The sequence below is a fragment of the Lepidochelys kempii genome, chromosome 1 (genome assembly GCF_965140265.1).
Source record: "Lepidochelys kempii isolate rLepKem1 chromosome 1, rLepKem1.hap2, whole genome shotgun sequence".
In the NCBI taxonomy this organism is placed as follows: Eukaryota; Metazoa; Chordata; order Testudines; family Cheloniidae; genus Lepidochelys; species Lepidochelys kempii.
This window is the reverse complement of record NC_133256.1, coordinates 260,811,811-261,086,760: the sequence shown is the minus strand read 5'-3', so window position 1 is coordinate 261,086,760 and position 274,950 is coordinate 260,811,811. Positions and strand designations below refer to the sequence as shown.

The following is a 274,950-nucleotide window of genomic DNA, read 5'->3' as shown; positions in this document are numbered from 1 at the left end:
TTCACACTATATCCTCTTAGTCTCTCCTTGGTCTTCACTACAATAGACCTTTTCCCCTGAAATTTACTATTGTTGCTACCACTGGTTCAACTCCACCAGTGGGAGCACTAGTGTAAATACAATGCTGAGGGTGTTTTACTACTGTGTTGTCTAACCCTGCTCACAGGAGGGCCACACAACACTGTGCTTTAAGTGCAAGTGGCTGCTATCTCGTTTATGCTAGTATTCCCTCCACATTGCTACCACTGGTGGAGTGGAAAAGGTGAGAGAATTCAGCAAATATTTCCTATCTTAGGCAAGGCCATAGACCCAGAGATGTGAAACCTCAGCTGTCCCTTACAGTTTCCAGAAGTGAAAGTCCTGAAAAAATACGGTATTGAGGAGTTTAGCAACTGCAGATTCAAGTCTAGAGTCATATATATCTGGGTAGCATGCATCCTTGCTGCTGAAATTTGCAGGTCCATCCTACTCCGTGTAAGCCTATTCCATGCAGGGAAATTAAAGGGTCTCCCACATTTATTTCAGTTATAACAATTTTTTGATCACTGCAAATTGTTGCTGTGTCATGCTATAAGGATGTAGACATTGCAATGTAGATGTACAATTACTTTGATGTTGTTAGGACAAACACTGCTAAGTGCTACCTCTATAGGGGTTTTGTCACAGCAAGGAAAGTCCAGGGCTCTTTTCTACCCCACTTCTCTGGACATGGCCACTTACTAACTTAATATGATGAAAGACATCTCTGCGTACATGGGTTAATATATTAAGCACTGTGGGAGGTACTCTGCCAATGCATCTCAGTCCTTATCTGCCGCACCTGCTCTGTTCTATAATCATTCTGGCCTTGGAAGTTAGGTGCTTAAATACCTTCTAGGATCTGGGCCTCTCTCTGACCCTGATGCAGTATGTGCTTAAGTGCTATGCTGAATCTGAGCCTCTGTCTCGGGTTTCACATCTCAAAAGCATTTTGTTTCTATTCACATAAGGTCCAAAGCAGGACAGCAGGAAAGGACTATGTGGTTTGAACAAATGCAGCTGTATTTCTCGAAGTGGGTTTCTTCTCTGTCTCTTTCCCCCTCCCCCACCCCTCAAACAGAGCATTTTCATCTTAAGTCAATGAAAGTAGGGCAGAGCCTAACCACACTTTGAGCTGGCTGTGTTTTTGTATTCTGGGTAATTGTGATCGTTATCTGTACCTAGAAAAGATTTAAACAATTTATAAACCACAGCTGGGCAGAGATAATGAAGGACGTACTGACGGGGTGAGGAGGGGTGTCCCCAGAGAGCTATTAGCCTCTCCTGTGGCTGTAGAAGGATGAGATGAGATGGCGGGGGGGATCTGAACAAGGGGCTGTGAGGCTGGGGGAGAAGGGTTAATGAAAGCGAAGTCTTAACAAAGTTTTATTGAGTATGGTATGTGTAAGCGGGGGAATAGTCCCACTATTGTGAGGAACTTTCTTGGCTTCTGCACTACCCCGGTGAAGTGGGCTAGCGAAAGGATCTGAGTCCTCACTCCCACTTCCTTTACCCAGTGGCCTCCCTGCCCTTGAGGACTCCCCTTCCACTCTCCTGTCTGGCAGAGTCCTCATAACCCCAACAAGGCTGGGCCCAGGATTCCTGGGGGGCTCGACCCCCAACCCTGCTGTGGTCACCTAGGACAGGGGCTAGGGTGTCCCCACTCCGGGGTACTCTCTCTGCACTGGGCACTTCTCTGACTCACTGACCATTACATACAAGGTAAAGCAAATGCAAGTTATTTAATCAACAATGAATTTTAAAAAGAATAAGGGAAAATGGGAAAGGTTAAAGGGAACACATCACCCCACTCTGTGGCAGGGAACACAAAACAAACAGTGTCTCTGGAATGTCCGGGCAGTTCACAGTCTGTCCTTGTAAGTCCCAGGCCTCCTTCTCAGGCCCTGGCTGTGCTGCAGGGATGCTGTGGGTTGGACACTTGCTCTGGTGGTGGCCACAGGCTCTAGGTGGCAGGGCCCTTCTTCCCAGCGTCGCCCCCGCCCTGTCGGGGTTACTAATCCCCCTTTGAGTCTGGCCTGCAGAGCCTCCTGGCTGAGGCGTCTCCCTGTGCTGGGCCCACTGTCCAGGGTCCCCCTCGCTCTCCCCAGCTGCTCACCGCACCCAGCTCTGGACTGCTCCAGCCCCAGCTCCACCACTCTGTCTCTGCGGCTCTGCCTCCAGCTCCCTGGGCTGCTTCTCTGGCCCCTCTGGCTCTGGTTGCTGCAGCTCTGCTCCCGGGACAGGTCTGCTCTCTCTGGGCTGTGCCTCTGGCTTTGGGGCTGCAGCTCTGCTCCCAGGACAGGGTCTGCTCTCTCTGGGCTGTGCCTCTGGCTTTGGGGCTGCAGCTCTGCTCCCGGGACAGGGTCTGCTCTCTCTGGATCTGGCCCAGCTCCGCTCCTCAGCTCAGCTCGGGCCCCTGCTTTCTCCTTAGCTCGGCCCCACTCTGTCTGACCCAGGCAATTCCAGCTCACACGGAGGACGGGACCTCCCTGGCCTCCTGATTAGCCTGCCCGCCCTGTCATTCAGGCTGACCTGGAGCATTGGCCTCCCCCATTGTTCCTGGGGGTTGTCAGTCTCAGGGTCCTGATTCCCCATCGACCCTTCCCCCTTTGAGTACTGGGAGCTAGCAACTAAAACACCCCCACTGACTGTTAGTAAGGGGGCAACAGTCCCCTTACATATGCATTAAAATATTGTGGCAGGGGCTTGAATCCTGGTAAGGAACAACAATCCCTCCATGCACCCTTTCTTGGTGAGGCTATTTCTCTGTGTGAAAAAGCACTCTGCCTCACCCACTACAACACTTATTTGCTGTTTCAAATACTATTGGATTTTATATCTAACAATAGCAGCCATTTAAAACCAAGAGACTTGTTTGATTGGGTAAGCTCAGACGTATTTGTTCACTGTATTCTGATACCTTTTTACTCTTAGACACCAGAAGATACTAAAAGCCAAAATCCCCTTTGCTAGCCAGATCTGCTTGCCTAGTGGTTAGTGCTCTGCACTGCCTTCTGGAAAACCTGGCTTCCATTCCTAGCCCTTGTCTCTTGCTTCCTGAGATGGGCACTCTATATGTGAATTATACATTCTCCTGTATCGTCTGTCTTTCCTGTTATGAGAGAATTGTACACATGAAAATATTTTGAAAGGTTTACTCCCATTGCCATTCTCTGTAGCCACAGTCATAAGTGTTTGTGATAGGGTGCATTTGATCTTTGTGGCTCCGTAATGGGAGCCCCCTGGACTTACTGTTCTCTGCCCCAAGAAGCAGTGAGCTGAGAGGAAAAGACCAGTGAAGATGGGTCTTCCAAACTTGCCTAGAAAGGACTCTTTGGAGTGGCCATTTTGGAAACCACAGAGACCTGGTCAATCAGGCCTCTGTTGGCCCAGATAAAAGGAGATGACTGGCCTCAGCAGGTTAGTTCTTGGTGGGGATCAGAGGAGTCAGCAAGGGTTGGAGCCTGAGGCCAGAGCCCAAAGTCCTGCAGCTGGAGGATGGGGCTAGAGGATGGAGCCTGCAGCCAGAGCCTGCTGCCCTGAGCTGAAGCCCAGAGCCTGAGCCCTACCGTCCCTGGGAAGGTGGGGGAACTCACCGGCTGCCTGCTCCTCCAGCACTGTGCCCTAGGTGACTCCAGAGGGGGGCAGGGCCCAACCCCTGATGGTGGCCCCAGCAACCAACACCAAGGCAGGGCATCCAGGAGCACCGGGGAGGAGGAGGCACTACTTTGCCCTTCCCACCCCTTCCAATCACAGCCTAGGAGGCTGTTGTGGCTGCAAGAAAAGCCTCTGGTGGCTGCATGTAGCCACAGTGGCCGCATTTGAGAAATACTCATTTAGACACATAGCCCAGCTGTGAGGGCCCAGAGAGAGCTCTGAGTCAATGATGGCCAAGTTACGGGCCTGAGTGAAAGGTTGAGTTGCCAGTTTTGGTTGGAGGTATTCCTGGAGCTTTCATCACATGACATAAAGATTAATCTTTCATTGAAGGTTAATTCCTGGAGACTCCAGGACAATCTTGGAGGGTTGGCAAACGTAGTGACAGGCAGGATGGTGGTATTGTCCACAATGATTGAGAAAGGAGGTAGTGGCTGGGGCGGGGGGGTGCTTAGGAGGAAGATTAGGAGCTCTTTTTTAGCCATGTTGAAGTTGAGTTGATGGCAAGACATCCATGAGGAGATGTCAGGGAGACAGGCTGAGATTTTAGTTTGGACAAAAGGAGACAGGTGTGGAACACAAAACTATGTTAGTGAGTTGTCAGTAGGGAGTTGAATTTGTGTTTTGCAGATGAGATTACCCAGAGATAAGTGATTTAGGACTCTTCTAGATGAGAAATTTGCACCATTTTAATTTAAGGTGTTGTTGTTTTATACCGATTTAGTTAAGCAAAAATCGGGAGCAGGGGGGACGACTTAGTTCCATTTAGTTTAAATCAATTAGGAATCAGTTTAAGCTAAACCAAAATAAGTGTGTTTACACAGTGCTTTGCAGCAGTTTAACTAAATTGGTTGAAAACGTGATTTGTTAAACCAGTTCAACTTTCTTGCGTAGATGAGGTACAGAGTGTCCACACAGCTGGACTGTCATTAATGTAGAATTGGAACCTCTGGCTCTTTTTGACAACTTGTATTTATACATGCAACTCTGTGTCTGCCCTCTGCAGGATCAACCTCTCAGCCCCCCGCCCCACTGTCTTCCCCCCAAAAAAGCACTGCTCAGCCACACACACTTCTTCCACCAGGAGACCATACAGCCATTGACTCAGGGCCAGATTCTCAAAGGTAATAGTAACCTAAAGATGTAGATAGGTGCCCCGTGGGCTTCAATGGGAATTTGGTGTCTAGGTGCTTTTGAAAATCCCACTCGGTGTTTATCTGTATATCTAGGCACCCCATTACCTTTAAAAATCCAGCTCACAGTGGTGTGTCCTCTCCTCCTGCCCAGTATCACCCCACTGGCCTCTCAGCCAGTAATGTGAGAACACTAAATTGAGTTAAGTACAATCCAAGTAACTATTTAGCGAAGACTAAGCCTCAGGTAATCAGTTAAGGAAATAGATTGTTCGCACAGTGCTATTGGGTAGCTCTGGTATAGTTTCTTAATTCCAGAATATGGGGTTGGGCTTTGGGAGTAATAGGGAAGGTTTAATCAGCTTTTACCATCAATTCCTTCATCAAGTAAACATATCAGTAAAGCAGATCTTCTATTTTCCCTTGCCTGCCATGCCTTGATATCAATCAGGGGAATTTGTGACTAGGGACTCATCTACACTAAAAAGCTTTGTCAGTATAAAAATGTCATAAAAAATCATACCCCTAACCAAAGCTGCTATCCTGGCAAAAATTTCTAGCAAAGACCTGACCTAGAATGAGTGAGAGAAGTGCTTTTCCTCTTCTATTTCCCATATTTTGTCTAATGTGTGAACCATTGCAGTAACATCTACAGCTTGATAAGTAAACATTTTTGTTCTTTAAATTGCTGATTACAGTTCTTTAGCATTATTTTTTGCCTTAAGCGTATTCTAGTTGTGCTCTTTTTCTCTGGGGTTCTAGCTCTGGTGCTGATAAGTGGAAGAGCTGTTCAATTCCAATAGAACTTTGACTGTAGAAGACAAAATACAGATGTCACATCTTACATCCTGGGTTATATAATTCTGCCAAAGCAAGATGATGGGAGATAGGGGAAGAGGGGAAGGGAGAGGGAAATCAGCATAGCCTATACTTTACAAAAGTTTTTCTCTCCCACTGACCTGTGTGAGTTTGGCGTTTTACCTTGCATGAAATCCAGATACTGTGCAAGGTACAAAGCTTTTTATTGTATTAATAGAAAATGCTTTTATGTGTATGAAAGTAGAAGCTTAATGTTAATCTGTCCTGAGGTGAAAAAAAATTCAATTCTATTTACTACATAGGATATAAATTGTTTATAATATTAAAAGAACCAAAGAGGCAAAATTTAAAAACCTATAGGAAATCCTATTTTGTTTGCAGAGGGAGGTCTCATAAAACACCAGAGAACCTACACAGAGAAGACTCTCAGCGCAATAAATACCAGATACTAATTGGCATTTCTGCTCCTCTTTCTCTACAATGCGTGTGCTGCATGCAGGTTAAATGGAGTTTCTCTGGTTTTAGTGCCGTCTTCGTAAGACTTTCAGTTTTTCTCTTGCTGTTTACAGTATTTCCAACCCAAAACGTTTAAAAAAAATCATGAATTAAAAAACAAAACAAAAAACTCTCTCATGATTTTTAAGACAATGTGCATTCTTACTTCTAGTTTCTGAGCCTTTAATGTGCAAGTGCTTGGATCACATTTATAATCCTCTTCCTGCAACTGTGAGAACTAAAAACATCCTTTTTTCGTAAATGAAAACTGAGCTGCTCATGTAATCACTTGTCTCCAGGAGCCAGGGGCCGGGCTGTAAGTACAATACCACATAGTGTTTGACTGTAACTCTGCTGTTTGTTCTTTGCAGAGAAAGATGGCTGAATAGCCTTGGAAAGGGATGTGTGTGTGTGTGATCTCATATCATCCACCCCCTCCCTTAGCCCCGACATTAGCAAAACAAGAAGACCAGAGGCAGAATTATCCTCGCAAAGATTAATTCCCTGAAGATGCATTATAACATCAGGAAGGAGAAGGGCAACTGTAGGTTTTTTCACAGGTCTGAAGGTGGGCTGGGTGAGGAATCTTTGCTGTTTGATAAACAAACTAAGGATAGTGTGTGTGTGTAATGTCATCCCCCTGAAGTGCCCTGGCTAGGCCTCACTTTCTGTAATGCCATAGAGTGTAATTTCATATTTTGCTCATATAACCATATTGAGGCTTAAGGAAAAGGGACCACTGACTAAATGAACCATGTTTTTGCAGAGGTGACTAAGATAGGAGGGGGGAAGGCAGTAGATTTATACAGCTACCTCCATCCCCAAAACTAACACACACACAAAGGAAAAAGTAGACATTCTGTAATAGGGCACCACCTGGTGGTTCAATGTGCACCACTCAGAGAGATGCAAAAAGGCTTGTCTGGCCTCTGCCATGCAAGATTGTTCTCTCTGGTTCATTTCCTCCTTTCCCTCCTACTGTTTGTAACTCACTGCATCTTGTTCCAAATAACACTGTAACCTCTTTGGGGCAGGGATTGTGTGTACATGTGTTTATACAGGGCTCTGAAAAATGGGGTCCCTATCTGATTTGGGGCCTTAGGGTAAATGATTATGATAATAAGAGCAGTGTTGTATCCAGTTCTGTTTTAAACATCCCATGCCATGAGGTTTCCATCACTTCCTTATGGTCACAACTGACCGTAAGCTGATCAAGCGCCCCACATTTGACTACATTGTGGACAATGTAATTTTTACATGGAAATTCCTAAATTGTCTCCCTAGAACTGATCACTGCTCATCTAGTCCAGCATCCAGCAAAGGCTCTACCTAATGCTTCAGAGGAAGGGGGAGGAAAAATCCATAATACAGCTGGCTAATTTACACAATGCTTTCCAACACAGGAGGGGAAACCTTTCCTTCCTGATCTCGCTGCAGAACAGTTAATGCCCTGAAGCATAAGGTTTAATCACACTCTGTGCCAACTGGTGATGTTCCAGATCAGGGAGGAATGAGATGTCAAACTTCATTTTTTTAAAGTGAAGAGTAGCTAATTGGGGCACGCAAACAGAAGGGTAAGAACAAAAACATTAAACATATGGACAATATTCAGCCTCACACTAATGCTCTGTATACTTGTTTCCTCTAGATCAGTCTAGGGCTACGTAGGTAGTGTCAAGCTGCCTTCCTCCTGCATCAATATAACAAAGCTCACCAACCTTCCACGTTTCCCATAATCCTTGTGGACTCTGGGGCTAATGCCAACAGAACCATCCCTGGAAGATGTCTGCCTGTGAAGTGAGAGAAGTAATGCTCAGTTCTTCATTTGGCACATACAGGTTACACCAGGAGGATTCCTGAGGGAAGCTCCAGGGGGGAATGATGTGAGAGTGAGGGATTGTAGCAAGGGTGGTGAGAAGGAAGCCCTGAGGCTACATGATGATGATTCACATGCCAGGAGCCTTTTCAGTGGATCAAGACAGAAGGAACCAGCATGGGAAATTTCTGAGAGGCTCATTTTGCTAGCTAAGGAGATTACAGAACTGTATCCTCCCTTTCGCAGGCGGTGTCTACCCCTTTTTGTCTTGGCATTTGCCATTGTTGCTGGTGGTCATGCTAGTATAGACAGGATACTGGTGTTTTTACTGTGCCATCTCACCCTGCCCAGAGCCGATCTAGATAACGTGGTGGTAAAAATGCCAGCAGTGGCCTGGACCATGTCTGTACTGTCACGTCCACCATGGCTGCCACCACAGGGAAGCTTTAGAACTTTTCTACACTAGACTTTATTGCTTAAAATAATCTGAATGCACTGAGATGCGGGCATGGTCTCGGGCCCGGGTTTAGAGGAATGGGGAATCTAGCTGGTTTGTGAAATTACAGTAAAGCTAGGCTGTAGCTGTTTTGGAAAGCCCTCTGAAATGTTATCAGCCAGAATCTGCAGTCAAGCTTGTTAAGCTGTTCTCTCTCCTCTCTACACCAATAGTTGCTTCTGTTCGTTGTGGCGTTAAATGTGACTGCAATAAAGAGACTTTGTTGTGGTCTCTGCAGAGCTGTTTTGCTAGCATTCGACTGATCACTTGAATAAAAGACTTCACCTGGAAAGGTGTGTATGTACTTGCTGGTGCATGTACATCAGATTCAGCTAGGAACAGGCAGTTCTAAGGGGCTCAGATCTTGCATAGAGTAGGTGTTGTCCCTGATCTGCAATACAACGTGCTTTTCTGCTAATGCTTTTTTATTGTGCGGACAGCAGGCCCCTGTCATTCCAACAATCCTGGATCCATTCAAGCTATGCACAGAAACAGCACCACATCAGTCTGGACCATTGGGCCAGTCCTGGGTTGTGTCTCAGGAAGTGGCCTATACCTGATGCTTCAGACGAAAAACAAACCCATAATGTACCTGGCCAATCTGTGTAATGCTGTACCATAGGGGCTGGGGGAAGAATGGTTGCTTTCTAATCACGCTACAGATGGCCAGCTCACGCTCTGAAGAGTATCTTACCTACAGAGCTTCACGTATTATTGATGGTAGCAACGTTACCCAGCACTTGGCAGTTTTGGATTGTGCTGTCTGGGTACAATCTTCTGTTAGCAGAACCTTCCTAAGTGGGCTCCACAGGAGTTTTAGGGGGAACCAGACTGAATAACCTCACACCCACCACTGGCCTGATACAAAAGCACAAGAGTCCCATACTTCCCCCACCCCCACCCCGTTTAAATCTCCAGGGCTACAGCCCAGTTCAAAATTCCAGAAGCAAATTGAACTTGAGAATAACATTCAAAGGTTCAGGCTCCTCTGGTGCTCAAAGGAATAGACTGTTACCTTGCAGTTATTAGCCGCTGGTAGTCATTTCAAAGCCATTTGTTTTCAGAAAGCTGTACCATAGCAAATTGCAGCACGGAATTTATTTCCTGCCCGAAGTGCCTCTAAATCCCCCAGATAATTCTCATGTGCAAGCTCTTTTGAAATGGAAGATATAAATATATATATTTCAAAATTCCATATAGTGATATTTCTAGGACTGCATATTTAGGGTGGCAAAGAACTTGTTTGTAGACAGGTGTATGTGTGTGAAAGGATGTTGACCTAGCCACCCCACAAACCCACTCTACTTAATTTACTCATCACTCTGAATTCCTGAAATCCATAAATGCTGATGAGAGTTAAAACACATGATAGACAGAAGCAGCATGCACTGTCCTCCAGAAACACATCAACGCTGGAATACGCAAAGGTATGCGGGTACCACGAGGATAAAGATAACAGAAAGCCACTGCTATTCAGCTGGGGCACCAAAGTTCTTCCATGAGGAGGTGTCACTCCCACCCCAACCAACAATCTCAGGACTCACTTCAGGCTGGACAGACGCTGTCAAGTGTCACTCTGACCCCACATCTGCACAGGGCTGGTGCTGTCCAATCCAGGCCTGCATATCAGAAATACCAAATGGGCCCCAAGTGCCTTGTTACCACTCTTGATTGTCCTTGCTGCTCAGCTGTAAGACCTCTAAAGAGTGATTTTCAGCTGAGACCAGCCCAGTGCAGCTCCTTTCAGCTCGTGGGGTGGGGGGAAAGGGGCCTTCATTCTGGCTAATCTGAACCAAATCTCCTCTGGAGGAGTGCAGCTGCTGTACCAGCCTTGAAGAGCATGTTGGGTCATTGCTTTTCCCCTCTCCCCATCTGTCAAGGGCTCTAAGTGTTACCCAGGAGAAATCTTTGTACTTGGGGAAGTGCAGTGAGTGATACTGCTCCCTGTATGGATGCTCAAGTTGGGAGGGAGACTCCTTCCTTTTTTGCACCTGTGCAGGGTTGGGCACAGTATGTTGCTAAAATAAAGGGTGCTTAAGAGCAAATCTCACTAATGCAACCCATCAAAATCAATAAAAGTACCCATAAAAACAATACATAGTACATCTACAGCCACATCTGCCTTCCTATCTATTGCCAGTGCCCCAGCCAGCATGCAAAGTACACTCTGCTTCCCCATCACCCACTCCAGCCAACACACAATCCTAGCGAGGGCTATATATAGTGTGGCCATCAATTGACTTGAAGTAACACCAGCATAGCGGTTTACACCAACCACAGAGGCAGGGAGGAGTCCAGTGGAAAAGCAGAAGGGAGCCGTGACTACCAGGAACCGTCTGCCTGTTGCATTGTGTTTCCCATCCTGCTGCCTCCCCACCTCTTTCCTTGCAAAAGGGACAGGAGAAACGACATCTTAGTTGTGGAGATACCTGACCAAAAACATCTCTCGTCTGTTGGTGCGTCAGATCTGGTTGTTTTCTTACAGCCTTTGACCCTATCATGGTCTCCAGTCTAAATGTCATCTTCCTTCTTCTCTGGCTCCTTCAGCATGGAGGTAAAAAGTTCTTTTTGTTCCTTTTGTTTATGTTCTAATTTGGTTACATTATGGCATTTTTTCAGCTGGTGTCTTGTTAATTTCCAGAGAGCCCCCACTAGTAACTTGCACATTCCTGCTATTTCTGTCTTTTAAACATTCTTTCTTTTAAGAACTCATAAAGAAAACCCGGAAGGGAGGGGGACTATGGAAGTAGTGCTGTGTAACCTACATTAAATGGTTCAGGTCCTCTGTGGAAAGTTCTTCTCAAGCTAAGGGCTCCAGGGATTAACAGGAGGGTAGGTGTCGGCCCTGCATTGTGACAGTGGCACTTTGCAATGGCTTGTGTGAGAGCCAGGTTCATGTAAACCTTGGCATTGTTATACAGGGTGAACTGAAGAGGAGGATGAACGATCATGTCCTAGACTCAAGAGTAGGGCCAAAAGAGGCCACTCAGATCACTGGTCCTCCCATACCACTGCTGCATTTTGGATGATCCCTCATTACATCCCTCTTTCTCACATAGTATCTAACCTGCTCCTGACTCTGCCGTGACAATACCCTGAGCATTTCCCTTGGGAGTATCCCACAGCTCAGTTGCTTTTATGGTTACAAACGGTTTCCAGTGCGGTAACCTAAACTTTCACTTAACTTCAGCCCATTGCTACTTCTTATGTCATCTGCAGAGGCCTTTCTTTCATTGGCATGCTTTACCTTGAAGTAGTTTGTAGACCACGATCATGTTCTCCCTCCATCACCCCACCCCCCAAACTCTTCTTAGCGGTTTGTATTTAGCTCCTTTCATTTTGGGTTGTCACTTCTGAAATGTGGTGGTTAGAGAATTGTGATGTTTGTGTCACAATATGGTGTCATAACATGATGATGTCACACCAAGCTCAGAATACATTATGGGACTCTTTTAGGGTCCTACAGCAACCCTGTTTGTAGAATGCAAGATGTCAGAGAATCCTCTCACAACCAGGAAAGATGACCACTCCACCTTTCTCTTTAGATCTCTATCCTTCAATTCATGTATCACTGAAAGAATCAAAATTCCTATTGCGTAGAGAGACTTGTCCATAAGGTTCTGACTCACTGTCCTAATGAGGGAAGAGCACTGAGGTACAGGATTCACAGCGCCTCATCTCTTTCTAGGCCAGTAAAGGTCAGATACAGTTTGGAAGATGATGCAGGTTGTCTGTAGAGGAAAGAGCAGCAGCTGCCCTGAATCTTGAGGGCCCAGTTTCAAGTTAATCTATCCACAGAGTCTAAGTACAGCGGTGACTAAGGTCTCTCCTGCCCCCTTACTTATCATGGGAACAGTGAGAGGAAATTAGCTCCACTGGCAAATGGAAAGAAAAAGCAGTTGGCTAGAGCTGTACTGATGATTTTTTGATAACTTTTAAAATGCTTTTGACACTCCTCCGCTCCTATTGTTCTCTATTCATTATTATGTCAAATGCTTTGAGATGGGAATTGCAGGTGCTAACATAAAGAGATCAAAGGTTGTCTAGTGTTTAGAACTTGAATCATGATGTCAAAGGGACGGGGGCATATACCCTGTGAAATGGGCTGTCTGTTGGCATTTTCACACTATATGGTGTTCCCCTTTAGCTTTTTTTTTTTCTTTATGCTAAACAAAAAAGGGAACAAGTCTAGAGACAGCATCTCCCCTTTGCTTCTGCAGCCTCTGTTGTAACTTCCTATGGAGCACCACTTGGTGAACTGCAGCAGCAGATATCCTTCCAACTGCTTGACAACAATCATGGGATCTATTTCCCCTCTCTCTTAAAGAGATACTATCACGCATGGCTACTTCAGGTCTTCACAGTTCTGCTAATAGTTCCCGTGTCTTATGTGCTGACTCACCCTTTGCTTTGCTGTTTAGAGTGGCAAAAGTTCTGAGTGATGAAGCTGCATCCTCTTAATGTTTTTCATGGTCTCAATACTGGCATGCATAGTATGTGCCATTTCCTTCCTCGCTCTCACACCCCCTTGTGCCCAAATACACATTTGCACACTGACACACACATTTGCACACTGACACACACATTTGCACACTGACCCAGAGGCATGGGATTTTAGAGGATGCATTATACAAAACATCAAACCAGAGTTAATTTCCACTTTTGTCAGCCATAACATATTCTCACATACTGAGTAATCAGTCCACTTCCTTCCTTCTTCCCCCTTTCAGCATGCTCGAGTTTTAGAGAAGAACTCACAAAGGAAAAGGGGAAGCCTGGGATTGCAAGTGTATCTAAAACCACACAATATTTATCTAATGGACTCTATAGACCACACAGGAGTTGCCTTGCCAAAACATACCAGTGGTCTATGTAGTCCAGTGTCATCCTGTCTCTGACAGTAGTCAATCCTGGATGCAGCAAAGCTGGGTGCAACCCCCGTGATAATGCATCTAAGTGTGTGTGTGTGTGTGTGTGAAAGAGAGAGAGAAAGAGCACACGTGTGTGTTTGGGGATGTTGTTACATCAAATGCTAATGATTATCTCCTATTGTCTAGGACGGCAGGTTGCAGGACAGAAGGTCTCTGTAAAACAAACCCCCCTGATCCAGGTTGCTTTTGCCAATGAAGAAGTATCTGTGAACTGCCTGGTCAGCTACCCCTACATGAAGGAATACACCACCTTCACGATCCATTATTACTGGGTGAACTCACAAGGCAAGACCGCCACAATCAAAAATTCTTTAGTATCTGAAGCAATCCCTTCTGGACGGACGAACCAGACAACAGAGAAGGATTACCCACATACAATTGGGCCACCAGGAAACCCCTCTGCTACTGGCACCTACTACTGCGAGGCCAAGTGGACAAGCATAACGATAACAGGAAAAGGGGTATTCATCCTTTTTAGAGGTAAGCTCCGACTGCGCCTCACCTAGCCAATGAGAGATTAGAAGAAGAGGTTTGAAAGGCAAAATCTTGCTGGAGTTTTTTGCCCTTTTTTTCTTTACATCAACAAGGTAGAAACTCGTAATACCTAGCACTTGGGTAGCACTTTTCATCCACCGTTGTCAAAGTGTTTTACAAAGGAGGTAAATAGCATTATCCCCATCTTACAGACGAGGAAATGGAGGCACAAAGAGGCTAAGGCCTGGTTTACACTACAAAGTGTTGCCAAGCTATGTCAGCAAGGAGTGCCACCTCACTCTAATCCATACAAAATGCAACTGCAGATATCAGCTTCTTTGCCTGCTGTTCTGACCACATAACCTCCTCTTTGGATCTCTCCACTTGCTCCCTGTCTTACACCATTATCAAAGTCATTCTTTTAGCCCTCACTTTCAAGACCCTTTCATGGATTTGCCACCCCCCGCTTATCCACGTCTGTCACATTTCCCTGTTTCCTGTGCTCCACCGTACCATCCGTGTCTTCCCCAGTCTACTTCTCCCACAGAGAAGGTGAGGTGGCAGTGGCAAAGTTGGAGGGGTTGGGAAAACTTGCAAGGACCTACCTGTACCTGATTCTGTCCATCACTATCAGTCTTTGTTTTTGGGACCTTTCACATTCATCCAGGATGTGATTTAAAAGAAAACATGTATTAAAAGATATGTTCTTCAGAGCTGCTTGTGAGTTTTAGCCCTCTGACAGCTGTTGAATAGAAAACTTGGGGGTAAAAATGAATAGTGGGTTCTCACCACCACTCATGCCATGAATCATTTGCCTTCCTCCTCACAGACACAGGGTACAGAGAGCCCTCCCCCAGCACGTGGAAATTTCTCATCGCTCTTACCACTATCCTCACCATACTGAGCATCACTGAAACAGCTCTGCTGCTGTGGAAGAGAAAGGCAAGTCCTAAGATAAGTATTACAGGCGCATCTGGTAGTGATGCCTGTAGCTAAGGTTTCTTGACACTTCCCATTATAAGACCCTGTTTTTAGTAGTTAATAACTTTACCAAACTTTAACTGTTTGGACTGAAATTTTCCATGCTGAGAGTCCACCTCAGACTGTTGGTTTTTTTTAAGTTTCAGCAAAAATGGTTCAGCCATATCAGAGAACAAGATGAAGGGTACATATATAGTTTTGCTCATGTTAAAAGTGACTTGTGTCAACCAGACTGTACGTGCACTATCCCCAAAGAGCAACTGAGCATGCTGAAGCCCAGGACTGCCAGGCTGAGCAGGACTTCCCCTGCAATCGCTTCTCACAGCACCAGGCACAGGAATTCAGAGCTCAAAAACTCTCTCTCCTATGCTCCCAATGCTCCCTCACTGCTGGCGCCCAGGCAGTGTGGTGGAGAAGCAGCCAAACTGGAATGCAGAAGGGCAAGAGCTAGACCCCTGGGGAAGGTGTGCAGTGGAGGAAAAAGAATGGACAAGGAGCCTTGGGTGGATATTGGGATTGGCTGGACAAGAAGCCAGGGAAAAGGGGTGAGGGACATTGCGGGGTGTGTGGGGGAGGTGGGATACAGGAACTAGTTGGGCAAGGAGACTGGGGCAAAGAAAATGAAGGGAGACTGAGATGAGAAGCCCAAGGAAGAAGACTGGGACTGGCAGTTAAGGTCAGGGAAGACTGGAACACCAAGGAGAAGACTGGGACTAGGATGAAGAGGTAGGGACAGGAGGAAACTGGGATATGGAGCCAGGGGGAGGAAGAGACAGGGCTGGGACAGGAACAGACAACTGGGGATGGGGCAGAAGGGGTCAGGTCTAGGGGGAGCAGGGGCATAAGAGTCTGTGCTCATTGGAGCACACCACTCTCCAGAACCTAGAACGGAACCTAGAATTCCTGAATCTCAACATTCCTCTGCTGCCACAAATCTCTGTAACCCACAGGCAAAGTGTGTGTCTCATTCACCTCTGGTGGCTGGTCTAAATAGGGGATGGCAATCTACTACTGCATTCAGTGATGCTGCTAGCTCAAGTGGCAAAGATCTGTGCTGTGGACTTACTACTTCCAGTTCTTCTGACAAACCGTGTGGGTATCAATATGATTCCACATGACGAAATTTCTGGTTTTCCACTTTGCTTTTTTTAAAAACCTGGGATGTTATGAACAAAAACCTGCAGTAAAAACATTATTAATGTTGCAAAGTCAAGCAATTAAAACTTAGGAAATGCCAGAATTAAGTTTGCCTATGCATCCTTGAATTGGGCCACTTATGTGTATGCCTTATGATAGAGTCTTTAGTTACATGATTACATGCTATTTTTTCCATTGGACCTCTGCCTCATCTCAGCACAGGATGGACAGTACTTACTTAATGAGCAACTATTCAATATTTTGGTTTTTCTGCATTGTTCAAGGTGTGGCCCTAGGCCTTATTGCTGCTACTCAAACACTGCTCTGCAGATGAATTATTAATTTCCTTATGGACTTTTCTGTGGCATTTATAACTATAGTGTCATGATCCAGGTCCGAAACCCAGTCTACAGGGAGGTCATCACTCTCTTTCCCGCCATTTATCAGCTTGCTGGGATCAGCTAGACCTGGCTTTCCTTGAAGCCCAGCTCATCTAGGAGGCTCCACTCTGAGCCCCAATTGTTGGAACGCTGGGCCTCCTGATTGGCTACTCTCCCTACTTAAGCCAGAAGGAGGAACAGGAACTTGGCTGGTACAACTGGTCTCCACCCTGCTTTGGATTCCCTCTCCCTGTACTACCTGCACTTGTCTCCTGGTCCTGACCTTCTGGTTTCCTGACACAGTATGATTCCTGGCATAGGCATCAATTCTGTGAGTGCTCCAGCCCTGGAGCACCCACGGAAAAAAATTAGCAGGTGCTTAGCACCCACCGGCAGCCAAGCTCCCCTTCCTCACTCTCCCCCACCCCCCAGTGCCTCCTGCTGCCAGCAGCCCCGCCGATCAACTCCTCCCCCTGCCTCCCAGCACCTCCCGCCTGCCGCAGATCAGCTGTTCTGTGGTGTGCAGGAAGCACTGAGAGGAAGGGGGAGGGATAGAGATGGGGATGGGGTGGAACTGGGCAGGAAGAGGCAGGGAAGGGACAGAGTGGGGGCGGGAAGAAGCGGGGTGGGGTGAGGGCTTAGGGGAGGGGGTGGAGTGGGGGCAGGGCCTGAGGCGGAACAGGGCAGGAAGAGGCGGGGTGGGGGTGGGATTTGGGGAAAGGGGTGGAGATGGGGCAGGACCAGGAGTGTAGTGGGGGTTGAGCACCCACGGGGAAACTTGGAAGCTGGCACCTGTGATTCCTGGTATATGACCTTTGGCTCTTCACCTTCTGGCTCTGAACCCTGGTTGGTGTGGGGACCTTGCCCTCCTGCCCTACATTAACTACTAGGCATGCCCTTCTCTGATATTCACCCAAGGAACTCAAGAAATTGCTGAACTACTAATGTGGTATGTAACCTATCACTTAAATCAGCTTCTGTACCAGTAGCTAATATGGAGGATAGCTAATGTGATGCCAATTTTTAAATCTCCAGAGGTGATCCTGGCAATTGCAGGCCAGTAAGTCTAATTTCAGTATGAGGCAAACTGGTTGAAACAATAGTAAAGAACAGAATTGTCAGACACATAGATGAACATGATCTGTTGGGGATGAGTCAGCATGGCTATTGTAAAGGGAAATCATGCCTCACCAATATATTATAATTCTTTGAGGGGGTGGACAAAAACGATGCAGTGGGTGTAGTGTACTTGGACTTTCAGAAAGCCTTTGACAAGGTCCCTCACCAAAGGCTCTTAAATAAGCAGTCATGGGCTAAGAGGAAAGGTTCTCTGCTGGATCAGTAACTGGTTAAAAGATGGGAAACAAAGGGTAGGAATAAATGGTTGGTTTTCAGAATGGAGAGAGGTAACTAGCAGCATCTCCCAAGGATCGGTATGGAGACCAGTGCTGTTCAACATATTTATAAATGATCGGGAAAAAGCGTAAATGGTGGGGTGGCAAAATTTGCAGATGATACAAAATTACTCAAGATGGTTAAATCCAAAGCAGACAGCAAAAAGCTACAAAGGGATCTCACTAAACTGGGTGACTGGGCAACAAATTGGAAGCTGCAATTCAATGTTCATAAATGCAAAAGTAATGCATATTGGAAAGCATAATCCAAATTATACATACAAAATGATGGGGTCTAAATTAGCTGTTACCACTCAGAAAGAGATCTTGGAGTCATTGTGGATAGTTCTCTGAAAACACCCACTCAATGTGCAGCCGGAGTCAAAAAAGCTAACAATGTTAGGAATCATTAGGAATGGGATAGATAATAAGACAGCAAATATCATAATGCCCTTATATAAATCCATGGTACACTGACACCCTGAATACTGCGTATAGTTCTGGTTGCCCCATCTTAAAAAAGATGTATTAGAAATGGAAAAGGTACAGAGAAGGTCAACAAAAACAATTAGGGGTATGGAACAGCTTCCATCTGAGACAAGATTAAAAAGACTGGGACTTTTCAGCTTGGAAAAGAGAAAATTAAAGGGGGAATAAGACAGAGATCTATACAATCATGAATGGTGTGGAGAAAGTGTTATTTACTCCTTCACATAATCAGTGTCGGGTTTACAATGGCTCTAGTGGCTCCATGGAGCCGGGCCCATACTGAGAAGGGGCCCCGGCCTGCTCTGCTTGCACTGCGCCCCAAGACCCTGCTGGCTCCCCCCGCCCACCACTTGCTCCTCTTGGCCTGCCTGCCTGCCGGCTGGCCAAGACCTCCTCTCCACTCCCTGGCTGCACCCCCTGCTCCTCTCAGCCTGCTGGCTGGACCCCAGTGCACCTCTGGCTGTGGCCAGTCTCAGCTTCCCACCATCTGCGGGGCCCCACCTGTCTCCGTGGAGCTGAGCCAACTGGGACTGATGCAGAAGCCTGGCCAGTCTCAGCCAGGTGTAGGGGGAGAGACAGTGTGAGCAGCTTGGCTGGGCCCCTCCAGGCAAGTGCGTCTTGAGGGAGCCCGGCCGGGGCAGGCCCTGGCCTGACTGATCATGCCATTCCCGAGGGGCTGGAGCGATTCCTGGCCCTGGGACTGGCCCTGGCTGCGCTGCCGACTCAGCCTGGCAGACACAGTCGCCTCCCAGCAAGGCCGGTAAGTGCAGCCAGGAGGCAGAGCTTGGGGGAGTGGGTCTGTGGGGAGCCTGGGGGGGGGTGCTGGGCTGTGAAGGGGTGAGGAGGATCTGTGTGTGTTGGGGCACTAGGGAGGGGGGGTAGTGGGGGGTGTTGGGCAGTTGTGGTGGGGCTGTGGGTAGGGGTGGTGTTGTGCAGGGCGCTGTGCATTTGTGGGTGGGTCTGGGGGGGTGCTGGGCATAGTGGATCTGGGGGGCCTCTGGCCATAGGGAGTTGGGGAGTGTAGAGCGGGGGGGGCTCTGTGTGGTGTGGCATAGGCCCACCCCTGAGGGAAGGGGCATGCTGGCAGCACAGGGCCGGGCAGGCCACTGTGCGGCTGGCAACTGCCGGTTTCTAAATAATGCCCTAGCATTGGGTAGAACAGGGCTGCCCCAGCCATGCCATGCCCCATTGCCTCTGGCTGGCCCCTCACTCCAGAGACTGACCTCCCCGCACCATGCTCCATTGCGTTCATGGGGGTCCACAAATACTTTTTGCGCCGGGCCCACAAAAGGTTAATCTGGCCCTGCACATAACATGAGAATCAGGGATCACCTAATGAAGTTAATAGGTGGCAAGTTTAAAACAAATAAAAGGAAGAACTTCTTCACACAATGCAGTCAACCTGTACAACTTGTTGCCAGGGAATGTTGTGAAGGCCAAAACTATAGCTGGGTTCAAAAAATAATTAGATAAGTTTGTGGAGGATAGATCCATCAATGGCTATTAGCCAAGACGGTAAGGGATGCAACCCCTGCTCTGGGTGTCCCTAGTCTTTGATCGCCAGAAGCTGGGAATGGGCAACAGGGGATGGATCACTTGATCATTGCCCTGTTCTGTTCATTCTCTCTGGGGCACCTGGCATTGGCCACTGTCGGAAGACAGGACACTGGGCTAGATGGACAATTGGTCTGAAGAAGTATGGCTGTTCTTATATTCTTATTCATAAGCTCTTATGAACATGGCATCAAATAAATTAGAGAAGGAATGAAGAGCTCACCAAGACAGGCTGCCAAGGCAACAGCTCTTGAATCCTGGAGTACCACTCTTGTCATAATGCAGTCAGAGACAGATTATTTTTCTGATTTAAAAAAATGACAATTATTAGACATTAATGGGAGAGAGAAATCAGGGGTGAGAACCTCTCCCCTCCTTTAGCCCAGTAAAGGGACTGGAATGAATAAATGGACACTAACAGTCTCGCTTCCAGTCAGAGCAGGATTTCCCCAGGACAGGAATTGCAGAAGACAGCTACACACATGTCTTCCAAGGACACCCTCACAACTCCTGGTGTGGGGGTCATGCTGGTGTGGGGCTGGTAGAGGGAGGGGCATTGCAGGGACAGGACTTTAGGGGGCAGGACTGTAGCATGCAGCTTTGCATAGCATTCAGGCGGTGACAGGCAGCTTTCCAAGAGGCCCCAGCCTCTCCAGTCCCCAGAGCATCCCAGGATTGGGAAGGCTGAGAGTTCTGTGCTGTGCCTTTTACAGTTTGTCTACACATGAAAATTAATCCGGAATAAGGTAAAGTGTGACTCCAAAATGGATTAAGCTAATTTGGAGTAAGGCAGTCATTCTGAAATAAGAGCATCCACGCATGTTGTTAATCAGGAATAGCTATTCTGGAATAAGTCCACTGTAGGCAAGTGTCACAGACTCCAAGTCAGTGCAGGAGGGAGCCCAGAGAGCAGCATGTAGGAAAATTGTCAGGCTTTTCATTTTCCATTGTAGACAAGTATGCTTGATGTTTTTTATCTTGTGGGACTGCTCCTCTGCCTTAGGACTCTGCAGTACCACCTACCTCAAAGGTTCAAACATCATGAGATACCTTCTTCCCCCTCAAAAATCATGGGTTTGAGATGGAAAAAAAATAGATTATTTTTTTTTGTTTGTCTTCTGATTATTCCAGTGTTGATAATTCACGGATTTTATTGTGAATTTTGCAATATGCAGTGTTTTGCTTAAAACCCAAGCTCTAGGAGTTATGTGATTACATGAGAATCTCATCTTTCACTTTTTAAAAAAAATGTAAGTTTCTAGCCCTCAAAGGTTGTGGCATTTGAAAATGTGGAAACCAAAAGAACCAACATTTTTATTATTTTTAATCTCATGATACTTAAACGAGTCTCATCTTTCTGAGCACTCGAGGTTGGCAATGCTGTTTAAGCTTTAGAGAAGCTGCCTGGTCACAGTCCATATGTGAGATCATTTCAAGTTGAAAATTCAACCTAAAATTCATCACATACACACACATTATGGTTGCCAGTTTTGGTTGGAGATATTCCTGGAAGTTCTATCACATGACATAATATTTAATTAAAGATTAATCTTTAATTCCTGGAGACTCCAGGCCAGTCCTGGAAGGTTGACCACCCCCCACCCCCTTCTAAGAAGGAGACTTCACTTTCTCTCCTCTTTATCTCGGGGTGGCACTCATCACTTGCCTTTCTCTGTTCACAATTTCCTAATCCCAGCATTGCCTGCCCCAAAACAGTCAAATATAATGAGTCAGTCCTCTCTTGATTATCCTGTCCTCCTATATTCACTACTCCACCCCCACCGCATCTGCCAGTGTCCTTCCTTGTGCCCTGTACTCACCTCCTCTTTGCATGGCCCCTCCCTGCCTCCTGACAGCACACACCTTTGCTAAAATGTAGCCTGACTTTAAGTCTCATTGGAGACACTGGAAGGTGGTGGCCCTCTTTTCTAGGGGCAACCTCACTGCCACCTGCACAGGCTGTAGGGAAATGGTAGCCATCTTAATTAAGAGCAGCCTGGCATCAGGCCCAACTAATGGGGTATGGGAAACGGCAGCCATTTGGGGAAAGGGCAAAACTTTGCAACGTTGCTCATGTTCATCCCTACATAACAAGAGGCTTCGAGTCAAAATACCCAACATGAGTCTCACAACAAAAATGTGATTGCTGGCAACTCTCTGAAGTCACAATCTCCCCCATCGTGTCCCGTGGGGCCTGAAGCAAGGGAGCAGCCTGTGTGAGGCTACGGCCTTGCACCCTGTGCCTCATCAGGGTGCTCACCTAGCTCAGGCCTCTCCGATGTCTCTGTCTCTCTTCCCCACCATGTGCTGTGAGGCTCCCAGTTTGTTTCAGGCCCCTGTGAAATCACTGCCTTTCACCCTGTGTCCTGTGGGTCTGCTGCCCTGACTCCAATCTGATTAATCACTCTCTTTTCCACGCACCTACCAAACTACAGGCCTTTGGCCTGAACTTCAGGCCCTTGGGAGATTGTTCAGGCACTCAGGACTTTTGATGCAGCCACAGCTATCAATCTTGTGAATGCCAGATAGTAGTGGGCACAGAAGCTTATCATCCTTATTGTGTGTATAGAGAAGGAGCTAACCTGCATTTTAAAAAATAAACCCCAAAATGTATCAAAGCAGTGCTGATGCTGGGTTTTTCAATAACAATTTGTTCTGTGTTTTGTGCCTTATGAGAACTAAATGAGGGGTTTTGTGTATGTTTGTAGGTATTTGATTGGTCACTTGCAAATTATTGTAGAATTTAAAATAAATAGGGAGCAAGCTTCTTTCTCCTTTTGCTTTGGCTTCTTTTTGACTAAAACACCATGACTTCACAAGTGATTCCAGACCTCCCATTCGGATCTATACTGACTCCCCACTTTAGTTTGTCTAGTTACGGGCCTGCTGATGCCTCCGTACCCCTGGGGCCTCACCTCATAGGCTATACTGCAACTCAGACTGGAGCCCAGAGGGTCTCGGAGCCCAGAGGGTCTCAGAGCCCAGGCTCCAGCTTGAACCCAAATGTCTTCACCACAGTTAAACAGCCCCGTAGCCTGAGCCCTGCGAGCCCGAGTCAGCTGACACAGGCCCGCTGAGGGTGTTTAATTGCATTGTGGACACATACCCATAGAGGTAGTGACTGTGAATGGATGTGAGATGCAGACACTGCCCCTTCTCCTTAGCATGAAAAATGCTCTGGATCGCAACCAAAATAGTTAACCAAATGGAGGGAAAATAAGCACAGGCTGGACTAGCACCAAGGCTGAGGACAAGCCCCTTCCCCTTACTCCAGAGAGTTTAGCCAGATGTCTTCCTAGGGGGAAATGTCAAGACTTGCTGACATCTCCAGATTTTGAGTTGACCTACTGATTATTTATTTTTTAACACCAGAAGGGACCATCTAGGCTGACCTGCTGTATAATGCTGGCCATAGAATTTCTTAACACAAGTTCTCTAGGCTTGAAGATTTAAATGTTTATCCCTAATTACTAATGGATTGGAAAGTAGCTCATCATCCTCATGTGATATGAGACAAATGTCATCCTGCTTCTTTCCAAATACAGGACAGAAATACTTTTCAAATACTTCTGCCTTTTCTGCATTATTATGAACAATTTTGCTCAGCCAGGAGAGTACTTGTGGTGATAGTAGTGGTTTCCCTTCGCCATGTTGGTAGAATGACACTCTTCTTCACAAGAGGAAAACCCCTCCACAAAGTCATGAATCAAGTGAAGTAATATTGCCTTGTATTATGCTGCACCTTACATTTCTGTCCTTTGTATACACAACCGCGGAGGGGGTGATGACCTTGTCAGATCTCACAAGCTAAGTGGAGTTAGATTTGGTCAGTATTTGAATGGGAGATCTCTACAGAAAACTCATTTGCTGAAGGAAATGGTGTTGGTGATTCCAGAAGAGGTCATCTTCCTTCAGTCAGTATTGGACCAATGCCTCAGTGTATTACTGACCAATAAAAAGTCTCCTGGTACTCTTCTCAGGGTTGTGATGTTAGCACTAGTTTCCTGACCAAGTCTCATTTTAAGTAATTGCATTCTGCCCCTCTAACATTCCCCCTACAGGTGCAGCTGGGTAGGGCTGTCTTTATTTCCTGTGCTGTGAAATAGGTGCAAGCTGCATCACAGAGATGCCTGTATTGTAGAAGTCATTTTTGTGTAAACACAGTCTGGTTCACAACATTTTACACCAGTGTAACCCAGCTGATTTCACTGGTTTACACTGGTGCGAGAGGAGGGTCGAGCCCACTGTTTTCAAAGTGGTCCTTTGTGATGAAAGTGCTATAGAAATGTGATTCACTAGTTATCACTGATCATGTGTTAAGTACAAGAATCATGCAAACATGTATTTCACATTTTGGAATGTTGTGTGTTTACAACAGATCTGTCATTTAGTGTCTTGTCCTAAGTTGGTGGTGTGTCGTGGGAGATGCCCAGATGTCCTCCAGAGATGCCCAGACCTGAGCACAGGAACCCAAGCCCCTTCAGGAAGCTCAGAACCATCTGGCTCCATCTACACTGTGAGTACCACCAGAACTACCCCCATCCCCAATGTGGCATACAGCTAGACCTCCATGTGTACACCAGCATGGCACCATGTAAAAATAGGGTGATCTGGGGGCTGGAGGAGAGACACAGTGCACTCCATTCACCTCAGTATAAGGAAGGATTTGATTCCAAAGAGAGGGTTGGTGAGGAGGCAAGGTATCTTCTTATGCCGTCTCTTCACTATAACTTTTGCCTTCTGCTCAGAATAAAATTGACACCCTTTTACCACTGCTGAAAGTGGCCCGGGGCAGCTGTTTCCATTCCCCTAGCCTGGTGGCTGCAATGCATCTGTTTACCCAAGGAAGGGAAGGAATTGCTTAAGATGGGCGGCAGGGCAAATGTATGGGGGGGGAGTAAAAGGGTGAAAGTGAGCAGAGAAGAATATTGGCTGAATATCAGGAAACCTTTTCTGAGCATGAGATATATAATGGAGTGGAAAAGTCTCGCCAGGGGGGAGATGGAAGCTCAGTTGCATGAATAATTTGTGACTGGACAAAGCTCTGGAGAATGTACTGTAGGGAATGCTAATGCACTGCCAAGAAGGGTGGGATGCTGATGTGGACAAGAGGATGGACTAGGTCTTTTCTAGCTCAAACTTCACAGGTTCTTATGAGGCCAGTAGGGTTTGGTTTGGTTTGTTTTTTAATTTTTGGAATTGAGGTTTAAAAAAAAGCATCTGGAAATACCAGGGTAATAATTTGGGGGAGGGAAATTAATCTCATAAATCTTTTACTTTTAGAAATAAATTTCTTTTTAATTCAACTGTTTAGTAAACATGGAGAGTTTTTTCTGTAAAAGTGGATGATTTCTGCAAGGAGGTTTTAAAAAAAAAATCCCAATTCAGTTTTCGCTCAGTCAGCGTTGTCATGCAGCCTCAGCTCCATCTTAATTACACGTTCCATCATGTTGCCTCTTTCGAGGTGTCTACCCAAAATTTAAAATAACAGTGTTTTAAACCCTGGGCCAGCTTTGTGAAGGTGCCCCAGGCAAGTGTTGGTGGACATGATGGTGCAACCCCCCCGTTGCTCCTTCTCCATGAAGGGCTAGGAACTGACCGGGCTGGTCCCCAAAATATAGGTGGGATTATCTTAGAATGGGGCACAGCTAATTTCCCTGAGAGATGCACTCATTTAGTGTCTCTTGGGAAGCTTTAGCAGCTGAGGTTCCTAGGGAACCTTGGGCAGAATGTAAAGGTGCCATTCACTGAGATTAAAGCCTCCTCCAGCCTAGCTACCTAAGGGTGCAGATTGCACTCCTGTTCCCTGGTGCCTGCAGGTGTGACTCTAGCTGATCTAACAAGACAAGGTAAAAAGGAATGTTTTGGGGCCTGAAGCACCACCTTTGGTCCCATCTACGCTATTAGAAGCTAGTGTGGTGCCGGAGCTGGTTACCGCCCAGTAGCACACACAGCCTGATTTCTCTGTTGCAGAGGCAGATTAGGGATTTGTGGGGTCCTAGGTCAGAGCAAGTGGGGGCCTCTCTCCACCTTTTCCGCCTCCCGCCCCCCCCCCCCCGCCCCGTCGTCGTCCCGCCAGCACTCCTGACAGGGAGCTGGGTCAGGGCGTGGGGGCTTCCCCTGCCCGCCTGGTGCTCCTGCCGGGGAAATGGGGTTGGGGCACAGGGGCTTGCCCTGCCCCGCCAGCCCGGCACTCCTGACAGGGAGCGGGGTCTTCCCCTCCTCTCCCGCAGGAGCGCTGAGCGGGCAGAGCGGGTCAGGACATGGGAGTGCCCATATTTCCAGGTGCTCCCCAATTGGCTAGGGCCCCATTGGCCCAATGGCTAATCCACCACTGCTTGGTTGCTGAGAGAAAAATGCACAGGGCAAGAGACTCTCTGTGACCAGCAGCAGGAAAGGAACGGAGAGCAAGGAAGAGGAGAGGAGAGCGCTGTGTGCGTGCACATGCATGCGTGTTGGGTTCCGAATGAGTGGACAGATTAAATAACTGTTAATGTTTGCCTCTTTGAAGGGGCGAGTCGGGGTAGCAACCACATGATGCTCTGCTGATTTTGGCTGCCCTGTCTGTCTCAGGGCCCTTTGCAGGCTGTTCATCCCCCTACCAACACGCTCTTCTTTAAATCATGATCACTTTGAGCTTGATCCAGAGGGGTTCTGAACGTGTGTAATTCCCAGGGAAATGAATGGGGTGATAGATGCGCAGCGCCTCCCAGGATCAACCCCAGGCACTTGCTTTTTCTCTTTGCTGTATTAAGAGACATGACAGTCTCATTCACTTTGCAATGCCCCCCAACAGCATATGCCCCTCCTGCCTGCCTAAGCTCCTCCCACCTTCTTGTTGCCAGAGAAACAGCCGCCTTGGCAACCTGCTGTCATCCTTGAAATACACATGGAAAAGTCCTCCTGATTGTTTTATTAGATCCTCCGGGCAGATCTGGAGCATCATTCAGTCTGACATGGATCTTTAGTGACACGATTATCTGAGGGACAAGGAGATGCTCACATGTGTAGCATGTGTGTGTGTTTCTGCATGTACCTGTGTGTGGGCATTCAGGGCAGAGCTTAAATTCTTATAGTATATTTCCCAGATGCCTCTCCCCCACAATTCAGGGCCCCAGCTTCAGCTCTGGGGCAGGGAGTCTCGGGACTTTAGCCCCATTGGGTGGAGGGGGGGTGGCAGGGCTCAGGGCTTCTGCCATGCGGGGTGCTCTGGGTCTCAGGGCTTCTGCCCCATGGGGTGCCCTAGGGCTTGGGGCTTCTTCCCTGCAGGGCACCCAGGGCTCGGGGCTTCTGCCCTGCAGGGCACCTGTACTGGGGCTTGGGGCTCCAGGCTTCAGCCACAGAGCCAGCTCGCAACCCCCAGAAATTTGAAAATATTTACTGGAGCTCTACTCTGGACAGCTCTGGCTGAATTTAAGCTCTGTTTCAGGGGGAGTGTGTGGGTGTATGTATGTAAGTGTGATTTAGAGTGTGTGTGTGTGTGTGTATGTATCAGTTCCCATATTATTTCTGCATTTTAAGGAGGGAAAAATAGTTCCTGATTTAAAAAACAAATGCAAATTGTCCCCTTATAAGTGACTGTGAAGTTCCTACCTTTGGTGTCCTGTTGGGCATCAGGACATCAGCTCAGCCACTCTTTCCATTCCCAAATGCCCAGCATGATTGTGATTGAAACCTGGGAGAGATGTGCACACTAGTGCCATATTGTACCATTCAGAGCTTATCTTGCCAGCAGGTTCACCTCCTGTCCCACTGAGCAGTGAATGTCCCCCATAGTGGAAGGTCTTATTCTGCACCGTGCGAAGAATTTGGAGTAGATGGAGGCAGGTGGGAGGGGCCCCGCTTTCTTTGGTTTTCTCCGTAGGATATAAATCTATCTCATCATGTCTCCATGATTCAAAATCATGACAAGGACAGGGTTGCCCTGTGCAGTTAGGGCAGGAAGCAGTTTCCAGGACTTTTGCAGACTTCAGGATCTCTGGCAGACTTTGGGGACACAGGCTTTAGGCTCATCAAACTCAAATTTAGGACAGATGGCAATCCCTGATCACAGCAGGCAACTGTGCATTTTTTCACGTCCATGAACTGCGTGTTTGTGATGTGACACAAGCCCTCTTTCCTCTCCCCGCTCTAGTGCCTAGAATCTCACCAAGCTGAGGTCTATTCTGTCCTTGAGAATAACACGAACAGCTTGTCGCTTGAGACGAATCCCACTGCTACGGTAAGTTTCCTCTCAAGTAATCCTGACCCTGTCCTGCTGGGGGTTCCCTTTGAAATTGGGCCTGGCATAGAAACCACCACGGAGCTGCTGTGCCTTTACAAAGGCAGTAAATCTAACTGCTGCTTCCTCTCCTCCCACCCAGAAAAGAAAAGGCTGAGTTCCTCCCGCCCCTAGGCTGGGCTTATGCATGTTGAATCTTTCTTCTCTCTGGTTAAACAGTTGTTTTGTCAAACGTTATTAGTTCGGGGAGGCCTGGCTGATATAGATGCTGCAATGTGAGATTTGCTCTGAGGCATGGTGGGAGATTTGAGATCATTTCTGGCAGTGGAAACCTCCCTGTATGCAGACCAGACCAGGCCTTCATGGAATATGGGCTGGTACTGGCTTCCAGTATGGCCATTTTGGACTGCTCAGGCAGCGCAAAGATCAGACAGCTGAAGATTCATCCTGCATGGAGAAGTCCTTGTATATTGGCATGGCTGGGACACTGCTGAACCTAGCCATCCCCGATTGGCAAAACAGCCCTCTGAAGGCCATTACCACGGGCCAAAAGTTTAAAGAAGCTCTGAGACTGCCCTAACTTCTGTCAGGGTTGATGCAACCCCTGACAGCCGTGGGGATCAGGGAAAGGGAATCTACAGCCATGTTTAGCCTCCTCTGCATTCTGGTCCTACACCGAGTGCAGGTCGACCAGCCCTGGAAACTGGGCTCAGGGTGTTCTAAGCCCTATATATAATATGTGTTTTCCCCTTACGGTCAAGATGAAAAACATATTGAGTGAAATGCTTCTTGAGCAACTGCTCAAGAGATCGACAAGAGTCCCCTACTTAACAGAAGTGATGGTCTAATAAAAGTAAAGCAGAATTATTCCCTATATGGTAGGGGACATTTTGGAGCACTCTCAAAATGAGGGAGTGCCTCTCTTAGGTGGACTCTCGTGCAGGTTTCCCTGTACTGTGTGGTTTTTGTTTGTTTTTGTTGTTTTGGGGTGGGGGTGGGTTATGAACACATTGGATTCAATGACTTTTCCCAGTTGTTGCTGTTTATTATTGTCAGCGGGGTGAAACCCCTGCCTAACGGTTAGAATCTCTGGTGGCAGCCTTGCCTAGTGGTTAGGGGTAGGGGAACCCAGGCCCTCCCACTTCACCAGGTTCCAACCTAGGGCACTCTTGGTCACCACAGGGAAGGAATCCACTTTGTGTGGTCCAGTTAACACCCTCCCCTGGGTCTCTTCCTACCACTGTGTCCCTCCTTGGGGAGTGTCATGGCTTGCAGTTATCCCTGTAACCTGGTCCGTGGGCCTTTGCAAGCTAAGGAGTCGCAGCTTCATGCAACCACTCTCCTCCTGGGACACTATCCTGGCGCAGTCCCTCCATCACAGTGGCTGCAGCCCCACCTCTCTCTCCACCCACCAGCCTATTGTGCTGAAGAGACTCTCTCTTAAGGCCCTCCTCCAACCGGAGCATGCCCAGCAGGCCTGTTGGGGTGGAGCTTCCTGGGCGCAGATTTGTTCCTGCACCCCTATCTCTCTCCAACGTGAGGTTTGTCCACCCCATCACAATTACCATTTGCACTCAGTTTGGAGAGTAAAACAAGGTTTGGTGAGTTTTGCCTCATTTGCAGCTGGTTTCACTTTCTGTTTCTCATGCAGATTATGTGTCCAGGATCCATTAAGTAAATCATGTCTCACATTACCTACAGTAGTAGAACAATAAGGACAGAAAGGAACAACAAAAATAAATCATGCTAGTACAGTGAAAGGGCTCTTGTTTACAAACTACCTCTAGTCTGATCCATTTCTACCTTCAGAATCCAGTTAATACCAATTGTTTCCCACTGCTAAACTCTTTGCAATTCTGTGTCCAGAATCTGCTGGGCATTCCAGGTGCTGTAACTACACACACCTTCACCACAGTTCTTAAACTTGGCATTGGTCTGTTTGTATTGCAAAGATATGAGGGAAAGTTTTTGGTTATAAAAAACAACAACACCACCCCCGATTCATTAATTTTATTAAAATTATTATTGTAACCGAAGCATTTCTATTCATATTCTCTTGTCTTACTAAACTTTTTAGGCCTGAACATTCTTGGGAAGTTGAAAAATGTAGTGTGGACAGTGCCTAGGGGCTGAATCCACTACTAGCAACTGTAACAGTGGCCCTCCAACTGCATAATGACTTTGAACATGGCATAATAGAAGCTGCTATATTGGATCATACCAATGGTCTATCTAGTCCAGTATCTTGTCTCCAATAAGCAGCAGCAGCAGCTTCAGAGGAAGAAACCCTGCAGTAGGCAGTGTGACGGGGCAAGGCCAGATGGCTATAGTAAAGTAATGGGAGACAGATATATTAGCTACAGGCTATACAAATTCCTGTTACCAGGATAAGCAAATGGCAGCTGCTCCAAGTCAATTAAGACACCTGGGGCCAATTAAGATCTTTCCAGAAGGCAGGGAGGACAGCTAGGTTGATTGGGACTTCTGAAGCCAATCAGGGGGCTGGCTAAAACTAGTTAAAAGCCTCCCAGTTAGTCAGGTGGGGGCATGTGTCAGGAGCTGTAGGAGGAAGCTGCGCTGTTGTAGAGACTGAGCAGTACAAACCATATCAGGCACAAGGAAGGAGGCCCTGAGGTAAGGGTGAAGTGGATCTTGAGGAAGTGGGGGCTGCTGTGGCGAAGTGGCCCAGGAAATTGTACGCATCCTGTTTCTAAAATGTCAGCTACCATTGCTGACACTATTAGGGTCCCTGGGCTGAAACCTGGAGTAGAGGGCTGGCTCGGGCTTCCCCCTTTACCCCCCAATTGATCACTGAGACTGGGAGACCAGAGAGTCTGTGCAAGGGAGGGTAGCTTCTCCTCACCTCCCTTACTGGCTTATGATGAAAATGGCTCAGTAGGCTGTGACCCTTGCCTCTAGAGAGAGAAGGGCTACGTGGGGGTTCACAGTGAGCCGCTGAGGCTAGTGAAATCAGCCAGGAAACGCGAGACCCATGGAGACAAGGACAGAGCTTTGTCGCAGCAGTTATGGGAAAGTTTCCTCCTCTCCCTAAATAGTTAGAGGTTGGCATATGTCCCAACGCTTGAATGGTCATATCCCTTCCAAAACTCTTGTTTACTTAAAAAATATATTTACTGTTATAACATTGAATAGTCCAGTTATCCATAGAAATGTCTGGTATGTTTTGGAATCATGCCAAGCTCTTAGCCTTAGTGATATCTTGTGGCAGTGAGCTCCACAGACCAATTGTGCACTGTGTGAAAAAGTATCTCCTTTTATCACTTTTACATTTTTACCACCTTTCAATTTCATTTTTGGCCTCTTGTTCTTGTGTTCTGAGACCAGAAACACAAGAGATTCCAACTTACCTTTTATCCCATTCATTCTTTGTTAGACTTTAATCATGACCACTCTTCTTTGGGCAATGTGAGTGATTCAGTCAGGGAGCTGAGATACTGTGTACACATCATGGTGCTCTTCACTAAATATGGAGCACTCAGCATGTTATCGGAACCCTGGTACTACCACATGCGAGCCAGTGAATTTGGAGGTTAGAGTGTTTGGAGAGTGGATGCTAAGGCAAAGTGACCTGTTACTGAGTGATGTGGGTACGTCTCTTGTAGCTTCAAGACATGATCATCTCACAGCCAGACAGGGTTGAAGGTAGAAATGAAGACTGTGGGAAAACAGGGAAGAAGAAAAAGAAGAAGAAAGAAATGGTAAGAGCCTTCTACAACCCTGCCGTCAAAAGCAGCCCCATACCTTGTGTTCAGCAGATCACATCATTCAGAAAGTAAAGAACTGAGCATTGTAGTGATGTTTTAAATCTCACCTTCACTTATCATGTGTTCTGTGTCCAGACTCAGCTCTGTGAGGGGACAGAGATGGAGGGGAGGTTCTCTAGCAGGCGCAATGTTAGCAATGGAATGGGAAGGTTTGCATTAAGGAGCTCCCAGCTGCTTACGTGCCACCCTCTGTCTGCAGTGAACACAGAGTGACTGAAAACTGGATAAACATGGTAGGCCAGATTAATCTGTGGTGTAATTCCATCAAAGTCAATGAGGATAAATTTGACCCAAAATGTCTATGGCCTTCCCTGTGCTAGAGAATTTGATGTGCTGCCTACCACTGCAGTCCGTAGCTCACGTAACACATCACATGCCCACACATAAAATTACAATCAGTACCGCACAAGTATTTGCGCTGCTATTAGGACGGGACTTGCTTTGAGCAAGGCTGACCACTGTTGCTGCATTGGCACTGAAGAGTCTTAGATTCACCCACCGCTGCGCTAGCTCTGGTGCAGTTTTCATCAATGCTAGTAATAGTGGGAAGGCGAGTAGAGAGTTAGGTGCCAGTGATTTTTGCCACCCTTTCCGGTAATTCTGCTCAAGGTAGTCCTAGACAACATGACGATAAATTCCAGTGACTGGTTTAGACCAGCACTCTCACTGTTGCTACCACCAGCCCAGTGGCTGTGTTTGCAAGGAATGCTGTATGTGGATGCAGGCATGAATGCACCCATAACTGGAAGGCTGGTGTGGGTGCACTGCATCACTGCAATATCCACCAGTCCAGCTAGTAATGAATAGGTCAGTTCTCTGGTGTACATGCACCCTTTGGAGAGTCCACACTTTGCTTTTTTTGTCAAATGTTTCCCACTGATGCCACAGAGGAAATGCTAGTGTTGACAGGACTTCATGCAGCCACTGGCATTTCAACTACTCAGTTGTCTAACCTTGCTCACAGCGACAGCAGGAGTATGTGACCCAGTGCTGAAAATGTCCATGTCTGTCGATGCCTTGTCTCTGCAAGATACAGTGGTGTAGAAAAGATCCAGCTATTGAAGAAACAAAATTGGGAAGGTCAGGGAATTCCTCTTTCACAGAATCCAGACTGATTTATTTTTTACTTTTGGAATAACCGAGATCAATCTCCCTTCCCAGGCAGATTGCTTTTTTGGAACAGTGGAAAATAGGAAGCACCTTTATGCCTGGAGCAGGGTTATTAATGTTCATCTCTGGTGGAGCAGCATTCCGCTGGCTGAGTAAATTCCATTCTGTGGATCACTAGTGGCCACTGCTAGTGGAAAGAGTTGCAGAGGATACTTCTTAAGAATCTATCTGGCTTCTTTTCAATAATTTTCCTCCATTTCTTTTTTTCTTTTTATCATTTTGTAGAAATCTCAGCAAGAAACTCTGGAAGAACCCTTTGATATCCTGTATGAGAATATCTAAGGGAAAAGACTGATCGTGCTTGGACTATACATCTCTGAGTATGAGGGAACTGCCCCTCACATCTTTAGTATCCATCTGAATGCTCCAGAGACTCATGGCACACTGATGGCAGAGGCCCACCCTCGTCTCTTTCTAATCTGTTCTTTATGGACCTCAGAATTCCTCTGTTCTGATCTCAGGGTGGCCCAGGCTGCATGGGTGCTCCTGCAGAGAATATTGCTTTCAGTTATTTATAAGTCTGACTTTTAGAGATCGTTTTAGTCAAGATCTGTGCAAGTTTCCCTCATGCAGCTATGCCGATGCATTTCAGTCTTGCTCTATAGCACTTGTTGTACAATACAGGGACCCCGCTACTTTTTTTGACAGTGCACCTCAATCCTGACCTGCAGCCCATGCTATCCCACTCCTAGCTCTCTCCTGTCATGCCAATATGAACTTGATATATGTCTATTGAGGACCTGATTGGGAGCCAAGGCCCCCGTCACCGCGTTCCCTTTCTCAACAACTTCAAGCTGAAACATGCTGATGCGTAAAGCAAAGAGACCTGCTAGCCCTGTACTGTAACTGCAGATGTACAGTACAGCCCTGTGCTGCTCCAAAACAGTCTGTCGGATTCAGCTCTGCAGGGTGAATATTTTCCTTTGAATGCAACCAACGGAATCTGGTGTGGCGGGGCAGCAAGAAAAGAGATGCAGAAAATGAAGCAGGAGTCTTCCCTGCCTGTGGCTCATTGGTGATGTTCCTCCCGAGATAAATTATTTGGAGACAGGGCTAGCAAGAGTGGCTGCCCTGCTGGTGTCTGTCCTGTTTATAACCCTGTCCTAGGCTGATGTCCCTTCCAGGAAGGGTGTTTAGAGGGAGAGTTAACATTCTTCTTTTTAATAGGTATTGTTATATAGTGTGATTGGTTTTTTAAGCCCTGGCGTGGGCAGATGTAATATCTTGGGGATAAATCTTCACCCCATTGAAGTCAGTAGGAGTTTTGCCATTTATTTCAGTGGGGCCAGGATGTCAATCCTGGGGTTTAGGATGGTATTTTAAAAAATGCAACTAGACCAGCTTATCAGACGCACAATATATGGAGCAGAGGCCCTGCGTGTGAATTTTCCACCCAAGCTCTTATCCTTGCCATCACATGGATCTAGCCCAGAGGTGGCCAACCTGAGCTTGAGAAGGAGCCAGAATTTACCAATGTACATTGCCAAAGAGCCACAGTAATATGTCATCAGCCTCTTATCTGCTCCCCGCCCTCCAGCCCCCAGTGGCTCCCTCCCCCCCCATGCCTCCCACCTGCCATGATCAGCTGTTTTCCATGCTCAGCAGGCTCTTGAGGGGAGGGCACAGCACATTTGGGGGAAGGGGAGTGGGGGCCGTGCCTGGGGCAGAGCAGGGGGTTGAGCAGTGAGCACTCCCTGGCACACGGGAAAGTTGGTGTCTGTAGCTTCACCCACGGAGTCGGTGCCTATACAAGGAGCTGCATGTAGCTCTGGAGCCACAGGTTGGCCACCCTGATCTAGCCTATCAGCTGAACTTACGCTCATTGTAGTTCTGATGGGAAAGGAGTGACATTAACTATATTTTATAACTTGATCAAAACAGTGGATCAAACTGCTGAAGATGTTGTACCTCAGCTTTTCTAAAAACAAAACGAAAATCTGTAGAATAAGCTGAAAGGAATCATACAAATCTCTTTAAAGAGGAAAATCAAATTAAAACTGATGTGAAGGTCATAGAATCCTCTCCAGTTGTAGATAATGCTGCTATACATCAAAGATGGAAGGCTATGGAAAATGTTTTCAGGATCTCCAGGCTTCCTATATTATGTTTTAAGAGATAATGTTCTTATTGCTTTGCTCATTTATTAGAAGAAATTTCAAATGTGGAATAAGAAAAGGAGGACTTGTGGCACCTTAGAGACTAACCAATTTATTAGAGCATAAGCTTTCGTGAGCTACAGCTCACTTCCTCAGATGCATATCGTGGAAACTGCAGCAGGCTTTATATATACACAGAGAATATTAGTTAGTCTCTAAGGTGCCACAAGTCCTCCTTTTCTTTTTGCGAATACAGACTAACACGGCTGTTACTCTGAAACCTGTCAAATGTGGAATCTGTACTTTCTTTATGATGTATTTTGCATTTTTTAAAATACCACCCTAAACCCCAGGATTGACATCCTGGCCCCACTGAAATAAATGGCAAAACTCAATGGGGTGAAGATTTATCCCCAAGATATTACATCTGCCCACGCCAGGGCTTAAAAAACCAATCACACTATATAACAATACCTATTAAAAAGAAAATGATAAATACTTTTCTCTTACCAATGTCTAGAAATTCATTGACACAAGGACCCAGTAAAACTGTTTTTCCATTTGTAAATGCTTTTGATCATTTTGAGACAGAATTTTAAAACAAATGTTTTTGGGGTCACCAGGTTTTAATGTTTCCTGAGTTGACATGGGAAACATGAGTTAGAAAAAAAAGATTCAGACTTAAAAAATTTGCAAAATTGGTGCAATTACAGTAAAAAAAAAAATTCCTTGCCAAATTTTGAGTAATGTTGGTGATAAATGATATATTTTAATTGATTACAATGTGGCAAGAAAATCTTTAGAACAAGCTGATAGATTAGATGGAGTTAAAATTTACCAAAAATACCCACATTTGTAATTGTTTTAAAGATGGCATTTTATAAGCACTAAATGCTTTATGTACAACTGGAAATTTCTTGAAAAGACTCTGTAATGCAGTGTTGATAACTGCCCTCTGTTTGGTCAGTCTTGTTTGTCATTTTCTTTTATGCTTTTTCCCCACTAATTCACTATATTTACATCTGACCAACTATATATATTATATAGTTGGGGTTATCAAAAATTATAAAGTAATTGAAAGAAAGGGCTGTAGGATAGCATAATTCCCTCATTCTGTACTATGGTTCGAAGAAGGTAGGCAACGGGTTGGAGGCACAATGACAGATTCTGGCTAGTTAAGAAAGACAATGTGAACACCAGAGAAAAGATGGAAGGTCTTGCAGTTTAAGCCTGATCCAAAGCCCACTGAAGTCAATCAGAGTCCTTCCTTTGATGTCATTGGGTTGGGGATTGGCCCATTGAGAGTAGAGGATTGTTCAAAAAAGGCGAGACCATTATGAAGATGTGGAGCTGCAAGCCAGAAATACCCCTTTAGCATCACCCACTACCGAAAGAATGAGACACCCCATGGAATCAGAGTGTGTCAGAGGGAAGGATGGATAAGGAGGAGAGTGTGTGGGGTAGGTAGTGTTTAAGACACAGACGTTTTCCAGGGAGACCTGTAAAGAAAGGCCTCCCACCAAGGGAAAGAAAGGTTATTAAAGAACATTTAAATAGCATTGGTATGATGAATGTGGTGCAGAGAAAATCAGTAATTACGTGGCTTTGTATTTGTACCTAACTGTCTGGTGGGTACAGGGGATTAATACTATTTGTCTGTATTCCACAGGAGGAAATAAGTTAGTTTTTAGTAACTGTCAGACAGCTTAAACAAATGAAATAAAAAAACAGAGCCATCAGCCTCCTGGAATCTGGTTTTATTGGCTTGTTGTGCTTCTTCCACACACATTTTTGCTCTAAATTAAATGATTGTTTTCCCTTCCGAAACATGTCTCTAGGCCAGGGACTACTGGTGATAGCTGGGATCTTTTCCCTAACCATAACACTAATATGCATCTGGATTTAGCTTATAACAAGCACGTACACTTTGGTTCCCTGGTACTAGGAACACTTGAGGGTAAGGCTCTGTTTGCAACTAGGGAATTACAGAAAGAAGGTGGGGAAATCTCATGTCAAACTGAGTATTGGATTCAGTAGGAGTTGTACTCCCCGCCTTCTTCATAAAGGAAGAATGACTGTCCTGTATGAGCTCTAGACATATTGAAGGTAATATTCCCCTTCCCCCACCCTTATGAGTGAGCCATCAGCAAATGGTCACCTTATGTCGTGAAGCATGTACTTTGATTGCCTTTATATCATTGTCTTAGCCTGCATGGCTACACATATAGTTAATGGTGTTAAAACGATCTAGCCCCTGTTTAGATCCTGCCACAACCCCTTTCAGTGACCTTCTGCAACAAATTCCAGTTTGACAATGCAGAGATTGGATATATTTTTGGTATTACTTTTTTTTTTTTCTGCAGCGTACAAATCTTTTTACTGTACCATCTTTTAACAAGCTCACATTTTTATTTTGCCCTTTATCTGTAATCAAGAAACACAAAAGTCATAACAAATAACTATGATAAAATGGATGGTCCAAGGTTTAAGGTTTTATTTTTTTCCTTTTCTTCGACAACACCTGTATTACCATAGCACCTGGCTGTTCTGCGCTAGATGATCTGTCAAACAATATCCCAAAGAAACAAATAGATTTTACTGTTAGGCACGTTTAGCCCACTCCTGCAAGATACTGGGCACCTTCTATGAGAAGCTTGCAGGCTGAGGGCCGTTGATGGGAAACTGTGTGATCTTGTGGGTGATGGTTGGGTACAGTGATTCATGGCTTTGTAACCTCCAGGCTGAAGACATCCTTGAATACTATCAACAGGTTGCACCCAATGCAGTGTCTGTGGCACTATGAATCTGCATGTTCACTCCCGACAAGACAATGACCCCTACCTGCCATGAGTTGCACTAGCTGTCTATTGCTTAGTGAATGAGATTCAGGCTTAGAAGTATTTAAAGGCTTATGTATGAGGACCTGTCTGCCTTTGAGACCTTCTGTGTCTCTCTATTCCTTTTAGCCCGGTGCAATGAGCGACTTGAATATGCTGACCATCCCTACATCCAGTCTGAAGAGACCAAAGGCAGGCTGTGGGATCTGGACTGCTTTTCCCATCTGTATTCATTGGAGCACATCTATTCATTGGAGCACATGCTACCCACCTGGGCTGGGGTCAAGACTCTCTTATTCCCTTTTGGTTTGTTTGTTTAACATGCACATTCCCCCCCCGCAGACTTTCACTGTCCAGTAATGTGACCCTCACAGAAAAGGGGATTTAGGAATGGCTACACCTCAAGCCACCAGATGGTGCCTTTGATCCCCAGTGCATCTCCTGTCCATCCCCTTTATCTTTCTTTACCCTCCCACAGCCCTGCCTCACTATCTCCAGTCGTAAAATTATGTTTTGGGCAACCAAGAAACTGAGTCAACTTCTGTGGTTGGAATTTCATGACCAGAAATAACAATCACAGTGAGGACAGTAATAGGAGGTTAACCAAACCCCATGCTTCAACCTGCAGAATAAGAAGTGAATGCGGGGTCAGAAAGGAATTCCCTCCACCCACCCACCCACCCACCCCACGGATAGCACTGTGCATTTGTCCAGATGCTAGGTGTGTGTAAGCTAGCAGTGGGGCAGGACTACACAGGTTCACCTTCTTCAGAAGCATCACATACTGGCAACATCATCATCAACCACAGGCCTACTGCACTTTGGCACTGCATTGTCTGTCCTATGGAAGTGGGGTACGTGATGGGGGGGAGGGGGATTTCTTACAGATAGCATCATTATGACAAACTGGAGACTGAAATGCAAAACCAGCGGGGCATGAAAGTCCAAAGAGAGCTGCATCCAGATCCCTCCACTGGTCCTAGAATCATGGCTGGTGAGTGCAGGGGAAAGGAAGGGATGTCTTGTCCTAGGCTTGGAGCCATTGTTGTGAGGCAGGATATAGGTACAGAAAATGTCCTCTGTGTGTCTGCTGTACAGACTGCAAGGAAAATCCTTTCCAATCTGAGTGGTTTTTCTGCTTGAGCCTGGTCAGAAAACCCAGTTACTGACACCTTTGTCCTCTGAGGTTGTTTGATGGCCAAGATTTACCCTTATTGTAGGGGTCTATCACTGAGCTAACATGCACTAAATAAAAAGGAGGGTACTCAGAATAAAAAGCAACAGCAAGGACTCTGTGCCCCGTATTCCACCTAAAAGAGAAGGGGTGAACCTGAATTCTCCCATGAGCAATATTCTGCCTTTTCCAGGTGTTGATATAAAAACATGCCTGGTAGTGGGGCAAACGAATCCCTACTTACTGTCAGAGAGAGAATGACTCATTGCTGCTTTCTTTTAGAGATGAAATACTAATGCAGATTATCATTAATGACTAACGTTTCTATAGTGTCTTTCATGATTCCAAAGAGCCAGGCAGACATTACAAATGATATATGGCAGGGCTTGTATCACCTGCTCCTGAAATGCAGAAGCCACCTCTGGGGTGGAGTACGATAGCTGTTTAACAGTGCACAGCACCTCTACACGAGAGTTTATAATAGGAAGTGAAGAAGCAATGCAAGTTGTAGGGCTACATGTAAGTGGCCCTTGTTATGTGGGAGGATTGTCAGACTAGATTATCAAATGGTCCCTCTGGCCTTCAAATCTGAGAATATCATAGGTAATTAAAATGCTGGGGGAAACTTTAGGGAGCCATAATGTAATTGCCCAAACAGGAATATGGCCAGCACAGTAGCACTAACACCACTGCTTTGGAAAAAGTTGGATCTTTGAATGACCAAGAAGGGTCAGGGCCTCAGTTTTATATTCCATCTGTCTAGCTAGGATTTTTTACGACCCTCAATACCATGGTCTCTGAGCACTTTCAAGTAAGCTGGCACCTAAGGCATCTCTAACACAGTATTAGGGCATTAGTTCAGTAATACTGTTCGGTACTTTACAGACACAACACCTTTCATCCAAGCACCTCTAACTGTTCTACAACATTGGGTGGGTGTTATTTCAGTTTCATAGATGGGGAAACTGAATCACAAGGTAGTGAAATGTCTGCCCCAGAATTGTACACTGGGAACAGAACCCAAAGGTAGAGTTGGGTACAGAATCCAGGTTGTCTGATCCTCATTCCCCTGTTCTAATAACTAGACTATGCTGCCTCATACTGGCTTAGAAGGACGTATTTTTCCCTGCTGAATCGCCCGTGTCAGTTCTTGCAGCACTTTGTTTTTTCCTTTTTGGTTTCTAATTGGGGGGTTGGACTAGATGACCTTCTGAGGTCCCTTCCAACCCTGATATTCTATGATTTAGAGAGTCTATGAAATATTGATTGGGATCAATTCTGCTTATCTTAGATTTGTAAGGATCACCTGCTGAGATAGTGTAGCTGCAGGTAAAGATACAGATTTCCTCTCCTGGAGTATTCCACGTTTTGGCGTTGAGGAAAAGAGCCAACATTTCCACAGAGGTTCAAATACGCATGGTGTAATTCCCCAAATAAATAGACATGGGTTTGGAGAGAACAAGATGAATTCTAGCACACATCCCCCCAAAATCTCCTTGATTGTGAGGCAGTCCCTAACATGCAAAGAGTATTAGTCAAAGAAAATGTCTACAGTAATTGTAAGCAAATGTCTGCTTTTCAGTCATACTTTCACCATCTGCTCATTTAAAGGGAACACTGTCAAGTGGTTTTAATTCCAAATTTAGATTCTTAAAAAAAAAAAAAAAAAAAAAAAAAGGGGAAGGGAGATGTTTTACAGAGCTAATGGGTGTGGAAATGTTTATTACATTTTTTAAAAGTAACATATAAAGGAAACCACAATTTCAAGGTGCAGTAAATCCTCCTCTGCCAGGTTGGTTACCCAAACACAATAGTGCTATGCTAGTGGATGAAAAATAGAAAGTAAATCTTTCCAGTCTGGTTTCACTCTCTTACCTGAGTAATATGCAAAAAGCGAACACTAGATTTCAAAATGAAATCCATTTTAATAGAGGGAGCTATAACCCCACTAAAAATGACTTAAAATAGCTTTTCTATCCACAAAAATCACAATCTCAAGGTCAGATATCTTGGGTTCATCCAGGCCTAGAATGAATGTCGTCAGTGACTATCCCTGGATACGAGGATGTCTGCCAGGGGGAAAAAAATCACTGATGAGACTTAAGATGGCGGAAGAGTCCAATCCATGCTCTTCAGGTTTTTCCACATATATGACAGATGGTTTCTTGCAGAGGTGCTAGAACAATTGTTATGGGGAGGTGGGAGTGTTGACAGTCATTGAACCAAACTGTAAACCCTGTATATAATGGAAACCAATTCAAGCCTAGGGTTCCTGCAGCACCCCCAGTTCCAGTACCTGTGGTTGCTTGGAGAGAGCACAACTGCTGACTGGGAGGCTGTACATTTCCCTTCCTCCTCTGCCATTTCTCAACCTCTTGAGCAAGGCGATTCTCTTCAAAATGGGCTGAGGCTTGATGTATGATATTATGCCTTTGCAATCTAATGCCAGCTAGCTCTTAACAATTCATTGAGTAAATGCATCCCTTCTTAAGATATACTATCAGAATGTTGTTGTAGCATTTCCTCTGTCCCCCACGGGTCTGCTTACCATGACTATGTTGAGAAAAGAGGACTTGCTTCATAAGACGAGTATCAACTACCCACACACAATGGCCAGCCCAGCAAAGTTGATGTTTCATAATCTTCACCTCAATGCTGGTGATGTTAGCTGCAGAGAGAATGCTGGTATGGGTGCGACAATCTTCCCATGTGATACGGAGAATCTTCCTAAGGCAGCATGTTGGTACCACTCCAGATGCCCTCCTTGGACTGTTACCTTGTGGTGGTGGAGAGGCTTGTATATTCCAATGACCCTCAAAACTATGTTGTTCAGAGTCTTGTACCACCGCTTGTATTCAGTTGTCAGGAATGCAGACAAGTTCCTCCAAGTTGAAAATGACGAGTGGGTGCCACAGTGAAAAACTTGCTTGTGCTTTCTCAGGGGCCAGCCCAAGACTGTGAAATTAACTCCTCCAGGAACTAAGGACCATCACAGACCTCACTACCTTCTGCTCCAAGCGCAAGGTGCATTGCTTCCACCTAGCCTTCTCTAACCTAAACACAAATCTGCATGTACATTTGGACAAAACCCACACCTTTACCAAAACAAAACACACCACTGTATACACAGTTCTCACTCTGGGGAGAGGATGAGAGAAAAAATGAACCACATGTGACAGATGTTAGTGTAAGTGGAGGATTGGTCCCACTATTAATTGTGAGAAACTTTCCGGGCTTATACCCTACCCCGGTGGAATTGGCTAATGAACGGATCTGAGTCCTTGCTCCCACTCCCTTTACCCAGAGACTACACCTGCCTAATCTAGAGGACTCCCCTGCCATTCTCCTGTGTGGCAGAGTCTTTGTAACCTCGACAAGGTTGGGCCCAGGATTCCTGGGGGCTTTACCCCCAATCTTGTTGTAGTCATTTGGGACAGGGGCTAGGGTGTCCCCACTCCAGGGTGCTCTCTCTGCTCTGGATGCTTCCCTGACCCACTGATCGTTACATACAGTTCAAAACAAATACAATTTATTAAATAGCAATTAATTTAAAAAATAAGAAAAAAATGGGAAAGGTTAAAGGAAAACACATAACTCTGCTCTGTGGCATGGAGACATCACAAACAGCAGTCTCTGGAATGTAAGGGAAGTTCATGGTCTGTTCCTCACACGTCCCAGGCCTCCTGCCCAGGCCCTGGCTGAGCTGCAGGGATGCTGCAGGTCGAACACTTGCTCTGGCAGTGGCCACATGCCTTCAGGCTCTAGGTGGCAGGACCCTTCTTCCCAGTGTCAGCCTCCTGCCTTCCCTGTCGGGGGTTATGATCCCTTCTCCAAGTCCGGCCTGCAAGGCCTCTTGGCTGAGGGGGTCACCCTGCACGGGGCCCTCTGCCCAGGGTTCCCTTCGCTCTCCCCAGCTGCTCACCACATGTAGCTCTGGACTGCTCCAGCCCCAGCACTACAGGTGCTCTGCCTCCAGTTCCCTGGGCTGCTTTTCTGGCCCCTCTGGTTCTGGTGGCTTGCTGCAGCTTTCCTCCCAGCACAGGTCTGCTCCGTGGGTTGCCTCTCTGGCTCTTGCTGATGCTCTCCCTAGCTCAGGCTGCACCTCTGGCTCCATTTGCCACAGATTTGCTCCCCAGCTCAGCTCAGGCTCCTGCTCTCTCCTTAGCTCACCCCACTGTGGCCCAGGCAATTCCAGCTCACACAGAGGACGGGGTCTCCCTGGCCTCTTGACCCCCTCATTAGCTTGCCCGCCCTGTCAATCAGGCTGACCTGGAGCATTAGACTGTCCCCATTGCCTCTGGGGAATGTCAGTCTCAGGGTTCTGATTTCCCACTGACCCTTCCCTTTGGTACTGGGAGCTAGTCAACCAAAAACCCCCATTAAGTTTTAGTAAGGGATCAATAGTCCCCTTACATTAGTCAGTATGCAGTGTTGTTGTAGCCATGTTGGTCTCGGGATATTAGAGACACAAGGTGGGTGAGGTAATATCTTTTATTGGACTAACTTATGTTGGTGAGAGAGACAAACTTTCAAGCTTAATTAGAGCTCTTCTTCTGTTAGTCCTATCACTTAATGCACTACTGAAAGTTTCTCAGATACAATGGAATGAGGGCACCATAAAAATCTTTATAGACTAGAACAGAATTCCATTCCATAGCTGAGGGAATCTGGCAGGATCAGTTAAAATGGACAAATAATTAAACGGCAGAAGAAAGTGTTTTCTTTCTCTCCCATTTAGGTTTCACAATGCTCAGCTATGATGGTGTTTGAGAGAGAACTTTTTTTTAAACCATTCCCCATTGGAAGATGTAACTGTGTTTTATTTACATTATAGTGGTATTTGGTTTTATGGTCTCTGTGGCAGGGTCCAGGCCCATGCCCGTGCAGCAGGATTGAAGCACAGCAGCAATCTTATGTAAAGTAGCAGGGAAACCCTCTTCAAGGGTTTCAGGTTTCTCTGGTGCAACCAAAATAAAGACAGACTAGCAAAATCTCTGCTCACGCTCCCTTCATGCAGCTGAGCAGTGTTTAAACACCACGGCAATACAAAAACAGCAGCAGCTGTGTGTCTAAAAAGCCCTGCTCTTTCTTCTAGGCCAGCAGCCTATTCCTTCTTGAAAGCTCCACTCTTTGTAGACATTGATCCCCACTAGACTCAGGTGCAGGTAGGAGGCTTTCGGTTTCCTTGAATTACCCTCAGCTCAGATGGGACCCTGAGAAACATAGCCAACTGACCCTGCTGGGCTTACACCCCTCAAAACCTATACCCTGTTTTGGTTCTGTGCTGCCCCCCCCCCTTAAGAGTACAGAGCCTATCATATCTGTGAAGGCGACTGTGACAAAAGAATGAAAAGACATTTAAAACCTGGGCACTTTTTCAGAGGAGGGTTGCAGATTAGTTCACTCTGGCTGAATCACTAAGATGTTTGTATTCACAGAGATCTTTGCCACTCTTTTAAATCTGGTCCTTTCCCCTAGGAATTGAAAAAGCAAGGGCCCTCGGGAGGCTTAGCAGAACTGAGGGAAGTAGCCCAGTGGTGAGGCTGGGGAAAAGTCTGATTCAGCCTGCAGTGTTCATACTACAGGTTTCAGCTGTGTAGAAGAGAACCAGCTCTCAGCTGCCTGCGAGGAGCCTGCCAGGGTCCCCCAGCAAAGCACAGACCCCCTCCTTCTGGTCCCAGGATGGGAAGGAAGCAGGAGGAAAGGGAGGATTCAAAGAAAAAGAAATCAGACAAAACACTCTCCTCCTACTCCTCAAGGCATCACTATGAGATGTCAGAACCCTAATCAACACCAGCTCCAGGCCCCATCCTCCCAGCCCCAGCTGCCATGAGAGCCAGGCCCTGCCAGCAGCAGCTCCTCCTCCTCCTCCTCTCTGTCATCAGCCAGTCTGGCCTGACACATTGAGCCCAGGCTGTAGAGTATTGTCCTAAAAGCAGAAAGAGAGAGAGAGAGAGAGAGGAGAGGAAGGAAAGAAAAAAAAAAAAAAAAAAGGAGAAAGAGAGAAAAAAAACCCCACTCACTCAATCACATGACCTGACAGAATTTGTAACCATTTCTTTTTGTGCCACAAAGAATGTTAAATACATATACTAAAGCCCCACAAAAGGAAAGGAGCTAAAATGGGACAATAAGGAAGCCTTGCAAGGTAAGAGCCTTTTCAAAGAAAGGCTGTGACTTTCTAGGGTAGGGGGAGGTGTTCATTTCAGGCTACACCACTCTGCCAGGGGGGGCTTGTTTAATTTCACATGGCGGCTGGTTTGCCAAGGGTCATCAGCAGAGGAAAAGTGACTAACGCAGGAAGGCGATTGCGCTGGTGCGACCCCAGTTCTTTATTTTCTTAAATTCTGCTTATCCTGAGTGTGTGTATGTTCCTAACCGTCTGGAGAGGTAGATGTGCAGGCTTCATTTTCTTAGGAGGATACTACAGCCCTTGCCCCAAATATATTGCCTTTGATGTTGTACTGGCGGAAATGGGAGGTGGGAGCGATTAAAAGCTAGTTTCTAGGGGAAAACAACATCAGCTGGGGGTGGGGTGGAGGGCAGATTAAGCTGGAAATAGTTAAAACAACTAAAGCTCTTTAGATATGGAAGATTTTTTTTTGTCAGACTTTTAACAGCTTGGAGGAAGGGGAAACTGCATTAATTTGTGTGTTTGTTTGAAATAAATGGCTTGTAAAAGGAAACAGCAGGTCTGGCTTTTTTTTTCTTTGAATTTTCGTTGTGTGGTGTTTGTTGTGGTTTTAAAAAAATCCCAAATGTAACCTGAGCTCTTCACCTCCTCCCCCCCCCCCCGAGAAAGGGCTTTGAAAAATGACTGTTTGCTGAAATGTATTATTGAAGGCAGGAGGAGGGATGTGGTGATGGGGGAATCTGTAGCTCTCACATTTCACATTCTTTAGCAACCTTCCCTTTTCTTAAGTGTGCACGGATACATATGCATACACACACCACAGAGGTTTTCAGAAAAGCAGGCCCCAGTACAGTTAACCCTTGGGAATTCATCTTTCTTCTTCTTACCATTTGGTTTCAAAAAAATGTCAGCATCCTGCTCCCCAATAGAGAAACAGAAGGGGAGGAATGGGGGTGGGGAGGCAATGCGATCTGATCTGTTTTATAAGGGGCATCGGGAGAGAAAGTTTGAATCAGGGCAGTTTCTGTACAGTAAGAGGGAAAACTGGCTGCTGAAAGCTATGCAAAGAGCTGGATGATATTTTTTTCCTTCCCTTGATATTTTCCATATGGTTCCACTCCTCTTGCATGGATTCCTGTCAGTCATGTGGCTACTGGGTGTCTCTCCGTTCAACAGCCTTTAACCTCCATTTGCTACTTAAAATTTTGTAATGATCAACAAACAGTTAAAGCTTAATAATAGTAATTAATACCTAGCTCGTCTATCTTTGTGTTGTGATTTGCCTTTTTATTTTTCTTTTGTTGCACCCGAAAGGCTTTTATAAACCAAAATTTCATGCTTTTCTGAATTTTGCAAAGGATTGCGTGGCAACTCTCTCTTCTTTATAAAGCTTAGTCCAGATTAAAAACTGCCTCTATGAGGCCTGATCAACACCTAAAATTTTCAGGTCCACCTAACTGTGTCACTCAGGGCTGTGAAAAATCTTGTGCCCTTAGCATGGTAGTTAGGTCAACCTAACCACCTGGTATAAATGCAGCTAGGTTGACAGAAGGATTCTTCTGTCAACCTAGAATAGATCTGTCTCTTGGAGAGGTGGTTACCTAAATTAGTGGTTTTCAACCTGTGGTCTGCAGACTATGTCTAAGATTACCAAAGGGGTACACAAATTAAAAAAGGTTGAAAACTACTGACCTAAATCAATGGAAAAAACCCTTCCTGCTGCTGTAGGAAGCATTTACAGTCCGGTGCTACAGCAGCACAGCTGCAGCACCGTAGCTGTGCCACTGTAATGTAGACATACCCAGAGCCACATCGCTGCTGGCTGTAGGCTTCCCTCCCCTCGCCCACTGTGATTTTGAAGTTGACAGACAAGTGGTGGGTGTGCATGTGTGACACGTTCCCTGTTGCGGGTTTATGACTGGACCCCTGCTGCGGATGGGGATAGCAGGGTGGTCTGACCCACGGTGGTCTGAAAATATCTCAGCAGAACTTGCTCAGGAAATTTTGTGAGAGCTTGTGGGGGGTGGTGAAGAGGGTTATGAGGAGTTTGTGGGTAGGAAGAGGGGACTGTAGGGAGGCAGGCTGGTGAGGATGGGCCTGTGGGCAATTTGTGATTGCTAGTGAAGAAAGAGGGCAGAGTTTGTAGCAGAGGTTACAGAGCTTTATGGGAATAAGGGGTGTGTGTGTGTTATAGGAAGCCTGGGGGAGGGTAGCAAGTCTTGTGGAAAATTGTCAGTGTTCTCTTCCAGCTCTCGCTCTCTGCATTACCTTAAAGCCTTGTGTACTGTATGAAAATAACTTGCTCCTGGGCACCTTCCTTGACACACCAAATAGTCACCTTTGCTGAGTCTTAACAAAACAGCCTGATTATACCAGCCCTGTCCAGCTGGGAGTGTTTCTGGGCTGCAAGAGCTTTCCCTCTGCCGCATGTGTGTGGGAGGTTTGGGGGTTACTTTGGAGTATTCAAGGCAGGAGAGAGAGGGAGCCTCAGTTCCCTTCTGCAGGAAAATGCTGAACTGGACCTGGATGGGCTTTTTCTCTTATCTTTAAATAAATAAATAAATTAAATAAACCCCAGGAGATAGAAAGGGTTAAGGCCCCTTCCTCTGTCCCCCTCCCTCTTTAAATGTAGGAAATGGATCAAAATGGATGGCCATTTTTGATGATAGGTTGTGGTTCCAGTAACAGGAGATTGCTCTCGCACAAGGGGAAAGCAGTGGAAAGAGTGCGGCTAGTACCTTCTCATACTCGAATATCTCCCTGGATGTTTCACAGCTCTTCTCACTGAAAATTTTGGGGTGCAAAATGAGAGATTACTTGGTATTATCAACACCAAGTGTTCAAAGAACATGAGTCAGCCCCCTTCCCCGCCAAAAATCATGATTGGCTTAAAAATGCTGACACTTTAAACGAGAATGATTTTGGAGTTCTTTTTGTCTTCTGAGTGAGCCTTTATGACTCACATTTTCAAGCTTTTCTCTGCAACTGGAGGGCTGGAAAGGTAATTTTTTTATGAAAGCTGAGATTCTCATGCAGCATGGCTCCAGGTAAAACAGCAAATATTGGAAGACTCAGGATAAAGTCATGAGTGTTGGCAATACCGATTTCTCTCTCTCTCTCTCTCTCTCTCTTCCTCTTCCTTTTTGCTAGCTTCCTATACTCTCAGCCCTGCCTGGAAGAGGTTCTCTTTTTGGGGGAGAAGAGAATTCACTCTCCCTAGCCAATTCCGTGTCTGCAGATTAGTACCAACTGTGATTATGGCTTTTTGATGTAAGCAGTTATGTTGCCAAGGTCTGGACTGAGATCCCCCTAGCTCACTTTGCACAGGCTACTAAAGAACCATGAGAGTCTGATGACTATGGCTGGTTATTTATTTGCAGAAAATGGGAGAAAAGTCCTGATTTATTGCCGGAGATGGGGATGGGGAACACACACAAGTAGTATTTTCTGAGTTTTTTTTTTAATTAAAATGATTTATAAACTTATTACTTATTTCACTGGCCACAAACTTGTAAAAAAAATCATAGTGGAGTCTTCTTCAGAACTGGTGTAGCTGGGTTAACAAAGATAATGGGAGAGTCTCCTTGCTGCAGCCCTCTTCCACTGCTCTGGTGATGTAAAGGGGCCTTAAAAGTGGTGGAACAGTCCCCTGAGAATTCTCTCAGTACAGAAGTACTCCTGTTCTTTTCTCAGTACAGAGGCAGCATAGGGCTGATATAGGCAGCTTTCTGCGTTGTCTCTGATATAGAGATGTGCTAGGGGTAGATGTGGGCAGACAGCAGGAATGGCTGATATAATCTGGCTATTCTAGGCGTCGGAGGAGCCCTTAAGGGAGCCATGCAAGGCTGCTATTAGTTCAACTTGCATCGGTGGCCATAATGACCCACAGGGAAGACCAGAATTAGCTTTGACTCCTGTACAGTGCAGATTGTGGCCCATTGACTTTCTACGGGAAAAATCCCTAGATGTCCATTTGTTATGAGAGTTATAAGAGTGACACATACAGCATCAATAATGAACTGTTGGTCACTGCTGGCTTAGCTAGGATTGCTTGACACTGTGATCTAGAGGGGAAAGGTTCTGTATCCCATAAATAGATCTCCCTTTAAGGCAAATTGCAAAACATCTGAAAATGTGTTAGAAGTTTGACTCTTCTCAGTAATAACATCAGAAACAACTTTTTTTAACGTCCCTCCCCCCCCCACTCAGAGACTTGGCAAATAAGTCAAAGGAGAATTAATTCTTTTTTTGCACAGTTTTAAAACAGAAGAGTTAATTCCACATATACCATTCTGTTAACGAGCTGGGATTTTAAGTAGTTTCTTCATTTATTTAAAACAGCTTTGCAGTTCACCTTTAAAATCGCTTCCCACCATATGGCCTAATCATTTCCCTGTGCTACACTTTTTTCTAATTATCAAACCCATTTGCTTTAAAATAGGTGTTTTTAATTTCACAGCCTTGTCGTCTTCTCCTGCTTGATCTTACCCTAAAGCCAGGAGGCTGAGTCTGTGACATCACATTCATTCTCTGTGGCAACAGGCAGTGATTTACTTTTTTCAATTTAATTAAAAAGCAGCTTTCAAATTCTAGGTATCTTATATATTCTGTCACTGGGTGACTGTCCCTTTAAAGGGAGATCGGTCCAGTTTCAGTTGTGACATATTTAGCCTGCTTATCCAGGTGGAGAGAACGGTCTCAATCTCAAGAGATCAGAAATCGTGAAATTGGCCCCCAAAATCATGAGATTTAAAAACCCATCAGATCATATTTTTTAATATTCTTTACTCATCTGCCAGTGTGTGTGTGTGTGATAATTTCAGGTTGAAAAGTCAACCTTAAATGCACCACCTCTCCCTGGCTGCTCTGATGGAGGCTCCATTTACCATTTCCTCACCCTTAAGACTGGGGAACTGCCATTCCTTTCCTATTAGTGTCCTGATTCCCTCCCCTCCTAGTTTACCACCCATTTTTAATCAAAGGAAATAAGTAGTTCAAGAACTACTGAGCTAATGAATGCATCATGGTTCACACTTGCAGATAAAACTTATTTTACTTTTTAGAGTTGATGAGTCACAGATACACATATTAAAGAACTTTAAATTTTATGTCAATCATTCATATAAGCCATAATGTCACAGTAAAACAATATGGAATTGGTTTAGCCTTTTGCAAGAATCAGTCCTTCCCCCTGTACCCCATTCTCCTGTAACTCCTAAATCTGCCTCCTGATTCCCCTCACCCTCCCCATCCACCTTTCAACAGTGTCACTGCTTCTCCTCTCAGTGCCTGTGTCCTGTCCAGCCCCCTGGCCCACAGAGTGGCAGCCATTTGCCTGTGGGCATGACTCCAATCTCACTGGAAACAGTGGGAGGTGGCAGCCGTCTTTATTAAGGGCAGCCTTGTTGCCACATGTATGTAGACTGTAGGGAAATGGCAGCCATCTTACTGGCATCAGCCCCATTGACGGGTTACAGGGGATGGTGGCCATTTTGAATGAGAGAAGATTTGTGAGTCAGGCAAAAAAACACCCCAAAGTTGCCAGAGCCAGGATAAAATCACAAGAGTTGGCAACACTGAATAAATGAGCAAAGTCACATGACAGGCCAGTCATGTGGTGACATCGGATCTTCTGGGGTGGAGATAAGAACAAATTCTGTGTAGAATTGGAGGGGGAGAAGAGATGCTCCAATAGGATGCTCTGGGAGTAGTATCTGCTTGGTAGAGAGCAGGGGGAACTCAAGAAAGAAGCCAAACCCTCAGAAAGGAGGGGCTGGACTCTGCTTGTGGGGGGTGGAAGACTCTTTCATGTTTGTTTTGGATTTGGATATGTTGGAAGGGGTGGACTTGTTTCTTTAATGATTTAGCTGGAGGGCAAAATCACTGCAGCAACCAGTCGAAGCTGGAAGGTCAGGTGATCCAACCTGAGTGAGGAGAAACTGCGTCAGTCGCTAGCCCGAAGCCAGGCCAAGTAGGCAGTCCTGCTATACCCACAAATAAAAATTCTTCTCTCTCACCCTGTTCCTATCCTGTTTGACTCATCCCCTCTGGAAAAACCTAGGAAAAGAGCACCTGATAGCATATCCTGAAGTTCAAGAAATCTGGGGAAGTGCTTGGAGGTGAGTTCTGGTGTCCCAAAAACTTCACTGAAAATGTCAGGCTGCCTATTTGAAGTAGGGAGCTGTTGCTCAAGCATGTCTGCTGATCTGTGGTTTTCTTGAGTAATTAATGTGGTTTCTAAGGTAGCCAGGACACAGACCATTCAGGGCTTTTAGGTCAGCCTCAACATCTTAAACTTCACCAGGAGAAGCCACTGTAGATCATGGATAATGGATGTCATTCATGTGCTCCCTGCACAATATCCTGCTTATCAGGTGGGCAGCTGCAGTCTGCACCAGTTGCAGTTCTAAACAGCCTTCAGGGAGTAGTACTGAACTGTAAGATCACTTCAGGATTGGGTAGCAAAAGACCTCTAATTTGGGCACTAATATCTGCAGTTGCTGCAGTGGAAATGTGGAATGGCAGGACAGTTACTTTTGCTATAAGCATTCTCATGTTTGTTGCTTTCTCTGTGTGACAGTCCATCTTTAAGATTTTGCATATCAGAATCCATGGCTTTCAAGTCTTTCTGAGGCCAGGTCTGCATTACAGACTTCTGATGACACAGCTGTGCCACTCAGGGATGTGAAGTGGTATGATCCCTGAGTGACATAACTGTGAGCAGAAGTCCCTAGTTTAGCGACAGCTGTACCAGCAAAGCTGTGCTTTTATCGGCATAGCTTGTTTTGTTCATGGGGGGCTGTTTTGTTATACTGCTGCAAAGTGCAGCTTTGCTGCTACTACTACATCCACAGTAGGAGAACTTTGGTGCGATAGTGCAGAGGTTCTCCAACGGTGGGGGTGTGGAATGTATTGGGGGGGCGGCACATGAGAAGCTTTAAGAAGAAAAACTTGTGCATGTTCAAAGCTGGGTGGCCAGAGAGTGGCAGCTACTGGCCAGGCGCCCAGCTCTGAAGGCAGCACCACCACCAGCAGCCTTAGAGAATTAAGGGTGGCAATGCCATACCAACAGAGCCCTGCGCGGATTCAAAAATGTGTATCCACATCTGAACTGTGATCCGCAGACAATTTTTGCAGATATCTGTGGATTTGCAGGGCTCTATGTACCAATCCACCCTTACTTCTCTGCAGCTGCTGGCAGCGGCGCTGCTTTCAGAGCTGGGCGCCCAGCCAGCAACTGCTGCTCTCTGCTCTACTTTCAGAGCTGGGTGGCTGGAGAGAGACAGCTGCTGGCCAGTCGCCCGTGGGAGAGGGGACATAAACTACTACAGATACAAAGAAGGTGAGGCCGCAATCAAGTAAGTTTGAGAACCACTGCTAAAGTGTACCAGTAAAGTGCTCTTAGCATAGATATGGCCCTAGAGTGATATATCTAGGCTGACCAGGTGTCTGGTTTTCGACTGGAAAGTCTGGTTGAAAAAGTGACCTGACAGTGTCTGCTCAGCTCTACTGACCGGACACCCAAAGTCTGGTTACTGCAGGCGGAGAGGCACCGGGTCATCACCGCACCAGCCTGTACTCATCTGGTGCAGCCTCCTACCTGCGCCGGGCAAATGCAGCTCCCAGCCCCGGCACTTCAGGCGAGTCCCTCCTGACCCAGGCAGAGGGGAGTGTGAGAAGAGGGGTGAGAAGAGGGGGAAAGCAGCAACTGACAGAGGGAGGAAGGAAGAGAAGCGAATGGGGGGTGGGAAGAGGTGGGGCAGGGGTGAGGCGGGGCAGGGCCTTGGGGGAAGAGGCGGGGCAGGGGAGGTTCCAGCACTCCTGCTGGACTGTCTGGCATTTAAATATTACAAAGTTGGCAACCCTAGATATATCTGAGTGAGAAATGGATCCCTTCAGATTTAAGCAAGTCACAAAGTGCAAGACTGGGGTGTCCTGGGATTTTGAGTGCTCTAATTTATTTGTACACAGTTTAACACAATAGGGCCCTAATCCTAAATGGATTCTCTGGGCACTACTGTAATGCAAATAATACTTTTTTGGTAGCCAGGGCAGAGGAAGTGTAAAGGGAATGGTGGGGGGCATTGGCAGTAAGAGAGGAGATGGCAAGGTAAGGGAACTTCTATTAGGGGAGGCAGAAGGGGTAGGCGGAGGATGCTGGAGGTCAGGTGAATTGGTATCAAGCCTGGAAAAACTAGTACTGAACTATCAAAATAGGTGCATCTAGAGGGGACAGTATCACAGCATTGCTGAGTACTCCCCACCCCCTTTTCTGTGGAATTATTTTCCCAAAGAAGACATTTCAAGTGGCTTAATTCTCAGGCTAAGTGGTTGTCTCTTTTGTATTGTCTGTAGTAGGAACTGGACATGGTTTAATCTGCCTTTTCAAACCATGTAACTAATAGATATGTTCTTCTCTGGATTGTACTAATGTGAAAGAAGAGAACTTGGCCCTTAAATTCTATGAAACTTTCAGGAGTCGATATGCTCGGAAAAGTGACTCTAAAACTAGACCATCTTACTCAGCAGAGCTGCTTCCTGTGCATATTCAGAGTCATACATAGGTGCTGACTTTAATGACAGAAGTAGGTTTTTACTCCTGTTAGCCCTGCAGAGCCCATAAAGTTATGACAGAGGGAATTGGATTCTCTTTTGGCTTGTTCATTATCATCAACAAAATTATCAGCAAAATTCCAGTTGCAGAATCTTTATTTCTGGTGATGATGCATACACTGGAATGACCCCAGCTGAGTTTGCAAGGCTGGCAGTTAGATACACTATTTTTTTTAAAAATAGTAAACTGAGCAAAATTGATGTAGAAGTCATTGAAAGAGAAACATGAAACCTCAAGATGCCATTTTAGTCACTTAAAGTGCATTATTGCATTTTAAAATGATACACTCAGTTCATGTTCAAATTGTAACACCCCTCATTCTTTATTATGAATGTTATTTGCATACATGTGTGGTCTTTGTGCCACACCTTTGTGCCAAGAGTTCATCTGCTCCTGTTGCTTACCCATACCTGGAGTCAGAAATCCACTCTAGTAACATCAGCCTTAATTTCTGTACAGACTATTTTGTCATCTATAAAATAGGGAAAAATACCTTGCAGGGTTGCTGTGGAGATAAATTGATTGTCTGTAAATTGCTTCTAGGGATAAAGAACAAGAGAAGGAGGGAAATACAGAAAATGGAGGATGTAGTACTATGGATTTTTTTTCTAAATAGTCTATTTTTCCCCTATGAAGAGAGCTGTCTGTTTTTTCTAAGCCTATCAGTGTGAATGTTCACAGGGTAAGAAAAGTTTGTCACCACTAATGTGCTGACTGTGAAATGTATTTTTAAGTTTGTAACTATAGCTGGCATTTCTGCGCATAGTTCTGATGGTAGCCATCTTGTTGAAAACCAGTAAAAGTAGTATAGTGTGACACCACTGGCTGGAGAGCCCAATGAGATTATAAAATACTTATGGTTATGATTAAATCACAGGGTGCCACTCGTTTACATTCTCTTTGAGCCTTCAGCCTGCATAACATTTCAACCATATGGTTGCCTTCAGCAATGCCAACAGTAGTTAAACCTTAAAAACAAAAAAACTTCACATTTTAATTTTGGTGACAAATTCTTCTCACTGCAGACTTCGCAGGACTAAGCAAATGGAGAGCAGGTTTCCATTCTCTTGCTCTCGCTCGAAAATTAAGTCATGTTAAAGCACAACCTTATTAACCCTGTTAAACATGACTTTTCAGTGTGTGTAGCTCATGTTCTAACATGACTTAATTTTCTAGCGCAGACAAGGCTGCACCGGTCATTGATCTGTGGGGAAACCCCTTAAGCCCTGAGTTTTCTCCTTTGAAAACAAAGGCCTGTTTAAACTAGAGAACTGAACTGTTGGTAATTGAAGCAATGCACAAGTGTAAGTACCAATAATGCTGTGAGTCCACACTAGCCGTGGGGTACAGGTTGATAGCAGTTTTACCCCACATTCACACTACTGCTGTGTTGCTCGGTCTTCTGGGTGCCTCTGCTACAGTTCCTTCTGTAGCCACCTGAAGCAGTAGCTTCTGAAATATTTTGATAGACCGTCTGACAGCCCAGTAGAATTATGGGAGAAGAGGTCAAACTTCCAAAATTTCCCAGGCAATCCCATAAACTCTCAATGATCACCATAAGTTCCTAGCCTCTTTTTCAAAATGGAGGCTAGGGTAAAAGCTTGTCTCTTGCCCCTGTGTTTCTGCTGTAGTGTTTGGAAAGCAGTTGTGAGGCATAGTGGTTGGGTGTTCAGGCAGTACCTGCTGAGACACTGAGACCAACTCTAGAAGTTCATGGTGTTTAGGATGCAACTGTCAAAACCACCGCCAAACTGCCTGAGTAGGTGGCTCTGTGCTGTGCTTGCAACTGATCACCAGGTGGAGTGGTGCTTTTGTGTCTGGACCATGACCACAGCCTGGTGGGACTAGATTGTTCATCCCAGGTCTCAAGAACAGCAAAAGCAGCATTCATTAAGGATGAAGATGACAATTTTGCTGGATCTCTGTGGTGAGCTAGCCCTGAAATGGTAGTGCCAGACTGCAAGGATAAGCTCTCCTTGTCATTGAAAAGCAAGTGGTGATTGCCCTGTGGTGACTGTCTGCCCTGGGTAATTATTGGGCATCAGCATGGGGTTGAGAAGTCCATGGGGGTGCTGTTGTGATAGAGGTTTGCAGGGCAGTATGTATCAGCAGTGAGTCATTGGGTGTGGGGGACAAAATCGAAGTGATTAATGTGCTGGAGCTCACTAAGTGAGTTAAGCAGTGCAGGGGATGTTAATGGATCCCATGTGCATATTTTGTGTCTCCTTTCTTGCCCAGGAGTATGTTAAGAGAAAAGGTACGCCTCAGTGGAGACAAAGGCCTTTCTGAATCATTGGGTGTTCATGGATGTCTGTGTAGGAACGGCAAGCAAAGTAGAACTTTATTCCCACTGAACAGCTCTGATGTTGATGGTATTTCTGTCCTCACTTAACTCTGGCTGAGCCTTTGCAATCCCTTTAGGATGGCTGTATAAACCTCTGCCTGATCAAACGAGACACAGATTAAACCATATACTTGGATGGTGCAGGAAGATGGTTGTTAAGAGTGTGCATTTGGAAGACAGGAACCATGGTGGAGGTGTTTGACCTGCAATGAATGTTCAGTGAATAATTTTTGATTATTTGTATTGGCCTGCTGCATTTTGCATAAAGTGAAAGCAAAGATGATGATGTCAATGAACAGTGAAGTGCTAAGGCAGTGCTAAGACCGGAATTAATTTATGCACATCTGGACAGACAAGTGGTCACACCTGAGGCTGTTAGCACAGGCTTCAATTGCCATGCTGCATAAATTAGAAATGCTCCGTGCACTCACTTTCAAACTGGTGATGGGGAATTGAGTATGGAACAGTGAAATGAATATAACTTGGGATTTGTAGTGTATAGTGAATCACTTCATGCTGTGATGCAGCTGGATTTGTTTTAATGTATGAGACCTAAATTGTCTGTCTTTGTATGGTGAGGAGGTTTATGGAAGAGTGGATTATTGCAGTGCTTTTCTTTTCTGGTGGCAGGATTATGCTTCGGATGACTTTATAAGGGTTTTGTGCGCCAATAGTGAGAGAGATGATGGAGGAGTGAACTGATGTATTGATATTAAATAATAGTATCACTGAGAACATTTGATTTCAACAATAAATTATTTTACATGCTGACAAGCTTACAGGACATGCAAAATATAACATATATAAAATGACAGTTGTACAAGAGCAGAGGCAATATAGATCTTTTCTTAGTAGCACTTGAAGTGCCTTTCGTTGGGATGTACATTTTATTGTCCATTCTCTTGCATGTGGGTAGAAGAGTGCTTGGGAAATGATTGTGAGGGAGTTGGGAGTCGGAGGCAGTCCAAGAACTATTGTCCTGATTGATGCCACGGGTATTGGGTAGGTGGAGCAGGTACAGGAGCAGGGACCCACTGCTGGGTCAAAGTCACTTTTTCTTGTGCCTTTTACGTAAACAGATTCTTTTAGAATTTTCTGTCCTCCATTTTGCTTCTCCTTCCTGTTCAAATAGAATCCTGCATAACTTGCTTGTTGTCCTGCCTCTCCATGAGCTTTTCAGTACTGCCTTTCACAGGTGATCCTCATCTTGTGCTCTTTAAACTGGTACAAAGGGTCTGAATCCTGGTTTGTGTCTCTATGTATTTCTATGATCCGGTTCTCTTAACTTTTCTTCTTCCTGGACCTCATTGCTGTGGAGTTAGTCTGCATACCTTCCTACCTGTTCTGGAACATCCGTATTGCTGGAATGCACACTACAGTGAAATACAAGAAATCAGAGTGGATCATAGCAATGCTCCATCAATCTCTTGGAATACTCAGACATGCTATAAAAGTAGCAGTTTTAGTTCAGTTTTGAATTCCAGTGCCGACTGTTAAGCCACTCTGTTTGTGGCATAGAAATGCTCAGGACATATTAGAAGTCACAGACATTACAGTAAGAAGATGGGGTGGGGATTACTTTAAGGTGAAAATGGGGCTGATGAAGAGGGAAGGAGAGGACCATGTGGTGGTCACTGCAATAGAGCAACAAAGATGGCTTATTACAAATCCTCGGAAGAACATCTCTTTGTGGAGGCTCCCAGCCAGGGAAGAATTCTTAAGTCTGCTTTGCACTGCTTCAAAGATATGAAATTGGATGAATCTGATTAGCAATGCTTTTCATGGATTAAACAAAAAGTTATTGCAAGCAGATAAAAGCACCATGCTACTAAGGCACCATAGCCAAGCGTATGTGTTGACAGATACAATGTAACATAACTGCCATGGCCATAGAGCCCAGTTTGTAATTTCTTGCAATAGAAACTGCTTCCTTTTAAATTGCAGTTTCTGTTTTACCTTTTAATTTGTCTCCTTCCTGCTTGTCTGCCATTTTGAGTCTGGTCACGTGGCATAGCTCATCCAGCTGGTATGCACGCCCTGCTGGGTGCTTCCACCCTGAATGGAAACAATGGCTCCTGCAGCCAAAAGGAAGGGGAAAGGGATGCCCACTTGAGAATCCCAGTTTGGTTCCCTCATTATTACCAAGAATAGGCAAAGCAGCTGCTGCTCATGCTGTACTGGCAGAGGGAGGGAGGAATAGTGGGGGGAAGAGAGATGGGTACTGCTGCTCTTGTCCTTTTTAAAAAATGCAATTTAATAAAAAACACTAATTGTGGAGTTTATAGGAACCTGCAAAATTTTCCCCACAGCCTAAAAATCATCCCGGCATCAGTTCATCTCGTAATAAAACCTGTATAGCAGCTGCACAGGGCTTTTCCTGCCATGCTGACCTGGCCACTGCCTCTGCTACCCTGTCCTGCTTGTCTCTCCCCCCACATCCCAAAGAAAGGTCTAGCTCCTCTCCCCTTGGCTGCCTGGTTCGGGGAGTTGCTGTTCCTCTTCCTCTTTATTGAGCCAGGTGGTACTTCTGTGCAATGCTTTAGCACGATGGGCTGGATGGAAAGGTGGGTCTTGAGGATTTGGTTCAGCTCATCATAAAGCTGCGGAAGTCTTCTTGCTCTGACCAGATCATTTGTTGTCCCAGGACCTCCAGTCTTTTCATTTTCTCACAAGACCTTTTGGTGTTCTTGGTGATGCCCATCTCTCCCAGATGATGTTGGTTACTATGAAAAGAGTGCACATCTTAGCTCCACGGTTTGTGCAGTGCTGTTTATACACGTGACGGACTTACCGCCAGTTTGATACCTGTGTTGGGGAGTGCAGAAAGCAGATCAGACTGGCCAGCTAAGCAATGACAGATATAGATTGGTAGTGGAAAGTTTGCATCATTGGGGCTATGCCAGCCATCTTCATCCCCACTTTGGTGGAGACTGGCACAGTGAGGGGCAACATGAATCTTGTCCATATGCTCAGGGTTTAGTTGATCGCCATATTTGGGGTCAGGAAGGAATTTTCCTCCAGGGCAGATTGGAAGAGGCCCTGGAGGTTTTTCGCCTTCCTCTGTAGCATGGGGCACGGGTCACTTGCTGGAGGATTCTCTGCTCCTTGAAGTCTTTAAACCACGATTTGAGAACTTCAGTAGCACAGACATAGGTGAGAGGTTTTTCGCAGGGGTGGGTGGGTGAGATTCTGTGGCCTGCGTTGTGCAGGAGGTCAGACTAGATGATCATAATGGTCCCTTCTGATCTGAATATCTGTGAAACTATGGTCTTGCTTAAAGCAAATACCAAATACTAAATTCTAATTCTAAATACTACAGATGACAATTTCGTAACTCAAAAAGTGTTGCAGCCAGCATGGGGGAATTCTATATTAGGCCTTGTCTTGACAGATAAAGAGGAATTCATCACAGAACTAAAAATTAATGATAGCTTAGGTACAAGTGATCCTGACTTTATCACATTTATTCTGTTTGCACATTATAAAGTCCAAACCAGTACAGTTGGTGCTTTAAAAGGACTAGTTGCACAAAGCTGAAAACAATTATGAGTCAAAGCAGCTGGGAGGAAGAATTTAATCAGAAAAATGTGAATGATAATTGGAAAGCCACAATCAAGGAAGAAGGCCATATTGGTTAAAAACCAACTTGGTTTAGAGGAGAAGTGAAGGCAGAGAAATCTATGGCTAGCACAGTGAAGGACAATAAGGAGTTTTTAAACTATATTTTGAACAAAAAGAATTCTAACAAAGGTGTTGGTCCCTTACTAGATGGAAATGGTAGAATTCTCAAAAATAATGCAGAAGAGGCAGAAGTGCTCAATAAATATTTTTGTTCTGTATTTGGGGAAAAGAACAGATGATGTAGTCATATCAGTCTTTCAATTTCACTAGTATGTCAGGAGGATGTTAAACAGCAGCTACTAAAGTTAGACATTTTAAAATCAGCAGGTCCTGATAAATTGCATCCAAGAGTTTTAAAAGAACTGGCTGAGGAGCTTTCTGTACCGCTAATGTTGATTTTCAGTAAGTCTGGGAACACCATGGAAGTTCCAGAAGAATGGAAGAAAGCTAATGTGTCAATATTTATAAAGGGTAAATGGGATGACCGGAGTAATTATTGGCCTGTCAATATGACATTGACCGCAGGCAAGATAATGGAGTGGCTGATACAGGACTCAATTAATAAAGAATTAAAGGAAGGTAATGTAATTAATCAACATTGGTTTATAGAAAGTAGAATGTGCCAAACTCATTTGATATCTTTTTTTTTTAATGAGATTAAGTTTGGTTGATAAAGGCAATAGTGTTAATTTAATATACTTAAACTTCTGTAAGGTGTTTGAGTTGGTACCACATGACACTTTAATCAGCATGGAATACACTCAATGGATTAAAACCTGGCTAACTAGTAGGTCTCAAAATGTATCATTAAATGGGGAATCATTAAATGGGTGTGTTTCTAGTGGGGTCTCACAGACATCAGTTCTTTCCCTTATGCTATTTAACATTTTTATCAGTTATCTGGAAGAAAATATAAAATCATCACTGATAAAGTTTGCAGATGACCCAAAAATTGGGGGAGTGGTGAATAATGAAGAGGACAGGTCACCGATACAGAGCGATCTGAATTGCTTGGTAAGCTGGGTGCAAATAAACGATATGCATTTTAGTACATGTATACATCTAGGAACAAACCATGTAGGCCATGGTTACATGATGGTGGACTCTATCCTCGGGTGCAGTGACTCTGAAAAAGATTTGGGGGTTGTGATCGATAATCAGCTGAACATGAGCTCCCAGTGTGATGCTGTGGCCAAAAGGGCTAATATGATACTTGGATGCTTAAACAGGGGAATCCTGAACAGGAGCAGAGAGGTTATTTCACTCCTGTATTTGGCACTGGTGCTACCACTGCTGGAATATAGTGTCCAGTTCTGGTGTCCACAATTCAAGAAAGCCTTTGATAAATTGGAAAGGGCTCAGAGAAGGGTATAGAAATGATTAAAGGTTCAGAAAACAGGCCTTATAGGGGTAAACTCAAGGAGCTCAATCTATTTAGCTTTAAAAAAAAAAAGTTAGGGGATGACTTGATTACAATCTTAAAGTATCTACATAGGGAACAATATTTAACAATGGGCTCTTCAGTCTAGTAGAGAAAGGTATAACATGATCCAATGGCTGGAAGTTGAAGCTAGACATATTCAGACTGGAAACAAGGTGTACGTTTTTAACCATGAGGTTAATTAACCATTGAAACAATTTACCAAGGGTTTTGGTGGATTCTCTGTTATTGGACATTTTTAAATAAAGTTTGAATGTTTTTTGAAATCAGCTCTAGGAATTATTTTGGGAAGTTCTATGGCCTGCGTTACACAGGAAATCAGACTAGATGGTTACAATGGTCCGTTCTGGCCTTGGGATCCATGAAAAGCTAGTGTAATACAAATGGTGATTGTGATGCCTGCATGTTGCTGGGGGCACTATTGTATGTGGATGTGAGGCATGTTCCAGGTGTGTTAGGGAACCCACATGCTGGTTAACATGCCAAATCTCACTAGCATAGACCCCTGAAAACTCACCTTTTGGTGAAGGAAAAATTTCAGGAGCCATTTGCAAAAGATATGGGGGGAAAATGAGAAATGTTGAGAAAGGAAAGTACCAGCACTTCTTAAAAAAGTTACTCCCCCTCAAAAAAGTGCATGTGAATATTCTTGTAGAGTTTGAAGGGCACCATTAGGCCACCTAGTCTGACTTCATGTATTATACAGGCCATAGACCTTCGCCCAGTTACCCTTGTATTAAGCCCAATAACTCATGTTCGTATAAAACCTGGTAATAAGCACAGGCAGGGTTATTAGTGGAGCCAAGTTTTGCTCAATAAGGTCCCCTGCTTGCCACTCACTTAAGACTGAGTAGCCCTGATTTAATCCAAATACACTATCTATGTGTCTATGCCTTCACTATTGGGTATTTGAGAAAGGAGAAGGTATTGATAGCAGAGAGAAAAACTGAGAGGTGGAGATTATTGCGGTTCATTGAGCATAGTAAAGACTTCCACCTCCAGCCGCTTTGTACCCCTTTAATGGCTGGTCCGCATAAGAGGCTTAGAAGAGTATTGCTGCTTTCATGTATAGAATTTAGTCCTTTGGCTCAAGTGGTAGAGGTTCATGTTTTTAGTGCTGATGGGCAAGGGTTCAAATCTCGCTATCCAGCCTAGTGGAGTCAGTTACAGAGGCAGTGTATTTGGGTAGCAAAATCAGTTCTGAGGAAACTAACAGTACACACAGTAGTAATGCACTTTCCCACTAGCACAGTCTGCTGTGAGCCTGTCATACTTGTCCCCCCCAGTACATTAGCTCCACATATAATAGCGCATCAAATTCAAAGTCTTGGTGCTTAGGGTACCTAAAAGATTGCCTAACGCAGCAGGGCAAGGACTGTCGTTGATAACACAATTCCCGGTACAGTAAAGGTCGTCTCTGCAGGAAACACAACTTTCTCGGGTGTTGGGGCCAAGACTGAAGTCTTGCAGGATCTAAGGTCTTGCTGGTCGTATGTGCACTGAAATCTCAAAAGCTGTGAATTAAACTGATTTAGATATTTTAGTGCAAGTCTGCGTATGGACACTCTCCTTTCAGAACAACGGTTGCTACTAACCGTATCTGTTCAAGTTTGTCTGTAGAGCAGGCCTAAGAACTCCTACAGACATCACTGCAGAGTTCAGGAAGGGGCTCAGAGACCATGGTGATAGATGCAGTATAAGAACTGGAATGGAATTAGCCAGGTTGGGAGAATGGGAAAATGGTGGCTTTCACCTTTAAATCACAGATTGCCAGCCAAACAGTGAACTGAAATGGCTTTGCAGTCTCATTCCGTTTCCTAGTGCATAGATATATCATTTGGTACCCTGGTTGGCAGTTTCAGCAGAGAGGTTGTAGAGACAGAACACCTATCCTTTTCCTAGAAGTGGGGTGGACTTTCAAGGTCGGGAGTGAGGTTTGAGGAGGGTGCAAGAAATCAGTATCTCTCAAACCTCACTCGTTTTAGTCCCAAAGTTCCCTGTGTCCTACACAGTTTTGGTATCCCTTTGCTTCTTTTTTGAATATTATTTGCATCAGAAAGGCTCTTGAAACTGAGTTTCTTGAGAGAATTCACTAGGGAAGGAACTCCTGACAGCAGTTTCAATTTCCTGCATGAAAAATTGTGTCCCCCTTGTTTTGGGTCTTTGTCATGCATTTCAGCCCTGGCAGGCTGAGAGGTACAGGGGAAGAATGTGTGTGTTATGAGCTGCTGTTGCCTGTGCATCTCTTCTTGGAGTAAGTGGAGGCCTTAAGTCTCCAGGGGATGTCAATCTGGAATCTTTCACGTGTGCTAAATTCACAGAAATAATATAAAAAAATAACACAAAGGTGTCTCATTGTAATGATAACTGCAGAGCTATGCACTCATTTTCCTCATGTAGGACACTTCTACAAGCATCAGTCAGATATTTAGAGCTTTCTAACTGTTTGCAAGTGTTAAGGGAGAACTGAGTTCCTTTCTGGCATGTAACAAGCGTCTGTGTTTGTGTCCCAAATGTTCCTACAGTTCCCTAGCTGCGTGCAGCTTTCTCCAAAACTAAACTTTATTTCCTTGTTTCTCTCCTTGCTTCCCCTCCCATGAAGGTAGGTGACAGGGTAGTTTTGGTTTGTACACATCACTACCCTTTCGCAGAACAGCTCTTGCACAGTTGGAAGGGAAGGTGGATTGGAATTGAAGAGGAGAGAGAACACTCCTTAATCAAAATGAAAATGGAACCCTAGGAACAAGGCTGAAGAGCAGGATAAGTGTAGGGCCTTGTCTACCCTAGAGAATGGAACAAGTTGTATTGTACCAGTTTAAGCACTCTAGCCATGCTGAATCATGCTGTTTAGCTCTTGCAGATTTGCACTATGTCCACACTAGCACTGTCCTACACCATTTCAGTTGCACCACCTTCTGGGTAACTCTCCCACAGTTCCTGGAACAGCACCCAAAAGCGTGCTGCATTCTGGGAGATTTTGAAAGGCCACCCGTGAACTGTGGGAGAGCTAGTTGAAGATTTCAACTAGTCTGCATCCACACAGGTGTTGAAGTGGTTCAGAGTCAAATTAGTATTTGGCCTTACTGAAGCACAGTTTACTCCAAACTGTATTTAGTAAGCATGTAAGCTGTTTGGAGTGCTTTTGTGTGTGGGTGTCAGCTATGTTACAATTGTTCTAGGGAGAGTAAATGGTATCTATATCCACTAAAGAAACTCTCTGTGTTATGGCTAAAGAGAGAGTCCTCTAGAACAGTGGTTCTCAACCAGGGGTATGTGTACCCCTGGGGATATGCAGAAGTCTTCCAGGAGTACTCAGTTCATCTAGATCAGCATTGCTCAGCCTGGGGTTTGCAGCCCCCGGGGGCATCACAGGACCAGTTTAGCAGGGTCACAAGTGCAAGGCCGGCATTAGGAGGTGGCAAACAGGGCAACTGCTCAAGGCCCAATGCCACAGGGGCCCCTGTGAAGCTAAGTTACATGCTTCTGGGCTTGGGCTTCAGTCCCACCACATGTGGTTGAGGCTCCAGAACAGGCTCATATCTCACACTGAAATACGAGTACAATCTTTACATTCCAACCTAAGTTCCCTGTAAGCTGCGCGGCCACACAGCAGCTTATTTAGCGCCATGCAGGTGCTCAGGGAACCCGCCCAGCTGGCCTGCCGCAGCCTGGGGGGGAGCGCCCCGCCCCAGGCCCCAACCTGCTGTGGGAGGGGGGTGCCATAGGTGCCAACTTCCCCTCTAGCCGGGGGTGCTTGACCCCCCCCCCTTCCCTCAGTCTCCACCTTGCCTCTTCCCATCCTGCCTCTTCCCTGCCTCCTTCCCAGAGCATGCCCTGTCCCCGCTCCTCTCGGAGCTTCCTACACGCTGCGAAACAGCTGTTCGTGGTGGGCGGGAGGCGCTGAGCGGGAGGGGGAGGAGTTGGTCAGCAGGGCCGCAGGCCATGAGAGGTGCTGAGGGGGGTGGGGGGAGCTTGACTGCTGGTGGGTGCTGCTGAGCAGCACCCACAAATTTTTCTCTGGGGGTGCTCCAGCCCTGGAGCACCCATGGAGTCGGGGACTATGGGGGTGCCCCTCCCCCAACTCCAACTCAGCCCCAGGCCTGCCAGGGGAGGGGTGGCTTGAATCCAGCCTCGGCCTGGATCAGCCACGGCCGAGGCACCCCTCCCATCCCCTGGCCCCAACCCAGCCCCAGCCCAGACCTGCTGCGGCCAGGGGAGAGGCACCTATCCTATGGCCCCAGCCATGGAGCTGCTGCAGTGGGAAGAGGCACCTCTCCTACGGCCCCAGCCATGGAGCTGCTGCGGTGGGAAGAGGCACCTCTTCCCCCTGAGGCCAGGTGCTGCTGTCAGGAGCGAGAGCTGGGGGGAGTCCTCTCTCCCCACTGTAGCCCCAGAGCACCCTCCTGCACTCCAAACCCCTCGTCCCCGACCCCACCCCAGAGCCTGCACCCCCATCCAGAGCCCTCACCCTGTTCATCTCAACCCTCTGCCCCAGCCCTGAGCCAGTCATCCCCGGCCCCACCCCAGAGCCTGCACCTCCAGCCAGAGCCCTCACCCCCTGCACCCCAACCCTTTGCCCCAGCCCTGAGCCCCCTTCTATACTTCGAATCCCTCAGCCCCACCCTAACCACATGAATTTTGTTATGTGCACTAATATGAAGGTGATGTGTCATGCCTCACCTCCATAGTGGTGCACATAAAAAATTCATTCTGCACATGTGCAGGAAAAATTAGAGGGAACACTGATTCCAACCAATTTATTTTATATGATAAAAAGGAGAAAGTCAGCAGTTTTTCAATAACAGTGTGGCTGTGACACTTTTGTATTTTTATGTCTGATTTTTGTAAGCAAGTAGTTTTTAAGTGAGGTGAAACTTGGGGTACACAAGACAAATTAGATTCCTGAAAGGGGTATAGTAGGCTGGAAAGGCTCAGAGCCACTGCTCTAGAATCATTATGGAAAAACTAGATTCTGTTGTGGAGCTGTTTTTAAACACAGTGATGAGCAAAACTAGTTTGGCCTGAAAATTGCCAGTTTTACTCAGAAGGATAAACAGAATTTTTCTGCACACTTTGAAGAAAAGCAGTCAAATTGTTTGAGTTACAGGTCACTACAAATTATCCTCATTAGAGATTTGAAATTTTGTAAAATGTTTTTGTGTTGCTCTATCTCAAATACAGCATGTTACCACCTCTCCAAACTGTCCATATGGCTGAATGTCCTTGAAAACCTATACATACATTTGAGAAACCAAGTGGTAATTAAGCTCAGTAAAGATTGTTGCATCTAATTGTAATGGTTAAAGTGTGTATTTGAGCCGTTTGCCCTCTGGTAGCCAGTTACAGGGTAGAAAGAACATAGCATCCTCAAAGCTTCAGATCCTGGAGATAAAGGACCAGGGTCTTGGTCCTGGTCAGTGGCGCTGGAACAGTTTTAGAGTAGGGGTGCTGAGCTGTGCCCCCCCTTACCGTGTCCGTGCCCCTCACCGCCACCTAGAGCTGGGGCCGGGAGTACGGCTGAGACCGTGAGGGTGAAGGTGGGCTGTATGGCACCATAGTAAAAACTGAAAAATGTTTCATGACCATTTTATTAGATTTAACTCTGTTGGTGTTTTATAAGACAGGGATCTGTAAAAGCTACGTAGAGGTTGAGTTGAATCTAGAAGTCGCTATTGTAGATTTTTAAGAATCAAGTCTGTGTACTTTTTCAGTTGTCTTAACAAACACTTCTTGTCCTCTTCACTTAAGGATTCAATATAAATGCCTTCATTAGTCAACTTCTGGACTGAAGTCTTTGCTTCTTCCAGTAATTTTTCAATGGATAGTTCTCTGATTGATCCAAATGTAGCTTCTATTGCTGGACAAAGATCTACTACTGTTGTAGCAGATGCCTGGATGGCATTGTTTAATGACCCAAGTGGTTTCAACAGTAGACTTCAGAGAGAGAATGGCAGTAGTCTTCTCTGAATGTAGTAGCAAAAGTAATCCACCAGCCTCCCTACTTAGATCCATCCCATCTTGGTAGATACTTTCCAAAACCAGTAATAACGGCTGGAGTAATTTTAAGACAACAGCCAAGGATCACTCATGAGAAAGCCAGAGGGTTTTCCCAGGTTGGACTAATTTGAACTTCAGTCCCAGTGTATCTTCTATATTTTCCAAGATATTCAGTCATTTTAGACTCTTGCTGAAAAAAGAATATAATGAAGACATTGAATTTATAGCTTTTTTAATGTCTTTTGAAGATTCTGCAGCTCATACTAGTGCTAGTTGGAGTAGATGGCCTCTGCAGTGTGTATAGGAGAGATTAGGGTTACACTTTTCTCTGAGCAAAGCTTGTACTCCACCACATCTTCCAGAGAAGTTTGCAGCTCCATCAAATGCACAAGCAGCCATCTGTTTGGGGTCCAATTGTCAAGCATTTAACTCTAAGATGTGGGTTGTCACAGATGCAGCTGATGTGTCTTCTATAACTTGAACATCTAGAAATGCATCTGTTGGCCTACCCCTGACATCAAGATAATGTACACAATGACTTATACTTGATGCCCATTTGCATCGGTGCATTCATCAGCCCTGTATGCAAATTTTTTGAATGTGGTAAGAGAGTTCTTCACTTTTTCAACTGTTGAGTCTTTCACTGTTGCACTGCATGCTTCTAGCTAGTCAGTTGAGTTCCCTGCAGAAAGACAGTGAGCATTTGCTGGTCTTGTTCGGAACCAGTGTTCAACTTCAGGATGAACAAGTGACAATGCGCTTAACGCTGGCCTCCAGTTTGTTGTGTGTGGTATCTCTTGCTTAAATAGAAAGTAGGATGCCACAGCCATGTTTGTTCGCATGAACTGTGTTGTGTCTCCAGCATTCTTAACAGCCTCATACTAAGTACTTCTAAAATTGGCTTTGAAAGTGGACTTATAAGGCTTTCTGCATGTTGATGCACTCCAGAAGTCTGGTGTTTTGCAGCCTTTTCATGTAGTTTGCCAGCATTGGCTTTGCTGATCGGTTTGACAAACCAAGCTCCTCCACTTTTACCAATTATAGCATTGGGAAGCTTTCCTTCTTCGTAAGCTTTTTTGCAAGAGGTGCACCAGTAGCCATCTTTTGTAACTTCAATAAATGGGAACACTTTGACCGACAAACATCAGGAAATGCCTTTAGGTTTTGGAGACACTGTTTCTTCGGTAGGTAGCTGTATTTGTGCTTCGGGCTGGTCAGATGAAGATATACCACTTGAACCTTCAGATGACATGTTGAGATATTCTTGGTTCTTGATGTGTTCTTCACCTTGGTTAGTTTTTGAGGCCTTTGAGTGGAAAAATTATTGCATTGTTTTTTGTCTTTTCATTTTCACTTTGACCTGCAACATATAAAAGAGATATGAATAAAGTCAATGTTTTGTTAGGATAATGGAAATTTAACATAAGGATAATGCAAGTTACACCAAAACACATAACAGGTCTAGATTTCTAAAAAAATATAATTTTTTAAAAAAATGTATTTAAATTGACTTTTGAAAAGTGAGCCATCATGGGATAAGAGGGAAGTCCTCTCAAGGATCAGTAACGGGTTAAAAGGTGGGAAACAAAGGGTAGGAATAAATTATCAGTTTTCAGAATGGAGAGAGATAAATAGTGGTATCCCTGAGGGATCGGGACTGGGATCATTACTGTTCAGTATATTCATAAATGATCTGGAAAAATGGGTAAACAGTGAGGTGGCAAAATTTGCAGATGATACAAAAGTACCCAAGAGAGTTGAGTCCCAGGCAGACTGTGAAGAGTTACAAAGGGATCTCACAAAGCTGGGTGACTGGGCAACAAAATGGCAGATGAAATTCAATGTTGATAAATACAAAGCAATGCACATTGGAAAACAGTCTCAACTATACATACAAAATGATGGAGTCTGAATTAGCTGTCAACACTCAAGAAAAATCATGGAGTCATTGTGGATAGTTCTCTGAAAACATCGACTCAATGTGCAGCAGCAGTCAAAAAGCAAACAGAATGTTGGGAATCATTAAAAGAAAGGAATAGATAACAACAAGACAGAAAATATCATATTGCCTCTATATAAATCCATGGTATGTGTACACCTTGAATACTGTGTGCAGATCTGGTCACCCCTTCCCAAAAATATATATTGGAATTGGAAAAGGTACAGAGATGGGCAACTAAAATGATTAGGGGTATGAAACAGGAGGAGCGATTAAAATGACTGGGAATTTTCAGCTTAGAAAAGAGACGACTGAGGGGGATATGATAGAGGTCTATAAAATCTTGACTGGTGCGAGGAAAGTGAATAAGGAAATGTTATTTAATCCTTCACATAACACAAGAACTAGCAGTCACCCAATGAAATTAATAGGCAGCAGGTTTTAAAAAAAACAAAAGGAAGTACTTCTTCACACAACCTAAAGTCAACCCGTGGAACTCTTTGCCAGGGGATGCTGTGAAGACCAAAAGTATAACAGGATTAAAAAAAGAACTAGATAAATTCCTGGAGAATAGGTCCATCAATGGCTATTAGCCAGGATGGGGAGGGATGCAACACCATGCCCTGAGTGTCCCTAGCCTGTTTGCCAGAAGCTGGGAATGGGCAACAGGGGATGGATCACTTGATGATTACTTGTTCTGTTCATTCCCTCTGAAGCACCTGGCCTTGACCACTGACGGAAGACAGGATACTGGGCTATATGGACCATTGGTCTGACCCAGCGTGACCATTCTTATTTAAAAATTAATTATAATGATAAAAATGTTTAGTACAGAAACTCTCCAACATAATGACCTCTCAAGATAGCAATGATGTGAGATAACAACTTTGGCAAATAATCCATTTAAAAAATCTTGGCCTGCTAGGAAACATATTTAGACTAGTATACCCCTTATATCCATTCCCAGTCACAAATCTAGCATTCTGGAGCAAAGTCACTAAAATATAGTCCAACAAATAAATGTTTATATAACGTGCCCCTCACTTTTCCCTCCATCGCACCCCACTCACTGGTGTTGTCCTTGGTCAGTGGAGACTCGGAGTTCAGAAGTGCTTTTACATGAGTTCACCTCCCAGGTGGGGGGCAAGAAGGCACCTTGCTCGTTCCTCCAGCTGCTCACTGTTCGCTCAGTCCACTGTTGTTTGTTGTGCCACCGTTCACTCCACCTCTCTGTTGCTAATGGCCCTGCGCCATCACCTTCTGCTGCCACTGTGACCTCTGCAAGTTGGTCTCTTGAGGTTCCACCTAGCTCTCAGTAATTTCAGCTGAGCTCTCAGTGGGGGAACCTCACTGCTAGTGCAGACTGGGCCGTCTCTTCCACAGAAACACTGTCCCACAGCAGGTCTAAGCACTTAGACCTGATCATCAGTGATTTCAGCTGCAGTGATCACTTAACAGAACAAAAGACTATCTATGGAGCCTAATCAGCTCTGTCTATAACAGTGGAGTGGGACAGGTGGGGCCACCCTCTCTCTTGATGCCCTCAATCAGCACAGGCTAAGTACAGTTCTACTGCCCTTTACTCCTACAATAAGAACAACAACATTTCATTCCCCACCTCTGCCCCCGCATTCAAGTGATTTGTAACCCAACCCCAGCCAAAATCTATCACTTGGGCAACACAGCTCTGTTTGCTGGATACCTAGGTAGATTAGGTGTGACTGTAAATACAATCTGGTCCTGAAGCCTTTACCCTGGCTGTCAGGGAGAGCTCATTTAGACTTTGCTTACAAATCATAATTTGAAATTATTAGGTTGGCCAACATCACTGAAATGAATGCACTGACATGGTCATAAAAAACAACTGTATAAGGAAGCTAGTCCATGTTCATACTTTTCAAATCTATTATACTTTTTCAGATACACTTATTTTATGATACACTGTATATGCTTTTAAAGCATGTATTAATGTTTCAATTTCAATTCAGATTTCCAAACAGTTCACTAAATTGGCATGTAACTAGTTCACAAAACTGGGGGGGGGGGGGTGTTGGGGAAATTTGGAGGGGGGGTGTAGGGATATCACAGGCTGGGACCCTAGGCCAGCAGCGGAGCCCCCGGGCGTGGGGCCAGCAACCTGGACCAGTGGCTGGGACCCTGTGCAAAACCTGGTGGTGCTGCAGCACCCCCTGCCCCTCTAGTTCCTGTGCCTATGGTCCTGGCTTTGCAGATTTGTGTGCTTCATCTAGTATGTAGGTGTACGTGCAGCAATGGAGTTGTTGTAGACTGGCACTGATTTCTTCTGCAAAGTAAGGAGAAAATGGAAGAAGCTGAACTGCAGGACATTTTTTAAAATGTTACTCTAAATATGGAACTATTCAGTAGATTGCAAACATAATTCTTTTATAAGAGTCTATGTTCTCCCTTTGTAATTTTGGACATAGAAAGTATTGTGGTTATTTTATGGGTACATTGGAACTTTTTCTTGGAAAGTCTGAAGGTAATTGTTCAAACCATTTTAAAGTTGTGGATGCTTTAAAATGACACTTTCAGTGCCCACCATTTTGGGACCTTCGTTGCTTGTCAAATTTGAAACTTTTGTATGCTCTTTGGAGACGGTACTGTCATTATTATGGGTTTGTGCAGCACCTAGCAGAATGGTGCTGGTTGAGGCCTTGAGGGCCTAGGCTAATATTAAAACAAACCTGAATCTTGTAGTTTGCTACAGCAGTGGGTGTTTTATGGATACCCCGATGGGAACTTAATCAAATCTGTGCAGGACAAGGAGAAGCAGAGGAGAAATCAGAACAATGCAGATCACTCCTCAATTCTACAGGGCAGGAGACCCTGTGGATCCAGAGAACAAGTGAAGCTCCAGAGCTCAGAAGACTAAGGAGGGGAAACCAGGACTGTGCAGAGCTCTGCAGGGTGGTATGAGCTAGGGGCAGCCACAAGCCCTTCAAAGCTCCTTACGTCCAAGTTGCAAGGGCAGGTGTAGGGAACTGAGGATCTCGTGCAGTTCTCATTTTTAAAAACACAGAGAAATTAGAGAAATCTTCACTAGTTCTAGGTTGCTGCTAACTACACATTCCAAGGACTTGCACAGTTAAAAACCTCACACCAACCTCTACTTCAGTTAAAAGGATAGAAACAAACAGTTAAGGTGAAGTAGATAAATGTTCAAATACTCTCCGTTTATACAAGCTCTTAAAATGTAAGAATTTGGAATCACTGTGGTCCCATATCTCTGGCCATTTTCAGCCTACAGATCAAATTCTTACACCCCCGATGTCAGATATGTTGTGATGGTTTTTAACTGTGAACTAACTGATGTAATTTAAGGCTATTACTGTGCATGTAAAGCTTTGTGTAAACACACAAGCTGTACTGGTATAGTTACAGTGGTACAACCCCCACCCCCCACTGTGGATGCAGTTATACAGGAATAAATGTGTATTTATACCAGTTACAGCTTATTCCAATATGGGAAGAGGTGTAAACTGTACCAGTATAAGGCACTTAGGGTAGGGTTGCCAACTTTGTAATTGCACAAAACCGAACACCGTAGTCCCGCCCCCTTCCCTGAGGCCCCACCCCCTGCTCACTACAGGGGGGCTCGCTCTCCCCCATCTGCACTCGCTGTCCCTGGGCTGGGGCAGGGGGTTTGGGCGTGGGAGGGGGTGAGGGCTCTGTATGGGAGTGTGGGCTCTGGGGTGGGGCCAGAAATGGGGGGTGCAGGGTGAGGGAGGGGGCTTTGGGCTGGGGCAGGGAGTTGGGGTGCAGGAGGGGGTGAGGGCTCCGGCTGTGGGTGTGGGCTCTGGGGTGGATCAGGGGATGAGGAATTTGGGGTGCAGGAGGGGGCTCCAGGCTGGGGGTGGGACTGAGGGATTTGGAATGTGGGAGGGGGCTGTGGGTTGAGGCAGGGGGTTGGAGTGTGGGAGGGGGTGAGGGCTCTGGGGTGGGGCTGGGGATGAGGGGTGCAGGGTGTGGGAGGGGGCTCTGGGCTGGGGCAGGGGGTTGGAGTGCAGGGGGGGTGAGGGCTCTGGGCTGGGGGTGCGGGCTCTGGGGTGCAGGAAGGGGCTCTGGGTTTGGGGGGCTGGGGGTTGGGGTGCAGGTACACTGGGGGATACAAGCTCTGGACTGAGGGTGCAGGCTCTGGGCTGGGGCTGAGGGATTTGGGATGCAGGAGGGGGCTCTGGGTTTGGGAGGGATTGGGGCTCAGGGTTGGGGTGTTGGCTTACCTCGGGTGGCTCCTGGTCAGCAGCGCAGTGGGGCTAAGGCAGGTTGCCTGCCTGTCCTGGCTCCATGTCGCGCCCCGGAAGCAGCCAGCAGGTCCGGCTTTTAGGTGAGTGGGGGGGGAAGCAGGAGGGTTCATGGCGCGCACTGCTCTTGCCCACAGCACCACCCTCCCAGCTCTGATTGGCCAGGAGCCGGTGTTCAGGCAGCGTGCGGAGCCCCATGGCCCCCCCGCCTGGAAGCCAGAGCTGTGGGCTGCTTCTGGGGCGCAGTGTGGTGCCCCAGGACAGGTGGGGACTAGCCTGCCTTAGCACCACTGACCGGACTTTTAACGGCTTGGTCGGCAGTGCTGACCGGAGTCGACAGGGTCCCTTTTCGACCGGGTGTTCTGGTCAAAAACCAGACACCTGGTCACCCTAACCTAGGGGTAGTACAAAAATCACCCTCTTAATTAAGAGTTATACCAGCACAAAAACTGTGAGCAGACCAGGCCTAAGATGTTGTTTTCTGTTAATAAAATTAGGGCTGGGAGAAAGAACTACTTTACTGGATCATATCGACCCTCACCCTATTCAGTGCCCTGCACTATGTTCTTCACTGCTTAGTTCAGCTTTTTAAAGGAATCAAGGGTTGGGGCTTTTGCCTTTTCCCTTAGGAGACTCTACCACAGTCTAATTGACTTCACTGGCAGGAAACATTTCCTGATGATATGCTTTAATTTTGGGTGTCAAACTCTTGGCCCATGTGATGACCTCTCTGTCTGAGCCTGCATCAGTACAAGCATCTTCTCCTACAGTAGCTGTTCAGAATTTCCCTCCTTTGGCATCTGAATCCTTTCCATACTGTCAAATATTGCTTAGGGCACGAACAAGGCTCCTTTGGCATCTGCTGGATGCCTATTTCAACTGCAGGTAGTTGGCTCTATGCTTCAATCCCGCTGAGCTTAGTGCAGCTCCAAGAAGCAGTTGCAGGGGTACAGAGCTGGGAGGTGGCTGCCTGCACTAAGGACCTGAGTTAGCAGTCCTGGGGCACTGGTTACATAGGATTGGATTGTAAAACCTGGGCCTGTTGGCAGGGAAGCAAGTCTGAACCAATGCAGTGTTGTCTTTTTGGCTATGTCTGTACTAAAAATACAACCAAGTGAGAGGAATCTGCTATTACACAGTAGTCCCCTGACCTTGTTACAGCACGGTTACCACTTGTGGTGTGGACAAGAGCTAAGCATGTCCCTAGAGTCAGGCTAAAACTGGGTTCTCAGTTCCCTTTAAGTCACTGGTATTGTGGGCTGTGTTCCAGGCACAATGTCATCTGAATCTGAGAGGGTTGGGAGGGCAAACCAGGAACTCTGTGTCTGAGCTGCTGTGGAAGAGGCAGGCAGGCAGCTCAGCAGTAAAGATCCAATCTAAATGAGGGGTTGGGGTGTGAGTGAGTGGGGAAAGGAGGAGTCTTAATACAAGTTTAAGTGGTGGTTCTCCTTGCAGTGTCTACACTTAGTCTTTTTTTTGGGGGGGGGGGTCGCCAAGCTCTGTTTAAGTTGGGCTCAGTGGGTCCCAGGGTGGCATCTCACCCCCTGTCTGCCCTCCCCCACGGGGCTGCCCTCCACCCGCAGCACCCGGAAGGGCGGCCTGTGGCTGGGGATCACCACGTCGGCCAGGGCCAGCGCCCGCCAGCGGCTCCACTCCTGCTGGGCGGGGTCCTCACTCAGCGCCTGCCAGGCGGCCTTGTCCTGCTCCTGCTCGAACAGGTCCCCGGCCACCAGCACCGTGCCCAGAGCTGTGGCCCGCACCAGCACGCTGGTGTGGGCGGCCATGTGCCTGGGCGTGGGCAGCACCTCCATGTGGCCTTGATCGATGGGGTAGGGGGCACTGCCCCCCCAGGTTATGGGGCAGGTAAAGCCCCTCCCCCTGGCTGAGGTGGAAGCCCACCAGCAGCGTGGCCCCGGGGAAGAGGTTGAGGTTGCCAGCGTGGTCGGAGTGGCCGTGGGTGCAGACCACGTGGGACACGTACCCCCGGGCCATCCCCTGGGCTGCCAGCAGCCCCAGCAGCCGCTCCCGCCCCCAGGGCCCTCCCGAGTCCACCAGGGTGAGCCAGGGGCCCCGCAGCAGCATGAGTGTGCCATCGGCCCGCGTGCCGCCCGGCTATACCCCTCCTGGGAGAAAGGCACCAGCACCGAATAGGAGGTGCTGGGGATCAGGGAGAGCCCCGGGGGCACCGTGCGCAACGGAGGGGTTGTCGGGTGGGAGTGGGGCTGGAGGGGGCGGTGGGCATCAGTTATTCTAGGCAGCCAAAGATTCCATATTCCTGCAGCTCTGCTGTGTTTCTGGAGGCAGCTTGGGGTGGGGATTGTTTGGGGAGGAAGGTGCTGAGTCTTTTTAGTCAGGATGAGGCCTGAAGCAGCCTCCCTTCTGCTTCCAAATACCTCCATTTCATTCCTGCCCCCATTTACCCTCTTCTACCATTATCCAGCAAGCCTGTCTCCCTCAGCTCCCATCCCTCCCCAGCCTGTTCCCTGGCCACCTTCTGCTCCTCACCCCTCTGCCAGTGAGTCTCTCGTTTTTCCTTCCCAAACAATCCGCACCCCCAGGCCACCTCAGGCTCTCCTGTCCTCTTCCTCCCCCCTAGATTCCCTCTCCCACACTCCACCCCTGATTCCCTCCAGCACCAATCTTCCTACTCACTCCTGGATGTACCCAACCTACCTTCCCCCTGTTTCTGCAGGGCCTAAGGGATAGGTTTTGCCTTCCCCCACACTTGAGAGGGAAATAAGTGACTGTTTCTCACTGGTGAGCATCACTCATGGAGATGCACAAAACTTGGCAGCACTGTTGCTAGGCTTTGGATTTCCACTTTCTGAAGGATTTCTGCTTGGCTCAAGTAATCTCTTACACCAGGTGGCTAAATAGCGAGGTTCAGCTCTTGCCTTCCATCTTTGTTTTTGTTTAGGGTCATGCATGCCCTCTATGGCTCAGCTAGAGTCACTTAAGTAGCCTTTCTGAGGCTGTGACTATGCTAGGAACGCCTTACTAGTATAGAAATATCAGTATAGCATACTAGTAAAGTGCTCCTAGTGTGGGCATAGCTGTACCAGCAAAGCTGTGCTTCATACCATTGTAATAAAACCACCCTGTGATGGGCTCCCCACTGTGGTACCACTGTGCCCCCTTAACTCTCCAGTATGGGCTGTCTCTCACAATGCTTTGCTAGTGACAAGCAGCAAACCCCTCCAGGCGCTGTTATCACTTAGCATAACAGCATGTGGAGCCCCACACCCAGCTAGACTGCCTGAATGCTCCCAGACCCGCTCACGAATCACGTAGAGAAAGGCACCAGCCAATTCTCCCCAGCCTTGCATCCAGAGCTGTACCGTGGAGCCTGATCAGTGAAAAGTGTATTACCCAGTCCATCTCTCTCTTAACGTGGAGAGGACATACACAAGCCTTTATAAACTGAGCTGAGATTTCCCAAGCACTTCATCCAAAACGCACTGTTCTAGGTAAAATGTAAAACAGAAAGATAGATTTTAAGTGATTATAAATGGTAGGCATAAAAGGTCAGAGATAGTTACCAAAGAAAATAAAAGGTAAGTGCACAGTCTAAATCTTAAACTTTATTACACTAGGCAGTATTTAGATCAAGCAGTTCTCACCCTACTGGATGTAACAGTCTTAATACACAGGCTTTTCTCCAAGCCAGGGACCAGTCTCCTAAATTGAAGTCTTTGTCTTTCCATCAGTTTTGTTGTTTCCAGCATAGGTGGGGGAGGAGAAAGGCCTTGCAAGGCATGATGTCACTGTCCCATATTTTATACCAGGGGTGGCCAAACCATGGCTTCTGAGCCGCATGCAACCCTTTTACAGTTAAAGTGCGGCTCGCAGAGCTCTCCACACCCCCTCTGCCCCCAGTCTGGTAGGTGGCTCTGCGGTGGGGGTAGGGGCTTCTGCCAGAGATGACTGGTGCTTCCTAAGAGTGGGGGGAGGGGCATAATTTAAATCCCACCCAACATCTTGAGTCACACCTCCCAACATCTTGAGTCATGCCCCCCCTCTTACCTTCAGCTGCCCCACCTTGCAGCTCCTAGCTGTTAGGTCCCGTTGGAGAGGCAGTAGCAAACAGCTGGGAGCTGCAGGGAGGGGCCACTGATTTAGCTCCATAGGAAGAGGTAGCAGCAAAAGCAGCAGCTCTCCCTGCAGTTCCCAACTGTTTGCCACTGCCTCTCCCCATGGCTACAGCTCCCAGCTCACCAGCTTCAGCTGCTGCGGTGCAGGGAGGGGGCCCAGTGGCATCATGTGACTGAGCGAGGCATATGCCCCCCCATGCATCACCTCTGGCTTCTACCCGGCAGTGTGGGAGGGATCTAGTTGCTTCAGCTGAAGATCCAAGCCCTGGGAGTCATGCCCCGGCTTTTGAACTTCTGAAGATTGTTGTATGCAGCTCGGAGGATCAGTAAGTTTGGCCACCCTCTGTTTTATACCCTCAGTCCATGTGTCTGGAAAATACTAGCCAGACATGGCCTGGTGGGTTGAGCAATCCCCCTGGTGTGGTCTTGTGCAACAGTCATTGAATTGTAAATCCCTTGATTAAATCTCCCCTGCTGATTAATGGTCATTGAGCACTGTCCTGGGAGTGGTTTACCTTCTTTGTATGCCCCTAGCAGATTTACAGCATATTTCAGTAAAAACCATACAGCAAAATCTCATAACTTGATACACACTAATGATATATGTATTTTGACAGAACAATGGATTTCAGCAGATCATGACCTCACGTACGATATCTTACATGGGGGTTCCAGGGTGCTGTTTTGAGGTACAGAGTGACACATATGAAACAAGCCATACTCGTAAAAGGACAACTCTACTGGTGTAGCTGCACCCACCCTAGGGACTTCTGCCAGCATATCTATACCAGTTAGGGATCACACCTCTTCACACCCCTGACCAACCTAGCTATGCTGGCCAATGTCTGTAGGGTAGGCCTGTTTAAGGATTATTTACTTCTTAATTTAGACTTCAGGGCCTCTTTGACTAGCTTTCCTCTTATTTTGGAAATCTCCATTTTAGTGGCCATTGCTGGATACTTCAGAGAAGGGTGTGAAAATCGTTATAAGTGTGCAATGCCCTATAATCAGGGGAAATGTCTTCCTGATCCCATGGGATCACATTTTGCCCTAAAGCATGACAAGACCTCTGCCTGCAGCATTACTGAGCCAAGTCTCCTGGAGATATAACGTGGTGCCCTTTACCGTGTCAGTTGATGACTGAAATATCCTGACCCTATGATCTGTAAGACACATTTATCCTGTATGATCTCTCCTGAGTCCCTCATTGAAGTGAAAGGGTCCTTTAATGATCATTCCCCCTCCCTTCCCTCATCCTTCCTTTCTGCTCTCACACTCCTTCCCCGCCTTATCCATTCATATACTCCTAACCACATTCTACCCTGGGTTTAATTTTTCTTTAATATCTTCATTTATTTAATGACAGCAGTAGCTGCAAGTTGTTCTCTGTGGGAGCTGTGGCATGTGGCTGTGCTTTAGGTAATGAGACCTGATGAAAGCCTCTTGTTCCTGTATCAAGATTCCATCCTTCTCTGTATTTAAAAAAACCTCACAGGCTGTGCTGGCTATATTAATATATTTTTAACGGCTTGCATGTGGCTATCGGAACACTTGCTTGTCTATCTTGAGAGAAGCAGAGCAATTCCCCCCTGCCCACTCATGCATCTTTGGCTGAAATCAGCCAGGAATTGGAATAAGTGGTGGAGGGGAGCAGTCAGATAAGAATTTCCCAGAAATTCGGGCAGTAAAAAAATGAAACCTGCCATTTCACACCTGCCAGGGGTGGGTAGGATTCCAGAGACCCTCTCCCCCGTACTCACTCCAAAAATCTCTCTCTTCTGAAATGTTCCCCTGCCTGTGATCAAGGGAGTGGCTGTCTCAGACTGTAGCATTTCTACCAGTGGAGGGGTGAGACTTCTCTAAAAATAATTACTGCATTTCTGAAGTGAAACAAAAGAATTTATGCTGTAATTGAGAGCTAGGAGGGGGAGGGAGCTGACAGACTCAATGCAAGTGTGTTCTAATGCTGTGTGCCAGTGGTTTGGTAGCCTAGCATATTAGCACACTAGCTTTTTGTCTCTTAGGCTAACATGCTGCTTAAGCTGCAGGTAGAATAAGCTTGGTGGTCTGAGCCTAGAGCATCTTTTTTTTTTTTTTTTTAACTGCTTTTCTGCTAGAGACACAGCTAGCCATGTGTCGAAAGCTGAGAGGCCAAGAACTGCAACAGCAGAGCTTCAAGTCAGGACTGACTTGTATTGGCAGACATCTGTGTGGGGTCCATAAATGGCAAGGCAAAAGATATTCCCAAGTCGGAGCTGAGGTGCACTGGTGGAGCTGTGCGGAGCAACTCGCACAATGAGCACGAGATCAGCTTGTGAAGAATTAATGCCGCATATAACCTGTGTCAGAGAGAGGGAGCAAACGGCAACCAGCCTGCTCTCACTCACGCGCTGATTAAATAGAGCTGCCAGGAGAGGTCAGCCCTCGTTGACTCGCTGACAGGTTGGCTGGAAGGCGTTATGATATAGTAGGGAAGGGATATTGATCAGTTTTACAAGAAAACAACCCCGATAGACCCTCTCTAGCCATAGGATAATTGGGGGAGTGGTGGCTGGCATTAAAGGATACCGCCCTCCTGCTCTTGTAAAATGAAGAATAAATGTGCTCTATCCTGGAGGCGGAGGGGTAAGTAGAAAGCAATTTAGGTATAGTCTAAATTCTTCCTTGTTTGCTGCTGGCAACCACGAGCTCCTCTGCAAGCAGTTGCTGTTCCATGTCTGTATTTGCCCCTGATGTTCAGTGATGGGTTTAGCTGTCTATGTGCCTCCCCCCAAACTGATACAGGGACTCTCTGTTCATCTAATGTTGAGCCTGAGCATGCTGTTAAGGCTGCTCCCTGTTCCCTCAAGTTGAGGAAACCAATGCATAGGCAGGACTTGCTAGTCTTGGGCCTACTGGCATATCTGCTTCTTGTGAGCCACTTATGCTCTCAAAAAGAGAAAGGTGATGGTGAATCACTGTGGGGACAGAGATAGAGGAGCTTTGGCTGCCTCCTTGATTCTCTGAGCTCATGCCACCCTACTGTTGAGGTTGTTCTGGCAGCTAGCAGGACTCTGTGGATGCGGGGTTTGGTTTGTTGCCCTTGAGTGGCTTGGATTCCGTAACACACCCTGCTCTTGATGAGTGGTCCTTCTCTCTCTTTGCCTCTGAGGATGCCTCATCCCTGGGTCTGCCTGAGGTACCCCAGCAACAGCAAAAGGGTTTGTTTTGTTTTTGTTAATGTAAGTGCCTGGGAAAGATGCTGGACTGGTAGCCCTGGAGATACGCCACACAACCTGCCCTCAGCCAATGTGCTGTCTGCCCGCTCTGGGGCTACATTGTCCCCCACCCACTGTAAAAGCTGTGAAAGAGGGTGGGGGGACTGTTTGTGACAGAGGTGGGCAAACTACGGCCTACGGGCCACAGCCAGTCCGCGGGACCATCCTGCCCGGCCCCTGAGCTCCCGGCCGGGGAGGCTAGCCCCCAGCCTCTTCCCCGCAGCCTCAGCGCACTGTGCTGCCAGCACTCTAACCCGCCGCTCCTGCCGGGCAGCACGGTGGTGTGGCTGGCTCTGGCATGGTAAGGGGGTGGGGAGCGGGGAGGTCCCAGGAGGCAGTCAGGGGACTGGGAGCAGGGGGCGGTTGGATGCGGCAGTGGTTCGGGGGGGCGGCAGTCAGGGGATGGGGAACAGGGGCAGTTGGATAGCTGTGGGAGTCCCAGGGGGCCTGTCAGGGTCAGGGGGTGTTGTCATAAATATAAAGGGAAGGCTAACCACCTTTAAATCCCTCCTGGCCAGAGGAAAAACCCTTTCACCTGTAAAGGATTAAGAAGCTAAAGATAACCTCACTGGCACCTGACCAAAATGACCAATGAGGAGACAAGATACTTTCAAAGCTGGAGGCGGGGGGAACAAAGGGTTCTCTCCGTCTGTGTGCGGCTTTTGCCGGGGCCAGAGCAGGAATGCAGGTCAGAACTCCTGTAAAAAGTCAGTAAGCAATCTAGTTAGATGTGCGTTAGATTCTGTTTTGTTTAAATGGCTGATAAAATAAGTTGTGCTGAATGGAATGTATATTCCTGTTTTTGTGTCTTTTTGTAACTTAAGGTTTTGCCTAGAGGGATTCTCTATGTTTTGAATCTGATTACCCTGTAAGGTATTTACCATCCTGATTTTACAGAGGCTGTTCTTTTACTTTTTCTTCAATTAAAATTCTTCTTTTAAGAACCTGATTGCTTTTTTGTTGTTCTTAAGATCCAAGGGTTTGGGTCCGTGTTCACCTATGCAAATTGGTGAGGATTTTTGTCAAACCTTCCCCAGGAAAGGGGGTGTAGGGCTTGGTGGTGGCAGCAATAAAGTCCAGGGACAAAAGGTAAAACAGTTTGTACCTTGGGTAAGTTTTAACCTAAGCTGGTAAAAATAAGCTTAGGGGTTTTTTCATGCAGGTCCCCTCATTTGTACCCTATAGTTCAGAGTGGGGAAGGAACCTTGAGAGGTGTGGATAGGGGTTGGGGCAGTCAGGGGACAGGGAGCAGGGAGGGTTGGATGGGGTGGGGGCCAGGCTGTTAGGGGCGGGGGGTCCCGGGAGGGGGGAATCGGCACAAGGAGCCGGGGGGGGGTTCGGATGGGTTGGGGTTCAGAGGGGGCAGGAAGTGGGAAGGGGCGGATAGAGGGCGGGGGCCAGGCTGTTTGGGGAGGCACAGCCTTCCCTACTCGGTCTTCCATACAGTTTTGCAACCCCCAAGTGGCCCTCGGGCCAAAAAGTTTGCCCACCCCTGGTTTGTGATGAAACCCTCCATGAGGAATTTCTCACTCTGATTGTCTTGAATCATTTCTGGTGATGGTGGTGGTGGAATGGGTTTTCGAGCAAGTGTAGAATGTGCATTTCCCCTGGCCCTGCCCTGACTTCAGCCCCCTACCCACACACACACTGCACAGAGAGCACTCCACAGGGTTCAGAAGGACGGACAGTGCTACAGATGCATCCAAGCCTCCCTTCGTCTTATAGGGGTCATGATCCATGGAGGACCCATTCTTGAGCAGAGCTCATCTATCCACTGGAGTGAAAAGTATTAGGGATGAGATGGCGGCAAAATAATTGCTGTCTCTTAACCAACGCTATGCTCTGGGACAAAGAGGAGCCTGTTCCTAAACCTGCTCACTTTTTCTGGCTGTAGCTAATAGCAGGTAACTCCTTCACTTATCTGTTTTCTAGCTGGTTAAGTTGCCATATCCTTTCTCAGCTGGGTTGATGAAAGTTGTTTGGGATGTAATCACGTTTTCCGAAGGAGAGCAGGTCGCAGGCTTACGCTCCAGTAGTGATGAACATCATGGAGGATGAAGGTTTGGGAGATTCCTTCTCACCCCTTTCCCAAGGAAGCTCAGTTCCAGGGTAGTATCTATGTTTCAGTGAGATCTCCTGCTTCTTTAACCCAATTTTCCAGCTGGGCCTGAGGGAGGCACTGTAAGGTACCTAAGAGCATGAGCAAACGTGACTCTGCACAGGATTAGAACCAGAGATACACCTGGCTTCCTGCCTTGTGAACATTGGACTACGTAGCTGTCCCAAACTCAAGTGGCTAAGGATAATACACCCAGCTAACAGGGCTAATCTTTTGACTTTTACTTAGTTTTATAATAATAAAATCAGATGGAAAAGACCTAGTCCATTTTTCTGTGGCCAATGCAGCCCTCCCTGTTCTCTACTATACATTTTCTAGTGTCTTGTCCAGTTTATAATTTTCAAGATGACCTTCAGAGGGATTTTTTTTAATTGGGCTTGTACCTGCTTTACTTCTTTGCAATGGATAAAGAAGGCCTGAGAGGATTTTAATTTTTTTCTGTTTACCTTAGAAATATCAGGAATGTCCACTCTGGTCTTACCTGGCATTGTTAGAGGACCACTGAGGAGGTATGATGGATAGTTTTTTTCTGAGCTTTAAATCCCTTTATTGAAAGTATGAGGGTGTTGAATAAAGACAGCCTTTCTATTCAAACTATTAATTAGCCATTGACTCTGCATAGATGATAACAAAAGCAAATAAAACCCCAAAGAATAGGGAAACAGTCTGAACACAACCCCTTCCCTTTTTAATAGCTCAGCTTTCCATCTCTTGCCTTTTATGAGGTCACCATTTCACTGGTCCTTCAGTTATCATATTCTTCCAGCCTAGACAGAACCTGAATTTCTAATGCAGGGGAACAAACAGAAAAAATGTTGTAAAGAACAAAACAAGCCTTTAGGCCTTCTTTGTACACTATATAACAAAGAAGGAAACAAGGGCATAAGTCCAGTTTGTTTTGCAGGTGACCTTTAAAAGCCCCATACAGTGGGTCTTTCACCATAACAACCCCTTGGGAACTAAAATCTATTTCCTTATCAAAATGTTTGTATTCTTCTTGTTCATAACTTTATAAGCATGGGGCTATGCATACTGGTTTCTTGCTTTTTGGGTTGTTTACTAAGGCAGACCTGCTGATGCTGATTTAATTTATAAGGAAATATGGGGGTGTTCTTAAAAGCTAAAAAAGTATCTTGCTAACTCTGCAAGCAGATTAAAGTTGTGTGTGTAGGGGGGGGGGGGGGGGCGGGGGCGGAATCTCCTGACCTCGATGGTGTAACTCCTGTTTATAGAAAGGGAAACGTGAGTGGGGAAAGGCAACTGGTGTGTGTCCTCTTTTTGATGTCTAGGAAGGGCATCCCACTGAAATAGTGATAAGATTAGTTTGTTAACTTAATAACCCTTCATCCAGGCTTCTCCCTGCACCCCCTCCCCCTTCCTATTAGTCTTTTCCCTCTCTTTCTGTCTCTTAAGTGCCGTTGAGGGATGTGGGGAATTGTAGTCTGTAAATCGCATCCAACAACTCGACCTGGCGGTGGCTGCTGTTGCTAAATCAGCCAGCTGAGCACCTGCTGTCTTGAAGCTAACAACTGAATAGTGTGCTATTCATTTTTAAAGTGATATTGTCAAGATAAAAATCTCTCTATGTATGTATGTATAAACCAGTCCTCCTTTGAGTTACAGAATAGCACGTTTAGATTAGTAAAACCAAAGGAAACCATAGCTTTTCACCATAGCTGGAGGGATGGCCTCCAGCATCAGGTATGAATTACCGAGAGACTCCCTGCAACCACAATTTTGAATCCCAGCAGGCTTGACTTAGCCCTGCATCTTGAGGTCGATAAATTGACTTCCATGCAGCTTATTATGTGGGGCTCTTTCAGATGTGACCTTATTAAAAACTGAAGTCTTCTGTGGACATGAAAAATCCCATGGGAGTTTTCGTAAGTATAGGGGAGTTGCTGCAGTGTCCATGGCAAAATCCCCTCCCCCCTCTGAGTGTCATGTGCTGGTTTTTTGTCTGTACCAAGTCCAAGATGTGGCTACACTGCATTCCTGGGTGAAGTGATTAGGACTTAAAAAATGTGCCTAACATCGGCTAGTCCAAGGACTAAGGCAACTGGCCAGAGAGAGAGAGATGGCACCATGGCCCCTGAAGTTTACAGGAATAAATAGTTGTGTACTGTACTTAAGTGTAATCTATTGGTAGTCAAATTCCTGCTTAGTAATAATAAAAAACCCACTCACTACATCTCTTTTGTTCTGGTTAGAGCTTCTTTCACATTCTGGCTTCAGTGCATTTTTTTTCTTTCCTGTCATGGTGTATCTTTTTATGAATTGCCATCAGTGTCTGTTTCCTCTGTCTCTCCTCTTTGCTAACTTATGCCATCATTCCTTCTCTCTTCCCACCAAGCCACTTAAGGCTGGCACTTTACAGCGCTGCAACTTTCTCGCTGAGGGGTGTGAAAAAACACCCCGTTGGTGCTGCAAGTCTCAGCGCTGTAAAGTGGCAATGTAGAGCTATTCCCCTCGTGGAGGTGGTTATTTTGCAGCCCTGGGGGAGCTCTCTCCCAATGCTATTCTGTGACTACACAGCCATGGCAGTGCTTTAATGTTGCTAGTGAAGATGTGCCCTTAGACATAAAGTTTAGAAGTGTTACCAAATATTTAATGGCTAGAGGACTAAATTGACTAACCACTGGCTGATATGAAAAGTGGGGGTATGACCCACTGTCCAGGTGCCCAAGTAAGACACTAACTCCTTCTCCCTCCCCATCAGCTGTTGGGAAAGAGGAGAGTTCTGGGGATTTTACTAGAGTGCTATCCTTGGAGCCCAACTAGGGAGTCCATTTGTCAAATTGCTTCCAACCAGAGGTGTCAGAAAAAAATTGAAGGATCCTCTCCATGCCCCCAGGCTCCTGTGAGAAGGAGCATTGTTTTTCTGTTTTTGCCCCATCCCACCCGAGAGCATCAAGCCTGATGCACAGATGTGTAGTAGGTCTTTGCTACTCTACCCCAACACAGCTTTTGCTTTTTGGATGCTCATCTTGTCCCCAGTGAACAGGGAGAAGAAAGATGGTCTAGCCTGGGACTTGAGAGACATTGGTTCAATTTCCTGCTCTGCCAGAGGCTTCCTGTCTGAGCTTGGGCAAGTTACTTGGTTTGCTGCACTATCTGTAAAATGTGGGTAATACTACCGACAGGTGTTGTGGGGGTAATTAAAGTTATTTTCGGAAGGTACTCCTGAGGGCATTCTGCACCAGAAAATTCTGCGCACAATATTTTAAAATTCTGCAAAGTTTATTTGTCAAATAAATGTGGAGGCTCCAGCATGGCATTGGGGAGCGCAGGCCACTGGCTGCGCTGCACAGAGATGGGAGATCACTGTGCAGCTCTGCCCCCTAGGACACGGACTCAGCGGTTAGGATGCACCCAGCCCTGACACAGCGCAAGGACCAGGCCTGTCCGAGAAACATCCCAGGGCCCTGTCCCTCTGTGCCAGGTGCACCAGGTTTGAGCAGGCAGGCTCAGCAAGGCAGGCTCCAAGTGTGAAAGGGCTTAGTGTGGGGGGATCCAGGTGTGGGTTGAGAGGGTTCTGTGTGGGGCAATCTGGGTGCAGGTGGCTCAGTGGGGGATCTGGGTGTGGGAGGGATCTGGATGCACAGGAGCTTGTAGCGGGGGTTCTGGGTGCAACAGTAATGGGCATCTGCAGGGGGGCCAGGTGAAGGTGGTTGGGGCTCAGTGAGGCGGTTCTGGGTATGTGGAGGAATAGAGCTTAGCAGGGGGTCCAGATGCTGGGGGAGTGGGGCTCAGTGGGATGGGAATCCATATGCAGCTGGTGTGGTGGGAATCCGGGTTGCCCGTCGGGGTGGTCCAGGTGCAGGAGGCGTGGAGCTCATCCGGTGGGGTTCTGGGTGCAGGGGCGGGTGAGGCTCGGTGGGAGGATCTGGGTATGAAGGGGTCTGGATGCACAGGGGTTGGGCAGATGGGGGAACAGCTTCCTGTACAATGATCCCTCCCCCTGCAGCTGAGCAGTGATGGGTGCAGGAAGTGTGTGTGGGAGGAGAGGAGGGGAGTTTGCAGAGCTTCCTACAGGCAGGGGAGAAATCTGGGAGTGGGTCTGGCACAGCCCCAGATGCCGTGCAGGGGAAGAGGAAGTCCCGTCCTCCCCAGTCCAGCCGGGACTAGCAGCTGAGCCTGGCGCAGGTTAGGAGCCACCAGCTGGGTCTTCCCCAGTCCTGCCCCACAGTGATTTACCTCTCTGCTGGCTGACCTGGGCACCCAAAACATACTGCTTGGGAGGGTTGCATGACCGCACTTGTGGCTTCCCTTTGCTTCCCCATCAGAAAGCCATGTTTTCTGCAGGGAAGCAAAGAAGTCTGGGGGGGACATAAATTCTGCGCATGTGCAATGGCACAGAATTTCCTCAGGAGTAGTAAGTGGGGACATAAGATAGATAGCTCCAGTGCTGCCTCTGCTGTTGCTCAGAGCTTCCCAAGAAGCAGCAAAGTGAAACTGAAGAGCAGCAATGGAAAACTGATAACTGCTCAGTTCTCACTCTGATGCAGCTTGGGACAACTGAGCAGCAGAAGCGGGGTTGGGGCTGTCTACCTGGAGACTCAGGGAAGATGGTGCTGTATCAGTTTATGCTTCATTCACTTTGTGAATTTTTTCTAGAAACTTTTTTTTTTTAATGAAAGCTGAGGTTCAGTAGAAGTTGATGTCACTGACTTAAGAAATCTTCCTCCTCTTCATAGACAAGTGGAGTTTCCAAGTCTTTATATATATATCGTTTATAAAGCATGCTGGGATCCTTCAGGATGAAAAGTGCTATAGAAATGTAAGATACTAGTTATGTATATATGTTTCTGTTTTTGCTCTGGAGCCAATTTGGCAAGTGAAACTGGTCTCCTCAGTTTCATATCTGCTTCTCGCATACTAGCATGATGCTTTTTGCTTGTGTTTTATAACATTGAAATAATTTTTTTTTAAATTGACTGAAAAATATAATGAAAGTACGTATATTGGTCTTTGGAAAGATGTTTAGGCCCATTATTTTGCTATAGGAGAAAACTACTTGACAGTGCATGCCCTTTTAAAATCCACTGCTTAGTTTCTGAGGGGCAGAGGCGAAGAGATAATGTATAGGTCTTGCAGGAATAAAGCTCATGTTTTGGGTTCCCCTGCTGTTCTGCAGCAATAGCTCACTGACTGACCCTGTTAGCAGAGCTGTTCTGTCATTGCTGGTGATTCAGCTGTACAGACACAGAAGTGAACTAAACAAATAATGTGAAGTTAGGGGACATGGTGTGAATATAGCCATAATTGCCAGATGGAAAATGGCAAAATTATGGAGGAGATGGGAGGGAGTTCTCATGTGGCACAAGGATAAAATAATCTGAGCTTTTTCCATGCTATCCATTTTCTAGTGTAGCAGCAGCCCTGGGAATAATAGGTCTGAAAAAATCCTAATATAGGCAAGGTCTTATAGCAGGGTTGGTGGCTTAATAAGGGACACTTCTGAATCACTAGTGAACCAATCCATCAACCTGGTGCTTGAGGTGGGGAGCAAGGGCACTGTATTATTTATGGTACCATTTTATGGATGAGATGTAAAATCAAGGCCTTGATCACTCGATCAAGAAGGATCCCTCTTCACTTTTCACAAGACTGGGGGGCAGTGACCCCTATGTTCTGGCCAGGTTCCAATTAATTACTTTCTCCCGGTCTAAAATTCCCCCTGCAGTTTATATAGAGAAGTTGTTATTCACTTCCCCTTCTAATCACTTGTGTGTAATGTTTCTGGCATAGAACTGATGCATCCTTTCAACACAGAGATGAGGGGAGTGATTCTTTTATTTTCGGTCTTTGCTATAGCAGCTGTTTCACCCAGTGTCAGTAAGTTATTATATTGCAAACAAAAAACAAACAAACCCTGTTAGCTCCTGTTCCCTTCAGCTGCTGTTTCAGAGCAGGTCTCCCCTAAATCTCCCAAATCATAAGGGTGGGCATCTCTCTCTCTCGGAATAAGAAGAATGTGTCAAGCTCTCTGGCTGGAAGCCAGGACTCTCTGTGGAACTATAAATCGACCTGTCAGGGAAGGGGGGGGGGAAAGATTAACGTTGGCCGTCTTCATTAGTGGGTCCCCTGAGGAAACTGGGTCTGCCATGAGCCGTGAATGAGACCAGCTGAGAGAAAGGGGGAGTTTGCAGTTTTTATCACTCCCCTCAGAGACCCCCGGAGGAGTGGTGGTGGTGGTGGGGAAGACAGTAATAGGGATAGGAGGATATAAATGATGGAAGCTGGAGCTTTGCAGCAGAGCCCTTGCTGCCTTCTGATTGGAGGAAAGCGTAGCTGGCTGCTGTTCCTCTGCGCCAATCAGTGACCCGCATGCCCATGTGTGCGGCTTGAGTATTTAGCATGCTAATTGGGAGCAGGGAGGAGCTAGCTCAGTGGCAGTGCAGTGCCCTGCTACGCTAAACAAGTGCTAGTCATTGCCTTGAAGAGACCTCCATTATATAGGTTTTTAACAAAACCAGAAAGGAGCATTTATCACAAGCAGCATAATTCTTCCTGGACAGTCTTTTTTTTTTAAAACAGTCCAGATAATTTCCCCTACATTTTATTCCCTCGCCCACACTGATTTTATAAATAACTCCTTAAAGCTTCAAACAACCTGTTTCTCCCCCAGCTCTACCGCCATTGTGGTATGGGTTTGTGCACGAGAGCACAGGCGTGTGCACGGGCACACACGCACGTTAGCTGGTGGTTGTAGGTAGCTCTGAAGTCCATGGAAGACTGAATTGTGATCGGGCGTCTAGCGGTAAAATCTGGTTTAAGCTGGTAGTTCTCTCTCTCTCCTTTTTTTTCCTTTTCTTTCTGGTGAAAGATACAGGCTTGATGGCTCGTGATGGTTCTCTATTCACGGAAAAGGTGTGACATGTGCATTGGCAATGCAAGCTGCACACGCCCCAACTCTGCCAGTGTGCCGAAACCCTGACTTGAGGGGACCACAGAGAGGGAGGTTCCTTACCTCTGGCTAAGGCTACATTTTAGTCATGGGTATTTTTAGTAAAAGTCATGGGCAGGTCACGGGCAATAAACAAAAATTCACGTCCCGTGACCTGTCCATGACTTTTATTAAAAATATCTGTGACTAAAATTTGGGCGGGGGCTGCCCGAGGGTGACGTGGGTGTTGGGAAAGGGTGGCCTGGGTGATGGGGAGGGCAGGCAGTGGCATGCGGCCCGGGACCCCCGCTGGTGCTGGAGGGGGAGCAGGCAGCAGTGCGTGGCCCGGGACCCCCACTGGTGTTGGGGGGGCCGGCAGGCTCTCTACTTGGCTCCGCGCCTCCTTCCCCCCAGCAACAGCAGAGTTTGGGTGTGAGAGGAGGCAGGGGGTTGGGTCACAGGATGAGGTGAGATGAGCTCTGGGCAGTGCTTACCGGGGGGCTCCGCAGAAGCGGCAACATCTCCTTGGCTGGGAACCGTGGCCAATGGGAACTGCGGGGGCGGTACCTGCAGGTGGAGGCAGCACGCAGAGCTGCCTGGCCACACTCTGCCTAGGAGCTGAGCGCGGGGGATGTTGCTACTTCTGGGGATCTCCCCAGGTAAGTGCTGCCTAGAGCCACTCACCCCGTCCCATGCCCCAACCCCCTGCTTCCTGCCACACCCAAACTCTGCTGGGCGTGGGGTGTGGTGACCTGAGACAGCCCCAGCAGTGGCCAGTGCGACTGGCACAGGGGCTGCCTGAGCTGCCCCTGAGCCAGGCGCACCTGCCACTGCAGAGGTCACGGAAAGTCACGGAATCTGTGACTTCCGTGACAAAGTCGCAGCCTTACCTATAGCCCACATGATCTCTGCCACCTCTGTATTGTGACATGGGAGTCAATTACTGTCAATTGTGCTGATAGTTCTTATAGACACAGACCTGGCTCAGGAATGAACTGAGCCCTGATATGTGTTTTTTCTTCCCAGATCTCTGGGGCAGGGGATTACTCTGGAGAGTGAGGAAGCTGAAGAGCTAGAACTGCTGGTGTAATTGTGCTGTGTGAGAGAGAGAGAGAGAGACTGATGCACTTACTCACCTCCGTGAGTCCAAAAGAACCCAGCAAGCAGTTACAGGGACATCTGGGGTGGATTTTTTGCTCTGTGGGAGCTGTCATCCCAGCTCTCTTTCCCCCCCCCCAACATCAGCCTTACCCCCATCATCTCCCTGCCCCCAACAATAGCAAAAATTTACATTTATATTATTCCTTGAATCCCAAGCCCTTTGCAAACATCACTGATACAGAAATTACTTCTCCACCACTGAAATGCTTATAACACCATTTTGGTGTGTGTTTCTATTTACTTTACAAATATTAAATCTCTCAGTTCTCCTTTGTGGTAGGTAAATATTATGACTCATTTTGCTGGAGAGTAAATGAAGAACAGAGGAGCGAAGGTGAGGGTATGGTTTTTGTTTGTTTGTTTGTTTTTAAGATTCAACCACAGTTACAAAGTCCCTGACCCAAGGAGCTTACAGTCTTAGACAAGTAAATGATGAGTAATGACAACATTTTGGGAAGGAATGGGCACCTGAAGGCAGGAAGAAGAACAGAAAGCAGGAAAAGAGAAGCTGCTATTTGGAAATATTATTTACAAAGAAAGCACTAACTAGTATGGAAAAGTGATGTTCACTCATCACCTGGTGAATCCATGGCAGAACTGTTGGTGGAAGCCAGGAGTTCTGCCTCCTAGTTCCCCATGGCAGCTGCTACTCTCTCCTGTTGAACAGAGCATAACTGGGGATTTGGCCATGACACTCCCACAAAAAGCACCAAGGTATATCTAATGAACACAAGTGAACAGATTCTCAACTTCATATTTCATAAGAAAGATTACACCTTCAGCAATGTAGTGTCCCTAAAGCCATGGGTTCAGTGTCACGGGTCACAAGTGTCCGCTGCTGAGGCACTGTTACAGCTTCCTGCAGAACCTGGGTTTCACTTAGAAGTCTCCAGTTCAAGTAATGACCAGGCCTAATTCTATTTAGTTTGATGGCTGACAAGAACACAGCCTCTTGTCCGCATCTGCTTGCGGCCAGTGAGAGGCTTTCATTTTCAGGGAAGTTGTGTCTTGATGGAGGTATCAGAAGGTTGGGGGAAATGCAACCCATTCTGGGGTGTGCAGAAGTGCAACAGTAGTCTAAAAGCAGTGGCTGTGGACTACTCCTGTGAGGCTCAAAATGTGGTTGTTTTACAAACACCACTTTAGAAGCACCCAGCTGGCTCTGTTCGGACCACAGCTATCGACATATGGGTGGTCAGAGAGGTGAAAAAGCTCAGATACTGCTTTGCTGTTCGCTTGGTCCCCTCCTCCCCGCCATTACTCCTCCAGAAGGTGGGTTGTGTGGCTGGATGTTGAAGAGGGGTGTTGGTGGAGTTGAAGGTGGGTGGGTAGAAAAGGTTCTGGGAGTCCCTTATCTCGACACCATTCTTTTATTCCAGTGAGGGAAGGAAGGTTTTTGGTTTTGTTTTTTTCAGCTAAGACTTTTGAGTTCTCAATAACAAATGATTTTGCTGTGCCTCATTTGCATATTGTTGTTTTCAAGCCTCTGCATAGTCTTTCTTCTCTTCTTTCCTCTTTCCCTCTCCTCTTCCTTCCTCCCCCTCTCTTTCTGGTAAATATCACTCCCAACCTCTCAAATGCTTCTCCCCCACCCCCCGCATTTCTTTCATCCTTTGTTCCCCATTTGCCAATGCCTGGGAGCAAAGAAAGGAAAGGATACCATCTCTCTGTGAAATACAGAAGGGAGAAATGCAGGCAAGCAGAGTTATCAGCCTGGCAGTGTGAGGCTGAATCCGCCTCAGAAATGCACAGAACATGCTTTTAAGACAGCTGTTGGAACGCTCAGGGTTCACCTCCTCCATTATGCAACATTATGGCTGCAGTCCTGCCAACGACGAATGGGGCTCCCCTTCAGAATAGTGCTCTTGGCCTCTGTTGCTCCAGGGGACTGAAACCAGAAATCATACCCAAGCCTCTGTGTGCTAGCACAGAATACTGATAAACTACTGGGCAGGTTCTCCCAAGTGCTGGTCCCACTGTGAATCAAATGTGGGTCTCCCACACAGGAGTGTAGCTAGTCCTCTGAAATGAGTGCACATGCTAGATGGTACATTACACCTTCTCCTTCCTGGCCTCTCCTCTCCCCCCACATCAACGGTCACCATAGTCTAGGGATCGGCAACCTTTGGCACACGGCCCGCCAGGCGGGCCGGGTTGGTTTGTTTACCTGCCGCATCTGCAGGTTTGGCTGATCGCAGCTCCCACTGGCTGCAGTTCGCCACTCCAGGCCAATGGGAGCTGCGGAAAGTGGAGGCCAGCACATCCCTCGGCCCACGCCACTTCCCACAGCCCCCATTGGCTTGGAACGGCGAACCATGGTCAGTGGGAGCTGCGATCAGCTGAACCTGCGAACGTGGCAGGTAAACAAACTGGCCCGGCCCGCCAGGGGGCTTACCCTGGCAGGACGCATGCCAAAGGTTGCTGATCCCTGCCATAGTCTCTCAAAATCAACAAGTCATTAGTTTGATCTAACATAGTGAATGCTGTGAGACAGAGATCTAGCAGTGTGTTTAAATATCCTGGCGAAGAACCAAAATGCTGTTCTCCTTAGTAAATTTAAAATGGTTGCCTGCCTTACCTATTCTCTTGTTGGGCAGTATAGAGCGCTAACCCTAAAGCCAACCGCTTTTCATATTCTGTACATATTTAAAATGTTTGTTCTGAAAGCTGATCCCATTTTCTTACACCCCTCCACCCTTTTATTTGGCTGTTTTGAGTGATGATTTTCACCTCTCCCAAGGGAGGAGCAGAGGTTGGAAAGGCAGCTTTATCCTCCATCCTCCTTTGCTCTTTGTTCCATCTGTTTTTACCTTCTTGTGCCTGTTGCAGCCCTTTGCTTCTCTAGCCTTGGAGAAGGAGAAATCTTGCCAGTGGAACAAGTGCTTTTGTTGACCTGAGGCTGTGGGTGAAGGATTCAGGTGAATGTGGGCCATGCTGGTTTTTACACAGAGTGGCGTCTTTCTGCCATGAGACTTATTTCCCTGGGGAATCCTGTCTTGGAGGCAGCATTAAGTTTTCCACCTGTTTTTGCTTTACTTTTTTTCTGGATCTTGATCTAACCCATATTTCTGTCTGAAGTCACCTGTAAGTATGTTGAGTAAGGGGAGGGGGTGAACCATTCTGAGATTTGCAGGGAACGAATTATTTTTATGGCTGTGTCCTGCATCCTGAGTGGTTTACCATGTGCAGAGGCAGAAAGAGAGCACCAAATGTAATTCATATCTCACAAAATTGGATGCACCCAGCATGACATGATGATTTTGCCCCTATAGAATAAAGAATAGAGCTGGATGTCCTCAATATCTGAAAGACACCATATCCTCTTAACTCCTCTCTTAACCATCTAATGTTTGAGGCCATGTTGAACAGAAGAGGTGTCTGTGGAGATCCCATGGTGCAGATTAGCAATTGCCCAGTATTACCCTCTGGAATCAGATACCATGGTGATGATCAGGGTGTGACGTTACACTTCATATTCTTTATGAAAATATGCTTATTGTATGGATATGACATAACTGAGATGGACTTTATGCAAGATGGCTTATGTAAGATATCATCGGAAAGGTTATGATTTACTGAACGTAATTATCCAATTTGTATGCCTGTATCATTTCTGTATCTGAAGTTAGGAATATTGACTATGTATCTGTATTTCAAATGGGTTACTTTAGGTGTCACCCCTGAACTAGCCCTTCAGGTACAACAATGAGAAAGCCAGATAGTGCTAATGGCCCATTAGCAAAGACAATGGGCTGTAAAAGAACTTAGTCCTCCTGTGGAAGCTTGAGACAGCCTACAAGCAACGGCTACCACAGCCATGCAGAGACATGGGTCCGAGTCACCTGGTACTGGATACCCCTCCCCATCTTTTGGAATGTCAGTGTTTTTCCACTGGGAGACAAAAGGTTCTCGCCTTACACAAGACCTGTTTAAAGCAGGGGAGTGACATCATTGAGGTTCTCCCCTGCCTCCCCACCCAAAGAGACACTGAAAAACACCTGGAAGCAAGAACTGAACTGTGGGGAGAAGGGTTGAGCCCAAGCTGGAAGGGCGTCTAGCTTGTGAGTAATAATACCTGAGGTCTCAAGCTGCAGACCAGTGCAGCTGCCTTTTGAGACTTTCTGTAATCTGCCTGTAACAATATCTAGGGTGAGAAATTACTATTTGTAACCAATTTCTTTAGTGAAGCAAGTTTAGTTTTTGTGTTTTGTTTGTTTGCTTAGTAATCTGCTTTGTTCTGTTTACTATCTCTTTAACCACTTAAAATTCACCTTTTGTAGTTGTTAAACTTATTTCTTGTTTATAATAAAACCCGGTTGTGCAATTCATAATGGAGGGGTGGGGGTAAAAGGCTATGCATACCTTCGTCCTCATTGAGGGAGGAGGCAGATTTCGTAATATACCTTTGGGTCTTCACTCCAAGGGAGGTGGACACCTGAGTGCTGAAGTCCCTTAAGCTGAGTCTTCCTAGAGCTGATCTCAGTGTCTGTGTCGTTCTGCAATAGGTTGTGGCTCTGCCTCTGTGTGTGCTGGGGCAGGCTTGATAGCCTGGCTCAGCAAGACACGTAAAAAGGGTGCCCAGGCTGGCAGAACAGGCGGGCTCAGTGGTATCTCAGCACATCAGGTGGCATCTTAAAGGGGAGCAACCCATCACAGAGGGTATGGAATCTTAGCTAACTCTCTTATGGAATGGAACCACTTTGAGCAGTTCTGTTGGACTGTGTTGTAGTCCATAGCCAATCAACAGTATTGAAGGCAGCTGACCAATCTAAAATAATCAGCATGGACACTTGATTTTCATTTATTGTTAGAGGTCAATCATTAACCAGGAAAGTCTGGTTATTAACTATACTCAATCCTAAAAACAAACTGACTGGGGCCCAGGAAATAGGAGAACTACAGATGCTGCCAGAGTTGTCTCAGTCCACCCTTCTTAATGACTTTGCTTGAAAAAGGAAGACTTGAGAAAATACCTCATGGTGGGAGATGCTTGCCTCTGTTAGTGGATGCAAAGAGCTTGGATTAACCTGGTTGTTCACCACCCGAAATAATTCCCATGACTGGGACTCTGGATACTATGGTGAAGGTGAAGAAACCTTTCTTTGCTTCCTGCACAGCATAGCAGAAAATGTCTGAGGAACATAAGAATTGCCATACTACTCAGACTATTGATTCATGTAGCCCAGCATCATGTCTCTAGTAGTGGGTGGTACCAGATGCTTCAGAGGTAGGTGCAGGAAAACCCCATAGTGTACAGTTTGGCATAACCAACCCAGAAAGGAAGTTTCTTCGTAACACCCCTCAGTTAGTGCCTGTCTTATACCCTGAAACATGAGGATTAAATTAATATCTCTTTATATTTTTTTAAATCTAATGTTAGTGTGGATGTTACATTAGCCATATAAATATCTAATCCTGCTAAGCTCCTGCCCTGTTTTTCTCAATTGTATAAATTATTCATTGTATCATTCTGTGCATCTACCTCTTATGGTGGCGAAGACTGGTTCTTGGAGCCATCATCTCAGATGGTCCAAGCCGTGCCTGCGTTAATAGAACTTCACTTGTCTCTAATATCTCAAGCAACCAGGGAGTCCCAGGTCTCCTGACAGAATCATAGAAATTAGAGATTAGGATGGGGAAATCCTTGTCTGTCCATCCATCCAGTTTAGGTTTGTATCTTAAGGCACAGGAAATAGTGAACCAGTTTCAGTCTGGCTACAGCACAGATATCGTTCACCTTTTTCTGTCTATCCCCCTTCCTTGTGCTTGTTTAGTACAGATCTCCTCTCTGCCTTGCAACATGATCTCCTCTCCGTTGGTGCAAAAGCCTTCTGTGCAGCCATTGCTTTCTGGAACAGATTTCCCATCTCTCTCTTTCTTTCTCTGCTTTGTTGGTTCTCCCTTGTATTTCAAATCTCATCTGAAAACATTTTCTCTTCCTCTTCTTATGCCTCTTAATTTCTCTCTCCCTTTGCTGTTTTAGAGAGAGAGCGAGGGATGAGAGAGAGAGAGAGAGTGTGTGTTTTAGAACTGGTTAGAAATCTTTTGACTAAACATTTTTTGTCAGTAAATAACAATGCATTGAAACCAAAATGTTTGATCTTTCAGTAACAGTTTAATTGGGAAGGGTGTGTATCTGTCCACAACGGCCAGCAGCCTGGCGATTAGGGTACTTCCCTGGGATGTTGGAGACCAACATTCAAATCCCTGCTCTTTGCCTGATTTGGAATATGGATTTGATCCTGGGTCTACCACATCTCGGCTAAGTGCCCTAACCACCAAGCACTAGGGTGAGTCTCTATTTATTTATTTAATTAAATTAAAAAATTTCTAAAGCTCTTTGTCACATCAGAATGGAAATAAATTCCAAAACTTTGGAAATCACTATGGGATATAATGTGTAAGGAAAGTACCAGGATTTTTTTTTTTTTTTTAAAACTGTATTGTACTGCTGCAGGTCAGAACTGAGGTACGTTGATAGAGTTGGGGACAGAGGTAGGGTGAGGGGACATGATTTGAATAGCAAGTTGTGCTATTAATTAAAAGATGTATGAAGAGCATGAAAAACATGATGAGTGGTAGAAGTGCTAAACAGTATTTATTAAACTGTGGATTAATATTAAGCTGTATTTGTGAAGCTGTGGAGACCCTAAGAATGGCACAAGAGCAGTTGCTACAGGTCAAGATGGAGTTGCACTAAACTGTGTGGGAAGTGGACAGCATTGGAATGGCAGGGGTTCCTGCAGGTCAGGCGTGAGATGCACTGCGGTGCTGTTGGTACACAGTGCCTTCCAATGTTCTGCCTGGCTAAGTTGTGTCTAGTTGGCTGAGTGAAGTGAGGTCTGACGCTTAACTCAGAACTCCTGCCGTGGGGGAAGAGAAAGGGGCAAGGGGGAATGCACACACAGCCCCGGGAGTGAGGGAAAGGGTGGTGGGAATTTCAGGGAGTCCCTGAAATAGAGGGGATGGGAAGGTGGCACACAGGGAGCTTGTGGGCGTGGAAATGGGGGATGCAAGGAGCCCCTGACAGGTGCAATGATCTCAGCCTATGCAAGCTACAAAGTGCAACCCTCTAGTTAATTTCTCTTTCAAAAATCTTAACTTTTGTTTAAAAAGCTATTAACCCCTTAGTGCCTCTGTCTCCTTACCCCCATCCCAGGAGGTGATTGTTGCCAGGCCCTAAGTGAGGCTTAAGAAGGTCTTTTGAGATGGGGAGATTTCACTTGCAACTGAAAAGAAGCATAAATGCATTTGGGAGAGAGGAGAATAAAGCCGTGTTCAAGGAACATGTGTGCATTGGTAGTAATGCATTGCAAGGTGCCTGGCTATGTTGGATTCTCAGGTGCCTCAGGTGCTTTGGGATGCTGAGATGAGAATAGCTTCATCCACCCAAAGAGGAATGAAGAGGGGAACTGTTTATAATAACTGCTCTTCCTGAAGGGAGTTACTGCTATTGTAGGTCAGCAAAATGATGGACTTACTAGGCTAAGGAGTAAGTTGTAATTCAATGCTGTAGTATTAAAAACCCCACTTATATTAATACAGCCATTATTAGGTGGCAATTATTAGATTCACAGAAAGCAGATTTTAAAATGTCCGCAGTAACTTGGACATGTTATACATACATTTTGTATAATGTTATGTTCTTATGCCTTGATGTAATGTACATTGTGGCTGTACTATAGATAATGTGGGGAAAGGCAACTTTATATTCCGTGACTCTTTTGTATGTAAATTCTCATTCATAAAGTACATATGTAGGATTTTTCTGTATGGTTTCCTGGAGGGACTTGTTTTTCTAAACTGGGAGTAAATGCAGAGGACTTTGGTCATACATTCAAATGTAGCGGTGTTTAGTTCACAGTGTAGAGCTCCAGCTGCATGTTAGGACATGACTTACCCCTTCATGTTATCTCCATATGTGCAGATTGTTTTAAGTATATGGACTTGTCATCAGATGGCAATTTTGGGTCACTGCTTATCTGGGCTGGATTCAAACCATAACTTGGGGAGAAACACTGTTTATCGTATTACCAGCACTGTGCACCCCCAATTATGGAATCCTGTAAAGACCAGGAGCAATCTTGCCTTTAACGTAACAAATTTAAACATCTGTATATTTTAAAAAATCACCTTTTTTCCTTGTGGAGGCTTGACAACATGAACCAGTCACTAGGGCTGCGAGTTTCACTGATTCTTGCCGTCCCACCTCCTTCAGAAGAAAACTGTATGTGAGCCACCTGGTCCTCAGTACAGTCACCTGGGTGGCCGCTCCAGCTGTCTTGAGTTTTAGGAGATGCCAGACCAGTTCATGGTTTTGGAGAGACCATCCAGGCCCCAGTGATTACCAATCACTTGCCTATGGCTAAGGCTTAGCCTACACTAGAAAATATTTGCTGATCTAACTATACCTACAAATGCTCTTAGTGTAGTCCCCTAAGTGAAATGAAATAAGCTATTAACAACAAAAGCATTCTTATGCTGGTATAACTGCTCTACGCTAGGGCTTTTATCAGCACAGAAATGTCATTAAAAAAAAACAAAAAAAAAACTGCATCTCTGACACTGTTGTACCATCAAAAGTTTCTAGTATAGACTTGGCCTAAGGCTTTTATTTGCTGAGCAGCCAATTTGGTTTCTGACTATAAAGTGAGGGCTGATAGGAAGGAAGCTGGTCTAGTGAATTAACCACTGGTCTGAAAGCCTAGAGAACACTTGTGTTCTATTCCTGGCTCTGATACTGACTTCCTGTATGGTCTAGGCCCAGTCATTCAAACTGTGTCTCAATTTCCTCATAAGGAAAATACTTTGATCTCAGAGAGGTACTGTAGCTGTTAATTAGTTCATCTTCTCAGGGTGCTATATAAGTGCCAGATATTAGTATTAGAGAGCCAGGGGAGGATTTTAATGAGACAATGCATGCAAGTGGGAGCAAAGGTGATAAAGAGATGAGACTGTGGGGAGCAAGGGACCAGGTAGCAGCAAGGAACAAGGAGGAAGAGATGAACCCATATAACACTGGAAATAGCAAGGAGTTGGGCATCAGAGAATGTGTGTCGATATGGATGAGAGAATAAAAGAAAAGGAGATGCTGCTTATCAAAGAAAAGGAGGGAAAAAATGAGAGTCTGGGGAGTGGTAGAATGAGCCGAAGTAATGGAAGAAGGGAAACCCAACATTTAGGTTTAGTGAATTTTATCTAATTTATTACACTTCTTTTATTGTACTTTTCCAGCAGTTGTCCTAAGGATGGGGCAAAATGATGGGATTTTAAATACTTAATATTACTGGCTACGCTGAATTCTATAGTTAGAATAACTCAAAGGGAAAAAAGAAAAAAACTTAATAATTTACCTGTAGATGGTGCCCAGTAGCTCCCCAACACCATGATTTCTCTGAGGAACAGTCCCTTGAATAACTTTTAAATGTTAATTATTTTGCATGGACCTGTGATAGGGTGCTCTGCAGGCAGGGAGGCCTAGAGGTTAGTGCACCTAGTGATTTCCAGCTCCTGGTTTCCCTGGCAGAGGTGCCTGGTTCCTGGCCTTACATCCTCCACATGCATCTGGGCCTCAGCCTTTAAGGAAGCATGGTAGGGAGGCCCAGGACCTCTCTCTTCATGGGGTCCCAGCCCAGGGCTCTATGTGAAGCAATGTTGGTAGTGTCCTTCTGGCAGAGAGTGTAAGTCAGAGATCCCCCCTGGGGGGGGGTGGAGGAACATTTGTGGGGAGGGATGGGAGCATCACCCAGTCCTGGTCTGCCCCCAGCTATCCTCCGGCCCTGCCCCTGGCCACAGCTTCCAGTCCCCACTCGAGGCTTCTGCACCCAACCCCAGCTCCAGCCATGGCTTCGTGGCCTGCCTCCCGCCCTGGCCATGGCTCTGCTCCCAGCCCCTGACTGCGGCTCCATTCCCGGCTCCGTTCTGGGCCCCATACCTGCCACCAGCTGCTGCCCCAGCCTCTGCCCCTTCACCCCCGTCTGTTCACCTCCTCCCCCAGCCATGGCCCCATTCCAGGCCCCAACTTTGGGGAGGGGGCGATAGACACCTGGATAGGGGTAAGGAGGGGCGCGACCATGAAAAGTTTGGGGACCACTGGTCTAAGTCTTCCTACCTATGTCCCTTCAGTTTGGGGCATGGCACCTACAGTCCAAAGAGTCTGTACTGGTTTACCTAGAGTAGTGCTCCCTTGTGGACCTTTTGCAGCATTCTGCTGTGGCCTCAGGTCCCTCTGGGTGGGGCAGGTATAAGATGGGGGGGCCTAGCCCCACAATGTCTTTACAGTCAAATGGTACAGTTCATTCGCTGCTGGGTGCTCCCCAATCTCCGTCAAGAACGCAGCGCTTCTTCCTGGTGGCTGTTCCAGCTGTCCGGCTTGTAGTCACACTTCCCTCATGTAGAGAGGCAGAGCTGTCTCCTGCCCCTTTGCTAGTCATCCCTGAAATGAGCCAGATTCTCGCCTTTTCTTCCCCCCCCCCAGGCCTGGCATTGGCTGCAGGCATAGCAGGGTGATGCAGGCTGGGCCCATAGGCACTTTTTTAAACCCTTTTTGTGCTGGTATGAGGTTTCTCTCTTCATCACACATCCCCCCCGCCACTTACGACCCCATTTGGGGTATGTCCCGACCCCATCAGTTCTCCTCCATCTCGCAAAAAGAAATCTGCGTTCAGGTGGGCTCTTCCAGCCTGGTGTTGGACATGGAAGGAGAAAGGCTGGAGGGTACCACCTCATAATTCGGGGGTTAGTGTTCTTACATGGCATTAAACCACCATAGTGAGGCTTGGCCTGTGACTAAGGTGAAGTGAGTGCCCGGCAGGTAGTATCAAAGTGAGTCTATAGCCCACTTCACTGCCAGCGCCTCCATTTTGATTACAGAATAAGCCCTCTCCCTTGGGAACAACTTTGGTCTAATATAGAGTATGGGATGCTCACTGCTTCCACTGCCTGGGATAAAACAGCCCCTAATCCCACATCCAAGGCATCAGTCTGCAGTAGGAATTCCATGGTGAAGTTGGAGCTATATAAGACCAGTTCTCAGCAGAGCTGGGCTTTCAGCATTTGAAAAACCTCTTCACAAGTCTTGCTCCACTGGAACTTCTTTGGGCTATTATTTTTAAGGAGATCTGTGAAAGGGGCTGCAATGGTTAAGAACCTAGGAATAAATCAGTGGGTTATAAACCAACATATCTGTTTCCTCGAGGAGAGCATAGGACATGTCTGGAGGGCCGGACCTTACTCACCAAGACTCTCATGGTGTCTTTCCCCAAAATGTACCTGAGATAGGTTGTCTCATTCTTGGCAGGTAACATTTAGCAGGGTTTGCTGTCAGGCTGGCTCCCTTGGGAAGCAGTTACATGTTTTAGGTGGTCTTGATAGTTTTGACGGTAGATTAAATTGTCTAGGTAAGCAATGGTGTAATGGTTATGGGTGTGGAGGGCACAGCTTTAGTCGTTGGAATGTGGCTGAGCCCTGTGTAACCAAAAAGGCATTGTCCAGAACTGAAAGAGACCAAAGAAGGTGGAAAAGGCTGGTCTCCCCGCATCCCCCCTCCAGGATTCAGGTGTGAGGGGGATCTGCTAATATCCCTTGGTCAGATCCAGGGTGGTAATGTACTCTGCCTCACTTAGCTCCTAGCTGGTCAAGTAGTTCACCAGTGTGAGGCATAGGGTACTCATCAAATTTTGATATTGCGTTGACTTCCCTGAAATCTATGCAAACATGGATGGTCCCATTGGGACCAGCACTACTGGGCTTCTCTAGTTGCTAAATGGCTGTTTGATTACTCTCAACTCTAGCATCGATCTGGCGCTGTTACTTCATAGTTTCCCTCAATTTCTGGGGAAGAAGTAGTGGGTTTTCTCTGACCTTCAGTTCAGGTTCAATCTGAAAAATTATGGGTCATTTAAATGAATCCACCCAGGTTGGATAGAGAACACTGGGGAGAAAGTGGTGATCAGCTGCTGGGTTTGGGTCCTCTGTTCTGAGTTAAGTTGCTTCTGATTTTGACCATCCCTAGCTTTGACGTTTCAGCAGCCTGAGGTCCTAATTTGGGATCTGGTGGGTAGGGGACTATAAGCAAGCTTTCTTCGGCTTTCCATGGTTTTAAAAGATTCTCGTGGTAGATTTGTGGGAGCTTTTGCTTGTCTGGTTGTGGGATTTTGTAATTCAACAGCTCCACCCATTGTTTCACCTCATATGGTCCCTGCCAGCAGGCTAGCAGCTTTGATACAGAACTGGGCAATAGCAAGAGAACCTGACCACTGGATTGAAACATCCAGAGGCAGGCCTTTTTATTATAGGCTGCTTTCTGGGTGCTCTGGGCATGTAAGAGGTTCTCTTTGGCAAATGAGTGTAAAGCTTCAAGCTTCTCTTGCAAGTTAAGGATGTACTGTACCATGTTATTGGCTTGAGGTGGTTGTTCTTCCCACATTTCTCAAATGAGGTCTAAAATCTCTTGTGGTTGATTCCCCTAGAAACAGCTTGAACATTGAGAAGCCAGTGGAGGATTGTGGTATCTCTCATACAGCGAACAGAAGGGCAGGGAGCAACTGGTCCCAGTGTCAGACATCCATAAGAACAAAGCTCCTGAGCATAGTTTTTTTGTAGTATTCTGTTGAATCCAAACTGTCTGTCTGGGGCTGGTGGATGAATGTTCTGTGGGTCTTGAATTTCAACAACAGACACAGTTGCCTCATTGTCTGGGACAAAGTTTGTTCCCTGATCTGTTCTGATCTTCCACAGTATCCATAAATTCATAGAGCACCGTGGTATAGCTTCAGGGTATACTTAGTCTACCACTACTAAAATGAACTGGTAGCCTGTGGTGCTCTTCTCCATGGGACAGATTATGTCCAGTGCACTCAAAGGGTGTGCTTAATAGTGAAAAGGGAGCCAAGAGAGCTTTCTCCGTTGGCTGAGGGGCTATGAGTTGACACCCAGGGCATGAGGCACAAAAATTCAGAACGTCTTTATAAACTCCAGCCCACCCAAAATGGACTAGAATTCAAGCTAGCGTCTTCTCCCTCCCTGCAAAGGGTATGGCATGGGTCAACCACATAACCTCCCTCCAATAAGCTGGGGGCACCAGAATCTGGTTTTGGACTTCCTTGGTCTGCTGTCCTTCTCAAGGCAATATAGGCAGTCGCCTTGAATTTCGAAGTGTGGGATCAGTTCAGCTTGATGGACTCTCCATTTACCACTGCCGCTTGGATGCATGCTTGGCTCAGCATATCATTTGCCTGTTGTTTTTCAACAAAGTTGGAAAACTGGGTTGGGATCTCCAACTCAGGGTAAGTGGGGGTCTCCTCGTCGGGTTGGAACAGGATCCCACACCTCCAAGGTACACCGATTTAGGCGGAACTGAGGCTGGAGGTAGAGAGGCTGCCATGTCTGGAGAGGGTCCCATAAACTTTTAACAGCTTCCCAAAATAATCCTAGTCTGGCCTGGTAATAATGGGATAGGTAACGATTGGGGCCAGGTCAACCATCAGAGGCTTTGTATGCTCATCCACAGTTAGTCACTTGAATGCGGGGATAAGATTTCCTGGCCCAATGCACACATTATAACTGGATAGTGCCCTGGTTCGACCCAGGGTTTGGGACCACATAACTCTGCACCAGGGTCTGAGCACACCATGAGTCCATGAACCCCACCACTTCTATACCATTCACCCTTATGGGGGTGGTCAACTTTGCAGGGTTTCCTTGTCAAGCTCAGGTCCCAGAGGTCCAGATCTTGCCAAAGCTGTACTCCGTACCAGGGCAATTTAAGGTCCAGTGCCCCAGGTGGCCACATGCAAAACACCTGTCTTGGTATTTGCTGTTGCAGCCGGGCCCTTCTCTGGATGTTCAGAAGGTTCCCTCTATGTGGGATCCCCCTAGTTTGGGAACCAGCAATATTCCCTTCTTAAACTCCACTGGGTCAGTATTCCCTTGGATTGGGCTCCAGGTTGACCGCTTCGGACTTTTGGTACAGGATATCCATTAGCTCCTCCAATCCTTGGGCTCTCCTTAGTCCAAGTGAGCAGGGAGTGGGTTGAAGCCCCTCAAGTTGTATCGTTCCAAGGCCCACTTTCCCATTTGGTGGTGTGGGGCTCGTCGCAGAAGTGTTGCTGGAATGTATCTTCTGAGACGTCCAAGACATCAAGAATGGCTGCTTTGACCTCTGCATACTCTTGGGCCACAGTGGGGTCCAAGGCGTGATACGTGGTTTGCGCCACCCTGGTGAAGTATGGGGCCAGCAAAATAGTTCATTGGTCTAGCGGTCACTGGACTGCCATAGCCACTTGCTCAAAGGTTCTGAGGAAGGCTTTGGGATCCTCTTAGTAAGCCTGAGAGGGGCAGGAACCGGGGCTGGGTTGAGGTTTGCTGGCTCTGCTGTAATGGATGGCAGTAGCATTGTAACCACCCGTTGTGCCAGCTCCTGCTTCTGGTGAGCTGCTCGATTACAGATCAACTGCTGCAGCTACTTGACCATTATTCCCCCTGACCCTACCCGACTCCCTTATGTCAGGACTAGGGCATCTGCCCACATTCTCCACCAATTCTGTGATAGGGTGCTCAGAGGGCAGGGCAGGTTAGCAGTTAGCACACCTGACTTCCAGCCACTTGCTTCCATGTCAGAGATTCCTGGTTCCTAACCTTACACCAGGAACCCTCCATATGTATCTGAGCCTCAGCCCTGAAGACGGTGTGGTCGGGGGGCCCAAGCCCTCACTGTCCACCAGGTTCCAGCCCAGTGCCCTGAGTGAAGCAGCACCAGCAGGGTTGTCCTGGCAGAGTGTCTAAGTCCACTGCCCTGGGCCACTTCCTACCCCTTCAGTTTGGGGAATGGCCCCTATAGGCTAAACAGTCTGTAGTGGCTCAACTGGAGTAGCACCCCTTATGAACCTTTTGCAGTGCCCTGCCATGGCCTCAGGTCCCTCTGGGCGGACATAGGATAGGAGGGACCTAGCCCCACCGTGTATTTATAGTCAAATAATACAGTTCACTCACTGCTGCATGCTCTCATTCTCCTCCGCAGTCTCTCTTGGTCAGGGATGCAGTGTTTCTCCCCTGTAGCTTTCCTGATGATCAGATCTGTAGTGATGCTCCCCCCATGTAGAGAGATAGACCTGCCTCTTTGCCAGTCACCCCTGAACTGAGCCAGGTTCTCTCCAGGCCTGACATTTGTGGCAGGTATTGCGGGGTGGACCTAGGGTTGCCAACATTGTATTTCAAAAATAAGGAACTGTTTTCTTAGCACCCTTGCCCCACCTCTCCTTCTGATATTATTAATTACTAATAATAATTAAAAAGAGGTATTCACCTTCATTCGCCAGGGATATTTTTTGCTGCTTTTTATAGCACTCAGTAACTCTCGATCTTGTCGTACAGAGATGGAAAAAATAAGGGACATCACTTGTAATAAGGGACTGTTGGAACCCTAGGCTAGCTGGACCCATACGTTCTCTTTAACCTTTTTTGTGTTGGTGTGAGGTTTCTTTGCTTCATCACAGGACACCTGGTGGTTCTCAAATTGTGGTCTATGGAGCACTTCCAGATATTCTATGGAGCTGCTTTGGTCACATTGGTAAAGGATCTATCTGTCCTGAAGCAGTAACATAACCTGGTGGTAGAGCTAGTCAAAATTTTTCAAATGAAAATGTTTTAAATTAGAAAAACAGCCTTTCAAAATACTAAAAAAAAAATCACAAATGTGACTCTCCAATTTTTTTGTGTTGTGAAAATATTTGACTAAACCTGTAACTAAAAAATCTAGCTTGTGGCTTCTCGTTTTTGGTAGTCTTGTTAGTCAGTTATCTGTAGTTGTTTTCCTTCCCTTTTGCGTTCAGTCATTGTTTGTCTTGTGAACATCTGTGAGGACCAGGTGGCTCATTTGTTTTGGTTGAAATAGGTTGTGGGAGTGGGGAGCAGCTAGTCCAGCTAACCAATTGGTTTCTTTTATTTTATTTTGGTATTGATTGTAACTTTTCAGGTGTGATTTTTTTAATTTGTTGCTTTAGAATACTCAGCTTAGCTGGAAAGTGGAAGCTTTCTCAAAATCAAAAATAGTCTTTGGTTTTGAAAAATTTCCGTTTAAGAATCCAGATATTTCATTTTCAAAAATTAGCAACTTCACATTAAAACAGGGTAAAAATAGAGTGGAAATTTTCAAAAAATCTGCCTGTTCAGTTCCAAAGGAAACGGAAATGATTGTGCAGTAGGTTGTTTCTTTTGACCAGTTCCATCTGCTAGTTGTTGTCCAGTTCAGAATTCTAAATTGCCAAAAGCAATTTTTAAAATACCAAGCCTCTCTCCCCCATCCTGCACGACTGCTTTGTGTCTCTTTTGTTTGGGTTTTTCTTTGTTGTTAATTGTCCCTTGTTGTTTCTAACACTAAGTTGTTGATAAGAATTATAGTTTTTTTTTAAAGCTATCTGAACACAGATAAAGCATCTGAAAAATTACTGAATTAAAAATATCCTCTCTTCCCCTCACTCTTGTATATCTCAAAAATGTCTGCCAGACTTTTAAAATAACCTTTGGACTTGGCACAAATTTCTGCCCAAAGGATAATGTGTTTGAGGGTTTTTTCCAGAAAGATATAAGCATCTGAAAACTGTGCAAGTGATTTCATCCATAACTACAGGATTTTGAGAAAACAGTAATTCTTTATGCAGTGTATAGGCACCCAGAAGAATTTGTGGTTGCACAAGGTAGTGGAGACAGATGCTGTGGCTGACTTTCAAAAGGAGGCTGATTAGCTTTAAGATGCCTAGTAACATTTGTAGTCATGTCTGCCAACATTAATAATAGAAAGGTGCTCAAACCTCATGCTTCAGAGCATAAACTGACCAGGAAAGATTTTTCATGCTCCCTTCCCCCACCAGCGTCCACTGCACAGTTGGCCAGGTGCATTATATCTTCTGAAGCATCAGATACAAGCCACTTTGCAGTTGATGGGGTAGCAGACTGGGTGATCCACTGCAATAACTCCAATATTCTGTTCTAGGTTGATATGCTGGGGGGAAAAGAGTCTCTTCATTTCCTTCAAACAGTGACATAACTGTGAAATCCTCCTAAAACTGTAGCATCTCTTTTCCCCTTTGAAGTGTTTTTTTTGTTTGTTTGATTTCTGTAGAAAACTGGATTTACCATTAAATTATTGTTCTTCAAATGTGTCATACGCATTTTAAAAGAGCATTTAATATATATCTATATTTTAGCGGCTTATGTGTTTGAATCCCAAACACTTAGGTGAAAAAAAAAAAAGTAAATTTATATATTGAACTGCTAACTGGTGCTGAGGCCTTGTGGTTTCCATGGTAACTGGGCTGGAAATAGCTCCATGTGACATCAGCATGGTACAGGTATAGTCAGATGCAGCCATTTCCCCCAAACAAGTGAGCACAGTGGGTACAAACATTGCTTCTGTCATTAGCATATGCAAATATACTGACACTGCAATTAACATATGCAAATATTTTAACAACCTGCAGTGGCAGGGTGGTCTCTCTCTCTCTCTCTAGAGTACAGAGAGAGAATTCATAATATGTGCATGATAAATATATGGATTCTCCTGCAGGTAATGAGAGAATTCCTCCTCTCCTCTCACTCTCTCTCTGAATTTCCACTATTAACCCTATATTTTTCTGTGGAGTGTAACTGTGGTAAAAGGGATGTATACCTACGCAGGCAAGAAAAAAATTCAGAGCCAGGCTTGGAACTTCATTCTTGTTATCTATCTTCTCATGTTTTCATGCCTGGTACTGTGTCCTAGCTTACTGGACACTCTTATATTAAATGTCAGGTTTCAGAGTAGTAGCTGTGTTAGTCTGTATCCGCAAAAAGAAAAGGAGGACTTGTGGCACCTTAGAGACTAACACATTTATTTGAGCATAAGCTTTCGTGAGCTACAGCTCACTTCATCGGACGCTCACGAAAGCTTATGCTCAAATAAATGTGTTAGTCTCTAAGGTGCCACAAGTCCTCCTTTTCTTTTTTCTTAGATTAAAGTAACTCATAAGGTATTAAAGATGCCCTGCAAATAATTTTTAAACAATTGGGGTTCTACCTTTTTTTGGGGGGTGCGGGGGGCTTCTTTTTTAATGGATAAAATAGGCCTGACAGGCTTTTGGGATTTTGTTTTTTATTTTGCTTCTTTTTTACTATAGCAGTATCAGGAATGTAAACTCTTCTCTCCTGTCACAGTGGGATGAGTAAATTAAGTTATTAATGTGAGCACTTCATTGAAGGGGCCAGGGTATTGAATCTTTACAAAAGGCATCCTCTATTAGTCATTTAAGTTACGTGGGTTTCACCAGAAAGAACAACCAGTCTGATTAAAAAAATATTGTTTTATTATTGTCAAAATTGCAGTCGAGATCCGTAGCCCCATTGCACTATGTGCTGTTCATACTCGCAGTAAGGGACAGTCTCTGTCCCCAAGAGTTTTAAATCTAAATAAATGAGATAAAGTGAAAGAAAGGAAGAACTAATGTTCCTATTGTACAGGTGTGGAAATGAATATCCCTTTTCCCAAGATTTCAGCCAGAGATGGAAAAGACCTGTCTGATCATCTGATTTATCTCATGGCCAAAACACTAGCAAATGTATGATACTCCTTGTAATACATTTTCTAGTGTTCTTTCCAGTCCAGTTTTAAAAGTCCCAAGTGGCGGGATTTCGTCCATCATTCTGAAAAGACCATTCTTCTTCAGTTGATTGCTCATATTGATTCCAATTAGGTGTGCAGGCGCCGTGTGGACAGTCATCGAAAAGTTTTTCCCCCTAGCAGCACCCGTCGGGTCAGCTGTGGAGTGGTGCCTCCATGGTGCTCAATATATAACCCTGCCGACCCGGCACCCCCTCAGTTCCTTCTTGCCGCCAGTGACACTCATTGGAATTGTTGTGTCTTGCTTTGCAAGCTCTCCTTGTTTTCCCTAGCTTCTACTGTTTGTATTCCATAGTTGATTAGTTCATAGTTAGTGTAGGTCTAGTTCAGGAGTCGGCAATCTTCGGCACGTGGCCCAGCAGGGTAATCTGATGGTGCGCCGCGAGACATTTTGTTTACGTTGACCATCTGCAGGCACGGACCCCCGCAGCTCCCCACGGCCAGTGGGAGCTGCAGGGGGCTGTGCCTGCGGACGGTCAACATCAACAAAGTGTCTCGTGGCCTGCCGTGGGTTACCCTGATTGGTCGTGTGCCAAAGGTTGCCGACCCCTGTTCTAGTTAGTTAGTTTAGCTGTTGGGTTTGGGGGTTTACCCTCCACCCTGACTGTGTTCTCTCTGAGGGACTTACATGCCTAAGTCCCAGGGGTTCAAGCCCTGCAAAGTTCTGCAACAAGTCGAGGCCAGCAGGCGACCCCCATGACGCTTGCTTAAAGTGTCTGGGGGAAGGACATCAGTCCAAAAAGTGCAGGATTTATAAGGGTATTCGTTCTCGAACCAAAAAGGAGCGGGACTTTAGGCTGAAGCAGCTCCTTATAGAGGAGGGACTTAGACCGCAACCTGCATCGGGACAGGCCCCGGCACTGAGTTCAATGATGCGCAGTGCCCTGTCGGTAGTTGCAGAAGTGGCACTGCAGAAGGACTCTGGTCGAGACCCGCAGCACCGCTGCTCCCTGGCACCGAAGCCTGCGAGAACGTCCCAGCACAGATCCTATTCGCTGGCACAGAAGCGGCATCGGAAGCAGGGGAGGAGTGGTTCCCCAACTTCGGGACCCACCCCCTCAGAGGCGGCCAGTGGGGCGCGTCCCAGGAAGGAGCCTCCCCAGTGCCAAAAACTTTGGAGCCTGCACCACTTACTTCGGCCCTGTGAGGGGGACAGTCGAGTCCAGTGCCATTGGACTCCCCATGCCAGGTGGTGGAAGAGGTAAAATTGCCTTCCACCCCAGACACCTTTGAGGCTGCAAGAAAACTCATTGTGATGACCACACTGAGGTCTTCAACCCTCCATGCTAAGCCTCCGATTCCGCAATGGACGGCACTGTCCCAAGGAAAGCCAGTGATGCTCTGCACCTTGACTCAGATTGCAGAAGCAAGGCACCGCTCGGAGTCTCGGCACCGTTCCCACTCGCGGCACTGATCCAGATCTTGCCAGCACTCCTGCTCACAACTCCTATCGCCTTCACGCAGTAGGTCCCAATCTCGGCACCGTTCGTATTGGCACCAATATGGCTCTATGTGCAGACCCCACTTGCAGGACTGCTCCAGATCATGATACAGATCCAGGTCATGGCACTGCTCCCCAGCCTCAAGGCACCACTCCCTGGCACAGCTGTGCTCGGCACTGCCATGGCCAAGGCAGTCTTGGTCCCCATCTTCGGGCATGGAGATGGGGTCCAAACATTTGCAGCAGCCCCGGCACAAGTTGGTGCAGGATAGACTGGAAGTGGGTGCAGGGCCATGGCCTGCGCACTGGCATGGACCAGCGCAGTGGCCATTTTGGACCCCATGGGCGTACCATCAGCCTCAGGGCGCACAGTCCGAGGCTTCACACTCGGTGGTGTCCGAACCTAGACGGCTGGAGGCAGCGGCCAGTCGTCCCATCCCTAAGGGTGCAGAGGAGTCAGCGATCACACCACCTCCCCTGGAACCAACCCCAGTTCCTGAGCCAGACCCTGGAGTGGCTGGCACGGAACTAGAGGCAGGACAGGAGGTCCATGAGGACCAAGGGGGTCAGGAGGACCCAGTTCCCCCACTAGTGTCCTCGTCATTCTCCCTGGACGAGGTGGTGGCAGGCACCTCTGTTGCGGGGCCGCCCTCTATAGATAGCCGTTCCCACCAGGAACTCCTATGCAGGGTGGCACAGAATATGAACCTGCAGGCCGAGGAGGTCGTAGAGTCGGAGGACCCTATGATGGACATCCTGGCACCAGAAGGACCATCCAGGATCGCTCTACCCCGCATGAAAACTATACAAGCCAATGCAAGGACCATTTGGCAGACCCTGGCCTCCATCCCTCTCACTGCTAAGGGTGTGGAGAGGCAATACTTTGTACCCTCGAAAAGGTATGAGTACTTGTTCACACACCCACAGCCTTGCTTGTTAGTAGTTGCTGCAGTGAATGAAAAGGAAAGGCAGGGACAGCAAGCCCCACGTCCTAAGTCAAAGGACACCAAGCAACTGGATTTATTCGGACACAAAGTATACTTCATGGGGGCAATCCTGAGCAGATACAATTTTAACTCCTGGAACTCAATACTGAAGTTTAGGGAGCTGGTACCAGCAGAGTCCAGGGAGGAGTTTGGGGCAATTGTCAAAGAGGGCAAGGCAGTGGCACGGACCTCATTACAGGCCTCACTGGACGCTGCGGACTCTGCAGCGTGCACCTTGTCCTCAGGGATAGCTATGAGGCATAACTCATGGCTGCAGGCTTCAGGGCTCCTGCCCGAGGTTCAGCAAACTATGCAAGACCTACCCTTTGATGGGGTGGGTCTGTTTGCTAAACAGACTGACCCAGACTGCATAGCCTCAAGGACTCCAGGGCGACAATGAAATCTTTGGGTATGCATACCCCGGCAACCCAACTAAAGCCCTTTAAGCCCCAACCGCTGCAACAGCAGTCTTATCCTCCTCAGCCGAGGCAGGATTTCTACAGGCACAGGGGTAGGAATGGCAGGCACAAGCCCTCCCATCCCCCGTCTGGATAGGGCCAGAGCCCAACATTGGGCTCAAAACAGACATTTTGAAGGTGCACCCGAGGACAGAGCACCTGTCTCAACGCCAGATCCAACACCGGATCAATCATCTGTCCCACTTCTACCATGCATGGTTCCAAATAACATCGGACGTCTGGGTCCCTTTGCACCCTAAATACTCGTTTCTTCTGCAGTGCCCACAAAAAATTAATGAACATTCCAAGTCTCTGAAACCTTGTTAGGCCCCTTCTCATAACTGTTGTTCTTCGAGATGTTGCTCATATCCATTTCAATTAGGGGTGTGTGTGCCGCGTGCACAGTCATTGGAAAGTTTTTCCCCTAGCAGCACCCGTCGGGTCGGCCGTGGAGCCCCCTGGAGTGGCACCTCCATGGCACTCAATATATGACCCTGCTGACCCGGCGCCTCCTCAGTTCCTTCTTGCCAGTTACTCTGACAGAGGGGAAGGCGGGTGGGTTTGGAATGGATATGAGCAACACATCTCGAAGAACAACAGTTACGAGAAGGTAAGTAACCGTTTTTTCTTCTTCGAGTGCTTGCTCAAATCAATTTCAATTAGGTGACTCCTAAGCATTTCCTGCCATTACTAACACTGTTAGGTCCTCCAGCAACATTGGTAGCTGTAGCATAGATGGAGTGTTGCCTTTCTAATTCAGTGGCCAGAATTTTCCAGAGCTCGGCATCCATAAGCATGTTGGGTGCTGACCGCTTCTGAAAATCTGGCTCCAACTGTGGGTGCTGAGCACTATAAAATTCTGTTCTTGAGCTCTTGGAAAATTTAGCCCTGTGTCATTTAGACCTATTCTGAGCAGGGTTAGATGATGTGGTGCTTGAAAAGCTGGCTGCAGCTCCTCTATACCAAGGCTCCCAGTAATGCTAACACTAATGGAACTAAGCCACTGTTGGCAATGACGGGAAATTTTTACAAAACCTCCCTGCTGTGAACGAGTCTGAAGTTGTTTCCTAGTACATCCTGTCTTCTATGCATCTTCCTTTTAGCTTGTGCGCTCTTTGGTCTAGCGATGGGCTCTGTTTTTGCATTTTGTACTTTACAAGCATATTGTTAGTGCTATATGTATAATAATTCCACAGCTGAATGGTTCTGCTAGATTCATCACAAAATATGCTGATCACTCAGCGTTAGATTCAGTGGGAGATATTCAGGTTGTGAGCCATGGGCAGCTGGTTGCTGATGTTGGAAATTAGAAGCTGGATTGTCTCTCTCAACCTTTGTCTTCCCCATTCCTCAAGATATACATATAGATACCTTCCCCTCCCCTCGCCCTTTGAGTTGCAGGGGAGAAATAGTTGTCACTGTGCACTACCCAATTCCCCCCGTGCTGTCTCCTTGTCTCTGCGGACTGTGCTCTGTAGGTCTACGGTCTGTACAGAGAATTGAGAAGAGGTGGGCTGGGGGCAAGTGGGGGGAAGCTGCGGGGACAAGCATCATCTCCTCTGTAGTAATTCTCTAGAAGAGACAAGTGCAGTGTTGGGCTGTGTTGCCATTTCCACTGAGTCCTCCTCACATCCAACGGTCCCAGGGAATGAGATGTCCCTGGCTTCCGTGGAATTGCACTACTAGGGATAGGAGCCCGCCAGAGGTCAGAGCAGCTGTTTAAACACCCCAAAAATGACAATTCATCTTTGCCCTGCCCAGAAGAAGGAGGGAAAGAGGGATGGGGTGGAGTGTGGTAGTTGAGGAGAGATGGAACAGATGGTGTTCTCTGGGAGACAGCCTGTAGGGAAAGAGTCAGGCAGAAGGAAGGAGTTGCAGCCTATTTAAATTGGCTGCCACCATGTTAGTGTGGCCATTTTAAGCAAGTTATCTGACTTGCTTCTAAGGATGTAATTTGAATAAATATGAATCCAGCAAAAATGTTAGTTTCATGTACAAATCTGTTCTGATTTGGAGATTCAACTCATTCCTAATAATGTGTAATGTGCTGTGGAATGAGAGGTGATACACTGTAGAAGTGCAAGATTTGAATTTTTTATTTATTACTGACTTGGCAGGGTGCTTTTCATATCACTAGTGGGGTACAATTTTGATTAGATTTTTATGCTGAGTATCAGAGAAACATTGCTTGTCTGTGTTTCTCTTCCTTTCCTGCTCCTTCTTTCGCTGATAAAGACTTAGTGCCACTGAAAGATGCTGGGTTGATAATCCCTGGAGACTGAAATGGTACAGTCTGGGCAGTGCCAGTGAAAGCTTCCCTACCAGTCTGCCTACACCTTGACATGGAGTGGGCCACCTTTAGAGGCAAGAGGGCAAGTGGAGTTCTGTGGCCAATCCAATTATTGGCCTCTGCTGAGAATGTTAAAAAGGATGCTAATCAGTGCCAGTTGTGGTGTTGGTGGTTTGCAGTCACTTGTCCATGAGGAACTGGGCTGAAAACCACTAGACTCATTTTACATGACCCTCCAAACTGTGAAGAGTGATAGTAACAACTCTTGCTCATTCCCAGCCGGGGCTGGATTTGAAGTAGTGACTTATAAGCGAGAGCCATCAACAATGCTGTGCCATCCATTCTCCCAGTGGTGACAGCCTCTTCGAATGAACGGGCATCAGGAAGGAACTCCACTCTAGAGGCGTCTTGTCAGGTTAGAGTTGAGGTGCACTGGCGAGGGGCGGGGCATGTGTCTCGGTGTTTATATGACCCTCATCACTGTACTCGTGGAGCCTCTCACAAATGTTAATAAACTTATCCTTGCACTAGCAGCAGCGGCAGTCAGAAAAGCTAATAGTCTTTAGGAACTAGTAGGCATTGGATAGATAATAAAAAAGAAAATATAATGCCACAATATAAATCCATGGTAAGCCCATACCTTCACTACTGCATGCGGTTCTGGTTGCCCGATCTCAAAAAAGATATATTAGAATTGGAAAGGTGCAGAGAAGGGCAACAAAAATGGTTAGGGGTATGGAACAGCTTCCATGTGAGTAGAGATTGAAAAGACTGGGACTGTTATGACACAGCTTAGAAAAGAGATGGCTAAGGGGGGGATATAATAGTCTATAAAATCATTAATGGTGTGGAGGAGGTGAATAGGGAAGTGTTATTTATGCCTTCACATAACACAAGAACTAGGGATCACTGGATGACATTAATAAGAAAAGGAGTACTTTTTCACACAACACAGAGTCAACCTATGGAACTTGTTGTTGTGAAGGCCAAAAGTATAACTCTGTTCAAAAAGGAATTAGATACGTTTGTGGAGGATACGTCTATCAATAGCTATTAGCCAGGCTGGTCAGGGACACAACCCCATGCTCTGACTGTCCCTAAACTTCCATCTGCCAGAAGCTGGGACTGGATGACAAGAGATGGATAACGTGAAATTTCCCTGTTCTGTTCATTCCTTCTGAAGCACCGTGCGTTGGCCACTGTCAGAAGACAGGATACTGGGCTAGAAGGACCATTGGTCTGACCCAGTATGGCTGTTCTTATCCCTGTGAGGTAGGGAAATATTATTACCCCTGTTTTATGGAAGCACTAGGAGGTGAATTACCTTGCTCGAGGTCACACACGGAGTCTATGACAGAGTTGGGAGCTGAACCCAGATCTCCTGATTCCCAACTCCAGGTCTTAAGAAAGGATACTCTTGTGGTTCCTTACTGTGTGTGAGTGAGCTTGTGCTGTACCTGTTCTGGAGATGAGCATTGCCAGTGTGGCACTCTTCATTGGCACTAGATTTATGTAACACTTATAAAGGGGGTTGAAAGAAGAAAAATAGGCTGTGGAAGAAAAATACTTCTCCACTGTGAGCTGTTGTAGTTGTACTGCGGAACACATTTAGTGTGGGGCATTTGGCAGAACCAAAGGGTTAACCTAAACCTGGTACTGGCATAGCCAAATTGCTGTTGATGGGTAGTGCTTGGATGGGAGGATAGGTGAATGGAAAGAAAAGCCTTAGAGCTATCAGCCTCTAATTGCCCACCTCACAAGCAACTGGACTGGCTGTTGGAGGAGGGAGGGTTAGAGCCAGGAAAGAGACTTGCCTGGGGCCTGTTGGAGGTAAATCCGTAGTCCCTTTTCTTAACTGTGAACTCCTTTTATATTTGAAGTGGGAGGAGGAAAGGGCCAGGAGTGAAGGGGCTGTAGACAGCTGAGAGTTTAAATCTTTAAGACCACATGTAACATAAGAATGATGTTTGTCTCTTCCTACTTTCAAGCAAAAACAGTGTCTGCATCACAAAACCAGCACACACATTGATACTACTTTCAGTTTGTGCAGGAGAATGTCCAGGACACTGTCACAGGGCAAGTGCGCAGCGTCCCCTCTTGGCACAGGGTAATTACTCCCCGCAGTCGCATCCTTACAATCACCCATTGTCTTGGGGTTGTGTGGGCTAATGGTAAAAGTCAATATGGCCACGCTCTCTCTCCAGGTTGTATGGCCCAATGGCCAGAGTCAGGGTGGCAGCCCCTTCCCACAGGGCTGTGGGACCCAGTGTCCCAAGTCAATATGGCTTCCCAGTTCGGTTGGAGTGTATTGCATAGTGGTCAGAGTCAGTGTGGCCGCCTGGCTCAGCAAGGTGATACAGCCTAGTGGCAAGAGTCAGTAGGGCCATCATCTCTCAGGGCTGCCTGGCCCAATGGCCAGAGTCAGTATCACCACCCCTCCTGTGGGGCTGTGTGGCTTAGTGGCCTGTCAGGGGAGTGGGTGGCAGCCAGGTAGGGGGACCTGGGCCCTTCCTGCTCCACCAGGTCCCACCTCATGGCCCTGTCAGTGAAAAGTATGCCTAACACCGTGTCAGTGGGGAGTCCACCCAAAACATGCTGACTCCACTCGCCACCACAACTAGTCTCCCTGAGCTACTTCTTACACACTTCCTGATGCCGTGGTCTCAAGGCTCCTCAGGCAGTGCAGCTCCCAACAGCTCCACCACTCCGTGGGTGTCCTCCAGAATCTCAGCATCCCTGGCTTTCTTTTCTGGGGCTTCTGCAGTTCCTGAGCTGGAGCTTGTAGTGTGCATCCTCTTTCTTCAGCTGTCAGCTACAGTTGCCAACTTTCACGTGGTAAATAAGCACCCTGACTTTCACGATAAGCCAAAAATCAAGCTAATCCCATTTCAAAACAAGGCCAACACAAGCCAGTCCCTAAGAACCCCAACACTCTATGTGACTAGATCCTCTGGCATGCATGGTGGGCCCTCTGTGCAACCCAACTCTCTGCACCCCTTGTCCCTGCTTTCCGGGAGCTGATTCAAAAAAAAAAAAAAAGCAACAAGCCAAAAACTCGCCAACAAGCAACGCACAAGCCAGTTAAGACAGAAACAAGCCCAATTTCTGCATTTTTTTGGTGAGTTTGGCATGTCTGGCATCAGCCCTGAATGAGCTGAGCTGCTGCCTTTTATACCTAATCTCCAGCCAGAGCATGCGCAGCAGGGCCTTGGGGGTGTGGCCTCCTAGGCCCAGAGAGTGGAGTTAACTCTCGCAGTACCAGTGTGGGGCGAGTTCACTCCATCACAAACACAAATGTGGGGAAGAGGGTGCAGGTCAGTATTGAGGGGCATTGGCAGAGCTGTGTGTGGTGCCAGGACTGGAATAGCTGGGGGTGCTGTTGGTTGGGTTTGATGAACACTGGCAGAGTTGGCAAGGTGGGATTTCCAGGACTGTGATAGCTGGGGTGGTGCAGATTAGGTATGATGTGCACTGACAGAACTGGGGAAGGGGGATCTCCAGGACTGGAATAGGCAATCAATGACTAATATGGAGTGGACCTGGGGAAAATGAGGGCAGTGTCTCAGAGGAGACAGTGAGGTGGCCCTGTGAAGCTTGTTGGTTTCTCATAGTACTCCCAGATTTCCAGCTCTCATGTTTCTGTGACCAACATCTGCCTTCCCACAATCATACATATACTGTTCAGACAGACAGGTCAAAGCTCCCTGCTGGTAGACTTGAAGTGGGCATGGGCATTCTCACCTCTGTCCATGGCAGTTCCACTCTGTGTTCCACACTGACTCATTCTTGGCAGTGCTCCATGTCTCCCAGCTCCCTATTTTGGTTATCACCCCCCTCCTGGCCTGGCAGGCATTTTATTCCATTTTGTGATCAGGGGAGTGACGAGAAAGAAGGGGTTATCGGAAGGCAGAGAGGTGAACTGTAGAGGATTCGCTTGGACTGCAAATTGGTTCATTCAAAGAGACTTGCTTCTCATCTCCTGTGTCAAGCGCATGTTTAAGCTTGTGTTAGTCTTCTGGACACCTTCCCGGTGAGTTTTCCAGAGAATGAGTACAGATGAAATCCAATTAAACAGAGATGGGTGGGGGTGGGGGTGGGGTGGAAGTACAGTTGAATTTGAAAGTGGAAGGAGGGATATAGATTAACTGAAAGAAATGAGACAGGCTGGTGTGTGTGTAATGGGGAAGAGATTCATTCTAGGATCAGAAGCCTCAGCTGGGACACCCTCCCTAGGCCAGGGCCAGGAACCTTAGGAAGTTTGTTTGCTCTTTGTTGCTGTTGTGGTTGTTTGAGAGCCAGAGGGGAGCAGCAGGCATGTCTCAGAAGTGATTAATCATGTATGGCAGGGCTAAGAGAGAAGAATATAGTGTGCGCACACACACAGACCTTCCCCTGCCCCTGAGCCCCTCCATCTGAGCTCTGATGAGGTTTTTCCTTCTGTTCTGAAATCCAGCCCTGGAAGCGAGCAGGATGAAGTAGCCAGATTTAGACAACACTAATTCTGCTCCTTTCCTTTTCTCACTCAGGGTCTGAGGTTTTTAGAGTTTAGAAGCTTAGGCCTGGGGAGGAAAACATGGAAGAGAGGAGTTGGAATAGTCCAGGTGAGGGGAGAAGAACCACCTGGTTGAAGATTTCAGCAGAAGGGGCAGAGAAAAATATAGAAGTGAAGAACAGGTTCTGAGAGTTTCCCAGTGCAGTTGGATAGGTGGAGACAGAGCACAGCACAGCCAAGATCACTGCAGGTCTCCCACCACTTCCGTATTGCAAACCCTAAGCGTCCAAACTTAAAATCATGAAATTTAAAATAATAATACTTTTTGGTTCTTTTTATTTGCCTTCTGGTTTTTAAGTCTCTGGGGTTCACATTTTCAAGATTTCCTTTACAACCATGAAAGCTAGAAACTTACTTTTTAAATGAAAGCTGAGATTTTGCATAATCACAGGACTTCAGGAGCTGAGGCCATGAGAAACACCAATCCTGAGAGGTGGCAATGCTGCAACATTTAACCAGCTTCTGCTGTCTCTTATCTTGTTCCCATTGCTTGCAACTGTCTGCATACACCTTTTCCCTCAGAATTCCCCCTTCAAATGTCTGCAAAGCTTCCCCTGCATCCTACCTTAAGGTTAAGGCAACATTTTCATCAACTCTTAGTTGTTTACAAGGGATGCTGTTAAAGTGTGCTTAAAACAAAAAAACCCCAGCTATGTCACTTTTGTTGTTTATAACAATTTGCTTAAGAGATTCAAACTGAAAGAAAGCTGTGTCGTATTTTTTTACACAGTTACATACACTGATCTGTAGAGTTGTTCATGAGCCCTTATTCATGCACATTGTCTCTTGTGTGTTGGCAGAGCTGTTTGGGGCTCCCAGAATTAAAAAGGCAGGGTGTACTTGCAGACAGGATTGAAATGTGTTAGTGAAATTATAATTTGATGAGGCTGAGAAGTGGAATAAACACTCTCCCCCTCACTTTACACTCCTCCCTTTGAGGCCTTCCACTCAGTAGTCATGGAAGACAGCACAAAACAGGATTGGACTCCTGAGCTAGTCAACAGTGCTTCTTTATCAGCTGCTGTTGTGTGAGGGGGCAGTCCTGGAAATGAGCAAACTTCCTCCAGTGTTGCAAGCCTAGGGGAACCAAGTCGGTGCTGGAGACCCAGATAATGCTAGCCCAGTCCTTGTAGCATGTTAGCTATGTGGTGGAACACCCGCTGATGGCAATATGTCATCCTAAAGGTCTAGCTCTTCCTTTGCTTAGTTTAGAGTAGTATTTGGTGAGATGTGGTGCCGTCAGTGAGGTGGGAGAAGAGAGCTTTTTATTTCTCCGTCTCCCACCTGAAAACAGCTGACCTTTTTAATGTTTGGTGCAGTCGGGACTTGGGTGAGCTGAACAGCAGCTCCCCTGAGGCTATGTGGAGGGGTTTCTCTGCACTGCAGGAAGGGGCCCTCTGTCCATTCCGAGTGAGAGGGTGTGCGGCGTGCAGTAGCAGAGGAGGGGGGCCTGCATACCTGAGTAGGGTTGCCAACTTTCTAATCGCATAAAACTGAACATCCTTGCCCTGACCCTTCTCCGAGGCCCCGCCCCTGCTCACTCCATCCCCCCTCCTTCCGTGGCTTGCTTTCCCCCACACTCACTCACTTTCACCGGGCTGGGGCAGGGGGTTGGGGTGCAGGCAGAGGTGAAAGTAAGCCAGTCCGGTACAGCGTACTGGAAAGAGCCAGTACACAATGCCGGACCGGACCAGCTTCCCCAGGCTGGAGCTTAAAAGGGCCCCAGGCTCCCCGCAGTGGCTGGAGCCCCTGGGGCTCCCCGCAGTGGCTGGAGCCCCCGGGGCTCCCCGCAGTGGCTGGAGCCCCCGTCCCTTTAAAGTGCTGTCTGAGCCCCGTTGCTGGAGCCCCGGGGTAGCAGCGGCAGGGCTCCGGCCACACTTTAAAGAGCCTGGGGTTCCGGCCGCTGCGGGGAGCCCCGGGCCCTTTAAAGCGCCCCCCGAGCCCTGCTGCTGGAGCCCCGGCGTAGCGGCGGCAGGGCTCCGGTGCTGCTTTAAAGGGCCAGGGGCTCCGGCCGCTGTGGGGAGGCCCATGCCCTTTAAAGCACCCCCCCCCAACTTCCGGGACTCCTCGCAGCGGCCAGAGCACCTGAGCCCCGCTGCTGGAGCCCCGAGGTGGCGGTAGCAGGACTCCGGCGGTGATTTAAAGGGCCCGGTGCTCCGCTGCGGTAGCGGCGGCCAGAGCCTGGGGCCCTTTAAATCGCCCCTGAGCCCCAGGGTTCCCAGCTGCGAAGGTCTGGGGGTGATTTAAAGGCCCCAGGGCTCCCAGCCGCAGCCGGAGCCCTGATTTAAAGGCCCCTGGGTATTTAAAGGCCCCACCTCTTCCAGTTGAGGCCATGCCCCCTGCTCAGGACTCCAGAGTACTGGTATGTCCTTTAAGTTACCTTCATCCCTGGGTGCAGGAAGGGGTGCAGGCTCTGGGGTGGGGCCAAAAATGAGGGGGTCAGAGTGTGGGAGGGAGCTCCAGGCTGGGACAGGTGTTTGGGATGCAGGAGGGGGCTCAGGGCTAGGGCAGGGGGTTGGGGTGTGGGAGGGGGAATGGGCTATGGGCTGGGCGTGTGGGGCCAGAAATGAGGGGTTCAGGGTATGGGAGGGGGTTCTGGGCTGGGGCAAGGTGTTGGGGTGCAGGAGAGAGTGCAGGGTGCAGGCTCTGGGAGGGTGTTTGGGTGCAGGAGGTGGCTCAGGATTGGGCCAGGGGGTTGGGGTGCGGGAGGGGGTTTGAGATGCGGGCTCTGGTAGGAAGTTTGGGTGTGGGAGGGGGCTCCTCGGTTCCTGGCCAGTGGGAGCTGCGGAGCTGGCGTTCGAGACGGGGGTAACACGCTGTGCCACCGTGACCGCCTCTGAGCTGGACATGCCAGCCATGAGCTGCACGGAGCCAGGGCAGGCAGGAAGTCTGCTTTAGCCCCGCTGTGCCGCTGACCAGACTTCTAGCGGAGGAGCCGCCACCGTCCCTTTTTGACTGGGCATCCCTGAGGCTTAAGGAAAAACAAGAAAGGGGCAGTTATTTTTTTCATCTTTTGTAATCAAGAGGCAGAGTGTAATATGGGGAAAGCAGGGAGTAGGGCTGGAATGCTGCCATAGCCTTTTTCACCCAGCAGACAAGGGGGTCTGTCCCACTCATTTGTCTACTTTTGGGGAGCAAGAGGAAAGTGTTGCGTGGGGGTGTGGATTGATAGTGTTCCCAAGTGACGCTCAGATATGATGGGGAGGAGTGCAGGATAAGTGCGAAGCTAGACAAAAGCACATTTTTGCAGTAGTGGGTTGGAGGTAGTGGCTGCACAAAGCAAACATGGGGGCTGTTTTCTGCGCTTAGTGATCACTCACGTGCAGCCTCTATTATTAGAACTCTGTGTGCTGAGAGATGGAGATCTGGCTGGGCACTGGTATCCCCATGTGTAAGGAAAAAAGCCTCTGGGATGTTTAATTTTCTGTGGGGGTGACCACCTATCAAAGGCAGGGTGGAGGGGAGCTCTATTTAACGTAATTTCTCCTTCGAAAGGTGGCATCTCTGAGGCTGTGCTGACCTGCCTAGGATGCTCTCTGGTGTAATGTGAGCTTTCAGATATAACAGAGTCGGGGCTGGCTGCCAGGCTGCCTTTAATTCCCCCAGCTGGTGAGCAGGAGGTCTGTGGCGGTTGCCGAGGCGATGGCGAGAAGCTGTGTTAGTTTAATGAAGCGATGGGAAGGCCGCTGTTTATTTCAGCGGAGTAGAGGGTGCTCTCAACTGCCAGTGCATTCATTGGTGGGGGTGGGTGGCAGCCAAAGGTTTTACAGGCAGTGTGTACCTCATTTCCCCATTCCGACTTCTCTGAAACACCCTCCCAAGGGTTTGGGAATTTGTATTGGAACACTCTATGATTGACACCTGCCATGGGTTCCCCTCTCCCCAGTGCATGTGTCTGTCTGTTCTCCTCTCCTCAACTCCCAACAGAAAGTCTGTTTTATCCATCTTGTTTTTATACCAACTCCCCAGCCCCCCCCCCCCCCCCAAGCATGCTCTTTTCCTGATCAATAGTGTCTCCTTTCCTGAGTGATTCCTCTACCCCTGCCTCAGTCATGACTTTGGAGATAAGCCCTCTGACAAGACACAGTCAGTCCTTGCCATATGTGCAGAGAGGACATTTCTCCCTAGAGCTTGTAGGGCCCTTTCCTTTCTTAGCCCATATGGGGGCATCAATTACCAGTTTGGATTTTGAACTTACCCTCTGGTTTAAGAAGATGAAGACTTGGAGCATCAATGTCTTCATATTAAGAGTGATCCACAAAGGAGGAAAAAAATGCTTTGTAATTGTGGCTTTTAATGGATCTTTTGGTTTTTTTGTTTTAGTTTCCCCCTCCCTGTGTGTTGTTTGCAGTGCAGAAGAAATTTCAGGTTTTGTTTAACCTCTTGTTTGGAAGATTTGATGGACGATCTGAGTACTGGTAGGTTCTGACATTAGGGAAACAATACAATGAAACTTCATTAACTGACATGTGAAGTAACTTTTATTCAGACCCTTTAAAACTCTGGGGAATTAAAATAATTAACAAACAATAAAACAAGCATTTGGGAGAGTGAGTGCTTTTCGTTTGTTTGTTTGTTTTTAAGATTCAGCTCTTGTTGCCCATTCAATTAAGGGCTGGGAAAACACCCAAGCCACATCTCTGAATCTTCCAAGAAGTCCTTCAGCAAAAACAGGGAAGAAGAGACTTGTCTCCTGCAAGCAGGAAAAAAAAAAATCCATCCAGATCTTATTTTTACATATCATAAAGAAGCAAAAAAGAAACACAATTGATTTATTTGCCTCCCTCCTCTCCCCCATTTTCCAGTCACCATTAAAGAAGTGGGTTCTAGCCCACGAGAGCTTATGCCCAAATAAATTTGTTAGTCTCTAACGTGCCACAAGGACTCCTCGTTGTTTTTTTTTAATTGGGACTGTATTGCATGTCAACCTTGCATGCTAGCACATCACACCTCCCGCTCTCCTGTGGACAGTAGCTTTTGGTCTCAAAGTACACAGGCCTCCTTTCTCCTGTGTTTGCCAGATATCTGTTACACCAAAGTGCCTTCTGGTTCCATGAGCACCACTGTCCTGTGCGAATGTTCAGGCTCCCTGTGCCACGGCTACTGTGTGTGTGGTGGGGAAATGAGTCTCTTCCTCTGCATAAAAGCTGCATCGGTCCAAACTGTGCCTACTCCTGTTGCTAGCCTCTCCTCTGTCCCCATTCTCGCTTTGTATGTGTGAGTCTTTAGCACTGTGCACTGTCTGGTAAATAAAAACCTTTGAGGGGAGATTTTATTGAGTTAGCATTTGTTGTTTTGCTAGGCTAGGGGGGAGTGAGAGAGAGATGGATATGTCCCCAGAGAGAGCTGCACTGATGAGGGGTGGGGGAAGCAAGAGGAGGAGGAAGTGGGGGCGTGATTGGCAGGTGACTGCCAGCTACAAAGAGATGACAGCAGCCGCAGCTCCTGCAGTCCCAGTTGAACACTGCACTGCAGGTACTGGGTTAATGGGTGGGAAGAGGAATATCAAGGTGAGTGGGTGGAGGGAGGGTGCTTATGTAGGGGAGTTGAATTCTGCTGAGTGCCAAGATAAAGAGATGATTCTCGTATATTTTATATATATATAAAAAATATATTTAATCGTTAAAGACTTTTGGTTCTCCAGAATATCTTCCTTCATATAAACAAAAAAGGAAAAACAGCTTCCTCAAACATAACTGTATTCTACCTACAATCATTACCCCAAACAGTACTATGGTATTCTATAGAAATGGCCTGAAACGCTATACTGTTTTTGACCATTGCTTAAGAATACTGTAGTGTAGCTTTCCTTTTTAAGGGGAAAGAACAGGACCCTCGGCCACTGCTCCCTTCGCTCCAATGTTACAAGGCCTCATTGCTGAAAATGGGGTAATGTTATAATCTAAGCCTTGCCATATTCTTGCTTATGTTCGTGGTTATCCTACTACAAAATTCAGGGACCCTTTTTGTGGGGTTCAGCAAAGATCAGAAGGTAAGACTAGACTGAAATCCTGGCTAGCATCTGCAGAATTCAGCCTTGCCACTATCTGTTGCTTGGTAAGGCATCTGTTTGTGAAGAGAGTTGAGGATATGAGCTGCATCCGAAGATAAAGAAGTGTCTCATCTCATGTTACAGTGGACAGGCCTGTAAAGTGATGGATTAGATTAGGTTGTGGAAAGAGGATAGCCCTCACCTGTCTGGGTTAAAACAAAAAATCTTGGAAAAAGTTTTTCAGAGCTTGTCCTATATTACAGAGCGCAACCCTTTCCAAAATGTGCAGTATATTCCTCTCTCCTCCCTGCCAGGACTCTCCTGAGAGCCCTATCCAGCAGTTACAGCATTCTGAATTTATCATCACAACCAGGGCCGATGTAACCACTAGGTGAACTAGGCAGCCGCCTAGGGTGCCAAGATTTGGGGGCACCAAAAAGCGGTGCCCCCCAATTTTTTTTACACTGTTGCTTAGGGGCAGGTACCTGTCAGTCTCCAGCGCTCGGGCCGCGCCAGGGCTAGCAGCCTCTTCACCTCGAAGTCTCCCCCGTTTGCCTGGGGCCCACTCCTCCTCTCAGGCTCCTGGGATGCTGCTGCTGCGGCAGCGGCCGCCGCGGAGGAGACACAAGGGGCTGGGGTCGGCTGGGGCCCCGCACCTGCCGGCCAAGAGAAGCAGGAACCGGGGGCCGCTTGGGGGGAGCCGGGGCAGTGCTGGAGACTGACGGGTACCTGCCCCTAAGCAATAGTGTAAAAAAAAAAAATTGAGGGGGCACCGCTTTTTGGTGCCCCCAAATCTTGGCGCCCTAGGAGGCTGCCTAGTTCACCTAGTGGTTACATCAGCCCTGGTTGTGATGATAAATTCAGAATGCTCCCCCCGAGTGGCACCTGGTTCCTGTTGCTCTCGGCCGGCAGGTGCGGGGCCCCAGACGACCCTCTTGCGTCTCCTCCGCGGCGCCCCCCGCCCATGTCCTCCTGGGTGGCCGTACCAGCAGCAGCCGGGGAGCCTGAGAGGAGGAGTGGCCCCCTGGGCAAGTGGCAAAGGCTCTGAGGTGAAGAGGCTGCTGGCCCTGGCACGGCCCGAGCACTGGAGACTGACCGGTACCTGCCTCTGCCCCATCCCGGCACCACCGGCCCCCCAGCCCAGTGAGTGTTACCTGCCCCACCAGCCTCAGTGCCCTGCCCCATACTGTGAGCCACCCCAAGCTCACTGTAACACCAGCACCCCTTGGCAAAGGGCCACCTGATCTTCACAAACAGCTGTCACCACAGGCCTGACAAACTCACTGCACCCCACTCGTGTCTTTCAGGGCACTTACCCACAAAGAGGAACGTGGAAGGGATCTACACAAGGCTGGTAACTTGTCAAGAGTGAAAAGAAAAGGAGTACTTGTGGCACCTTAGAGACTAACCAATTTATTTGAGCATAAGCTTTCGTGAGCTACAGCTCACTTCATCGAATGCATACTGTGGAAAGTATAGAAGATCTTTTTATACACACAAAGCATGAAAAAATGGGTGTTTACCACTACAAAAGGTTTTCTCTCCCCCCACCCCACTCTCCTGCTGGTAATAGCTTATCTAAAGTGATCACTCTATCATACACATTGTAAGGAGAGTGATCACTTTAGATAAGCTATTACCAGCAGGAGAGTGGGGTGGGGGGAGAGAAAACCTTTTGTAGTGGTAAACACCCATTTTTTCATGCTTTGTGTGTATAAAAAGATCTTCTATACTTTCCACAGTATGCATCCGATGAAGTGAGCTGTAGCTCACGAAAGCTTATGTTCAGATAAATTGGTTAGTCGCTAAGGTGCCACAAGTACTCCTGTTCTTTTTGCGAATACAGACTAACACGGCTATTACTCTGAAACCTGTCAAGAGTGAGAATCTTTGTGAGATGTGTGCATGGGTAATATTGAAGGAATAATGTATTTACCTTAAAAGTCTGCTTTACAGTCTTGGAGTAAAAATTAGTCACCAGGGGATAATGGCCCTTTGGGGCAAGGGGAATTTGTCACCCTGCCTAACCTGGCTGGTGATGCAATGCCAGGCTCAATTGGTTAGCTTTGCACAATAGTAAGACTTTGAATGGGACACCATCAGAGGCAATGGCAAACAATTGAAATGCCTTAAAGGTAAAAAAGAAACATTACAACATCCATTACCCGTTCTGACAGGCTGTTTATATTGCTAAGTTTACTAGTTTTTGGAGGTTGTCGGGGTGGGGTGGTGCAAGGTGGAAGGTTCGCCTAGGGCACAAAATATCCTTGCACCGGCCCTGATCATGACACAGCATCAGGGGTTGGTGGTGCATGCCAATATACTGTAATGGCACCTCTCTGGATCTGCTATCTTGTTTCCCAGAATATCCGCTTTCATTAATAAAAAAAAAAATCTCTCGAGCTGTTACGGTTGTGAAGAAAACCTCAAAAAAGTGAATGAAGTGTAACCAGTACATAGATGTCTATGAGAGTCTGCAGAGAGCAATATCTCTGAGAGGTGTGAACTGCCCCATTCGTCTTGGTGAGTGGTTAAGTCAAACATCCAGTGATTATTTAAATGTCAGCATTAATAACTTTAATTCTTTCTGTAAGAGAGGAGAGTGCGGTATTGCACATCTGCATACCTCATTGTGAGTGATAGCTCATTGTGGTGGCACAAGCGGGTGACATTTGGGAGATGGTACCTTTTCTTTCCCTCCTCTCCCCACTCCCAGTCAAGAAGACACCATGCCCAAGGGCCAATGGGCATATTGAAGCCCCACCAAGCAGGAGCCAAACTCAAGGAACCCAGTAAAGATCAGAGTGTTCACAATCATATTTGGAACACCATATTTGCACACAATCTACAGTGAGCAGTGTCTCATTTTGGTGACTCACATGGTCAGAACTTACTTTGCTGGTGAAGTTTGGGAGAGTACTACTCCTCCCCCTACCCTGCTTCTCATTGCTCTGGCATTAATATTCAATGATACATTTTCTCCATCTGAGATGAAGTACGGTGCTGGGAGCCAGAAGATTTGGGTTCTGTTCCAAAAAGTGCTTCTGACCCTCTGTGTGACAAAGTCAAGGACAAGACTACTCGCTGAACCTATCCATCTCTCCATCTCCCCATCTGTAAAATGAGGATGAGGATGCTTACTCACCCTTGTAAAGTGCTTTGAGGTCTCTAGATGAAGTGCAGTATAAATGCTTAATATCAGTATTATTAATATACATCAGTTGACTTAAAAGATGTGCCCCTGTCCAATCTTACAACTGATATTTGAAATTTTGGCAAGTTTCAGGGCAGGGGATGGCACAAATTGGGCGTCAGAAGACATAGGTTCTATTCCAGGCTGTGGCACTAACCTGTTGTGTGACCTTGGGTAAGTCTGTTTACCTCTCTGTGCCTCTATTAGAGGACCGGAGTCATAGAAATGGGATAAAATTTAATAATATAAAGTGCAAGGTCATTTACTTAAGGACTAATAACAAGAATTTCAGCTATAAGCTGCGGACTCATCAGTTGGAAGTGACAGAGGAAGAGAAAGACCTTGTAGGATTTTTGTTAGTTGTCAGCAGGATGACTATTAGTCACCAATGTGATGTGGCTATGAATCCTAGGATGTATCGGGTGAGGTATTTCCAGCTGAAGTATTAACGCCATTGTACAAGGCATTGGTAAAACCTCATCTGGAATACCGTGTTCCGTTTTGGTCACCCATGTTCAAGAGAGATTAATTCAAACTGGAACCAATACTGAGGATAGCTACTAGGATGATCAGGGGAACTAGTGAGCCTATTTTATGAGAGGAGACTAAAACAGCTTGGCCTGGTTAGCCTAGCAAACAAAGGCTGAGAGGGGATATGATTGCTCTCTCTAAATACATAGGGAGGGTGAGGAGCTGTCCAAGCTAAAGGACAGCATTGGGCACAAGAACAAATCAATGTAAACCGGGCATGAATAAATTTAGGCTGGAAATTAGAAGATGGTTTCTAACCAGCCAAGGAGTGAAGTTCTGGAACAGCCTTCCAACAGGAGTAATGGGGCAAGAAACTTAGCTAGTTTTAAGATGGGGCTTGGTAAATTTAGGAACTGCATAATGATAGGGTTGCCTCCAATAGCAGTAGATGGACTTGATGATCCAGGCTGTCCCTTACCGTACTCTCCTCCTAAAGCTAGGAATAAGAAGTCTTCCTCTGCAGTTGGCTACTTTTTGTTTAAATGATTGGGCATCAAGTGGCTTTATTTGATTGTTTGTTTGTACTGCTGGCATTACTGGGGAACATTCATTGGCTGTCTAGGGTGACTTTCAGCAAGTTGCTTTGCCCTCCCCCCCCCGGCAATATTTTCTTTTTCCCTCTTCTCATCTTATTCATAATCTCCTGAAGCCCAACAAGAAGCCTTCAGGGTACATGTGCCAGTGAGAGAATCTTGAGCTGTGGAATTAATATTCCTGGAACATAACACCAGCAGCATGCACATGCTGAGGAGAATATTAGAGCTATTAGCAGTGGGAGTTTGGAGTGCGTGCAACATCTAGATGGAGAATTCAGTGTGATTAATCTGCCTCTAAGCAGCAGCCTTCGGGCTCTGGGAATTCTGGGGCTCATTCAGAATTGGAACTTTTTTTTTAATTACCTTTCCACATCAACAAAACAATCAGTGTGAGAAAATAAACCCATTGATTCCTTGCTCTCTCTCTTCTTTTGGATGAGACATACCCTGAACACTCACAATCCCACTAGCTCCCATGGCACTTTGTACAAGTGAAGAGGGGCTTTAGCCCCAGTGTCCTGGTCAAATTCCAAGTCCACTCCTTACGTTTTGGGCCAGCCTAAAGCACCCCTGCTCTAATTTCTGTTTGATTTTTTTTTTTAAATTTTCCCCTTCATTCCCCCTCACTTAATGTTATTGGGTAGCATGATTGGCACAGAACGTCTGCCACGTTGCCACCCTAACATTGGCTGCATATCTGTGGTGGTTGGGTTGACAGTGAACCTCAGTAGAGAAAGGGCTGGAAGACTGTTAAGGCTTCTCCTATGCTGTTAGAACAAAAGTTATAGTGTTTACAAGGGGAATACAGACAATATAAAAAGTATAACGTATCTATGGGACTGGACAGTTGTCTCTATAAGAACATAAGAAAGGCCATACTGGGTCAGACCAATGGTCCATCTAGCCCAGTATTCTGTTTTACGATAGTGGCCAATGCCAGATGCATCAGAAGGAATTAACAGAACAGGGGAACTATTGAGGGATCCTTCCCCTGTTGTCTATTCCCAGCTTCCAGCAGTTAGTGGCTTAAGACACCCAGAGCATCCCTAACTATCTTGGCTAATAAGCCATTGATGAACCTATCCTCCATGAACATATCTAATTCTCTTTGAACCCAGTTATACTTTTGGCCTTTACAACATCCCATGGCAATGAGTTCCATAGGTTGACCGTGCCTTATGTGAAGTAATACTTCCTTTTGTTTGTTTTAAACCTGCTGACTATTAAATTTCATTGGGTGACCCCTGGTTCTTGTGTTATGTGAAGGGGTAAATAACACTTCCTTATTCACTTTCTCCACACTATTAATGATTTTATAGACCTCTATCATAACCACCCCGTAGTCGTCTCTTTTCCAAGATGAAAAGTCAGTCTTTTTAATCTCCCCTCATATAGAAACTGATCCATATCCCTAAATCATTTTTGGTGTCCTTATCTGTACCTTTTCCATTTTTAATATATCTTTTTTGAGATGGGGTGACCAGAACTACACACAGTAAGTATTCAAGGTGTGGGCATACCATGAATTTATATAAGGGCATTATGATATTTGCTGTGTTATTACCTATCCCTTTCCTAATGATTCCTAAAATTCTGTTCGCTTTTTTGATTGCCTCTGCACACTGAGCAGATATTTTCAGAGAACTACCCACAATAACTCCAAGATCTCTTTCTTGAGTGGTAACAGCTGATTTAGACTCCATCATTTTGTATGTGTAGTTTGGATTATGTTTTTCCAAGATGCATTACTTTTCATTTATCAACACTGAATTTCATGTGCCACATTGCTGCCTTTGTAACTCTTCGCAGTCCGCTTTGGACTTAACTATTTTGAGTAATTTTGTATTGTCTGCAAATTTTGCCACATCACTGTTTCTCCCTTTTTCCAGATCATTTATGAATATGTTGTGTTGCACAGGTTCCAGTACAGATCCTTGGGGGACTCCGCTATTTATCTCTCTCCGTTTTGAAAACTGACCTTTCCTATTCTTTCCCCCCCACCCCCGCACCTTTAACCAGCTACTGATCCACGAGAGGACCTTCCCTCTTTTCCCATGACTGTTTACTTTGCTTAAGAGCCTTTAGTTAGGGACCTTTTCAAATGCTTTCTGAAAATCCAAGTGTGCTATATCAGCAAAGAATTCTAATACAGCGGTTCTCAAACTGTGGGTCAGAACCCCATTTTAATGGGGTCGCCAGAGCTGATATTAGATTTGCTGGGGCCTGGGGCCAAAGCCCAACGGCTTCAGCCTTGGATGGCAGAGCGCAAGTTATAGGGCTTTGGCCCTCCCACCCAGGGCAGTGGGGCTTTGGCTTTGGTTGGTCCCCCCTCCTAGGGTCATGTAGTAATTTTTTTTGTCAGAAGGGGGTGTAAGTGCAATGAAGTTTGAGAACCCCTGCTCTAATAGAGAGGCATGATTTCAGTTGACAAAAGCCATGTTGATTCTTCTCCAACATATTGTGTTTATCTATGTGTTTGTTTGTTCTGTTCTTTACTGGAGTTTCAACAATTTGCCTGGTATTGAAGTTAGACTTATTGGCCTATAACTGTCATGATCGCCTCTGGAGCCTTTTTAAAAAATCAGCCTCACATTAGCTATCCTCCAGTTATCTGGAACAGAGGCTGTTTTAAGTGATAGGTTACATACCACAGTTGTTAGTTCTGCAATTTCCTATTGAGTTCTGAGGGATCTTGGGTGAATAGCATGTGCTCCAGGTGACTTATTACTGTTTAATTTATGAATTTGTTCCAAAACTTCCTCTGTTGACAGCTCAATCTTGGACAGTTCCTCAGATTTGTCACCTAAAAAGAATGGCTTAGGTGTGGGGATCTCTTCTGTATCCATGCAAAGAATTCATTTATAGAGCTCTGCAAATCTGTGGATATCCACTTTATGTCTGTGGATCATATTTGCGGATTGTGGATCAGATGTAGATATAAATTTTGTATCCACACAGGGCTCTTTTCATTTAGCTTCTCCACAATGGCCTTGTCTTCCTTAAGTGCTCCTGTATCACCTTGATTGTCCAGTGGCCCCACTGATTGTTTGGCAGGCTTCCTGCTTCTATTGTACTTTTAAAAAACATTTTTTTTTGCCGTTAGTTTTTTTGCCTTAGCTAGTTTCTCTTTAGATTCTTTTTTGGCCTGCCTTATTTTACTTTTACACTTGACTTGCTAAAGTTTATGCTCCTTTCTATTTTCCCTTCTAGGATTTGATATCCATTTTTTAAAGAGTGCCTTTTTGCCTTTAACCATCTCTTTTTTTTGCTCTGCTGTTTAGCCATGGTGGTATTTATTTTGTCTTCCTACTGTTTTTGTGGGTATCTATTTAGTTTGAGTCTCTATTATGGTGTTTTGAAATAGTCTCCATGCAGTTTGCATGCATTTCACCCTTCTGTCTGTTCCTTCTAATTTCCGTTTAACTAGCTTCTGAATTTTTGTGTAGTTCCCCCTTTCTAAAGTTAAATGCTGTTGTGGTGGGTTTCTTTGGCATTTTCCCCCTGACACGGATGTTAATTCTAATTACATTATGGTCGCTATCACCAAGTGGTTCAGTTATATTCACCTCTTGGACCAGAATCTTCATTCCATTTAGGACAAAATCAAGAATTGCCTTTCTCCTTGTGGGTTCCAGGAGAACTGCTCCAAGAAGCAGCCATTTAATGTGCCTAGAAATGTTACCTCTGCATCCTTTCTTTAGGTTATATATACAGAGTCAATATGAGGATAGTTGAAATCCCCCATTATTATTTGTTTTTCTTCCTTTTACAGCTTCTCTAATCTTCCTGAGCATTTCATAGAATCATAGAATATCAGGGTTGGAAGGGACCTCAAGAGGTCATCTAGTCCAACCCCCTGCTCCAAGCAGGGCCAATCCCCAATTTTTGCCCCAAATGGCCCCCTCAAGGATTAAACTCACAACCCTGGGTTTAGCAGACCAATGCTCAAACCACTGAGCTATACCTCCCCCCAAATTTCACAATCCCTGTCACCATCCAGTCAACTGATCACTAGTATATTCCAGGTTTCAGAGTAACAGCCATGTTAGTCTGTATTCACAAAAAGAAAAGGAGTACTTGTGGCACCTTAGAGACTAACCAATTTATTTGAGCATAAGCTTTCGTGAGCTACAGCTCACTTCATCGGATGCATACTGTGGAAAGTGTAAAGATCTTTCTTTGTGAGCTGTAGCTCACGAAAGCTTATGCTCAAATAAAGTGGTTAGTCTCTAAGGTGCCACAAGTACTCCTTTTCTTTTTAGTATATTCCAGCTGCTATACTCTTATTGTTCGAGCATGGAATTTCTATCCATAGACATTCTCTGGTACAGATTGATTCATTTAAGATTTTTACTTTATTTGACTCTGTGCTTTCTTTCCCATATAGTGCCACTCCTCAATCAGTGTGGCCTACTCTTTTATTAATATATATTTTGCACCCTGGTATTACCGCGTCCCATTGGTTATCCTCATTACACCAAGTTTTCACAATGCCTAGTATCTCATTTAATGCCAGGCACTCTAGTTCACCCATTTTAGTATAAAAACTTCTAGCATTTGTGCATAAGCAAACTGACATTTTGTCAAAATTCAGTTGCTTGCCTTCATGTGTTATATTTAAATGGGACTCCTTTTATGTTTGACTGTTCCTTACTAGCTCCTGTACTTCACCAACTTATTTCCTATCCTCTTTACTAAAATCTAGAGTTCCCCCTTTAATAAATTCATCCCTAAGGGATGTCTCCATCCAAACTCTGTGTTCCTCTGCACCAGTCGACTTTCCCCTGAAAGGCCATTTAGAACAGCGTAGTAATGGTAGGGATATACAGCAGATCGTCCAATTCCTAAATCATAGCCCCCACTACTAGAGATAGGAGGGGTTCTCCCTCTGCCCATTGCAGCCCATTTAACACTGCACTGGCATACAGGAGTCATAAGAGACCCACTGCCAGCAGGGGAAGAATTTCCCCATGGCAGAAACCATGCCTTGAATATGAGTTGAGAGTTCCTGCAGTACACACTGCTACAGGGATTCTGAGTTGTTCCAAGATGTGGAGCAGCCTATAGGCAATAATCTAGAAGTTCCCATAAGTGAGACCAGCTTCTGGTTGGAAGGGGCCACACCAGTCCCCATGACAATCTAGAATTCTAGGGGTGTACAGGTTGCCTATAGCTACCTTTATGCCCCCTTCTCTTGGGCTACACCATTCTGTGCTGTTAGCAGTACACTTCCTAATGAGATAGTTGAGTAGTTTGGATTCCATTCCATATTGGCCAGTGGTGAATATACCCATTACCCGGGGACTGTTTCTATTCTACTTCCCATTCCATGCACTGATCTCCCTCCTCCCCACTGAAGCGTGGCAGGGATTTGTTATACTTTTTATATTGTTTGTGCATTCCCCTTGTAAACACTGTCACTTTTGTTCTAACAGCACAGGAGAAACTTTAACATTCTTCCAGGGAGGGTCAGACAATTCTACAGCAGTATCTTTCCCCCCACTTTCCCCTTCCCACCTTGTGGAATGTGCTCTGGAGGTCTGAGCTGGAAAAGAGGTGGAAACTGTGGGGTGGGCACATAAATGGGCAGGTCAGGAGGCACCTATATATTGTCCCTCCTCTGGCCCTGCAAAGATGCTCAAAAAGAAGATAGTACAGCCTGGAAGTATATTATTTTTTCCACAGGGATCCCAGGGGCACCTGCAGCCAAAGGGAATCCCTGATTGCATCACTCTAGAGTCAAGAAGCAGGGGAGGGCTGCTAGGGTCCTGATATGGTACTGAGGGACATGGCTTCTGTATGATACCCCTGACTGGGGTGTACTCCACAGCCTATTCCATGAGAGTCAATCTTCCACTCCTCTGCAAAATGGAAGAGGGGACACTGAGACTTACCCTGGACTGTCTAGGGCAACATTTTTTTGTTTTTTTTTTAAATGTCCTTACTTGTTTACAAACCCACTTTTATTATTTAAAGTCAAAGATCTGAAGAAGAGCTCTGTGGAGCTCAAAAACTTCTTTCACCAACAGAAGGTGGTCTATTAAAGGATCTTACCTCAAGCACCTTTTCTTTCTCTAAAAATTTTATAAAGTGATTTTATACAGTGATTGCTGTTTAATGTTTACATTTCATGTGACTCCAAACTAGTCTCTGTAATCTCTTGGTGCTCATGCATTAGACCATTGTGGGTGAGACTGGGTTTCCTATGCTGGAGGAAAAGACAATATATGCATATTTTTTTTGGTTCCTGAAAATATCTGAAATCATACTAAGTTTTGACCTTTTAATACTGACTTGGTAAGCAACTCTTGAAAACTTCCATGCTCCTACCTCTGTTTTACAGCTAGTTTTGGTGCCACTTGGTCCTTGGATAGTTCATGAATGTGATTTTATAAAAGCATATATGCTAAAGCTGCTTGCCCTTTCTAATCTCTATTGCATCTCCTCCATCTATCCCTCAGGCAGGGAACAAGAGCCTTTTCTGGCACTCCAAGTGGCTTCTCCCAGGCCTAACCCCACATATAACTGTGTGGATGTATCTCAGTCCTGACTTGCAGCACTCCCTGTATTCCAGTTAATAAGAGTAAAGCGAGTCAGCTCTTCAGATGGAAGAAGCCGAACATGCTAATTTAATATTATTCCAGCCTGGACCTATAGCCCACTCCTACAACATCTTTGCCATTACACTTTCAATCCTAACCTGCAGCAGCCTCTGTTAAACCATTGTTAGGACCTGCCCTGTTCTGCCAATGTACCTCAGTCCTGACCTGCAGTATCCCCTGCTTTTCCCCAGAATGCCTCCCTCCGAATTCCAGCCCTGAGCTTTCAATACCCCCTAGTGCACCTTGATCTTGACCTGTAGCACTTTTCTCCTAATCCAGACTTGATACCCCACAAGCAGTTCTGTCAATTTACTTCAGTCCTAAGAGGGTTTCCAGGGTGGGTACATGGCACAGGAAGATCACATTTTGTCCAAGCACCTCCTACTACTAGTCCCGTTCCCCCCACTCAAACCACCTTGAAAAGATATTTTCATTGTGGAGCAAACTTTATTTCACAAACAAAAAAAGAGCACATTTGATACAAGTGATTTCCATGGCCAGCCATTTCATCTGTTCCCTTTGTTACTATAGCAGATATGTGTAATGAATAAGAGTCTTTTCCCCTCCCCTCTCATATTCCTCCCTGTTCTAGCCTGCAGTGAAGTCACAATCCAGTGTTTGTAGACTCCATGTGATGTCACAGACTCAGCCTTGTGACTTCACTTGCAGGCTCAGGCAGAAGGTGCAGACGGGGCTGAGAGAAGAGGAAAAAAGCCCCCTCCTCTTTACTCCCACCCTCTTGGTTTATAAAACCAGTAGCTGAGATAAATCGGAAGGGGGTGGGGAGAAGCAGCAGGGAAAGCTGAGAATCATGCCAGAAAGGTACAGTAAATTGGCTTTATTTCTCTTCTTCTTGAAAGTTTAGAGTGTAAAATTGCCCTGCAAAGGCCAGATCTTGCAGACCACACGCGTGTGTGTGCCAGCCAGTGACGCTCTGGCTGTACGGTGCATTCTCTGATAGTGTGTGTGGGGAGGGAGGCAGTGAGGGATGCAGGGTAGGGGCAGGGAAACCGCTTAATACCATTTCTCAGCGGAACGCAGCTGGAGTCCTATTTGGCTGGTCACAGTGAGCCTCTTTCTTGTCCATTTCAAAGGCCCCAGCTGCTGGCTGTTCCTTGCATTCTGTCTCTAGCTTTGAAACCGACATAAATGGGTTATTGGGTTTGTGGCTGCGGTGTTTTTTGTTGTTGTTGTTGTTGTGTGCGTGTGCTTTGCAGGTTCAGAGTGGTACCGGAGAAGAAGGGGGAGGGGGGCTGGTATTTGAATGTGGTGGGTGTATACATAAGGAGGGAGAAGGGCAGGGCCTCAGGGTCATATTCTTAAGAGCTGTGAGACATGATTCCTTTTTAATATCTCCATCTTTTTAACTGATGACAGCAAAATAGCATGTAGGTGCATCAGCAAAGAACTGCCTCAAAATGACAAGGGGGAGGGGGCTGGTTAACTTGCAGCTCCCTTTAGCAGTTTTTTCTGTGTCCAATTTGCCATTCATTTGAGATTTTGGACAAAGAAGGGGCAGTGGGTGGGCTGCTTTGAGTTTTGTGATATAATATGACTGGAGCGAGAGAGTAGAATGCAGACAGTTAAGAAAGGAGCGAGGTCTTTGCTCATTCAGTCTGTTCAGGAAGCCGTCATTTTGTGTTAGTCTCTGTGTCTGGAGGAGGAAGGATGGGGAGAGAGTGACAGTGAAAAGCTTTATGACATTGCGTTGTTTCTTTATTTATTAAATACACACTCAAGGGAAAAGGGACTTCCAAGGAAATCAGCAGAGAAGGGTATCTGGCTAAAAATGACCCTGCACTGACTCACATTCAACTGGACTCTTATTGACAGTGATGTAGTGTTTTTGTTCTATTTTTAAAACGAAGCGCTGGAGACAGAAGGTGCATGAAGGTGCTATGCAAGCTCCTCTCTACCACAGCACCTCATTCTGATGACCAGCAGCATTTCTGCTATTCCATTCCTATACCCTGATCGGCAGAGCTGTGTTAATCTCGTCCTGACAGTCTGCAGCATCCCTGCTATTCCATTTTCTGGTCCCCAGTGTGCTTCAGTCCTGATGACCTACAGCACCCCGTGCTTTTTTACAGCTGGACCCTCATGCACCTCTGCCAGTACATCTGAGTCTTGATGAACAGCACCCCCTTGCACTTACAGACTTGGTCTTTTGAGCAGAGATGTATAATTAATTGTGGAGCATTCTTGCAGTCTAAACAGACAGCTGGATTATCAGAAGAGATGCACCTACTGCATAGTTCTGAAAATATGTAATTCTGCAGACGTTTAGGAAAGGCTCTGCGACCCACAGTTTGAGAATCTCTGTGCTAATGTAACTTCAGTGGTGATCGGAGACAGGATTTGAATCCAGGTCTTCAGTGATGAAAAGCTATTGCATTGCCCCCTCTGCATAACTAAATTTCATCTTCTCTTCCCCACTCTGGGATGCTGATATAACCCCTCGTATGTCTTTCCATCTCTGCTCCTTTCCCTGGCATTAAAAGGGTGTTACTGGCCTCTCAGGGGAGTTGTGAAGATTTGTTAGTTTGTAAAAACACTTTTGCTATCTGAGTGTTGTGTTGGTTCCTCTGAGCCATGACCAGTTATTAACTCAGAAGTGGAGCCTGGAATCCTACCTCACCCCTCAGAGAATGAAGTCAAATGACCCATCACTCCCCCAGGAAATCCACAGCTCCCTCATTTCTGCTGTTTATCCTAAACGACAGAAGACAGGTGCGACAGAAAACCAATGCGTGGCAAAATCTAGGTGGGGCTGAGTAGTGTATCTGCTGTAATCTGTGTGTGGAGCCACAATGTGATTTGAGGGAAGAGAATATTTGAGGATGTGATTTAGCAGAGATTAGATCTGGAAAAGAGCTTAAACCTTGTCCTCTCCTTTGGCTAGTGCAGGATTGTTCCCTCCCGTATATTCCTCTGGGCGTTGTCCAGACCTGTTTCAAATGACTGAAGTCATGAGGCTTCCACCACTCTTTTGCTTTTCTATGAATTCCCTTCAGTATGCTGACAGACATTCCTCAATATTGTACCCAGGAGTTACCCCTATCCCATATTGGAAGGGCAGAGGATTCGATCCCTTTTCTAAGCAAAGGAAGGTTGCCAGGTGTCTTCTGCCACATTCATACACTGCTGTGAGAGAAGGAGGCAGGCTCCAGCTGGGCAGAAGATCTCAACAAGAGGCTAAAAGCATTTGAGGTAAGGGATTTTCCCTCTCTGAGGAGGGGAAGTAATCAGGGAGCACATGCAAGGATCTTTCTGAGAGCAAGAGAGAGCCCTGGGCAGAAGATGCCTGAATCCCCTGGAGAGCCTCCAGTGGCTGGTAAAGGGAAACTGAATAGATTCCCCCCCCCCCCCCCTTATTATGAGAGGCTCTCTTGCTGCTGCTGCTGCTGCTGCCACCACCATCACCCATTTCCCCCCTCTCCCCCGTCCCTTCAATCCTGAAGAAAAAGACTTAGGCATGAAAAACATCCTTTTCTCGAGATACAATGCTAGCTAATTCTGAGGTGGTCACTACCTCTTTTTAGAAATGTTAGCAGAGCAAGACAGAACCTTGATCACCTCAATGAATGAATGAATTTTATCATAAAAGTTGTGAAGCAGAGCCATCATCTGGAAAGAGCAATCCCTCCCGCCGTTCTTTTTCCCCACTGGTGGACTGAATGGCTGCATCACGAGCTAGAATTCTGTCTTATAAGCATCGTCCTTGGGAATATGCCTCCTCATAAGAACGGCCATACTGGGTCAGAACAAAGGCCCATCTAGCCCAGTATCCTGTCTTCCAACAGTGGCCAATGTGAGGTGCCCCAGAGGAAATGAATAGAAGAGGTAATCATCAAGTGAATCCATTCCCTGTCACACATTCCCAGCCTCTGGCAAACAGAAGCTAGGGACACCATCCCTGCCCATCCTGGCTAAGAGCCATTGATGGACCCCTATCCTCCATGAATTTATCTAGTTCTTTTTTGAACCCAATTATAGTCTTGGCCTTCACAAAATCCTCTGGCAAGAAGTTCCACAGGTTGACTGTGTGTTGTGTGAAAAAATACTTCCTTTTGTTTGTTTTAAACCTGCTGTCTATTTATTAATTTCATTTGGTGACCCCTAATTCTTGTGTTATGAGAAGGAGTAAATAACACTTCCTTATTTACTGTCTCCACACCAGTTATGATTTTGTAGCTCTCAATCATATTACCCCTTAGTAGTCTCTTGTCCAAGCTGAAAAGTCCCAATCTCCTTAATCTCTCCTCTTATGGAAGCCATTCCATACCCCTAATAATTTTTGTTGACCTTTTCTGAACCTTTTCCAATTCCAGTATAGCTTTTTTGAGATGGGACGACCACATCTGCACGCCGTATTCAAGATGTGGGCGTACCATGGATTTATATAGAGGCAATATGATATTTTCTGTCTTATTATATATACCTTTCCTAATGATTCCCAACATTCTATTAGCTTTTTTGACTGCTGCTGCACATTGAATGGATGTTTTCAGAGAACTATCCACAATGACTCCAAGATCTTTCTTGAGTGGTAACAGCTAATTTAGACCCCATCATTTTATACGTATAGTTGGGATTATGTTTTCCAATGTGCATTACTTTGCATTTATCAACGTTGAATTTCATCTGTCATTTTGTTACCCAGTCACCTAGTTTTGAGAGATCCTTTTGTAGCTCTTCGCACTCTGCCTGGGTCTTAACTATCTAGAGTAATCTTGTATCATCTGCAATTTTTGCCACCTTACGGTTTACCCCCTTTTCCAGATCATTTATGAATATGTTGAATAGGACTTGTCCCCATACAGACCCCTGGGGGACACCACTATTTACCTCTCTCCATTCTGAAAACTGATAATTTATTCCTACCCTTTGTTTCCTATCTTTTAAACAGTTACCAATCCATGAGAGGACCGTGCCTCTCACTCCATGACAGCTTACTTTGCTTAAAAGCCTTTAGTGAGGGACCTTGTCAAAGGCTTTCTGAAAATCTAAGTACACTGTATCCACTGGATCCCCTTGTCCACATGCTTGTTAATCCCGTCAAAGAATTCTAGTAGATTGGTGAGGCATGATTTCCCTTTACTAAAACCATGTTGACTCTTCCCCAACAAATTATGTTCATCTATGTGTCTGACAGTTTTGTTCTTTACTATAGTTTCAACCAGTTTGCCCGGTACTGAAGTTAGGCTTACCTGCCTGTAATTGCCAGGATCGCCTCTGAAGCCCTTTTTAAAAATTGGCGTCACATTAGCTCAGGGGTGGCCAACCTGAACCTGAAAAGGAGCCAGAAATTATCAATGTACATTGCCAAAGAGCCACAGTAATATGTCAGCAGCCCCCCATCAGCTCTCCCCCACTACTCTGGCTCCCAGCGCCTCCCAGCCACCGGCAGCCCCACCAATCAGCACCTCCCCCTCTCTCCCTGCATCTCCCGATCAGCTGTTTTGTGGCATGCAGGAGGCTGGGGGGAGGGGGAGGAGCGAAGGCATGGCAGGCTCACAGGAGGGGGCGGGAAGGGGTGGACTGGGGGCAGGGCATGTGGCAGAGCCAAGGGTTGAGCAGTGAGCACCCCCTGGCACATTGGAAAGTTGGCACCTGTAAGTCCAGCCGCGGAGTCGGTGCCTATCCAAGGAGCTGCATATTAACTTCTAAAGAGCCACAGGTTGGCCACCCGTGCATTAGCTGTCCTCCAGTCATTTGGTACAGAAGCTGATTTAAATGATAGGTTACAGACTACAGTTAGTAGTTCTGCGATTTCACATTTGAGTTCCTTCAGAACTCTTGGGTGAATACAATCTGTTCCTGGTGACTTATTACTGTTTAGTTTTTCAATTTGTTCCAAAACTTCCTTTAATGACACCTCAATCTGGGACAGTTCCTCAGATTTGTCACCTATATCATCCTCGAGGGATGATACATGCTTTCTCCCTACTCTGACCTGCACAAAGGTCAGGTCCGTATGTATGTATGTGTATATATATGTATGTATGTGTATATGTGTGTGTGTATCTATCTATCTAATGAGTGTGAGTACTGGGTTCAGGTCAGTGGTGCTGGTGGTTGTTCCTAGGACTGAATTCTTATTATTTCTGATCACTGGTCATTAAATCATTTGTGCTGCAGTGGTTTTTTTTTTCTATCCTGGCAAGAATGGAATTCTGGACCTTAAACTTGGCTAAGACCTGTGCAAACTCACTGAGGGCTTAATTTGAACTGTAGCACCTCTTTTACTGGTGAAGATGCATGAGATGGAAAGACCCCCCGGGGCTCAACATTCAGAACCTTGACAAAGACGGCAGTACTGGCAATTTAAAAACAAACAAGAAACCCAACATTTTCCCTGTAGACAAAATCTAATGGTTTCATAAACCTTGAAAGAAAAGTTAAATATTTGTCCCTCAGCTGTGACTACCTCTTCTCTCAAACTTTGCTGGGTCATTAGAGTCCCATGCACCTAGAAAAATGAATTCCTATTTTCATCTCCAAGAGAAACAGTAATGGCCTATAGAAGCAAAGATTTATTATCTTAAAAATTAAGTTCAGTTAACTTAATTGGACTGTTTGTAGATCCTCTTGAACCTGGAAGTAGGAACTGCCCAGGATGTTACTAACAGCCTGGGACTCTGATCTATGTGTAGGTAATGCTTCTAGGACAGTAGGTAATACTCATATTTTAAAATCAGGTCATTCTGATTACTGTTGCTCCATGTTCCTACTTCAGTTCCAGCACAATCTTAGAAGACTTTGTTGCTAAACTCTTACCAGGGATTAATGGTTTTTGAAAGTTGAGATTAGTGGCTTCAATACTGCATTGTTTCTAGCCCTTGCAGTTCTTGATATAGCAGATATTAAAATCAGTTGAATTGGAAGTTGTTGGATTTGCGGTTTCTTGTGAAGGGTGGGGGAAGATAAGGCATAAGGGAAATCAGAATATGATGATTTGGGGCAGGAGGGGAGGTGGGGTCCAGTGTTTCATGAGTCACCAGAGCTATAAAATCCTGCTATATGTCATAACAAAACTGCAATTCATTGGTGTGTAACATTAGTTTCTGTCCCTGGAGGTTCCTGAGATTTATTGTATATCTAAATAGTCCTTCAGACCAGGCATAAGTACGGGCCTCTTACCAGACAAGCCAAGAATACCTTCAGCATCCAACAGTCCTGGTCCAGTCCAATCCACCTTGCTTACCCTCCACCTCCTGCCATAAGCCTGTCTCAGATGCTTTGTAATGTACCTAAACTTCTGTAATTACATAGAAGTGGGGAGTCTGTTATATACTAAGAGATCAGTGACGTGGAGAACCAACCCTACACCTTCTAACAGAAAAAATACCCCCAAAGAAGTTTTTGATCATCTGATATTCAAAACAACTCTTGCATACATGTGCGAAGAAACCAGTGGGGGAATGGAAGTAGGAATCTAATCTCCACTGTCTCTAAAATTTGAGATCCTATGTTATGGGGATTTAAAAATGGGGAGATCCTGTCAAGTCTGGAAATTCCCACTCCCCTGTGGGCAGAAAAACAACAACAAAGAAAACCCCTGTTAAAGGCAAACACATTTTAAAATCCCCTTCTATAAAATGTGTTCTGGCAAGGCAGAGTTGGTTTTCATAAGACTGTTTTAAGAGATGGGTGGTGGTTCTAATATTTTCTTCTTTTACTATTTTGATATGTTTAGTGATTCAGATAATGAGGATTTATTGATATAATGGTCTCTTCTGCCTCGCTGGAGAATGTCTTGCCAGTGAGCCATAAATTTTGTATGGCTTAGTATTTTAAATTCACACACTTAAAACATCTTCATGGATATGGGATAATTTTCCCTCAAAAGTTCAGCTCCTCTTCCTAGAGTCAGATTCCTTTGTCTGCGACATCAAAACCACTTCCACAGCAACCGAATTCTGATATTGCAAATGGAGGTTTCTGACAAGAAGTGAAGGGAATAAGCAGCAGAAGCTGAACAGATCTGAAGGGGGAAAAAAATCTTATTTTCATATGCTAGTTCCTTGTAAAAGAGAGATGGGGTGAGAGGAGTATTGAAATATAAAGCGAGAGAAGCAGAATTCTCTTCTATATTTCAGTTTTTGACTTTTTTTCCTCTCATGACACCCACATTCAGCCACTTGTATCGGCTTCTCCTTAGGTATGCCCCAGAATTCTTCACTCTGGCTGATTTGATATTGCAGCAATTGGACTGCAGGCCTCAGCACTGTGGCTTATGGTGGTGCCCCTGGTGTCTGAAGGAGAGCCATTTCCAAGTGGTGGACCAAGTCATGACCACCAGGTTGAGACTGTCTGCTCTACATAAAATATTTCCACGAAGAAGCTAGACTTTTTGACTAGTATCTTTTAGGGAGTCTAATGCCAGTGAATTAATGAGGGAGGAGCCCTCCAGGCTCTTACCACAGAGTCCTGAGAGAGATTGAATACTGCCCCTCCCACCAGTGGTCAGATGTAAGACTTTTTAGTTGAATCACTGTAAAAAGAGTAGAAGGAAGAAATGGGAATAGTGCTAGAAAATACTAATGAATGCAGCCATACTGATGTTTGTCTCACTTCAAGACAGACAAACTGCTGTTGCTTTGAATTTGCCTAAAGAATTAGCTGTCTCACAACTAGTGTTTCAGTCCACGGTAGTGTGGTCTATACGTGACTAATCTTGCTGGCCTCTTTTGTATTAATATCTAGTTTTTTCTCTGGTGCCCGTGCCCATCCCCATAGCATCTAAGTGCTATAGATAAAAGTTGTACCAGTAACATCAAGAGTGTGTATGCTGCATAGTATAGAGTGAAAGGGGAAATAATTTGATGGGATAAAGATGCTATTTTGGAGAGGGAATGCAGTGTATGTGCCTGGGAGAAATCTGTATGCTCCGGTCTCTGTGTGGAATAACATCAGCCTGCCAGGTGCTGCCAGTTCAGCACTTTTCAGCGTCAAACTTTTTCTCTAAAAACTCCACCTCAAAGAATCTCACCAACCACCTTCAGAAATCCTCTCCCCCTTAGAAACACCTGTGTGGTCTGATGTCTTCCAGTCCACAGACAGAGGGAGTTGCTGAGAGTAGTTAGTGATATTTTTATAAAATGAATCCTTTAAGAGGCTGATTTTGATGCTGAATTGGCAGCACCTGGACACTGATGTACTCTAGGTACAGAAAAGGCCCAGGAAAGACAATATCCCCACCCTGTGCACCTCAGCCATGATCTGGCACAGCCACCTTTTAAGGTACAAATGTGTTAGACACCATTGTTTCTATCCTTTTTCTCCCTATAGATGGATACCCATGACTTTTGCATGTGGTTGTGACACCCCCCCCCCCCAACTCTTAATATATGTTACTGGAGTGTGGTCATGACTGAGTAACTTCTGACCCATGGCTAGATCAGAATTGGTGACCTCCATGTCTAAAGGAGACTATCTCATCTGCAGTTGTCAGTCCTCTCAGGGTCAGAGGGAATTTTCAAATCCCCATGAGAACTTGTGTCCTGTGAGAGACAGGAATGGGATTTGTAGGGTAAACCTGATACTGAAGTAGCAGATGGAACCTGAGAATACTAAAGTGACCAGTGCTATTTAACCTGTGAACTTTGATGGCTGCAGAAGCAGGGAGAAATTTACTTGAGCTTTCAGTGACTACTTAAATGCCTTTACTTTTCCCAGGATTCTTTGAGTCTCCATGCTAAAGGGTTCAAATGTTAGCTGTCACGTTGCCTCTCATCCCACCCTCATTTATATACAAGTATTCTCAAACTGAGGCTTCCTGATGGGGATGAGGAAAAAGGAATGTATGGAGAAAGAAGCAGGTTTTGGAGGGTAATAAATGGAGGGAACGGGAGATGCCATTGTGTGTCTATAGTTGAGGTTGTGTAGACATTTGCACTAAAAGCAGGTACTTAGGTCTTTCTTATGTATGAATAATATAGTATATCCTCTCTATGTACAGCACTTATTGTTGGAGTACAGAATGAATTTTCTGAGAATTTACAAGCACATCTGTTGATTAGTTTGTTATATTAATTTTAAGATGGCCCCTTAAGAATTTCTTTTTGGCTATACCTAACAAATCTCTCTCTCTCTCTTTTTTTTTTTTAAACTTTGAAAAGTGACTCGCTTCAAGTATAGATGGTTACTTATGGCCTTGATCCTGCAGTTAGATCTGCACAGGTATAGGGTTTCAGCCACATGGATCTGATTATAGGACTGGGGCCTAAGTGTCTTAATGGGTTTAATTTTTAATTAGTTCTATTAGCCATAATTATTTCTATGTTGAAATTATTGTAGTCCAATGGTTGTCATTCAGTGGATTCTGCAGAATCTAAGATTTCTTTCCTCTAAAGAAAAAGAATTGTAGCCCTCAGTTGTGAAGAAAAACTTTATACACATCAATCAAATGTAAATTGATGCATGGTTGTCTTCCTGAGTGTTCAGACAACCTAAAATAATATCACTGAGGAGTGAACTGCCCCATTCAGCTCAATAGGATCGTTAACTCTGAAACCTAAAGATCACCATTTAGAAGTCAATGTTGTTAACTACTTACTTGCTGATTATTTTAGCAGAAACAACCTGCTGATATGATAAATGAGGCTTTGACACTTGTTATGAAATCTCTCATGGATGAGCAGCATAGTGTCAGTAGTTCTTGGACTTAGCATACCACGTCTAAAACTCAAAAGTACTTGCCATATCACCTTGGTAGCTTTAATTAGCATAATTACAACGGATACTTATTCTAATACTTTACTATAAACCAACCTAGTTATCACCAGTTGTACATACACTATGTCACCAGTTCTCAAACTATGGTACATCATCCCCAAATTTACTAAGCACATACTCTTTTTAAGCCCAAAATGAATTTTATAAGAATAAGTAAATGTGTTGATTAGTTTGAGTTGCAAACGTTTAAAAATTACTCCTCCTTGTTTCTTTTGACGCATCTGGTAATGGCCATTGCTGGAGAGAGGAATTTCCATGTGGAATCAGACCAGTGGTCCCCTAGTGCAGTATCATATGTTCCTAATTATTTTTTTCAGTCTAACTTTTTTTGCATCTTTAACCAAGAAATTCCTGATTTTTTAGAAGATTATAGATTGTTTATATGTTCATAAATCAAAAATATGCACACCATACGTACATTAATTTTTACAAGAAATCAGCCTAAATAGAAAGTTATCTTAAACATCATGGCCTATAAATAGCTTTGTATTTTATGTATTTTAATATCTATACAAAAAAAAAATCTATCCTCCACTCTAAACTCTCAATCCATTAATACCCCTCCCTCAAGATAACAGCCCTTATCATGGTCTTCCATCTCCAACAGCTTTTTAGCATCCTCTGAAGGCCAACAAGATTTGGGCTATATCATACCAGGGAAAGGTAGGTTCCAAAGTGGAGGGTTCCTCATGGTGAACACACTGCCAGAAGCTGTATCACAGGAACTCCAGCTTGAGCACCTCAACTAACCACCCTTGTGGCAGTATCACTGGGAGAGAGGCATTTCTCATGGCATTTTTTTGCAAACCATTCAGGGGTTTATAGGTGAAGTCATTAAACTGTATCTAGAAACCAATAGGTAACTAATGCAGATCAGAGCACTGGTGTAATGTGTTTTTGGAGAGATTCTGTTTCATAAGATGGCTCCTGCCTTCTGAACAAACTGCAGTTTCCAGGTAGTTCATGTAGAGAGCATTGCAGCAATTTAATCTGAGGGAGATAAGGCATCATAGATCACAGCAGAAGGTTTGCATCAGAAAGGAACAGTTGCATGCTCCTGACAAGTCAAAGATTGTGGGAGAAGACACCTTACCAGAAACTTTTGCTATATGATTAGGCATGGGAGAATAGATTTTTATTTTTTATATAATTTTGATGGATAATATCAGTTTGTATTTAAGCATTTCTTATTATTTTTTCCCCTATTTAAATTTTCACTGTTGCAGGAAATTTTGGGGGCGGGAGGCAGACAATTTTTAATGACAGTACATGTTGAGATTCAAAAAGTTAAAGATTTATAACTGTTAAATCACAAATTGTCAACATCACATGTCAAAACATACAAAGTAAATATCCTTAAATCCAACTCCAGTAAGTTCTCAAGCTGCATTTTTCTTACTTCACCTGCCTGGAAAAAATATTTCCATTAATAATAAAAATTTACATCAGTTTGTGTATGTGTACAGTTAAATTGACTTTGACTAATAAAAATCTAATTCTTCCTACCATATACAGGGTGGTCTAACAGCAGCTGTGGATTCAGTAACACCCCCCAAATTGCTAAATTGAGTGACAAATGGTAGGCACTTATAATCAATAAAGTGGGGTAGATATATTTTCTGGTTGCCTCCCCCAATCTATTGCCACAACTTCAGTCTTACTTAGACTGCACTTCAGCCTGTCTCATCTAGGCCCCAGTCTCACCTATAATCACTTTTGACAGAGAATGCATTGTACAGTGTAATTTTGAAATTTTTACTGGCTGAGCTATAAGCAAGGGTCTACTTCCAGAGTAAGGCCTACAACAAGGGATGAGGGTCTTGTGAGCAGGGCTTGGGGAAACTTAACTGAAACCATCGTATTTGCTCTGTAAAACTCCTTCTAGAGAGATTTAAATGATTGAGTTTTCTCTGCTGAGTACTTAAAGATTCTCTACCTGACAGTATTTTGCATTTTCACATGAAAAGCTATGAGTGGCAGATGGAGGAGGCTAGAGTGTCTCAAAGCTTCCTTCACTGACATGCAAATTCTAAAGGGAGAAGATGATTATCTGACAGGCTTTGCATCCGTGCTTCCCAGCTGGCCCTTCCACCAAGCTCCATGTTTCAGTCCCCTACACTAGTATGCTAATTTTTTGTACACTAGGAAATACCCACACAAAACCTTGAACTTACTGCTCAAGGTGGGGAAGTGCACTTAATCACCCTTAAATTAAAGATTTGTATGGGATATTACAAGAGCATTTAAAAATTGTTTATTTCAAATTGTTTCTGAAAATAGTATAGCACTTGTGAAAGTGAAGAGCTGATACTACAGGCTGAAGTCATGTATAAAGCAGATAGGCTTTATGTAAGTTTTCCCCCTTCACTTTCAGGTCTGGTGGCGTACATTAGATCTGAATTACACCCTACCTGCTGCTTCCTGGGCTCTCTACAGCTGTACTACTGTACTGCAGTGTTGCTCTGCAGTACCTTGCTCCTTAAAAGAGCACTGTACTTTTGGCCAAAATTTAAGGGTTAATGTATAATGCCCTCACTAGAAAATGTTACTGACCACTTTTGATTCCAATGAAAATGCACAGAAGTGAGTAGTCCAGCTTTCATGTTCCAGCTGAGTGAGGTACAAAAAGAGACCAAACAGCATCGATTAGATTCTAAAGTGACTCAGAAAAATCAGAGCTTTAAAAATTCCGTAGTAATGTCACCTTAGCACAACTTACAAATGGAAAATTGAAGTTATTTTTGTCAGGTAAAGGGGCAGCAGCAGCAACATAGTTGAAGGGCCTAGACCTGGCCCCAGCCCAGCCTTACTGCATCCCCTTTTCATTGGGGGTTAGCGCTGGGAGCGGTGCTTAAGGAAGACTTTGCAGCAACCTCCAGTCCTGAGCTTTACTGCGGGCCTGTAAAGCAGGCCAGCACCAGTAAACGCTGCTTAAAAGGTCACTCTCACATGGTGCCCCAGCCTGTGCCCGGCCCCGGGAGCCCTGAGCGTTAGCAGAGCCTTGGGAAGGCAGGGACGGGGGAACTGCTTGCAGGGCGCTGAAATGGGACGGTCCGGGCTTGCTCCTAGCCCTGATTTCTCTGTGCGCGGGGCAGCCGCAGAGCCTTGCCCGGCACACCCCCGTTTCCCCCAGGAGCTCCCAGCGATTAGCGCCGCTGCTGCCGCCGGGCCACGTGCGTCTCGTTCTCTACCGAGCCACCTGCCCCCACCCAGGGCAGGGCTGGAGCCCGGGCTGGGCGTCCATTGGGGGCCGCTGCACGCAGCGTGAAAAGCACCAGCCGCCTCTGCCCCGGGGGCCACCGGGTGGTGGTGGGGAAGCTGGAGAGAGGAGCCTGGCGCGGAGCTGCGCTACAGCCGCCGTTTGCTGGAGCCCCTCACCCGCGGGGAAGTGGCACCAGCTGCCCCGAGCCAGCGGTGCGCCCGCCGGGTACTGGGTGACGCGGCCCCTTTAAACAAGCGCGGGGGGGGGGGGGGAGGTGGTTGCAGCCCCCACGCCCAGCACACACCTCGAGAGCGCGCGCGCGCGCGCGCGCACGCGCCGCCCTCCTCCTTGCCTCCCTGCCCGGGACCTGCCGCCGCCTCGCGCTGCTCCCGCTGGCGCGCGCTGTTCCACCACCTCCCCATTGGCTGGGCGGGGTCAGCTGACCCTGTGTTATTTCCTGTGTGTGAGGGGAGAATGGAGCGAGAAACCCCCGAACCGCCGCCGCCGCGGAGCCCCCCCCGGCCTAGAGCGGGGCCCCGCCGCCCGCGCCACTGAGAGACCCCGCCCCGCGCTCCCCCCTCCGCGCGGGGGAGGGAGGGTCGCAGGTAACGGATCCCCTCGTTGCTCCGAGGGGACCCTGCCCCGGGGGTGGGGGAGGGGGCGTGTGCGCGTGGGAGGGCGGTGGCGGGGCCCGGGGGGGGATGATTCACAGCGTGCGGCCCAGTGGCTGTTAGTAGGGCCCGCCCCGCTCCCCTTGGCTGACGATAAAAACCCGGTTACAAACAGGGGTGCCCAGGGACTCGGATTCGGGGCGGGTGACGAAGAAGGAGGGGGTAGGTGGAGGCGGGATGGGAGGAGATAGGAAGGTTCTTCTGGTCTCACCCTCTTCAGATTTAGTAGAATAGCTTCTTCGTTCAAAAGAGAAAATTGAAGTGTCCCACGCCTCTTTACCTTCTGACCCCCAATAATTATTTGTTTTAAGACTAGTGAAGTTTGAAGTGGGGGTGAATGTGGTGTTGTGCTAGGGGGTGTGTGTGTTAATGATTAAAAAAGAGAGAGAGATGCACACTATATGCAAAGCAGAGGAGATGGGGTGACTGTATTATGAATACATTAAGCATGTAGTTAGCAGCACCTTGTTGCCTTCTGGATGGGCAATCTAGAACCGATCACTCACAAGGTCTCATCAAAACAATGGGACTGGGCTTCTCTGAGGAATGAAGAGCATACTTCCTGAGTGTGTTGTGTTGATGCCTCTCCTTTTAGCTAGAAGTTGTATTTACAGTGGTGCGGCTGCCGGGTACTGCGTGGTGTGGCCCCTTTAAACAAGCGCGTGGTGGGGAAGGAGGTGGTTGCAGCCCCCATGCCCAGCACACACCTTCTGTGATCTCTTGTCACAGAAAGTGCCTTATTCTCTACCCACCATGGGAAAGAGAAAGTTATAATGTATTAAATATGCAAGGGATAAGATAGGTGAAGATATCTCTTATTGGACCAACTTTGTTAGTGGAAGTTACAGGGTTTTGAGCTACACCAAGCTCTTTCTTAGGTGTGGGGAAGATCTGCTTCCTTTCCCAGACCTTAAGAAGACCTTTGTGTAGCTCAAAACCATGTAGCTTCCATCAACAAAGTTGGTCCAATAAAAGATATTTCATCACCAACCAACATTGTCTTTTTCATATCCTGGGACCAACGTTGCTACAACACTGCAAACGTTAACTGTGCAAGTTAGGTAGGTAGATTGTATTGGGATTGTAGATTGTAAAAGGGTGCAGTGTGAATCAACAAGTGATCCATTGTGGCAGAGTCAGGGGAAACTTTTCATCCAGGCAGCTTTCCCCCATGCCTTCATGGTTGTTCTCTATCCTTTTCCATACTCAGCACAACACTGGTGTCATGCCACGTTTGAGTGTAAATTGGCCCACAGGCACTGGCTTCCTTCCGGGGGGAGGGATAGCTCAGTGGTTTGAGCATTGGCTTGCTAAACCCAGGGTTGTGAGTTCAATCTTTGAGAGGGATCTGGGGCAAAAATTAGGGATTGGTCCTGCTTTGAGCAGGGGGTTGGACTAGATGACCTCCTGAGGTCCCTTCCAACCCTGATATTCTATGATTCCTGTAGGCCCCGGGGGGATGCTTAACCCCCTGCTCTGCCACAGGCCCAGCCCCCTTCCGTCAAGCTCCCACCCTGCCACTTCCCAGCCCTGCTCAGTCCCTCCCCCAAGCACACCCTGTCCCTCTCCTCCCCCTCCCTTCCAGTGCCTCCTGCATGCTGTGGAACAGCTGTTCTGCAACATGCAGGAGGCACTGGAAGGGAGGGGGAGGAGTTGATCAGTGGGGCTGGTGGGAGACTCTAGCGGGGAGCTTCGCTGCCTGTCGGTGCTAAGCACCCTGTAACTTTTTTTTTTTCTGTGGGTGCTCCAGGGCTGGAGCACCCACGGAGTCAGTGCCTATGAACTGGCCTCATCTTTAGCCCTCAACATGACAACCCTTCCAGTATGATGGGGGCGGGAGGGCAGTTTGACTAGGCCACACCCTTGCTCTTTTTCTGATGTGTCGTTACTTGCTCTTTTATTTAAAAAGAGGTTGGGGGCTTAGAGATTTGGGAATGGTATGCTCATATCCTTAGCAATTGAAACGTTACAATCTGCTGACTCATCAGTGGATAACTGTAATGAATTATTTCAGAGTAGCAGCCGTGTTAGTCTGTATCCTCAAAAAGAAAAGGGGGACTTGTGGCACCTTAAAGACTCAACAAGTGAAAAATGTGTTAGTCTCTAAGGTGCCACAAGTCCTCCTTTTCTTTTTGTAATGAATTAGTGGTTCTTAGTACATTTCCTAGTGGGCAGGTGCCCGCACCGCAGTCAGATCTTTTGGCCAGTCTCAGTCAAGACTGAGTGGGATAATGGAGGCTGAACTCCTTTCAAGTTCGGGTTCTGATGCATCATCTGGGCCTTGTGTGAGAGAAGCTGTTTTCTTTTGGGGACTTTCAATATGGCACCTTTCACCATCACAGGTTTTTGGGGTTTTTTTTAAAGAGTGGTTTTGAATTTTTCAGTTTATTAAAAAGCTTATTGCACCGACCTTTTTTTTGGTTGAAGAGTTCTCTGAACCCAGCACCTTAAATGGGTTTTCATATTTTTCTAACACAACTTGGATTATATGTATCTGTATTTTTGTCTGCTGTATCTTCTCAGTAAGGTCACTTGACATGACAAAAGAGGGGCAGTGACAGCCCTGTTGCTCTGTAGAAGGGACTGTGATGAGAAGAGGGTGTTTGGCTGGCAGGCTAGTCATATATTCCTTGATTGATAAACTTTTGTTAATGGTCTGAGGAAAGCAGAATAGCATTCAACCATTTCAGTAAACTCCAGGCCTTCAGAAAATGGATCACTTGTTTACCCATGGCAATGATTTGCAAATCTGATGTTACTTCTGAATAGTATTATGATACCATCGCTTAGATCAGAGTGTGTGACTCGCAGCTGTATAATCCCAGTAGGTGAGGATGATGTTTGGGTGCCAGCACTCTTCCATGTGATCTTGGAGAATCTGGTAGCCTTGTGTACCTGCTGTACTCTCAGACTCAGGTATCTGTGAGAAACCTTTGGATATTCTGACAAGTTAGGTTCTTCCCAACTGGCTGCTTATACATCCTGATAGTGCCCCATTGCATTTATTTCTCTGGTAGAAAAAGTTAAGTCTCTGTTTGACAAAATGTAAATTTGGACTTTGATCTTTAAATCAGGTTCCAGGGGCTTTAGGAATGATGGGACCTTTGTTTGTGCTAAAACCTGCCCTTAAATGAACCTTTATGGTCCCTGGGCAGATTATAAAGGAAAGTCCCCAATGCGAAGAGACCAGTCCCCTGCAATGGAGCATCTGAAGAGAGATTCTTTTTAAGGTGACCTAAAAACCAGAAAAGTAATTAGGTTTGTGCTTTTCTTGGTGCTTTGATACATAAAGAAAGCCTGCAGGGTGTTTGTAAGCAGGGTTTAAAATAAATTTTAGCTAAGGATTATTAGTAATGTCAAGTTTTACCTCTGATGGTGTACTCATTGGAGGTCTTATGTGTGTGGGGAGCTGTCTCAGCCCTTCATTGGCTAGGTGAAGATGTCCTTACATAACTTTTCTTCCAGCTCTTTGAAAGGATGTTCAGGTTTGTTTAATCTATTTAAAAGTAACATCATCGGTTAATTCAATTTCACTCATGATGTCTTGGTTCTGTTAGTTCTCCAGATATCTATAGTCTTCAAGAAAAACAGGGATGGGTAAGACCTGTTTTTTTTCCCTAAAGCAGAAACAAATCTTTTCATGTGTCCTTTCATGCCTTTATACATTATTAAAAAGAAAAGCAGTGCATGGTCCTATTATTTTTTTCCTTCGCAGGTCATCTTTAACTAAAGCCCTTGCAGAACTAAATGACAATGGGTGCTCTTCTTGGAGGGCCACTTCGTAGAATTTGTACTGCACAATTCCTGTTGCTCCTGTTGCAGCTTGAAAGTTACTATCTGAAATGAGGGTATAATATGTAATCGCCTCAAAGGGTTTCATACTGCTTGCTTGATTTCCCTATAATGTGAGGCTGTTGGGTTGGGTATATCTAGGCATTTATAGCTGGCTCATGCATATCTCTAGGGTGGCTTTTTAATTGGAATGTATATTTTAGAAAAAATCTTTAAACTAGTTCAAGTAAACTTGATGCTTATGAAAGGCACTGGACTAAGAGTTTGAGCATGAAAGCTTTTAGGTAAACAAAACAACCCTGGCTTTCCACCACCATCACCTAACAGAGTCGGCAGTGCTAGTTTCTCCAGCACCATTGTGCTTCTGACCTGATCATGAGAGGATTTATTTTTATGCTGTTTAGTCCTATGTTTGGCCTTTTCTAACGCTGAAATGTTAGGGGCCATGCAAGGATCTAAGTAGACTGCTGACTACTTCCAGTTGCAGTAGTGGCTTTTGTGAAGTAGACTTTATCCACAAGTAGTTACTGAATTGAAATCAACCATCTCTTCTCATTCAAGTCGTCAAGCTGTCATCAATGGCAGTATTTTAATCACAATTATTCCATGTTGGATTTAAGTCTTTTTGAAAATTTTACTGTTTTAGATGTGGACTTTTTTGTAATACTTTGGTAAATATGGCTTAAAACGATCTAAAATATTTTAGAACGGTTTTGTTTTGATATCCCTTTTCAAGAGAACTTTTATATAATGATTTTATGAAGTAAAGAGTTAATTATATGGGGAGCTAAGCAGAATCTAAACCATGGGCTGTGTACATATCACTCTTAAACAGTGTTGCTACTGTGAAGAACGAGCACAACATTCCCTACTTTTGACATCTTGAATGGCTGTGTACAACTTAGCTGACTTTTCTCAACCCTAAACTGCAGTACCCCTTGCTCTCCTAGTCCTGGGTTCCCTCGCAGCTCTCCTGTTGGACCACAGTCTTGACCTATAGTATCCTGCGTTGTTCTGGTCCTAAACTTCCATGGACAATTTGCCAGTACATCTCCATGCTAGTTTGCAGAGCCTGGCTGTTCCACTCCTTGCTCTCTTGAGCTGATCCTGTCGATTCTATTAATTTGCTGTGGTTTTGTAACATCCAGGGTTGGGTACTAAGTTGAAACTTGCCAAGTTGCTATGAGTGATCTAAACACTAACCCAATATGTACTTGGAACATGGACTCAGTGAATCAAGAATTTCCCCCCCTGCACTAGAAAAAATAGAGGAGTGCTGCAGAGACAGTATGCTGAACTCTGAGGGTGCAGTGTTCCTTGTGTCTGCTTGGTGAGTGTAGGTATAGAAAGAAAGTAGAAAAGCTTGTGGTCTCAGAGAACTTTTTCCAGGAAGAATAGTGTCTGCAATTCAGGCTTTAGAGTTGGGTGGTGCTTATTGGGGATGTGTGGGAGAGTGGATGGAATGTGAACAATTTATTATTAATCTAAATCTAGAAATACTTTAGCATGAGAGCATTCATTACATTACCGTATCATGTTATGTAGTCTTGTCTTGGCATAGTTGCAAATGCATTGTTTTCTATGTAAGCTGATTTTCTTCTCGTTTTCCTCTTTCTGTGTAGTGTGTTTTTACAGTTACCAAAATAACTTAAAAAATCAGAGTAAATAAAGCCATGAAGACTTAAGGCTGAGGCTGACCACTCATCCTAAATTCATTCTGTTTTTCTTGAATGGGGCAAAAATTGTTTGATTCTATGGGGGGAAAAATAACACTGCCCATCTTAACTTGCTCTCCCTCAAACTGGAGTAAGAAATGCTAGAGGGACTGGCAAGCACCTGCTTATGAGATAGTTTAATGGCAGTGAATATGGGACACTTTACCTTCACTTTTGTTCCACTAGGTTAGTGGGGAGGGTGAGGAAAGAGTTGAAAGGTTCTTCTTCTCCCTAAGGGCTTTGTTTGAAATCTGTTGAGACTCAATCTGTCCTAGAATAGTTGTTCCATTTGAAAAACGCTGATATTTTACTTGGCTGTGTTTCAAATATAGCAAGTGGAAAGAAACAAGTAAGGTGACTCTTCCTTTCTCCATTCCGTCCACATGGTGTGTGTGTGTATGTATGTATATCTATCTGTCTATCTATCATAATGTCACACACAAATGGAATACATGATTACTTGATGTAAGGGTTTTATCATCCTGGATTAAGGTGTCACATTACTGCTGTGTGTCAAATCCACTGTACAGGCCCTCAGGATGAGTGTCAATAATAGGTATGTACAACGCCAGAATGTACTCTTTTCTGCAACTACTTTCCCTTTCTCTCTCATCCCCTATATTTTTTTTTTCTTCTCCCACTTCCCCACACAAAATAATTTTCATTACTCTAGATTCTCCTCACTGCTTTGACTGTGGGTAGGGATTATTTTACCCCTCCTTTTTTTAGCATCCTGGCTCCTGCAATTTTGGAGTAAGTGTGGTGGCTGTGCCCTTCGGCTCCTTCCTCCACCTTTTTTTTTGAGGGGGTCCCCCTAATCACTAACTTCAGGGCTTCCTCTGCTCACACATTCTAAGCCACAGAAAGAAATTGACATGATTCTTGTCAGTTTCATTTAGAAACCTGTGGACAGCTATGAAACTGACAAGAATCTGCTCAGTCTTACTCTGCTGCACTTTGGTTTTACAAGCTCCAATTTTGTTTTGTTGGCCTTGCTGAGGAAGCAAAACTTTTTTTTTTTTGATAGGGGAGGGTTGGCTGGAAAAGCAAAGATGTATAACATGAATAGGTGTAGGTTTCCAACACTAAAATAGTGAAGAGATTAACTAGAAGCTCCTCCGAGCAGGAATATGAGGCCTAATTGAAAGCCTATTTAAGTCAGTGAAAAGGTACCTATTGACTTAAGTGGACATTGAATCAGGCTTGCAGAGAGCAGGTAGGGAGAAGAAGCTCACCCTCATAGACTTATAGATATTAAGGTCAGAAGGGACAATTATGATCATCTAGTCTGACCTCCTGCACAATGCAGGCCACCGAATCTCACCCACCCACTCCTGCAATAGACCTATCACCTATGTCTGAGCTATTGAAGACCTCAAATCATGGTTTAAAGACTTCAAGATGCAGAGAATCCTCCAGCAAGTGACCCATGTCCCATGCTGCAGAGGAAGGTGAAAAACCCCCAGGGCCTCTGCCAATCTACCCTAGAGGAAAATTCCTTCCTGACCCCAAATATGGTGATCAGCTGAACCCTGAGCATGTGGGCAAGATTCACCAGCCAGATACCCAGGAAAGAATTCTCTGGAGGAACTCAGATCCCACCCTGTCATAAATATAAAGGGAAGGCTAACCACTTTTAAATCCCTCCTGGCCAGAGGAAAAAACCCTTTCACCAGTAAAGGGTTAAGAAGCTAAAGATAACCTCACTGGCACCTGACCAAAATGACCAATGAGGAGACAAGATACTTTCAAAGCTGCAGGGGGGAAGGGGAACAAAGGGTTCTCTCTGTCTGTGTTGTTGTTTTTTTTGCCCGGACCAGAGCAAGAATGCAGGTCAGAACTCCTGTAAAGGGCTAATAAGCAGTTTAGTTAGATATGCGTTAGATTCTGTTTTGTTTAAATGGCTGATAAAATAAGTTGTGCTGAATGGAATGTATATTCCTAGTTTTGTGTCTTTTTTTTGTAACTTAAGGTTTTGCCTAGAGGGATTCTCTACGTTTTGAAACTGATTACCCTGTAAGGTATTTACCATCCTGATTTTACAGAGGTGATTCTTTTTCTTCAATTAAAATTCTTCTTTTAAGAATCTGATTGCTTTTTCATTGTTCTTAAGATCCAAGGGTTTGGGTCTATGTTCACCTATGCAAATTGGTGAGGATTTTTATTAAACCTTCCCCAGGAAAGGGGTTGTAGGGTTTGGGAGGATTTTTGGGGGAAAGACGTTTCCAAGTGGGCTCTTTCCCTGTTATATATTTGTTAGACACTTGGTGGTGGCAGCAATAAAGTCCAAAGGTAAAATAGTTTGTACCTTGGGGAAGTTTTAACCTAAGCTGGTAAAAATAAGCTTAGGGGGTTTTTCATGCAGGTCCCCACATCTGTACCTTAGAGTTCAGAGTGGGGAAGGAACCTTGACACACCCCATCTGACATTCCATCTCAGGCCATTGGGCCTATTTACCATGAATAGTTAAAGATCAGTTAATTGCCAAAATCATGTTCTCCCATCATACCATCTCCTCCATAAACTTATTGAGTTTAATCTTGAAGCCAGATAGGTCTTTTGCCCCCACTGCTTCCCTTGGAAGGCTATTCCAGAATTTCACTCCTCTGAAGGTTAGAAACCTTTGTCTAATTTCAAGTCTAAACTTCCCGATGGCCAGTTTATGTCCATTTGTTCTTGTGTCCACATTGGTACTGAGCTTAAATAATTCCTCTCCCTCTCCGATATTTATCCCTCTGATATATTTATAGAGAGCAATCATATTTCCCCTCAACCTTCTTTTGATTAGGCTAAACAAGCCAAGCTCCTTGAGTCTCCTTTCATAAGACAGGTTTTCCATTCCTCCAATCATCCTAGTAGCCCTTCTCTGTACCAGTTCCAGTTTGAATTCATCCTTCTTAAACATAGGAGACCAGAACTATACACAGTATTCCAGATGAGGTCTCACCAGTGCCTTGTATAATGGTAGTAACACCTCCTTATCTCTACTGGAAATACCTACCCTTTCTGCAGCTCAGTGAGAGAGGAGGATCTGGAAGCTCTTAAGCTATGGCTATACTAGTGAGCATACAGCGGCGCAGCTGCACGGATGTAGCTGTGCTGCTGTAAATTCTCTTGTGTAGCCGCTCTAAGCTGACTGGAGAGAGATCTCCTGTTGACTTAATTAACCTACCCTCAGCGAGTGGCGGTAGCTATGTCGGCAGAAGAAGCTCTACTGACAACCTAGTACTGTCCACACCGGTGCTTAGTCAGTGCAATTTAGGTCACTTGGTGGCTTATTCACACCTCTGAGCAACATTAGTTATATCGACAAGTGGTAGTGTATACATACCCCTAGTCAGAAAGGAGGAATTGGGAAATTAATTATCTTGCTTACACACAAGGAATATTTCTGCTAACCAAGAAGCTTTGTTAGGGCTTGTCTACACATAGTTATTCCCAATTCCATGGATGGGCACTTTTATTCCAGAATTAGAGTCCACACATGGAGTTAATTAGGAATAGCTCTATATGTAGACCAGCCTTAGTTAAGGACTGCTTATTTTTGTGTTTATCTTCTTGCCACTACCTCTCACTTGAATTTAGGCTTCTAGATAAGAGATTGAAGTGCATGACGTCCATGGTAGCATTCTCTGAAATGCTTCCCCTTCCACATGCAGGGTCAGTTAGACAGAACTGCAGGGTATCAATGCATGGATAAGACGATGGTGTAGGGAGGAGGGGTTTAGGTTTATTAGGCACTGGGGAACCGTTTGGGAAAGAAGGACCCTATACAGACAGGATGGGCTCCACCAAAACCAAAACAGAACCAGATTGCTGGGATGTAAAATTAAAAGGGTCATAGAGGAGTTTTTAAGCTAAGGGCTGTGGGAAAGCCAACAGATGAAGAGGAGTGCACAGTTTGGACAGACATGTTCTTTAGGGGAGGCTTTATTAAAGGGGATATGTGACATTCCCCTGGTGTTATCTGGACCGTTGGTCTGCTAAGTCACTCCAATCCTTGACCCTGGGAGCCAGCCTTACCGTGCTCTGCTGTGAGAACCCCCACTCCCGGGCTGTTCACCTACAGCCTCTGGCATGTAAGCTGGTCCCAGCTACGTGAGTGAGCATTTTTGTCCAGCAACTGCTTGGATTGTGCAACTGAATGACACTAGCCGATATCTCCGGTCTCAGACACAACCCTAGGAACCTCTGTCTTGCAGTGTCCAGTTATGTCCGCTGGATGCTGCAAGCTTGTATGAGTTCATCAATTTAACAAAGAAATTGGTATGTACCAGGCTTGTTATCCCAAGAGGAGTCTCTGACCTGCTTCAAACCAAATACGCTGCTTCAGGTAGAATAAACAAACAAATTTATTAACCACAAAACATTGACTTACAATCACTTAAAATCTAAGCACAAGAAGTCAGATTTGGTCAAATGAAATAAAAGCAAAATGCATTCTAAGCTGATCTTAACGCTTTCAGTGCCCTTACAAACTTAGATGCTTCTCACCACAGGCTGGCTGGTTACTTTTTAGTCAGGCTCTCCCCTTTGATCAGTGCTTCAGTCACTTGGTGGCGGTGTCTGTAGATGGAGGCGGAAGAGAGAAAGAGCATGGCAAACATCTCTCCCTTTTATCGTGTCCTTTCTTCCCCTTGGCTTTTTGTCCTCCCCACCCCCATTTCAGAGTCAGGAGAGCATTACCTCATCGTAGTCCCAAACTGACCAACGGGATGGGGGTGACTCACTTGAGAGTCCAACATATCTTTTGTTGCTGCCTAGGCCAGTGTCCTTTGTTCCTGTGAGGCTGGGCTGGGTTTGTGCCATATGTGCCCTGATGAGGTGTGAACTGCCCCTCTGCTTCTGGAGAGTTTTGCCTGGGCTTGTTTTAGGCTATGAGGGCACATTTTCAGTCTCATAACTATATGCATGAAATTACAACCTATAACATTACTATAATAACAATGCTCAGTGCATCATGAGCCTTCCAAAGACACCTGACATGACAAACTTTGCATTGGATACCACACAATCATATTGTAAGGATGCACATGGGGGTGCAGGGTGTTCGCCTGAGATACAGAGTGTCACAGGATACTGTATATCCTACTAAAGAGGAAAGGAGAGAAGTTAGTAAAACACACATAGGAATGGAAAAGAAACCGATGAAAGAGTTCCATTCAATTATATCGCATAATGGCAGACAATTAAAAAATGACAAATTTTGTAAGTGTTTGTATACAAATGCTAGAAGTCTAAATACCAAGATAGGTCAACTTGAGTGCCTGATATTAAAAGAGGATCTTGATATAATAGGCATTGCAGAAACTTGGTGGAATGATAATCAATGGGACATGGTAATACTGAGGCATAAAATATATAGGAATGACAGAGTAGGTTGTACTAATGAGGGAATGATGCTATATGTGAAGAAGGCATAGTAAAAATCTTAAATAAATCAAACAGTACCATAGAGTCTCAATGGCTAGAAACTACATGCATGAATAATAAGAGTACAGCACTAGGAATATACTGCTGACCACCTGACTAGGATAAGGATGATTGTAAAATGCTCAGGGAGATTAGAGAGGCTACAAAAACAGAAAACCAAATAATAATGGGGGATTTCAACTATACCTGTGTTGACCAGGAACCTGTCCCCTCAGGATGGATGCAGAGATAAAATTTCTAGACACCATTAATGACCCTTCTTGGGGCAGCTAATCCTGGCACCCACAATGGGAGAGGCAGTTCTTGGTTTAGTCTGAAGTTGTGCATGGGATATGGTATAAGAGGTGACTATAGCTGAACCATAATGTATTTAACATCCTTGTAGGGGGAAAAATACCAATGAAACCCACCACAGTAGTATTTAACTTAAAAAAAGAACAAAACAAAAGTGAGGAAGCTATGGAAATTAGAAGGAACAGTCACGAGTGACATGCCTGCAAGCTGTATGGAAACGTTTTAAAAACACCTTAATAGAGGCTCAAACTAAATGTGTAGCCCAAATTAAAAAACATATTAAGAGGTCCAAAAAATGCCACCATGGCTAAACAACAGAGTAAAAGAAAACATTAGAGGCAAAAAGTCGTCTTTTAAAAATTGGAAGTCAGACTCTACTGAGGAAGATGGAAAGGAACATAAACTCTGGCAAGTCAAGCGTAAAGCTATAATTAGGCAGGCCAAAAAAGACTTTGAAGACCAACTAACAAGACACACAAACTAACAGCGAAACTTTTTCTAAGTACATCAGAAGCAGGAAGCCTGCCAAACAATTACTGGGTCCACTGGACGATCAAGGCACAAAGGAGCACTCAAGGAAGACAAGGCCATTGCGGAGAAGCTACATTAACTTTTTGCATTAGTCTTCACTGCAGTGGATGTGAGGGAGATTCCCACACCTGAGCCATTTGTTTAGATGACAGAGCTGAGTAACTTTTTCTGATTGAGGTGTCAGTAGGGAAAGTTTTGACAAGTTTTAACAAATCGATAAATTAAACAGTATGTAGTCACCAGCACCAGATGGTATTCACCTAAAAGTTCTGAAGGAACTCCGGTATGAAACTGCAGAACTACTAACTGTGGTATGTAACCTATTGCTTAAATCAGCTTTTGTATCAGATGACTGGAGGATAACTAATGTGATGCCAATTTTTTTAAAAGGTTCCTGAGGCCATACTGGCAATCACAGGCCCATAAGCCTAACTTCAGTACCAGGCAAATTGGTTGAAACTGTAGTAAAGAGCAGAATTACAGGAAACATAAATGAACACAATTTGTTGGGGAAGAATCAACATGGCTTTTGTAAGTGAAAATCATGCCTCACTAATCTATTAGAATTGTTTGAGGCAGTCAACAAACATGTGGACGAGGGTGATCCAGTGGAGATAGTACACTTAATCTTTCAGAAAGCCCTTGAGATGGTCTCTCACTAAAGGCTCTTAGGCAAGCTAAGCAATCATGGAATAAGAGTGAAGGTTCTCTCATGGGTCAGTAGCTGGTTAAAAGTCAGGAAACAAAGGGGAGGAATAAATAGTTTTCACAATGGAGAGGTAAATAGTCGGGTTTCACAGGGATCTGCACTGGAACTAGTGCTGTTCAACATAGTCATAAATTATCTGGAAAAAGGGGTAATCCAGCGAGGTGGCAAATTTTGCCGACAATGCAAAATGACTCAAGATAGTTAAGTCCAAAGCAGACTAAAGAGTTACAAAGGGATCTCACAAAACTGGGTGACTGGGCAACAAAATGGTAGATGAAATTCAGTGTTGATAAATGCAAAGTAAAGCACACTGGTAAACATCCCAACTATACATACAAAATGATGGGGTTTAAATTAGCTATTTCCACCCAAGAAAAAGATATTGGAGTCATTGTGGATGGTTCTCTGAAAACATCTGCTCAGTGTGCAGCAGCAGTCAAAAAAGCTAACAGAATTTTAGGAACCATGAGGAAAGGGATAGGTAATAAGACAGCAAATATCATAACACCCTTATATATATTCATGGTATGCCCACACCTTGAATACTGCATGCAATTCTGGTCACCCCATTTCAAAAAAGTGTATTAGAAATGGAAAAGGTACAGTGAAAGGCAACAAAACTTATTCGGGGGTATGGAACAGCTTCCATATGAGGAGAGATTAAAAAGACAGGGACTTGTCAGTTTGGAAAAGAGTCAGCTATGGGGTGTCTATAGTAGAGGTCTATAAAATCATGAATGGTGTGGAGAAATTGAATAAGGAAGTGTTATTTACCCTTTCACATAACACAAGAACCTGGGGTCACCCAAAGACTTAATAGGCAGCTGATTTAAAACATATCAAATGAAGTACTACTTCACACAATGCCCAGTCAATCTGTGGAATTCATTGCCAGGGGATATTGTGAAGGCCAAAAGTATAACTGGATTCAAAAAAGAATTAGATAAATTCATGGAGGATAGGTCCATCAATGGCTTATTAGTCAAGATGGTCAGGGATGCAACTCCATGCGCTGGGTGTCCTAAACCTCTAACTGCCAGAAGCTGGTAGTGGATGATGGGATGGATCACTCAATAATTGCACTGTAATGTTCGTTCCCTCTAATGCATCTGACATAGGCCACTTCTGTTCTTGTGTTGAGGCAAGGTAGTTAGTTTATCAATTTTTCCTTGATGCCTGGGGCTGTATAAGGAAGTAGGGAGAAGCACTGCTGCCTCTTCATGTTCCCTGTTCTAACAAGCCCCTAGGATCTTCCACTGTGCCTACATCACTGGTTCTCAAACTTTTCTCTGCTGTAGCCCGCCTGGAGCTCCAGGGGCTCTTCACTCCACCTTCTGGCCGGTGACTGCAGGAGGATAGGGCAGGGGCAGGGGGGCCAACAGCTTGCGCTTTCAGGAGGGGATGGGAGAAGAGAGGGAGTTCGAGTTCTGATTGGTTGCTCCTTCCATGGAGAAGGTGGGCCAGTGAGGCGGACAGCTAATCAGAAGGTGGCTTCCCCCATTTTAGTTTTTAAAAAAATTCTGTGGCACACCTGTTGGGCCAGATGGGGCACCAGTTGGAAAACACTGCCCTACCTCGTAATGAGGGTATGATGATATACTCCTTATCCATGCTCTTCATATTTTCTTTTTGGACTGGGCTGAAAAAAGCCCTGGTCCTCACGAATGGTCCCTCTATTTTTTTTCCAATGTATGGAATGAATGACTCTCAGAGCTAAAGTCTAAAACCTGTGGACCTGACTTTCAGAGGTCAGCTCTTGTTGATTTCACGTGAAGTCCTAAGTATCTGGCACTTCTGAAAATCATGCCCGATGAGCACAGTCTCTCCCATTCTTATTTCCTTTCCACTTACTTACCAATTTATCATTCCTCTCCATTGACTGAGGCTTGGAATACACTTACAACTAATATTGGGGTAGCTGTGTTGGTCAGGGATATGAAAAATCCACATCTCTGACTTGCATAGCTATGCCGACAGAACCCCCAGTGTAGATGCGGCTTTGCAAACAGAAGAGTGCTGCTTTCAGTATAGCTAATGTTTTTTCGTGAGGTGGTATTGCTACACTGACAGAAAAAAGGCTTCTATCCATGTACACTCATCTATACTAGGGGGCTGTGCTGATGTAGGGTTTATGGTGTGGACATATCTTGTCTCATTCTTTCTCCTCTTGTTTTTCATACCTCTGATTATTACCTCCCTTCTACCACTCACTCTTTCACTGTCTTCATTGACAGATCTTCTGTCTGAGTGAGAGAAGATGAGCATACTGCTCATGGGAAACCTGCGGCATGAGTTTGGGATGGTCAAATTACTTTGGTCTCTCCTTGTACATTGGACCAGGGTAAAGAAACCTCTGTGCAGGGGTGGGTGTGTTTTTAAAGTGGGCAGGATACAGTATTTTGTTTCTTAGTGCCCTTGGTTTTTTTCCCCCTCATTCCTGTTACCTAAAGCCACAGCCTGGCTTAAACTATTATGGAGTTTCTTTTGGGTGTAAGTTGTGCAGTATTTAAAATGTGTATACACAGACCTACTCTAGCTTCTGATTGAGCAGTGGACTTAGACAGTGGAGTTGGATAGGAAGCCAGAAGAAGGACGGCATCTGCGGGAGCACAGAGAACTGGAGGATGCATGTGGAAAGCAGGGGTGCAGAGGGGAAAAAACTGAGGGAAACATGGCTGGCAGAGAAAGATGGAGTCTTTTTTATTAATGTTTAAAATATTTTAAACATTTAAGTTTTGAGATGAAACTTTTAATCAGTTCACCTGGACCCTCATCTGCAATATTCTGTCACACTACCACAGTTGCACTCTATTCTCACATTTCACAGTATCAAAATTCTTCAAGAGCCTTCTTCACACCCTCCAGTCAGAGACCCAACTCTCATGAGACCTCAGTGTCCTTCTCAAGCCTCTTCTAAATTGTTGTCTGAGTGCTCAATATATTACCTTACCATCGGATCAGTATGGAGGGTCACTTCACTCCAAGCTCTTCTGGGTGGACTGCCTTATACATATTTTCACTGGGACAAAGTAGTGATGAAACCACACCTCAAATTCCATGCTAAGGTGGTCTCAGAATTCCACCTGAACCGATCTATTACCCTGATGGTATTCATCTCAAAGGGACACTCAGTGTTTGGAGAAGACAAGCTCCATACTCTGGAGGTTTCCAGAGCCTTCTTTAGGCCTGTTGAGATAATAGAGTTTTTTAGGCTCTCTTCCCACCTCTTTGTGGCCATATTAGGCACATTAAAAGGTCAAATTATCTCATTGCAGAGAATCTCTTGCTGTGTGGAAATATAGTGGATTACCGCTATCAGCTGGCTGTTGAGCCTCTCCCTCAGAATGTCAAGGCACACTTCCCCAGGGCATAGGCCTAATCTTCTGCCTGCTTCAGAAATGTGCCAGTCTTTAAAATATGCAAAGCAGTTACATGAAGCAACCTGCTAACTATGCACTTGACAGGGTAGCCAGGATAGATGTAAAGTTCAGGAGAGCGGTAGTTCAATCGGTTTGATATAGCTATAACTCTTCACTCCTAACATCCAGGGAGGATATTGCTTGCCAGTCATCTATAGTGGGATCCACACTGACTCCTAAGAACAGAGAACAGTTTACTTTCTGGTAAACTGGTTCTTTGAGATGGTGTCATTAGTGTGAATCCCACAAGCTACCCTATATTTCTGCTTTTTGGAGGTCTTAGCAATATGGACTTTTGAGTTGTGAGGGAACTGAGACGGGTTGATTTACACACTTTCTTTTAATAAAGTAGCAGTGACCATCATACTTTAAAGATTAGTGTAGATAATTTTCAGTCAACCAATTGGGTGGACCACCATAAACTTGACTATGGACCACTAGTAGTCTTCATCTCGTGGGTTGAGAGCCACTGACAACTAATATAGTTACTGGTATAACTTTGCAAAATCTACATAGCTTACATAAACCTACAATCAATAGACATATTACAGGTCAATCGTTGCAGTTAATATACTTTTTTCCCTCCAACATATCACTGTCTGAGAACTGATAGAATTCTGTCCCTAATGTACCCTTGTACTCAGTTCGTTTTATTGCATTTAATATGCAAAATCAACAGTATACATTGAACAATACACTGATTGTGCAGAATAAAACAAGGGGGCAAATCTAAGGTTGGGTGTAATTTGCTCAGGGTGACAGATAGAGCCAGAAGAGTTCCCAGAAGTTACCTACTACAGGAGAGGCCTAACAAAGAAAATAACAGAACGCCACTAGCCGTCACCTTCAGCCCCCAACTAAAACCCCTCCAACGCATTATTAAGGATCTACAACCTATCCTGAAGGATGACTCAATACTCTCACAAATCTTGGGAGACAGGCCAGTCCTTGCCTACAGACAGCCCCCCAGCCTGAAGCAAATACTCACCAGCAACCACATAACAGAACCACTAACCCAGGAACCTATCCTTGCAAGAAAGCCCGTTGCCAACTGTGCCCACATATCTATTCAGGGGACACCATCACAGAGCCTAATAACATCAGCCACGCTATCAGAGGCTCGTTCACCTGCCCATCCACCAATGTGATCTATGCCATCATGTGCCAGCAATGTCCCTCTGCCATGTACATTGGTCAAACTGGACAGTCTCTACGTAAAAGAATAAATGGACACAAATCAGACGTCAAGAATTATAACATTCATAAACCAGTCGGGGAACACTTCAATCTCTCTGGTCACACGATTACAGACATGAAAGTTGCGATATTACAACAAAAAAACTTCAAATCCAGACTCCAGCGAGAGACTGCTGAATTGGAATTCATTTGCAAATTGGATACAATTAACTTAGGCTTGACTAGAGACTGGGAGTGGCTAAGTCATTATGCAAGGTAACCTATTTCCCCTTGTTCCCCGCCCCCCACCCGACATTCTTGTTAAACCCTGGATTTGTGCTGGAAATGGCCCACCTTGATTATCATACACATTGTAAGGAGAGTGATCACTCTAGATAAGCTGTTACCAGCAGGAGAGTGGGATGGGGGGAGGTATTTTTTCATGGTTTGTGTGTATAAAAAGATCTTCTATACTTTCCACAGTATGCATCCGATTAAATGAGCTGTAGCTCACAAAAGCTTATGCTCAAATAAATTGGTTAGTCTCTAAGGTGCCACAAGTACTCCTTTTCTTTTAGTGAGTAATAAAGGAACATGTAGCAATAGGGTACTGGTTGGATCCTTTAATTCATTGTTACCCAAATTTTTGAAAGCTGAGGCCCACCCCCGCAGGAAAATGAAACTAGTTGTCACCTTGCTCACCTCATTGTGTTCTTAAAGGCCTACTAATACTTTAGAAAATTTAAATTGTAATTTAAGATCTATTCTTAAATTCTTACTTCATGGAATTGTGTTTTCAGTATTGGATGTTAAGAACTAGTTGAATACATGTCATTTTTTTAAAACTAAAAGTGTTACATTTCAAGCTTACAACAATATTACTTAACATTTTGAATGGTAATTGTTTTTAGTAATATTTTTTCTAACAAAACATCTCTCACAGGTGGGCTCTAGTGTGGTCCTTTGTCTTGGCTTCCCTTCAGCGGGGCTCAGATACCATGCTGGGATCCTTGGGCTGGAGTTGTTTCTTGATTTGAGGGCAAAAAGTAAGTGGTCATGTTTCCCAAGCCCACCTACTTGTAGCACCAAAATGAGCAGTGACAGAGTAAGCCGTGTAGAATTTCATTCATATTTTGAGCAGTGAAATAATTAACAAGGTTGATGTGAATGGGGCAGTTCACACCTCAGCTGTTTCAAATTCTGCAAACCTAGCCAGACGGTGCATCTTGTCTTCCTGAATCTGCAAATATTCTATATCAGTAGCAGTAAGCCGTGAACTATGCCATTTAGTCCAATGAGATGTTAACTCTAAGGATGATAATTAAAGTCAACATTAACTGAAAAGTCCCCACATTTTAATAATCTTCCCCTGCTACCTACTATGTTCTTGTACAAATGAGTCACAATAGTTAGAGTCCAGAGTTTAAAGAAAAGTTGAATGCAAAAAAAGTCTTCCTTACATGACACATACAGCTTTAAGTGTAACCAGACTCTGATATGCTCCCTCTTGAATTCTCCTTTGACATAGTTACAGCTAATGCAAGTCAAAGCATCCCTATGCCACCATTTTTAGCACAGCTGTTTTGGGCTGTGCTTACATCAATGTATTCTGGGAAAATCTGGGCAACTACCCAACTAACTAGTGAAGTCGTTGATCAGTAGAGCAGAGAGGTGTGTGGATGTATGTGGCTTTTTTTGGTTTGTTCTTAAATACAGTACCTTTTGGGATGTCCTTTCACATACTGACCTTGGCAGTAAAAGGACTGACTAATTTAGGTAATGAGAGATGGATGGCCAATCCCATCTTCACAGCAGAATTGTTAGAACATGGTTAAATCCTGTATATTACAGTCATGATCATAGGCAAGGTCAAAACATGGTACTTACACATAAGCTCAGACACATGGAAGGCAACAATTTAGTCATGGGTATTTTTACTAAAAGTCACGGACAGGTCACGGGGAATAAAAAAAAATTCAAAGCCTGTGAAGTGACCTGTTCGTGACTTTTACTAAAAATACCAGTGATTAAATCGGGGGAGGCGCATCTGGGGCCCGTGGCACCAGCTGCTGGGGGCTACCAGCCGCCCTTAGACCGTTACCAGGGGAAGCCTCTGGGGGGAAGGGGTGCTGGCATCCAGGGCTAGGGGTGCCAGGGGCCGCTGGAGCAGCTGGCCCCTGCAGAAGTCATGGAGGTCGCGGAAAGTTATGGAATCCGTGACTTCTGTGACTTCCATACAGACATGGAGCCCTACTTGTGTTAATATGTTGTATGTAGGGTAAGTATTACAATTTGTTTATAAAGTTCAGTAAACCAAACCAGACCCACAGTGTAGATGAGCTCTAAGATACATTTTTGGATCGTCTCATATCTTATACTCCCTAGGGCTATCTTTTGGAGCAGAGTTCAGATTGTAGCTTAGGTCACTCTACATCTTACAGCAAATAATTTAGTAGTATTGATAATGGGGCAAGTTGCTTCTCTGCACATAAATCATGAATACGAAGACCGTATGCTTTCATAAATTATTCACTGATCACCCACCAGTTAGTGGTTTTCTTTTTTTTTTCCTTTGTTCCTCCCACTCTGAATTTTGGCTGCTGGGTATTGGGGGAGTGTATTGAGGAGAGGAGGGAAGTGAGGTTAACTTGTTAAAGGTAGTCTGTCAATTCAAAAGTGACATGTCTGAATGAATGTGATGCTGTGGGCTATAAATACATATGGCAAATGGTGAGCCTGTACTGACAGGGCTGGATGCACCTGGGGATGAAGGTATATGTCTAATCGTGGGTAGAGAGCTGTATTGAGGATCGGTTTCTCACTATGAATAAAGATAAATGGGCAGGGTAGATATGTAACACTACAGGTGTAGATATGTATGTGTGCTGGCAGTCAGAATGCTAGTAAGGGCGAACTTGATGGGAAGGGGCATGTGTGGCTGCTGGTAGAGGTGGTCATGTGTCAAAAAGGGATGTAGCTTGTTTGTGTAAGATGGACAAGTGAGAACCCCAGCTGGATACAGATCCCGGGGCAGGAGTACAGATCTGGGGCAATGGATGTGCAGATGGATGTGAGCTGTGTGGGAGTGTATTTGATTGTGTGGCAGTCTGCAGTCAGAAACTGGTATGTCATCCTTTTTGACTTCCTGCAAATAGAGAAGGAAGTGGTAGCTGAGACTCACATAATAGGTAAAGCTGGATCTGCTGAACAGGTGTAGTGATATGAGTATAGATTATTGTACCAGGTGTATGTTTTGGATTTTTAAAATGGTTCCAGTTAAGTTTTATCCAAGCCAGTATAACCCACCCTGTAGCAGGGGGAAAAAAATATGGAATTTATAAGCCTCTACTTATGTAGAGGTGGATAGCTGTAGTCTGCCTGGATGTGTCTTCTCTAAAGGATTCACCTGTGAAATAATCCTTTGGCCTATACTCTGTCAGGACAACATTTAGATGTAAGAACAGTGGTATCATATTGCAAGAATAACAGGAACAGGTAGTATGTTTCAATTAAAGTATTGTTATGGAGTAATTATTATTTATTTGTATTACCATTGCGCAGAGGTAGTCAATAGGCAGACGGTGGGCCAAATCCGGACCGCCACACGATTTTGAATGGACTGTGAAATCTTTTTATTTACTGATACTTATTGTTATTATGGTGTGAAAAACGTTTCTGCAATCTGGACCTTGACCAGGAAGTTTGGAACTTGACAAAAATAATTGATTACCCCGCTGTAGCATCTAAGGAGCTGTAGACCTGGACAGGACTCAATTGTATTAAGTGCTGAACAACCACAAAACAAAAACATGGTCTCTGCTCCAAATTCATGGGATTAAGACTTCTCCCACATATCCTTACCTGTTCCTAAATAAAACCCATTATAGTGCTGTTCCTTTTCATAAATCTGCTAATTGTATGGATCAGCCAAATAATCCTGTGAGAAATGCAGGATGGGTTTTATGCAGAGGCAGAGGATTCTGCTTAAAAGGACACCAGACTCTTTAGTCTGAATTTTTTATGTCCTGTTGTTGGTAAGATTCAACTTCTGTTTGCTTTGTTCATTTGACATTACCTTGTGTGTAGTTTTTCACTGTTTCTCTCCTATAGTCTATTCACTGACAAAACTTGCCTGGTGGCATTGCATGCCCTTCCAGAATAAACTCAAACTTGTGAAAACCTGGAAATGAAGAATTCAGGTACACTCCCAAACAACCTTAACTGGAGCAGGCAATAGCCAGTAGGAATTATTTACATGCACTTCATCTGAGTTCACTGTGTTTGGTGTAATTGTAGTGAATGGCAGAGGGGTTAGTTGGAGCATCTTGGCAGAGCTGTGATTGTGATATGAGGCAATCTGTGCGGTCCATGCCTCTTTGTGGGGTATGAGCCCCTCTGCCTGATCCCCACATGTGTGATCAAAGGAAAGAGGTACATGTGTATCACAAGATCCACTGTGTCTCATTTCAGTATTGTGGATTGTGTCAGTAGCAGGGCACAAGGTGGTCTTGCCAGTCAGAGTGTCAGCAGTTGGGGGGGATATGAGGTATGGACTCTGAGTTTAGTGAAGGGTAAGTGAGAGTGTGTTAGATGGCATAGTGTGCGTAAGAGTGAAGGGGTTGTAAAATTTGTTAGATAGGGGATTTTTCTGTGGAGGAGAGTGAGTGTCAGGCTGATATAAGTAGCTCCTGTTCAGTATAGTGTGAAGGCAGAGTGCAAGCGTGTGTGTTAGGGCATATTGGGGCGTCACTCAGAGGGCAGAGTTACAATTGCATGGGTGTGTACACCTTTATTCTGTATTTCCTGGTTTTCAGACATTTCATAAATTTGATTGGAAGGGTGGGAAGTACCACTGAACAACCTTAACTCGGAATTAACAAGATTTTTTTGATGACTTTCCTGGAGTTTTTTAACAGAGAAATGTTCTTGGAGTTAGTGGTCATTAAAGTGGTGGTTGTTGTGTAGGCTTGCAGTTAAGATACCTCTGTGGACAGATGATGATATTTACATAGTACATTTCATCAGTAGATCTTAGAACACTTTATCAAGGAGGGAAACATTCTTCCCATTGTACAAATGTGGAAATGGAAGCACAGAGGTGAAGTGACTTGGTGGAGGCTCAATACATCCATCTGGAGCAGTGGTTTTCAAACTTTTTAAGCTGTGTGTCTCTTTCCAAATAATGTAATCTTCCGCGTCCCCTCTTCTGAGATAGGCAGAAGTGATGCATGGGGGGCATTCAGGGTCATGTGCCCCCCCAGATTTCTGCCTTCCATTTAGCAACAGCTTCTAGAGATTTTCAAACTGTGGGTCCCCCTCCCCAGGGGATCACGGAGGAATGTTCAGGAGGGCGAGCAGTGACACCAGGTGGCTCGGGCCATCCCAGCATGTTGTCTGCAATCACAGGATTTTTGTTGCATACCCCCAGAGAAGATGGGTACATACCCCAGTTTGAAAAAAACACTGATCTGGAGCATGGGTGGGTGGTGGCAAGGAGAGGAGCTAAAACTTCTTTCCAAAAGCAGGGCTCTGATGGATCCTGGTGCATGCATAAGCGGGGAGAATGTGGGACTGACCGGTCCCCCCTGACCTGAGTGCTACCTCTCCTTCCCTTAAATCCCCTAATTCTTCTTCCAGTGTTTGCTCATGTCGATTCCAGTTACGTGTGCGCGCGCTGCGTGCACAGTTGTCAGAAAGCTTTTCCTCTAGCAGCACCCTTTGGGTCGGCTCTGGAGCCCCTTGGAGTGGTGCCTTCATGGCGCTTTATATATGACCCTGCTGACCTGGCTCCTCCTCCGTTTCTTCTTACCACCAGTGACGGTTGTTGGAACTGTGGCACCTTGCCTTGCAAGCGCTCCACGTTTCCCTAGCTTCTATTCAGCCTGTTTGTATTTTGTCGTTTAGTTCTTAGTTACTATGGTTAGTTAGCTGTTGGGCTGGGGGTTTTACCCTCCACCCAGACTGCATTCTCCTTGGGGGACTTACATGCCTAAGTTCCTGAGGTTCAAGTCCTGCAACAAGTCCATGCCAATGTGTGACCCCCACGACACTTGCTTAAAGTGTCTGGGGGAAGCACACCAAGCAGACAAGTGCAGGATTTGTAAAGGGTTTTGCCCCAGAACAAAAAAAGAGCGAGACTTTCGCCTCAAGCAGCTCCTTATGGAGGCAACACTCAGACCGCAACCTGCATCGACGCGGCAAGACGTGGCACCGAGCTCATTGGTGCACAGTGCTCCAGCTCCAGTGTTAGAAACGGCACTGCGGAAGGGAGAGACCGCCGCTCCCTGGTGCCAAAACCAGTGGGAATGACCCAACACCGGTGCCATTCCCCGACGCAGAAGCAGCGGAAGCAGAGGATCTCCGAATCAGAGACCACCCCTTTGGAGCTGGCCAATGGAGCATGTCCCCGAGAGGAGCACCCAGTGCCAAAGTCTTTGGAGCTGGCACCGTCAACTTCGGCTCCGCAAGGATTAAGTTTAGAAGTGTGTGCAACAAGAGTGATGTAGTGGTGGGAGTCTGCTATAGACCACTGGACCAGGGGGATGAGGTAGATGAGGCTTTCTTCTGGCAGCTCACGGAAGCTACTAGATCGCATGCCCTGATTCTCATGGGTGACTTTAATTTTCCTGATATCTGCTGGGAGAGCAATACAGCGGTGCATAGACAATCCAGGAAGTTTTTTGGAAAGCGTAGGGGACAATTTCCTGGCGCAAGTGCTAGAGGAGCCAACTAGGGGGGGCGCTTTTCTTGACCTGCTGCTCACAAACCGGGTAGAATTAGTGGGGGAAGCAAAAGTGGATGGGAATCTGGGAGGCAGTGACCATGAGTTGGTTGAGTTCAGGATCCTGACGCAGGGAAGAAAGGTAAGCAGCAGGATACGGACCCTGGACTTCAGGAAAGCAGACTTCGACTCCCTCAGGGAACGGATGGCCAGGATCCCCTGGGGGACTAACTTGAAGGGGAAAGGAGTCCAGGAGAGCTGGCTGTATTTCAAGGAATCCCTGTTGAGGTTACAGGGACAAACCATCCTGATGAGTCGAAAGAATAGTAAATATGGCAGGCGACCAGCTTGGCTTAATGGTGAAATCCTAGCGGATCTTAAACATAAAAAAGAAGCTTACAAGAAGTGGAAGGTTGGACATATGACCAGGGAAGAGTATAAAAATATTGCTCGGGCATGTAGGAATGATATCAGGAGGGCCAAATCGCACCTGGAGCTGCAGCTAGCCAGAGATGTCAAGAGTAACAAGAAGGGTTTCTTCAGGTATGTTGGCAACAAGAAGAAAGCCAAGAAATGTGTGGGCCCCTTACTGAATGAGGGAGGCAACCTAGTGAGAGAGGATGTGGAAAAAGCTAATGTACTCAATGCTTTTTTTGCCTCTGTCTTCACTAACAAGGTCAGCTCCCAGACTGCTGCGCTGGGCATCACAAAATGGGGAAGAGATGGCCAGCCCTCTGTGGAGATAGAGGTGGTTAGGGACTATTTAGAAAAGCTGGACGTGCACAAGTCCATGGGGCCGGACGAGTTGCATCCGAGAGTGCTGAAGGAATTGGCGGCTGTGATTGCAGAGCCATTGGCCATTATCTTTGAAAACTCGTGGCGAACCGGGGAAGTCCCAGATGACTGGAAAAAGGCTAATGTAGTGCCAATCTTTAAAAAAGGGAAGAAGGAGGATCCTGGGAACTACAGGCCAGTCAGCCTCACCTCAGTCCCTGGAAAAATCATGGAGCAGGTCCTCAAAGAATCAATCCTGAAGCACTTGAATGAGAGGAAAGTGATCAGGAACAGCCAGCATGGATTCACCAAGGGAAGGTCATGCCTGACTAATCTAATCGCCTTTTATGATGAGATTACTGGTTCTGTGGATGAAGGGAAAGCAGTGGATGTATTGTTTCTAGACTTTAGCAAAGCTTTTGACACGGTCTCCCACAGTATTCTTGTCAGCAAGTTAAGGAAGTATGGGCTGGATGAATGCACTATAAGGTGGGTAGAAAGCTGGCTAGATTGTCGGGCTCAACGGGTAGTGATCAATGGCTCCATGTCTAGTTGGCAGCCGGTATCAAGTGGAGTGCCCCAAGGGTCGGTCCTGGGGCCGGTTTTGTTCAATATCTTCATAAATGATCTGGAGGATGGTGTGGATTGCACTCTCAGCAAATTTGCGGATGATACTAAACTGGGAGGAGTGGTAGATACGCTGGAGGGGAGGGATAGGATACAGAAGGACCTAGACAAATTGGAGGATTGGGCCAAAAGAAATCTGATGAGGTTCAATAAGGATAAGTGCAGGGTCCTGCACTTAGGACGGAAGAACCCAATGCACAGCTACAGACTAGGGACCGAATGGCTAGGCAGCAGTTCTGCGGAAAAGGACCTAGGGGTGACAGTGGACGAGAAGCTGGATATGAGTCAGCAGTGTGCCCTTGTTGCCAAGAAGGCCAATGGCATTTTGGGATGTATAAGTAGGGGCATAGCGAGCAGATTGAGGGACGTGATCGTTCCCCTCTATTCGACATTGGTGAGGCCTCATCTGGAGTACTGTGTCGAGTTTTGGGCCCCACACTTCAAGAAGGATGTGGATAAATTGGAGAGAGTCCAGCGAAGGGCAACACAAATGATTAGGGGACTGGAACACATGAGTTATGAGGAGAGGCTGAGGGAGCTGGGATTGTTTAGCCTGCAGAAGAGAAGAATGAGGGGGGATTTGATAGCTGCTTTCAACTACCTGAAAGGGGGTTCCAAAGAGGATGGCTCTAGATTGTTCTCAATGGTAGCAGATGACAGAACGAGGAGTAATGGTCTCAAGTTGCAGTGGGGGAGGTTTAGATTGGATATTAGGAAAAACTTTTTCACTAAGAGGGTGGTGAAACACTGGAATGCGTTACCTAGGGAGGTGGTAGAATCTCCTTCCTTAGAGGTTTTTAAGGTCAGGCTTGACAAAGCCCTGGCTGGGATGATTTAACTGGGAATTGGTCCTGCTTCGAGCAGGGGGTTGGACTAGATGACCTTCTGGGTTCCCTTCCAACCCTGATATTCTATGATTCTAAGGGGGAATGTTGAGTCCGGTGCTGTTGGACTCTCTGAGTCAGGTCATCGAGGAGATGGAATTGCCATCCACTTTTGAAGCTGCAAGGCACCTTATCACCATGACAACACCACGGTCCTTTGGGCCAAGCCTCCGGTACTACAACGTGTGGCAAACAGGTGATGCTCTGTCCCTCAGCACCGCTGCTCCCAATCACGATGCCAGTCCTCGTGTCGATCCCCGTCACGCAGGAGGTCCTGCTCCCGGCACCAGTCATCCTGGCACCGGTCAATGTCCTTGCACAGATCCCGATCTCGGCACCACTCCCGTGCCTCGCGGCACCGCTCACCAGTCCAGGTCTGCTTGGCACCGCCCTGGCCATCGCGGTCCCCGTCTTCGGACTCAGAGATGGGGTCTAGATACTCAGAGATGGGGCCAGTACTGGGCAGGGACCGGCGCAGTGCCCATTTTGGACCCCATGGGCGTACCACCAGGCCCAGGGCGCCCAATCCAAAGGTTCCTGTTTGGTGACCTCTGAACCGCGGGGGCTGGAGGCATCAGCCAGTGACCCCACCCCTAGGGGTGCTGAGGAGGTACTGGTCACTCAACCTCCACTGGAACCAACCCCAGTTCCTGAGCCTGATGCAGGTGTGGTTGGCCCCAACAGAGAGGCGTTACAGGAGGCCCCTGGAGACCAAGAGGGTCAGGAGGACTTTCTTCCCCCATTAGCCTCCTCGTCATCCTTCCCGGACAAGGCTCAAACATTTCAAGCCTCAGCAGCAGTGCTCCTATCCTCCTCGGCTGAGGCAGGAATTTTATAGGAGAACGGGCAGGAATGGCAGATGAAAGACTGCAAACCCCCCGGCAGGCCCACGGTCTGACTAAACCATCATCAGGTTCCAAGCAGGCCTTTTGAAGGTGCGTCCAAGGACGGCGCACCAATCTCAATTCTGGATCCTTCCCTGTCTTTCTTGAATTGTCTGTCCCACTTCTACCGTGCTTGGTCCCAAATAACTTCGGACTGCTGGGTCCTCTGTATGGTTGAAGTGGGATATTCTCTTCAGTTCTGCTCCTGCCCTCACTCCCACCCCCGTTCCCCGTCCCTTTTTAGGGACCCTTCTCACGAGCAACTCCTTATCCAGGAGGTGCAGGTGCTCCTTGCCATGGGAGTGGTGGAGGAGGTTCTTCAGGAGCTCAGGGGCAAGGCATTCTATTCCTGATACTTCTTAATCCCCAAACCAAGGGGGGGTCTCAGACCCATTCTAGATCTGCGAGGACTCAACAAGTTCATGATAAAGTTGAAGTTCCGCATAGTCTCCCTGGGCACAATTATCTCTTCTCTGGATCAGAGAGACTGTACCCCACCCTCGACATGAAAGACACGTACTTCCATGTAGTTATTTGGTCCACACACAGGCGATTCCTACTCTTTGTGGTCGACCACAAACATTATCCATTCACAGTCCTTCCATTGGACCGCTCAACAGCGTCCCGAGTGTTCACCAAGTGCATGTTGGTCGTGGACGCTTTCCTCCGTTGGAGGCAGGTGCAGGTATACCCCTACCTCAATGACTGGCTGCTCAGGGGCCGCACCGAGGGCAGGTGGAGTCTCAAATCTGATCAGGTCCACATTTGAGAGACTGGGTCTCCTCCTCAACTTGAGGAAGTCAACCTTGGAACCAACTCAAAGAATAAAATTCATTGGGGTGGTGTTGGAGTTGGTTCAGGCAAGAGCACTTTTGCCAGAGTCCCGATTCCAAGCCATCACGGACATCATTCAAGGCCTCCAGCAATACCCGACCACTACAGCAAGGGGATGCCTGCGTCTCCTCTGTCACATGGCAGCCTGCACTTACGTGACCTGGCACGCCAGACTGAGGCTCAGGCCTTTACAGCAGGCCTTTTGGCCTGAGGGCTGCATCAGGTTTTGGAAATTGTATGGAGGTCCAGTTAGGGGAGGGGGGCATGACCTGGCCCCCATCCCCTATTCAGGTCCCCCCCCCCCGCTTCTGGCCCCATCCAAACGCCCCTGTCCCCTGATGGCCCTCCCGGGACCCCTGCCCCATCCAACCCCTCCTCTCCTTTCTGACTGCCCTCCCGGGACCCCTGCCCCATCCAACCAACCCTTTTCCCTATCCCCTGACTGCCCCCTGAACTCCTGCCACTGACTGTCCCCCACTGCCCCATCCAACCCCTCCTCTCATTCCTGACTGCTCCCCTGGGACTCCTGCCCCATCCAACCACCCTTTCTCCCTGACCGCACTCAGAACCCCTGCCCCTGACTGCCCCCCTGCCGCCCCATCCAACCCCCCACTCCTTCCTGACTGCCCATCCTGGGACCCCTGCCCCCATTCAACCCCCCTGTTCCCCACCTTTTGATTGCCCCGACCCCTATCCACACCCCCACCCCCTGACCGGCACCCCGAACTCTCCTGCCCTCTATCCTGCCCCCTTACCGCACTGCCTGGAGCATCGGTGGCTGGCGGCGGTACAGCCCGCTGCCGCGCTGCACAGAGCACCGGGTCAGGCTGGGCACAGGACCAGGTCAGGCCGATTGCTCTATGCCTTTCCCCCGTTCCCTCTCGTGCACAAGGTTCTACTCAAGGTCTGGAGGGACAGGGCAGAGATAATTCTGGTAGCCCCAGCGTGGCCTCTACAAGATTGGTACACCACACTCCTAGAACTGTCAGTGGATGCACCTGCTACATTGCCTCTCCTCTCCGACCTCATCACTCAGGACCATGGTCGCCTTCATCACCCCGACCTGCAGTCCCTCCACCTCACGGCTTGGAAGCTGCTTCTTCAAGTGCTGTCCCTGTGGGTGCTTCATTCCAGGTGACGGTGCATCCCGGCGCCATTGATCGGAGATCTTCGGTAGCAGTGCCCGGTTGGGACGCACGCGTCCAGCTGCTGTCTCGTGGCGTCGTTAGGGTCTGTCTGAGCGCGTGCATCTTGCACCCTCCCTCAGTTCCTTCTCAACCGTCTCAGCTGAAGACGGGACTTGGGGCAGTGCTAAACCTCTTCCCTGGTCACTGAAGAAAATAAGTAAAAATAAATAGAAATAGTTAGATAGAAATATCCCAATCTCTCTCTTCCTTTAGAATAGTTGGTTAAGTGTTTTTTTGTTTTTGTTTGTTTGTTTTTTAACTTTCTCTCACGTTCGTCTCCCATTGAGCCTCTTCCACCCAGGCAATCATAGTTCCCTGATGCCGGGGTCCCCTGGCTTCAAGACATGCGGCTCCTGCAAGGAGCCTATGCCACAGTCTGACAGACACTCACTGTGTGTGAAGTGTCTTGGCGAGACACGCATCCCTGCTAAGTGTCTCCATTGTCCCAGTCTGAAAACCAGGGCTCATCATGACAGAGACTTGTGGCTGAAAATGCTCCTGATGGAGAAATCTCTGCAGCTGCCTATGGAGACGGGCACAAGTAAACCCTCTCCTTCCTGCTAGGTTGGAACCGACCAGGAGCGCGGCTTCACCCTCTCAAGCGAAGAGGCAGGAAGTCCCAATGTCTCTGCATAGAGACCTTCAAAAGGGTAAAGGCTCTCCTGCAAGATGTCTACTCTCAATGCTGATAGCGCCAAAAGCCGGTGCCTCTGACCGCCTCAGCCGCGGCTCACGCGGGGCGCAGAAGCAGGGACCCGACTTCCCACAGTGGGAAGCTCTCCTTTTGAAAACCTGTAATATAGTTAGTAGTTATTTAGTTACTCTTAGTAGTAGTTCTCAACTTTTCATTAGTCCCAAATTGCACTTAGCCGGGGGACAGGGCATGCCCCTGTCCCCAGGCTTTAAGCCCTGCAATCGGCCTATGCCTGTCAGCGATCCACATACCTGCTGCCTATGGTGCTTACGAGTCTTTTAAACCTAGGATGAAGGAGGAGTGTGAGAGTCCGAGGTCTTCGTTAACTTTATCCAAGCCAATATAAACCATCTTTTTCTTGGTGTGGGGTGAAGCTATAGGCTGCTCTTTAAGTAGAGCTGGATAGCTGCAGTCTACCTGGACCTGACTTTCCATCTGTTAGAACTAAGCAAGCTTTGGTTGGGAGTCTAGGTGGGGGAATACACTTACTTTCTTGGAGCGCTGCTTCTCATCCATGTGTCGTCATAGGGATGCTTTGGTATAGTGAACAGAGATATATTTGGGTGAGTTGTTGACTGTCCCTCTGCAGTTTCCCAGATAATTTTGATTTTAGGGCCTTTGACCTTGTCTCATTTACATCTGGACTGACTTCTATTGGGGGATGTTTGGAGAGAGGCTTCTGGGTCTCTGGATATTTTTTCTTACTATAGGTCTCAATAGTTTAAGATAATTTATATAATTTTTGTCATTCGTTTAGACTTCCACAGTTGTAACAAAATACAGTTACTCTACTCTGAGTGTCTCCTGGCCTGTATGGGCTAATTTAGGGGTGGAAGTCAGCGTTACTGAAATAGGAGTCATTCTCCCACTTGAACTAGTTTAGTGAAACATTTAGTCCTTCTGGGGGACATAACCCAATTGCTGACCATTGGGAGGAGCCTTTATAAAATGCATTAACATTGGAATGCTGCTATAACTGGATAGGGAATGATGAACACCTTTGACTTCTGAGCACAATGGGAATCCTATTTCCTCCGTTACCAGGGTGGCTAAGGTGGTAAGCATTGATAGAGCTGCATGGTAGGAGAGGTGTAAAATTTGAATTACTGCTAAATACTATAGTTTAATTTTACTGATGATATGACTGGGAGACGTGAATTTTCTAACTTTTTCCCTTTTTTTTCCCAGGAGGGCTTTCGAGGGGTCATTCTGGTGCTGAACAGCATGCAGTCCTTTCGGGAGCAAAGCAGTTACCACGGAAACCAGCAGAGCTACCCACAGGAAGTGCACGGGGCATCCCGCCTAGAAGAATTTAGCTCCCGCCAGCAGGCCCAGATGTTCCAGAGCTTTGGAGGAAGTGCTGGCAGTGGGCGCCGGGGAGCAACAGGAGCATCTGCAGCAATGGCTGGTGAGAGCTCTGGGCACCAGAGCTACCAAGGTTTCAGAAAAGAAGCAGGAGAGTTTTACTACATGGCCTCCAACAAGGATGCAGTGGCAGCAGGTGGGCAGCCTCAGCGCAGGCCGTCTGGACCAGTGCAGAGCTACGGGCCACCCCAAGGAAGCAACTTTGGGAGCCAGTATGGGAGCGAGGGACATGTGGGCCAGTTTCAAACACAGCATTCAGCCCTTGGGGGTGTATCTCACTATCAGCAGGATTTTACTGGTCCTTTCTCTCCAGGGAGTGCCCAGTATCAGCAGCAGGCTTCCAGCCAGCAGCAGCAGGTGCAGCAGCTGAGACAGCAGCTCTATCAATCCCATCAACCTTTACCACAGGCATCCAGTCAGCCTGCGTCTAGCGCCTCCCACTTGCAGCCAATGCAGCGTCCATCAGCCCTGCCTTCCTCTGCTTCTGGGTACCAGTTACGAGTGGGTCAATTCAGCCAACACTATCAACCTCCTGCTTCTTCCTCTTCCTCTTTCCCCTCCCCACAGCGTTTTGGGCAGTCTGGGCAGAACTATGATGGCAGTTACAGTGTGAATTCTGGTTCACAGTATGAAAGCCATGCTGTAGGTTCTAATTCACAGGGATATGGGACTCAATCTAATTACAGCTTTCAGACTCAGCCAATAAAAAGTTTTGAGCAGTCTAAGTTGCCCCAGGGTGGGCAGCAGGGGCAGCAGCAACAGCACCCCTCACAGCATGTAATGCAGTACTCAAATGCTGCCACCAAGCTTTCTCTTCAAGGTCAAGTGGGACAGTACAGCCAAGCTGAAGTCCCTGTGAGATCACCCATGCAGTTCCATCAGAACTTCAGTCCTATATCCAACCCATCTCCAGCTGCCTCGGTGGTCCAGTCTCCAAGCTGCAGCTCTACTCCATCTCCTCTCATGCCAAGTGGGGAAAACCTCCAGTGTGGGCAAGGCAATATGTCAATAGGCTCTAGAAATCGAATTTTACAGATGATGCCTCAGCTTAGCCCAACACCATCCGTGATGCCAAGCCCCAATGCTCATGGTGGAGGATTCAAGGGATTTGGGCTGGAAGGACTTCAGGAGAAGAGACTTACAGATCCAGGGTTGAGCAGCCTAAGTGCTTTAAGCTCTCAAGTGGCCAACCTTCCTAACACAGTCCAGCACATGTTACTTTCAGATGCCTTGGCACCTCAGAAAAAAAGTTCCAAAAGGTCATCATCGTCTAAAAAAGCTGACAGTTGCACCAACTCAGAAGGTTCTTCCCAGGCAGAGGAGCAGCTTAAGTCTCCCCTGGCAGAATCCCTCGATGGTGGCTGCTCTAGCAGTTCAGAGGACCATGGAGAGAGGGTGAGACAGCTGAGTGGCCAGAGCACTAGCTCTGACACTACCTACAATCGGGGTAACTTAGAGAGATCCAACTCGTCACCAGCACAAGGCTCTCAGAACGAGCCAGCCAAACTCAGTACCAGTCCTACAGTTAGGGAAGATGTGGGTTCCCCAGGTGAAAAGGAAGTCCTGATAGCAGTGGAGGCCACCCCAAAGGTGAACGAAAAGACAGTTGGGGTGATAGTCTCTCGGGAGGCCATGACAGGCCGAGTAGAAAAATCAGGCGGGCAGGATAAACCTTCACAAGACGATGCTCCCCCAGCTACCCAAGCGCCTCCTGGTGCCAGTGGAATGAAAGAAACTGGGCAGGTGTTACCACAGTCAGAGCCTCAAGGAGGGAGCAAAGGGAGTAAGAGTGGGGATAACAATACTAACCACAATGGAGAGGGAAACAGCCAACCTGGCCATGCAATCATTGGCTCAAGTTTTCCTGGCAGAACAGAACCTTCCAAATCACCTGGCAGTTTGAGGTACAGCTATAAAGACAACCTTGGGGCTGGCATGCAGAGAAATATTGGTGGCTTTCCTCAGTATCCTTCAGGTCAAGAAAAAGGGGATTTTCCAGGGCACAGTGAGCGAAAAGGCAGGAATGAGAAGTTTCCCAGTCTTCTGCAGGAGGTCTTGCAGGGTTATCACCACCATCCAGACAGAAGATATGCTAGGAATGCACAAGAACATGCAGGCATGGCTGGAAGCCTGGAAGGAGCCATGAGGCCCAACATTCTAATTAGTCAAACCAATGAATTAACCAATAGGAGCCTCCTAAATAAAAGCATAGGGTCTCTCCTGGAAAGTCCTCACTGGGGCCCCTGGGATAGGAAATCAAGTGGCACAGCTCCTGAGATAAAACAGATCAATCTGGCTGACTATCCTATCCCTAGAAAGTTTGAGATAGAGTCACAGTCTTCAGCCCATGAAGGGGGAACACTCTCAGAAAGAAGATCAGTGATCTGTGACATATCTCCATTAAGGCAGCTTGTCAGAGATCCTGGGCCTCACCCAATGAGCCACATAGGTGCTGAGGCCAGAAGTGGGAGGAGTGAACGTCTCACTCCTGGTTTAGGCCAGTCAGTCATCCTCCCTGGTGGCCTGGTGTCCATGGAAACAAAGCTGAAGTCTCATAGTGGGCAAATAAAAGAGGAAGATTTTGAACAGGCCAAGACCTCAGCCAATCTCAACAATAAAAAATCAGGAGACCATTGTCATCCTGCCAATGTCAAGCATGAGTCTTTCCGAGGCAATGCCAGCCCTGGAGCTGCAGCCCCTGATTCTACTCCAGACTATGTCTCCCAGCAGGACAGCAGATCAACACAGCTAAGACGAGCACCTGGAAGAATGGGAAGCAGCAGAGAGGGCATGAGGGGTAAATCACCTTCTCAATATCAGGATCTGGCTGACAAACTGAAGATGTCACCAGGCAGGAGCAGAGGCCCAGGAACAGACCTCCACCACATGAATCCACACATGACACTGTCTGAGAGGGTCAGCAGGGGTTCTTTGCATTCTCCCTTTCCCCAGAACTCTGAAGGCTCATCTTTGGCTTCAGCATATCACACAAACACTAGGTCTCATGCTTTTGGTGACCCTAACCAAAGTTTGAATTCCCAGTATCATTACAAAAGGCAGATATATCACCAGCAGCAAGAAGAATACAAAGATTGGAGCAGTTCTGCACAGGGTGTGATTGCTGCAGCTCAGCACAGGCAGGAAGGGGCAAGGAAGAGTCCAAGACAACAGCAGTTCCTCGAGAGAGTAAGGAGTCCCTTGAAAAATGACAAGGAAGCAATGATGTACATCCAGGCTAGCTCTTACCATGATACTGGAAGCCAAGAAGCTGGGCGCTGTCTCATGGGGAGTGATGGTACGCAAAATAAATGCACCGAATTAAAACATGGTGGCCAGAAGATGCAGCAACAGGAATCGGGTTGGGATCTCTCCCGGCAGATCTCTCCTGCCAAGAACAGTGGGCCTCTAGGAGCGACCAATCAGAAAAGGTTTTGCTCTCAAGATAGTGATGGGCATAGGCGGGAGGAATCTGCAGATTTGCCCAAACCTAGTAATGCGATGCTGAGGCTCCCTAGCCAAGAAGACCAGTCTCCTCAAAACCCCTTAATTATGAGGAGGAGGGTCCGTTCTTTCATTTCTCCTATTCCCAGCAAAAGACAGTCACAGGATATGAAGAACAGTGGCACAGAAGATAAAGGGCGACTGCTTTCCCCCTCAAAGGAAGGAGCTGACAAAGCATTTAACTCCTATGCACACTCATCTCTAAGCCAAGATGCTGGCAAGCCACTCCCAAAGGGAGACTCCTCCAAGGATCTCCAAAGTCCTGACAACAGGAATTGCCCTGCTGTTTCCCTCACAAGCCCAGCTAAGACCAAAATATTGCCACCACGGAAGGGGCGGGGATTGAAACTGGAAGCTATTGTTCAAAAGATTACATCCCCCAACATCAGGAGAAGTGTTTCCTCCAACAGTGCTGAAACTGGTGCAGATGCAGTCACCCTTGATGACATCTTGTCCCTCAAATGTGGACCACCTGAAGGTGGGAGTTTGGTAAGTCATGGACCAGAGACAGAAAAGAGAAAAGGGGAGACTGTGTCAGATCCAGTGGGGCAAGTGAGCCAGGAATTGACTAGTGAAACATCTCTGCCAAGATCTTCAGAAGAGTGGCACAGCTGTGGGGATGACAAAGTCAAGAAGGAGACACCTGAAGTTGCTAGTGTCAGTAAAGAGGTATCTGGGGCCAATGTGGCCACACCACCTTCACAGAAGTCTGTTAGTCAAGGACGATCAGATGGATCCTTAAGTGGAGCTGGAACTCTGATGTTTCCTGATGCAAAAACAGTTTCTCCTTCCAGTGTGTTGACTTCTGAACCAAACCCAAAGTCTGAAGAAAAAGATGGAGATGTGACAAATATTTCACCTAAGCCAGATGGCTTCCCTCCAAAGGGATACTTCCCCTCTGGAAAGAAAAAGGGGAGGCCTATTGGTAGCGTAAACAAGCAGAAGAAGCAGCAGCAGCAGCCACCACCTCCTCCTCCACCAGTGCCACTACCACCACAGCCATCAGAAGGGACAAGAGGTGGAGAGCCAAAACCTAAGAGACAGAGGAGGGAGAGGAGGAAACCTGCCGCACAACCACGAAAGAGGAAAACTAGACGGGCCGCTCCAATTGTGGAACCTCAAGAACCAGAGATCAAGCTGAAGTATGCTACCCAGTCGCTTGATAAAGCTGACACCAAGAACAAGTCCTTTTTCCCATACATTCATGTGGTAAACAAGTGTGAGATAGGCGCTGTGTGCACAATCATCAATGCAGAGGAAGAGGAGCAGAACAAGCTGGTGAGAGGCCGAAAGGGACAAAGGTCACTGACACCCCCTCCTAGCAACACTGAGAGCAAAGTACTGCCCACCTCAACTTTCATGCTGCAGGGCCCGGTGATAACAGAGTCTTCTATCTTGGGGCATTTGGTTTGCTGCCTGTGTGGCAAGTGGGCCAGTTACCGCAACATGGGAGACCTCTTTGGGCCTTTCTACCCCCAGGATTATGCAGCTACGCTGCCCAAAAACCCACCTCCCAAGAGGGCCTCAGAAATGCAAAGCAAGGTCAAGGTACGACACAAAAGTGCTTCTAATGGCTCCAAGACTGATACAGAAGAGGAAGAAGAACAGCAACAACAGAAAGAACAGAGAAGCCTGGCTGCCCACCCCCGCTTTAAGAGGCGGCATCGCTCTGAGGACTGTGGTGGGGCCTCTCGGTCACTTTCAAGGGGAGCTGCTTGTAAGAAAGCAACCACTGAGGGTGGCAGTGGCAGTGAAAAGACTCCCTTGGACTTAAAAGCCCCTGTGCCCACTTCAGAAGGTGGCCCTGAGCTGGAGTTACAAATTCCTGAACTACCTCTTGACAGCAATGAATTTTGGGTCCACGAGGGTTGTATTCTCTGGGCCAATGGAATCTACCTGGTCTGTGGCAGGCTCTATGGGCTGCAGGAAGCTGTGGAAATAGCAAGAGAGATGGTGAGTGCCAACATTTATTATGTATTGATGGATGAAACATTTTTCCTCTTGCAATCATATAATTTTTCTCTCCCCTGTAATATGCTTTTTTCTTTCTGCTATACCTCAAGCATCCATATTTCCTCTCTATATAAATCTTCAGTAGTTCCCTTTTGATGGAGGGTAAAAATCCTACCTTAAGTCACCTAGTGAAATTTAGTTTGAGCTGAGATTTTTAAAGCCACCTGGAGGATTTGGATGCTCAGTACCTATTAACTTTAGTGATAATTAGTTGTCTAAGGGATTTGTATATCCATGAAGATGTCAGCCTTGTTCTTTATCCAGTTTCTATTAAATACTGATACATATCCTATAACCACAAAACTGTAGGTGGCCTTTGTAGTATGGAGGCCATCTAGACTAGCTAGTGGTGCTGCAAGCCTGGATCAAGGTGTATTGTGTGTATTGATGAGCTTCGAATAGAGTACTGTCTAGTCCTTATTGGCCAGAAAGATAGTTGTCAGGATGTGAGGTCTTGGGGATATCTATATAGATTCCCAGGCCAGAAGGAGCCACTGGGATCATCTTGCCTGATTTCCTGTGTAACACAGGCCGTAGATCTTCCCTGAAATAATTCCGAAAGTATATCTTTTTAGAAAAACATCCAATCTTGATTTAAAATCTGCAAGTAATGGAGAATCCACCAAGAACCCGAATAAACTGTTCCAGTGGTTAATTACTCTCACCGTTAAAAACTTATGCCTTATTGCCAGTCTGAATTTGTCTGTCTTCAACTTCCAGCCACTGGATTGTGTAATAGCTTTCTCTGCTACATCGAAGAGCATGTTATTAAATAACTGTTCCCCAGGTAGGTACTTAAGGACTATAATCAAGTCACCCCATAACCTTTTCTTTCTTAAGCTAAACAGATTGAACTCCTCATGTCTGTCTTTACAGGGCATGTTTTCTAATTCTTTAATCATTCTTGTGGTTCTTCTCTGAACCCTCTTCAATTTATCAACATCCTTCTTGAATTGTGAGCACCAGAACTGGACACAGTATTCCAGAAGCGGTTGTACCACTGCCAAATACAGAGGTGAAATAACCTTTCTACTCCTAATCATGATTCCTCTTTTTATGCATCTAAGGATTACAGTAGCCCTTTTAGCCACAGCATTGTACTTGGAGCTCATGTTCATCTGATTATCCACCCCGACCCCCAATTCTTTTTCAGAGTCACTGCTTCCCTCAGTATTCCTCCATCCTGTAAGTATGGCCTGCATTCTTCGCTCCTAGATGTATACATTTACGTTTAGCTATATTAAAACACGCATTGTTTTTACTTGCACCCAGTTTACCAAGCAATCAAGATCACTGTGAATCAGTGACCTGTCCCCTTCATCATTTAACGCCCCCCTCCCCAATTTTGCATCATCTGCAAACTATCATTGATGATTTTGTTTTCTTCCAAGTCATTGATACAAATGTTAAATAGCGTAGGGCCAAGAACCAATCCCTGCAGGACTTCATTAGAAACACATCTGCTCGATGATGATTCCTCAATTACATTTAGAGACGTATCAGCCAGTTTTTAATCCATTTAGTGTGTGTCATGTTAATTTTATATCATTCTAATTTTTAATCAAAATGTTATGTGGTACCAAGTTAAATGCCTTACAGAAGTCTAAGTATATTACGTCAATACTATTACCTTTATCAACCAAACTTGTAATCTCATCTAAAAAGGGTATCAAGTTAGTTCGGCAGGATCTATTTTCCATAAACCCTTGTTGAGTGGCATTAATTATATTACTCTCCTTTAATTCTTTATTAATAGAGTACCATATTATCCACTTCATTATTTTGCCTGGAATAGATGTTAGACAGACAGTCCTATAATTACCTGGGTCATCCCATTTACCCTTTATAATATTGGCATAACATTAGCTTTCTTCCATTCTTCTGGAATTTCCTGGTGCTCTAAGATTTATTGAAAATCAACGTTAACAGTCCAGGAGCTCCTCAGTCAGTTCTTTTAAAACTTTTGGATGCAAATTATGGACCTGCTGACTTTAAAAATGGCTACCTTTTTAGTAGCTGCTATTTCACATCCATCTGAGATATTGGTAGAATTGAAAGAGTATTCTCATCTAATTTTGAGACTCTGTCGTCTGTTTTTTTCCAAATACAGAACAGAAATACTTATTGAACACTTCTGCCTTTTCTGCATTATTATTAATAATTCTACTGTTTCCATCTAGCAATGGACCAATGCCATTGTCAGGATTCTTTTTGTTCCTAATATTCGTAAAAACTCCTCCTTATTGTCCTTAACTCTGCTCACTATAGGTTTCTCTTTGTGGTCCTTTGCTTCCCTTAACAATTATCTACAATTCCTAATTTGTGATTTATATTCATTACTATCAACTTCCCTTTCTGCCATTTGTCGTGTTTGTTTTTTTTTAATAGCTGCCTTCCCTTCCCCTCTAAACCAGGGCAGAGTTTTAATCAGCATGTGGCTTGTTGGGCATCTAGTAAATTCTCAGTTATTCACATTTTTCTGAGTTCTTCCTCCCAGCTGCTTTAGCTCATAATTGTTTTCAGCTTTGTGAAATCAACCCTTTTAAAATACCCAAGTGTGCATGTATATTGTGCGCACACGTACGTGTGTGTGTGTGTGTATGTATGTATATTACTGGTTTGGACTTCATTCTGCTTGCGCAATATAAATGTCAAGTACCTAAACTGCCATTAATTTTTAGTTTTGCGATCAGCTCCTCTTGAGGAGGTCTAATATAGAATTCCCCCACGTTGGTTGCAACACTTTTTGAGTTAGGAAATTGTCATCTAGAATATTTCGAGTTCCAAGGATGTCTTAGTACTGACAGCATGAGATATCCAGCATGTCACTCAAATTGAAATCCCTCATGATCCTGCAGCTTTTTTTCCCTACGTATTTATCGGTAGGTGCGTAAAGTGCTGGTCATTCTGTTCCCTAGCGTGATTTGGTGGTATGTAGCTGTAGCAGACACCAACATTAAACCCGCAGTTTGTGCTTTATCTGTTAGGATGCTGAACCATAGGCATTCGAGGTCATTTTCTTTTGAGTTATCAGTGACTCGGAAACAGGTAATGTCCATTTTGATATAAAGTGCCACTTCCCATCCCCTTTTGCTCACTCAGTCATTCCTAAATAGGTTATAACCATTGATTTTCAACATTCCAATTGTGTGACTCATCCCACCAGCTTTCAGTAATACCAGCTATATTGAATTTATGCTCAGAACTGAGCAATTCTAATTCATCTTGTTTGTTACCCAGGCTCCTAGTATTGGTGTATAAGCAATTATTTAATTGTCTATCTTCATGTCCTTTGGATCCTTAATTAATTTGGTTCTCAGCATCTGGATTCTTTGCTAAATGAGTGCTCAAATCTTTCCTCTTTTTACCCTCCCCTTTTATTAATTTAACGCCTGCCTGACTCTTCCAGCGAGTCTGTCCTTGGGGAGGTTGGTTTCCCTTATACTGAGGTGGAGACCATTCAAACTATGCGGTCTCCTCTGACCACAAAAGGTGGATTCTCTAAGCTTCATTCTCCTCTGTTCTTAACTCTTTTTTGCTTTCTCTCCCATTGAAAGCTCCACTCTGCCATCTTCCAGTCCTGTCTGATTCCCAGCATCCACTCATTCTGCACCTGTTCACACACTATGATGGAAGTCTGAGAAATCCCATGACTAGACTGTCTTCCTCCACTACAGGTTCATTTTCTGCTTTAGTTCTGCCATCATCTTAGCTAAACAACTCTACTTCTTTACCTTAATTCAATCCCACACCTGCAGTCCCAGCCACCTTTGTCTTGCTCTTCAAGCCTTCCCCTTCTCCTGCCTTCCCGTATCTCTCTGCATAGGATCTCACTGATTTCTTTTGTGTGTGTATTACAAAATACAGTGTGACTTCCCCCTCACAGCTCTTCTGCCTTCCATACCTACAACTCTCTCTCCTTTGTCACAGACCCAGAAGTTTCTCATCTGTTCTTCTCCTTTTTAACCCCTCCACTTGCTTCAGTGATCTTTTCCTGTCCCATCTCCTGATCTTCCTCTCACTGACTTTCATCCCTCTCCCTTACTCTTCCCTTTTAACATCTGATCTCTGGGTCTTCTTCACAATACAAGCATGCTTTAGTCTCTCCCATCTTACAAAATGTACTCTTGATCCCACTTGCATCTCTAGTTACCTCTCCATCATTTCTAAGCTCACCAAACGTGCTCTCCTACAGTTGTTATCTGGAGTTCCTCTTCTCCAGTTATGTCCAAAACCCCTCCCACTGGGCTTCTGCTCTTTGCACTCCACTGAAACTGCTCTTGCGAAAGTTTATAATCTCTTTCTAGCCAAAGCTCAGAACTAGTACTCTGTCAGTCTCCTTTACCTGTCAGATGACTTTGATAACATCTACCATGCTCTTTTTCTTAAAATCTTGTCCTCCCTTGGCTTCTGTGATTCTGTCCTCTCCTGGTTCTCCTCCTACCTCTCTAATTGCTCCTTCAGTGTGACCTTCAGAGGATCCTTTTCATCCCCTTTACAACTTTGTGGGGGCTCCACAGGGCCTGTCCTTGGTCCCTGTGATGGGTTGGACTCCCCCACTTCCTCCCCAGTCCGAGATGCCACCTGATGTGCTGGGGTCTCACAGATTCCACCCGTTCCACCAGCCTGGGTTTCCTCAACCTATCCTAGCTGTGCCAGGCCCTCCAGCCTTCTACAGCGCCCACACACAGGTAGGGACACACCCAGCTGCAAATGGACACAGGGACACTATCAGCTCTGTGTGGGAGGAATCAGCTCAGGGATTCACCCCGCAATCACGTGCACACTTCCTTTGGGGAGTAAACGCAAAATAATATTGTATTGTGCTGTATAGAAAGATCTGCACAGTGCAAGCTCATAAAAATTCACACTCTTCCTCAGTGTGGAGAGAGAGATGCATAGCTTTTTACCCCCCCCCAAATATATATTGCACAAACTGGGTTTTGAAATGAACAAGAAATAAGTTTATTAACTACAGAAGGTAAATTTCAAGTGATTATAAGGGATAGCAAACAGAACAAAGCCGATGACTGAGCAAATAAAAGAAAATGCAATCTAAGCTTAATACCCTCAAGAAACAGGTTACAAAATGTAATTTCTCACCTTAAATGTTGTTTTAGGTAAGTTGCAGAGTTTCTGTAGCTTAGAGCACCAGTTACTTCTCTTTAAAGACTGGACCCCTGTCTCAGCCTGGACTCAACCCTGCCTTTCCCTTCAGGTGTTTTAGTAGTTTTCGGGCTTGTCTACACTTACATTTTATAGCGCTCTAATTTGCTGGCTCAGGGGTGTGAAAAATCACCCCTCTGAGCTCAGCAAGTCTGAGCACTTCAAAGCGCTAGTGTAGCCATGCTCCCAGCGCTCGGCGCTAATCCGCTTGTGGAGGTGGATTACCAGGAGCGCTGGGAGAGCTCTCTCTGAGTGCTCGTGCATGACCACACTCTCACTTCAAAGTGCTGCCGCGGGAGCGTTCCAGCGATAGCGCTTTGAAGTTTCCAGTGTAGCCATGCCCTTGCTTCCTGGGCAGGCAATGGAGGAGAGCCTTGATTGCCTTCCTTCCCGGACTTAAGTAGGATTTACATAAGGTGGGAACCCTTTGTTTCCAGTGGAAAAATACCAGCAGTGACCAAGGTGGTAATCCGTACTAGGTGACATGAACAGATAACCCTGCAGTGTCAAAGCAACATCCCAGGAAGCTTCTCAGGAAGGTTGGAGATTAGTGTCTTCAAAGTTCTATTGTCCTTCTTAATGGCCCAATCCAGGCTGATTGCCTACTGTCCGGTGGGCATTCCCCCAAATACACACCTAGTTGTAATTGTTACATAGTCAATATTCCTAACTTCAGATACAGAAATGATATAGGTATACAAATTGGATAAACACATTCAGTAGATTGTAACCTTTCCAATGATATCTTACATAGCCCATCTTGCATAAAACATATCTTAGTTATGCCATATTCATATCATAACAATATTTCTATGAAAAATATGGAGTGTAGCATCACAGTCACCATCTCTTTTTTCTCTCTCTCTCTCTCTACATGTTATCTCTGGGTAATATAATCCACAAACACAACTACTTCTTGACAGGTTTCAGAGTAGCAGCCGTGTTAGTCTGTATCCGCAAAAAGAAAAGGAGTACTTGTGGCACCTTAGAGACTAACAAACAATGCATCCGATGAAGTGAGCTGTAGCTCATGAAAGCTCATGCTCAAATAAATTTGTTAGTCTCTAAGGTGCCACAAGTACTCCTTTTCTTTTTACAACTACTACCATCACTATGTTGATGACTTAGAGCTATGTCAGTCTTCTGTCAGGCTAAAATCTTATTCTGTCTGGCATCTCTTCATGGATGTCTAGCCATCAGTTCAAGCTCAATGTGGCTAAAACAGAGCTCCTAATTCCTTGCTACTTCCTTTCTCTGTTATTGTCCACATGGCCCTCAGTTCTGTAACTGGAATGTGATCTTCAACTCAGATCTCTCTGTAGGTCCTCACACTCAGGCTGTCTAAATCTTGCTCATTTCTTCTGCATAACATCTCAAAGATACGACCTTTCCTATTCACAACTACATCTCTCATCTAGGCTCTCCTTATCTCGCATCTTGACTAGTGAAACATCATTTTCTCTGGCCTTGGCAAATGCATTATTGCCCCATAGATAGGCATTCAGAATGCTGCTGCAAAGATCCTTTTTCTAGCCCATCACTTTGTATCCGTTCATTGGCTCCCTCTTCTCTTTCACATCAAACAATAAACTGCTCACTTTCAAGGCCTCCTCTTCACAATGTGTTCCTCTGCTACTGCTCATCCCTCATTCACAATAAAAATGTAGACTCCTACATCAGATTGGCCTATGATTCAAGTCTCCAGTGCTCATTTGTTAAGGTTGTTTTATTTTGTTTTGTTTTTTTGTTTTTTGTTTTTTTTTCAAACCAGCATCTTTGTGCTTTCTTCCATGCTGCCCCTCATGCTTAGGAGTTGTTCCCCGTAAACATCTGTAAAGTTACCTCATTATCCTCCTCAAAACTCTCCTCTAAACTCTCTCTTGCTGTGATGCCTACAAAAAGCATGACAACAGTTGGGCTGCTGGTATGCTAATACTGCTGTGTATCATGCTGACCAATATTGTCTCATTGTTTCCACGTAGAGTCAGAGTTTAAGGGCAGAAGGCGCCACTAGATCATCTAGTCAAGTGATACTCCGGCCTCAGAGGTTCAGGAGCCAAATTTGCCATTTGCATAACTCAAAAGAACCATGGTAGTATGAATTCATTGTTTCATTCTCTCTCTCTCGATATAGATATTCTCACAGCAAAATGACTGACCAAGTATTAATATTTTATCAACTACAATTGGTTACTAACATAGTAAAAGCCTCCTGACTGGCTAATAACTTAGATTGGTTAATAATTAAATCACATAGTGTTTTAAAATAATGTGCTGCAAAGAGCTGAAGGAGACACATTTAAAAAGCCACTTGCAACTCTGGAGCCTTAATCTGTCACTGATGTAGTCTCACCTCCTGTATGTCACAGGCTATCAACACCACCAGCACCTGCACAACCAAAATTAGACCAAAGTATTGCATCCCTCAGGAGACTAGATTTCATGCCACACAGAGAGAATAGGAGGGACCGAGATGTGCCAGTGCCTGAGGGTCCCTGCACTGGTAGGGAAATCATTAAATGAGAGGGATCTAGATAATTCTCACAAATGACCTGCATTCATGCTGCAGAGGAAGGCAAAACCCACCTGAGGTCAATGTGACCTGGGAGACCATTCCTTCCTTACCCCACATATGAGCAAGAACCAGCCAGCCAAACACCTGACAGAGAATACTTAGTGCCACGTGAGAGCCCTGGCCCTCTCTGTCTAATATCCTGTCTCCAGCTGTGAATACACCTGATGCTTCAGAGGAAGGGAGTTAAAAGAAAAACAACAACAAAAACCTGACCCCTGCTGGTGACCAGCTGAAACCCTGATGTATGAGCTTCTAGGAACATAAGACACAAACCAGCATTGAGCCTGCTCCTACAATCTCAAGCAACGTAGTCATACAATTGCACTCATAAATTTGTCCGTATATCTCTCAAAACTAATTAAGTTGTTGTCCCCACAACTCCTATTAGGAGATGGTGCCAGCATTTCAACCCTCTAATGGTTAGGAATCTTCTAATTTGCAGCTTGAATTTGTTCATGTCCAGTTTATATTCATTGTGCCAACATTTTCCTTTAGCTTAAATAGCTCTTAACCCTTCCCTGTCTATATCCATCTGTTGTCTCTTGTCTTTATGTTCAATTGTAAGCTCCCAGGGGTAGAGGCAGTCATTTTGTTGTGTGTTTTGTGTGGCCTCTAGCACAACGGGGGTCCTGGTCTGTGACTAGCGCTCTTAGATGGTCTAGGTAGTACAAATAATAACTGCCCTTTCCCCTTCAGCACCATTGCAACTACTAGGACAGTAACTTTTTCCTTAGCAGTTTTTTTAACCTGTTGTCCTATTGCAGTAAAATTGTAATGCCAAACTGTTTCAAGGAAGCAGTGCATCCTCTCCCATTCAGTATGGAGAGGATTACACTCAACGTGAAGATTGGAAGGAGAGTATTGAGAAGTGTAGGAGCCACAGGGCGTCCTCAGGCATTGGAAAGGCTCAGTTGAACTAGGCTCTGTCTTGCTGCCTGAGGACAGCCTCCTAGCTCAAACAACCGTTATCTTACTTCCTATGCCTGGTGTGTATATTCTTTCACTCTTCCCTACTCTAGCACATTTTCTTTCTCACCTCTGACATGCAGTTCGTTATTCTTATAGTATCAAAGAAGAGAAGAGACAGGTAATAGTAATGGGGGATTCGAGAAATATAGATAGTTGGGTTTGTGATGACTGGGAGAACCTCCCTGTGAATTGCCTGCTGGGTTCAAAGGTTGCGGACCTCTCAAGACATCTAGACAGACTTACGTGCAGTGCTGCAGAGTAGCCAGTGATAGTGGTACATGTAGGTGACATAGGGAAAGGTAGGAGGGAAGTCTTGGAGGCCAAATTTAAGCTGCTAGGTAAGAGTTTAAAGTCCAGGACCACCATGGTACCATTCTCTGAAATGCTTCCTGTTCCACATGCAGGGCCAATTAGACAGGGAGAACTGCAGGGTCTCAATGTGTAGATGAGATGGTGTTTGGAGGAGGGATTCAGATTTATTAGGAACTGGGGAACCTTTGGGGAAATGAGGAGCCTGTGCAGGAAGGATGGGCTCCACTTAAACCAAAACAGAACCAGATTGCTGGGATGTAAAATTAAAAGGGTCATGGAGGAGTTCTTAAGCTAAGGGCTGTGGGAAAGCCAGCAGGTGCAGAGGAGTGCACGGTTTGGACAGACGCCTCCTTTAGGGGAGGCTTTATTAAAAGGGCTACTATATATCCTACTGCAGAGGAAAGGAGAGAAGTAGCAACTGAAGGAAAAACAGTCAAACAAGTCCCATTCAATTACATCATAATGAATGAAGGCAGATAACTAAATATTGCCAAATTTTAATAGGTCCTTCTATACAAATACAAGAACTCTAAATATGAAGATGGGTGAACTTGAGTGTCTGGTATTAAAAAAGGATAGTGATATAATAGGCATCACAAAAACTTGGTGCAATGATCAATGGGACACAGTAATATCGGGGTACAAAATATATAGGAGTGGCAACATGGGTCATACGGGGTCGGGAAGTGACACTATATGTGAAAGAAACCATAGAGTCATAGTAAAAATCCTAAGTGAATGAAACAGTACTATGGAATCTCTATGGCTAGAAATTCCATGCTTGAATAATAAGAGTATAGCAGTAGGAATATAACACTGATCACATCTCTTGTCGATTTCACTCTTGATTAGTTGGTGGCTTCCTGTGCAAATAAACTTATATGTGAGATACACAGTGATCAGACAGATAAGCAGGGATACTAGAAATCTGTTTGACTCAGAAAAATGTGAAATTCATGTTTTTTTACAGAGAATCTTTAGTTTTTACATTTTGTGAAAAAAATAAAAACATTAACTTTTAACTAAATTTTACTGATTCACTTATTCCATATTCAACCCCTCTTGTGGTTGATTTTTGAATGCGCTTTAAATTTACATAGCTAAACATACTCCAATAAATTGCTTCCAGTGTATGAAGGTTACTCAACGGCATATAGGGATTTGTGTTCTAATGCATCTCAAATTTCACTTCAGCCTCCACACATGAGAATAATTAAAGCTATGAAAAGATGCTGAAAACTAAAAATCACCCCTAAAAACAATGTCGTTGAGTTTGGCAAGGACAGATTTCACGTTGATGGTAATGTGCTGTTCTTTATTGTATCCAGCAAGTCTGTAGATTACATTTGGAGGCAGACAATTGTAGAACACATGGAAAGTGTTAAAACATTAACTGAATGAAAGGAAATGAAAACAAGAGGGAGACTGAAACAGCAGGGCCCTCTGCAACAGTAAAGAAACAGTGCATTGTGACTGGATCATTTCAGCATTTTACAAATGTAAAATACACCCATAAAACATTGAGTTCAACTGATACCTGTACATATTGTGGCTAGGGAAACTAAAGTTCAGTGTTTCGTTTTAATTGTGGAAAAATGCGGATTTTTATGGTTTGTTTTTGTTTTTTTTATTGGAGAATCTGTTTTTTTATCACAGAAAACTAGGATCCCCACAGGTAAGTGTCTCCAACCCCTGCCTGAACAGAACCTTTTTGAGGCATGTCTTCTTGTGGTGACCTGCATTTAATTTCAAGACTTTAAGAACATAATTTCCAGTATAGATACATAACTTAAGTATTATCTACACACACTTCATAATGATTAGGATGATCAGAGGGTTGTTGGCACTCAGTAGAGATCTTCCATTCCACGCTTTGAACTATTGTGCATATGTTGACCCATAGGATCCCTGTAAAGCTCTGTGCTCCTCTGTGCCCTTTGCCACTTTCTACAAAGAGGTTGAATTTTGTAAAATCAAATGTATTTAAAGCCTCAGATCATTAGAATAGTTTCTACAGTTTTCCTTTTAAGTTCAAATTAAAACAATTGTTCCTCTGCCTGACACAGCCTGCAGTGCGCCACTGCAGAAGTAGCATGCCTAGCCCTGTGGCCATGGAGTCATTTTAAAGCAGTAGCTCCTTAAGCTCTTGACTCTCAAGTCTGTTTTCCAGAAATTAAAGGTATAAATTGCCCAGCCCCTCTAACAGTTCCTCTCTTTCACTGAGGAATATTCACAGAACTAATCCACTCCTTTTTTACCATTGCACAGAAGTTTGAAGGGTGGGATTTTTCAAAGTCACTGTGACTTAGAAGCACAAGTCTGCATTGACATTCAGTGAGACTTGAGCTCCTTAAGTTGTTTAAGCCCATCTAAAAATTCCAACCTTATTCTGTATTGTAAATTGCTTTAAGTATAAACATAGGTAAATTTATTGATAATTTTGACAGTTGAGTTGTTTAATGTCTGGATCACTTTGGCGTTGCCCATTATGGCAATCCAGTCAAGAATCTGAGCTTTAAGAGGGGTTTTGCTTGCTCTGCTAAATTTACTGCTTCTCATAGGCATAGCTTTCTGCCGTACCTAATGGGATGGACAGCCCACCAAGAGCTGCAATGTTTAAGTCCATCTCAAAGAAGGTTCAGAATGATTGTGGTGACATAAGAGACACTAGGAGTCCATGAGTCAAAGAGGTCTCAAGGGCTTTTCAGGCCATGAAGTATAGCTGCTAAGCTTCCTTCAATACTGAAGCACTGACTCCGTACTAGGCTGAAAATCTGCGACTTGTGACCAAAGCATTTTTAAGTAGCCATCTAGATGCCTTCCAAACCCTTGGGAATCTACATATCTCAAATAGAGCCACAAAATGCACCTTTTTGTTGTGGCTGTTATGGGGGATCACTTGGTGTCGAGGAAGGGCCATAACCGAGCTTGTGCTGTTAGATCTGGCCAGGCCTAAATAACATCCTTGTAAGATGGGATGTCTTGGAATATTTCTTCAAGTGCTTGCTCATGTTGATTCCATTCTAGGTGTGTGCGCACCCATGTGCACCGTCGTTGGAGATTTTTGCCTTAGCCAGCCCTACAGATACTGCAGTGGCGCCCCCTTGAGTGCCAGCATATTAAGTGCCACTGGCTATAGGCCCTCTCAGTTCCTCCTTACCACCCATGATGGTTGGTTGGAGCGCCTTGTCTTGCATTGTAAGAGTGTTAGCGGTTCTCAACAATTCATTGTTATCTAACCTTTGTATATAATTCTTAGGTACTTAGTCTTTAAGTTAAGTGTTAGTCATGAGTTTAGTAGTGAGTCCTGGCTGGGACTTTGCCCCGGAGTGGGGCATGACCTGTTCTCCAGGCTTCAAACCGTGTTCCTCATGCAACAGGCCAATGCCTATTATTGACCCCCATGACAGCTTTCTGAAGTGCTTGGGGGAGTCCCATAGAAAGGACAAGTGCAGAACCTGTAAGAACTTTTGCCCTAGAACCCAAAAGGAGCAGGATATCTGCTTCAGGACTCTCCTCATGGAGGCTGTGCTTCATCCTGCATCGGAGCCCTTCTGCTCAGACCCCATGCTGAGCACCTCGGCATCGGTGCGGAGCGCACCACCAGCACTGTTCCCCCTCACCAGTGCCTAAGAAGTGGCAAAAGAAGAGCCCCCCGGCACTGGAAGGGAAACAGACTTTGGGCAAAGGACCTGTGTCAGGCCATGTGCCCGCCCTGGGGTTTCACAGGGGTACTGCTGTGGTTGGATACCGCCCTCTATCTCCCTCCCCCCCACCCCCCCCTCAGGGATTGAACTCCTGGGAGTGGCAGGGGACCCTGGATTCTCCTAGGGTTCTTGTTGCCCAAAGCGATCCCAGTGGCCAAAGAACAAGCAGGCTGACTGGCACCGCACACCCTGCACCAGGGGCTGGACTCAGCTAAGACCCCAACGCCTAAGGGAAAGCCGATCATGGCACCACTGCCCCATAGGGCAGTGGAGCACCCTCGGTCTCCGGACTGCAGGTGTAGATCCCCATCTCTGTGGCCTTGGCCTACAGTCAGAAAACCCAGGTCCCCGCCACCACATTCTCCTTCTCTAAGACATGGGACGCTGCAGTCAAGGCACTGGTCCCTGTACCACCGGTACTGGTGAGCTTCCTGTGCAGGTCACCTTCACACAGATATTGGTCCCTACTGGGGTGGGGTCACTCTCTGTCACAGCACCGGTCTCCATCTCCTCCCCCACCCCCCACTCGTCAGGCAGGCACTGGCCCTCACCTCACCAGTCACTGACCAGGGTCAGGCGAGAGACTCAGGTCTCGACGGCTCTGCCCTGCCCTGGTCACCAGAAAGGCAGTGGACCGAGTCGGACTGGGAGTTCAGCCCTTCGCCAAGGAGGAGGGGTGATTCTCTGCTGACCTGCGAGACAGGCGCAGCAGTGGCATGGCAGCAGGGACAGTGGGCTGCTCAGTGGCCATACTGGAACCCGTGGGGCATGCCCGTGATACAGGTCCCATATTTCCACCAGTCCTCCTTGGCTGCCTCAGACAAACAGCCCCCAGCATCGCTGGCACCAGAGTCAGAACACAGTACTGAATCTGACGTTGGGGCAGCGCATTAGACTCCAGCACCTAAGGAGCTGTCCCTGGAGAGGGAAGAAGAACCTGCCTGACCCCAAGCGGTGCAGTCGTCATTGTCGTCCCCGGACGAAGCGGAGGCGGGTCCCTTCCAAACAGGTAGTCCTCCTGAGGACTTCAAGGAGAACCAAGACTTCCTTAAAAGGGCGGCTACCAATTGAGGAGGTCTCAGAGGAGTCTGATGACCTCTTTAACATTATATCCTCCTCCACCCCAGCCCGTGTCGAGCTGCCCGTCCGCTCAGTGGTCCTTAGGATTGCCAAATCACTGTGGCAGATCCCCTGTTCCATTCTGCCTACTTCTAAGAAGGTGGAAAAGAAGTATTGCGTCCCTGCAAAAGGATTCGAATATCTGTACACGCACCCTTCAGCGGCGTCACTGGCCATGTCTGCTGTTAATGAAAGGGACAGGCAGGGCCAAGTCAGTGGCATGCCAAAAAACAAAGATGCCAAGAGACTGGACTTATTTGGCAGAAAGATTTATTCAGTGGTCAGCCTGCAATTTCGGGTGTCTAACCACCAGGCCCTGTTAGGCGGGTATGGTTTTAACCAGTGGAACTCCCTTAACAAATTCAAGGACCGAGCCCAGCAGTTTACCGCTTTAGTGGACGAAAGCATAGCGATAGCAAGAGGAACCCTCCAAATGGCCTGGGACATTACTGATTCAGTGGCCAGGGTGGTCGCCTCCATGGTGTCCATGAGGCGCAGTCCTCTGGGTTATCCCAGGAGATGCAGGCCACTATTCAGACCTCCCATTTGAGGAGGTGGGGCTCTTCTCTGAGCTCACAGACTCAAGGTTCCATGGCCGTAAAGACTCCCGTGCCACCCTCCAATCCTTGCGCCTTCACACTCATCAGGCCAGGAAGCTGTTCCGTCCTCCACCTCCACAGTCTAGATCCTGGGGAACTCCCCTGCTGAGTGCATACAGGAGAAAAGTTAGAGACAAAGGGTCTAAGTGGCGACACCTGTTGTCTTCCCATTTGTCTGCTCAGCCTGGGCCTTCAAGAAACCAAGGAAGCCAGAAGCAGTCATTTTGAGGATGCGCTTGAGGACAACTCCCCCGTCACTTCGCAGGATCCACCTTCCCACTCTTTCTTCAACCGCTTCCGCCCCTTCCGTTTGGCCTGATCTCAGCTGACCTTGGACCGTTAGGTGCTCGAAATAATATTCTCAGGTTACACCCTGTAGTTCGTGGCCGACCCTCTCCGTCCTTCATTGGGGACCCTTCTCATGAGCAACTCCTCGTCTAAGATATCAAGAACGTCTTGCCTCTGGGAGTGGTGGAGGAGGTCCCTTGGGACATGAAAGGAAAGGGGTTCTACTCCCGCTACTTCCTAATCCCGAAAGCAAAAGGGGGCCTCAGACCCATTCTGGACCTGCATCACCTCAACAATTCTCTCAAGAAGTTGAAGTTTCGCATGGTCTCCCTGGCCTCCATCGTCCCCTCTCTGGATCCAGGAGACCGGTACGCCGCCCTCGACTTGAAGGATGTGTATTTCCATATTTCTATTTTCCCAGGGCACAGGCGCATCCTTCATTTTAATCTGGGTCAGTGCCATTTCCAGTTCACGGCAATGCCATTCAGTGTCTCGTCTGCCTCATTAGCATTCACAAAGTCTGCTGTTGGGCAGCAGAAAGCCCTCCACCAGAGCGACCTACCTGGCGAAATGGAAGTGGTTCTCCTGTTGGACCTCAGATGAAGGCGTTGGGCCCGGGCAGGCCTTGCTGCAGTTGATCCTGGACTACCTTCTGCATCTCAAGCTTCAAGGCTTGTCCCTTTCATCTATTAAGGTCCATTTGGCGGTTATCTCAACCTTTCATCTGCTGCTTGTGGGCAGGTTGGTTTTTGCCCAAGACATGACTGCCAGGTTCCTCAAGGGCCTTGAGTGCCTCTAGCTGCACGTCAGGGACCCCATCCCTCTGTGGGACCTGAATCTTGTGTTGTCCTGGCTCATGGGACCCCCGCTTTGAATTCTAGCTTCCTCTTCTCTCCTCTTCCTTTCCTGGAAGGTCGTGTTCTTGCTTGCAATAACGTCAGCCCGCAGGGTGTCTGAGATTAGAGTCCTTACCTCAGAACTGCCCTATACAATCTTTTATAAGGACAAGGTCCAGCTGTGGCCACACCTGGCCTTCCTGCCCCAGGTGGTCTCCCAGTGTTTTCCCAAGCTGCATAAGTCGGAGGAGGAGCATCGGCTGCATTCCCTTGATGTCAGAAGGGCGCTAGCCTTCTACATTGAAAAGACCCAGTTGTTCCGCAAATCGACAATTGTTCGTTGCGGTGGGCAAAAGGATGAAAGGTTGTCCAGTATCCACTCAAAGAATTTCTTCTTGGATCACTGCCTGCGTTGGTTGCTGCTCCAATTAGGCCAAGATGCCACCTCTGGCAATCATAACTGCCCATTCAGCCAGGGCACAAGCCTCTTCAGCGGCTAATCCGTACTTGAAGTTGGTGTAAGCCAAACTCATGGAAGGACACTAACTTCTTGGGGACTCTGTTCTCAGAACCACCTCATATTGAAAGTCTCATTTCTCGCATCAGTTACCTTGGTCAGGAGGGCTTTAGAGTTGCAGTCAGTAATAAGTAAAACCTTTCTGTGGAATGTGATATAAAGGCAAGGAGGTTCTTACCCTTCTCCATAAAATTCTGACTAAAACTGATTTGGAACTTCATGTCCGTCAATTGATTGCACTTGTCTGCATTATGTCAAAAGTCCCAGTGCTAACTTGGGGAGGTAAGATTGTATACTTTGGATGTGAGAGTGGTTGGCTGTTACTTAAACAGAACCAAACCATTCAGAAAGTCACAGTGGGCTCTGGAGAAAGTTCTCAAGGTCAGGCCATCTTGGCTTAAAGAAGTGAAGAAAGCCGTTCATTCGCTCATGTTTTGTAGGTGCTAATGTTCCTGTGCCTGAATGCCTCATTTTCTAATTGAGGCAATTGCTGTCTCTGGCATGTGTTTCCAGTGTGCCTTTATTTGGAAACCTGCAGATTTGTTGCATATAACTTGGTTCACACCTTTACAAATCACTATTCTCCTCACATTGTGTTGAGAACAGATGCTGGTTTCCCAAGGGTGGGATATCTCTTGCTCACTTCCTCAGGAAAGACCCTAGTAACTGGTCTCCTAGAGTATGTGTATGTGGAGCCAATAGGAAAGTGGGGGTTACTCACCTACAGTAATCTTTCTTTTCAGATTGTATTGCTTCCCTAGAGCCACAATGACTCTTTCCCTTCCCCCTCTTACTTTGGAGCCCTGCTGGAAATAGGTCTCTGCAGGTAGAGAGGAGCTGTGGAGACCATTGTCAAGCTATTTGTATCCTCAGATTTCAGAATGCAAAACTTGAGGAAAGTGCATGCACTAGTCCAGCTTCCAGATATTGCTTTAAGATGGTTCCATTGCTGTATGATGTTTGGACATGAGACTCCTATGTTGTGGCTCTGTGGCAGCAATACACTCTGAATACAAGAGTTGCTGAAAGTAACTTCCTTTTTAAAACAAGCAAACATCCCCTTGCAGTATTTGAAACCTAAATATTACAGTACAAGAATCTGAAAGTGAAACTTAATTTTGTATATTTCTCTGTTTGCACACAAAGATAATAAATGACAGCAACCTAGATTTTTAAAATTCTCACACTTAAAAAAAAAAGTATGTTCTGGACATATGTAAAGAAACTTGTCTGTTTACAACACATGACTTTTAAATGACTTAAGTCACTGAAATGTACTTCAATCTGTTACTTCCACTTTTTGAGGGTTAAGGGAGGAATGAGGATTGCACAGAGAAAAAGGCCAGTCTTGGTCTCCTAACAAAAATTTGGACAGTTGGCCATCTGACTGAACCATTTTTTTTCTTAATTGCTGTTTGTTAGAAGGCCCCACCAAGATAATCTTGTACAATCATTTTAGGGCTGGGTTCAGCTGGAATCATTGGCTTCTGCCTTGAGAAATCACATACTCCTCAATGTCCTTCAGAGACACAAGAAAGGGAACGCTTGTATCCGCTACCTCTCTGATCTGTAACAGTAAGGGGCACAGACAGAATGAGTAGGACTGATGGAGGATTGTACATAAGGAGCACTCCTGCTTCCCTCCACACCCACCTTTGCATGGAGAATCTGTAACAGGTTAAGGAAACTCCTCCTGAGTGTTGGCAAAAACAATAGGGGGAGCAAGAGAGAGCTTGGGAAAATCACCTGTGATCTCCATCTCTTTCAACAGTGTAGAGGATGCTCTACACCCCCAAGACGGGAGACAAGAGCAGGGTCTGAGAAAAAGCACCTGTGCAGTGCCAGCTACATTTTCAGTGGTTGAATTTATTATTACCATTGGTTGTGGTTATACGCTCAGCCATCAGAGGGTGAAGTCCTTTTGTTTTGGGGGAGCTATCTTCAGTAACTGAACGATGTTGATAGGTTCCCCCAACCACTCTCCTGGGTGAAAACCTAAAGCACATGATAACTTCATCTTGAAGGATGGTGCATGGGAAACTGGGGGAGGAAATTCTGTGGTGTGGGGTATCAGATGGGAACATAACTATGGGGAAGAAGAAAGGAAGTGTGTAAAATTATGAATAAAACTGATTGGGAGAGGGAAGGAGGGCCAGGGCAGTAAAACTCTGCTTTATGTATCTTGAACAGCCAATTCCTTCAGAGATGCCAAAGTGTAGGTGGAATTCTCTCTTCTCTTTAGCTGTGTGGTTTTATATTTTAGTGCTGTCAAGTGTGTGAAGTGAGAAAAGTGAAAAGAAGGTTTACTGAAAATACAGCTCTGAGGAAGAATAGGATATCTAATCAGTTATGTTAGTGGTAGCCCGGGACACTGGAAACTTGTGTGTACAGAATTCAGTTTATGTATGTTCCACAGACTTAAGGTTTGCCCATGGATTCTGGGTGTCCCTGGTGTTTTATGCACAATTTCAGCTTCCATTTTAAAAATATGGAAAAAGTTTATAGCTCTTCTGATCGCAAAAAAACTTTTCCCGATATGAGCTGATGCCTTGTCTGTGTTGGAGGTTTTTTAGACAAAACTGCTGAGTCTTAGTTGTTTGACTAAACAAACTCAATAACTCTAAAGGTGAACTGCCCCCATTCATCTCAATGAGGTGTGCATTAAAGGGACACAGCCAACTTCAATGCTACTTCTATCTAAAGTTTTTAACCTATTATTGTGGTAAGTAACACCTAATATTACTATAACTAAGAGGCTAGAGGAAATAATGCCTGACTGACTAACTGGTTTTGACCTCTAAAGCCAATAGCCTAGAAGCTAGCTACTTGAGAGACAGTTTCTCCCTGTTCTACACGACTGCAGTTAAGATGGAGCCCCTTTGGAGCTGCTACCAGGGTGTTCTTGGGTGGGTTCTTCAACTCTGAAATATTGTTCTGTTCTCCCTCCCCTCTCCTCAAATTCTATTACATTTAGGTCATGCTGCAAAACCATTCTATTCTCCCTAGCTTTTGGAGATGGGAAAGAATTTAGGATGGTTAGGTGTAGGAGAAGAATTTCTTTTCAGTCTTCATTTTTGCCTTGCTAGTGTTTTGATTAGAGGGATTAGACAGAATTGTTGGCTTTAAACTAATTTACAGCTTTATTTACTTTTATGAAATATTTTCAAGGGTCACTAGAGTTTTGGAGAGATGATTTATCTTTTTATACAAATTTGACATTTTAAATTAAAAATACCAGTTACTCTAAGAAACAAATGTTCTCCAGATTCCGTTATTCATATTCCACACTATAAAAATAATATTCATAATAAGTGGTAATCCTGATTATGGCTGAAATGGACAGCAAATGAAAACTCTTCAAACATTAGAAAGCAAAACAGGGTTTTAAAAATACTGTATTGAGTAGTCCTGTGTGGGAGAGCCAGACTAAAATAACTGGGAGTGCTGCAGGTCTGAACTGAGGTCTTTTTGGTAGTGTTTGTTTTTGCACTGTACAGTTAAATATAGGTCACAATTTTGGAAGTATTGGAGTGATTCCAAAGTTAAAGTTGCATCCAGACATCCATTCTAAGCTTCATTCTTTAACCCCTCTGTGTTTCCATTAGATGAAGTGATTTATCTGAAAATGTGTATTTAAAATATGTTAGAGGAATTTCTCTAGTTTGGAAACTGAAAGATTTTAAAAAATAGTATAGTTAGTATTAATATTATAGTGGCACTTAGAGGCCCCACTATGATTGAGGGCCCATCGTGCTAGGCACTATACATAGTAAAAGTCAGCTACTGCCCTGATGAGTTTACAATCTTAGTAGATTAGACAATACAAAGTGTATGAAAGGAAATATCATTATCCCCATTTTACAGAGTCTTCCCCAAGAACGCACAGGAGTGTGTGGCAGAACCAGGAATTGAACCCCAGTTTCCTGAGTCACTGGACCATTCTCACTCTCCCCCTCCTTCCTCAATCCAAAATGCAGTGTTTTTTTAAATTCTGAATGTTTCATTCTTTGGTCACATATATAAGTTTTTTAGCTTTACGGTAATTTTCATGGGAAGTTAGAAACAGAAAATATTAATGAATTGTCATTGTTAGGATTGGACCTCTGCCAGTTGCTTAATGATTAAAGTTTTAATTGCCTGATTACAGTTTTCATTACTAAGCCATTAGCACTTAATAGCAGTCTGGTTCTGCTAGGACTTAGGGGCAACCAATGTGGGCTGAGGCATGTAACTGAAGTTGTGGGCACAGAGCTGGCCAGGGTGAGGCTCTGATGGGCAGGAACCCTTAGATGCTAACGGACCTATTGTAATCCTATAGAGTACAGGTCCCCTCCTTCAGACCTCAGCAGAAGAAGAGTGGGTTAGGAGCAAGGAATGAAGGGAATCATCGAGAGGAAAGAGTTCAGAACTGGAGCTGGGCTGTAAATTAGGTATTGCTTTGTCCAGTCCCAGGAGCAGGACCAGGAAGCCAACAAAATAGTCATCTTTCTAGAGCAGCAGTTCTCAACCAGGGGTCTGAGACCAGGTTTCAGGGCTCCGCCAAACAGGTCTGGCATTAGACTCATTGAGGCCCAGGACAGAAAGCCCACACTGCCCTGACCCCACCAGCTGGGGCTGAAGCCAAAGCCTGAGCAGCTTAGCTTTTTGGCTCGCGCCCCCCCGGGGTGTGAGGCCCCATGCCGTTGCCCTGCTTGCTTCCCCCTAATGCCAGTCCTGGCTTTTATATGCAGAAAAACAGTTGTTGTGGCACAGATGGGCAGTGGAGTTTTTATAGCATGTTAAGAGGGGGGGCACGCTCAGAAAGAAAAAGGTTGAGAACCCCAATTCTAGAAAAAATGCTGAACAGTGAGCGAAGAAACCTTTAACTGACACTCGGGCTTTCCTTGGTGTAAAGAGCTGCTCAAGCAAAGCAGTGGGATCCAGTTTGCACATTAAATCAGATTGGAAAAACAAAAATCATTAAAGGAAATACCAAAATAAACCTTCAGTTATAGTTGATTGCTAAATGCAGTTCAAGAGAAACAGTACCATTAAATACATCATTTAAAAAAAAATAAACCATAGAAATTGCAAGCTAAGGCTATATAAATAATTCCAACATGAATTTTGCTACCTAGTTCCCATAGCACTGCTGCCTCAGCTTTCCAGTTCACCAGATAGCAGCAGTGCTGGAGGCATTGTTTCTGTGCTGAGGCACCAGTGCACCAAAGTCTCTCCTGGCACTGTTGCCTTTTTGTGCTGGTGAGCTTGTGCAAATTGCTGGAGGAGCCTTTTAAGTGCATTGCCTCTTCATAAACATACTTTCCTCTTCCCCTTCAGGACCATCCCAGCTAAAGGCCCTTTTTTTCTCCATAGCTTCATACCACATCCCTAATGTCTCTGCACGCACAGTCCTTCTCCCAGACGTGCTTCTCTACTACATTCTGCTTTTAAATGTTGATCTCTGTCAATGTCTGAAAAGGGCTGATTTTTCAGTACCCCATCTATTCTTTTCTCTATTTCCCCTTCATAACCACCTCCGTTCCACAACCCCAAGCCATGCACATCCACGCTTATCCTGAATAATTGACATGCAACCTTGATTCTGACCATAAATAAAATACATTAATGTGCAAACTTATGATGATTTCAATTCTGTAATGTCTACAGACTGATTGATTGATACCAAATTGTAGAACAATTCCTAAAACAGCTCACTTATTCACATATTTTTCTGCAGTGTCTAGGAAAAGTTGTCTTGCAAACGCCTTTTATATTCTGACACCATATGTATCTTACTCATACCAGTATAAAATTATGTAAAATATAATGGGCAGTCTCACCAATTCCAGACCAATTATCAAAATATAAGAATATCTAACCATTAAATATGATCAGTGGTGAGGGCCTACCTGTTGATTGTGAGAATGAGGGTGGAGTTATGTTGGGGCCGGAAGGGAGGTTAGTTGTGGTTGAGAAAGGGGAATTTATGTGTGGAGTGTAGATAAGATTTTGAATGACTTGATGTCTTATGTTGCAAACAAAGAGCCATTAAACTGTATACTTCTAAACAAATAATATAAACACATCAGTTATCCAAATGTATTATTAAAAAAGCATTGGTCTAATTCCCATTAAAATAAAAGGAAAAAATTCTATTGATTTCAATGGAAATTTGAATTTCACCCTAAAATAGTAACACAAATCCAGGGACAGAGTTAAGATTGTCTGGACGTTGGTCACTAAGATTATAACTGTTTAGTTAGATTTATGTGGAGTACAATATAAGTCCAGTACTCTTGTTGTTCTTGACAATTTTTAAAGAACACAATAAACAGATCCATCAGTTGTGCTAGATCAACTCAAATATACACTGGCAACATAAATTATTGAAATTAATAAACCCCACACACTATTGTCTGAGTCCCACACCCAGCCCTGCCCTGTGCCCATTTTCTGACATGCAAAAGAGAAAAGGTGTGCTTTACATTATGGCCTGAAGGCTAAAAGACTCAGACTTTTGTGGAGCTGGGGAGGAAGTGAGCTCCAAAGGTCTGGGGCCCTAATAGAGGGTGGCCTACCAGCTGTCTCCTCCCTTTGTGTCAAGCAGGCTTCAGCTCAGGTGTCTCTGCTGATTGTGACTGTGGCAATATGTCATGAGGAATGTTAGTCTCTTAGGCCAGAGCAACACTAGAGAGTTTACAACTGTGCCAATGCAGGCTCTCTAAAGCAGCCGCTCTAAGCTGACGGGAGAGAGCTCTCCCATCAAGTTAGCTATTCCTACCCCGACATGAGCCAGTAACTATGTCCCGCTGACACAGTGCTGTCCACACCAGCACTTATGTCAGTGTAACTTGTGTCGCTATGGGGAGGGGAGGAATTAATTCACACCCCATAGCAACATAAATTATGCTGACATACACTGCAAGATAGACATAGTCAGACAGGCAGGCCCTAGACTATTTAGAGATTTATAAAGCAACATCTTAAAATCCATCTGGAAACAAGAGACAGCCCTAGAAAGTCATAGAGCTCAGGTTTAAGATGCACTGGGAAAGAGACCGCACAGCTGTTGAATTCAGCATGAAATACTTTCCTAAAAGATTTAAGATGTAGCCCAATGTAGAGAGCATTGTAGTATCTAATTTTGATAAAGGCATGGATGATAGTTGCAAAAATCCTGCTAAGCACCCATAGATGGGGAAAAGGCTGACTTGGCCGTAGCTGCTCCCTGATCTAGTAACAGCTGGAAGTCTAACCAGACCACCTGGATCACAAACCAGATCAACCAAAGGTAGGCACACATTCTCAGTCAAAGGGGCTGAAATAACCCCACAATCTCTTCCAGTTACTTATCCCAGCCAACCAGGTCATTCTGTTTTATCTGGACGATGTCTCAGCCTTTATCCATGCCCAAGTCTCTCTGCCTTCTCTTTGGGTTTGGAGTTTAAGGATGATATTAGAAGTCCTTTATGTAACCTTAATTTGTGATTTCCTTAGCTTTTAATATTTAGGTTTTGTAACATTTTCTCTTGACTTGTGCTTAATAAACTTAACTGTAACTTAATTAAGTTTTTGTTCTGGAATAGGTGTCTGTCTACTTCACGTCAGTCTTCTTTCCATGACTCTCCTCCTGACAAAGTATATTCCTGTTCTAACACACACGAGGCTTTTATATATCCCAGCTTTTCCTGCTCCTTGAACACCTTCTTTTATCCTTTCCATTAAGGAGGTGTCAGGCCTGCTGAGATTAAGGAGGTTATTGATTAGTTAAAGGAGTCTTTTGCAACTTCAAAGAGGATTTAATAATGAAAGAAAAGGGAGGGGAGAATCACATCATGAACCGTGGTAGCAGGGATTGTACTTTCTTCTTGAAAAAAGGCATTCGTGTGTCAATGTGACACTTCCAAAATGAGAGGCAGCTTTATTCACTTGTTTGAGTGGGGAGCTCAGAGCCAGGTAATCCTCAGACCTCTAATTCCTGCTCTGCCATGGACTTGGTGGGTGGTCTTTGGTGAGTCACTTACTCACTCTTTTCCCTACCTGTCACAGGTGTTGTAGAGATTAGCTAATATCTGCAGAGAACTTTGAAAATTAAACATACTATGTGTTTAGTAATTATCAAAAGATGTTTAGGTTGTAATACTAGGAGCAGCTGCTAAAAGGGCACTAACGAGGACCTATGCTTTTTAGTTGTGTAGGTGAAATAAAGGGAAGAAATTGGGACACTTTGTCTGGAAGACCAATAGAGAATTAGCAGTTGTGGTATAGGCACTATCCGGTAAGCCACGTCCTTGGCCCCACCCTCCTGGCTGTGTCATTTGTGCCTTTGCATGTTACTCATCACCTGTGAGTGCTAAGCAAGGAAAAGCCCCAAACCAAGTGTTGGGATAGGTAATCTGATGTTTTTTCTGGGTATTATTTAGCAACCCAAAGCTAACAGATTTTCAGGTAGGACATGAATGACTTTGCAAGATTTCTCTCTATAGAACTCGATCCAAAATCTTGGTGGCTTTCAGCATAGCTTTAGACTCTTACTCAGGTCTGTAGTCTAAATTTCAGTTTGCCCTCAGGCTACTCAAGTGATTGAGTTTTAATCCATTGGATGAGGGGTCCATCGTCATCTGTGACATTTGCCATGGCTATCGGAATTGATGGTGCAGTTGATGACAGCTCTGGGCCTTGTCTGCTTTAAGCTTTTAGTTTAAAATTTCCCATTACTGTGCTACGCCAGTGCACCCTAACTTGTAAAAACACTAGAGCTTTGTTCCATAGAGCCCATCACTTGTTACTGCTGGTGGAGCTGCTGTGATGGGAAACATGAAGAAATAGGTTAGAGTAGACAGAGCCATGATTCTCTCTGTTGATCTCCAGCACAGTTTGACAAGCTTGTGTAAGCTCTCACTAGTTCAAGTTGCTCCTCTTGTCAGCAGTGGAGAGGTTAGCATCTAGGCTTTAAAGTTAACCTGTTGATGAGTGGAGCTGTTGAAGTCTCACTTGATGCATATATTTCAGTCTCTTTGCAGACATGGTACGGCAGTGCATTGGTTCACTTTTGGAAGTTTATCTTTGCAATGTCAAGAATTAAAAACATACTTTTAAAAACAAAAGCTTTAGGGTCTGTACAGAGCTAAGTCTTTAAAGAACAAAATGTACATCTTTTCAACACCCAGGAATACCATTTTTCTTATATTTATTTTGAATGTGTAGTCAGTCTTACAAATCTTTACCACACAAATACCAAAAATGCAATATTAACAATTGCAATAATGAATGGTTCATATTTGGATTGAGTCATTATAGTCAAGTTTATCTATTGGGAAGGGGATAATGTTAGAGGAGCAGCCTTAGGTGTGTTGTTTCTCGGGGCTTTTTTTTTTTTTTTTAAACAGTTCTGTCTCTACTCATTAACAAGCCACAGCAAGTCGTCTTGTAGTTATTAATATTTTTAACATCCCAAATGTGATGGGTTTTTGTTTGCAGGTGTGCTCTGAGTATTGTATAAATGGCAACCAAATACTAAAGTATTTATTTGTCCTCTGTTTTGCTGCATTATATTTTTCTTTAACGATGATCTCCTGAATTTTTTTTTGAACCATTCTTCTAATTTGGAGAGGTTTTCCAATGAGAGGTTTTCAATAATGCAGTAACTATTAACAGAATTCTTCTCTTCTTTGTGTCACCATTTCTGCTACGGTAACTCCTCACTTAACGTTGTTTCGAAGTTACGTTGCTGTTCTATTAGGGAACATGCTTGTTTAAAGTTGTGCAATGCTCCCTTATAACGTCGTTTGGCTGCCTACACTGCATGTACAATTTTGAGGAAGAACAGCGACTTTACAAGGGATCATTGCACGAGTTCCTCTTCTCTGCCTCTTCCCCCTCCCTCCCAATGCTTCACCCACTGCCAAACAGCTGTTTGGTGGCACTTAGGACTTTCTTGGGGGGGGGGGGGATGCGGTGTGCTGTGGAGTGGGGGTGGGAAGAAGTGGGCCTGGAGTGGAGTGGGGATGAGAAGAGGCGGCTTTGGATGGGCTATTACCAGCAGGAGAGTGAGTTTGTGTGGGGGGGGGCGGAGGGTGAGAAAACCTGGATTTCTGCTGGAAATGGCCCAACTTCATGATCACTTTAGATAAGCTATTACCAGCAGGAGAGTGGGGTGGGAGAAGGTATTGTTTCATGGTCTCTGTGTATATAATGTCTTCTGCAGTTTCCACAGTATGCATCCGATGAAGTGAGCTGTAGCTCACGAAAGCTCATGCTCAAATAAATTGGTTAGTCTCCAAGGTGCCACAAGTACTCCTTTTCTTTTATTAAATTTTGTGGGAAAATTGGATTCGTTTAACATTTCACTTAAAGTTGCATTTTTCAGGAACATAACTACAACATTAAGCGAAGAGTTACTGTACGAAGCCCCAGCAGGGTTACCACGTGATTTGCTAATAAATGTTTAACTATTGGTTACAAATCACATTCTAGTACTCTTTTTAATAATTGGACATGTCCACTACATATAGATCGATCACCTTTTCCCTCCACAATTTCTCTGATAGCTATCTCCATCCAATCTATATATATATATCAGTAGTTCAACCTATTTATGATTGTTGGCCGCATATGCGCTCCCTCTCATGTTCTCTCTCACACACACCCACCCACCCCTGTATGGCTGTGAGCATGTCACATGGGACTGTGTGCTGATTGGTCTGAACCATAGGTTGAGAACCACTGGTATATAACCTTTTTTTAAGCTTGCTGGTGTCAGTTTGTATTGAAAGAGATGTTCTGTTGTACTACAGATTGAGGTTGCTGGATTTCTTTGCAAAGTCAAAGCCTATGCCGCCTGTGAAATTTGTCCACCCATAGCATTTCCCCATTGTCATAGATCAGGGGTGGCCAAACCCTGGCTTGCAAGCCGTGTATGGTTCTTTTACTCTTAAAGTGTGGCTTGCAGAGCCCCCCCATTCTCTGCCTACCAGACTGTGGGGGAAGCTCATGGCTTCTGCCCTGCTGCAAGGTGGTGGAGCTAGAGGCTTCTGCTAGAGATGACTGGTGTCTGCTAAGAGTGAGGGGCACAATTTAAAGGTCCCCCCCACCCAACAGCTTGAGTCATGACCTCCCCTCCCCCTCACATGCCCCCCTCTTACCCTCAGTGGCCCCTCCCTGCAGCTTCCAGGTGTTAGCTCTGCAGGGAGAAGCAGCAGCAAAAGCAGCGGCTCTCCCTGCAGCTCCCAGCTGTTTGCTCTTGCCTTTCCCAGGGTCGTGGCTCTCAGCTTGCTGGCTCCAGCAGCTGCCATGCATGGCAGGGGGCCTGGCCACACTATATGACTGAGCGGGGCCAGCAAACTCTGGCAAAAATCAGGGCGGGAGGGGGCGCACCGTGATCCCATGTGCCCCTCCAAGAGGGCACACCTGTTGGGACTCAGGGCTTCAGCCACACAGGGAGCCCTGAGCCCTAGCGGGTGCCTCCTGTTGGGCTGGAGCCCCAGCAGGTGCCTCCCAGCTCTCGAACTTCTGAAGATTGTTGCAGGCAGCTTGGAGGGTCAGTAAGTTTGGTCACCCCATCATACTGAATATTTCTTTGTTGGAAAAGTTGCCTGCAAAGGGTAAAATGTTTAGTTTCCTATTCATCCAAAGGTGTGTTTTTGTATAAAATAGTTTTTCTACAAAAAGTTGAGAAACCATGGTGCCTAACTTGAAGCTACTAGTACCATCGGAAGTTGGCTAAATTAAATTTGGTTTTCGCGTCTTTTAAAAAAACCCTCAGAAAAATATCTGCTTTAAAAAAAAAAATCAACTCTGCGTATTCCTCGGCTCTCCCAGTGTTTTAAACTCTTTAGTTCATTATTTTAGTTAGTTTGGATGCCATTAATGATGGTAATGAACTTGCATCTTTAGTTCTATCCCACACCCCAAGGGTAAGCTTTGCCAAAAGTAGGTATTCATTTTTGGAGGGCATAATTTTTTTATTACATCATGGGAACAGCAATATGCACACTGTCATCGTCATCTTGTTCAGTAAAGGCCTATTGTTTGGCTGGATTACAGTACTCCCAGTTCTACTCCTTTGAGCTGGCTGGGTTTGTCTTGCCAAATAATATTTGGAACAGCTAGATATTCTGCTTTATGGGTCTATATAAAGTAGCTGTGTTAAGAATTTATGTGGAATAAGAAGACCAAAATCATTCTCTATGTACCTGCTATCTAGTGATTATAAAAATATTTTGAAATAAGAAAAAAAATCCTAGGTAAAATACTCATTTTGACTCTGACTATTCTCTCTGACGTGTAAGATTGCATTCTTCCCCAACAAACAACCCGTTTTATTTAATTTGCTAAAATAATGGCTTGACATCTTAAATTGCATGTGTCTTCTAGGTTATTTGAGATTTGAGTTCCCAGGTCCCTCTGTAGAATTTCTTGTCCTTTTATATCTAAAATATTTCTGGAGGGAAGACTTTCAGTCTCTATATATTTATGGCTAGCATTTCAGGTTCTGCATAATTTACTGCACAACCATTTTTTCTCCAGAAAATCATAAATTCCTGTAGATGATAATTTTAGGTAAATGCTTTGGTTAGATTAAAAAAGTATAGCTTTATATACTTATGATACCTTGTAATATGTTCTGGCAAGCTTTATTTCCATTAGTAAATTAAGTTATTCTTCATTCTTGGAAGGCCTCTGTGCATTGCCACTTGGGGACTTCTGAAACAAGGCATCATCAGGGCTGCCAGCCCTCTAAGTGGGAATCCACAGAGGCATCCCTTGAAAAGCAATAGTTGTCAGTAAGTAACCCTTCTTTATGTTCTGTGTAAATGGCTCCAAGGCTAATGCAAAAAGTAAAGTGGATATACCTGTCTGGTTCACCTGTATCACTCTAACAAAGGAGACTTAACCACTGACTCTCAAAGATGGTTTTAGGCTGGTATAAAAAGCAGTAATTCATTTCAGGAGGGGGGTGACCCAATGTCGTCATTGTATGACAAAACTTTAAATAAAAAACCCCATCTATCCTAAACAAAGCCTTCTCTGCATCAAATGAAAACAAAAGACTCATCCCCTTTTTATCTGACTGGTCCTATGAATTATTCCAAGTACTCTGAATATTATGGACAAATGTCTGATCCTTAATAAATCTAGTTTGATGTGAATTTATATAAACTGGTAGCATGGATTGCAAATGGGTAGTTAATATTTTTCTGTCCTTCAGCAATGATATGAATCTATAAGACCTACATGAGGTAATGTTTTTTCCAGCTTCAGGGAGAACCAAAACTGTACCTCACTCAATAGATGGAGGCAGTCCTGCCCTGATAGAACAGTATTAAAGTTATATCCATCAAAGAATCTACTAATACCTCCTTAAATATTGTGTAATATTCAGCTAGAAAGCAGTCAGGCCCCTGGAGTTTTGCCGTGTTCTTACTTGCTATTGCCTATAAAACTACTACTACATCTAGAGTTTCTTTCTCAGTCTCATGTCTCTTGACAAGCCTACTACTTTAGATTTTTTTTAATAACTGCAGAGCCTGGAATATCTGAAATGTACAGTTGACGGGAGAAGCATATACTTCATTATGATGTCACTTTTGCTGATTATTTTTAAATGGTAGAATGTGTTCCTCTTGAATCCTTTTAAGCTTTTGAGCCAACAACTTAACACACACATCCTTTTTCATACTTTTGTATGCCTGAGGGCTTCTTCAGTCATGTTGGTAATTAACACATTCACTTTTCTCCTTATACTGTTTAATTGTTGATTTATCTTTTGAGTCTGCAATTTTGTTTTAATTTTTCTTCTGCTTTTTCTTTTGAAACTCTGAAGTTATACTTGTCTGCTTACCACTCACTACTGCTTTACCTGCCTTCTATAGGAGACCTCTCCTTATTATTATTATTATCATCATCATTTTTATTTGAATGTTTTGAATATGTCTTCTTTAATTGCTACAACTTGATACTTGTCCTAGAGATCAAACAATTCATTTACCAGTAAGACTACCTTTTGGATCCATCTAAAATACTAAATATTACTTCCTGTGGAGCATATTCTGACTAGGGTGGTGTGACAAAGCTCTATCCTTGCCTCCGTGGGTCCCACATTTCCTGGTGGATTTCACTAGCCTCAGAGGCTCACTCTCCATGTAACCCTTCTCTAGAGAGAAGGGTCACAGTCTACTGAGCCGTTTTCATCATAAGCCAGCGAGGGAGGTGAGGAGAAGTTATCCTTCCTTGCACAGTCTCTGTTGTCTCCCACTCTCAGTGATTAATCAGGGGGCAAAGGTGGGGGGGGGGGGGAACCTGGGCCCACCCTCTACTCCAGGCTCCAGCCCAGGGACCCTAATAGTATCAGCTATGGTAGCTGACCCTTTAGAATGTACAATTCAGTCTCTCCAACAGCACAACTTCCTCCCACAGCTCCTGACATGGACACCCACCTGACTAACTGGGAGGCTTTTAACTAGATTCAGCCAGCCCCTGATTGGCTTCTGGTGTCCCAATCAACCTAGTGTTCTCCCTGCCTTCTGGAAAGTTCTTAATTGGCCCCAGGTGTCTTAATTGACCTGGAGCTGCTGCCATTTCACTTATCCTGGTACCAGGGATTTGTTTAGCCGGGAGCTAATATATCCATCTCCCACTACTTTTCTATAGCCATCTGGCCTTGCTGCCTCACAGGTGGATTTAAATAACCAATTTAAATAATGGTTTTTAATCTTTGGTTTTTTAGTTCTTTTCCTAAAGCCAGGTTAATTCTCATTCGTTCATATAACCATTAAATCATTAACCATTAATCAACCATTTTGTTGATTTACAACATAATGTAGTCTTTACTAAATTTGGTGTACACTTTGTTAACCTGGAGGATATGCTACATGCGCATTTCTTTAAGCAATTATGTAGCTTAAGCTCCTTTATTCAGTCTTAACTTTTACATTTTTTATGCGTGGTGACACGTTTCTTATTTATTAGATGGTGGGGGTTTTTTTACTCAGGATTTGTGTCAACCTGCATTTGAATGGAAATTGGAATTCAGATTAAAATTGTACATAAAAAGCATTTAACATTTTTTTGTTTTTTTTTTTTAAAAAGCCAACCTTAAAAGGTGCTAGATACATAAGAAAAAAATAAGTTTATCAAAACATATTCTGCATTTAAAACTAAGGAAGTATTAACTATAGTTAGTGAATTGACGGGTTGTTCTTGGTCACCATGGGCCAGACTTTCAAAGGTATTTAGATGCCTAAAGGTGCCTAGTGGGATTTTTCAAAAGCACCCAGCTTCCATTTAAATCAATGGGAATAAAACCAATGAGTTGGATGCTTTTGAAAATCCCACTAGGCACCTTTAGGCATCTACATACCTTTCAAAATCTGGCCCTACTATCTTCAAATTCTCAGATTAATAGCTCTTCCATCTGGCTTTTACTCATAAGTTGGAAGAGAAAAATAAATTCCCCTGCCTTTTCAACTCCCATTCAGTTTCTCAACTTTGTGTGAACTAGTTCACATGAAGAAGCTATTCTTCGCCCCGGTAGCTAAACTGAAACCATAAGTAACCAAAGCAGAAGATTTTTTGCACAACAAAAACAATGAGGAGGACTTGTGGCACCTTAGACATTAACAAATGTATTTGGGCATAAGCTTTCATGGGCTAAAACCCATTTTTGCTGATACAGACTAACACGTCTACCACTCTGAAACTTTGCACAACAGAAACTGAAAGTACTGACATTTGGACAAATGTAAATGCCAGCGTTTGCTTCATTGTAAAGGCTGAAAATAATATAGATATTTACTTAATGCAATGTATGACATCGTAACATATTTATAAAGCTTGAATTGACCTAAAAATTTAAAGATGTTTTCCCCTGATTCTGTATATGATTTAAAAAGTAGCATCCTTTAATATCTTTAAAATTTACAATGGGTTCATTGATGCAGCATATTTTATTTAATTATTTTAATAGTTTATAGTAAATTTAGGCCTTAAATGGGTTGCCGTAATTTCAAATCTATTTTTAAACGATTTTTAAAAGAAATGTGTATTTAAATGTTTTTTACGTCTGATGTTTGTTTTAAATGTCTGATTTAAATTTTAAAAAAAAAATTTATTTTTAAAAAATAGATTTTCATCCATCCTGGTTCTGACCATGTAAAATAGTGTCAATTCTTGCATATTTTGCCACCTTAAAAAGAATTTACAAATTAATATCAGTGTTATTCTAATACATAAATGAGTATAAATAAAGTAAATAATCTTGTTACCCTGAGTGCAACCTTCTCCAACAGTCAGAGAGATTGATAATTATAATAGGTTAGCGCTGAATCTTTTTCCTTGTCTGTTGTTTTCTTTCCAGTAAGGATTTGGTATACAATTTGAAGTCTCTTCCATGTATAAAAATTTCCCCACTCCAAAGTATTCCAGTATTTTTAAAAACCCATTATCAAAAGGAAAATGGCTTTTTGGGGGGAAAAATACAGTAAACTCACTGTTGTTTACAGGAACTGGATTATTAAGATAAATCATCACTTTTTGAGTTGAAACACTTCAGGTTTAGCAAATACTATGCATTTCCTTATTTTTTGCTTCAAAAAAAAAAAAGTGCTGAAACCAATTCTGTTGCACCCACAATTTACTCCTCCTAAAAATGAATTTCTTGAAGTAATATCTTTGAATTGTGTGCTGGATTGCTTTTGTTTTTCTGCCAGAGATTTTCTTTTTGATGACATTTTCAGTACTTTGACAATCAAAGACATAACCTTAAAAGGCAGAGCCATTGATTCTTATTTGGCTTATTCAGAAACTTTAAAATTGTGTGGGCTGGTTTTTGTTTTGTTTTTTGGTACATAGCCATTGCCATGCTACCTGGATCTGGCTTTGTCCCATCTCAAATAGATAGTCACCAGTTTCCTTTTGCAGTTTTGGTCAGCTCTCCTCTTTTTTGCAGACTAAAAAATAAATGGACACAAATCAGATGTCAAGAATTATAACATTCATAAACCAGTCGGAGAACACTTCAATCTCTCCTGTCACGCAATCACAGACATGAAGGTCGCTATCTTAAAACAAAAAAACTTCAAATCCAGACTCCAGCGAGAAACTGCTGAATTGGAATTCATTTGCAAATTGGATACTATTAATTTAGGCTTAAATAGAGACTTGGAGTGGCTAAGTCATTATGCAAGGTAGCCTGTTTCCTCTTGTTTTTTCCTCCCCGCCCCCCCCCAGATGTTCTGGTTTAACTTGGATTTAAACTTGAAGAGTGGTCAGTTTGGATGAGCTATTACCAGCAGGAGAGTGAGTTTGTGTGTGTATGGGGGTGGGGGGGATGTGAGAAAACCTGGATTTGTGCAGGAAATAGCCCAACTTGATTGTCATGCACATTGTGTAAAGAGTTGTCACTTTGGATGGGCTATCACCAGCAGGAGAGTGAATTTGTGTGTGGGGGGGTGGAGGGTGAGAAAACCTGGATTTGTGCTGGAAATGGCCCACCTGATGATTACTTTAGATAAGCTATTACCAGCAGGACAGTGGGGTGGGAGGAGGTATTGTTTCATATTCTCTGTGTATATATAAAGTCTGCTGCAGTTTCCACGATATGCATCTGATGAAGTGAGCTGTAGCTCACGAAAGCTTATGCTCTAATAAATTGGTTAGTCTCTAAGGTGCCACAAGTACTCCTTTTCTTTTTGCGAATACAGACTAACACGGCTGTTACTCTGAAACCAGTCACCAAAGACTTTCTCCTAATCTAATTCCCAAAGATGGTCTGTGAAAAGGTCAATTACTGGTGTGAATCCTTATGTGGCAAACGACCTCTCTTACTGAGTGTGGTGTTCCCACAATTGTGTATCATCTTATGATATAATTTCTGTTTGTAAACTTAAGTAACTCTTTCCTATTTTACCAATTCCCTGCCTACCCCACCATTTCCCTTCCTGTCCTTCTTTTCTTTTCCTACCCTCCTTTTCTTGGGTTTCACCATCTGCCATGACTTTACTACCACTTTTATCAGTTTTACCTCTGGAGTGTATTCATGCATGTTAGAGCCTTTGTTCCCTATACCAAGAGTCTGGAATATAGTTTTCTCACCTTTGGAGTATCTTGATAATAAGCTTGATCATGGAAGATGAATGTGAGTTTAAATGGAAATTCCCACCTGTAGTGAATTTTGGCCCTTCTGTTTCCTTTTGCAGTTTTGGTCAGCTCTCTTCTTTTTTGCAGACTAAATAATAATGTACAGTTGTGTCTATTCTTTACTGGACCTAAACACAGCAGAAACACAAATAAGGTGCTTTTCACTTCTTGTCTTTTTTATTGTTTCTTTTGCTTTTTATGGTAAAAGGTGCTTGTACAGCAGTTCTGAAGTAAATTTAAAAATGATTTTACATATAAAAGGCCAAATAATAATGAAAAACATATCTGCAAATATGTCCAAAAATTTTCTCTTTCAGAAACAGACAAAAAATCAATCCAATACAGTAATAATGATAGTAGCAACAAACATAATCCTGTTATATTATACTTTACTAATACACTGTGATAATGAAATTAAAGTTCTGAGTTTTAACACATCCATTGTGTGGCTCAGACTACTTGCAGAAGTTCAGGAGCTCTTTGAATGGAAAGTCTGCAAGGTCACATGTCTCCTGTGAAACTGGAAGGGAAGCTTCTAGGTTAGCATTAGTGGCTGGCGGTTTCGGTACTTGTTCTTCAGAAAATGCAGTGCACTGAATGTCCTGTCACACAGCACAGTAGTAGGAAACAGGGACAAGAAAAGCAAAATAATGTTAGTTAGGGGCTTGTAGGTGTCCTCAAGCAGGTACACATTGCTCCAGAAGTCCTGTACTGTAATACTGGGCTGACTGAAGTATGTTTTCATTCTTGCATCATTGCGCATTTGCAGCATGAGGTACTTGAAATTGCTTAAATCCAAAAAGTCAAAGGAAACTAATTGGTCTTGCAATGCAGTTAGTTTGCAGCCAAAAAAACCTGAACCAGAATTGCTGAATGGGTCGGTCATGAAGGTATACTGACAGAAAAAGTTTCTCTCACTGAAATGATTTTTCAGGATCCTCCGAAAGGATACTCAGGTATTTGGTTATAGCTAAGCTGACCTTTTGCTGCACTTTCTCATCCTGATAGATGAGAAACTGATTAAGCACTTAAAAAAACTGGCAAGTCCTTTTCCTCTTCTAGGTGCTGGACAATGTCAGTGATTGTCATTCTGAATGTATTAATTACTTTAATGCTGTCAAATATCGTTAGCTGAGGTTTCTGAAGTTCCAGATTCAAGGAAGCAAGCTTTGGTAAAAACTCTTTCAAAAAGAGAAAACAACCATGTACTTCTGGATATTGTAGCTTTTGGGACAGTTGTGGGGAAACTGTTCAAAACCTCAACAAGCTCTTTCCAGAGCTCAAATGGTCTTTGTACACTGTAATTAAAATGAAGCCACAGGACCAGTTTGTAATTCAGCAGCACCTTATGTGTTTCGCAGCTCATTTTGCACAGAGTTGTGAATCTCCCTTTATTAGTGCTGCTGGTGTTGAGCACGTTGATGCACTTTTTCACTACAGAGTCAACCTCGTCCATACTTTCGATTGAAGCCTTTCTGACAAGTACTTCTTGGGGGGCAAAACAGTGAAACAAAAAGGGTTTGCATGCATTTTTCTTGGTAGCAGTTCAGCACCCCTGCTTGTGCAGTTTGCACAGTTGCTGCCCCATCAGCTGTCAGGCCACACAGGTTGTCAAAAAGGTAATGCGGCACTCTTCCATTCTCACCTGAACAACTGAAAAATGTGTTTGCCAGTTGGCCTAGCACTAAGGCTCATCTGACATAAAACGCCTTCCAAATAACAGGGCGATCACAGTCAAAAAAGAGAATAAATATGATTCCCTTGGGACATCCAGGCTCTCATCCAAGCACAGGCTGTAGAAAGCTGCAACTTTTTCAGCTATTTCATTTTGTAGAAAATTTGCTTGATCTCTTGTGCTCCTCTGTAACGTGTCGTTTCTCAGTAGTATCTCTCTGAAAATTGTATTTTCTGCTTACACGGCCAAAGCAATTTTCATCACAAGTTCTCTGTTGCTAAATGCTTTCCTTGTTTTCCCCAAAGGTAGTGCAACTTTAAAAGTAGCCATCTGTATCTGATCCACTTTATTCAAAAAAATCTCTGAGCCATCGCTGTTGTGTTCTGAGCTCGGTTTTTGCATCATGTAACAGTTCGCGCCTCTGAAATTCACTGTGGTAGTTCTGTTCAACAACCCCTGCATGAGTGCATCGTGACATTGCGTTGCGTAAATTTTAATTTGAAAAATTTATTTCTTACAAACAGCACACACTGCAACCTGTGTGGAAATGGATAACTTCAGAAACATAAGAAACTACCTTTCCCACTTGTCCTGAAATGTTTGTTTTTCTTCCTTCCACATTCTGCTTTTCTTAGAAGGCTTCTCCAGAGCCATCTCTGTATCACATTCAGGATCATGTTCTGGCACTGATTTTTTTAAAAACTTTCCGATATCAATTTATGTTTTTAACTCTTTCACCTTCTGCTAAGAACAATCTCAATTTACCCAGACACCATGCAATGATATTGGCCAGTAGTTGCTTATGGTGCTATAGAAGCATGCGATGTAAGCATAGTGGTTAGCCAGTGAATATGCTTTGTGACTTGAAAAAAACTGCACCTATGTAGTTTAGCTCTGCCTGTGCTGTATTAATATTTAGAAGGGAATGAGTGTGAATTATGATTTATGGCAATTACAAGGCAACTTTAAAACGTAATCAGCGATTCTTGGGATGCTTTGACGCATAAGCATAGTTTGACTTCTGTATTTGGGGAGCAGGTCAGGGGAGATTTAACCTGGGCCAGCCTTACAGGTGGACGATGTGGGTGACTGCCCAGGACACTGTGGTTGGGGGGCACTGTGGTCAAGAGGCAAGGAGCGGGGTGGGCCTGGGGTGTGAGGCTGCAGAATGAAGCTTAGCGGGGGAAGGCAGCAGGGAGTGGGGAGTCAGAGGGGGTCAAGGGTGCCAAAATACAAGTTTGCCCATAGTGCTATTTTGTCTAATGCTGGCCCCAGGGCTGAAGGCCAAGCCCCTCTGCCCACAGAAGGTGGGTCAGGAACTTACAAACTGTCTGCTGAGTCCAAAGTTCCTTCAGCCCCACCTGTCTCCAGAGGTGCTGCCCGGAGACCTTCAGGAGGCTGTGCGGTACAGGGTGCTGACCCTTGCTGATGGTGCCAGCAAACACCAAGGCGGCGCATCTAGGATCAACAGCTGGGTGCTTCCGGGTGGGGCTACTGGTTTACCTCCTACCCAACCCCCACTGCCCAGGAGGCTGTTGTGGACACACACAAATAGGCTGGTGGCTGCATTTGAGAAACACTGATCTAGATGTTCACTAGCCTTTTTCTTAATCAAATTCTTGTGCTGGCTGTAGTGAGATTTAACAGTTAAGTTTCTGGGTCTGTTACCGACCCTGATGGCGGTAGGGAGGGAGGATAAAGCCCTGTATGCATTGTCTATTTTTCCCCCCTTCCACAGAGCTCAAATTTAATATGTCCTTAATCAACATTTGTACGTATTGAATAGCATTTCCATTTCAGCTTTTTCAGGCACCCCTTTCATACTAATACTACTTCTTTCCCTTTTCCACATCATCCATTTTGAGCTGCAGCTGTCTTTCTGCTCCAGCAGCCTTATGCAGCACGGCAGCTCTGAGTCTGCCTGCTGCTTCTCCCATTCCACTTTACAGCACACGCTAAATCAGTGACTATCTTTTTAATTGCTGAAATCTTGGAAACTAAATCAGTCCTTAATTTCTTCAATTCAGAGTTACTCTCTGATTCTGCTTGAGCCCAGGTGAAAATACTTGTTTACAGCTCCCATCCTCTAAAAACAAGGCCTTTCCAAAGTCTTTCTCATCCCTCCCCGCGCCCCCACTCAGTACCTCTTAACAACGACCTCCCAAAATCATTCCACCTCCGTTCCCCCAATATCTCTTTAACAATAACTCTTCACCTCTTCATGGGGCAGCAGTTGTTTGCTCATTATTCCCTCTTAGCTGGCTGTGATGAAGCCTCTCTTCATAGTCTGCTTCCCTGGGAACAGGACGCTGCTGCTACTTCTGTTGTCATTCCAGCTTCACAGAGGGTAGCTGGAGAGAGGATGACTCTAGCCAGCCTGCCAACTGACTAACCAGAAGTAACCAAAAGAAGACCTCCCCCCATGATTATTTTATTATTATTATAATTCTAATTATAATTGGACTTAGATGCCTCAGTGTTTTATGCACTGTGCAAACATAGATAAGATACAGCCTCTGTCTTCAGTAGCTTACAGACTAAAAAGACAAGACAGAGGGTGGAGTAAAGGGATATATCACACCTAGTGAAGGTGTATATCCATCATGTTAGTGCCACAAGTTTTTGTATTATAACAGTGGTGGGAGAGGAGGGAAAAATGAAGGGATAGCTAAAAGGAAGAACAGAGGAAGTGAGGAGAGGATAGTGAGGGGACCAAATGATGGTGATAGAAGGGAGGAAAGTTATTTGGAGCGGGGCATGGAGGGCATCTGGAGTGAAACTAAGAGTCTGAGGGCGGGGCCAGGATTAAGCAGCCAATCAGCTGAGAAGAAAGCATGTTCAGGGTAAAAACTTTGAAAAGCATAGTTTGACATCAGTGGAGGTGCCTGCTTAAACTACTTCTGTAGATGATCCCCAGCCACTGGTGGAAAGTGTAGATGAGGAATCAACTGAGAAGCACCAGCTTGCAAGGCAGAATCAAAGAAATCACTCTTTCTGATTCCCTTCCACCCTCTGGGCTCAGTTCCTTAATTTTTCTCCCCTTCTTCCTAGGAATTTAAAATGAAATAAATGAATAAGGCTATAGCCAGCTCCCAGCTCCACACTAGGGAAAGCAGTAGCAGCTCCAGCAAGGCTTCTTTCTCCTCAGCTACCCTTTGTTGGGTCATTTTCCTGTTCCAAATTCCCACTCACCATGGGTGAGTAGGCTTTTTAAGTCCTGTCTAGTAAACCAGGGGTAGTTTAACTTTCAGATAACACGAATAGTTAGCATAAGATCACTGGGGCCCCCACTAAGTTGTCAGCTCAGCATTTTGCCTGCTGGCATGGAGGCAAAGGGAAGCAGCTTTTGGCCTGATCCTCTTCTCTGGCAGCTAGGGTCACTTCAGAAGACAAAAGTATTGTACCTGGTCAGGAAGAAGAAGGTGGCCAGAAGGCCCAGGGCAGGATCTTTTGGTTTGTAACCTGTATGTAGAGGTGCGACAAAGTTTTTTTGACAAATAAGATGGAAGCAGAGGGGGTGTGTATGTGCATGTGCAGGCATAACCCCTTCTACCACAGTCAAAGCCACTTCACTTAATAGTGGAGGAACCCAAATTGCAGGAAAAATTAGTATCGGGTAGTTCCTAATTTGAAATATTGAATGAAACAGAGCAGAACTCTGGTGATTCTGCAGTACAGTGGGTCTCAACCTTTTCACACTACTGTACCCCTGAGCAGTGGTGAGCTGGAGCCGGTTCGCACCGGTTCACTAGAACCGGTTGTTAAATTTAGGGTTCTAAAAGGGCTTCTAAATTTAATAACGGGCCAAAAGTGGCGCCTTAGGCACTGACTCAGTGGGTGCTCCGGCGCTGGAGCACCCATGGGGAAAATTTGATGGGTGCAGAGCACCCACCGGCAGCTCCCTGCCCTGCCCCATGCCCGGCCCTAGCTCGCCTCCGCCTCCTCCCCTGAACGTGCCGCCCCGCCCCGCTCTGCTTCTCTTCCCCCCACCCCATCCCAGCTTCCTGCGAATCAGCTCTTCGTGCGGGAAGCCGGGGGGCTGAGAAGCAAGTGGCGGCTTCGCGCTCAGGCCCAGGGAGGCAGAGGTGGAGCGGAGGTGAACTGGGGGGGGGGCGAGGAGGGCCGCCCATGCCACAGCAGGTAACCCGGCGGGGGGTGGGATGCACGCAGGGGAACCGCTCCCCGCCCCAGCTCACCTCCGTCTCCCTGGGCCTGAGCGCGAAGCTGCTGCTTGCTTCTCAGCCCTCCCAGGCTTCCCTCGCGAACAGCTGATTCGCAGGAAGCTGGGGCGGGGAGGCGGAGAAGCAGAGCGGGGCGGCGCTTGCAGGGTAGGAGGCGGCGCGGAGGTGAGGTGAACTGGGGCCGGTTGCAGGGTGGGGAGCTGCTGGTGGGTGTTCTGCACCCACCAAATTTTCCCCGTGGGTGCTCCAGCCCCAGAGCACCCACAGAGCTGGTGCCTAAGGCACCACTTTTGATGTGATCAGTGGGGGGAGCGGCCGCTCCCCTGGCTCCCTCCCTAGCTACACTCCCCTGCTCCTAGGAGCCAGAGGGACCTGCTGGATGCTTCCTGGGAGCTCCCCCAGGTAAGCACCTCCGGGACTCCCCACCGCACCTCCGGGACTCCCCACCACGCCTCCCGGCAGGTCCCTCTGGCTCTTAGGGGAGGGATGGGCACCCACTACGGTGGCCCACGAGACCCTCCTGCCCAGTTCTGGGGGCAATCAGGGGACAGGGGAGGGGGGTGGATGGGGCAGGGGTCTGGAGGGGCGCATCAAAGAATGCGGGGGGCGGGGATGGGGCAGGGGTCCCCGGGGGGACGGGAATGGGCCACGACCTCCTCGTGGGGTGAGGAGGGAACCTGTTGTTAAGATTTTGGCAGCTCATCACTGCCCCTGAGTCTGATTTGTCTTGAGTCCCTCAAGTTTCACCTCACTCAAAAACTAGTTGCTTACAAAATCAGACATAAAAATACAGAGGTGTCACAGCACATTATTACTGAAATATTGCTTACTTTCTCATTTTGTCTGTATGAAATTTTAGTTGGTACTGACTTTGCTAGTGCTTTTTACGTATATGGCCTGTTGTAAAACTAGGCAGATATCTAGATGAGTTGATGTACCTCCCAGAGGTATGCGTACCCTTGGTTGAAAACTGCTACTATATTTGTCACCCTGTTGTTCACACTTCCAGGTTGTGTGTTACTTCACATTGTCAGGTGGAGACTGAGCTGGAGCTAGAAAGAGTCGAGAGCTGTTAATAGCATGGTGAGGGAGAGGGATGTATGTGGCTTTAATATTTGTTATAGCATTGATAACTTAGTTCAAGAGATTGGGGGGTGTCTTTCCCGGATCTAACTCTACCCTCCCTTCAACCTACTCCAGGTGAGACATACTATTTTGTCTGTGTGAAATTTTAGTTGGTACTGACTATTTTGTGATTCTAGCTGGATTGTGGGGGAGGGGCCTGTTAACCAATCATTGCTGCTTTGTATTTGAGCCAAGAGTTGGCTAGATACTTGGCAGTAATTACCATTCATCAGCCCTTCTCCCTGGGAGCCTTGTCCAAGTGCTGGTCTTCAGCTTTTGAGAGCAGAGGTGGTTAAGCAGACTGCCTAATGAGCAATAGGAATTTATCTTCCCTTGAGAGCCTGTGTTCTCTCTCCCTGGCTAAGGATGGCATAATTCCTTTGAAAGTGGCTAGCAAGCTACTACCTGGTGACTGTCCGCAAGATGGGGTTTAAGTGAAAACTTTAACAGAAACTGAAGAGCTTAGTTTGTGGCAGTTTGGCACAATTCATGTGTCTTCCTGTACAAATTCCAGTATTTGTTTATATCTTGTTTTTAGTATTTTTTAAATTGTAAAATGCACATTTTATGTGCTTGTGAAAATGAGGGTGTTAATACTGGCCATAATCAGACATAGTGCAAGCAGGAGCTGTACATACTTACATCTTTCAGTGCGCCTCAGTCCTGACCTGCAGAACCCACTGTTCTTTCAGCTCTCTGTTTCTCCAAGAGGTTGCCAGTCATGGTTTGTGTTTTTTTTATTTGCAATAATGTCTCTGCAGAATTAGGCTGAAACCATCTAGCCATCTCTATTCACTTACTGCATGTTTAAAATAATCTAGAGGTACTCTGATACCATGTGTATGTGGTATAAGAATCTCCCTAATAGAGATTTATGGGTCATTTTATGTCTGTATAAAGTTACAGGTAATCAACTGTATTTATTCTCTTTCTGATGTATGAAGGGTAGGAAACTGGAAAGAAATGGAGAGTAGTTTGGTGTGTGTATGTGGTTCCTCCACCCTCCCTTGAAAGTAGCAGATGGTTGTGGGTCCCAGGAGATAGAGGAGATGGAGTTATTAGACTGTCAGTGGATTGAGAAAAGCAGCAACATCTGCCAGAGTGGAGACTTGTTCAGCAGCAGCAGAGTGAGCAGTAGATGATCTCTGCCTTGAACAGTCAATGGAATTGCAGTCCATTGGGGAATTGCTGTTGTGGGGGTTGTTGCCGGCAACTTTCGTAATAATCCAGTTGGTCAGGCATAGAAGGGAGATAAAGGGCCGATTCCTGCACTTCAGCCTTCTCACTTTATTGAAATTTCTTACCTCTATTTATCCATCACTAACACAACCTTAGCGTGAAAAAGTTCCTGACCCATTCTGAGCTGGGCTGGTCATGTAACTGAACAAAAAATGGACACATTGAGCATTATGGGAAAGACGCATGCTTCAAAGTGCTCTGGGCTTCTGTGATGCTGCAGCACCCTTAGAAGAGCAGGATAGACTGGGCTGCAACTATATAGGGGGGATTGCTACAAAATATAAAGGAATGTTTTGAAAAAGGCAACATACTGTTTTATGGGGTTTTGAAGTTACTTTTTTGTCTGCAGTTAAATCGCACAATACACTCTTCAAAATATTCCATTTAGTTTGAAGATCTCTTTCCACAACTTCAGCTCATTCTCAGCTGTTCCATCTCCTCTGCTCTTATTGATTGTGCTCTGTACAAGAAAGATCATTGTGCGGAAGAATATATGTGGGAATGCCCTCTTTTATTGCTGCAGAGCTATGGCACTTCAAAGGAGCAGGCAAGGGTGGAAGGGCATGTGCCTCAAAGGAATAACACTGGACATTCAGAGCTCCATTCAAGAAGAATGGCTGACTTGGGCTATGCCCTAGTAGAATTATTAGCCTTGGTTGGCCATGTCTAAAAGTGAGAATGGAGGGGGTTGAGGTGGGGGGTGGAAGAGAGCTGTGTGATTCAGGACTCCTGAGGAGGCATTTTGAGCATAACTGCCATGGGTGAAACTAGGACTGGTGTCAGTACTACTTCCGGGGGAATTCTGCACCAAAAAATTAAAAATTCTGGACACACTATTTTAAAATTCTGCATATTTTATTTGTCAAAAATAACACAATATAAATATGCCAGTTTAAATTATTTTGATACTTGCTCACAGGTATTTTGTAATAAATTATGTCTGTAACAATACAGACACACAAGATTCAGGAAATGTTTTTTGACAAATAGATTCCTTACTAGCCATATTAATACAGAACTTTGAGTAATAATTCATTTTAACTACAATCCAGAAACGTATTTCCTGTGCCCCTCAGAAGCAGTCAAAGGCTTGGGGGAGTCAGGGGTAATGGAGGAGCTGAGGGAGAGGTAAGTAATTGCTGGGAAGAAGCCTGGGTGTGAACTTGGAGGGGTGTGGGTAGAAGTAGTATGGAACAGTTGGGTTTTTTGGGGTGGGGGATTGTTAGGGAGCCTCCCCCATGCAGACCCTGGCTGACCCCTAGCCTTTCTCATTCAGTCAAACACATCTGCCCCTGTCCCCATGTGTCCCTACTCCCCCACTGAGCCACCGTGTCCCCATGTGGTTCTGTACCCCCCACTCCCATTCATACCCCATCCCAGTCTGTCCTCACCCACTAGCCCTTCTAAGCCCCAGTCTATGACACCCCCCCCCCAGCAGCACCATGTGCCCCACACTGTCTTCCCTTCCCAATATCCTGTGCCTCCTGATCTGGACCTATGGGCAGGGCGCTGTGAGGGATGCAGCCTCTTCTCTTCCCTATCCACAGCGGGGGCTGCTCTTGCCTGGGTGTGGCTGCTCTCTCTTCTGGTGCTACAGCAGCCTTCAGTGGGCAAAAGGGGTAACTGCAGTACCTCTCCAGCAGAATGTATTTTCTGTGGAGAAAAAAAAAATTATGCACTAGACATGAATTCTGTGCATGCACAGTAGTGTAGAATGCCCCCAGGAGTACAGTACATATGATTCTCCTGTGGTTGACTTTACAGGCAGGACTTGATAGTTTGCCAGAAAAAGCCATTTGCTACATGTTGAGGCTGGTTATAGTCCCATGAGTAAGTGAATTACAAAACTTGCCTAGAGGTCCAAGCACTTAGATATAGAATTAAAGTTCTAGAATTTTTACCTTTGGAAACCAGGTACTTTTTCTTTTTCTGACAAGTAAAAGTAAGTTAGTTGGCTTTTTTATCCTGGACCTCAAGGACATTTTCTTATGTCATAAATATTGTACTAGTTTTTCATGATTGGGAGTTGCTGCTTAAAAGACACCCAGGAGTTGATTTAGTTAAGGATACTGCAGATCAGGATTAAGGAGCATTGGCATAAGTGAGAAGACTGGATTTGTACAAGTCATGAGAACTGGCATCTCGGACTTTCCCGTTTATTACATCTGCTTTGATTCAAAGAGGCACCTGGCATATGGTTGGAGCTGATTTTGCTTTTATACTCAGTCATTTACATGTTAAACTACATCCTTCATTGTCTGCATGGCATGGTGTGGAGAGCAGTGAATACCTTTGTCAATTTTTTTCCTGATTTTTTTTTTAAAGGGTGTTATACTATAACCCCCTGCTTACTATAGAGACAGGAACTTTTCTGTGGATCAGATCTGAGACTTACTTGGAAATAAGACCAGTTTTAGATCTGTATCTATATATAGTCTGCGTTCAAAAAACAAATTTGTTACGGTCCAAATTTCAGGTGATTCTGACCAATTGTTCAAGCACTTATTTTTGTAATGCTTTTTGCCACATTTTATCTCTAAAACTGAATTTCCTGTGTTTGTTATGGGTTTATTTTTCATAACCATAGTGTTCTTGCAGGTATTGGGGTGGATTTTTTTGTTGTGGTGGTGCTTTCAACCTTAAATGGAATCTGTGCTAGCCACATGACTGGTCCTTTTATAAAGAAGGGAAATTTTAGCCTGTCAGAAACAAGCTTTCTTCAAAAGCTTACATTAGTTTATGCTTTTGAAAAACACTTCCTTTACTTATAAAGTTGCTCTCTGAATGAAATACACAGTAGGCCTAATTCTCTAAAGCCATTAAGGCTGCAGTAAGTCAGTGAATAGCTCACACTCTGTTGCATTCACACCCATCTGATAAAACGATTAAATATATGAACCAGTTGAGATATTAGGAATAAATAATGGAAATTAAAAATGGTCATCAGATAAGTTCTCACACTCTGAAAATAAATGTAAAAAAATTAATTGTGTGACTAATTGCACTGTTAAACAATAATAGAATACCATTTATTTAAATATTTTTGGATGTTTTTTACATTTTCAAATATTGATTTCAGTTACAATACAGAATACAAAGTGTACAGTCCTCACTTTATATTTATTTTTATTACAAATATTTGCACTGTAAAAAAATACATTTTTGAATTCACCTAATACAAGTACTATAGTGCAATCTCTTTATCATGAAAGTTGAACTTACAAATGTAGAATTATGTAAAAAATAAATAACTGAATTAAAAAACAAAACAGTGAAGTGGGCAGCATTATCTCCCATAAATGTAAACAAACTTCTTTGCCTTAGCGATTGGCTGAATGAGAAGTAGGACTGAGTGGACTTGTAGACTCTAAAATTTTGCTTTGTTTTTTTGGTTACATAACTGCACTCAAAAACAATTTTACATATTTAAGTTGCACTTTCATGATAGAGATTCACTACAGTACTTGTATGAGGTGAATTGAAAAATACTTTTTCTTTTGTTTATCATTTTTACAGTGCAAATATTTGTAATAAAAATAATATAAAGTGAGCACTGTACACTTTTTATTCTGTATTGTAATTCAAATCAATATATTTGAAAATGTAGGAAAAAATCCAAAATATTTAATAAATTTCAACTGGTATTCTATTGTTTAACAATGTGATTAAAACTGCGATTATTCGTGATTAAATTTTTAAATTGCAGTTAATATTTTTGAGTTAATCACATGAGTTAACTGCAATTAATCAACAGCCCTAGTACAGTAACTCCTCACTTAATGTTGTAGTTATGTTCCTGAAAAATGCAACTTTAAGAGAAACTACGTTAAGCAAATCTAATTTCCCTGTAGGGAAATTCGTTTTTGCCGGACAAAAGGCATTATATACATATACAGTATAAGTTTTAAACAATTTTAAACAAGCAATTTAATACAGGTGCTGTACTGTAGTTGGGAGTTGCCCCCGCTTTACCCCACACAGGCACAGCCCACTGCAGACAATGAGACAGGCAAGGAGGCTGAAGGTACTACTGTAGGCTAGGAAGCACCTTGCGTAGCTGCAGGGGCAGTTTCTCCTACTGTGCAAGCACAGGCACCAACTTTGCAAGGGGCTCAACCCCCGCCTCTGCCCCTGGCCCACCCACTCCACCCCTTCCCCCAAACCCCCACCCTTGCCCCGCCTCTTCCCACCCCGCTCCACCTCCTCCCTAGAGCATGCTCCTCCCCCAGACCTCCTGAACGCCGCAAAACACCTGATTGCTGTGGGCAGAGGATGGGGGAGGCTGCATGCCGCCACCTCCTCCCCTGCCCCAGCCTCCTGAATGCCTCAAGCCGGCTGACTGCCATGAGCAGGAGGAAGGCACTGATCCGCAGGATGCGCCGGCAGGTAGGAGGCGCTGGGGTGCGCTGTTACAAGTTGTGCAATTCTCTCTTATAAAGTCGCTGCTCTTCTGGAGAATCCTGCAAGCTGTGGACAAAGCAGGCGGCCAAACAAGGGAACATTGCCCAACTTTAAACGAGCGTGTTCTGTTATGGAGCAGGGACGTAACATTGAAATAACATTAAGCGGGAGGAAGTTAAGTGAGGAGTTACTGTACCAACATCTTTGTATCATTGAAGGCCTTTATTTTGGAGACATGCCATTCTTGTGACATTGCTGTTTTTTCCCCAGTGGCATTTCCCTTAGCACCAGGTATACCTCGTCTTTATCTTGTGTGACAAAATGCTCAGGTTGGCCTCAGTCCTCTTGGATTGACATGTCAGTGGTAATGAAGATTTGGCCAGATGAATCAGGTAGTGATTTTTATACCAACTGGGGCCCCTAATCCATTCTCTGTACTGCTAATTCTCATTTTAAAGTTGCCACAGACACATTCAAGTCTTCATACTGCAATTCCAGTGCTGAGGTCATCATTATGTTCTGAAAGAATGGTGTCCTAGTAGGTGCAAGGAATGTTGAAAGTTCTGTTAATCTGGTAGAGCCGTCTGCTGTTTGACAGTACATTAAGTCCAGGTACCACTGCTGTGCAAAAGTATGTTGTTCGAAAAACCTCTTTGTTTCACCTACTGGATGGTGGGACCTATTATTTGATGTTTAAAGGGGATGTAATCTAAAGAGTGATCTTTGGGACCTGGTGGTTCTTGATACATTTTGAGAAAGTAGTGCCTGAAACTGCTAAAGTTTGTGTGGTGGAAATACCAGGAAAAGGTGTGTGGAGGGAGGAGATAGAGGGCTCACCAATTTGCTAATATTTCTATCTTTCCATCCCTTTCAGAAATGTTCCCACTGCCAGGAGCCAGGAGCCACCTTAGGCTGCTACAACAAAGGTTGCTCCTTCCGATACCATTACCCGTGTGCCATTGATGCAGGTAAGAACAAATAAGATTAATAATATCTTACACTTATAGGACACATATTGCCCCCAAAGTATCCCAGAGCACTTTACAAACTGCTGTACTCTGAGTCTCGTAACCCACCATGGGAATACAGTAATGAAAAGGGTGGAGCATGGCAGCTGATAAAACAGTGCACAGCAGCACTTTGGAACAAGTTGGATTGAGAAATGTAGAAGAATCTTCTTGAAACGGCAGAAGGAATTTTAAATTTATAGAATGCAGCTAAAAAACCTGGAATTTAGCCAAGACATGGGAGATAAACCCCCTTTCCCTGTGAAAAATGTACAGGCTGTTTAAGGACTCCCAATAATCAGAACCTCTGATTTTTCATGTCTTCTGAAGAACAGCACCTCCTGCAATGACATGCTCCTTAACAGTACAATTGGGCATTAGCCCAGTAGATTCCAAATGGAAAGTGTCACCTGCTGAGTCATAAACGCCACTTCAGCAGCACCTCATTTGTGCACACACAAGTCTCTTATCCAAGCAGTGACATTGCTCAGTTCTGGTCAGCTATGAAATATCAGCCTGGGTGGTATAGCTTTTAGAGGAGGTGCTTCTTTTGCTCAGTGATCAGAGTACTACTGCTATCTGTGTGTGCAGTTGTCCTTATGACTGTAGTGTCTGGTGTAAACGTAGATTATTTAAAACAGTGGTTCTCAGCCAGTGGTCCAGGGACATCGGGGGAGGGGGCAGGTTAGAGGAAGTCTGCCAAAATAAACCAGAGAGCAGGGTTGGTGTTAGACTCACTGGGGCCTAAGGCAGAAGACCGAAGCCAAAGTCCAAGCAACTTAACTTTGCTGGGCCCCCTGTGGCGTGGGGCCCTGGGCAATTGCCCTGCTTGCTATCCCGTACCACTGGCCCTTGCTTTTAATCTACTGGATATGCAGAAAAACAGTTGTTGTGGCAGAGGTGGGCTGTGGAGTTTTTATAGCTTGTTGGGGATTATGGGGGGAGATCAGAAGGAAAAAGGTGGAGAACTCCTGATTTAGAAGACAGAAGTAGGGTTGGGCATTTGAATGGTCCAAAAGTTATTTATCAAATATTTTAAAGCACTAATTTATTAGAACAGTAAGAATGGTAACGAAGAAGAGTCGGACCTTATGGTCTCCAGTAGACTTGCCCTTAGATACATATGCTTAATTATAAGAAACAAGTTACTTAACTGAGTTATTTTAACTCGGAAAAATGCAAAACAGTATTAAATGAAGTTGTAAAAAAATGAAAGAAGGGCGCCATGATTCAATCAAAAAGGTAAGCCACTGCCTACATCAGGGCATTCTTGCTGGAATATTTGACGATATTTGACCAAGGTCAAACAATAGGTAGTCAGCTGACTTTATTTGACTGATTGATTGACCAGCTTGCCAAACCTATACAGGATATTTCGTTGCAGGGGAAGGGGTGAATTTTCTGAACTTCATATCTTCCTGTGTATGACTGTACAGCACGTAGCACAATAGGGCCCCAACCTATTGGTCCTCTACGTTCTACCACAACGTAAATGCTAAATAATAAAACAGAATTAAAATTGCCGTGGAATTCAGGGTTGTTTGACATTGAATTTGATCCAGTTATGCTACACAGTAGATGAGGCCTTGACACACACTTTAAAATTACACACCAAAAAACTATGTTAAAAGGACTTTATTAATATTACAGAGTCAAGCAGTCAGGAAATGCCTGAAGTAAATTGCCTCTGCAATCATAATGCAGCTCCTTTGTGCATATGCATTATGATACAATATTTATTTTCGAGATCATACTGTTTTTTTCCATAGGACCCCTACCTTATTCAGTGCACAGAATTTATGGTGCTCATTTAATGAGTAGCTATTCAATATTATGACAGGTTTCAGAGTAACAGCTGTGTTAGTCTGTATTCGCAAAAAGAAAAGGAGGACTTGTGGCATCTTAGAGACTAACCAATTTATTTGAGCGTAAGCTTTCGTGAGCTACAGCCCACTTCGTCGGATGCAGACTGTGGAAAATACAGAAGATGTTTTTATACACACATACAAAAAGAAGGATTCCAGGTGGACTCCTCCTGAAGGTCAAGACAGCAGACTGGACTTCTACATAGAGTGCTTCCGCCGATGTGCATGGGCTGAAATTGTGGAAAAGCAGCATCACTTGCCCCACAACCTCAGCCGTGCAGAACACAGTGCCATCCACAGCCTCAGAAACCACTCTGACATCATAATCAAAAAGGCTGACAAAGGAGGTGCTGTTGTCGTCCTGAATAGGTCGGAATATGAACAAGAGGCTGCTCGGCAGCTCTCCAACACCACTTTCTACAAGCCATTACCCTCTGATCCCACTGAGAGTTACCAAAAGAAACTACAGCATTTGCTCAAGAAACTCCCTGAAAAAGCACAAGAACAAACCCGCACAGACACACCCCTGGAACCCCGACTTGGAATATTCTATCTACTACCCAAGATCCATAAACCTGGAAATCCTGGGCGCCCCATCATCTCAGGCATTTGCACCCTGACAGCAGGATTGTCTGGCTATGTAGACTCCCTCCGCAGGCCCTATGCTACCAGCACTCCCAGCTACCTTCGAGACACCACTGACTTCCTGAGGAAACTACAATCCATCGGTGATCTTCCTGATAACACCATCCTGGCCACTATGGATGTAGAAGCCCTCTACACCAACATTCCACACAAAGATGGACTACAAGCCATCAAGAACACTATCCCCAATAATGTCACGGCTAACCTGGTGGCTGAACTTTGTGACTTTGTCCTTACCCATAACTATTTTACATATGGGGACAATGTATACCTTCAGATCAGCGGCACTGCTATGGGTACCTGCATGGCCCCACAGTATACCAACATTTTTATGGCTGACTTAGAACAACGCTTCCTCAGCTCTCGTCCCCTAATGCCCCTACTCTACTTGCGTTATATTGATGACATCTTCATCATCTGGACCCATGGAAAAGAAGCCCTTGAGGAATTCCACCATGATTTTAACAATTTCCATCCCACCATCAACCTCAGCCTGGTCCAGTCCACACAAGAGATCCACTTTCTGGACACCTCAGTGCTAATAAACGATGGTCACATAAACACCACCCTATACCGGAAACCTACTGACCAATATTCCTACCTACGTGCCTCCAGCTTTCACCCTGATCATACCACATGATCCATTATCTACAGCCAAGCTCTGCGATACAACTGCATTTGCTCCAACCCCTCAGACAGACAAACACCTACAAGATCTCTATCAAGCATTCTTACAACTACAATACCCACCTGCGGAAGTGAAGAAACAGATTGCTGGAGCCAGAAGAGTTCCCAGAAGTCACCTACTACAGGCCTAACAAAGAAAATAACAGAACGCCACTAGCCATCACATTCAGATCCCAACTAAAACCCCTCCAACGCATTATCAAGGATCTACAACCTATTCTGAAGGACGACCCAACACTCTCACAAATCTTGGGAGACGGGCCAGTCCTTGCCTACAGACAGCCCCCCAACCTGAAGTGAATACTCACCAGCAACCACACACCACACAACAGAACCACTACCCCAGGAACCTATCCTTGCAACAAAGCCCGTTGCCAACTGTGCCCACATATCTATTCAGGGGACACCATCACAGGGCCTAATAACATCAGCCACACTATCAGAGGCTCGTTCACCTGCGCATCTGCCAATGTGATATATGCCATCATGTGCCAGCAATGCCCCTTTGCCTTGTATATTGGTCAGACTGGACAGTCTCTACGTAAAAGAATAAATGCAAGGTTGCAAGGTCCAACTCTACTTGACTTTTAGCCTGTCTCACTTTATCCCTACATATTCTGACCTCAATAAGTAAGGAAAGCTACCTTATTGAGGTCAGAATATGTAGGGATAAAGTGAGACAGGCTAAAAGTCAAGTAGAGTTGGACCTTGCAAAGGGAATTAAAACCAATAGTAAAAGGTTCTATAGTCATATAAATAGGAAAAAAACAAAGAAAGAAGAAGTGGGACCGCTAAAAACTGAGGATGGAGTGGAGGTCAAGGATAATCTAGGCATGGCCCAATATCTAAACAAATACTTTGCCTCAGTCTTTAATAAGACTAAAGAGGATCTTAGGGATAATGGTAGCATGATAAATGGGAATGAGGATATGGAGGTAGACATCACCATATCTGAGGTAGAAGCGAAACTCAAACAGCTTAATGGGGCTAAATCGGGGGGCCCAGATAATCTTCATCCAAGAATATTAAAAGAATTGGCACAAGAAATTGCAAGCCCATTAGCAAGAATTTTTAATGAATCTGTAAATTCAGGGGTTGTACCATATGATTGGAGAATTGCTAACATAGTTCCTATTTTTAAGAAAGGGAAAAAAAGTGATCCAAGTAATTATAGGCCTGTTAGTTTGACATCTGTAGTATGCAAGGTCTTGGAAAAAATTTTGAAGGAGAAGGTAGTTAAGGACATTGAAGTCAATGGTAAATGGGACAAAATACAACATGGTTTTACAAAAGGTAGATCGTGCCAAACCAACCTGATTTCCTTCTTTGAGAGAGTAACAGATTTTTTAGATAAAGGAAACGCAGTGGATCTAATTTATTTAGATTTTAGTAAGGCGTTTGATACTGTGCCACATGGGGAATTATTAGTTAAATTGGATAAGATGGGCATCAATAGGAAAATTGAAAGGTGGATAGGGAATTGGTTAAAGGGGAGACTACAACGGGTCCTACTGAAAGGTGAACTGTCAAGTTGGAGGGAGGTTACCAGTGGAGTTCCTCAAGGATCAGTTTTGGGACCAATCTTATTTAATCTTTTTATTACTGACCTGGGCACAAAAAGTGGGAGTGTGCTAATAAAGTTTGCAGATGATACAAAGCTGGGAGGTATTGCTAATTTAGAGAAGGACAGGGATACCCTACAGGAGGATCTGGATGACCTTGTAAACTGGAGTAATAGGAATAGGATGAAATTTAATAGTGAGAAGTGTAAGGTCATGCATTTAGGGATTAATAACAAGAATTTTAGTTATAAGCTAGGGACGCATCAACTAGAAGTAACGGAGGAGGAAAAGGACCTTGGAGTATTGGTTGATCATAGGTTGACTATGAGCTGCCAATGTGATATGGCTGTGAAAAAAGCTAATGTCGTCTTGGGATGCATCAGGAGAGGTATTTCCAGTAGGGATAAGGAGGTTTTAGTACCGTTATATAAGGCACTGGTGAGACCTCACCTGGAATACTGTGTGCAGTTCTGGTCTCCCATGTTTAAGAAGGATGAATTCAAACTGGAACAGGTACAGAGAAGGGCTACTAGGATGATCCGAGGAATGGAAAACTTGTCTTATGAAAGGAGACTCAGGGAGCTTGGCTTGTTTAGCCTAACTAAAAGAAGGTTGAGGGGAGATATGATTGCTCTCTATAAATATATCAGAGGGATAAATACCAGAGAGGGAGAGGAATTATTTAAACTCAATACCAATGTGGACACAAGAACAAATGGATATAAACTGGCCACTAGGAAATTTAGATTAGAAATTAGACGAAGGTTTCTAACCATCAGAGGAGTGAAGTTTTGGAATAGCCTTCCGAGGGAAGTAGTGGGGGCAAAAGATCTATCTTGCTTTAAGATTAAACTCGATAAGTTTATGGAGGAGATGGTATGATGGGATAACATGGTTTTGGTAATTAAATATTCATGGTAAATAGGCCCAATGGCCTGTGATGGGTTTTTAGATGGGGTAAGATCCAAGTTACCGGGAAAGAATTTTCTGTAGTATCTGGCTGATGAATCTTGCCCATATGCTCAGGGTTTAGCTGATCGCCATATTTGGGGTCGGGAAGGAATTTTCCTCCAGGGCAGATTGGAAGGCCCTGGAGGTTTTTCGCCTTCCTCTGTAGCATGGGGCACGGGTCACTTGCTGGAGGATTCTCTGCTCCTTGAGGTCTTCAAACTACAATTTGAGGACTTCAATAGCACAGATATAGGTGTGAGGTCTTTTTTAGGAGTGGTGGGTGAAATTCTGTGGCCTGCATTGTGCAGGAGGTCAGACTAGATGATCATAATGGTCCCTTCTGACCTAAATATCTATGAATCTATGAATCTAAATGGACACAAATCAGATGTCAAGAATTATAACATTCATAAACCAGTCGGAGAACACTTCAATCTCTCTGGTCACGTGATTACAGACATGAAAGTTGCAATATTACAACAGAAAAACTTCAGAAACAGACTCCAAAGAGAGATTGCTGAATTGGAATTAATTTGCAAATTGGATACAATTAACTTAGGCTTGAATAGAGACTGGGAATGGTTGATTCATTATAAAAAGTAATCTATTTCCCCTTGTTTATTCTCTCTCCCCCCCCCCCCCCCCCGGACTGTTCCTCAGACGTTCTTGTTCTTGTTAAACCCTGGATTTGTGCTGGAAATGGCCCACCTTGATTATCATACACATTGTAAGGAGAGTGATCACTTTAGATAAGCTGTTACCAGCAGGAGAGTGGGGTGGGGGGGGAGAAAACCTTTTGTAGTGATAAACACCCATTTTTCCATGGTCTGTGTATATAAAAACATCTTCTGTATTTTCCACAGTATGCATCTGATGAAGTGAGCTGTAGCTCACGAAAGCTTATGCTCAAATAAATTGGTTAGTCTCTAAGATGCCACAAGTACTCCTTTTCTTTTTATTCAATATTATGTTTTCTCATTGTTCAGTGTGTGACTCTAGGCCTTATTGACTGTACACTAGTCAAACTCTGCTCTGCAGACAGAATTATTAATTTTCTCTTGGGTTTTTCTGTGGTGCTCATCACTGTACCATGAGTGTTCCACAAATGCTAATGAATTTATGTTCATATCACCCCTGTGAGATGTGGAGTGTTATCCCCATTTTACAGATGGGGAACTAAGGCACAGAGAGATTAAAGTAAAAAATGTCCACTAATTTTGGGTGCTCAATTTGAGATGCCTAGGACATTATGTTTCAGGGTACTCAGCATTTTATGACACTTCATGTGTTCAAAGCATAGCTTGCATTGACATCAGTTGCAGCTGTGGGTTCTCACCTGTTCTTCAGATCAGAGCCCAGTATCTCAAGCTGCACACTTGGAAAATGAGGAATGCTCAATTACTTGATCATGCGTGAAAAGTCTGGGTTAAGTGACTTGCCCAGCATCACATAAGAAAATTCTGTGGCAGAGGCAGGTATAGAATTCAGTTTTCCAGGGCAGCATTCAGCTGACCTAACCATGAGTCCATCATCTTTCTTCCTGCTATCCTCTGCCTCTTTCCCTGCACACCTTCCAGCTTCTGCAACATGAAGGAGGGATCCTATAAACAGTCTCCTCCACTACACAACCCTGATTCATCACAGAAGCTGTGCTGTGCTGTGCACTGAATGAACATGGGTTCTGTGGAAAAAATGTCATCATGTAATTTAAAGACTGTCACATAACGCATATGCACAAGAAGGCCAAATTTGGCAGCCTTACTGCTGGCATTTCCTAAAATTTTTAAATACTTCATGTTCTTTTAACATAGTTTTATGTGTAACTTCCTAGATCTTGAAAAAACCAAAATTCCATCATGTGGCATCATAGTGACACCCATATGTTGTTAGCAGGATTGAAATCTAGATCCACCACACACATACTTTCTCTTTGAGCTAACGGGGTAACTGAGAGTAGTGGTAAATTGTCATACTCTCTGTGGACCTGTACTAGAGGGGGATGAGATACCTTGCAAATGGGTTTCACAGATATTTGTAACAGAAGAGGAATGGTGAGACTCTGGAGTCTTGGATTCCATTCCAGGCTCTGTAGGCAAGTGTGCTTTACTGGATATAGAGTCTTCTGCCCATTTCTCCACAAGTGATTATTTCTGCTCCATCTCCTCCAGCTAGTCCCTGTCCCAGTCCTGTATCTTCTCCATCCCTGGTTCCTTTTACCAGTTCCATTCTCCTCAGCTAGCCAGTTCCAGTTCCTCCCCTTCTGGTTCCTCAATTGATATGTTTCTTTCCCTCTCTCTGGTTTCCAATCATCATCCCCAGCCCCCACTGGCTCCTAGTCCAAGTCTCTTTGCCAGCCAGCCCCAATTTCTCACCCAGCTCCTCATCTGATCTGTCTCCCCTCTGCATTATTTGTGTTTTTAAAAAACAATTCTAGGAATATTTTTGGTAACAAGCATGTTTGATTTTTAAACTAAATACTTCCCATCGTTTATAAGTATTTTAGTAGCAGATTAAATTTTGGTATTTGAACTACAGAGAAGAACAAGTGTAGCACAGCTACCTTCCTCCTTTTAGTGTCCGAGTCCATTATCGATAAGCAACAAAAACAGGAACTGAATGCTAATCATAAGACTTTGTACTAATATACTGGATGACTCTTATTTTTATTTCTGGTCCTTATAGCTCAACAGGGGATCAATTTGCTGGGGGATGTCCCTTTAGGATAACAGTTAGTGCTCTGTGCTTCTGCACTGAAGATCAGTTTTCAGTCCTAGATCACTAGCCTGGTCCTAAATAAACCAAGTTTTGCACCACTGTTTCTGATTGGCTCTTGAGGAGGCACATGGTTAATAAACCTGCTCCAGCCTGTACGTATGAATGCTTTTATATACCCTAACTCAATTTTGTGCTTGATCTCCTTACATACAAAATAATCCTTATCAAAATAAGACATCCTGGTGTGCAAGAGAGCTGAACTCTAGCTCTCCAAATCAAAATTAAACAGTGCCACTTAAATAATTTCTGTATGAAGATAGGACAAAGACAATGGGGAAATCTAAGCCTGTTGAAAAGGCAAAGAAATTTCTACCCAAATCTGAGGAGGCATTGGAGCATGCTGAACACTTCAAATATTGGGGTGGCATGACTACAAGGAAAGCCAAATCGACATAGAATTGGACTCGTGGCTACTGCTCTAACGACACTCAGCCAAATTTAGAGAAGCAAAGGTATTACTATGAAGTATAAAATGAAGTTGCTGCAGTCTCGTCTTCAGCATCTTGCTTTATGCATGGTAGATGTGGATGCTACAGAAACAGAACATTGACACACTCTGCCTTCAAAGTGAAATGCTACAGGCAATTGCTGCATGTTAGCTATACATTGCACACCACTAAGAAGGAGGTAATCACCCAGATGTACAGCATAACTGAAGTGATATCTGATATCAATAAGATGGTAAAAGGAAACTTGAGTTTGTGGGACATGTGGTTTGGGTGAGAGGAGGAAGAATGGGAGCAAGTTTTGCAGGGACTGGTGCCGAATGCCATGGTCAGGGGGCACCTGTGGTGAGTGTGATTCAACGATGTGGCTGACTGGGTGATATGTGGAATGGCATGTTTCACGAGGCTGTGTAAGGACGTGTGGAGGAAGATTGCTTGCCCATGACTCCTGTGTGTTGTGTTGTGTTTACTGTTCGTTTTGATGTGACTTTATGGTGCTTTTCACTATGGTAATAATAATAATATGGAAATGGCTATTGTTAACGTTTCATCTGTGTTTAGCTTTCATCTGTTCAGATTTATAAAGAATCACTGACGTCTGAGATAACTTAGTCCTAGAGACATCTCCATGGAAACAGGATTCTTGTTTCTTGAGATTTCGCATCCACTCCCTCTATTTTTTTTTCTTTCCCACCTGGAGTCAAATCCTGATTGTTACATCACAGTTGTCTCCACAGCATCCATATTATGTGATATCACAAACAAAGGATATGTACTCTATAAACAGAATAACTAGCAAATGATGAACTCTTAAGGGACAAAAGTCCTCTTTGCTTGCAAATATTCTTTGTGAAGGGTAACAAACCAGAGAGAGAGACAAAGTACAAGGAGATATAAGCATAATTGCTTGTTAAAATTATCCTTTGTTGTACATTTTCCCTGACTCTTCCATGCAGGAAAACCTGCTCAAACAAGGTGTGTGGCTGCCTTTTCATCTTCCTCCTTGAACTGACCATAGCTTGATGTATTGTTGTCTTGCTATCTAAAATTACCTCTTGGAGCTGATTTATAAAGTTTACTTGACTGGGAAATTAAATGTGTTACCTTAGGTCACCAGTTAAAACCCAGGCCAAGTTGTTAGTAAGCAAAAGTTTTTTCCATCTTATGAATAGTCAGTGGCTGTTGTGAAATGAGCTCAGGGTGTCTCTCCCATTCCAGTGTGGAGATCAGCGTCCCTAACCTTTAACACTAATTACCACAGTTGGCATTAATTGGCTCCAATGTTAACATTTATGGTAAAAAAACGACAAAGAATGAATAATAGATATTGAGCTTTTCTCACCCCCACACGTGGTCCAGATCCAGGGCATGAGGTATCTTGACAGAAAACAGTGTGTGGAAGCTTATACTGCCCCCCTCCACATGTGCCCTTCCCATCTGGGGATGAATGGAGGATTCATCTGTCACCAGTGCTGAATTCACTAAAAGGAGAAAACATCTTCACTTTTCATTATTTTTGGGTTTGTTCTGATGGTTACAGTGTTGTACAATGATAATTCATGGTACAGTCTCATTGTGCAAAATTCCTATCTTTATAATGAGACAGTCTTTCCTATACTTTTGAAATTGAAATTTGAATTTGAAATTATTGCCCTTAGCGCAGGGATAAGGGTTTTTATTCTCTCTCTTTTTTAAATCTCTGAAGTAATGAAGCCTATTGCATGCTACTTCCTTTTGACTCAGGCCAGAGGCATTGATCTTGAAACTGAGAAGCATTTCTTACCAGCAAAGCAAACTCTGCTTGGGTGTCTGGAAAGCGTTGCCCTGGAGCCCTAGGTGCTGTCTGTTTAAGCTCATCTAGCAGATTGGAACAGCAGAGAGCCGTAGTTATGCTATATACTTTTAAAAGTTTTTTAATTAGCACATTTTATTAACCACTGCGATACTTGCTGGCAATCTGGGGACACTGGAGAGGACATGTGGTCATAAATGCCTTGCTGAATTTTTACACTGATGATCCACCAGAAATAATGAGATGCTGGCTGAGTAACATCAGGTATTTGGAGGTGATGTCAAAAGATGACCAAGAGTGGGGTAGCACCATAGATGACAATACCTAGCAGATGCAGCTGAACCCCCGATGGAGAGGGCACTGCTGCTTCAAGATTTGATTGTGAAATGGAAATGTGGGGCTCTTGGAAATCCCTAAGTAGAAGGCTGGAGCGCCAAAGTTTGCACTGCCTTGTTGGCTTTAGTGCACCCTCTTCTATGGATATAGCACTTACAGTTCCAGGAGCTGTTAATGTAGCACTTGTTAACAATGCTAAAGTCACTTTTAAAAACAAACTTGATCTGTTCTAGTGTCCTTAAAAAATGTGAAGTCATTAAACTGTTTCCTAGATTAGTGAAGCTTCACATTTACAGAGTGTGGAAGCAGATCCAAGAGCAATATGAATGACCCTGTGGTATATCAAGCATGGTGTCAATGAACAAAACTTGATCACTAGATTTGGGGTTGGAAATAAGTCACAAGACACACACCAACTTTTTTCTGCCCCTGATATTACAGGTACTTTGTGATAAACATGAGGGGAAGTCCCTTTCCTCTGAAACATAAAGCAGGGATAATATGCTAAGATGAGATGAGTGTATCTGGTCTTTCCTGTCTTTGTATTTCTAAGGGTTAGAATCCATGAAGCTAGGAGAGATTTGTGGGTTTGCTCTGACTTTTACTCATTATGCAGCAATGAGGCATTTGGGGAAATTTAGGCTTGGCATATTGATTGCAGTAAGGACAATATCACTCAGGTCTCTTGGTAACTTAATTTACTAAAATATTCCTGAAACCCCTTTCCTCCAAAAAAAAACCCTTCTAGTAATTCTAGAAGAGATCTCTGAATACATCTATCTGAAAGGTATGATGAGTGTACACACATTATGCAAGGTATACTTTTATAAATAAAATAATCAAATTGCTGTCTGTCTTCTCCTCTAGATTGTTTACTAAACGAAGAGAATTTCTCAGTGAGGTGCCCCAAGCACAAGGTAAGAGGAAACCTCTTCCCTGCTAGGTCCATTCAGTGCTATCCTCCACTGGGCTCTGTCTACATTTGTTTTAATGAAGTAATTTTATACCCAGATAACGTGTTTGAGAGGGAGGAGATGCTTTTAGATGAAGCCGTGTGGGTGGGTTGTTCTATGGGGAATGCATTTTTGGGGATGAGTTTCTACCTAGAAGAATACAGATTGCTTAAGAAGATATGTGAAGCCTACTGTATGTCTTTGCTAGTTGCTGTCTGGACCTTCAGAGAGACTATATGAAACCCAGCCTAATTCCCTATCTTTTATGGTACAATCAATACACTACTACTTTTTGAGTTCTGTACTGCAACTTTTTGGTGAAGGTTCTTTCTGGGATTTACCAGGAATGCAAGAAGGAAGGAAAAACATCTCATGGAAAAAAATTCACTCAGCTGTTGGAAGCAAGGACTTGCCAGAAATAGAAGCAGCTTGTCATAGTTCAGCAGTTACCAGGTTGAGTACAGTTACTCAGCTGATTCTGCTGCCTTGTACATCCTCAGTACAAGTTACGGAAGCATCCGCCTGTATAACTAGGAGATTGAAAATGTCAGGAGGAATGGCGTTTCTGGTGGCTAATAGAAATCTGTTTAAATTGTATGAGAGTATAGACAGCACCACTTGTAATTTAGATTTTGGGAGAGGGGGATTCTGCTCCTTAGCACTTGCAAGAATGCTTCAGAGAAGTCAGGTTTCAGTTACTCCATTCAGGTACTTGTCAGCAGCTCTCTTCTGCTGTGCCTTGGATTAGACTGACATCTGGTGGCTTCTGGTATTTTTACAAGGTAGTTCTGAAAGAAAATCTGTGTAAAGGAGAAAAGTATACTGAGCAAGTGGTTTTACCACAACAAGCTATTTTTATGTATTTACCCCCACACTTCTTAAAAAATAGTGGTGGTTTGTTTTTTACGTTAGAAATTCAAATCCTGTCTAGCCTGGAAGACTCTAGGACATTGGTTCTCAATTTGTAAGCAGTGATCAGCCTCCCTTTTTCTCATCCTTTCATTAAAAAAAAAAAAAAATTGTAGTCCTTATGGTTGCAGAGAGAACCTCAGAAATGTGGAACAAGCATAAAGCAATGCACTAGTGCCTGCCTGAATCTACAGGCAACCTGAAACAGTAACTGAAAGGTGTGAACTGCCCCAACAGCTGGATGAAACTGGTGTGGTCTTTTCCTGACAGTTGTCTAGTGTGATTGTGAAGGATCTGTAACACAAGGATTTCCTGGTTTTGCTGTCCACTGACAAGACATGTTATAGCAGCCATTCTCAAACTATGGTTTGGGACCCAAAAGGGGGTTATGACCCCATTTTAATGGGGTCACCAGGGCTGTCTCAGACTTGCTGAGGCCTAGGCCTGAAGCCCAATTTCCACCACCCAGGGCTGAAGCCAAAGCCCGAGCCCACCACCCGGAGCCTGGGCCAAAGCCCGAGCCCACCACCCGGAGCCTGGGCCAAAGCCAAAGCCCCTTGGCGGCAGGGATTCAGGTTACCAAGCCCCTGCCTGGTGCTGAAGCCCTTGGGTTTTGGCCTCCCCACCTGGGGCGGTGGGGCTTGGGCTTTGTCTTGTTGTGTGTCCTCCCCCTCCCCGCCCTCTGAACTGGGGTGGCAGGGCTCAAGTGGGCTCAGGCTTCAGTCCCCCCTCCTGGGGTCAGGTAGTAATTTTTGTTGTCAGAAGGGGATTGCAGTGCAATGAAGTTGAGAACCCCTGTGTTATAGGGTTAAAAAAATTAAAATAAAATAAACTTCTAAAGTTTTCCAGCATTCAGTTCTTGCAGATAGGTTGAGTTGGAAGTGCTGTACAGTAACTTCTCACTTAAAGTCGTCCCAGTTAACGATGTTTTGTTGTTACGTTGCTGATCAATTAGAAAACATGCTTGTTTGAAGTTGTGCAATGCTCCCTTATAACGTTGTTTGGCAGCTGCCTGCTTTGTCCACTGCTTGCAGAAAGAGCAGCCTGTTGGAGCTCGCTGGTGGGGGCTTAAAACCAGGGTGGACCGGCAACTCCCATATCAGCTCCCCTAAGTTCCCTGTGCAGCAGCCACCCAGCAGGCTATGAATTGCCGGGCAGTTCAGCTGTCCCTCCCCCCACTGCCATGTGCTGCTCCTGCCCTCTGCCTTGGAGCTGCTCCCAGGAGCCTCCTGCTTGCTGGGCGGCGCAGGGTGGTGGTGTGGGGGGTAGGGACGGAAGAGGGAAGCTAATATCAGGGTGTCCCCCTCCCCACATCTCCATGAGCAGGGTGGGGAAACGACAGGGCTTAGGACGGAGGGAGCGTGCTGGCAGCAGCTGCTGTCTCAACTTCCTGGTCTACTTAAAAAGACAGTCTACTTAGAGTGGTTCAGCGTACTTAAAGGGGCAATGTGCATCTCTCTCTCTCACACACAGGGTGTGTGTCTCTGTCTCTGCCTGCCATGCTGTCTCCCCTCCCTCCATTCCTGCTGCCTTGTAGAGTGTGAAGCTACGTTAACAACGTGTTAACCCGTGAGGGCTCAGCCACGTGCTAGTTCATCATTTAGCAGCAAGGCATTCCCTGGGCAATATCCCACCCTCTGACTCCCCCACCTCAACCAAGCTCCACAATCATCATTGCTGTGAACAGTATTAAATTGTTTGTTTAAAACTTATACTGTGTGTGTGTGTATATATATGTGTGTACTTTTTTTTGTCTGGTGAAAAAAAGTTCCCTGGAACCTAACCCCCCTATTTACATTAATTCTTATGGGAAAATTGGATTCGCTTAATATCGCATTTTTCAGGAACATAACTACAACGTTAAGTGAGGAGTTACTGTATTAGTATTTGCAATGATGGTCCCCAAACTTTGATAGGAAAACATTAAAACACAGCTGCCTTGTGACTAGAATGCAGTCTGTTTTATAAGCTATATGAACACAGTTCAGTTCCCTGCTAAGCTTTGAAGGGACAGGGGATGGCAGTGGAACTGAAACAGGTACGTGATGAAGTTGTGAAAGTGTGACATTTACTAACATTAAGCCCAGTACAGATCTTTTGCCTATTTTATGGGAAGAAATTGGCATTCGTCATCTGCAGCTTCTCTTTCACACTGAAGTTCGTTCATGGTACAGTTTTGAGTCACTTGTTTGAGCTCAAGAGAGAATGGAAGGATTTTCCTTGCTTGAATGTTGCTCTGCCCTTGCTGAATGCTTCACTGATCAGCATTAGTTTGCTCCAAATCTTCCTGGGAAGAAATACATGGTTTCTCAGCCTGGCGGTCATGACCACCTTACCCTTCCAATATTGTAAATGGGAGGGTGGGGAGGCTAGCGAGAGATGGTTGAGGGGTGATCCTGATATGGAAAAAGGGGTCTTGATGTGGAAAAGGCTGAGAACCACTGTGTTAAAATGACTCACTGGAGAAAAAGTTAAACTGTGACTTTGCGAGAGCCAGAAGGGTGAAAGTTGAGTAACTGAGAGGGGAAGGGACTTTTAGTTAGACTGTTTAAAGCTCTTTGCTTTTTGTTAATGCCTATGTAACCTCAGTAGCTAATTAACACCAGACACACCATCTCTTTAACTGAGGTTTGAGAGCTAACTTTATAAATCCTCTGACCCATCCAGTAGGTGCTCCAGCAGAGCCAGGGATGGCCATGCTCAACATTCCTTATATTTTTAGGGTTGAGTAACAGTGTTGGGGAAGAGAACTTTCAAGCCTCTTGTATAGACCGTAAAAGGGCACATGCCCAATGTTTAAGAAATCCTTTGCAAGTCACCTTTAAAGGGTTTTATTGAGAAGTTTTGCTTTTTCTTGTGAAATTCTGTATATATTTTTTTAAATTTAATACCAAACTCTCCACTCTTGCTTAATGACAACTCTTGTCATGGGGAAAATCCTGTCTGAAAATCTGAATAACTCATTCCAGTGTACTGACTTTTCTTTCTCTCTTTCATTCTCTGTGTGCCTCTCTTTCCTTCCCCTGTCTCTTACTCATACCTCCCTGCTCCTCCTCCTTCTGGTTTCGTTCATCAGCCCCTCCTTCCTTGCTCTCTTCCCTCCTTGCAGAACAAGATGGTGAAAGGCAGTCTCAGCACAGAGCAGTCGGAGCGGGGGTGAGGGGGGAAGTGTGCTCCTGGGAATGGAAATAAAAGCAAGCACAGGTGAGTTGGGGGGAGGACTTCCAGTTCCCCCCATGCCCTCTCTCCACTTCTGTGGGGGCAGTTTGTACACACGCAGAGATTGGGATTGCTTTGATTTTTGTCACTCCATTTTGTTCAGGCTAGCAGTTTCATTTTTGTATTTCTTTAGCAATTCCCTCTGTTTACAGGTGAAGGGCAAAGCTTAATAACTGACCTCCTCTACTGTTGCTGGATTTCATCCAACTCCCATATTCAGTACCAGAAACGTCCATTCGTACTTTTCTCTTCCATGTGCATCAGAATCTGGCAGAAATTTTTCCTTAATTTTATGGAACCTAAATAGTGAACTTCCAAAAACCATCAAACAAACCAAAAAACAACCCTACCACCTCACTTAGATGTAGGATTGCCACCTTCTTAAACTTTGTACTTTGGAATAAACTAGTCTTATTGTCCTTGCAGTTTTGTAACATGGATGTTACCAGGTCAGAATTAAATTGCATTGATATTTCAAGATGATTATAATTGTGCAGTGATTATAGTCGTGCAGGCCTCTCACTTTTAGGATGCAGGATACCTCTACCCAAATTGGTGCAAGTGGTGATTCTTACTAGGGGTCTGTTACACTCTCCCTCCCTTCCCCCCACCCACCCCAAAGCCCTTTCTCCTGCCTGTCCAACCAGACTGGAGCTGAAGTAGGTAGAGTTGTATCTGTGTGGCCATAATCTCATGACTCTAACGTTTATCCTTGTATTTACTCCCTTACTATTGTTGGTTACCAAAATGCAAAGCTATTGAGAAATGCATCTCCTCATACCCTGGCTCTGCAGAATATCCATTTAGTTATCTAGTTAGCTTGCAGATCACTATAAATATGCAGAACACCCAAAATCAAAAGTCATTGCTATCTGATGGCAGTTGGTGACCTAAGGCCAGATCTGTACCACAGACCTTTATCGATATAACTACGTCGCTCGGGGTGTGAAAAATCCACACTCCTGAGTGATGTAGTTATACCATCCTAACCCCCCATGTAAACTAGCACTGTGTTGACGGGAGAGCTTCTCCTGCCAATTATAGCTATTGTCTCGGGGATGTGGATTAACTGCGCTGGTGGGAGAAGCTCTCCTATCGGTAGTGCCCTATGAAATTCACGGTCCATTTTGGTCTATTTCACAGTCAAAGGATTTTTAAAATAGTAAATTTCATTATTTCAGATATTTAAAACTTGAAATTTCACAATATTGTAATTGTAGGGGTCCTGACCCAAAAAGGAGCTGGGGGGGGTCACAAGGTTATTGTAGGGGGGGTTGTGGTACTGTTACCCTTACTTCTGCACTGCTGCTGGTGGTGGCGCTGCCTTCAGAGCTGGGCGGCCGGAGAGCGGCGGCTGCTGGCTGGGAGCCCAGCTCTGAAGGCAGAGCTGCTGCCACCAGCAGCACAGAAATAAAGATGGCATGGTATGGTGTTGTCACCCTTATTTTTGCCCTGCTGCCTTCAGAGCTGGGCACTCAGTCAGCAGCCGCCTCTCTCCAGCCACCCAGCTCTGAAGGCAGAGCGCAGAAGGAAGGGTGACATGGCATCGTATTGCCACCCTTACTTCTGTGCTACTGCTGTGGGGCGTTGCCTTCAGAGCTGGGACCCCAGCCAACAGCTTCTGCTCTCTGGCTGCCCAGCTCTGAAGGCAGCACAGAAGTAAGGGTGGCAATACCGTGACACCCCCCCCACCACCACCACCACAAATAACTTTGTGACACCCTTCCCCCCTGCAACTTCCTTTTGGTCAGGACCCCCAATTTGAGAAACACTGGTCTCCCCCTATATAATATAGGGTAAAAGCACATAAAAGACCAGATTTCACAGAGGGAGACCAGATTTCATGGTCCGTGATACATTTTTCATGGCCGTAAATTTAGTAGGGTCCTACCTCTCGGTGTAGGAGCCTCTTTGCTAAAGTGCTAGCAGTTGCGCCACTGTAGCGCTATACATGAAGACAAGCCATAAATGAAATGAGTTTGCAATCTGAGTCCTGTTGGAGCAGGTGTCCCCAGTCACCCTCGAGTTGGCACTTGACCTCATTCCGTTGCTCGTTTGCGTTACCTGGTCTTGCTTGCCTCTGTTCGTTTTCCCTGATTCTGCAGATGAGAGTTGCTCTTTTTTACTTCTGCTGCCTTATCTAACTAAAGCTGTTTCCCCCTTCTTGACTCGCTTCTCTTCCCAGCCGCTTCCTGTTAAGTCTTGCCTTAAAACCTTCCTCATTTCTCTAGTCAAGTGACTACAAAGTGTTTTTTGTGGTATTTTATATGAAGGAAGTGAGACTTAATAAATTGTTTTTTATTTTATATGTGCAACAGCAGAAAACGGCTAGTATTTGGTATTAGGACTGTGATGTGGCTGTTGGCTTGGTTTAGCTCAGTTCTTCTTTGATTTTTAGTACTCTTACATTCTGAGACTTTCATTAAAGAAAAATAGCTATTTAGACAAAATTAACCATTAATATTTATTGTCCATTTTTCCTAAATAGTAAAGCTCATCAAGATTTTTTTAATTCAACTTTATTTTTGTTTTCCATAAAGTGTAAATGATGGTGTGGTTGAGAAATAATTGGATAATGGTCTAGCAGAGTGTATTGCTAGCGTCTTTTACAGCTCTGTAAACTTGAGCAGACATGGAGCTGGCTTCTTTATGATAATCAGGGTGGACTGTTTAAATAAAAGCCATTTAAATTACTGATTTTAATCATATTTTAAATCATAAACCAGGAAACCTTGGTTAAAAGAATAGATTTTAATTTTGTTTTGCATTTGTACTTTTTAGTTGTTTTGCTAAAGAGAGGTTGATTCTCACTGGCTGGTAACCATTAAAACATGCTGATTTGCAACTATATAACCTTTACATTAAAATTGGTCCTTCTTTTTCCTAACCAGGTGGATACACTGTATCTATACACATTTATTTAAGCGGTTATATAGCTTAACTTGCATTTATTGAAATTCTTAATTTTTACATTTTATGATAGAAAATGAATGATTGATGCATTTCTTATTTATTAATTTTTTACTTGTTATTTGTATTAAGCTCTATTTGGATGGAAATTAAAATTCAATTAAAACAGCATTTTAAATGTATTAAATAGAACCACCTTAAATGTGCTTGATACTTAAGGAAAAAAAGTTCATCTAAAAGTTTATTAAAACATGTTTTAGAAGTAAAACTGTCACATTTATTAAAGGGAAGTGTTGTCTATAGTAAGTAGATTGAACTGATTGTTTCTGGTCACTATGCCATTAAAGATTTTAGAACTAGGAGATCTCATCCTCTCACACCTAGTTCTTATTCATAGATTGGAAGAGGAAGACAGTATTTCCTACTTTTTCAATTCTGACTTAATTTCTTAACTTTGAATTAATTAGTAATTGAATTGAACTAGTTGAATAAACTGAAATGAGGAAGATATTCTCTACACCTGCAGACGTGGCTCCTGCTCTCAAAAGTTGTTTAGCAGTACAGCAAAGTCTGGTTCCAGGCCTTAATATAGGTTGTGAGTTTCAAGTTTAATTTTAAAAAACAAACCTGTATTTAATTTAAATAAAAAAAATTGTTTTTAATTATTTTTAAATTATTTTTATCCACCCTGATAACTGTTAGATCTTTGTTTTATAAGACTTAAGGAGTCAGTGAACATTAATGTGCCCTTAATTTTTTTCATGTGGGTTTTTCAATTTCAAGTTGCTTGACTTGTGTGTTCTTAGAGGAAAGTCACGGCATAGTTTTCCAATGTTAATCCCCTCTCGCAGGGCAGTCTACTTTGAGTTTTATGCTTGATTCGTTTTAAGTTCCACGAGACAGATACCTGTCGTCTTAGCTTTATAAAGTGCTTTGTACAGCTATGGTGCTCAAAGTATTATTATTAATAATAATCATTGTATTTTGTTCCTCCCCTCCTTCTAGAAGTTCCTCCAATAAGGAAACAGTGAATCCAGGGCATTTGCCCTTGCTTTTGACAAGCGCTGTTAGGTGAGGGGGAAGATTAGAGTGAGAGAGAGGGGGAAAACGGTTCTTTTAACAACTTCTTTCCCTTTCCAACTCTGCCTCTACCTCTCCCCTCCCCCAACATTCTTCTGCTCCCCATGGGAAGTTGTGGGCATGCCTCTCAACCATCCAACCTGCCAATGTGAAAAATACGCCACCACAGTGTGTGACAAATGACACTGGTGTTTTGTTGAATGTCACACCATAAACAAGAAGTATCTGTTGCTTGTGGTATGACATACAACAAAACAAAAGTGTTCCACTTTTAGGGTCAGGTATATGTGGGGTCCCTTTCCAGGCTTCTGGTGGATTCAGGAATGGGCTCTCTACATAGGCTTTTCATGGGGCACCAGGGTGAGGGCCTGAGTGATCCCTGCCCAGACTGCTCCCAAATTAATTCTTGCAACATCCCCATACAATTAATGAGGCCCCCAAATGTATGTAGCCTCCCATATTCCAATCATGCCCATTCACACACACTGCTGATTTGCCATCCTCCTCTGTCCCTCCCAAGGGGCTGCTGTTGGTGGTGATTCTCTTTCTCCCCTCCCCCTCCACCCCGTACCCCTTCCCTCCAAGGAGTATAGAGAGGCCAGTGAGCTAAAGACTGAAGCTGCTCAGGAGGAGCCAGTGTTAGATTTTGGGAAGGAGCCTAGCCCTAGACATTATTCACAGGGGGGAACAGGGACCACATCAGGCTCTTAAGCTGCAGGGCTGTTTTTGCTCATTTTTCCTCCCCCTCCTGTGTAAGCCCAGCAGCAGCCTCTCCTGTCTGACTACTGCAGACGACTCATGGGCAGCTTCCCTCCTTCCCTCATAGGCCTCTTTGCTTCTGGGAGTAGAGGAACAGGGAGTCCAGAGCTGCAGCTTGAGAAGCAGCTGCTTCCACTACCAGCCAGCAGCCCCTGTCCTGCAAACTACCACCTGATAGGCAATGCATTGGGCCAGAGAGCCTGAAGTAGCTCTAATGTAGAAGATAGTGCATAATGCAGTGCAGGTCAGAACTCTGGTTATAGGGCTGTTGCCTGGTTTCAGGGACTCTCCAAGCGGCCCAGTCTACATCTCACAGTACGCTCATTTATATATGTGTGGGTCATGGTCTTGTTACCCACTACTGTCTTCTCTGGAGCTTGTTAGTTCTTCCACCCTCATGGATATTTTTGTTGGAGGAATGGCAATAAATAGTCTCTCCACATTGGGTATTTGTTTTGGGAAGTGGAAGGTTTATAGTACATTGCTGCTATTCCTGTTTTGGTGTAAGTTGAGATTCCTGCCTCTCAGGCCACGGAAGCTCTAACTGGAGGGTACAAGGCTAGAGCCTGATGATGCAAGCCCCCTCCTGTACAGCTTAGTGAAAACTGTTAAATAACTTCTACTTTTAACCCATATAGTAGGGCTTGTATATGGCTACCAAATCTGGTTGGCCAGTGCTAGGCACAGGACTCCAAGGAAAAGAGGGAGGTGATTTAAAGCATCTTTTTGCTCCTTCAGTCCTTGGAGCCAGTTTAGCCCTTAGCAGAAGTAAAAGCGGCTTCCGTGCTCCTCAAACCTCGGCTTGCTTGTAACTGCCTGCTAGAGCTGTTCTACTGGCCAGGTGTCACTGGAGCTAGATGCTCCCTCAGCGCGTTCCCTCCCACCCCCAAGATGCTCCCTTATGTGAGCATGGGAGGGGGGAGAAAAGCGGGGTGTTGCAGAGCTGATTATGCCTGCTGAGGATTCTCCTCCATCGCTAGAATTTCCAGCAGCTTTGTTGGGCCATTTTTAGGGCCAGTTTGCACGGGAGGAGGGGTGTGTAGAGGCCAGACAAGGAGCCACGGATCTGGCCCATAAGCTCTGAATAAAAAGCCTAGTGTGAAAGTATGGAGTAGTATGAGTTAAGGCGTCCTCAAAACGATGACAAGGATTTGAGAATCCCCCAGGAGAGAGGAAAGGGGGATAATACCACGAGTATATGAATGCTGTGCCTGAAGCTGGGTGTTGCATTCTCCCCACCTCTTCTCTTCTCCCAGATACTTCTAATTTGGAGATACTGGTGTCTCTCCCCACCCTTTTTCAGTAGAGAATGTCTTATGGATCCTTTCCTCTAATTTGGCCCTGCACTCCCTCCCCTCCAATCAAAGCTATTCTTGTAAGTTTGAATAACTGTGATATGCATGGTAGTTTAGGGAAACTATCTTCCCACAGTGGGACAGATGTGTGTCCCTTTGCTGCTTTTGGTGGAAATGGCTGTAAAGTTGTCTGCTAAAATAGAAGGATTGGCTGTTGGTGTGGTTGGAGTTTTTTTTCTTTGTTTTTGGCTGCTTTCATTCTGATCCCAGTAAGGGAAAAAGGGGCCTGCACTCTAGTGCTCTGGATCAAGTTCAGGAATGGCAGTGGGTTGTGTGTCTGTTTGCTGCTCCTCTCTTCCTGAGCCAATTTGCCCCTAGAACATTTGTATCAATTCCAGATACGAGTGACTGTGGGTGAGTGTGCCTGGTGCTCTGGATTTTTTCCAGGAACAGGGGGTGTCTTTGTATATGGTGAGCCTGTTCCTTCCCTGAGTCAGTGCCTAATGCGCTGGATTGCTTCCAAGCATGGGCAAGCCACAGTTGTCCAGAAGCCAGAGGCAGCAGCATGGACTTGCTACTCCTTCAATAAGGGCTTACAGTTGCACAATAATGAATACCAACAAGGATTAGCTGCCTGAGCTGTTACTTCTAGGAATTTCCCTCTCTCCTTCAATGATATCACCTCTTTATAGTAGTTTATTTTTTACATACTTGCCTCATGTCTTTTTGTTTGCTCTTAGCCTTGTATTGCTGCATGTGAAAATTTTAGCAGTAAAGTAGTATGCTTGCTGGGATGGGATCTACTTTGTGTGCTGATACCCAGAGTAGCTTATCTTTTCATAGCACAGCCAGCAGGGCGTCCTGGAATTCTAACTGCCAGTAGTAGGTGTGTTTTGTGTATGCACCCGTAATGCTATTAACTGCAGTACATACGTTCAGCATAAATTGTGGTTTTTGTTTTTGACTTGAGCTCATTTATGAAAGGATATACGAGTGTTACATGAGCTACAGCAAAGGACTATTCTTGCAGAATAACTTAATCTTGGGTCTCAGGAAGGAATACGATATTTAAATCTTTTAAGTTTTCTTAGCAGTGGCAACTTGTTAAGGGAGAGCGAGGTGTTTCCTAGAAAAATTAACAGGAAGTGTGGCTTTAATTGCGGAGAATTCGACTCCTGTTTTGAGCTACCTCAGTCTCAACAATACTTAAACTCCTGGAGTTCTGTATCTTTCCTCATGGGATTTCTTGATCTGTACAGTTGAAATACTAAACATCCTAGAGAAGGACTGGCCGTTCCAGAGTTTGAAGTTTTGCCTGAAGACACGCCAAGTCTGTTCCTTACACTAATCTTACGTAACCCTGCAGTCTGCAACCTACTACAAGAAAACAGCATAAGGAAATGTAAACTATACACAAAATGAGGCTCATCCTCCCTCTAGTGAGGACTGGTCACTTCAGGCAATTAATAACTGGATATGGAACCTGTTAACTCAGTCATCAGTTCCATTACAGTCCCAGATTGGTATTGGTTGGAAGTTGTTACTATCTGATGGCTGGTTGGTGATCTGTCTGTATGAAATGTGTTGGAGTCTCAGTCCAGTTCCTAGTGGGCAGGTGTCACATCACAGATCCACCATCATAACTGATCCTAATTGGGCCCCTTTGTTGCTAGTTTCCAGCAAACAGACTAAGGATTAATGATCTTCTCACTGCAGGAAGTGGTTCTGTGTTATAAGGTCTGTGGCTTGGTGATGGTAGGGAAAACGTATGCTCCTGCGGCTGCCCATGCTGTACCCCTTCAGTAGCTAAATAGATTACAGTCTCCAGGGCTTGTTAATCCGATACCTTTCACCACATAAAATGTGTTGTAAAGAAATAACCACGATCATGCTTCTGTGAACTTAGCTCTTGGCATTACTGCTCTGACAGGTTGTTGGGTAAGCTGCTGTGAAGTCCTGGTGGCTGTTACAAGGGTAACCCTAAGTATACTAATATTGCTGTGTTCACTTTGTTTTGCAGGTTAGGCTGTTGAGATAAAAAGCAGTGGACATTCATGACTGAATGAAATCTCTCCCACTGTGCAGCCATGCCCCCTCTTGATGTGCCTGCCAATGCCAGCACTTCCTTCATAAATTCTTACATCACACTCAAGACTGATGACATCACAGAATATGACCAAGGAGTCTGAACCAGCTGTTTCCATGGACACAAACTCCATAGTGACAATGGGGAGGGGAGGGAAAAAAGAGGAAACAGGTGGGGGGAATTAAAGAGGGAGGGATAAAATATATATATATATATAAAGATCTATTTTTTAGTCTTGGAAGACTTTGTTTTAAATGAAAGGTGCACTATCCCTTTTTATGCATTTGATTCAATATTAAAAACACAGATAAATTCACAATTTCTTCTAACTACAGTAAATATTAAGTCCAGAATCCAAATGAGGCTCCTGAACTATCCCTCTTTTGTTGAAAAGGGAGTGGAATTTGCATTCCACTAACCAGATTTGTCTCCCTCCTCTTCCCCCCAGCTTCCGGAAGAAGAGCTCAAGACTTAAAGAAAATTTTTTTTAAAATCCTCTTTCATTACAGAACTGTCTGTGGGATAGAAAGGGGGATTGGATGGCTGCAGGCAATGAGTTGTTCATATGTGTATGTGTGGGGAGCGAGTTTACAATATTTTCTTTTCAAGAAACACTATTTATTTTGATTAACAATAGAAGCTTGAAAACATCTGACTCCTAGGTCATGCGACTTGTGAAGTAAAAGGTAGCTGCTGCTAGACAAATACACCCCCCTCCACCCCCATAGATGTCTGCACCGAATGGTGGGTGTGGGGAGGGTGTTTCTGCCATTCATGGTAATGATGAACACCCCTAAATCATTCCAAGAAGCTGCCGTCTCTTTTGAAAGCAGGCTAGAGGAGGATGTTGGTTTGTCTGCCAGGGTGGGAAGTTGAACAGGAAGTCTGAATGTTGATGGAATCAATGTGTGTTTAAATTGTCCAGGAAAGTTCAGTTAACCCTTCTTTAGTGTGTGGGTGGGTTGTTTCTGGGTTTTGTTGTTTTTTCCGACGGAAGGGAGAATGTCAATTTAATAGCCTATACCATATGGTTATTTTTTTGTAAATTGTGTAATTTTTAAACATTTGAGTTTAAAAAACAAACAAATTTTCTCTTGTTAAGGCCTTAAGAAGGGGTTAGTGCATCTTTCAGGGGTCACTCTGCCATGGGAATAAAATAGCTGTTTCACAAACAGTTTTATATAAAAAAAAAAAGCTTAAAAAACAAAACAAAAAACTAATAAACTTCATTTTAACCTTGTTTCCTTTTGTTTTGTGAATGTAACTTGGTTTGTTGAAAGGGAGGGGGAGACATGCTAACATTCAGCTGCCACATTTTGGGTTGTTTGCCTTCTGTCATCTTCGTGTCTTTCCTTCGCTAATGAGATTTCCTTAACCATCTGGACTGGCCAAGGAGGAGGGAGACAGTGAAGTTTTTATTATTAGGATTTATATGGTGACTAGGCATAGCTAGCCAGTAGGATCACTTGACTCCCTGAACTCACAGTTCATGTGCAGTAGTATTACACTACCTGCCTGATCTTTTCTTCACCCATAGGATGGTACCGTGCTCTGATGACTTCACACACTGTGGTGCACAGGGTGCTGTGGTAGTGGGAGCTGGCCAGCATGACTTTGGATCTAAAATGGGGTTGAGGAGGGAGAAAATCATTTTAAAAAATGATGTTGTAGGTGCCTGTTTTGCTGCTTGCATTATGGAACATTCAGCATAAAATTAAATTTTAGCTTAATTATAATACTTCTATTTTAGCTCTATTTGGGAAAAAATGGAGACACTTGACAGGGCCAGATTTCCAGTTAGGGACGTCTTACCGCTCTAAAACTGTGTGCAACACTAAGGTTAGCTGTGGGGGGGCTGCTGAAGATGCTGTGCCTGGGGTGCGTAAGGGATAAGTTCAGCCCTGTTGATAGTAATTAATTTATAGAAGTTACTGTCTTTGATATGTATTTGGAAAAATGGGGCATTATAAAAGTCCTCAACTTACCCCTTATCCAGTAATAGGCACTGAAGTCAAGCTTCTGCTATTCTAGGAAATGTTTGTGACGTCTGTAACCAGTACTGAAAAAACTTCAACTGCCTGTGTAGTCAGAACAAAATCATTTTCCACGTAGTGTGACTGAGTAAATGCTTTCTTTCAAATCAAGTGAAATTGGCGTTCTCTAGTGTCTGTTCTACTCTACGTATCCCAAAACATTGTGTTACATGGATTCCATGCATTATATTTCTAATGAATCTGCTGAGCAGTAGTAGGTCAGCAGACAGGAGTGTGATGAAACTTCTGAGGGTAACACTGGTGCTTCTTTTCTGGCTGCTGAATGTGGGGCTCAAGGGCAGCCAGGAGGGGAAGGGTCCATGGCAGCTGGCAGGATGGTTGGAAACCTGGAGGAGAGCATTAGAGGCAGCTGTTCCTGGTGGCTGCCCAGGGTGACTGAGCTGAAGATTCCAGCGTTGCCTGTATGCAGATGGATCGTGTTGATTTCAGAGTAACAGGACTCATGTACATCATGTAAATAAAACAAATTACACCGGACCTGACTCTGAGACATTGTTTTCTTTCCAATGACAGAAACTGCAGCAAGACCCTGAACTCTTCCACCACTTGGCCAAAGTTCAATACTGGTATCAGAGACAGGGTTAAATTTCTAAGAAGAGAAAATGTGAGCTGGTGTTCCCATTGAATAAAGATGGAAAAAGTCAGTGCGGTGCTTACAGAAATCAAAGCTATCCAAGAAGCACTAAGAACAGGCCAGGAGGAATTAAAATGGTCTGGAGGCTTCTCAGGAAGGACTGAAATATGCCCTGAAGGCAGAGATCAAATCCAGACATTTGGAAATAAAAACTGTATTGAACAGAAGCTACAAAGGGCCTGAGGGGATTTTGGAACCTATGTATGAAATGCTCAGTTTGTTTTGCCAGCCCTGACTGAAGAGATGAACAGCAGCTTGATTACCATAGACCAAATTTTTTTTCAAAGAAATAGAAAAACACCAAAAGGCTTTGGTCAGCTTGGAACTTGCTTAACAAAGATGAGCTGCAGCAAACACTCAGGGAACATGATGAACTGTCTAGAGAAGAAAATCCAGGGCTTACAAACCATATTAAAGTCAGATGCTTGGATGAGGAAATGAGCAAACCAGGCAATTTGGATAAGACATTGATGCTCTGCTGTATGGGGATTTGCATATCAAGGTCTTCAAAACAAAACCAAGGATGCCATGTGAGGTTGTGGAGTGTGTGTGTGTCTTGCTGTGCAGTGCAGAAGGCAACTACTGCTGCATAAGGTTGTAGCCGTCCGATACAAGCCCTGTAGGTACAGATCTGTAAATATGCATGATGGGGGGGGGAGAGAATTGTGGCTGGATACATGATACTTTTGAATTATTTGAAATGGTATTAAATTTGTTTTGTAAAACAAAGGAGATTGGCAATAATGAAAAAAGGAAGTAATTCAATTGAATGATGGTACTGTGAAAAGATTGGCCACAAAAAGGATCCTTATAAAGTCAAAGGAAGACGGTATCTCAAGTGCCTACGGTTCGACCCTCCCACAGAGCAGGAAACAGGCTGACACCAAGCTACAAGGGGAAAGCTTGACCGCACAGGAGGTAACCCCACAGGTTTCCTTTAGATATGGGCAGTTAATGAACAGCATTGGGAGTTTGGCTATTGAATGTGTAATAGAGACTATGCTGTGGTGTAGCTGTGTAGGTCCCAGGACATTAGAGAGACAAGTTGGATGAGGTAATACCTTGTACAGGACCAACTTCTGTTGGTGAGAGACAAGCTTGCGAGCTTACATAGAGCTCTTCTTCAGGTCTGGGAAACTGGATTTATGGTTTATGACAACAATCTGTAAACCATTAATACCCTCCCTCCCCCAAGCTGCTTCCCTCACTCTCTTCCTTTCCTCCCTATGACTGGAGGGGTGTCAGTAGGCTACTTCACCTTGAATGGTCCCTTGAAATATGTTAACTGCTTATGCTAAACAATCTGTTCCATCTTGTATTGGGTAGTGACACTGTCAGGTTCCCAGACCTGAAGAAGAGCTCTGTGCAAGCTCAAAAGCTTGGTCCAATGAAAGATATTACCTCACCCACCTTGTTGTCTCTAATAGGGGCATGTCTACACTTAAATGCTGCGTCAGCACAGCTGTACCATTCTAAGCCAATGGGAGAGAGCTCTGCTGTCGGTTTTGTTAATCCACCTCCCTGAGAGGCGGTTGCTATGTTGGTGGGAGAAGCTGTCCTGCCATCAAAGCGCTGTCTACGGGGTTGGGGGGGGGGAGGGAGAGAGAGAGGTTAGGTTGATACAACTACATCATTTAGTGCCCCTAGAGTGATATGTTTGTATAGGTCTGTAATGTAGACCAGACCTTATTGTAGACACTGGCTCAAATGCAATGGTTATCAGACCAGACATGCTAAAAATGCTAGGGAACAGAGGATCCAAAAATCAAACAACCAAATTAGGCTCAAGTAGCGAGAGTGACTGGGGAACCACACACCTGTCCAAAAATGGGGAAATTGGGTTTAAACATTGCATCTCTAGAATTGGAGCAAGATGTCTAGATAGCTGAGTGTGGGGATGAGCTGGTTACTGACTTGGATTTTACTATAGCTAATAGATGCCAGGAAAGGTGTCCTTCATCTGCCATCTGAAAATTCCTTTTCAGTTATGGCTCATGTTTTGGAGGTGACAGATTATATGTAAAAGCAAGTTGTCCTTCTCCTAGGTGTTGAAAGTATAGTAGCAATCCATATGTTTGGGATAGCTCCCTAGGAAGGGGAAAAGGGGAATGGTTGAGAACTGCGTTGAGACACAGGGTCTGTGGGGAATTTAAGCTACTAAAATTCTTGTCAACCTGAAGCAGAAACAAATTCCTGTTCAGCTGCTGAATATTTCTGACAAACATCAAATAGTGGAAAAAGAAAACCACAATGGCAAACCTGGAACCAGAGAATCTGGTTCATACTAGCCTAGAGAGACACTTTAAGGGAGAAAGGAGTGGAAGGTGATTTTTCCAGTGTGTGTTTAGATGGTGTTCCCGTGCAGTGTTGTACGTTTAAATGAGCGGCAGAAAGATTTGAGAAACTTGCTTGTAAGGAATTGAGATTTTTTCTCCCATTCCAGAAAAGATCAGCTAGACAGCACTGACAGCACAAGACTGATGCTGGAGGAAGGCAGCTCATCAAACAAGCGCATCACCACTTACTGATTTCATAAAGAGAAGGGTCTTTACAGGTCTTTAGGGAAGTGTATCTGGAAGATCTAATTGAAATTTCAAGTAGACCTTGGGCCAGATCTGTCTTTCTGGTTAGGAAAAAATATGTTAGCATTAGATTTTATGTGGACCATAGAAAATTAAGCATACGTCTACACAGCAGTGGGAGGGTGTTTCCCGGTGTGGTTAGGCAGACACACCAGAGCTCTAGTCAGGCTAGGGCTCTAAAAAATAGCCGTGCGGCTGTGGCTGCATGGGTGGCAACTTGGCCTAGCTACCTGACAGGCTGTTGTACTCAGGCAGCTAGCCCATGGACCTGCAGCCCTGCTATTTTTAGTGTGCTCACTTGAGCAGAGCTAGCGTGTGTCTCTACCTGAGCTGGGAAGCACTCTCCTAGCTGCTGTGCAGACTTTCTGTAGCTGAAAGGATTTTTATCCTTTGCCATGAATGGGATAAGATCCTGGATGATGCAATAACAGTACCTAGATCTTACACAGTGGCTTTTACCAGCAGATCTCAAGGCATTTTACAAAGGAGGTCACTATCATTATCCCCATTTTACAGATGGCGCAAATAGCACAGAGAAGCAGGTTAAATCTGGCTTTCTTCACTGGATCTTGAGAGTAGTTGTTGACAGGTGGCAGTAGATCCAAAATGGCAAAAGAAGACAACCGCCTTTTTAGCGGGACAAGAACTGTGGCAAGTTAAAGTAACGGCTTTTGGCTTGTGTAATGCCCCTGCCACCTTTTGAGAGGCTCCTGGTGAGGATATTGTGTGGCATGCCCCTTTCAGCTTTCCTGGATGATATCCTGAGGCATGCTACAATTTCTAATCCAGAATTGATATATTTACTGATGACCTGTGATAAATTTGAGTGCCGATTGGAAATTGAATCCAAAGAACTGTGAGTTGTTTCAAAAAGTTACCCTGGCTCCGGCACACAGTCAAGGAGGAGGGCATTTCCACTGACAGGAAATTGAGTCAGCACAGAATGGATCAGCTCTTCAGATGCTGACAGATACAGAGTTCTGTAGGGCTCTGCACCAATTACAGAAGGTTAAATTGTGGGTTTGCGAAATCCCATAGAATGGGAGTAGAAGGGAAAATATTTCAGCCCTCACTGATTGTGAATTGGTGCTTCTATCTTAGCCTACCCACGTTACAAAAACCCCTTTTGGATTAGACACATGTGCTCATGAGTATGGATTGGGGGCTGTACTGTACAAGAACTTGAAGGATTTGAAAGGGTCTCTCTTCCAGCAGAAAGTCTAAGCACTCACGTTGAACATGGACTGAAGACCCCAGCATACCTCTTGCATGCAGTTCCAGAAGAGAACAAAAGAAATTTGGATCATTGGACTATGTAGAAATGCTACAAGCCAGAAACACCCAGTACACAGAAAAGGAAGAACTTGCTAAGGCTGTCAGCAACAACTGCTATTGATTGGCACAAGTATGTCAATAACTGGAACAAATCCTGCTCTGCCAGTGACCCCTGTGCAAATGCCTGGTGCATTGGATCAACCACAGTGGGACACCCAAACTGGGCAGGGTGTGATTGGCTGACCTGGGCTTTGAGCTGATGGTATATGGCAGCCCTCTGGCACAAGGATCTTCTAGTAGGTTAAATATGGTAGGGAGGATACATCCTTTTCAAAGGAGAGGGCAGTGTGAAGAATCCACCAAGCACCAGTAAGTCAGCAGAGGGCAAATGTGATGAGCCTGCTACTGCTCTTGTGGCTCCTGCCTTAGGCCGTCAGGCAGCCATGTGGGGAAGGTTGAGGAAGTTGTGAGGACAGTTGGAGACGTGAAGAGTTTGTGATGGAGTCAGCTGTTTCTGGTGGCTGCTCAGGGGATTCCAGAGTTGTGTGCGGGTGGGTGTATGTCAGTTTAAAACTAACAAGATTTATGCATTGTGTTGCTGAGAACTCCCACATTGTGTAAACAGATTACCTGAGACTTGACTCCAGGACATCAATTTATCTCCAACAGAAATAGGAAACTGCTTCCAAAATGCTTCAATTTTGCTTTTTCTCTTCCTAAACTCACCAAAATCTTTTCTCAGCTGCTCCTTTAGGGTTTGCCTATTCGCACCAATAGTCTGATAAGAACCCAAATCACATCTGCAGTCAGGAATCCCAGATGCACATCACAGCTACTGGTAACACCGCTGCAGCTTCTACATGTCACCTAGAGATGCCATGTTTAAAAATTGTATGCCAATGTTGGTAGCATGACACAATGCTGCGTTACATTATGACAGCACATGGCAATGATGAAATGTGGACACCCTGAAGACCTTTTACAATTTAGTTCAGGGGTGGGAATGAAACTGACCAACAATGAAACTGACCTATTGCAAAGCCCCCAACTCAACCACTGCCCAGCCTAGGCACAGCATACTGACAAACATGGCAGCGATTTTGCACTCAGCAATAGCTTACGCAGTATTTGAGAGACACTTCTATGGATGGAGGAAATATTGACCAGGCCTCCTTGGTGTTTTCTTCTCCTTTTTCTATACCCCTCTCGTCAACATGCACACAGCCTACTCTTTTTGCTTTGTTTGGGAAGCTGCCACAGATTCTTTTAACTCCACCTGTATTGTAGCCACCAGAAAATGTAAAGAAGGAAGCTTGTGTAATGTCTCCATCACAAGACGAGAAAGTATTTTTTTTACCATGTACACCAGACTACTGAATAGCTTTTCTCTTTGGCTTCCTAAATCTCAGGAGATCACAAACACTGCATACAATGACATAACTTTTAATTTCACAAGGACAACATTTTTAAAGTTATCATTGGTCGCTTTATTAAACACTTCTAGAACTCTAGCAGACTGCACCACCTGGGTGAGTGATCAGACTATGTGTAAAGGGCCTGATTTGGGACATCCTGGAATACCCCAGACCTGGAGGGTGGAGTGGAATGGAACACTCCAGTGCTTTGATTCTAAAAATAGAGCGACTCTATCTCAGGGGTCTCAAACACGTGGCCCGCAAGCAGCCCATGGAGTTATTTGCTGTGGCTCACCAAGCTCCCCATGCCCTCCAGAGTTATTTCCTGTGGCCGCCAAGCTCCCTTCACCTGCTGCCCCCCTCTTTCCCAGCGCTCCGCGTCCCCACTCCTCTGCCTCCCTCCAGGCACTTCCCGCTGCCAAACAGCTGTTTGGCGGTGCTTAGTGCTTTCCAGGAGGGAGGGGGGAGGAGTGGGGAACCACACACTCAGGGAGGAGGTGGGGCAGGGGCAGGGAGGGGGTGGAGCTGGGGTGGGGACTTTGGGGAAGGAGTTGGAATGGGGGCGGGGCAGGGGCGGGGCATCATGGAAGGGGTGGAGTGGGGGCGGGGCTTTTGTACCTTTATATGAAAAGGTGTCAGTGATGCAGCCCCCAGGCCAATGTACTAGTCCTCATGTGGCTCTCATGGTGATTTGAGTTTGAGATCCCTGCTCTATCCTCTGCTCTGTACAAGACACAAGAATACAGACAGCTACTGCCCTGAAAGAATTTACATCCTGCCTACTCAATCTTCTTAGATTGTATCAGAACCCCAGAGGTGGAAAATATTTTTATTGCTTCTTTTGTTGTCAGCACTGGAAGAAATGAGTCTTAGAAGGGAATTGTATGGGAGGGTAGTAATTGCCTTTTTAGTATTTATTGCACTTGAAATGGTATGCAGTGCCTGGGTTTCCTAAACCTGAATGGCTTGATCATGGGCTAGTTTGCAAAGTCTTTTTCCAAGGTCCCTGAATTTTACATCCTCGGCAAAGGTTTTTTGAAACCTAAACTATGGCTTAAACTAAAGAGAACAAGAATTATCTGGGTACTGAATATGGAAATTGCTGCCCACACCACGAAACCCACCACTATTTAGCACCCCTGTTTGGCACTCTCAGCAGAGGCCAAGGACTAAGTGACCCCTGGAGATTGGTCTCTTGCCCCGGAAGTAGACCATTCAGAACAGAAGTTAGGCACACGGGGAGCCAGGGGGAGGAGTGTCAGGGGGAGTGTGTACTATGCAATCTCTACCTGCCCTAGGAATAGAAGACTTCAGTGTTTTGGGGTTGTCCCTTTTGTCTTTGACCTGCTTTGAAGGATTCTATTAGGAGGGGGCAGATGTGAGGAGTCTTGAAATCTTATCAGACCTCCTTCCAAACCCCCCCTAAAGAAAGAAGTGTCCTCTTTTCCTCTCCTCCAATGTTTATCGGGCCTACCTTGCATTCAAGAGTAGCTATTGCTTTCCTACCTCAACATTGTTTTGCTTCAAAAAATAACTTGTTTGTAACTGTAAATGTTTTATCAGATAGGTCTTGTAGAGCTATTCTTTGGGGTTTGTATCATGCATGTTTTTGACACTCTTTGCAAGACTAAGGATGAAACCAGTCCAGGCTTATTTGAGTGGTCTGTACTGTCTTGTAGTATGCAATTTCTGCCTGCCTTTTTCTCCTCCACGTGTGGGAAGGAATTCTGCTTTTGTGGTCCATTCTTAAGAATGGATTGGAGTGCCTTTTGCTCTGTAGCAATGGATTAATTGCAGAATGATACCCAGCTCCTTGTGTGCACATGCATCAAAAGTATGAAGAAAATTGGTCAAGCAAGTCTATTTTCATTGGTCAACGTCTGTGGGTTATGTGGCTTTCAGTGGAGCTGCCATTAATGATCAACCTAGATGTATAAAATATCAATAAATGCCCATACCATGCTCTGGGAACTGTTAAACCATTTAGATTTTACAATGCAGAATTTTGTGAAATGAACTGTTCCTCACACTCCAATAAATACCCACCGGCAGCCGTATTTTTTTTATAAAACCCTTCTATAGCAAGCAATGGGTGACCTGCTCCAATGTCCATTAGACATTAAAAGCCTGTTTGAAGTACGTCTACTTTTTTTTTTTTTTAAGCAGAATCAAGCAAATAGCAATAGAGGGAATTGCCTCTTTGTATTTCCCATATTCCCGTTTGGCTTACTTGTATAGCAGCTAACTGTTTTAAGAAGTTGTTTGTACAGCAGCCTTTGTTCCTCATGCCATTGTCATGGAGGACAATTGTACCTGGTGATTTTGAAAAGCCATGTGACTAGCAGACTGTCCGAATCGGAGAGCATTATTGAGCACTGGTGATGAAGAGGAAGGGAGTGAAAGTAGCCTAGAGAAGATGACTTAATAGGTCATTTCTATCTCTTTTCCATGACCCTATTATCTCTTGTAATGCTTTGTGCGCATCTTCATGTTTTTCCAAGTAATCATTTATGTTCCTTATTACGTCGTTCCTGTATTTCTCTTGCACTATATGTTTTTTTTCAACCAGCTCAGGCCACTCTTCATACTTCAGCATTAATCTGTCCCCACAGGGGGTCTGATGAATTCTCTTTTGGCAGCGGATATGGGAGACACAAGCTCAGCTTTCCCAAGCTCCCTGAGATAACTCCAGGAGCCTCCACTGTCAATTTCACTTCTTCAAAGCCAAAAGTAATAGAATCCCCAGAACCTATCACCTGGCTATGTGAAGGTCACTTCCCCCAGAATGGAAGTCCATTTCGACATTGCTAGACCCACCCATTATTTCTTGGACAAACTCTTTGAGTTTTTATATTTGCTTTTTTCTTCCTTGACATTTTCAGGATTTTCTGCTCCAAAAATGCTTTTCTGAATGCTCCAAAACTTGTCCAGTGGCCCTTTGACCCACAGTCAGACCTTAAGCTTCAAGGTTATCCAGAAGTTCCTGCACTACTTGGACAGAAATACGAAACTGCTTCCAAAATGCTTCAATTTTGCTTTTTCTCTTCCTAAACTCACCAAAATCTTTTCTCAGCTGCTCCTTTAGGGTTTGCCTATTCACACCAATAGTCTGATAAGAACCCAAATCACATCTGCAGTCAGGAATCCCAGACACACATCACAGCTACTGGTATACGTTATGACAGCACATGGCAGTGATGAAATGTGGACACCCTGAAGACATTTTACAATTTAGTTAATCCCTGAGAGCACCTTACCTGGAAGCAGCCTTCCAAATTAGGCCCGGCCAGTGCCAATAGCAACAGGTGACTACCCTAAATTAGGGCCCCACTCAGTAGGTGTTGAGTACCTCTAATAGGTACTGAGCATCCTCAGTTCCCATTGAAGTCAACAGTTCAGGCTGCTGATCGCTGCCTTGGCCAAGCTCTCAGAAAGGATCCTTCAGAATTTCTTTCTTACTGATCATCTCCTTGTCCTGGTTCATTCAGCACCTATATTAAATGCTTATTGACCCGCTTGCTGCTCACACCTTATTTCCTGCTTTGTAATTAATTTAGTGTTTGGATCAACACAGTAGTTACCAAAGTTGTTCTCTTTCTACAGACAGCACAGGCTTCTCCAGCAAACACTCTCTGCTAACATGCCTCAGCTAGACTCTAGAGGCAGCCCACAAGAGGGAAAGGAGAGTTCAGCCTCCACGTTCCATCCTTTGCCTCTCTGCTGAGACCACTAAAAAGAGATCCATTTAATGCTTACTGTGGTGTGGTGGCTTTTGTACCGGACTTCTCTCTACTAGCAACTGGACTGAGACCATTTCACACAGGCCATTAAAGAGCTGTAGAGCAGCGACGGCTTTCTGTCACTGCTGACATGGGCAGTATCAGGACCAGTGACCCTAGAGGTCAGAGGCTACATGACCCAATCCCTTCCATCACCTAGGGGATCCTCGTATCTGACCTAGGCGTGGAAGACTTGGAATTCACACTATTCATATGGCTCCCACACACCGCCGTTGGCTTCTCTCATTGTCCATTCAGTACAAACAAAACCTCCGTTCTTATCTGTCCAGCTTCGTTCTCCCTTTCCTATTTCTTCCTCCTCTCTTCACCAGTTGAGGAGTACTGCTTACTACTTGCATTGTTAGAGCTGCTCATAGCATAGTATTGCTGCCACCCTGAGCTCTTAAGGTGACAGTCTAGCAGAAAACACATCCTGTAAATGACAGGTTTCAGAGTAACAGCCGTCTTAGTCTGTATCCGCAAAAAGAAAAGGAGGACTTGTGGCACCTTAGAGACTAACCAGTTTATTTGAGCATAAGCTTTTGTGAGCTACAACTATAGCTCACTTCATCAATACATCCGATGAAGTGAGCTGTAGCTCACGAAAGCTTATGCTCAAATAAATTTGTTAGTCTCTAAGGTGCCACAAGTCCTCCTTTTCTTTTTACACCCTGTAAAATAACTACAAGTTAGGCTAATGGTGGGGAGGGTGAGGTAATTGGGTTCCACCACCTTTCCCCTCCTGGAGGATGGTTCAACTGCTTAAAGTTGTCACTACATGACAGCTAATCAGTAGGCTTTACCCAATGAGCAGGTCGATCTCAATCCAGTTGCTGGTATATAGGCATCCTCATCGCAAACTGGGATTAATTGCCCCACATTTGGCCTTCTGAGTGCTGGAGAGATGGAGTTACCTGAGCTCTGGGGACTAACCTCTCTTCTCAAGCCTAGAGGTAGTCTCTTCAGGACATGGTTGTGGCAAATTGGCAGGGGAAAGAGCTGGGTAAGGTCATACTGCTCCCCCCCTGTGCTATGCCTATTATGGGGGTAAATATTGAAGTGTAGACGCAAAGGTTCCCAGTGTGGCACTTTTTCATCTGCTCTAAATAATAAAGATATAATATTAATGAAATATGATGAATACATAATTTCCTTCCCATCGACCTAGATGCATTTTGCTGAATGCCGCTAAGAGTCTGTAAGTAGTTTATTGATCTGGTCTGCAGTTCACTTGATTACATGGCTCCTTTTGGGAGCTTTTTCCTCTTCTAAATCCTTGCCACATTTTTCACACACTGCAGCACATCCAGCGTTTCCATCCCCCCGCTGCTCCCTCTCCACAAAACAGCTGCATTGGATTTCTCAAAGGTTTGAGGCTAGTTGGTTTTCTTTTGGGGCATCTGTAGTTATGGATTCCAATCCCCCTGTGGACTTGGGCTTTGCTGATGCCGCAGTGTGATGCTTTGGGGAAGGGAGGAAGGACGATCAGTGGTACCCACATGTACAATACTTACTCAGCAGAGTGTGGGGAACTGAGAGGTCTGGTAGGCTCAGGCTTCACACTTGCAGCATACCTGATATTTCCAGAAGCCCTCTGTAGAATTAGGCTTCAACTGGAAGTAACATGGTAACCTAAGGCTCATACAGGCCACGGGCTGTGCCATGTATTCCTTTCTCCAATGTGAGAGAGTGCAGTGAGATACAGCTACCTCTATACCACTAGATGGCGCTGTTCCCTGTATAGTGTGTTTTAAAGCACTAGATGAAAATTATATTCATCACAGAAGTATGTGCTGAGTGAACCCAGATTATGAAGTGCAGTTAGGACATAAATGCCTAATCCAAAACACACTGAAGGCAGATGGAAAGATTCCCCTTGAGATCCGTGAACTTTGGAACAGGCCATAAATAAGTATAAACTAATCACTCAAACTGCTTAAGGCCTCTGCTGTGCCTGAATGCCTTATGCTGGGACATTGCAAATGCCAGCAAACTGAGAGGTAGAACTGAGTTAGCCCACAGGGGCCTAGGTAAATTGAGTGTATATTTGGGAGACAGGTTTATTTTTTTTATGCACAGTGTGGCTTTCAGTCTCCATATTTAATTTACTTACTAACACAAAGAAAGCTTTGAAAGCATTGGGTGAGACCTATTTAGTAATTTTTAAAGCCTTTAGTTTATGCTCAGGTGCTAAATGCCCATACATAGTGAACACTAATTAGTGAGAGCAGTTGGTTGGCACATGTCTCCGTGGTTAGCCTGATTTTTGGTTAATTTCTTGTCGGTGGGGGGAGGGGGAGGAGAGTAGTGTCAGGCAAGAAGAAGAGCCACTGAAGCCAAAGGCAGGTGTTGCACGGCTGTAGCTTGAGGCAGTTATCAGATACCATGTTTAAAGGGCGCTTGCAAGATTTCTTTTTTTTTCTTTTTTTATCTCATTTTGTTTTTTACATTTGAAACTCAAGTCTTGTCTTTGCCTGAAAGAGTCTATCTTTGAATGGCAAATCTCACTAACTGAGCAGGGCAACTGTTGTTCTGTGATGTGGCTGCTCCCTATGTGGCCCTGACTGTGTCAAGCCAGCAGATGGTAGCTAATTTGGACACGGGGTTTTTGCACTCATTTCTTCCTCCTCCTCCTGTCAAAGTTGTTGGCTTCCCCATTTCTGCTTGACTAGAAGCAGCTGCAGTGGGTGCCTCTGCGAAAGTGTCATCTGATCCAAGCCTCCACAAAGTCTCCCCTTCAATTAAGGTCCGAGAGAACTTGCAATCTACACCTGAGACCAATGTTCCCTCTAATTTTTGTCAGGCTGTGTGTGTAAAAAATTTCTTCTGTGCAAATTGTTGTGCGCGCAGTGTTTCGCCGTGTGCACGGGGTTTAGGATCTGAGTGCGCGCACACATGCGCACAGCTTAGAGGGAACAGTGCCTGAGACCTCCAAGGAGTCCTCCAGCTGAACCATGGATGATCAGCCTTGACATGCCTGATACATCAAAGGGGAAGCAACAAGCAGGATGTAAAACAAAATACCAAAAATACCTTTCAGGACTCCCCATCCCAAACTAGTCGTCCTTCTCAATCTCCCAGGGATGAACTTTTTTTTTTTAAAGCAGGTCACCTCTAAAAAGAATTGGGGCTTCATCTGCTGAGTCCTCACTGTCATATTTTGCCCCTAGAAAGGAGGTTTTTTTTAACTGTCTCATCCCCTGCTTTCCCAGGAGCTAGTCCCACCTCCCTGAATAAGTCCTGAAAAGCACAGCTCCGTTTTTCCAGCTCTTCAGCTGTTTTCTTTGTAAGTAACATGTGTGCTGCCACCTCTGATGCCAGGCTTTGCACTTGGCATCTTCCATTTCCATCTCAGATGTTGAACAGCAGCGAGGATTAACAACCACTGGAAGAATTTACAGAGGATTCTGCTGGATTGTCCATCACTGGAAATTTTAAAGTCAAGATTAGCTGTTTTTCTAAAAGATCTGCTCTAGTTCAAACAGGAATTAATTCAGGGAAGTCCCATGATATACAGGAGGTCAATGGTTGCTTTTGGCTTTATAATCTATGCAGGGATGAAATGCATTATGATACAGCATATTGTTCTTTTAAAGATGAGTACAGGGCAGACTCTTCCTTTTCCTCATTTTATGTCTTATTTCCTCCTAGACCTCAGCAAGAATACAGAAGCCCCCTTGAACACACTAGATACTATTCAAGCCCCCTTGAATATACTAGGTCCTATACAAAAACAGCCAACCTTTGGGATAACGATTTTACCTTTTCCTCCAGTCAGCTA

The 274,950-nt window shown here is 45.1% G+C and overlaps 3 protein-coding genes and 1 long non-coding RNA gene across 9 annotated transcripts; 2 read left to right on the top strand and 2 right to left on the bottom strand.

Annotated features, from left to right (window-relative positions):
* The first annotated feature begins 10,824 nt into the window (after positions 1-10,824).
* On the top strand, positions 10,825-34,130 carry NFAM1 (NFAT activating protein with ITAM motif 1). Its single transcript, XM_073327268.1, has 7 exons — positions 10,825-10,988; positions 13,492-13,845; positions 14,669-14,781; positions 24,153-24,290; positions 27,909-27,995; positions 31,619-31,714; positions 33,176-34,130. Exons 1-7 carry the CDS (start codon positions 10,934-10,936, stop codon positions 33,230-33,232), a joined length of 900 nt encoding a protein of 299 aa, XP_073183369.1. The 5' UTR covers positions 10,825-10,933; the 3' UTR covers positions 33,233-34,130.
* A 10,918-nt stretch (positions 34,131-45,048) lies between these two features.
* TCF20 (transcription factor 20) lies at positions 45,049-260,670 on the top strand. Of its 6 annotated transcripts, none has more exons than XM_073327262.1 (6): positions 45,049-45,205; positions 181,634-187,264; positions 235,028-235,121; positions 247,087-247,136; positions 251,158-251,285; positions 259,365-260,670. In XM_073327262.1, the coding sequence occupies exons 2-5, from the start codon at positions 181,670-181,672 to the stop codon at positions 251,239-251,241; spliced, it is 5,823 nt and encodes a 1,940-aa protein (XP_073183363.1). In that variant the 5' UTR covers positions 45,049-45,205; positions 181,634-181,669; the 3' UTR covers positions 251,242-251,285; positions 259,365-260,670. The 6 variants fall into 6 exon arrangements, with proteins under 6 accessions (XP_073183363.1, XP_073183364.1, XP_073183368.1 ...); XM_073327263.1 differs by lacking the exon at positions 45,049-45,205 and adding an exon at positions 136,874-136,980; XM_073327261.1 differs by lacking the exon at positions 45,049-45,205 and adding an exon at positions 150,473-150,705.
* On the bottom strand, positions 74,923-78,218 carry MBLAC1 (metallo-beta-lactamase domain containing 1). Its single transcript, XM_073337318.1, is given in 3 exon segments — positions 74,923-75,258; positions 75,260-75,520; positions 78,162-78,218. Coding segments are annotated over 3 exon segments (654 nt in total).
* On the bottom strand, positions 148,138-150,694 carry LOC140904908 (uncharacterized). The gene is made up of 3 exons (XR_012156675.1): positions 150,405-150,694; positions 149,452-149,508; positions 148,138-148,306 (listed from the first exon to the last, which is right to left on the bottom strand). It is a non-coding gene; the product is annotated as an uncharacterized lncRNA (long non-coding RNA).
* Positions 260,671-274,950: the final 14,280 nt, after the last annotated feature.

Bases quoted from the DNA above. Each gene is read 5' to 3' on its own strand.
- NFAM1 (XM_073327268.1), top strand. From the start codon at position 10,934: ATGGTCTCCAGTCTAAATGTCATCTTCCTTCTTCTCTGGCTCCTTCAG. The intron at 27,996-31,618 runs GTAAGTTTCCTC...CGTCTCTTGTAG, and splicing joins AGACGAATCCCACTGCTACG to CTTCAAGACATGATCATCTC. The intron at 31,715-33,175 runs GTAAGAGCCTTC...ATCATTTTGTAG, and splicing joins AAAAGAAGAAGAAAGAAATG to AAATCTCAGCAAGAAACTCT.
- TCF20 (XM_073327262.1), top strand. From the start codon at position 181,670: ATGCAGTCCTTTCGGGAGCAAAGCAGTTACCACGGAAACCAGCAGAGC. The intron at 187,265-235,027 runs GTGAGTGCCAAC...CATCCCTTTCAG, and splicing joins TGGAAATAGCAAGAGAGATG to AAATGTTCCCACTGCCAGGA. The intron at 247,137-251,157 runs GTAAGAGGAAAC...TTCGTTCATCAG, and splicing joins TGAGGTGCCCCAAGCACAAG to CCCCTCCTTCCTTGCTCTCT.